At 39.6% G+C, this 280,529-nt stretch overlaps 9 protein-coding genes across 25 annotated transcripts in view; 5 read left to right on the forward strand and 4 right to left on the reverse strand.

Moving 5' to 3' along the window:
- Positions 1–28,955: 28,955 nt before the first annotated feature.
- Positions 28,956–65,874, forward strand: DARS1 (aspartyl-tRNA synthetase 1). Its single transcript, XM_021548739.3, has 16 exons — positions 28,956–29,078; positions 30,067–30,124; positions 35,031–35,123; positions 40,005–40,107; positions 47,897–47,999; positions 49,276–49,356; positions 49,844–49,903; positions 57,663–57,774; positions 59,531–59,665; positions 60,497–60,644; positions 61,556–61,702; positions 62,701–62,743; positions 63,375–63,455; positions 63,886–63,997; positions 64,392–64,463; positions 65,258–65,874. Exons 1-16 carry the CDS (start codon positions 29,007–29,009, stop codon positions 65,347–65,349), a joined length of 1,512 nt encoding a protein of 503 aa, XP_021404414.1. The 5' UTR covers positions 28,956–29,006; the 3' UTR covers positions 65,350–65,874.
- Positions 65,875–69,937: 4,063 nt separating this feature from the next.
- MCM6 (minichromosome maintenance complex component 6) lies at positions 69,938–82,996 on the forward strand. Its single transcript, XM_021548742.2, has 17 exons — positions 69,938–70,086; positions 70,940–71,086; positions 71,648–71,758; positions 72,251–72,500; positions 73,157–73,322; positions 73,401–73,546; positions 74,458–74,608; positions 75,005–75,146; positions 75,437–75,578; positions 75,716–75,823; positions 76,375–76,530; positions 77,542–77,670; positions 78,553–78,714; positions 79,772–79,907; positions 80,174–80,341; positions 81,225–81,364; positions 81,986–82,996. The coding sequence occupies exons 1-17, from the start codon at positions 69,974–69,976 to the stop codon at positions 82,097–82,099; spliced, it is 2,481 nt and encodes an 826-aa protein (XP_021404417.2). The 5' UTR covers positions 69,938–69,973; the 3' UTR covers positions 82,100–82,996.
- A 1,192-nt stretch (positions 82,997–84,188) lies between these two features.
- LCT (lactase) lies at positions 84,189–100,518 on the forward strand. The gene is made up of 17 exons (XM_077784841.1): positions 84,189–84,849; positions 85,743–85,798; positions 87,046–87,129; positions 87,808–87,910; positions 88,252–88,324; positions 89,060–89,747; positions 90,133–90,778; positions 92,063–93,619; positions 93,956–94,224; positions 94,371–94,661; positions 95,485–95,683; positions 96,307–96,509; positions 96,783–96,892; positions 97,422–97,556; positions 98,430–98,653; positions 99,406–99,642; positions 100,307–100,518. The coding sequence occupies exons 1-17, from the start codon at positions 84,189–84,191 to the stop codon at positions 100,516–100,518; spliced, it is 5,748 nt and encodes a 1,915-aa protein (XP_077640967.1).
- A 550-nt stretch (positions 100,519–101,068) lies between these two features.
- UBXN4 (UBX domain protein 4) lies at positions 101,069–115,440 on the reverse strand. Its single transcript, XM_021548743.2, has 13 exons — positions 115,310–115,440; positions 109,872–109,974; positions 109,018–109,046; positions 108,092–108,210; positions 107,353–107,500; positions 106,806–106,908; positions 105,266–105,320; positions 104,948–105,112; positions 104,037–104,164; positions 103,236–103,338; positions 102,781–102,912; positions 102,250–102,458; positions 101,069–101,689 (listed from the first exon to the last, which is right to left on the reverse strand). The coding sequence occupies exons 1-13, from the start codon at positions 115,386–115,388 to the stop codon at positions 101,551–101,553; spliced, it is 1,512 nt and encodes a 503-aa protein (XP_021404418.2). The 5' UTR covers positions 115,389–115,440; the 3' UTR covers positions 101,069–101,550.
- Positions 115,441–122,331: 6,891 nt separating this feature from the next.
- On the reverse strand, positions 122,332–172,449 carry R3HDM1 (R3H domain containing 1). 9 transcript variants are annotated; one of them, XM_021548656.2, is made up of 27 exons: positions 172,336–172,449; positions 171,285–171,495; positions 164,143–164,184; positions 163,602–163,691; positions 158,275–158,389; positions 156,120–156,198; positions 154,547–154,606; positions 154,325–154,465; positions 151,738–151,846; positions 151,544–151,639; positions 150,200–150,237; positions 150,067–150,117; positions 149,701–149,912; positions 146,940–147,197; positions 144,283–144,437; positions 142,826–142,927; positions 139,380–139,628; positions 138,909–139,029; positions 134,113–134,267; positions 133,409–133,557; positions 131,218–131,321; positions 130,459–130,626; positions 127,354–127,517; positions 126,995–127,145; positions 125,654–125,730; positions 124,783–124,867; positions 122,332–123,776 (listed from the first exon to the last, which is right to left on the reverse strand). In XM_021548656.2, the coding sequence occupies exons 2-27, from the start codon at positions 171,453–171,455 to the stop codon at positions 123,436–123,438; spliced, it is 3,483 nt and encodes a 1,160-aa protein (XP_021404331.2). In that variant the 5' UTR covers positions 171,456–171,495; positions 172,336–172,449; the 3' UTR covers positions 122,332–123,435. The 9 variants fall into 9 exon arrangements, with proteins under 9 accessions (XP_021404331.2, XP_021404326.2, XP_021404332.2 ...); XM_021548651.3 differs by having other exon boundaries at positions 125,654–125,733; XM_021548657.3 differs by lacking the exon at positions 150,067–150,117 and having other exon boundaries at positions 125,654–125,733.
- Positions 172,450–199,298: 26,849 nt separating this feature from the next.
- Positions 199,299–240,409, forward strand: ZRANB3 (zinc finger RANBP2-type containing 3). Of its 2 annotated transcripts, XM_021548723.2 has the most exons (22): positions 199,299–199,499; positions 204,608–204,760; positions 217,542–217,560; positions 220,198–220,376; positions 222,807–223,038; positions 224,507–224,592; positions 226,528–226,699; positions 227,149–227,277; positions 228,104–228,223; positions 228,955–229,074; positions 229,596–229,775; positions 230,585–230,737; positions 231,353–231,821; positions 232,732–232,935; positions 233,414–233,496; positions 234,884–234,985; positions 235,851–235,993; positions 237,344–237,475; positions 238,319–238,706; positions 239,123–239,254; positions 239,575–239,691; positions 239,926–240,409. In XM_021548723.2, exons 2-21 carry the CDS (start codon positions 204,609–204,611, stop codon positions 239,671–239,673), a joined length of 3,294 nt encoding a protein of 1,097 aa, XP_021404398.2. In that variant the 5' UTR covers positions 199,299–199,499; position 204,608; the 3' UTR covers positions 239,674–239,691; positions 239,926–240,409. The 2 variants fall into 2 exon arrangements, with proteins under 2 accessions (XP_021404398.2, XP_077641033.1); XM_077784907.1 differs by having other exon boundaries at positions 239,575–240,409.
- An 835-nt stretch (positions 240,410–241,244) lies between these two features.
- Positions 241,245–263,023, reverse strand: RAB3GAP1 (RAB3 GTPase activating protein catalytic subunit 1). 3 transcript variants are annotated; one of them, XM_077784908.1, is made up of 25 exons: positions 262,981–263,023; positions 262,820–262,875; positions 261,033–261,108; positions 259,691–259,823; positions 259,377–259,455; positions 258,578–258,697; positions 257,831–257,996; positions 257,634–257,733; positions 255,647–255,728; positions 255,123–255,191; positions 254,475–254,548; positions 253,634–253,726; positions 252,049–252,218; positions 251,635–251,733; positions 251,143–251,315; positions 250,340–250,394; positions 249,698–250,051; positions 248,490–248,627; positions 247,035–247,262; positions 246,499–246,595; positions 246,310–246,413; positions 246,085–246,200; positions 245,056–245,158; positions 243,576–243,596; positions 241,245–242,300 (listed from the first exon to the last, which is right to left on the reverse strand). In XM_077784908.1, the coding sequence occupies exons 1-25, from the start codon at positions 262,996–262,998 to the stop codon at positions 242,064–242,066; spliced, it is 2,961 nt and encodes a 986-aa protein (XP_077641034.1). In that variant the 5' UTR covers positions 262,999–263,023; the 3' UTR covers positions 241,245–242,063. The 3 variants fall into 3 exon arrangements, with proteins under 3 accessions (XP_077641034.1, XP_077641035.1, XP_077641036.1); XM_077784909.1 differs by lacking the exon at positions 243,576–243,596; XM_077784910.1 differs by lacking the exons at positions 241,245–242,300; positions 243,576–243,596; positions 245,056–245,158; positions 246,085–246,200 and having other exon boundaries at positions 246,311–246,413; positions 246,512–246,595.
- Positions 263,024–263,905: 882 nt separating this feature from the next.
- MAP3K19 (mitogen-activated protein kinase kinase kinase 19) lies at positions 263,906–275,137 on the forward strand. Its single transcript, XM_031505323.2, has 9 exons — positions 263,906–264,094; positions 265,001–265,071; positions 265,570–265,654; positions 266,418–266,659; positions 267,217–267,260; positions 269,378–271,804; positions 272,971–273,120; positions 273,335–274,032; positions 274,968–275,137. The coding sequence occupies exons 2-9, from the start codon at positions 265,011–265,013 to the stop codon at positions 275,032–275,034; spliced, it is 3,774 nt and encodes a 1,257-aa protein (XP_031361183.2). The 5' UTR covers positions 263,906–264,094; positions 265,001–265,010; the 3' UTR covers positions 275,035–275,137.
- A 1,341-nt stretch (positions 275,138–276,478) lies between these two features.
- CCNT2 (cyclin T2) overlaps positions 276,479–280,529 on the reverse strand; it is a 25,819-nt gene continuing 21,768 nt past the window's right edge. For all 6 annotated transcript variants that reach the window (XM_077784911.1, XM_077784912.1, XM_077784916.1 and 3 more), the window contains one exon: positions 276,479–280,529. This exon is cut by the window's right edge and continues 2,808 nt beyond it. The gene's annotated coding sequence lies outside the window, so the exon portion shown is untranslated.

Below are 280,529 nucleotides of genomic sequence, written 5' to 3' on the forward strand. Positions count from 1 at the left end.
GTTTCCCTTTCTTCTTCCAGTCACTCCAGCTGCAGGACCCAGATGTCAAACTCAGGAATGTATTTTTTTCCCAGCAGTGCTATCTGATTCTGTTGTTGGCACCTCTGCTCGTGGCTGCTCTGAAGCTGCCTGTGTGCAACTCCCTAAGTTTAAAATGCAGGCAGTGCTTTTTTATTTATATGCTAAAACCTTTTCAGTTGCCTTAATTATGGGAACTGAATATTATATATTCATCAGATGCACAAACATACAGATTCCATTATTTATGATATTGGTTTCATGACAACTGTTACACTTCTGTAACCAAAAACTGGGAGGCAAGGAGAAAGCTTCAAAAAGTGCTAATGAGACATCAAAAGTAGTTGCTTACTTTCAATAACTGATCCAAACAAAGAAAGGTAAATATAAAGCTATCAAAGGGTGATGGATGAGAATAAAAAGTAAGGTAGAAAGAAAAAGGTGAAAACAGAAATGCATTAAAAAGGAATGAACAGCAAAGTGATGAGGGGAGAATAAAATATGTTAGAACTGTCTAAAAACATTTTGCCACAAGTCTTCAAAAAGTGAAGTCCTTTAGAAGAGAATCAAAACAAAAACTTATTCCAATTAATACCTTTCTGTAATACTATTTTTTTCTTTCTACTACCTTCATGTTTTCTCTTTTTTCTTTCTGCTAGTTTTGTGTTTTCCTCTTGGGGACGTTTTGCTGCAGTATTTGATTCTCTATCACAAAGACAAGGTATTTGTTCCCAGGGGCTTTGCTGTAGCTCACTGCCATCCAGTGACTGGTCAGGAACTGAACGTGTCAGGCAGCTCTCATCCTCCTGCAGGCACCTGCCAGCACCTGTGTCCTCACTCTGCTGCACTCTACCTGACAAAGTAATTTTCCTCTCTACAGAGCCCTCAAAGAACTGCATTTCTATCCCCCTGCATGAATTATCTTGTGTAATGTAATATGCATAAATTTGAGACAACTTCCATCTTACACAAATAGTAACAATTCCCCTACACTGATGCACATATAGTCACAAAACCAGCTTATGAAGACAAAAGAATGGTATTTTAACAAGCTCCTAGTCAAGAAACTAAGTATTGTTAGGTTAGAAGAGCTAACTTGAAGGATAAGAGAAGGGATGTGAAGGACTGAATTATTAGGATAAAGAAGTAGTAAGTGCTGAGTAACTCCAATCAGGTAGATAGACAGACTGAAAAGTTCAGAGATAAAAAAATATTAATAAATTTTATAAATATATATAACTATGTAAATATTAATTCATAAATCTATTATCTTGACAGCACATCTGATTTCTATCTCAATATATCTGTTGAGCATTGAACTCTGAAGTGATAAACTGCATGTAATTCACATTTTACAAATTAAAGAACCATGACTAGAAGTTTAAGGATTCAAATATCAAGATAGAATTAGCTTGAAATCCAGGAATATAAAATGTTTACTGGATATCATCCATTTAAGCAATTAATAAATTAAATTTACTTTGCCATTCCATCTGGCAAGGTGCCAGCACCATGATTCCTTTCCGTTACTTATATCAGATGTTATACATTTGATATCTACCTGTGGTTTATGTGCACCACAGGAATGGAACGAGTTCTGTATGAGGAACAGAAACATACACAGGAGTCTACAGCTATAGCTAGACCAATCAACTATTGAATTATACAGAAGATAAATAGACAAGAGAGTGTAAGACCAGGCTGACATTAAAATGAGGGGGCAGCTGGTTCAAGCAGCTATTGCTTATTAGCATGTAGCTAATCTGTAGAACCAAAAGATGTTAAAAGTTCATAGGGACTAAAAAGTGGTGTCATAAAATTAGTGGAAGAAAATCCAGCCTGGACAATTAAATGCAAAGAGACCATATCTAGCTTTAGAAGTTCCTGCTCTGAAAGCTACTGGAGGCTGGCAGAGCATTTTGGGGAAATAGCACTCTATACTTACTGTCTTCTCATATCCTTTCCTGTACCCTGATGCTGGGCAGTGTCAAGACAAGACAAACCTTTAGTCTGACCAAGAGAAGTTGTTCTTACATTCAATTTTTGGGATTTGAGGAGTCCTACTGAAATCACTTGGATGTCTAAATTCTCAGACAATGCAGGTCTGAATACCCAGCTTTTTGTAGGAATGATCAAGAGAAAATGCAACTAAATAAAAGAGACTTCCTTCCTTTCTTTTTTTTAACAGCTTTTAAAAAGTTAGTAGTGGAAGAACTGGGCTTGCGAGTTCTGTGAGAGAGAATGAAGCAGTTTCATGAGAAAGCACAGAAAGTAGGAAGACAATTCTGCTACATTTGGCACTAGACAGAAAGCTAATGAAGCTGAGGCTGATGGCAGAACCACATTCCTGGAATGAGACTGTGGCATGATTATTGCCCTCCTACATGGGATAACAGGAGTCAGGGTTTTTAGTTGGATTCACTTGGACTGTCCAGATTCAGTAACCACGTCCCACTTTCAGCACCAATAATTTCAGCACTCTTACAGAAATGTCCACCTATGCACCTTCAGTCACCAGCCATTTCTGAAAATGTATTCCAAATTTTTTAGGAACATGCAAAAGCCTCAATTATAGCTGAGTTAACTTGAGTTATCACAGCTGAGAGTAAAACATAGCTGCAGACTGCAGCAGCAGTGTCCATAACTTACAGCATAGGGATCATGACAGGGAGACTTCAACAAAAAGGGGAACCCAGTATAAAAAAAATGGTGTGAGAAGCTAAATTCTGATTTTGATCCTGAAAGTGAAAGCAAAGAATTATAGTATGAGTATTGCCAAGCACAGAATACACTGACGGAATGCATCTTACCTCAAGAGACAAAGGACTTCAGTCACAACAAGTACATTATCCTTACTTCAAAAATATTTGACTTGAGCAGCATGACAATTTGTAATTACTCTTACAGTTCTTCCTACAAATAAACTTACAGAGATGAGGTGCTTCTTGGAGTTTGTGATCAAAGTGTCAGAAACAGCCAGCTATGCTTGTAAGTGTGAAAACTGAAAATGTCATACAGATGCAAAAGGAAAGCATGTTGTCTCTTTTGCATTTAAGATACAAAACTGTGATGCCTATTACAGGTGAGATTAGTGAAAGAAGACAAAGACAATATATTTAGAATTTGTAAGGAAATTGTCACATTCTTGTGCTTACCATAATTTTTTAATACAGCAAGATTCTATACAAGAGGGAGACAAGGTTTCACATGCCTTCTCTAAGAGCTGGAAAAAAATCAGAAAGAGATCAGCTTTGTTCAGCCCTAATTTATTGTAATTACATTGTTTGCATTGTGCTCTAGCTTTCAAATGACCATCAGGCAGAGCTGAAGATTTGAGAAACTTTCAGGACAGATCTTGTGTCTAAACACCAGAGCCAAGAGATGTGTACATAACTGATGACCTAGACAGTGACTGAAGATAACAGAATATTCCCTTGCTAACATTTTGTAGGTTTTTCTAGTATGTAATGAAAAATTTGAATCCTAGAGAATTTGTGTTCATCATGTTCATTGAGGTGCACAGCTCAAAGTCATATTTACATTTTTGGAATGAAAATTTTCAAGGGAAGGAATGATTCCCCAAGTTAAGTAGCTTCTGTGGCACGAAGGAATAAGCCTCAACCTCTTGAAGGATAGATCCTACATTTGGAATTGATTTCAGGCACATAAGATCTGTTAGAAATAAAATCAAGATGAGTTGCTTCATGTACATCATGGCTTGCATTTCAGAGGAGACTGTGACATACTGACCGTGAGTCTTAAAGGGTTAATAAGTGCAAAACAGATTGTTGTGTGTATAAAGCATTTTACTAGCCAGCTACCAAGATATCTGGATAGAAAATAAGTTAATATGAGCAGTGGCCACTGCAAGAGGCCCTCAAGGTAACAGAAAGATTGAACTGCACAATCCTGCACAAACAGTGACACTGGGCTGCAACAAAGTGATGACATTTCCTATGGAGTGGATTACAATGTACAAATAAATTAAGACTAAAACAGAAAAAGTGAGTTAACCCTTTGAGACATGGTATTATTAGGGTCATAATCATACTGAGCTTGAATTAGATAATAAAAACATTCAATGTCTGAGATGGCTCCCTAGCCTCCTTTCTTCTTTTGATAATAGAAAGTACTGTAAAACACCTTTTCTCTGATATATAAGAGAAGACAATCTGTGGCTTCTAGCAACTATTTTATTTGGAAGGTCTATTATGAAGGCAACAGCTGCGGACTACGCAGATTCAAGTAAATATAGTGAAAAAAAGTGGACTATATTTTAAGAATCTTATATGACACAGTAGAAGAAGCCACAAGATTTCAGGATCAGACTATAAATGTATTCTTTCAAAAGTCTATAAAGGTTTTTGTGGTTTTTTTTTTAGATTAGGAACTGTCAAGTGATTGTCCCAGTAAGAGGAGTTTGGTATGGGAAACTCTTAGAGGGTACAGCAAAATGGAGAAGTATTTTAGCACGAAGTTTAAAAAAATGGAAACAACCCAAAGTGCCTAAAAGGGAAACATCACTATCATGCAGACAAAATAGGGACCAAAAAACCCCCACTATTGCTGTTTTTTTCTTTGAATTTTTTATTATGCTCCTGGAAAACATTACCCAAGCACTTTTTCTGCTGACAGTCAACCATGATATAATTAGGCATAGCCAAGTAAATTTGATATGAGAATATACAATGAGATTTTCTTCCCCTTTCAGCAACTTCTTCCCAGCAATTGAATACCCACTCTGAGGAAGGAATACTGCAGACTGCTAATATGCAATTTTCAGGTCTGAGTGTCTTCAGCCACTAATTTGGAACTCTGAAGAAACTTCCAATTCTCTAACTCCAAAACTGGATTTGCAATGCCATATAATTAATAACAGGATATTTGACTTTTTTTGCTGTAGATAGTAAAAGCAACAATTTTAAACTAAAGCAGAACCAAAAAGCAAGCCCTGTTTCATACAGTTTTCAAATTCACTAGTATACCAGCATTCTACAGAACAGGAGTATTCTATTTCTGTTATAAAGTTATTATATGAGTAATCTTCAGCTGGTCAGTATCCAGCAAACAAAGGAATATTCTTTATCAGCAGTATTCAGAATTGATGTTTTCTCAAAACATTTGTGACAATCTCCTTTTGCCAACGTTAGTGAAACAGCTCTTGCTGTTTCACAGCATCTTTAGGATCCATGATGTAGGGATGAGTTGCACATGGCAAAACATACAAGTGATAGAGAATGAAGAAAAATAGGCATTTCTCAGCTGAGTGAACTTTAAGGTACCTGATACAATTTATAGTTACAGCTGAATTAGCTGTTCAAATGTCATGAACCAACAAACTGACTTATGTTCACTGAGACTTCGTCTTTAGTCTGTTCTCTAGCTGAGAACTAACTTGGCTTTTCTAGATTTTTTCGGCAATAAAAACAATGTCTGCAGGGCAGATGTCTGGTGGAAATAGAGACAAAAGCAATGTGATAGAAGTAATCACACCAGATGTCCAGAGCAAGCAATTATCCAAGATAAAATTAATTGATTGGAGATTCAGATCTTAAGGCACCAGTTACCTTTAACCACTTACGCCCTACAAACACTGGCAGAGTTTGAATGTCAACAAGCAATGAAACCAACAAGTATGAATTTTAAAAGCAAAGCCTATAATGTAATCCAGTAGTTTTCCTCTCCTTAAAAGTATTTTACAGCAATCAATTGAAAGGTTGCTGTTATTCACTGGCAGTTGATGAAAAATATATTTCTGCAGAAATTTTTTTCAGATTCTCCTTCAAACTGTCAAACTTTTCTACATAAGTAATTTTATGCTTAATCCCCAATATTATATAAGAGAGTGTAGGTACTTTAAACCATTTGTAAAACTGATCTTGTTAAGGAACTGGTAGTGCATGCATCACCTGATCCAGAAGAATCCAGTTTACTCAAAAGAAACTGTGTTATAAACATGCACACAAATAACTTAGCTTTCTGTCCTTGAATATCTACTGTAAATCAAGTGCACACAATATGCAATGTTATGAGCAATTAAACAATCCTTTTATTTTCACGAGGAGAAATACTTAATGAATTAACACTAAACATTTCTTACTGTCCTGATTTCTGCTGATATTAAAAGTACTTTCAAATTATCTACTTTCATATTTACATGTAAAACCCCTTTTGCAGGTACAGGTATGATTACAACACACAATTTTCTGGGTTTGCATATGCAAGTATGACAAGAGCACACATCAGCATCTACTCCCAAGTGCTACTCTGAAAATTAGTTTAGGTATTTGGATTTTGATTATGATATACACCGGCAAATCAGACCAAGGCTTTTCTATCAATTTCATTATTAAAGTATTTAGTATTAGTAATGTGAGTTATAATTTCTTAGAAGCAGATTTTCAGTGGGATTTTTGCAGTAACTAGTGACCAATGCTAATCATAACTCTTGTTTCTGCTTCACAGTAGAACTGTATTTTATTTTGGCAGGACACTTCACAGGCAAAAAAAATAAAAACTTTGCAGGCATCTACATTTATCATTACTAAAAATGAAGTATATACACTAGCAAAGATATGTAATGATCAACACTTTCTAAGAATAATATTGTTGCAGAAAGTACTTCAGCAGGACTCAAACCATGTCTTCTTTTGATTTTTTTTAAGTTATCTTCCTTTGAAAGTATTTCAGACACATTTGTTCTGGAAGAAGTATTGATAATATCAAGCAACAAACTTTCTAATAAGTTCACATAACTGAGTCTTTAGATCATGTACCTTCCATATGATATGAGTCATTGAATGTTTGGATGATGTAAATGCAATCAAAGCATGTTTAATTTCATTTTGGTTTGTTAGAACTACAAAAGAAGAGGAAGAAACAGCAATTTGCAAGGAGATGGAAAACAAGGCAATATAAATATAGAAAATAGTTACACTTAATGAGATTTGTTTTCATTGGAACTGCTGCTGGGTTTCACTTTCAAACTACAGAGTTATCTACTTTCATTTGATTAGAAACAATGCTATGCAATCTGAGCTGCTTTGATTCTCTCACCAAATAAAAGAACAAGTGCCTTCACACTTAAAGAGAGAAAACATTCAATTTAAGGAAGTGAAAGAACAAAGAAAGAGCCTAGTCACTTTAAATCCAAACATGAAGACAATTGCATCACAGATAATAAATCACAGTCTGGCAAGGATGCTGGTGGAGAAACTCTGTTCTAACACAATCCACAAGAATTTACTGAAATTCATGGGATTACTTTGGAAGAACACAGTTGTGGAGTTTTTTATAACTAAACTCTCAATTTCAATACACTTTTTTTCTTTTTAATAGTTGTTTCTGAACTTTCCCTTTATTGTAGTTTTCCATCATCACCCTTCAGTCTTCCAGTGGCTAACAACTTTTCCGTCTCTCCCTGTGCTGCAGCAGTCCTTGCCACCATTTTTCTTTCAAACTGTTTAATGTAATTAGGTAATTTAAATTATCAAAGCAATTATTCCCAAGTGGAATACAGGTTGACATTTACTGCTTCTACACCATCTCTCTTTCTGTTCTGCATTCGCAAAAGCTTATTCTTTTATCCAGCTGAAAACTCAAATAAGTAAGATACTGCTTTTCCTAGAAGCCTCACCTTGCTTGTCCTTCTGAGTTCTCAGATCACCACAGGTACAGCACTGCTGTTATGGATGTGCTTGCATCACCCATATGTTAAATGTTATTACATCCTTAAATGTGCATTCCTTCACCACCTAATTATTACCTGTGTCTTAGGCAAACCTTCACCTCCCATTCAAAAGCCATACATATTGCACATTCTAGAAGAATAACAGCAGTTATATGAATAAAATATCTTAGTAAGCAATGATACAGCCTAAAGCACCCCTAGAGAGTGAGCCAGAATGCCCAATTGTGCAGACAGCATGGCCCACTGGACCCCATGATTCAACACAACTGCTCATTAAGCCTGAATGAGGGACTCAATCCTCTGTCTGGAATGATTGCCAGACTACACCATTATCTTAGAGATAGAAGGAAATTAAATTTAAGAATTTACTAATGACTACAGAATAAGGTCCAAAATGCTAAGTATTAGTTATAATTGAAGATCTCCATGTGAAGGCTACAAATTGTGAATTAAAACTGCATCAAGTTATGACAGACTCAGCCTTGGAGGATTAAAGCTCAACTATAGGCTATGCAAGCAGATTCTTTGGGAGCAATGTCTAGCAACCACTGTGGCCACAAATTTGGGCCGTATCTAATGGAATCTGATGACAATTCCATACAAGCTGGATCTAAGGATCTGTATCTCAAGCAATCCACTTCTCACTGGGATTGCATGGTATGTGACACTGTTACTGACTCTGCACTTCTAGTGTATCTGACTTCCCTCCCAAAAATCAGGACAATCACTTTGTGGAGGAGAATGGAGGATAACCAGGGGGAAAAAAGAGCTGTTTTCACAAATATGTTTCTAGTAGCAATGATCTGCAACTATGTCAGTATGTGCATATAAATAATTTAAGTTGCCTAGGGATAGTTAATATTTTTAATAGACAAAACAAAATATTCATTTGTTGCTTTAGTTCAAGCTTAAATAAGACCTTATACCCTAGAAAGTCCAGCTGTTTCTTCACTTAAGTCATTTGTCTACTACATGACATTACTTCTTCATACGAGCCTTGACTTATTTTATGTTCTCTCATTTGTTGTTTCCAGTTGTTGTAGATTAAAGAGACCTCATGTTAAGTGTGTGGTTACTTTTTATGCACTAAAAGATAAGTTGTTATTTCATCTTTTACTGGCCTTTGACTATATTATTTTTACTTGAATGTTTCAAACTCTTGGCTAACAAAGTAAGTCTACTGTCTGCGGTAACAAGTTAATTCAAGTATATGTATTAACAGGATTCCCAGGCCCTAATAACCATTACTTCCTGTATTCATAATAAAAACAGTGTGAGAGGGCTATGTTCTCACACATCAAACAAAACTGCAGGACAGCCCAGTTAAATGATTTGCCAACATACTATTTAATACAGCATTAGCATTTTCTGAGTCTTTCTCAATTATGCACAGAGCTGTTTAGGACACACCAGGTTAAATGCTCATCGGAATTGCTAAACTGTTTGATTTAAATGATTTGTTCCATGTTTTAAGATAACTTTGACAATCTTAAAATAAGAGGTTGAACAATGCAAAGTATTTTTTTAAACAGTTTGCCAAACCTTAATGTGTTTCTTTACAACATATGGTATAGTCATTGTTTAAAGGCAGGTTCTCAGCAGTGCACATCTTTCACTACAGGGATCGAAACTGGGGACCCATCTGCTCAGATCTATTAAATTCTCAATACAGTTTCAAACATTTGCTGAACTGATGACACTTTCAAATAGTGTCAGGCAGGATTTTTATAATGTAGGTGAATAACAGGAACATGGTTTCACTTTAAACAAAAACATCTTAAATTGTTGTCAGAGAAAAGAAGTAAGGGAACAAACAGCTGCAGTACTGAATCACGTTAAACACAATGCGGGGCTGTGTGATACAAGCTCTAAGTTATAAAGCTTTCTTTTTTCTTTAAACTAAGGAATGTGCAAATGGTAATTACACTGGCTCAACAGAAAAGCACTTTATAGCACAACCAAAAACGTGGAGGTGATCTCTTTTATTAGGGCAACTAAAAATATAAAGAAGTAGTCTTTGAGAAATTTTATTTTAATTTGTTTTATCAGAGCTTGTGAGCAGTAAAAAGGAAAATCAAAGGGTTGCCCTGTGTGGTTCCTCTCAGTGAAATAATCAGCTTTGAAGTTATTCTTTGTATAGCACAAGACACTGGGTTAAGTCAGGGGCACCTCCTCAGGATTTGCTCCCATTTGACACAGCACTGCCAAACATATGTAAATTTTATACCAAACTAAATGTGAAAACATTTATTATACTCAAAACCTCTATGAGCATTACAATTGTTCCCTAAATAACTACACAGCTGAGAAAAAGACAGAGGCAAACACAGGAGAGTAAAATAAATGAAAATCTAAGGGGGAAAATGTAAAATGAAAGAAAAACTGAACCACCGATCCATCAAAATTCTTACACTGGCCCCTCTCCAGCTGGGGTAATATATCACAGTTCAGTTCACCAAGCCATCAGTTATGACAACTTAGACATCAAAGGATCTGTAGCTATAGACAGTATAAATGAAATCAGATTTGTTGTCAATCCGATAGCCATCATATTTTGACAGTTATTTATGTTCATTTAAATAGGCACATCCCTAATAATGATAATCAAAATGTCTGCTGTAACTGAAAATTTGTTTATTTCTTACCTTACAAATTTTTTCTGTTAACTCACTGATTTTATTTTCTAACACAAGTGGGGGAAAAAAGTACAAATAGAGCAGAAAAGAGACAGAAACAGAAAAATAGAACAAAACAAAACAAGATATACTTTATAATGAGAAAAAAATACAAAACTCCTTACGGCAGCAGTATCTTGAATGGCAAACATACATACAAGTTCAGGCTTTTCTACAGAGTTTTTAAACTGAATATATTCTACCTTGTCTACAGCTTTGCATAGCATCTTGCAACAAAAACCTGCATATAGTGGAATAGCATGTTGATAAAAGCTAAGGCCTTGCCTAAACTCTCTCATCCAAGTAAGATAAAGTACACATTCAAAGTAGAACAATTACTTAAAAAAAAATCTAAAAATCTAAACTTTCTCCATATGGACATTTTTATTCCCAAATAAAAACATCCAAGATGACAGTAACACAAAAAAGCTCAGAATTGTTTTAATACAGTTCATAATTTGTCTTTTGTACACAATCTTGGAATCACAGAACACCTTAGTTTGGAAGGGACCTTAACGCTTGTCTCATTTCAACTACCTTGCCATGGGCTGGGACAACTTCCACCAGACCAGATCACCCAGGGCCCCATTCAGCGTGGCCTTGAACACTTCCAGGGATGGGATAGCCACAGCTTCTCTGGGCAACCTGTGCCAGAGCCTCCCCATCACCACAGGGAAGAATTTCTTAAGAATATCTAATCTAAAATCTACTATCTTCCAATGACTTCTCAAAGCCATTCCCCCTTGACTTGGTCCTGATGCCAACCCCAAGGAGTAGCACTCATCCCTGATCTCCACTTGGACATTCAGCCACTGATTGCAACCCTTTTGAGTGCAACCAGTCAGGCAATTCCCTATCCACTAAGTGGTCCAGCCACCAAATCCATCTCTCTCCAGTTTGGAGAAAAGGATGTTGGGTGGGACAGTGTCCAACTGAGTTTTGCACAAGTTCAGTAGATGACATCAGTTGCTCTGCCTTTATCCAACAAGGCTGGAACCTTGCTTTAGAAGATTAGAAAATTTGACAGGCACAACTTGCCTTTAACAAACAAAAGATCACACCTCCTCCTACACTGCTCTGATGGCTCAATGAACAGCACACGCTTTTCTTCATTGTTCATTTGAGAGCACAAAACATTTGCAAAAGGTGTGAGTTTTTGATGCTGCTACAGTCATTACAGTTTCCTCATGGTTCTTGCATACAATCTCATTAGCAAACTGTAGCTTTTGCTTGATGTATATTTATTATCAGGTGACTATTTTATCGTCAAAATATGCTTACTGGATGATTATATTAAATTAATTGAAAAATCCTGTTTCTTTATAGCAAATACATTAGGAAAAACATATTGAAGTTATTATTTACACTTTTTATAATACTTTGCCACTGGTATATGATGTAGCAGTTTGGATATGCTGTGGCTTTCCAGCAAAGTAATCTCAGACAAAACAGCACAAAGTTCCTTAAAATAATCTAGGTGAATTTTAAATTATAGGTAGGAATAATATAAAGCCAAAATGAAGACAAGCATAAGAGGAAGTCAATAAACAAAAAAATCTAGATGTCAAATCATATTTGTGGAATCTATGCAAACCTCATCAAAATGAATGATATCTGTATCAAAGGCAGTTTTTGTGATGTCCAGGTAAAAAATGAGTAAATGTGCTTGGAAATCTATGTTTCAACAAGACTAAAGAGCTCCATGTGGGGCTGTAAAAGGACAACAACTGACAGCAACTGAGGCTTCAAATCAGGTGCTGCAGCTGCCATTTCAGAGCTGCAGGTGCAGAACAGGATGACCTGAGGATATTTCTGAGAGGCAGAGAAATTCAGAATGGAACACAGGCTCTCAGTTTTGAATGCTATCTCTGGATATCAAAGAAAAAAGCTACTGATGCATAAAAAATACAGCAGAAAGTATTGCAACTAATCTAGTGCAGTAACTTTTCATGCATTTTGATAGTGGATGGGAATATCAAGATGGTCAGATCACTGAAGAATCCTTTTGTATAATAACGATCATATCACAGTAGTAAAAAATGTAGGATACTTTCAGTCCTCAGCCACAGACCCTTCATCTTTTGTAACATTCTGCTTGTTGAGTGAAGATTTTAATGAAAACAGTATTTCAGAACTTCCTTCCTTTGGGAGTATATGTCCTCACCTTAACCTTATTTTAACATTGTTTTTGTGTGGGCGTTTATTGTATTGGAGAGTGTGGCAAATGTGATAAGAGAAAAGCAACGACTGAGCCCAGTCTTATTGTATCAGAATGGCTGAAATAATTACATATCCTGGAAAACCTGGGAACTTCTGATCCTACTTTCAGACACAGAATGGATACACAGTTTTTGATTACTGAAAATACTCTTGCAGTCCCACACAAAGCTAAACTTCAGTTGAATTCTCTGATGAACAATCAACATGGCTCATTTCCTGGGCTTTGGGAGAAAAACTGTTTCTTGAACAACCCAGTGAACTGAGAATAATAGGAATGATATGCTTGATGACAGCAGCAAAATAGAATCTGAAACATATCTCAGAAGACTGCACTTTTGAATTAAAGTATGAATGTCATAGGGAGAGCACACAGGATGTTTGATCTCAAAAGGTTTCTTTCTTTCAGTACCCTGTAAACTACAGCTGTAGCTGTCAACCACCCATTGCTTGGATAGTTAATTCTCCCCACTCTAACTTGCTCCTCAAAAGATCCCAACACTTATTAAAAGACCACAAAACCCAGTAATTTATGTTCTAGTTTCCAAAAGAAACAAAATTTTTTCATCTAAATTTTATTTTATTGTAGCTTCTTCTCATGCTTTGTGATGCAAAAAAAAAAAAAGTGTAATTGACAGAGTTTGTTACTTCACAAAATATAATTTTTTAGATAGAATGGAAATATTATTTCCACTTCTTGGTGTATCTTTTTAAAAAGAGAGTTTCTTCTGCTGTCACCATAAAACCAATTATTTAATTGAGAAATGATCCATGCTGATTCTACCTGAGTCTGTTAGTACACTTGAAGTTCAAAAGTTGTTGGCTGCTGCAGGACAGTGGCCTTCACACAACAGGACAGTATGACAACAAATCCATATTCTTAGAGAGTGCATTCAACACCTCACCAGCCTCAGGTACAATAATATCTGTCCAATTACTTTGAATTTATTAAGCACATTCATATTGCTACCTGGATTCCCATGTATACCTAGAGGAAAATCAAAGAAGATTGGACAACTGAGTGTGACAACAATTCCTGGCAGCATGCACCATAGATATGGTTCACTCTGAAAAAATAATTCAAATTTGTCTGTAGGGAATTAAAGCCCTTCCAGAGTTCTTACTATGACCAACCATATTGACATATATTTTCTTTAACATTTACATTTTTAAAAGTAATCCTATCACAAAGAGATTACAGTTTAAGAGATACCCTTTACAGGCAACCTTCTTCAAAATTATCCCTTATATACTTTCCTGTGCTTCTGGTAACTGTCAGAAATTGGCTTCATATCAAATGGAATATTGGTCTGATTTAATACTGCATTTCCTGTTTGAATATTTGACTAATTCATTTTTTTTCTCCAGGGCTTGAGTTTTCACTGGGAAAGCATAGTGAAAGAGGCTCCAGTGAAGGCTGCTTTGGTGCTCATTTCCTGAGTCTGATCTTGACTTCTAAGAAAATTACCCATTTAGTTTAGAGAGTTGCTAACTCTTTAAGTGGTCAAGATGTCTGCCCTCACAACTATTTGCTTCACAAACCTCAGAGTAGAATTTAGTTGGAATCATTTGAAAGCTTGTTTTATAAAAGCATGGACCCCAAATTTCCCAACTCTTACCAATTGAAATTTCTGAAGTTTCTGCATGTGAAAATAAACACTCTGTATGTATATATGAAAGGAAAAAGAGACTTGGACAACAAACAATACATTTAGTTCTTTAGAAAACAGCAAGGCTCCTTAGGACTCAGCTCATTAATTTTCCCAGAGAGATATGCAATTGAAATTCAGTGAGAGTTAAACACTTGACTCCCTTAGGATCTTTAAAATCCCAGATGAAGTGATATTTAACTAATTCCCACACAAACAGAAATCAGTCATTTGGCAGAATATTGCAATGTGATTGTTGGTGACCAGAATAGATTGGGTCCCCAGCACAGCATTAATGATGTCATTAGAGAGCTCCCATGTCCTGTCCCTGGGCACACAGGAGCCCAGAGCCATCACCTGGTGTGGGGTTTGAGGGAAGGGGTGCACTTAGAGGAGCCTCTCACTACCTGCAGCAAGGTTGTGAATGTGCATTCAACTTCCCACTAGCACTTTTTGTTTCTCAGATATTCTATGTATTAGAAATAATCTATTCTTTGGGTGTGACCATCCTCAGATAGCATATAAAATCAATGGAATTAGATCCCTGACTTATATGAAATCAAATTAGATTTAGATCTTTTGCATGGAAAGATCTACTCTTGAATAGCAAGAGTTTTTCTCCCTTTTCTCTGTCTAATTCTTGGTGTCCTGGCTTTGCTGCCAGAAATTTCTGAAGTGGTGAGCTCACTCTCCCCCTCCTCCTTCCTCTCCTCCTTTCTCCCGTTGGCCTGCCCGTCGCAGGGTTTCAATGGGCTCCTGCAGTCACTCGGGCGGACAGCATTCCGTTGCCGAGCAACTCCCTGAAAAGAAGCACATGCTGCTGCGGCGCAGACAGAGCGTGCCCGTCTGCTCCAGTGATGCTGTGGCCTAATTTCTACCTCTCTTGTGCTGGATACAAAAGGGAACAACATCTCCAGAGCTGAGGGTTAGGGAGTACTGAATTCTCTGCACTTTTTGTTGTTGTTGTTTGTTTTTTCCCCACTCTCCTGATCGGGTGCGTCCCCCTCCATCTGAGGGCCCCCAGAAGTCATGCATGTCTAATCTGCATGCATGCATTTGGGACTGCTCCTTGGGCTTGCAGGATACTGATAACTTTCTGTTAGCTTTTGGCTGACTTAATAGTACTTATGGAGATCTGTTAAGCTTCCCTGTAGCTCTCCCACAAGCCAGTTTTGCATGTAAATTCTCAAAGCCATTCATGTTTTCCTACCTGACTCTTTATTGCCTGGTTGTTTGGGTTTTTTTAAAGGCCTCTTTAGGGAATGCAAGTATAGCCTTTCTTATTTCCCCTCCTTTCACCATGCTTTCCTGGGAACAAAGAACAGCAAACTAAGAAATTCCTTTGGTTTTTCCAAAGCCTGAAGAAAGATCACTGCTTTATCCATAGATTTAGTTTTGGGACTGCCTAATCTTCTCAAAAGGCAGACCCATATATATTCAGATTTTGTGGTTTGAACTCAGCCCTGCAATCACAATCCTCCACTGTCTGTTACAGACAGTATTATTATTAGGTAAAAACCAGCAGTCAGATAAGAGGCAAATTTCTTTACATCTACTGCTAGCTTCCTTAAATTTCCTGTTAGCATGTTTTCCATAGGAAGGTTGCCTATGCTAGTTGCCTGTTGTCAGTTGTGTTACCAACTCAGCAGCTCACTCAACCTGCAAGCAAACCTGAACCTCAGAGAGAAGCTGCACTGAATTCAGCCTGACAGAGTCTAATATTGCTCTGGTGCTCTGGGTATTCCACCAATCCTCCCCTCACTTCTGGATCAAGTCTGAAGTCCCAGTCCTAATTTACAAATCCCTAATTTGGTTAGTGCACACCTACTTTAAGTGCAGCCAAGAGCCCTCATCCACTGATCCCTGGAGTCAGCACTGTACTACAGATTCCTTCCAGCACAGCTACGTCAACACAGCTGTGACAAAGCATAACCTCCAGCTGCCACTGCTGCACCAGTAAATGCCTGGTTCACCTTCCTTTCTGCCACCAGGACAGCACAGTTGTCAGCTTTGTTTGTGCCTTCAGAAGTGTCCTGGAATTAAACAGGCAAAATTCAGCAGCATGGGAAAACATGTAAATCACAGATGCCCTATAACAGATAAAGCCAGGGTCACTACCACTGAGCACATTATAAGAAAGGCCCTGAAAGACACAGAGATCCAAGAGCACTGTAGAAGAAAGGTTCCAGCCCAAATGTTCCATTTTTTTCCAATGGCACAGTACTAAGGTGAGAGCAGACACTTCATTCCAGTGTACTTAACGTGTGTAGTGCTGTGGATAAGATTCTGCTTATCTTTTGCTTATCTCCTACACAAAAAATCAGAACTGTTCAACTGTGTGGCAGCAACAGTAAACTCAAATGCACTTGCAAAGTCTCAACCTTTTGGAGTAGAAGAGTCCTTTCTTAAGTCCCTGAGAGTGTCACACACTACAAAATTAGCAAATTATTTACAAAATATTTTGAGACTGTCTGGAAAGAAAGGTGCTATATACAGGCACAACAGTTAGGACGTGTATGAGTCACACATACACAGCTTTCAGTATTACACAACTCCTTGAACATCCCTCTTCCCCAAACACTCTCTATAAGATGAAACACATGGGACTTTTCTCCCTCAAAAACACAACAGCAGGAAAGAAACAGCAAAGTGTTTTAATATTACATTAAAAATTCATACTCCCATTTGAAGTCAGTCTGAAGGGTAAAATAAGGCCCCAGAACTGCTTTTGGCTATGGTAAAGCTAATAAAAAAAATAAATTAGATGATCCTTTGCCAAACAGGTAATGAACTAAAGTTAAAAACACAAGCCAAATTGCCATACAGACACCAACTTCTTACTTATTATCCAGAGGCAGTCCATGTGTTTTTCTATGTATTTTTGGATCCTGCATCAATTCAAGATGATACTACAGTTTGGCCCATGGCCAGAAACTGGTAAGTGAAATAATGTTCCAGTATATGCACTGTGAACACACAGCTGGCTTCAAAGGGAAATGGACTAATCCTACTTCATTTCCCTTCTTCAGTATGTGTTTAAAGAGCTTTGGTGCACTGAAGGAAATCGACCAGAATTCATTAGTTCTCTTCTGATTCAGCTCATTGCTGCTGGAAAGGGAAACAAGTCGGAATTGCAGGATCCTACTCAATTTCCTTTTGGAGCAGACTTTAAGCCAATTCTGCTCTCAGTTGTACACACACAGATATTCACTAATGATGCATAAATTCAAATGCAATACTTTTTCCAAGCTGCCGAAACATATGAAGACTATGAAGAGAAGAAAAATTAAATAACTGGACTTTATATCATAGAGAACTTTTGGCTGAGAATATTCCTGAGAAAGATACTCAGAAAACTGGGAGAACTTCTACAAAGAGACACAGGAGTAAGGAGAGAGGGGAAAAAACAGGTGAGACTAGGTAAAGATCACAATGAAGGAAAAAAAATTTAATACATCATATTCATTTTCTGCTATCCAATGAAAAATTACAGCAAACATTGATTTTAATAGCTAAAGCGAATGCTAGAGATGATTTTGAACCTATTTGGAGGAGGTTTTGGAAATGGAGACATAAAGATAAATCATTTGCTTAGGACAGAAAGATTTTCTTCCCACTCGTTGTCAGATCTTTCAATTTGTCTCTTCAGAGTTCGTGTCATATTTTATGAGCCTTCTTAAGGTTCTGCAAAGTGATAGGATCTCAATTATTCCCTGTTCAGTTTAAGGTCACTGCTTTGGAGACCATAAGCCAGAACCAACACTCTTCCAAAGCAAGCCTACAATTAACCACCTAAGCAGAAAGTGTCTTGTGCAAACAAAGCAGAAGAGAAGAAAGCTACAGGGTTCATGATGGGACCATGGCTTCACTTGAGTCAAATAAGCACATGTAAAAATCACTTTTTGTAACTGCAGTGAAGACAAAGAAGTATTATTGCTGTAATGAACTGTCTCTTAAGCTTGAACTGTAATACTTTAAATACTGAGCAGCCTTATGAATTTGGCTTCCCCACTAATTACAAATCCATTAGCTTGAAGCAGTATGCTGCAAAGAAAATAGGCCTCGGAGTTGAAATCAGCCAAAAAGCCTTTAAATTATCAACACTGTCTCTCAGAAGGGTGACTCCAAACTCCTCAGGTTTTAGCAGCTTTTATTGTCTGAAATTCTAGGGCTGTTTGGGGAGCTCTATATGACAAATTAAAAATTTGATTCCTTACCAGTTAGCTACAGAAATCCAACACAGACACAATTTATATCCTGCACTAATAGCTTCTCAGCACAGGAAAATGAAGGACAATTAGAGAGCAAGTAATGGCTCAGTGATTCTGTAGAACACTGTACCACCTACAGAGCCAGTTAAAATGAGATTATTTTCCTTTGTAATTCTATGTCAACCTCAGTTTACAGCTTTAACTTTTATCATTACACCACAATTTAAAATGTTATTCAGCCCACTCTAGAAAAACCTGTATGACATTTATAATTTACAAAGACTGACAGCTTCATATAGATCCACTGGGATAGACACAAACAATCCATAACAGACAATCCATTCTCTTAGCAAGTACAATTTATTTGCTCACTCCAAAGACAAAGGTTGAATGTCCCATCCCTCTTTATGAATAGATATGGTATAGGAAGAAACTTGTTACCACTTGTGGATATCATCACTAATGAAAAAAATATTTGAAACAAAGATATTTTACAGCTCAAACATTCAAAGTCAAAGCCAGTTTATTAGGCATTATCCTCATTTTTATTGGTTAATGTGCTTTAAAGTACACCACATTAGATCATACAAAGGCGATTCTAGCTCAGGTCAGCCAGTATATTTTTTAAATTCTTTCTTCTTTGCCACATTTATGTCTCTGTTATTATTATTGTTATTTGCTAAACTGGTTACACAAAAGATTTCCTTTTGTATTGCCTTTTGTATTGCAAAACCAGCATTCTCCTTCTTTCTACCTGCCCAGTTTTGTTGTCTCTCATAAAGAACCATTTCCTTTTGTTCATGCTGTGCATACATGTGACTTAAAGTTCATTTAGTATCACCACAGAATTCAAATTTCCCTTCAAACTGAATTGTTCTGTAAAAAAACTATAACTAAGCCTGAACAGAGATGAGACTTTTGTTTTCACTGTTGGAAATATTTCAGCTTGCAAAACAACAAAACCTTCCCTTGATTCCTAATGCAAAAACCATGGGTTCCTTTTGTGAAAATAAAATTGAAGGGCAGAATGAGAAATGTGGTTCAATAACCTACCCAACCGCAGAGAAGGACTTGCTATTCACAAATTGGAGTTAGTGTATGGTAAGGAGAATTGGGCTCTTGGAGACATAACAGGAAAAGAAAACTTCCCTTGATTTACATCAGAGATGTCTCTTAGACTTTGTAGAGGAAGGAGTGAAATACCGAGAGAGAGAAATTAAATCCAGTGGCAAGAGGTAGAACACAGAGGAACACCTGCCTCAACTGCCATTCCTTAACAGGTACCAAATGACCACATTTGTCTGCAAGCAGGATTTAATACACTGTGGAGACTGACACAGTCTGTCCAGTGGAGGAAAGAAGGGAAAGAAAAGCAACCAGGGAGCCAGGATATATCAAGTCTTCCCACTGTGCACTGCACACTGTGCAAATACTTGTGCAGACCACCCTGGCCACTGCATGTTGTTTGAGCAACTCATCCTGCTATTTTCCACAATTAGGAAGGAAGGAGATTGTGGATATCCAGAGATTGTGGATATGACATGGCCTTACAGTGACCTTGCTAATAGGTTCCCTGGAAATACATGATGGTTACTTCAACTTACAGTCATAGATGTGTCCCCTACATTTATCAACCATACATCCTAGTGCCAATACCTTTTTGTAGACATCACAAACTGAGAAGAGCTAGATTATTATATGATAAGAGATTTGTTATCTACAATCTTATTCTCACTGAGAAGCTTAGCCTATGACTTGTCAGTATTATGCCATCCCTTGATTCTTCAAATATAAAATATCACAATTTACTACCAACATTCCCTCTAAGCAATAGTCTCCTAAGCATGAGGTTCAGAATTTTGACATTTCTAAAAACCCACATATTTCTAAATTAATTGCCAAATATGTGCTTTAGTAATTGTGCCCAAACCAAGAAAAATTAGTATTTTTACAGAAAGTCCAGTAACTAAACTCTAAGTGAAAAAAAGATAATGTATTAAAATTTTCATCATCTCTTCAACCTTGGGTTAAGCAGGTGTCTATTTACCAGGGATTTAGAAAGATTCAAAATAGAATGCATCCTATTGTTATGCATTAAAAAAGTGAACTTTCTGTATGAGAATATCCTCACTTGCTGCACTGTACCATTCAGAATATGTGATGTGTATCTACTGAGAAATGTGGAGAAATCAACCCACCACAGCTATTAGAAAATGTTGTGTTTGACACTAACCGGTCTAGCTGGCTTCTTTGCTTTCTCAATAGCCTTTGTAGCTTCCTTGAGTTGTTTTCTAAGGTCTTCCTTTGGCTTGTCAAGTTCACAGCACTAGGAGAGGGAGAAACAAAGCAATTTTAAAGCTTGTTGAGAAGTACTTCATGTGACCTTCCCACTCTCAATCCTATTTGTTCTTCTTCCTCTACAAAGCGAGTCAAATCTTTCAATTTAAAATCTGAGCACTCTTCAACAATCAGGTCTCTGAGAAAAACATTCAAAACTAAGTCCTGAGCTGTCCTGACCTTCTGGAAAGCTTAGAGCCTCATTCTAAGAAAGCAACAAAGAATCACTTCTTGGCAGGTTAAAATCTACTGATGAATTAGAGTACAAACCCAACTCTGAGCACCTTCACAGCAAGTACAGGAAGTGTTAATCACAGCAGTGCCAGTCTCCAATGCAGAAAACCAAATGGCACATCTCAGGATGATTCACACCACAGACAAACATGCCTTTGCAAACGGGGCTGTGCCCTAGACTACTGCCCACTGGCAGTTTCTCAGCTCTTCATCAGGCTCTCTTCAGGGGAAGCAAACCCTTATCGGAGGAAATCACTAACACTTATCTCTGCTGCACGTTCACCTGAGCGTTTCTCACTGTGTTTCAAGTAAGGTCGACAGGTAAACAAACACCAGAGCTTGATGACCTGGATGACTTTGTCTGGCATGGACAGTGGTGCCTTACAGGGGTAGTTCTGTCTGAGAGTGTGGCTTCACGCTGAACTTGGGCGCAAATATAGGTGACCGCAGAAGCTGACCTGTCAGACAGCTCTGGGAACAGCCAGTCCCTCCCAGCTCAGTGGCAGAAAAGACTTGTCCCTGGCTCACTGTTAGGTATTCACAAGGGCAAATTTGTAGATCCTTAGATTCTTAATTCACGTGATCTTCCAGGTTTTTTTTTTTTATCTTGACTCTTCAAGTGATAAAACCTTTTACCCAGTTATTTAATCTAATGTTCAATTTTGCTAACTTTTCCTCCCCAAGAAAGGTAGTTGAAGTTTTAGCTTTGTGCTAGTGTCTGTCTTAAGCTGACAGCCAAAAAACCAAAACAAAACCAAACCACGCCAGTCATTGTTAACTGAATAACTACAACAAAGGTAAATCCACTGCAAACCTGGATAACTGGCATAGCAAATTCAAAGGTGGGCATTTTAAGTATATTTCACAAGGTGTAACTTAGTATCTTTCATATCTTATTTTCCAGTTAGATGGGTTCAAGTCTACAGATCATGAAACCCAGAATGTAACTAGAAAAATTTGAAAATCTAACAAACAGACTTTGACAGTCACATAGTCAAATCACATACAGCAGCCAAGGAAAATTTAGGAATACCCTCTACAATGCAGTAGGAAGAGTCATCTATCAAGACCTGAGAAATAGAATCTTCAGAATAAAACAACCACTACTGCTGTCAGGTAATGTATTTAGTCATTCTGAATAAAGGACAGTTAAAACAAAAACTTGTTATGTAGATTTGCATTTTCATTCGTTAAAAGGAGATAGGAGATGCCACTATTTTTCTGTTTCTCTGGTACCAGCTGTTAACCATACAATCATAATGTTAGCTCTTTAAAAACCAGCAAAATGGAGAGTGGAAAGGCCCAAAGTAGCACTACAGAACTACACTAACAGTTCTGTATGCCCTCCCCACAATCTGGAACACCATGAAGTTTATAAATATCTGCAAGTTTTGCTCAACAGACAAGAGGAGAGAGGAGGCACAGCAGTGAAGGGTGGCTGCAGTCTGAGCAGAGTGCAGGTCACACTGCTGTCCCCAGCCTGGCACTAGGCTGTAAACCTGCATGTAGGCTCCATACCTTTTAATCACACTAGTTGCTCAGAGTTGAAAATTGGGATCATATTCTTGTTACTGTCTCTAGAAGAAAATAAACCCCCACATAATTCCAGAACTCAGGATTGCATCACATAAAACCCTGACATATCAGGTTTGCAAAGTGAGGTGCTCAGAATGAAGGTCCAGATCTTACAGAGGTGTGCTGAACTTGGCATCCTGTAATCCCACTGCCTGAAAATTAGAGGACCTTGAATTTCTAGGTATTTAGACCATTGTGAAAATCTCATTCCAATTCTGTAGAAACTAATCAATTTCAGTCCCAAAAGCAACATTTATTAATCTGTTCTGGCCAAATTTAAGATTTATCCTATTTCTTACTGACATGTGGGAGCCATCCATAAAGGACCACCAGTACAGACATATGAATGATAAAAGCTCATTTTGATTTTTTTGTCCAAAATGAAAATGACCATACTTCCTTTCTCCAAAATTCATGAGAATTCTATAAGCTGAGAACAAATATAAGCAAATAAAAAAATTTCCCCAAATGAAATGTCTGCAATTGAAAGAAATGTAGAAGAGTATGAGCTTTATAATTATTCAGAATCATTCTGTGTACAAAATATATAATATATAATAGATATAATTTGCTGAATATCTTTGTAAAACTCTTTCTAAAAATAAAATTTGATTTTTCTTATGATGGCGAATGCAAAAGCTGAAGTCATACCTTATTCAAATCACAGCACTCTAATCTATGAAATGATCTCAACTTACAAAAGGAGAGGTCTGTCATGTTTGCCTGGTAGGTCTGAGAGAGAAAACTCTCAGTTCAAAAAGTTGAATTCTAATGACAGAGTGTGCAGAATGACCCACATTACCTTCTGCTAAGTACAACTTTTAGAAAGCTTTAGCAGTTTATCATCACTATATGGTAATGATGACTTTTCTCAGATACAAAAAATTATGGTTTTTATCAATGGTTCATGCCAAAACCAAGTTTTAAAAGAAATCAGCCCAAAGCAGGTGCACTGAGCTGTCAGACCTTGAAATTTGTTTTGAAACCAACCACCTGTTAGTGTAATTGTGTAGCTGTTCTTCCTGGCTTATGGGATTTCAGCTCAGCTGTTGTTCTCATGCTAACGCTTATTTCCTTTAGGAATCAGCCTGTCCATTTCCACCAACCTACAAACTTGTGTGTCACTGCCTTCACAGGCTGAGCCAATGGATAAATGCAGAATGTCTGACGGAGCACCCCTGACCAATAACACACTTTGTTTACAAAATACTTCACAATTGCTGTAAGAAAATCGCTCAAAAATAGCATTTAACATCCTCTGTGACACATTTAATAATTTAGATGACTCGTCTCTGCTTCTTGTTTGTTCCAGACAGCAACAAAGAACACTTTTAATGGGCAATCTCAAAGATCAGACTTAGTGCTGGTGCCTGACTCACATCTACTGATAACAGAGCACTATTCCTGCTGCTGAAACCAAGTCTGAGTCAGGATTCCATCACAACTTTCTGTTTCTAAAGGTTTATAACTTCACCAGAAGTTAACTCTGTGTTAGAGGTCAGCAAGGATACAGAACACTTAGCTGACAAAATCTAGAAGAAAAAAATCTGCCTACATGTGAGATAAAAGTGTGAAAATTATCAGAAGGACAATGGCTTCAGATGGTTTCTGTAACTGAGAAATGTCATGTAAGAAAATGTCCTTGCACTTAAGGACCCAGCCAGAACTGCAGTCCCATTATGCTCCACTTTGCTGTTTTCAGCACCCTTTGGACATCAGCCACCCCAGAAAAAGAACTGGACACTTGGGTGAGAACAATAGCTGAGCTGTTCATGAAAAATCTCCTGTGCTGGCCAGTCCCACTCATCTGGCAGCTCCACACTGCCCTCCAGGGAAGGCCATCCTCAAACTTAGAGTGCTTCCCTCAGTTTCCCACTGGCAGGAGAGAATTCTTTGGGAATAAACACATAAAGCAAGTAAGAGAAATACTGCGGACATAAACATGAAAATGTTATATTTCATGACATAAAAAGAGTAAAAAAAATTATAAAGATTAAATATTCCATGTGTTCTTATTCATGCATAGATAACTGTCATCCAAATGCCTTTTTCAAGCACCATATTAAATGGAACAATGAACAATTTATGGATAATAGTTCATAAATATATGCAGCACTGTATGTCCCATGCATACAAATATTTAATCATGTAAGACATGACTACTGGGTTTATGCATCATATGAAATGTGAGCTTTTTTCAGCTATTTCAAATAATTTTGGGACAGAAAAACTGTTGACAAGACATCTCCTATTAAATGTATTTCCCATCCCTGGCTGCAGAGCACGTCTTGTGTTTATCAGAAGGAACATTTCCAAAATGCTTTGAGAAACTCAATTGTTATCATTGTCTGAACTTAAAAAGACTACACCTTTGTATAGAGTTCTCTCAAAAGAAATCCTGCTGCTTATCATAAGCACGTACTTCCCCAAAGTTCCTGTTTTTTTAGAAGTTTTATTAATTGCAAATGTTGTTTACTAGAGGAAAACCGTGACTGAAGCTCTAAAACAAAGAGAATAGTTGCAACTTTAATCCTTTCAATAAGCCTTTGTTTCCCATTGACTAAAAACTTCCTAAAGGAAGTAGAGCTGCGAAAATCCAGGAAGGAATTAGATTTGCCAAATTCTGTTCCTACTTGGATCTAGATGCAAAGGCTTTGTCATTCATTGCACAAATGTTTTAGCAAAAAGAGAATGATCAATTACAAAAATACGCTTTTGCCAAGGTTGAAATTATTAATAGAAGAGCTTTCCCTATCACTGAAGGCACACTATGAACTTATATAACCTACAAAATAAATAATATATTAATCTTTTATCTGCTCCTGCATTTTTTTTTTCTTCAGTGGCATGTTTTCTTCTTTTTGTTATCTAAGGCAAATTTGGATACTGGCCTGACAATCATACAAGAACCTAGATAAGTAAACAAATATGGAAAGGAAAAAAATCAAAGGCAACCTCTTAATTAAATTAAGCATGCTTTGCAGCATCCAAAATAGGAGAAATCTTCAAAATCCATTTCCATGACAACAAGTAATTGCACACGAAAAAGTGTGCTATTGTGGCAATAAAGCTGAATTCCCTGAAGACCTTCCAGAGACACTACCTATTTGTTTTGTATTTTCCCCCACATGCTCTTTTTATCTCTGTACCACTTCATGCTCTCTAGGTTTTAACTTGCCAAACAAGTAGAGACTAGGTAAATACGTTCTGTTTTATTCCATAGGGCTGTTTTAATTTCTTCTCCTAAAATAATTTAAAGGTGATTCCTGTCTCCTTCCCACCAACACTGGGCATATTGCATCTTTTGATTTCCTGGCCAATAGTATACTGGAAGATTAAAGAATATTTGAGCCACCATTTTTGTAACGTGCTATGCAAGGACAGGTTATGGAAAGTGCTGACTACTTTTAGCTTCTTGTGGTTTCAGGGAAAATATTGTTTAGCATATTTAAGTAAAATCAGCTAAATATTTTAACAAATGTCAAAGGCTCGGCCAAGCTTAGTTGCACACTAAGTTGAGCAGGCATCAGCTGTGGTTTAACTTCACACCCACCTCTGTGTGCTCTGGCTCCAGCATCCTGACATAGGCTGGGCTTGAACTTCAGCCTGAGCAGCAGCAATTGCCTCTGGATTCCTAACAAGACTAATTTATGGCTCTTCTATGGAAACGCCCACATACCATTTGTAAATTGAAACACATATAACCAAATCTTGGAATAGTTTTGGTTTATGATATTACAGATGCTAATGCCTAAGTTTCAAGGATACATCAGAAATAATTATTCACAACATCTTAAGCCTTCCTCTATGAATTTCCTTCATATAATAGAGATATGTGGGATACACCTCCAAAATTACTGAAAAGTGTTTTTATAATATCAAATTGTAACAGGAGAAAGAAGCGAAGAGATTTTCTGCACTCCACTTTTCATCACAACAGTTGACAGCCCCCTCCCTCCCTTGAAGATGGGAAAGCCAATTTTAATTTAAGCTACAAACTGTTGACCAGGCCTCGGCTTGGCTTTGCAATTCACTATATGCCTGAGGGATAAATTATTTAGCATTAGCACATGGTATGTCATGTCTTGTTACTTAAGTGGAGGATGGCCTCCATCCAGCTGCACCCCCGGGGCCCCGCGATTGGCTGCGGGTGATGTCATTTCCATGTGCTAATCCTGGGCCAGGTCCCTGGGGACAGCTCTGGCCCCTCCGCCTCCCAGCCGGGTCCGGCCCCGGCTCTGCTCGCTCCTATCGCGCCCAGGTTCACCGCAGGTACTGCCCCCACCGCAGGGCTGCCAGTGCCAGCGCGGCGAAACAGAAGGTGCGGCAGATGAGCTGCAACCTGATGGTTTGTGTTCTTCGCAGAGGAGCTGTAATCAGTTCAGCGAGATGGAAAACGTGAATTTTGAGGGGTTTATTTAATCGCATACTAAATTATTCTTAATTCCGTATTTCTGATTTTCTATTTTCAGTGTATTGCAGATTTTTGCTCAAAAAACCTATTTCCACACTGCAAGACAAAGGGACCCTGGACAAATTATCTGAGAGCATGAACTCTACAAAATGCTTTTTCTGGAAGTTTTGCAATGGAATAATTAGCCACAGTGCCCTTTAAAAGGCCATAGCTTGTTTTCAGTTAACACCCTTATTATATTTAAAGGGTTTTTCCTTCACAGCCACCTTCAGGTCATTTGCCCCAGAGGAAATACTCATGCTAGTCACCATTGGAAGGCTCCCAGCACAGAAATAAGGGCTACAGGGCTGGTTTCTTTTGATTGAATTTCACAGCAAAGTCGGTGAAATGCCAAGGATTACAGAGCACTGTGTCGTGCAGGTGGTGCTCCTTGGTGAGGCACGAGATTTGCATCTGTCTGTTAATTCAGGTTCAGGTTAAGCAGTGGTTCTACGTGACAGATAACAAGAGACACAACTGACACAGAAATCCACATGCTTTGACTGGTAGACTAGCATTTAAACACAATACTCGGTACCCCACCATCAGAACCTAGTTCTTGTGGTGAGGAATGAAAACTGACAGTGATTTGCCTTTTCTGTCACTGAATCTTAGTTCTTTTCAACAGTTCATGAGAAGAAAGGATTTTGTGAAAGCTGTATGGTCTCATGGTGAAGTGATAATTCTCTGAGACAGAGGCAGAAGGGGAACTTTGCAAGGGGATTCCCACAAGAAGAGATGTTGAACCAGTGCAGTACAAAATGCTGCAAAATAAACAACTGTAGGACAGGAAATGAAGAACTCTAATCGATACCGCAAAAGGGATTAGTTAGTCAAATGTGAAAATTCAAAACTAGAATTTAAATCAGGACCACTAACTCTTTCTCACTCTGCACAAAATAAACAATCTATAGATTTGCCAGCTGCATCCAGCTTTGATTTCTGTCATTTCAAAGCTGGCACCTGCAGCCAGCCCTGGCTCAGAACTGCAGCATTGCTTCAAGCAAGCACCCAGCTGGAGGGAAACACCTGCATTTGCACTATTGCTCATCCTCTCAAAACTACCAGACCTACTTGTAGCTAACTAATAAACAGCTATTTATAAACAGGGTGATTGGGCAAGAGCTCAGAACTGCTACCACGGTAAGCACTGGGAAGCTACATTTGCTGGCCTAATGGAACAAAAGTGCATTTTGATTTGGCTCCACACTCATTAGCTGGCCACCTCAACATGTTTATTTATATGCATCTATCTTCAAGGCGGGTGCCAAGAGAATGGTGCCAGACTCTTTTTGGTGGTGCCCAGCAGCAGGACGAGGAGCGCTGGCCGTGAACTAAAAAAGTTTCACCTCCACATAAGGAAGAACTTTAAGTTGAGGATGGCAGAGCACTGGAACAGCTGCCCAGGGCGGGTGTGGAGTCTTCCTCTCTGGATACATCCCAAACACCCCGGGACACGTTCCAGATAACACTACATCGACGGGGGGTTGGACTGAGCGATATCCAGAGGCCCCTTTCAACCCAAACAATTCTGTGATTCTCTGGTGTTACTTTTGGCCACAATACGATGGACTGTGAAGCAGGACGAGCGAGAACCAAACCCACCCTACCTCAGCCCTGCCCAGGCCAGCAGCATTCGCCTCAGCATCATCAGCGCGAGGCTGCAGGCGCCGAGACCGGCCCGGCTGGCGGCGGCTCCCGGCAGGACAGCTCCTGAGGGGAGCGCAGAGCCGCCGCCCCCACCGCTCCGGCCCGCCCTCAGCCCGCCCTGAGGGCACGGCGGGCAGCGCGCGCCGGGGCAGCTCTCGCGATACGCTCGGCCGGCGCCGGGCGGGGCAGGGGCGGGCGCGGCGCTCTCGCGAGAGCCGGGCGCGCGGAAGCGGCGTGGCGCGTGCGGGGCCGTGAGGGGCCGTGAGGGGCCGTGAGGGCTGCGCCCGCCGCCGCAGGATGCCGAGCGCCGCCGGCCGCGGGCACGGCCAGGACCGCCGCCCGGACAACGAGGACTCGTCGGCGGCTGATGTGGGTCTCCGCAGGGAACGCGGCGGGCGCGCTGTTGAGGCTCCCCGGGGTGGGGGGCCGGGCCCAGGCGGGGTTTGGCCGAGCCCGGGCAGGGTTTGGCCGAGCCCGGGGGCGCAGCTGCCTTTGGCTCTACCCTGCCTGTCCCCCCACTCCCCCTTCGGCTGTGGTTGCCTGAAGAGCTCCACTCCCCCCAGAAACACCCGGGCTGCTCCTCACCAGCAGCAGGTTTCTGCAGAGGCTCCTGCTGGCCTGGCAGGTGCTTTTGCCTTGTACCTGAAGATCGCAGAGCAGTGCTGAAAAAATGTAGGCCGATGCTTCTTCAAGAAGAACAATGTACTAACAATGAGCATCAGTTCATTTTGTTATAATTTGTGCTTATTGTTGCATCAGCGATAAGGAATTCCAAGTGTTGGTGGCTTCCCTAAAGTTACAAATATGCCACAATTCATCAAAAGCAGACAAACAAAGACCATCCCCAAATAAAGTATTTTGTAGGAACTTTTGTTCATGTATTGAATAGAATAAAATGAATAAATCAAGGGGTTTTATTTGGAAATGAATGGGAAATTTGAATTGTGATATTTTGATGAAAATTGCCTTCCTCTGTGCTGTACCTGGCAGATTTTATTAACAGTTAAGCTCCACCAGCCTGTAACAATTCAGTGTGCCTGAATATGGAAAGGAAATATTTAATCTATCTAATGTAGGACTCAAATATATTTTGAGGAGTAGGCTGTTTGTAGAGATAATCACATTAACTTTCTGTTTAACGAGTAGTGATTGTCATGCATGGCTGCTGTTGCTGATTTTTTTTTTTCATCCAGGGCACAATTTTCTTCTCTCCCTTGTGTATCTCTTATGAGTCCAGAATGCATTTTTTAAATATTATTGTTAATTATTTTGTGTTCCCTCAGTTAACTCTGTGATGATGATGTTCAGTTCTTTTTGTGTGTGCTTCTTTGATATATGTTTCTCACCTCCATTCTAGGATTATGCTAAGGAAAGATATGGAGTGTCATCAATGATACAATCCCAAGAGAAACCAGGTTAGTTGAAAAATAAAAAAGTTTTGCAAGAGAGGGGGTGGGAAAGATGGAAAAAGAAGTTACCTACCAAATAAAAACCTTCAGTACTTCCTTGAGAAATCATTTACCAAACTTTTTCATTCAAATCCCAGTGGTATTTTTCTCCTTTATTGGGATACATTTGGCACTTGTGAGGCACTTGCATTTGGAGTGCCTTGTCCAGGTTTGGGCTCTCCAGTGCATGGAAGGCATTAACATTTTGGAGCCAGTCCAGTGGTTAGCCACCATGCTGCCCAGGGGACTGGAGCACAGCCCCTGAGGGAGTTGGGCTTCTTCAGCCTGGAGAAGAGGAAGCTGTGGGATGATCTTATAGTTTAAATCTACTTAATGGGAGGGTGTAGGAAAGATAAGGCCAGTCTTTGACGGTGTGTGGTAATTGGACTGGAGGTCATGGACACAAGTCAGAACAGGAAATTGAGATTGGAGGGAAGAAAAAAAAATCGTGAGTGTGGTTGAATATTGGAGCTCAGTTCTGGATTGAGAGGAATCTCAATCTTTGCTCTTGCCTGCACCGTGCCTTAAGCAGTCTGTTAGTTTTGTGTCTGTCCATCACTGCAGACTGTTTTAAAAAGTACTAAATTATTGTGAATTATAACGTACTGAGTCCTGAGATGTCAGATATTTTTCTGTACTTGGAGTAAGTTCTGCTGTGACTTACTAGAGCAGTGCTCTCTGAGTATGATCTGTTTGCTTATGCACCCTTCCATTTCTCCTGTATATGGGCAGCAAATCCATTAATATTGGATATTAGTGTTTATGGGTTTTAATCAGTCATATCTCTGAATTCAGGGAATCCTGATTTTCTCCTGATGGGGAATTGGGATTCAGGAAAACTTAGCAGCTAGACAACAATCTCCCAGGCCAATATGCCAAGGAATATTAATCTTTGTATTAAATTCAGTGCATGAAACGGTAATGAGGGAAAGTAACAGACTGGCTTCTTGTAACTTCTTCATAGTAAAATGTAAAACAGGAAGATCATCTGTGATTAGGTGATTCTTTTTTTTTTCTCCTTTGAGTGCTTGTTTTGGTTGATGCCCATTTAGGAAGGAAAATGCAGAATGTAGGGAAGAGAAGCAGTCACAAGAGCACTCATAGGTTGAAAACTGAAGGGGAGCTTTATATCAGAAGGTAACGGGACAAGAAAATCAGCAGACTGCATTAGGAGTCATTGTTGAATGCAATCCATCCTAGCTGCCAGAACTAGAGCTAGCAACTGGAGTTGAATCACGCTGGAAGCAGCCCAGCTCTGTGTTTCCTCTCCTGGATTTGCATCCCAGAGGAAACAACTGTGTGGGGGACCTGAGATGGCAGATTGAGACGGCAGATCAAGTCCTGCTTTCATGGGCAAATACCAACTGTCTCATTCAAAAGAAACACTTAAAAGTACTGGGGAAAAAAGTGTGTTGAGAAGGAAAATGATGAAAGCTACAGAAAATTATATTAAAAAGGCTGAGTGTAATATTTAGTTGTGTGGTCTCCTTGACCTTTCATCCTTGTTTAAAGAACTTCTCAGTGTGTGGGCACTGTTGAGTGAGTTTTCCATTTGGCTTAAAATGCAATCTACAGCACTCCTGTTGTTCTGTAATTTTAGAAGGCGGTTATCCAGAACACCAAAAACTAGATAACAATAAAGAACAAAATGTGTCTAACAAACAAGCTGAAGATCAACCTGGTCCTTTCCTTGAGACTAATGCACTTTTCTTTGCAGATTCAACAGTTTCTGCCAGGGAGAGCTCTTGCCAAAGGGTTCACAAGAGGATGAGATACTATTTGTCATCAGTAGCTCCCCAAAGTATTCTACTTGCCTTGGGTGCCTTGGAGGAGCTTCTGCTTGGGACAGGAGTGGTGGAGAAGCACAGATAAGCATGTTCCTATCTGAAGTGTATTCATTTTGTTTCTGAAGTCTCTGTGAAGTCTCTGAAGTCTGCTTGCCATTTCTAAATCAGAGTAGCCCATGGTGGTATGAGGTGTGACAGCATCTGGTGGGCAGAGCCAGCACAGCACAGCCCTGGCTGGCAACTCAGAGTGGGCTGTAGGAGTGCTGCTGTTCTGCTTACTCCAGTTGCTGCACTGTCCTGGAATCACTGGCTGTACAGGGTACTCACACAGCTTACAGTGATCAGAACAAGTTATCTTCTTTTCTAAGGAGTAAGCTTGTTGTCCTTTTGCCATATTGATAGATTCTTGTTCCTCTGCAGGCAAATTAAAACTTTTCTCAAGTTCACAACTTTGTTTCTCCACCTCTCTCTGCTGAGCTCACACACATCTATGCCTTCTTTCTTGGCCCGCTTAAATCTTTGTTCTGCTTATGTTGGCTGCCCTGGCTCTCTGATGTTCTTGCCTCTTGTCATGTAAGGTCTTTAAGTCCTTCCTGTGTGCTTGAGACTATGATTGCTAGTAAAACTCCATTTTTGGCCATTTCTTTTTTCTCCCCTCACACCCGTTATCTCATATCCCCTCCCTGGAATCTACTTTCATCTAATACTCCTTTTGATTTTCAGGTTTTTATGTCAAGCTTGCCTTCTCTTTTTCAAATTTTTCCAGTACTTTGAAGATGCTGGCACTTCACAGAGACAGCACAAATATTGATCATAGTGTTCTAAATTCCATGATGCAGGATAAATTATCATAGTAAACAGATTGATGTGACAGGCAGGGAATGGGGTCTGGAGGTGAAAAAGTGTTGTTTTATGTATTCCACACAGCTTTTTGGACTTTTATCCTCTCCTCCCATGTTTAGAAGAGGTTGGAATTCTGAGAGAAAAAAGAAGGATATTTAGTGTGTTGGAAAGAAGAGATTGGGCTATACATTAAGGGAAAAAAGAATTAGATTTGGGAAGTGTCAGAGGAGGGAAGCAAAGTGGCATAGTTGCTACATCCAGCTCATTGCAGTGGAGCACAGTGACAGGAACAGAGGCAATGGGCACAATAAACATCAGGATTTTTATTTTTTTTTTCCTGTGAGGGTGACCAGGGATTAGTACAGGTTGCCCAGGAAGAGTTTCCTTTCTTGAGAATACTAAAAAAAGTCAGAACATGATCTTGGACAGCTGGCTCTATATCACCCTGCTTGTGCATGGTGGTGGGTGGGATGACTTTCAGAGACTCCTCCCAGCCTCAGGCATTCTGTGATTATGTGATCTACTCTTGGAAGAAAGGGCTTTATGATGTCACTTTGTGGATATTGTTTATTATTCTTTTTATGAAAGGTGAAATAGTTTTTAATAATTAATACCATATAACATTTGACAATGTGTTAAATATGTCTTTTTTACCCTTGGTGAGACATGAACTGTTAGGTATCCAAAATACTTTAAAAAATATTTATCTAATGTAGATGGTTCCTGAAACGCTAAGAATCCAGGAAAGGTGTAACATCTCCTTCTGTCTTTATGCTTCTGGAAAATGTTTTAACTTTGTAACAATACAGTCTCAAGTTGACTGAGGTAGTTTTAACTGTCTGAATATCAAGGTCTTAGAAATAGTGAAGGTTACAGATTTTGATGGTTGAATGTTTCTATAGTACTACACACAGTTTGAATATCAGAAACTGCTGGCAAAGGATAACATCTTTGTTCCCATTTCTACCTTCCCCAGCAGACCCACACACACATACATACACACTTTATGAATATATTTTTGAGTCAATTTTCTGTCACATTTCTCTGTGACAGGAGAAATGTTCCATTATGTTCTGGATTTGATATGTGTCTGTGAAGAAAGAACTGCATTGCTCTGACATAAGCTAATAAAAGTTTTCAATCCCCTAAAATCCCCAGTGCAGAATAACAGGCTTGCAGGGCAAGCTGTGACTGGTATTCAGAGACAGAAGGAGGGAGTCCAGAGCAGCAGATGGTAATCCTGAGCAGTCAAAAGTTGGTTTTTTCCCAAAACTTTAGAAAAGTTCTGTCAGGAATAGACTACAGTGTGAGTGTCTTAGCAAATTTAATGTCACTTTGAAACGAGGGAGAATTTTGTGAGGAAAGAATCATGCAAGGAATAGCAGCATGCACCCAGCATATTGCTAGTTCATAATGGTTGTATAGAATTTTTAAAGTCCTGATTTATTTAAAAATATTTTCCTTGATCATTTTCCCCTTTGATATCCAAAATCTGTCTTTCCAACCCATGCATTCCTGTTATCTAGCTTTGCAGCTACGTTGGATTTGAAGGATTCTTCTGATCCAGTCTTGGCTCTGACAGTGATGGTAGTGCTTGATCAGGTTGTCAAAGATATTTTCTTAAAACAGATGTTATCCATTTATACAATAATACTGTCATTGCTCCAAAATGCTGTTGCTTTAATCAAAATAAATATTTTAAAATTTATAATGTACATTTATTTGTGGTTTCTTTCTGTTCTTTATTTTAAATAATAGTTATTTTACAGTTATATTTATCCTACTTATGTATGGTAGATACAGAAAGCAGTCACATCCCCTCTGAGCCTTTGTTTTGCTGGGTTCAGCATGGCAGCTTTGACGCTGCACAGTGCAGCAGGGCACACATCCCTTAGGCAGCAAAACTACAAGTGCAGGGAGTACAGTGAAGCCCTATCAAAACCAGTTTAGTCATGCTGGGTTCTGTCATCCATGAACTACAGTGATTCTTGCTGTTGGTAAAGTGCAGTTTGACCCTGCTGGTGAAGTCAAAAATGAACAATTTAAAGCTACTGCATCAAGTACAAGTCACTAAGAAAGGAAATGGGATTTTGTGTGTTTTCAGTAAGTCGGTTATGCCATTGATAGAAAAACCAATGTTTTGGATTTTTTATCAATTTTATCAATAGCAATGATAGAAAGTGCATTTGCAGTTTAAAGTGAAAAACTGTTTTAAGATGTGTGGTTTTTTTTCTGTAATTCAGATAGAGTTTTGGTTCGTGTAAAAGACTTGACATTGGAGAAAGCTGATGAAGAGGTTTGGGTTCGTGGCAGAATTCACACTAGCAGAGCTAAAGGTGAGAGGCCTCCAGGGTCTTTTGTTTTATTTCCTTGCTTCATTACTACAACCTTAATGCTTATTTTGATTTAATGGCCTGTTGGTTATGTCTTGCCTTCAAGAAAACTTTGCCACCTGGTTACTCAGGGTTGCCTCAGTGTTACTTTGACTGGTTCTTTTTTCTTTCTCCACCTCTCTTTTTTCCCAAGAGGGAAAAGAAGATTTTGGTTTTAGCTGTGTGGAAATCACTTACTGTAGTTACAGTGATTTTTTTAACTGTATTGCTAAATAATATATGGACAATTTTAAATAATAATGATTTTAAAATGTCATAATTCTCCTTAAGGTGTTAATAGTTGTGAGAGAAAATACTTAAACTTCTGCAGTAAAACATACTTGTATTATGAATGTATCCATTATCAGACAAGTCGTATTTCTTCTGCTGTACATGTATATTTTCACCACACCTTTTCTTCGACAGGAAACAAAAATCTGATAAAATTTCAGGATTCTTACTTTCGATTGCCTTATCTAATTATATCAATTTGGACTTCAAATAAGTAGCATCATCTTTCTTTAGTGAGACAAAAGGGAAACCCTTTTGTAGGTTCTCAGCAGTGTGGGCTGTCACCCTTGGCTGTCTGACAGCCATATTTCTTCCCTGGAATCAGAAGTTCCCTCTGGAGACCAGGTTGCCATATGCAAACTTCAATAGGCTTTGGCCTTTGCAGTTGACATCAGATGCTGACAACTGTTGTGCTGGTTTCAGTTATGTTTGGCAGCTCTGTAGATATAAATAACTTGTCTTTCCAAGAATTGAAAAAAAAAAAGGGGCATGAAGAAATTATCTTTACAAACGAAACTTAACAGTAGTCTTAAAATTTGGAATGATGCAAATTAGGGGTGAGAATCCAGTACAGAATATCATCAAATATACCAGATTCATTTATCTTTTTGAAAATTCATTTTCTTAAAACATGTCTGTCTTAATGAGTGTCTGTGTGCAGTCGGTTAAAATAAAGAACTGCATTAAAATATATACATATGATGCATATTTTAATGTATGTTAGAATCTTTAAACTTAAGGAGTTCTCTGTGATTTCCTCAGTAATTTTGTAATGTAAAACTCTCAGTTAATTAAAGAAATTGTCAGCTCCAAAAGCTGTGAAAGTTGTGGTTATTACATCGTGAAGTTGTTCAGACAGAAGACACTTCATCTGATTTAAATGTTACTGTTGATACTATCATTATATAAATTAGATTATCATTATGGTTTTTTTTTTTTTTTTTGCGATTATAGGAAGAGTTGAGACTATTAACAGAATTCAGGATATTAGAAGCAGCTATCTATGCAGAAAGCATATGAAAAGCAGTGTAAAGTTCTGTGGTTGTTGATTGCTCTCTGTATTACATTGATATGTGGAATCATATATACATTGATGTCAAACTCAGTAACATCTCTGTAAGAAGACAATATGAACTTGAAAGATGCTGTTGTAATCCTTTATTCTATTTCTGATGTTTTGAATGCTTATTTTCAAAACTCTTTAACACAACCTGAAGAATGAAAGCAAAAGGAATTGATCATGGCATGAATGATCTGAATTTATTGATAGTGTCTCTTGCTTCCTCTTGGTCTGACAACACAGAACAATTCTGACATTCAGGGAGTGCTGCTAGGGAATGCCATATGCTTGTTTACTTAAGCTTTGGGGAAAGAATCTTACAAGAAAAGCAAATGTTTAAGAGTAGAAAGTAATATTAGCCTTTCCCACACACAGCAAGGCACTATTCGTACCACTGTGGAAAGGAAGGCCTTGCAGGAAACAGGAAAATCATTCACAAAAACAAGCTCTAGTTTTTCTCAGAAACTTGAATTTGACTCCTAAATAACCAATGTAGCCTTTATTTAACCCTGTCCGGTTCTGACCAATAAACCAAACAAAATTAATGGGAACAACTGCAGATTCCAGCTGTCTCCTATAGCAAGTCACTCATAAAGTATGATGGAAATTAACTGAAGGATGTGTAAAGAATGGGATGTTGGGAATTTCTGTGGGTTGTACTAAAATTGAAGTGCACAGGGCCCTGTGGTTTGTATCACAGATTGAATAAATGTTATTTCTGGCCTTATTTTAAAGCCAGCCTAATCTACTAATCACATTTATCATTGAAAAGCCCTTGGGAAATTGGGCTGGGTTTGGCCAGGCAGCTGGTGCTTGTACAGAATGTTAGACCTGAAAGAGATTTTGGGTTATGAATCCAAAGGTCTATGAAACATCTAAAAATAAGTATTCCACCAAGATCAATTTAAATACTGGATCAAATTTTATAATAAGCCATGTAGAGTCTTCTCTTTGCTGGCAAATTTATGTAACCATCATTTAATTTATATAACCAACTTTTTTTTATTCTTCATATTCGTTACTTCCTTATATCCTTTTCTTTCATAAGGTCTTGATGTGCTTCTTTTTGAGGGAATTCTCTTACTCAGTGCCTGAACATTCTATGCATTTTACTGTGTCAGATGTTTTTAACCAAATTTCTTTTGAAACTTTTTATCTTTTATGCATTCTTGTGGGACATGTTTTTTTAATAGAAGCTTAGAGTAGTTGCGTGTTGAAAGTGAGTAAATTTCTTGCTATACCTCTCACCTAAACACCACATAAGTATTTTGAAACACATGGCGAAGATCCCATTGTCCAAATTTTTTCTTACTCAAATGCTTCCTTTTACGCATCCCTTGATCTAGAAAGACTTATAAGCATGAGCTAGATTTGATTATGGCTGGTCTTTTTGATACTTTATTTTGAATGCCTTCAGCTCTCAGGAAAAGTTCTCTTCCCTCTTTTAATCTTTGTGGCTGGGATATTTTAACCAGTGCTGTGAGTGAGGTCCGTTTGATCACTTATCTTCTGTGTGATTAGAAATGGTTGCGTTCTGCAAAACATCCTCTTCCTTCATGGAAACAGCTACTGTTACTCATGGCAGAGACATTTGAGTCCTTTTATAATGCAGATATTCATCAGACTTCCAGTGTTTGGGATTAAGTACAACTGCCAGACTTTTGGATGAGGATCTGAGCCAGCTGGTCTTGGTGAAGATGTCCCTGCTTGTTGCGGGGGATTGGACTTAGATGGCCCTTAAAGGTCTCTTCTAACCCAAACTACTCTGTGATAGCAGGTCGTTTCATTACTTCCCTGTCTTGTAGTTGAGTTACATCCTGGCTGTCTTCAGCTGTGTGTTTTTTGTTTGAGCACCTCATACATTAATGCTGCAACTTCGATCATATTTTGCTAAATTGTTTGTTACTAAAATCGTGAAGACAAATACTATTTCCTAGGAAATACTGTATCCAACCACACTGTAAGAAACACTGAGATGTCAAAAATGTGAGATATGACTCCCTTATCTGAAGAAACCTCAGCATATCATATTGTACTTTCTTTGTTGACTTGCTGGATCTGAAACAGCCTGTATTTTTGTAATTTAAATCTGTTATTTAATGTTTGCCTGCAAGAAATATGTGCATCTGAGCCATATTGGATATTCCAGCCTCTGGGGTACAGAAATAGTTGTACTCTGTTTTCTGAAAATATGTAATTAATCTTGTTGCATTTTTGTTGTAGGACAAGATAAGTTATTTTCAATAAATATAATTCATATTTAATAATATTTTGTACTAGTTTTGTATGTTTGCTTTTATTTCCATGAGATCGTGTGTCAAGGGTTCTGCATTTATTTTCTGATGCTCTTATCTGTAGCTATGTGTCAGGAATGGTAATCTGCATAATTACAAATGAAAACTGCAACTGGCTTTTTAGCGTCAGCTTTCATGTTAGGTATGTGTTGGCTTGTTGATTTAGAGTTTAAATCAGCAACAACAGGGAAGTAGCTGTCTATAACAAAATTCTGGCTTCTTCCTATTCTCAGCATTTCAATGGAAATGTTAAGACATTTTGAGTCAGAATTTGGGGTTAAAGTGATTGGTGCCTTTATCAGATACTGGTACACCAGTGAAATGTTTGTTGTTAATTTCTCTCTAGGAAGAAGCATTTCAAATCACCATATTTCCTTAAAACGAAGTTAAGGGATAAATGATTATTAGAGATGTGAGAAGTATGAAATGTTTTTTTTTTTGTAACTGTCAGCTAAACAGATTAGAAAGATTTTTGTTGACTTGGAAATACCCATTTTAAAAGTCAACAAAATGCACTATATTCTTTGTACCTTATTATTAATTCCTATTAACTTCTTTTTCCCTAAGCTGTTCATGAATACATTGCTCTTACAGGAATTTTTAATTGGGTCTTTTAGGTTCTTGTCATTCACTAGAATCAATACTCCTTTTGTTCCCCTTCATTCTGAATGTGTGGTGTATTATAGAATGAACATTGTTGGTTTAGTCCTTGTGGTGCAAAGTCAAGCCCAGTTCTCTCAGAGCAGCTTTGTAAACTCTACAGCTTTGATTTGAGAAGACGAGAAAAAACTTCTTTAAAAATAGTTTAGACTTGAAGTACTTATGAGCAAAGAAACAAGGAAAAGGATTATGTATTTCTTGCATTTGAAGGAAAAGTTACTTTAAAAGTTATGATTTGTTGTTTTGTCTAAATATTCTTTATCTTGGAAGGCTTACTGTTACTTTTAGAAAATGACCATTCAAATGTTTAGAGATGTAAGGCACAATTATTTTATTTATCTCAATGTTTGTGTGTGTGTGCACATGCACAGCTGAGGAGTTTGAAGCAGCTTTTTGGAGGGAGGGCAGCTATGAATGAGAGAGAGAGATGCAGTCTTAAAAGCTCCGTTTATATTTAAGTAGTAAAGAATTTTTTCTCATTCACAAAGACCTCGAGTAACTTGTCCTTAATACACCTGTGTTGCTTCTCTTTGTATTCAGGGAAGCAGTGTTTCTTAGTCCTGCGTCAGCAGCAGTTTAATATCCAGGCTCTTGTGGCTGTGGGACAGCATGCAAGCAAGCAGATGGTAAAGTTTGCTGCCAAGTAAGTAAGCAATTATATCCTGTTGTCAGAGTAAACAATGGTGGGAACCAGGACTCCCAGGGGTTGGGACCATTTTCACACATTAACATCAATGCTTCGTTTGTTTTAAAATGTAGTTATTTAAATTGTCAGCTCTCCATTGCGTTGAATACATTATACTGACAAAAGATAAAATAGAGAACAGGCTTGAAATTCATTCTGAACTGCTGAAGCAGCATTCTCTTGCCATAGACAACCTACATTTTCTTCCAAGCTGGCTAACAAAAAGTCTGGCAAGCTGAGCTTAGTGGGACACTTCATTTGGTGTATGGTGGTGCTGTGTGTCTGCACATGTTCAGTGTTTTTCTTCTACCAGACATGCAGTGTAGTACTACATTTTGTACTTGGAACTGATGTGAAGAAGTTCCATATTGCAAGTGGCTTACTGAGTTGAAGAAATAAAAAGTAGCTTCTGTGCACTGGGTTAGTCTTATCTACACTTTCAATTAAAAATAATTTGGCAGGGTAATAGTTAGACTTGCCAATTGAAAAAATGTTTGTTGCAGCAATTTGAATTCAGTTATTTGGTTTGTTTTGTTCCTAAAGATAAAAAATGACCTTTCCCTTCTGTTTGCCTCCAGATTTTGCTTTCAAGTTGTCCTGTAATAAATATGCTTGTGTGACAAACGTGCTTTATAGTAGAGCTTTAATCATGTCTACCCACTTGTTCACAAATAGAAATGCGGATCAATTCTGTGCAGTTTATTTGGTGCAGAATATGTTTAGCATGTGGTACTCGAGTTGCTTCTGTGGAGTTCTTGGCAATCCTCTCATGCCTGGGAAGGGAGCCCCCACTAATTATCTGCAAAAGTGCTACAGCCTTCAACCTTCAATATGTCAGGGAGGGGAAAGATTCATTATAGTAGAGACTTCTAGAAGCCAAGTTAAGAAGGTTGGGATAATGCTTCTGCTGATGGGGTTCAAGGCAAGAGGAAAACAGAACCAGCAGTGTTTGTTGTTTGGTGCTCAGTGCTGGCAGTGCCAGTGTGAAACATGCTGTTCACAGGTGTTTATGAGCCAAAGTGAAGTGTTCTGTTTCTTCATTAAATGATTTGTTCCCTTCAGTGCTTGGAATCTCTGAAAAGAATTAAGTGTATAATGTACTTGTTCCCTAATTCATCTCCCTCAAAACTCCCAACAGTCGGCCTGTACTCCCTCGAGAAACTTGTGCTACAGAACAGTTGAACAACTCTTAGAGTTGTGATGCACACTCTTCTATTCTATTCTGAACAGTGGAACTCTTAAGAGTTGTGATGCACACTGTTCTCTGAAAAAAGGAGATATTCCAATATCTCTCTTTTTCTTCGTGGTACTTCCCTCCACAGCTAAATTTCTTATACTTCATGATTGGCAGATCTTTGTGATTAGGAGCTCATGAAAGGGAAGCTGGTCTTTACTTAATTTTTTCTGTATGCTGACTGCCACTTATAAACCTGTGATAGTTTTTTGTGATTCACTGGTCTTTTTTTACTCCATTAGTTTTCTGCCAGATTAGTGATTTAAATCAGGTGATGGAGGTCCAGAGCTAACAAGGAATGGTAAACAGTGGAAGAGGGTATCTGGAAACAGTAGCGGGTAAAGCTCCTTTCTCTTCTGGCAGCAGTGAGCTGTTCAATCAGGCAGAACCTCATCACCTCATCCATAGGTTCTTCCCAACTCCCTGTCATCTTCCCTCTTGATGAGACAGACTTGAATTCCTCAGAGTAGCCAGACTGATGATGTTTGTACTGTGTTTTGACTTTTCCTTGTGCTCCTTTTTTGGGATAGCATTTGCGAGCCAAATCCTGGTACTTCAGCCTCACTTACTTTGTAGCATTCATGTTTCCCTTATTATTTGTGCTTCTGAATGATTACATGCTCATCATCATGTTCTCTGAGTGGTGTAACTGTTACAGCCTTCTGGATTTTCTTCTGGGGGTTTGCTTTTAGTTTTTTTAACACCATTAGTGCAGTCATCTTCTCAGGATTCCTTCCCACCAACAAACCTATTTTATTAATATCCTGCCATGCTCTCACTTTTTCCAGTGTTTCATCTCCTACAATTCTGTCTGCTGCTGGCACTGCAGCTGCCTTAGAGGCTGCTGCTGTTCCCTGCCTGGTAAGTGCACATGGGGTCACTATGTCAGCAGCACCTGAAGCAGATCTCCAGTACGTGCCTGTCCTCAGTCACTTCCCTGCTGCCTTTCACCTGCTCTGGAGTGATCCCATTATTTCTAGCAGATGAGGCTGGGCTTAGATGTCTAAAAATAACTATCCTGTTTCCCTGCTTTTCTCAGTGTCTTTTTTTATCATCTCATTTCCTACATGTTAAATGAGGAAATACACATTTATTGAAGAAAACATTTAACTCAAATATCTTAAATTTCAATTAAATTTCTAAATGTTTTCACTGTATATATATAGTATATAAACTATATTTTCTATGTGCTACTTTCATACTGTGTCTACAACTTTGTTGAAAATACTTTGTAAAATTCTGGATCTTGAATTTTTAATTTTAGTTGATTAAATAATGAGCATTTTTCATACTTTCATAAATTATAAACAGACTGGTTCCTCTTTTAGATATTGGCACATGGAAACCAAGAACTTTCATAATGTTCTGTGGTCAGCAACATTCATACAGTAATTACCACAATCATCATTAGAATGTGAGTTTTTAGTGAAAGACACTTTATAGTGGTTCAACTCAGGTTTACAAAGAAATGCCTGTGAGTTTAACCATGGAAACTTTCAAGCTGAACTTCCAAAACAAACATAAAACAGAGGCAGTTGAGATTCTGAATTGACAGCTGTGGAATTGTTCTTATATCTTTTATCAGAAAAAACAGTTCAACTTGGTCCTGCAAGGGGTGCTGTATAAGAGAAACACTTAATTGTCCCTTTTAGACAGCAGACGTACCAGTTAGTAATTTATCTTAGTAATTCATCAACCTGCTTTTTTCCATCAAGCTGGGGTGTGGCTGGTTTTGGTTTTCTTTCTCCTTTTCTATCTTAGCATTGAGCCTTTCCCACCACCCCTCTGCCAGAGCCACGTGAGCTGATAGAGCAGTTGAGAGAGGTGCTTAACAGATTCTAATTCAGCTGCTCAAAAATTTTGCCCTTGCACAGGAAGTAACTTGAGGGCTCTTTGTGGGAGTTTGAAGAGTAAAAAGGCAGGAGAGAGATTAAAATGGAGGGGGGGGAAATGGCTAACTTGTATGAAAATAATTCACAGTGTAGAACAATATATGTAAGTTCTTTAGCTAGATAAATTGGTAGTACCAGGAAGACTGAGGGATATTGCAGAATGTTTTCTTTATCCATTTCTGTTTAATTTTTATATCAGAAGATTGGAAGAAAATGTCAAAATGCAGCTAAGTTTGTTGGTGACACAAAAATTGGACTGGTAAATAGGGACTCAGGAGTGTGTAGTAACCAGGGTTCATTTAGAATAATCACTTCGATGCTCTTCAGTGTAAATTTGTACCTTTGTGTTTGTTTGGTCAGATTTTGTGGGTGTTCAGGATTAAAAAATAGAAGAATGCAGAGAGAAATATGAGATTGTGATAGATAACTGACTTGACAGGAACCCATGCAGTTCTCTGACTTCTAGAAAATAGCATTAATGTAGTATGTGCCTGGTTTTAGGCAGTTCTGGAATATTTTGTCTAATTTTGTTGTCTTTGTATCCGAATACACGTCAGATTGGAAAAGGTTGATGAAGTTGCAAGAAGAAATGATACATGGTCAGACGAATCTGCCTTCTGTGAGACTAAAGAAAACTCTGTTCTCTCCTGAGAAATTAGTGGGTGATTTAAATCCCAGTCTGGTGGTTTTCTGTGCAAGGTTTTCTACCAGCAGGGTTTCTATACATTGCAGATACAAAGGTATGACAGGATGCAATGAACAGAGGATGAAATTAGGGGAATTTAGAAAGGAAATAAAGTATAGGGTTTTTTAGTGAAAATTACTAAAAATGCACAGTGAATTTTGTTACTTAAAAGCTTTAAAAGCAGATTGGCCTCTTTTTTTCCCCAAAAGTTATCCAGGTTAATCCAAGTGTTAGAATGTTGGTATAGGAAACCAATCATTACATTTTTAGAATGAAGAGAATAAGATCAGGTGTTTACGTGGCATTTTTGTATGCAGTGTCAGATATTTTCCTTTCAGGGAGCATCATGCATACTAGCTATATTTGTGCAGACAGGATTGCAGTTGTTCTTGTTGAATACAAAATGTTTATACTCTTAACTACTTAAAAAATACACTAATTTTTTGAAAGTAAATAGTTGCCTTCATTTTCACTGGCATTCAGATAAAGGATCATTATGTATTAAGACAATTATTTAATATTTTTCATTTAGTAATGTATTAATATAATTTGTGCTGCCTGCCTACAGAAAGGTGCTGAAGATAAAACAACAAAATGCCAGAATAATTATAGATGTTATAGAAGAAGTAAGCATTTTCTATTTAAAATCTGTAAATAACCAATTTTCTTCCTATTCTTTGGGCTTTTGACCAAGAAAATGTTGATTGTCATTCACTTTGGGAGGCCAGCATAGGGTTCAGCTTGCAACACAAAGCTGTTGATGAAAGTTGTTGTTATAAATACTGCAAGAATGCAATCCTGTGGTTAAAAGAGAAAGTCTTGGCTAATAGACGTGCAGCTAATTAAGAGGGACATAAGGCATCTAGTGGACACTTTAGATATTATAATCTTGATTTTTTTGAACATGAGAAAATACAAAGTAGTTTCCTATGCAGAGAATTTTTTTATTGTTGGACTTCATGAGTCTATATACTTAAATAGTTTCTTTTTGGATTAAACAATGTAAAGATGTCATCTGTCTTTTCTTAATGCCTTATGCATCCTACTTTAGTTTCTAGTTCCCAGTAATATTAATTACATGTGTAAATGTTGTTGTCCTTAATGGAAATAGTGGCATTTTGGCATGTTTTTCTGCTACTTGTTCAGTTTTGTTGGCGTTCGGGGGTTTTTTGTTACCCAGGGGAATTTTATAAAAATTACCTAGATGACTTATTCCTGCTGCTGTGGAGAATGCTTTGCTGTAGTTACTGGCATTTTATAGAGCATCTTGTTCCTTGTTGTAACTTGAACTAAAAATGCCTTTTCAGTAACATCCTTGGAATTATACCTGTTGGGATCAAAGAAGCACCTTCCAGGTTTCTGTAGTTTATGTTTGATGCAGTGTTATGGACTTCAGACACTTGTAGCTCTAGGTCTTGCTTAGTATGGTTCAAACAGAACTCAAAACACAAGCTTTTATTTCCATACTGGATTAAATGTGGAGTTGAAATGAGGAAAAGCACATTTTTTAATTATCAAATGAAATGTAGAGGAGATGATGGAGGTTTATAAATACAAAGATGATCACATGCAGTAGGACCCTTCCTAGTGCTTTTGTGTGCCCAGGCAATTACTTGACTATTTGGTTACAGAGACCTACACAGGAAATCAGTTGAAATGCATCTTAAAATTATGGCAAATGTAATGACTAAGAAATGCTACAGTTTTAAATATGTTCCAGATCAAGAAACATGTTTTAGTTGCAACTCCGGTGTAGAAATGGAGAGAAAGCTCAATTTATACTATGTGCAAAGTTATAGTTATGCAAGTTTGCAAAGCAACATTGCAGTTACAGTGATGCAAAAGTCACTTTCTTCCTGTATTTTTAACCTGAGACAATTTTGCATATCTTAAATTCCTTGCATGTACTGATCAGAGCTATGTACAGACTTGACTAACAGTTCTCATCCATGGGATCACCAATCTAATTATGAATCCTTACAGCACATTTATGTTTAACTACTATTTTTTTTTCACAGCACACAGGATTTCCTTCAATAAGTTTAAAACATTCTTTGCTGTTATTACTGAGAAGGTTTTTATTCAGCAGATTAAAACTGGTATTTTCAGTGAAGACAGTGCTAGTCATGTCATTAGTGGTGTTTTCTGGACATTTGCCAAAATGCTGACATGGAAAAGGAAGCAGGAAAAATAGAAATTTTTAGGGAAAAAAAAGTTCGCATAAGAGTAAAAGTTTATTCTGTTAAACATTCACGCATTCAAAAAGCAAAGGGAATTTATAGTTACACTTAATACTGGTTTAGCATCATATATTCTCATAGATAATCATGCTCTCTTGCATCCTAAGCACTGTATTGGTTCCACAGTCTGTGTGAAAAGTTTCAAACAGAATCATTTGTAATAGAAAGTACTTGGAAGCATTTGGTGTCATTTCAATTATCCTTTCTCATATTTGTTGCCTCTGCTGAACTAATGGTGATGGAGGCTCAAGGCTCACCCATAACTAAATGGATTCTTATTTGAAGCCTGCTCTCAAGCCTCTGCTTTGTACAGATTTAGTCGTGATCTGAGCAGCTGTAGCTCTTCTAAAGTGTAAATGTACCAGAAGAACATGCTGCTCACGAATTTAATGCAATACGTGGAATTACCTGATTGTTAAGCATGTCAAGCATATGAACCACCCTTGTCTTTATTAACTTTAGAGCAGCTAATAAGTTCTATCACCTGAAAGTATTACCATAAAAAAAGTATAATCAGCTAAAATACTCAAATTTGGCTTTTTTTTTTTTTTTTTTTTTTTTAGTCAATTGGAATATACTTATAGTGCCACTGTTAGGTTTTGGGAATTTGATTCTTGAATTTTCCACTGTTACTTTAATATCATAAGATTTTTCAAGATTTTTATTAAAAGTAAAAAAAGTGCCAGCCTTGCAAAGTTAAGGGTTGTTAATGGCTCTTTTCCTTGCTGCTTTTTGCAGTGGCTAGCTTGTCTGATGACATCCTCACTCACCTCTTATTGTTTGCAGTTAAATTGTGGGGCCTGATACTTTCCTGCTGTCTAAGGTCTTAGGTGGTCAAGTGCTGTACATAAAATGCTTTTCAGCTTTCTCAAGAAGGACTCACAAGTGAAAGATTAATTGGAACATTAATTTTCCTTAAAAGGAAAGTTAATATTTTTAGATATTTGTAAGCTAACAGAGAGACAAAGTGAAAATATATTTCCAGTGAGGGTAAGATTATCTGTAGAAAAGTGTTGGGTTTAAACTCCAGTACCTAGAATGCATAAATAAAAACTGCCCATACAAATTCTTTTCTCACCTCTGACTCTTGAGGCTTTTGTTATTGTTTGCTTATAGTACATATACTTTATATCATATCTTTGGAAGACTTTCAGGATGGTGTGTGGTGTTCTAATGTACTATTAGTGACTGTTATTGGGGAGCAGTTAGGATGTCCCCTGTCACAGAGAAATTACTTTGGAGCATCTTGCATCTTTCAGTCACAAGTCATGTAGTTTAAACAAGCTGAACTAGTTTTGATTTTCCCCTTCAGTCCTAGGACTTCCCTTGAGTTTGTTGTTCTGCTGGTGAAGACACATCTTGTAGATAATTGCATCAGCTGACACATATAAGAGTGTCTGTGGCCTAGAAAAGGAGCTCTGCCACTTGTCATTTTATATATAAACAACACATAGAGAATGGACGAGCACTCGGCTCAATCATAATTCTTTCCCTCTCAAGTCTTCCAACCCAGTTTGAATTCATTGTGGCTGGGGTTATTTCAGCAAACTCCTTTATTAATCAGTAATTAGATATAAAAGTAACTCCAGACTCTTGTCTGTTGTTCAGCAGCCCATACAGTACATGAATGGTGCTCAGTGCTGAGGCTGCTGCAGTGTACAGTGGAACTTACTGAGCTTCTGTCCTCTATTGCCAGCATCACTAAAGAGAGCATTGTGGACATCGAAGGCGTTGTGAGGAAAGCATATCAGAAAATCGGAGGGTGTACTCAGCAAGACGTTGAGCTTCACGTTCAGAGGGTAAATTTTTGAGCAAATGGAGCACTGGTTAATTGTTTGATAGATTATCTGTTGAGACTGTCTGCCTGCCTACATACATAAACTTTGGCAGTAAGGAGTCCCATGTCAGAGAATTAAACTGCTTTAAGCTACAAATTTCAGTGTTTTATATGTAAAAGCTAAACACTTCTGTTTTTAAGATACTTGGAGTTTATATTTCCCTGTTCTTTATCTGTCATTTGAATTACAATATCAAGTAAAATAAAGTATCTCTCTAGAAGAGTTCGGCTAGAAAAGCTTGTGATTCAAGTTTTGGATTCTTAACTGCAGTAGGTACTTGAATAAAAAGTCTGCTTCTTTTTAAGTGCAAGTCAGGAGTTTCTTCTTTATCGGAGTTACAATCTTCTCCTTAATACAATGGACTGGAATACATAATTCTCACAGAAATAAACTCTCAGTGGCTTAACAGTATGGAAACTTTTGAAATCTAAAGTTCCTGGAGCTTGTGCTGTAGGGCTGGAGGAAGTGTAACTTTATAATTTGTTTAAATAGAAAGCATATTTAAACCTTTATGTAATATCCTTTTCTTCTAAACGTTTTTAACTAAACTGTATGCCTACAATACAGCTGAAACCCAGTCGCCTCAGAACTGGAGCACAATGGCTATTATAGCAGTGAGGTAAATCTTAGCTAACAGCACTGGGGAAAATCTGCAGATTTTGAAGAAACATGTTTTAATATGTGTGCAGATTATCCTATGCTTGATTCCTCTGAAAGAACATCAAATTCACTGCTCCTCTAGGAGCAATAGTAGACCATAAGGCACAGCAAGTTGGTTTTCATTCTCTGATTGTATTTTAGTTATCTCATAAATTTTTGAATATGAAATAGCTCTTTCAGCTGTATTCAGATGATAAGTAAATGATACATTAACAAGGAGAAGAATGGGATGATCTTGCTGGAATCACAAACTAAAACTCGGTGAAATTTGGTATATTTAGAGCTGGTATTCATGCCAAAAGGCTTGTCCCTCAGGCTATATGAACTTGCTCAATTTGGTGTTTCCCAGAAGAAGAAAAGATACTTCAAATCTTTCAAAGGGAAAGCAAGAACTAAGCACTTCAGTACTGTCATGAGAATGTACAGTGTATCTCAAGTACTGGAATAAAATCACAGTCTTAGAGCCAGTAGCCTATGCAAACACTGTTTCAAGTCTCTGCTACAGAAATACCCTTTTGTAAACGACACCTCCTTTTGAGCAGAGCCTCATGCTATTTCTGTTCTCTCTCAATTTCAGATCTATGTGATCAGTTCAGCTGAACCCCGGCTGCCCTTACAGCTGGATGATGCTGTTCGACCAGAAGTGGAAGGAGAGGAGGTGAAAACTTTGCGTCCTCAAATGCTTTCTTTGTCTTTGTAGCTCAACAAAAGCACAAAAGCCAAGCAACTTCTTTAATGCAGTAATTCTGGGGGTTTGTTAAGTTTGCATTTTACTTCCTTTGTGCTATCCAGAACTGTGTTCAACATCTCTATAGCTTTGATGTCTGCTGAACTGCAGTCGAAGGTCAAAACCAGAGGCTTTCCAATCTTGTGTGTGTGTCTGCTGCAGCCTCATAGTTGGGTTCTGCCTGTAACCTCTGGGAGAAGTTATACTTTGAAGAAGTTACGCCTTGAACTTTTCTATGCTGCCAGTTTGCTCTGTGTTCTTTCTAGAATGATCTAGATGTTCAGCTGAATGTAGAAATAACCCTTTGCTTTTAGCCAGAGGGTGTTTTTCGCCATTGATTTTGTTTTTTTTAAGTTTTAGTTTTGTTTATTTTTTGGATGTGTGTGTATTCACTATGTGCTTTTGTGCAACTGTTTAGGATGGAAGAGCTACTGTAAACCAAGATACAAGACTGGACAACAGAATCATTGATCTAAGGGTAAGGAACATGCAGTGCTGCAGGCTTGCCTGCAAGTGTTTATACTTCATGTTTCTAATCCACAAAGCAATAAAAGTCATGGATTTGATGGAATTGTATTGGTGGCCAGAAGAAAAACAAACAATATATTTTTTTAATTTTGTGTGGTATTGTAAAATCACAGGATTCTTGAATCCTAAATGTTTGCCTTTACTGACATTAATTAAAGGACATATTGGTAGCTCAAAGACAAACATGGATGATTTGACATGTGATTGTACATCTGGGCTTTTTAGCTGCAAAAGTCAAAGGTGACTGAATAGGGACATTTTTTCTCTTTGTTATCCAAAACTTCTAAAGAGCTTAGTTTTGAAGTATAAGGTGGAAGTTCTGAGTTCTAACAGGCTGTTGAGGTGCTGTAATGTACGCCTTACCAAAGAAGTTGTACCAGGCCATGATACCAATCTCATTCTCTTTGTTGTTTCCACAGTATTCATGTATTTTCCTTTTTTTATCCTGAAACAGCTTTCTTTATCCAGGTCCTATACACCCAACCTTCTGTGAATTCATAGACCTCCCAAATATTTACCATTTCTAATCAGCAGCAAAATACTCTACTAAATTACTTACAGAACTTGGATTTGGTTTTTATTAAACATCAGCTAACATGTAAGTGTGTAACTAAGCATTACTGACTTGAGGCATCTTGGCCTTTTGCTAGGCTTTTTAGCCATTTTAGGCTCTCCACAATAAAATTTTAATCAACATTGAATGAAGACTGTGCATAGCACATTTTTTTGATACCTAGTACTGTCTTCAGAGTTCTTGATAATGTCAGTTTCTCAGTAAATGAATCTTTGCACCTGAGAAATGAAACAAAATAGTAATTTACTGGAAAATTTGGAAAAGTTCTGGCAGTGAGAGACTTACAGCTTTTCGACATCTGATCTCCTTATTTCAGCAACTAAAACTACCTGTGTCAATTGTTTTACTTGTACCAAAGTTAATTTCTCTTCATTTGACCTTACGTACAGTACTGAGTAACTTCAGTCTTTGATTACTTTTCAGGGTACTCAGTATCTCATCATATTGGTCTCTTAATCTGTCTTAAATTAAGCCTCTAATGAAAAGAATTCTATACTAATGATTGAAAGTGAAAATCACTTGAGATATCATCAGCTTATGGTAGTGCTTAGACAGTGTACTGAATTGAAGGGGAGAAATCTGGGATGCTTGAACTGCAGGCTTTACTTGAACATCTGGTGATGAATAAAATTAACCAACAGCACTCCAGAGAAACTTAAGAAAATCCATTCTATTGAAGAAACACCTGTATAATAAACTGAAAGGATCCATGAGGCCCAAAGAGAACAGAGAAATTATACAAAGGGAAATAACACTTAAAAATACTGGGTGAAAATGGCTTGGAGGTATCCTTGGCTGTAAAGCAGTTCAGGGCATCTGCCTAGCAAAGTCTAAGAAGGTAAATAGTAATGGAAAAAGAAGGAAGACTCATGCCAGAATAAACACAAGAGATGGAATGGAAAGGGCTGGACTAAAATTCTGCCCCTGTACACATCCAGTACTTCAGCATGACCATCTCAATACTCCTGAAATATCTCTGTCAGTACAGCAGTAGGGCATTAGTTGTCAGTATTCTGTCTGGAGGGTGCAACTGGTGACCTAAGTGGATGTTGCTGTAACCTCTTCTGTGTCCCAACCACTGTTGGGACACCTTTTCTTCAGCAATGTCTGGCACCTTGTTTTGAGCTCTGAACATTAACTTTGTGTTAAGAAGCTGTTTTTCTCCTCAGCTCCAACAGCTGCTGCATTGTGGTGCTAAGCAGCTGTTTCATGGCTGAACAGCAATTCAAGTTAGCTTTTCACAGAATTAGAGGCAGGATGGAATGCCAGATCTCAGTACTGAAGTGTCTATGTCTCATCCTCTGTATACACCTGTAGCTGGGTGTAATCTGGCCACAGCTTGCCTGTGATTAGGCTTGGGTATGTGTCTTGCCTTCCTCCTCTGCTCAGGAAAGGTTTCTGTCTCAGACTGTGACACATTTCTGTGTCTTTTCTGTTGCACTTTTCATTATGTGTTTCAGAACAAAAGCAGATTCCAAATATGTTATTTTAAGCTGTTTTTTTAAACACAGTGCTGAATAAGCTGAAAAGATATTTTATGAAGAAAGGGAAATTTCAGTGAGAACACATACATATATATATGTGCGTCCTAAGCACTGTATGTAGTGGAATCACAAGAGTAGGAATACAAAGAAATCCAGAAAGTAGTAATTGATTTTCAGTGATTTGGTTCCATAGATTGGAGCTACTGGATTACAAATGGGGCTTCAAAGAACCTTTATTGTTTCAAATGCACTGCATAAGTAGGCATGTCCTAAGGAGGGTTGCAAACATGATGTGTTGTCTGAAACCATTGTTCCACAGCTGTTTCTTCTAGGAAAACCATATCATGGGCAACAGGGAAAAAGTTTAACAGAATAGTTCTAATGGAGATGTTGTGATGGTCTGTTCTTACAAGTGTGGGAGGAAGTCCAGCCATACATAAATGTATCATCTAGTTCTGGTTTCCTCAGTGCCTCAGTTTGTTAAGGAAGACAGAAATCACTGAACATCAGAAATAGGGACGCTGTTATTTTCAGAACGATTTACTAAGCTAAATGCATAGATCTTGGTTAGGTTCAGACTAAAAAAAGTTGTTCGTATGCAACTAAAATTATTTTTGACCATTTAAACACAGTATTTAAAGCAGTTAAGTAATTAGCTAATTTAAAATAGTGATTAACAAAGGAGTTAACTGGATAGAGCCAAGTCATGATGAAGTGGAACTGGGAAACTCAGTCATTACATGAATGAAAAAAACTGGATTTCTGAAAATAGCATCACTCCATCCAGCTATAATGTATACCAAGGAAGGTTTGATTATGATGTAATACAAGGAGAGAAATTAATAATAAGGAAATTACATTAGTGGAGATGAAAGATGCAAAGTATGTTGCAAAGATTGCAAGACTTCCACTGTTGTGTACATGTGGAAATAGACTGAGTATTGCAGTGAATTGTTAACAATCCTGCATTTTGTTTGCTGACAAAGATCTCTCAAAATTGTCTCATAGTTTAATTCTTGTAAGGTTGGGGTTGGGAAGTACTTAAATGGCCAAGATGCCAAGCAACTGCTGTAGTTGTTATTGTGAAGTATGGAGAGAAAAATTGTAATTATTTAGGGCTAAGGGGTTTTGAAAATCATTTCCAAAGAATGTTACTGGAGAAGAATGAACCTGTTCCTGGTGGGTTAACTCATCAAATACAGATCTCACCCTTGGAGTAGAAAAGTTGGGGTTTTAGAGAAAAGAGAGCTGGTAAGAAGAAAAGTCCTGGTATGATCTAGATTTTCTTTTACATAACCACAGGTGACTGTCAGGAAACCACTCTTGACCTAAGTATCTATTTTTCACAATAGCTTAATGAAAGTCAAACCACTTATCATAGGGATGTTTGATTTACCATTCATTTACCACAACAGTTAAAAAGGGCAAAGTGGAGAGAGCACTGACTGTGTTTTTAAATCTTTACTTTTCTGCTGTTCTGAAGTTTCACTGAAGTGTTTGGTGGTGTGTAGAATTCCCATGTCTGTTAAAAGACCTGCAGAAGCTGTATTTCATAAAGTTCTGTGGTACGTGAAAAGTAATGAAGACGAGTGAAACAAACACTGTTTCTTGTAGTTTGCTTCTTAAAAATACCAATTCAGGTTCCTCCAGTTTTACATTGTTTTAAAAAAATAATTAAGAAAAGACCAGTGAAATAAACACTAATTCTTGGGTTTTACATCTCAGTTTATCTTTGGAAAAGCCTGAAGAAAGAAACAATTCAGATTCACCCAGGTTTACAATGGACCTCACTGATGTCCTTCTCTGGTTTATTTTTTGTGTTCAGCAGGACTTACTTCTCTACGGTACCTTCCAAATGTACCTTTTTGCAGTCCTGTTCCTACAGTTGTGTCTGTTACAGCCCAAAGCAAAGCCCCTTTTTAGGGTCAGTATTACCCTGTTTATATTAACATTAGACATTAACATTAGACTGTGTCTTTAGTAGTTTATGCATGTCAGACTGTGGTATGTGCTAATCCAGCTGTACACTGATCTTAATGCACTTTTCTTCCAAATGCTCGATTACTTCAGGCTTGATTTCATTTTATTGGATTCAATTTCCTCATTGCAAAAACTGTGTTTTTCCTGACTGAATCCAAGCTGTAATGAACAAGCAAATGTACAGTTTATTTTCTTGTGGGCAGTGATTTGGCAGTGTGTATATACAGAGTCCCAGTCATTTAGACAACAAACTCCATGTTCATATATTCTTGTACTTAAAAGTAATACTGAAATTTGAATAAAAGTTGACTTCAGACACCTTGGGGTTAAAAAAGTTGTTTCAGATAAATTCTGTTTCCTAGCAAAACCTTCATTTGTGGCTATATATAGTGTAGATATTGCAAAATTAGTTACATTATTTTTAATAGTGTATATTACTTAAAAGAATATAGATTACATTATTTAGCCAGCTATGTATTTGTGCTTGTTCCTGATGGATGATAGGTAGCTACAGCAGGCAAACAGGAAAGCAAAAATGAGGGGACAGCAGAATAAATTCTGCAGCTGATGTGAGAGTAACAAGAAAGTTCACAACTTCTCATGTCTGTGCGTGGGTCTCATCTCAGATATGATCATGTTGCTGTGAGCTGACTTCAATGCCACTGAAAAACATTTGGCAGCACACGTGGCTGTTGTTCTGACACTGCAGCTTGTGCCAAATGAAAAGTGATAATTGTTTTTATAAGCTTATAGTGCTCACTTGTATCATTAATGTCTTCCCTTCATGGCATCTGAATAATAAACACACAGGTGAAATTAAAGTGGGGTTATAACATACTCATACTTCAGCATTGTTCCCTAAACTTTTCTTCTGCTGTCGGTATCAAAGGTTATACATTATTGAAAATAATGAGAGTTTTTCTGTAAAATTAATTTTGCAGACCAAGTTAAAACATTAACAGTGTTAACTGCAACAGCATTTAATTATCATGAATTTGTTTGTTTCTGATTAATTCTTGAAGCAGTATTGAGTATCTTTGCCATAGTCTCAGATAAAATAGTTTGTCAATATGTATGTGGAAGGGTTCCTATTGGAGTAAACACTATACAACAAGAATGCCATGGCAAAATCTTACTTTAAGGTAAAGGTAAAAATCAATTAATTTTGACAGCTGTCTCTGTCTTTAGTTTGCTAAGTACCTAGTCAGTTGGTTTCCTAGTTTGTGTGCCTAAGTATGGAAGCTCAAATTGTCACTGTGTTACTTACCATTGTACAGACATTACTATATATACCAGCTTTTCAGTTACTGAATTATTTTCTTCAAATGAATTTGTTCCCTTTGTGTTCTGAACATCACACCAGTGCAAGGAATGTTATTAAATCTGAAAAATTTATTCTCCATTTTTAAAATACTTGGAAATTGTAGTGGCACATAAAACTACTGAGGTCATTGGTTTGACTCCACTGCAGATTGTCAGATGCAGTTCTTTAGGAGCTTATCTCAGATGTCTTGTGAGTCTGTTTAGTTCTTACAAGGAGGCTGCAGTATCACAAATTCCCAACAGTTATCCATGTTGGCAGTCTCTGAATAAATGGACACTGAAACTCAGCCACCTTTGGTGAAAGAAGAGTGGTCCTGTCAGATCTAATTTGAGGTAGGGAGAATTGCTGCTTGTTCTTGGTCTGCAGTTAAATAAAAGCTTCAGTGTCCAGTTCTGTGAATTTGGCTGCTTTCATGAATGCTGTTTCTAAGCCTAACTTAACATTATAGATGGCTTAGGAAGACAGAATCCTTGTCCTTCACCCTTACAAAGGACAGGAGGAGTTACCTTACTGGACAGCTGTGTTGGGTATTGGCTGGTTCTGTTTCTGTGCAGAGTTTTAGATCAGACCATGTAATTGCTTTCAGACTGGGTTTAGCAGCCATTTTTCTTTTTTCTCTTGGGGCTGTTTGACTTACTACTGCATTCTCACCTACTCTGGCATGAAACTGCTGTTGGTTCACACCAAGGGCAGAAGAGTTATTGTTTCTATTCTCCTTTATGTTAATGTTACACATCTTCTCTCAGCAATTTCAGATGTGTCTAGTTCGTCAAAAACTTCATTGGGAAACTCAATTGTGACTTAAAGTTGTCAACTCTTTCACCTTTCAAGTAGGAGATGGTTAAGAAGAAAAAATCCCTTTGAATCATCCTGGTACTTGGATGTAACACTGCCAGATTATGCCCATAACTCAGGCAGAGTTTTACCATATATCTTGCTCTGGGAGACCAGTGTGAAAAAGATGAAAAACTTTTAGGGTACTTTTGTAACTGTTGCTCAAAACCTCATTTCCTTAATTTTGAACATTTGAGTAGCGACTGTGGTCTATCAGACATGTGGTTTGTCAGACAGTGAGAACTGCTATTATTTACTAGTCTCAACCACTTACCCGCCTGAAATATTTCACTGGTCAGCTAAAAACAGCAAATAACTCCAAACAGCTATAGATGTGCAGTATTATTGCAGTTTTCTCTTTGGGTCTGTTGGTAAAGGGATGTCTTTGTATTGCAGAGATGATGGATGTACCTTTATTTCAGCATTTCTACTGACTGTCTGTCTAAATTTGGCTTACATAATTTGTTTCGGTTGGGGGTTTTTTGTTTTGTGGTTTGGTAGAAGAGTCATGTGCAAAAGCCCACAAGGCCTTTCTTACCCTGAGTGAGGAGCTGGGTGCCGTTCAGAAAGAGAAGTAAACAGTGTTGTGACGCAGGTTGTCGTACAGAACCGTTCTCTTGCTCATTTGCAGGAACTCGTTGGTCTTTTTGTACCCTCTTAGGTTGCTCACTGTCACGTTTGAGATTCTGAAAACACAAAATCAGATATGACTTCAGTGCTGAGGCCTTGCAGTCTTTGCAACAGTCACTAAGGTGGTTGTTTTATTCTTCATGCTGAAAGTGTTCCAGGAATGTTTAGTGTAGGTATTTGCTAACCCAGATAAGCAGCTCAATTGTGTCACATGCAAAAACAAAAAGAAAATTCAGTTAATTCAGTTAATTCATCAGTTCAGTTCTTTTTCAGCTAAATTTACTTTTAAAGTAAGGTGAAAAAAAGAAGAATTGCAGTTTGTATCAACAGGTGCTATGTGGGCTGCTTAAGTATTGGAAGTGTAGACCTTGGGTTTTGGATGTTTTTGTGGCAGTATTGTACATGGTTAACATGTTTTTACATGAAAAACATTGTATTTGGTAGCCTTTAACTGACATACATTTCTACCTTATGTAAGTTATTAATGGCCTTGCTTTTGTCATGCACTGTGTTCTGCAGCTATTCTAGTTCAGTGTGCTGAAAATTTTTAATAGATTTAGTACTTTCATTCAATTTTTTACTGTAAAACCTTTATTTGCAGAAGCACATCTCATAAATCAGGGTTTTTTTCAAATGTAGAATTGACCATAGTGCCTCATTTATAACTGAATATGCTATAAATTGAAATTAATAATTTCTCTGGTTTTCTTTCCTGTTTCCTTCTGTGTAACAGATAATTACAGATTCACACTTTTCACTGTTTAGGCAGCTACAATAATCAAGTATTCCTGAGGGAAGGAATTCATCCTTCCAGCTGTCCAGAAGAAGTAACAGAATCGGGAAAAACTAATATAGGATTCATTATTTTATCTTCTTCTTGTAGACCTCCACTAGTCAGGCAATCTTCTGCCTTCAGTCTGGTATTTGTCAGCTTTTTCGAGAAACTCTTATTCGCAAGGGATTTGTGGAAATTCAGACTCCCAAAATCATTTCAGGTATTGTATATGTTATCCAGCAGCTACAGGTGTGCTTCTTTTGTAGCTGCTCAGTGTACCTATCTGACAAAAATTTAATAAGATTTTATTAAAAAATATAGATTTTCTTTCTAATTTAGATGTAACATAGCAAACTTCTAGCAAGTGTCAGAGTTGGTCTTTACTTTTCTCCTGACTTAGGCTATTAAAAGAATGACAAGAGAAATTATATATATACACCTGATTTATGTAGTTTGCAATGCACATGAATGTTTAATTCTGATCATAAGCATTATTCTTCAGATCATTGTTCATAGTGTTGAGCACTGCCTGTTCCATTCTCAGTATTAAAAAAAAAATTAGTCTAATTTAGATTAAAAGCATATTCCATCATAAAGATGTTGCAACAAACGTGGTATAAAATATGATGCCATTACATGGTACAATTTAGCAATAAGAATGTGGCAGAATAGAAGGTGGTAGACCTTTTTCTTTTTGGAAATGTGGAATAACAGCTTCAGCTAAAAATTCTGAAATGTAGATTTTGCTTCTAGTTCTTTTGATTTGCTATATTGTTTACAAAAATCCAGTGGCTTGATTTACTGATGGAGGTTTTTCTTCCATATTATTGGTGCTCTTTGAGGTTTTGTTGCTGCCCCTAAGATACATGGCATGGAAAATCAGAGCAAAACATTTATGTTACTGTGTTATTGTATGTACATTCATAAAGTGCACGTCTTGCTTACAGAATTTTATGTTTCTGTATTTATATTTTGGACGACATTTCTTGATTGTGATAAAAAGTGAACATTTTAACAAAATGCATGTAAGCAGTTGTTCTTTCAATATGAAAGGTATCATTAAACTGGAAGATTTGATTACTTTTTCCTATAGATACAGTTATATAGTATGTAGTACTAAAAGTCTGTCAAGTAGTTTGTTTATGTAGGACCTTTGAGGAATTGTGCAGTGTCCCATTGGAAACAAGCAAGCATCCCATTGTTGGATGGGATGAGAGCATATTTTGTAAAATTAACCAAGTTAAGTCAATGCATCCTTACTAAACTTCCAATTTAAACATCATAACTGTTTTGAGATTTTTAAAAGTTACCTGCGTTAGGCCACTCCACCTCTCATGTCACACACTGGGAATTGGCAAGGTGAAGTGATGCAGTTTTGATAGGTGCTTCACAGTAAGGGAAATGCATGTGATCCTTGTTCCTGTAGCTGTCTGTGAAAATTGGCTCAAACTGAGAAAAAGCTGTGTAGCTTTGGCTCATGCCCTCTGGTAAATCTAGGGTTGGCTGTGAGAGATATTTATCCCTTGAGGTAGAGAGGATGGTCCTGGCAAAACAGGATATACACTTGGGTCTCGGGCTCTGCAGTGAACCCCTGGCAGCCTGAGCCACTGGCAGAGATTGGTTTCCACAGAAATGTAGGGGTTCAGGTAGATGTGTCAGTACACAGAGGTATTCTCTGCTGTTCTCACTCTAAGGTGAAGGTCAGCTGAAACAGGAACATTTTAAACTACCCCAACAAAATTTGCAGAAATGCAAGGCAATGTGTGACAGTGCTGAGCTGCAAAATTTACTTTGGCATGAATGGATAAAAAAAATATTTTTTATCTCTAGTATGCTTGGAAGAAAAATCTCTTTCTGATCTTTAAATGTAAGACCAATAATCTATCATTCTACCTCTGATTAATATTTTACACTTTTATTTTAATAACTGCTTAATTTCATTTCAATAATTCCTTATTAAAGCACTTGCTTTCTAGCTGCCAGTGAAGGAGGAGCCAATGTGTTTACTGTATCCTACTTCAAAACCAGTGCCTACCTGGCTCAGTCCCCACAGCTGTACAAGCAGATGTGTATATGTGCTGACTTTGAAAAGGTTTTCTGCGTTGGGCCAGGTAAGAAAAGCTTTGCTTTATGCAACATGTGAAGTGTGCCCTGGTTTTAGCAGCTGTGGTACAAGTAAGATAACACACACACACTCTAAAGCTTTGAATAGTTTCACTTGGTGTAATTTCACTTGCCAAACCAAATTTCAGTTGAGGCAACTGCTGACAGTAAAGTTGACAGAGAAGTTGCTGTACATGTACTGAACAACATTACTGAGAACAAGCTTACTTTTAACTGTGAGTAAATACTAAAAAAGGAGTAATTTCCAATCCAGTGCTCGCTTTCATAAATATGGCCTCTTTAGGTGGCAATACAATAGTTTTCTTTGAAGACCTTAAATGGTTTAAAGATACCTAACCTCTAAATGCTGAAAACAAGTCAATAACAGTGTATAAAACAAAACAAAAAAAAAATTCCAGGTAATTCAGAAGGCCTTAAATTTCTTGTTAGTCGCTAACAGATGAGTCATGCTTTGTGGGAAGATGTGTTTATGACACGCATGTGTACAAGTCCATTTCCTCTGAAAAAGACAGTTTTCAAATCTGAAAGTTTTTGTGTGCTTGGAAACTTGTCTGTTTTTTCCACTTGTATTTGTTGGTCTAAGCAGAGATCCTGCCTGTCTGTGGGTTGTGTCTGTCTTGTGTCCTTTGAGTGCCACTGCAGTACAGACAGCTGCAGTAATGCTGTCACTGTTACAAATGATGCTCTGAGGCTGCTAGTTATATTTGTGTCTTTCGGTGAGAATTTTCATGTCTATCTAATCCAAATGATGATTGTTATTTTTCCAACTGGAATTATAATTTCAGGTCAGTTATAATTTCTGTTTTTTAATTTTACAGTATTTAGAGCTGAGGACTCCAATACACACAGACACCTGACTGAGTTTGTTGGTCTGGATATTGAAATGGCTTTTAATTATCACTATCATGAAGTGGTAGATGAGATTGCAGATACCTTAGTGCAGATATTCAAAGGGCTTCAGGAAAGGTAATAAAAGCATTTCCTTCTTTTAATGAGCAGCTTTCTTTGTTCAACATTTTTTGCACTGTGGAATAAAGTAGACCAGCCTTTTATCCTCAGTTTGTCAGACAATCATTGGTAATCTGATTTACAACACAACTTCGAAACATATTTTTGCTTTGCTCTTAACTATATTTCTTTGTGCCTGACTTCTAAGGTTTCACTCAAGCCATAGGCCAATAAGCTACTTTTAGCATCTCCTGTAGTATGCTGGCTTGCACTAAGAAACTTGCTGTCTGATGTTGAAAGGACTTCCTAAGATAATTGATCCATCCTTAATTTAAAATGTCCTTCTTTTTTTGCCACTACTGGTAGATTGTTGTATTTCAAAAATGATTTAAATATTTACTATATAAGAAAGTTTTCTTGAATAAAAGTGATTGCATCAGCCTGCATTTGTTCCATGATAACAGCAAGGATTATTTTCCATTATTCACAGTCTAACTCATTAAAAAGCCAGGCTAGAAGTTTAGGAAGTGGTTTTTGTTTGCTTACAAATTAGATTGTTTTGCCAGGAGATATGCAAATCTTTGTCCAGAAGGAAATTTCTTGTTTCTATTTGAATATTACTCCAAAAAGAACGCAGGTAAATACTATTCATCTAGGGGCTGATTTCAGTGTCTTTACTGTGAAAATTTGGCCTAGCGATTATTTCTTACAAAAGGGACTAAACAGAAGTAGTAGTAACTATTAACATCAGTGAAATAGATGCATATACTTTGTTAAAACAATTCATTACAGAATTTCTCCAGAAGTGGTTTTAATACAGTTTTTATGTGGCAAGAGGGACCTCTTGTGGCAAAACCACAAAATCCTTATTAGGTGCAAGTTCTTGACTATTTTGTATTTGGCTTCTGTTCTTGTTTCTTTGTCTGTAGATTCCAAACTGAAATTCAGACAGTGAGCAAACAGTTCCCATGTGAGCCATTTAAGTTTTTGGAGCCAACTCTGAGGCTGGAATACCGTGAAGGTGTGGCTATGCTTCGAGAGGCTGGTGTGGAGATGGGTGATGAAGAGGATCTCAGGTACTTGGCAGGACGTAACTGTGTCAGTCTTGGGAAAGTGGTAGTGAAGTGTGAGTTTTGCACTGAGCACCTGGCAGCCCTCAGTAAGGAACCACAGCTTTTAGAGGAATAAATAGCACTTCTGCCCAGATCTCTTGGCAAGGAAATGAGTGGATATGAAGATAATCCTTTCTTTTAACGTAGACTATAGGTACAAACTCTGAAATTTGACAGAAAATAACTGACAACATAAAATGAGAGCAACTTGAACCTCCTAAGGAAGTGTTTGTTTGTCCAGCAATTGCAGTCCTTCAAATGAATTGTCACATGTCTTTGAATAGGATTAACTAAAAAGATTCTGCTGCCTTAAGGTCTTTCTTTTAAGTAACACCTTTCCATTTATTCTTTCCAAATCTCAGGAAAATTAATAAACATTCTTGATTAATTCCCATTGATTTACTGAGAGATGGTTTAATTAGCAGTTTATGTATAAAATTTACTAAAGACATTTAATAAATTAAAACATTTCTGTTCTTCTCCATAATATATCCAGGACCATTAGGGTACTGTGTGATTTTAAGTTAAGTGATCTGTGTATCAAATAAAGTTTCCATCATAAGAGTTTGATGGAGGAAAATAATTTCCTCAACAAGTGTTCATGTTGTAAAAGTTCTCACTTTTTGTGTCACACACAAGATGTATGGCAGTAGGAAATAGAGTACAGTTCTTTAGTAATCAGAATATGGTCATTAGGAAGAAATTACATGAAGAGCAAGAATATTTTTAGTTACCAGTTAATTTACAGGATTTCTAGGACCAATACGAAGTATTTAGAAACAAATAAATATATTTTACTTTGCAATTTCTGTGAGCACAACTCAAAACAGTCAGAAGCAAGTACTAGATTTTCTAAGGGTCAGGGTGCAGCAGCTCTGTAGCTGTAATCTTTTGGGCTTTGTGAAGTATATCATCAGTGCAAGTTCAAATTATTTCATTTTAATGATGATAATCTTTTTCAGCACACCTAATGAAAAGCTCCTGGGACGCCTGGTAAAGGAAAAGGTAACAATTATTTTAGAGTAAATAAATTTGTCACTGGATCTAAAACCTAATACTATGGATTCATAGGGTTGGTGATAATACCTGTATGTAAACAGTACCTCAGAACATGCAGAAGTTGTGAAGAGTTGGTGATTACCATTTGTAAATTGTCTGCATTCCCATTTTGGTGCTGTGTATTTCATCTACTGTCAGTTTTGTCGTTGTTATTAATAAGCAATTTCAAACCATTTTCAATATTTTATATTTATTTTTATCATATGTTGTGCTGAGGACACCAAATGGGCTAGTATGTTCCAAAGCCACTTCTTAGGAGACTTTCAAAAAAACTCCAACCAGATTCTAAAATCTATAGGAGAAGATGAGATATATTTTTTTTTTTGGGGGGGGGGGGACGGGGGAAGTACCTGTTACAGCAACACATTTTACTGCTCAGCATTTGTAGGTTTACACTAGAAGTAGTACTGAAAACCTGAGAAAGAATGCACTATTTTTATTGATAACTTAGACAATATTATGGGAAGCTGTTGGGATTTTTTTTTCAAAGATTCATTGATTCTTTCTCTTGTAATTTGGTTTTTTTTTTGTTTTTGTAGTTTTCTCTTGTACTAACTATTCAAAATTACTTATTCAGTACGATACAGACTTCTATATTCTTGACAAATATCCTCTTGCTGTGAGGCCTTTTTATACAATGCCAGACCCAGCCAACCCTGTAAGTACAATTCCCTGTTATTGTCAATGGGGTTTTTTCTTTTTTTTTTAGTTTTTTAAATTATTCTATGTAGCAATAACTTGATAATATAGATAAAGTGTATTAATATAACCATAAAATCATTTAATGGTTTGGGTTTGAATGGACCGTAACATTTATTGCAGCCTTGCTGTAATTAAAATTATGATAACAAGGTCAGGTCAGGGTTACATGACTTGTCAAATGTTTTCAGTTACTCTTTTACTGGTGAAAACAGACCAGAAGGAAATGAGCAAGAAGTGGCAGAAACATTTTTCCAGGGCAGCAGACACTTTAGGTGAAAATTGGCTTTTTTTACAGCTTTGGATATCAGAAAATTAAACTATTGAGAGGTAAATATTGCAAACTACGGAACTCTAGGTAGGAAGTAAAGTCCTTTTTGTGTTTCCAGAAAACCTCTAACTCATATGATATGTTCATGAGAGGGGAAGAGATCTTGTCTGGAGCTCAGAGAATTCACGACCCCCAGCTGCTGACAGAAAGAGCCAAGCATCATGGCATTGGTAACAAGGCAATTTAAAAGAACATAAGTTGTGACTTGATTTGTGTCCTTTCGAGGGAGAATTTGGGGCAGAATTTGTTATATGAGTGGTAAAATCAGATTTCTCTTTTATTCTTACTGTTAATCCACCTAATTCTGTTTAACAATCTAGAGTGAGGTATTAAAAAACTAGTGAATCTTCCAGCAACACCTTGTTGAATAGTTATTAATAAAATTATGTAATAAAACTGTTATAGTCATAAATTCTAAATAGCTCTGGACAATTTACATGTTCAATGAGTAAAATCCCACTGTTAGTTTGTAATTTTTTTGTTGTGCTTGTAGTCCTGCAGTCACTTGTTTGTTTGGCTTGGGGTTCATTAAACAGGCAAGAAACCAATATTTTTCTTTTCTAGATTTGGAGAAAATAAAGGCTTATATTGACTCCTTTCGGTTTGGTGCACCTCCACACGCAGGTGGTGGAATAGGTAAGTATCTGTTTTTTGTTTAGCCTGAGCTTAACTTAAACTGCTCAGCTCCAAGCAGAATTCAGTATAAAATTCTGAATAGTGACCTTGTGGGGCTGTTTATCCTGGCAAATTGAAGGAGATAAGTTCAAATTCAAGGATCATCATAAAATAAATAGGCAAAATACTAATGGCACAGTCTGGTGAGTTTAAAAAGAATATGATCACAAGAAAAAGTGCCACCTCACTAGCCAGGTACATCACTTTCAAATTTGACCACTGAGGAAAATATAAGGAAACAAGAAAATAGTGTATTATGTATGGATTAGTCAAAGTCATAATCATACCAGCAGCCACTGGTCTCTGTGTATTGCATGAAGGTGTTTTGCACTAAGGAGAAATAAGTGATTGATTCATCATCTGTTTGGGAGCATGCAACATTTGCAGGTAATCCAGAATAATTTAGGCCAGTTAGAACTGACATCAAGGAAGCTGAAGCTTCATCTTTTCTTCAGAGTAGATGGTCCTCCTGGCAAAGTACAAGGCAAATAGAGATGCCACGAGAATTATCACTGTGTTCAGGCTGTTCCAGGTGGAAACCTTAAAGCAGGAGCTGTGTGGAAAAACAAATGTGCATCTGGGTTCCATCCTCCATGGCTGGGGTGTTTATTGCCCCAGGGATTAGGAAGTGTCTGCACAATGGGCTGTGCTCACACTGCTCTATGAGGCTGGCTCCAGCTGGGGAGGACCTGCAGCTCCTTTGGGGTTTTGAACAAAGACTGATGGTGCTGATGGGCTGTTCTCATCTTCTCTAGGGCTGGAGAGAGTAACCATGCTGTACCTGGGGCTGCACAATGTCCGCCAGACCTCCATGTTCCCCAGGGATCCCAAACGCCTGACGCCCTGACATGAGCTGCTCTGAGAGTTGGGAATGCTCTGCCCTGCAAATAGGCATAGCCTCTGCTGCTGATGAACGTGTATTGATTGATTTGAGCATTATGATATGCAATTAAAAACAAAATTCTCCTTTATTAAGTGCCACAGTAATTTTTTTTATCCTTAGTTGTTTATTTAAAGGAAAATATTTTAACAGATCAAGACTCTTTGTATTGACAAGGGCATGTTTTTAATGAAAATGGGATACTTTGAATTAGTACTTTAGTGCCACATTAAATTGTATCGTTTTTCTAAACATTTTAATAAATTATGCAATAACCATTTTGCATTTTTCACTTATGTCAGCAAGATTGAATATTGGGAAGTACTGGCTCCGAGATAAAGTGACTGGATGCTTGCAACTTAAAAATCTGGAGAGACCAGCCAGTTGATAATTTACATTAGTGTCAGGAAGGGAAGCAGGTGAGAACGTTCTTAACAAGAAATCTTCGTAAGAAGTTGTTAAAATAGGTTGAAATAAAGCTCTCAAAGCAAAGTTGATACAAATTTGTCTGTTTTTTTGCTTTGTATCTTCACAGAATAATCAGTAAGGTTTTTTTGGTTTGGTTTTTTTACTGATGTAATAACCATCTGAAGTTTAAATTTATTTTTTATCTTCTCATTTTTTTGGAAGTTGTATAAAAGCCGTAAGCCTGGTCTTTATTTTATGTAACTATTTGAAAATGCAAATTACATTCTCATGCAAGTTTACACATTTTCATGGAATACACAAAGTATATATGATATTCTCAGAAAATAAATGGGTAGTGAGTTTGAGAACAAGTCATATGTTTTCCTGCCTAAACCAGCCTTTGATATAACAAACAAAACAACGATTTCATGCATCTTTTACCAAGGAAAACAACACCAAGCCAATCTATTTCAGGGTGGGGTTTTTTTGTTTATAAATGCTGTGAACAGCCCAACTTTGTATACTTAGAGAAATTGAGTGTTTCTGTAAGTCAGAGTAGTTCTGAAATTCTTTCTAGACATACTTTTTCTCAGATTATTTACTTACTTGAACTCCTCAATTTGCAGCAGTGCACAAAGCTACTTCTCCTTGTCATCCTCCTCCTCCCAAGCCAGAGAATGTTCCCTGCATTTGGAGAGGCACCAGTGAATCTGAAACTTCCTTTTGTAGACTGCATCTGGGAGTTGGTTTTCAAATTTAAAACATTTTGTAAGTGTTGCTGCCAAAGAACAAATTATTAAATTTCTGATTTGGGTACTACTGCAATAGTTGCTCTAATATTCATACGTATTTGTAATTCCTGACTTAATTTTTGTTTAACATTTTACATGATCAAGCTTTCAGTAGGAGGTACAGTGTGGATGGTCTGTGTTATTGTTGCTACCTTGATTTTTAAATGTCAGAGAAGTCACATATTGGTTATGCTACAGAAAGGTCAGTGAGGCTGTGTATAAATTGGGTAGAGTTTCACAAAAGGGCAAATCATCTTTGCAGCTGCCATTGAACAAGACTTAATTTTAATGTCTTATGACAAGAGTTCGCCATTAGAAAACAATCATAATAAAGGTCAGTCAGGTAAAGTACTGGAAATTTAGAAGTTAAACTTTGTTTAGAAGTGACACAATTCAATGAATAACACTTAGCAGCTTTGCTTATGAGTCTGTTGTAATTAATTTACTATGGAATCTTCCCCAAATTATTAACCTGAAAATCTTACACTGTAACCAGTTGTACTTTGCAAAGCTAAATGGATTATACACACAGCTCATTGTCACAGACTTACTACTGATGAATCCAAGTTTCAAAACAGTTGTTTATTTAGCTAAGCCAACTGGAATTAATTTAATTTAATTTAATTACTTTTGTTCATACAGAACTGATAATATATTCCACTTTGGATGTGCATTCTTCTAACCAGGAGCAAAATTACAGACTTAAATTTCCTGTCTACAAAAAAATATCCCAGGTACTCTTTCTTGCTCTAGATTTGGCAGCAAGTTTTGTGCATACATGCCTGTAACAACTGTGCTTGTACCAATTCTTTTAGAGTTACTCAAACTCATGCTGTAGTTTCATTTATTCACAGTAACTGCACAAGGACAAGAATTCAGATGGGGGCCCTGATTCCTTTGTCTGCTCAATCCATTCATGCAGCCTTTCTTAGCTAACAGGAAATAATTATGATCATAAATCAAAATACAAAATGCGTCTGTCCTGAATGTCATCTTAACAGGATACTTTAGTGGGAGCTGCACAGTGCTAGAACTTAGTTTAAAACCCTGTGAATAATAAAGGTCTAGAAGACCTTTATGGTGTTTTGAGAGGAAGCAAATCTACTGTAATAGTTCTGGGAAAGTAAAACCTGTACTGTCCTTCATTTCCAGTAATTTGCAGGAAGTTTACCAGTTTACAAGGAGTCCACATTGCTGCTGTCTTTCCACCAGGTAAAATCGTTTTGGTTTTGTTTTCTTTCATGATACACAGATGGTAATTACAGTAGTGCAATATTTTAAACTAAGGAACTATAAAACATATTGTTTAGGGTAGCCAGGGAATCTGCTCAAAACAAACATAAAGATTCAGTTTGCTTCTGAAGTTTTACTGCACTGTTTTCCTGTGAAAACCCATCTGTGTTCACTGAGCTGTCTGAATCTGCCCAGTGGGAAAGAGGACTCAGGCTGTTCTTTTGGCAGCCAAGTGGAGGCCTGGCTCCCCATGGCTGCCCACACCTGCTGGGATAACCCTGGTGGGCAGCACCTCACAGCTGCTTGCTCCCTGCCCAGTGGGCCAGGGCAGGAGGAAGGGAAGAAAAAAAAAGCAGGAAAACTTTGTGCTTTCACCTGGTGCCTGTCAATTCCAGGCATATTAGACACCACTCCATGTGAAAGTAAGGGATGGAGGAGAATGCCTTGACTATATCCATTGGGGAACACCATATGGCTGCCCTGGACTCTGGTTCACACTGGGGTTCCAGAAACTTCCCCAAACGTATTTTAATTATTTAGTGTTTCTTCTTTGGGTAATTGTAGATTATTTTTTGAGATATAGGAATCATGTAGGATGGAATAATTCTTTTAGAACAAACCTCACAACCAACTTGTGTGCATTTTTCCTAGTATTATCTCACAGAAAATGGAATTTCCTCACAAGTGTTTTAAAAATTACCAAGTTAGTTCTACAATCTCTTACTTTCTTTACTGTTTTGCAGTTAAGTGTTCACTATATGGCAAGTACACCGTGACATGAACAAACACTGCTGCAGGAGGCTGCTGCTGCTGGCACTTCTGAAAGGGTTTCAAAACTGAAAAAGAGCCCTTAGCTGCTATAATTACAGTAAAATTCCCAGTTTAGGCAGAGATTAATGACTTTGCAGGTGGCAGAGCAATTCTAAGCAATTTTTCATAGATGTTGAAGCGGTTCCTGCTGGCAGGCGCCGTGTGCCAGCAGCTGCCATTCGGGAATGGCTGTCAGCCATGGCACCGCTTGGCAAATGTTGCCTTCAACCATCCTACAATGGTGCCAGTGAGGACTCAAGTGTCCAGACTGTGGCCTGACCTTCATCTGGTGTAGTTTTCACCCTTTCCACCTGGGCCAGTTTTTCAGGAGCTGGAGATGCTCCATGGCATGGGTCTCCTCTGTGAGCAGCTGCCCAAGTGCCTACTGCACACATTGTGGGGATTCCCTGGCGGGGATTCCTCAGCGGTGCCCTGGCCACACCACAGTAATTTTAACTCCAGCTACCCTTGCTGATTTGATTGTGGGGAAAGCAGTGTCATGTGGAAGCGCCACTGCAGCTGCTGTGCTGAAGCTGCCCACAGCTGACACCTCTCTGCCTGTGGTTCTGGCATCCCCAGCATAAGAAGGATATGGAACTGTTGGAGCAAGTCTACAAGAGGGCCATGAAGTTGATAAAACGAGTGGAGCACCTCACTTGCAAAGACAGGCTAGTAAAGTTGGGGATGTCGAGCATGGAGAAGAGAAGGTTGTGTGGAAACCTCATAGCAACCTTCCAGTATCTTAAGAGATGACAGGAAAGACTTTGTCAAGAACTGTAGTGACAGGACAAGGGGAATGGAGACACATTGAAAAGGGGGAACTTAAGTGAGATGTTAGGAAGAAATTCTTCACTGTGAGCATGGTGAGACAGTGGAACAGGTAGCTCAGGGAGATTGTGGATTCCCCATTCCTCACAGGGTTCGAGACCAGGTTGCATACAAGCCCCTGAGCTCCACGTTCGACTGGGAAGTGTTCCTCACATGGCAGGTGGGTTACAACTCCTTAGCATTCTATGGCTCTGTTTCTCCGTAGGAAACACTGTGCTGCTCTGGCACAGCTCTAAGCCGTCCGCAGCACTGAGCAGCTCGCTGACACAGCCACAGCCGTTTAACTTGGGACCCGGTCGCTGCCCCTGACCGGGCAGCTCGGGGCTGGTGCGCGGCGCTGACCGGCCGCCGCCTCAGAGCCCGCCCTCAGCCCCGCCCGCCCCTCGCCTTTGGCGCGAAAACGGCCGCCGGGGGCGGGGCTCTGCGGCACAGGGGCCGCTGATTGGCCGACACGGCGGGCGCGCGACCCACGTGGTACGCGGCGTGGCGCGAACCGCGGTGGGGCCGGGGCAGCGATCGGGATGGATCTGGCAGTGGCGGCCGTGGGGGGCGCGGGCGCGGCGCCGCAGCACCAGCAGATCCGCGATGAAGTGGCCGAGAAGTGCCAGAAGTTGTTCTTGGACTTCCTAGAGGAGTGAGTGCCGGGGGCCGGGCCTGGCGGCGGGCGGGCAGGGTCGGCAGCGGGTGGCGGGCCGACAGCGCCTTACGGAGGGGCCGCCATTTGGCGAGATCCTGCCAGGGCCTGGTGCCCCCTGGCCTTGGCGTTCAGCTGGAAAAGCTCTGCTGTCGTCTCAGGCTCTTCCGGGAGGAGCCTGAAGGAGGGCAGCACGGTGCTCTCTTGCAAAACCCTTGTAGGAGAGTTTCCGCGGAAACGTTTCCCAGAGAATTGGGGATGTCCTGGAAGTGTCCAAGGCCAGGTTGGATGTGGCTTTAGGCAGCCTTGTCTAGTGGAAGGTGTCCCTGCCATGGCAGGGGGTTGAAGCGAGGTGATATTAAAATTCCTTCTAAACTAAACTATTCTATAATTATATGATTTTTTAGGTGCATTTGATGCACCTAAAATTTTGTCACAGCTGTTGAAAACCCTTTCCATGGCTTGGGTGTTAGACATTAATACGTCTGTCTCTCTGCGTTTTGCCTCCTGAGGGGCCCATCCTCATCAAATAAGGAAACCATTAACATCACCCGGAGGAACAAAACCTTGTTTGCTGGTGCAGAGTAATTGTTAAACCTTAAATAAAATTGTTTCTGTCACTGGGACAACTCTACTGCTGTATGAAATGTAAATCCTGTGTGTCTGTGCTAGGGTGTAAACAGAGCAGATGTAGCAGGGGGGTGGAAGAAGAAATATTGCTGGAAAAGGGCTTTGCAAGGGACTGTGGGATGCCTGAATGTGAGTGATCCTTTTCTTTGTCTTTTCTCCTGAACTGAGAAGTATTCAGTTGCTGCCTGTGTTACTGTGAAACATTTTCCTGGATCACTTTCAGGTTCCAGAACAGCGATGGAGAGGTCAAGTACCTGCGAGATGCAGAAGAACTGATCCGGCCAGAGCGGAACACATTGATCGTCAGCTTTGCAGATTTGGAGCAGTTCAATCAGCAGCTCTCTACCACAATTCAGGAGGAATTTTACAGGTAAAATGTAGAGTGTTTTTTTTTGAGGTAAAGCTGAGCTCTGCTGGAGTATCAGGCCCATAATGTCTTGGATTTATGTAAAAAAATAAGAGGCTTATTTTCTTTCTACATCCTAGAAACACATTTTGGTTTTTTTTTTTTTACTGGCTAAAAATGTTTCTCAGTGGATTCCTCTCTGGAAACCATGAGTTAACCAGATAGTTGCATTTATTGTGGTAAAGAAGTAGGTGGTCAGTGTGAGAATACAGAATAAACTCTAAAATTTCATGCCCTGACAGTATTTTATTGAATTGGTCACTTATTGTGAAGATATATTTCTTAACATAAGGATAAGAGTGTTATAAAATGAGGCTTTGAAAAGTCTATTTTCAAACAATAGTGCAAGTAATATTATTATGCAGTGATCTCACACTTAGCATATTTAGAGTGTCTTTTTGGGTTATACAACATATAATTAAAAACCAGAACATGGAAATCTGTTACAAGCCTTTGATGTAATCTAAAGCAGAGAAGGCATTTTGATAGCTTCTCTAAAATTTGAACTTTTTTTCCTCATTTTAGGGTTTATCCATACCTGTGTCGAGCAACAAAGACTTTTGCCAGAGACCATGGAAACGTTCCTGCAAACAAGGATTTTTATGTTGCCTTCCAGGACCTTCCTACCAGACACAAGTAAGATGATTATTAATTCCAGAAAATTGTGCTGTTTTACTACAAGGGAAAAACATGTTAAAGCATGCTGAAAATGATTTGGTTATATAGTGTGAAATGTGCAGTTGGCCAGTACAGTTGTGACAAAGTTTCCTGATCTTGTACAGGGGATTTTTTGACAAAGCTTTTCATTTGTAAATCACACTCAGATACTTAAATTCATCATATTTCACAAACAAAAGTAACCTCTCGTTAAAAAAAAAAAAAAGTGTGTGTTGCTTTTGAAATACCAGTGATATAACTTTTTATTGATTTAACCTTTAGTATTAACCTAAAGGTTTATGTGAAATAAAATGAGAATATATTGTAGTAAGAATATATTGTAGAAAGTTTGTTTCTTTTGTTTGTTACAGCAGTTGTTTAGTCAGAGTAATGCTATATTGTGTCTTAATACCCTGGGCCTAAAATTGTCAATTTAATAATTTAATCCTTGTGAATTTCTGTTTTTAACAGAATTCGAGAACTGACTTCAGCAAAAATTGGCTCCCTGCTGCGTATCAGTGGGCAGGTGGTTCGTACCCACCCCGTCCATCCAGAGCTGGTCAGTGGAACCTTCCTGTGCCTCGACTGCCAGACCGTGATCAAAGATGTGGAGCAGCAATTCAAGTACACCCAGCCAAACATCTGCAGAAACCCAGTCTGTGCCAACAGAAGGAGATTCCTGCTGGACACAAACAAATCAAGATTTGTTGATTTCCAAAAGGTATAAAAGGGACGTTGGGGAGTGATGACAACCAGTAATGTTCCTGTGGTAGTTAGAAGGTGTTATTTGTACTTCTGTACATTGAAGATGGTTAATTTTTGTTCTGTCAAGAAAACATCAAGGCACTGCAATTTCTGCAAAAGGTTTCTTCCTGTCTCTGAAACACTTATTTTTAAGAATGGGAAATTATTTGTTTTGTTGTGTGACATTTAATGTCTAAGTAAGCCACTGAAGCCCCACTTATTCAAGCCAGATTTATTATTCATGTTACCAGTACCTCAGGTGTAGCTGCTTTGTACAAGTATGAAAAGAGGTGCTTATGTGTATCTGCAGTGTCTTGCTCTTCCTGGTTGAATTGCTCTCACAAATCCTCAGCACTTCACATCCCATAGTTGTATTTTATGTCAGCCTCATGAACTGAAATTTTCAGGTTACCTTTCAGAATTGTCACTGTGGCCCTTGTACATCCTCTAAGCTGCTGCAAGACTCCTTAGATGCTGATTAGTGAAGGGATTTTTGGTTGTGTGTCGTTGTGAGAGGGATTGACATGGAAGGCAGCAGTCAGATGCTGTTGAACACATCTGTTAGCAGTGTAGCTTTTGAAGCAGTTTCAGATCTGGTGACATGCTCAGTGTTGAAGCTTCTCTCTGTGCCAGGTGCGCATCCAGGAGACACAGGGCGAGCTGCCGCGGGGCAGCATTCCGCGCAGCGTGGAGGTGATCCTGCGCGCAGAGGCCGTGGAATCTGCCCAGGCTGGTGACAAATGTGACTTCACTGGCTCACTGATTGTTGTGCCTGACGTGTCCCAGCTCTCCACACCAGGTTAGTTGCTGCTCATGACCTCCTGAGGTGTCCTTCCTGTGCTGGGAGCTGCTGTCCTGACTCCCGTTTCCCTGGCAGGGTTACGTGCAGAAACCAGCTCGCGGGTGACAGGGACAGAGGGCTACGAAACCGAAGGCATCCGGGGGCTGCGCGCCCTCGGGGTCCGGGAGCTCTCCTATAAGCTCGTCTTTCTGGCTTGTTACGTTGCACCTACAAATCCACGGGTGAGTCTGCAGAGAACGGAGATTTAAAGGTGTTGGTGATTTCTGTTCTGGATGATTTTCTCTCAAATTAGGGAACAGGAAAGGCTCCCTAATTAGGGAGCAGGAGAAGCATGGGTAAAGCTTTAAGTGTGCATGTGTGCCACCTTTCTGTGTTGTTTTGGCTGTCTTTATATTCTCATTGAATTTACATATCAAGGTTCTTGTCTCTGTTGCTCGTAGCATTTTTCACAGAAGAGATTATTTGCCAGTGTTGCAGTTTGTTCTAAACAGCTAACTGGCACATGTATTTCCACTCGTATTCCACATGTATTTCATCTATTTCTGCAGCATTTCCTTTTCTTCCAAGAAATCCTATTGCTGCATTTTGTCACAGGAGAAACAGGGATCCTTTTTGTTCCCTCTGGTTTATCAAGTGACATCTCGGGATGTTACTGCAGTATGAGTAATACTAGCTACATCTGGGTTTTGACATGGTGTTGTACTGTAATCTATCATTTTGCTAAGAACATCACCATCACATAGGATAAAAAGAGTATCTGGTATGTTCTGGGAGTAGAAGTTGCTGGGCCCCATTTCAGAGCATCAAAAGACCTTGGAAGTTTCCAGCTAATGTAAGAATGCTTACAAAGACAGTTTTAGTCAAAGGAAGTAATATTGGTTTTACTCTTTTTTTAATCTCACTTGGGATTTCTCACTAACTAAAGTTGCATTATTGATCTTGCCTGCTAGGAAATTGGCTATTGGTTTTTAAAGGTATAAGGTGATGAGTTTATTTAGCCTAAGGGCAGCTTTTCAGGATGTGTTCCTCCCCATCTAGATTTCAGAGCAAGTTTTTGTGACCTGTCTGCAGTGCTCACATTCATTAGTGACTCTGTCATTACTTTTATTGCTGTTTTATTTCCTTGGTTTAGTTTGGTGGAAAAGAGCTCCGAGACGAAGAACAGACTGCAGAAAGTATTAAAAACCAAATGTCTGTGAAAGAGTGGGAAAAAGTTTTTGAAATGAGCCAAGATAAGAACCTTTACCATAATCTGTGCACCAGCCTCTTCCCCACTATCCATGGTAAGAATCCATTTGTGGCCTTAGAGAGGGGGATTTAACTTGTGTAAATATTAATTAATTCCTTTTGCTGTCTCTGTAGTTTTTGGGAAAGGTTGAAAGCTCTGTGCCAGCTACCATAAACTCTTCCCCTCAGCACTGGTTGTGCTAGAAGAAGAAAATTTATTTTTTGAATAGTTGTGGTGTTTAATCATTAAGGCCTGCAAGTCCAATCTAAAAGGTTGGGTTTGATGTCAGGTGTTCTGCTAGGTGTTCCAGATTTTAGTGGATGCTTAGCAAATAGGTGAATTCCAAGTGAATGTGTCCAAATTATCTAAAATTCTAGTGGGATGAAGGTTTTTTTAAATAGGAAAACTGGTGGTTTTTTTGATATTTAGTTTAATGTTTTTTCTGGGGCAGGTAATGATGAAGTAAAACGCGGGGTCCTGCTGATGCTCTTTGGAGGAGTTCCCAAGACAACTTCAGAAGGCACTTCATTGCGTGGGGACATTAATGTTTGTGTTGTTGGTGATCCAAGTACAGCCAAGAGTCAGTTTCTAAAGTAAGATTAAGACCCAACCTTTAAATATTGTCCAGTGTGACTAGAGCTATAAATGTGCACTCTGTCTTTTTCTGTGTTAAACGTAAGAAAGGGAAGTAAAATATTTGTTTTAGCCGTGCTTAAATACTTCAATCACATCCATACAATCTCTGAGAAATATTCTCAAACTCAACATACAAATTTCCAAATATTTTCAAAGGATGTTGAATATTAAAAATACAAATTAATTGCATATTTTAAAATATCAGCAGTAGGTGAAATACTGGATGTTTTATTACTCTTTTCCACAGGCATGTGGATGAGTTCAGTCCCCGTGCTGTGTACACCAGTGGCAAAGCCTCCAGCGCTGCAGGTCTGACGGCAGCTGTGGTGAAAGATGAGGAGTCCCACGAGTTTGTCATTGAGGCTGGAGCACTGATGCTGGCAGATAACGTGAGTCTAGGAAGGGGAGAGGTTTCTGCATCCCCAGAATGAGTTTGATTTATGACAGAGAGCCCTAAATTGTATTAGTGATGCTTTTTTCATAAGTGATTGAATATGGGTCACTTATTTTCATTCTTCTGCTGCAGGGTGTTTGTTGCATTGATGAATTTGACAAGATGGAGGTGCGGGATCAAGTAGCCATTCATGAGGCAATGGAGCAGCAAACAATATCCATTACTAAAGCTGGAGTGAAGGTACCTTGCACTATTCCTCTGTGTAATTTGTAGCATCACCTGTTTGTTATGTGTACTGATGTGGCTTCACCTGTCAGATCTTCATGTCACCTCTGCAGCTGCCTCTGTCCTGTGGCAGGACAGAGATCACTTGTTGCAAAGTTTTTGTGGCACATACCCAAAGAAGGTCAGAAATGTTACTGAGAGTTAAATAGTAGTGAACCAGAAAGAGAAAATGGAAAAAGCCTAACATTGAAGTAACCCCAAAAAAGGTTACAGAATGGTGTGTGTTTGTAGAAAAACAGGATCTTATGAAAAGCCTGTTTCAGAATTATTGGCAAGAGTGTGGCAATATTTCAATTTTGATCATCAAACTGTGTCTTGGCTTATATAGGACTTGCTTATATAGGGCTTGTTGGTGGAGTTTGGGTGCTTTTGAGGAGTGATTGTAGTAATACCTTCACTGGACTCCACCAAAATGTGTTATGCTGACCCATTTGGGTTGCAATGAGTTGGTTTAGGAAGTGGTCACAGATACAGGTTTTTTAAATTTGTTTTTTCCCCACTGTCAGGCTACTCTGAATGCCAGGACCTCCATTTTGGCTGCAGCAAACCCAGTTGGTGGCCGCTATGACCGATCCAAGTCACTGAAACAAAATATCAACCTGTCAGCTCCCATCATGTCCCGCTTTGATCTCTTCTTCATCCTTGTGGATGAGTGTAATGAGGTAATTTTAAGGAATTATAGAATAGTTTGTGTAAGAAAACATCCTTGGAGGTGTCTAATCTAACCTTGCACTCAGATCATTGAGAGCAGTTTGCCAAGATTTGACCTGGTGAGTTTTGAGTATCTCCAAGGATGGAGATTCTGCAGTCTCTCCAGGCAATGTGTGACAACTCTCATGTGTTCAGTAAATAATAACTTATACATCTAATCAGAATTTCTCATGGTTCAGTTCATGTGGGTTGCCTCTTATCCAAGGACTACTTGGCTTCATCACATCTATGCTGGCTAGTAAAGCAGTTGCTATCAAGCTGAACAGACCTGGCTCTTCTCCCTTTTCATACATCATGTTCTCCTGCCCTCTGACCGTCTTGGTGGCCCTCTGCAGTTTTGAGTGAAGGAAATCTCATGAGAGTGTCTTGCTCTGGCTTTTCTGCTCTGTCTGTGTAGCTAAAAGCTGGCAGTACAAATCCGAACATACTCTGCTGAATACAAGGATACTGCCTTTTCATCCTGTAGTGGTTTGACCTGCAAACTTAACACCATTAGTCATTTTTACAAATGGCTGGTCACTAAGGCTGAGACTGCTGCCACCTGTCTATGTGGCATTTGCCTTGGGAATGCATGAGATCTAGAGATTAATGTTAGTTCAGCCACTGTTCTGCTCAGAGTGATTATCTAATTGAGAAGGGACTGGTGAGAGAGACAGAGCAGGCTGAAAAGGAAGAAAGTTCCCACGCTGCAAAGTGCTGCTTTCTGCCTGTTCTCTGGCTAACTTGTAACCCAGGATAGTTCCAAGAGGTTATAAATCCTAAAACTGCCTTGTGTTTCCTTGTATTAAAAAACCCCGGGGCATTCTCCTGGACCTCCTGGCAGAGAGTTTGGCTACTGGAAAGGGTAGCTGTGCCATGAGGATTACAAGTAAACAGGAGGGATGGGAAGGAAGAATAGAAGGGTTGTTTTGCTCTTTGGCTGATGCTGTGCAAGTGGTCCTGATGCAGCCCCAATGTCCCAGGTGGTAGATTACGCCATTGCCCGGCGCATCGTGGATCTGCATTCCAGGGTGGAGGAGTCTGTTGACCGTGTCTATTCCTTGGATGATATCCGAAGGTATCTGCTGTTTGCAAGACAGTTTAAACCAAAGGTAATTTTACTTCTTGAGTTAACTGTGGAACAGTTCTGTCTGAGGAGGCCCAAGGGAACGGTTGCTCTGCAGTAGGCTTTTCTCCAGCAAACACCAAGACACTTTTCTCCAGCAAACACCAGACTAGTGTTTTCTTAAGGAGAGAGTCATAAACTCAGGTTATTACTTAGAAACAGAGAGTATTTTGGAACCTGGTGCTCCTAAACTCCAGAAACCCAGTCAGCCCGGCTGAGATTGTTACAGTCCATAGCAATTCTTAACTTTTGTCTAGAACAATTGAGGGATCACTTCATGGCCTTCTCATGGGTTATTCAACATGGCTGCTGCAGAGTTTTTTGTATTTTATTGACTTACTGCTTAGTCAGTTTGTGTTTCTTTATTTTAAAAGGGTATTGTGCCTCTGTTTCTTTGCTTTTTGGTAAAATACAGCACATGGGAAACTGGTCTAACTACAGATTTTTTTGGGGTCTATCCAAGTAGCAGCTTGGAAGGGCTGTGTGTTTGATTTTTCATAAGTGTATAGACAGAATAATTTAGTAGGGACAGACATGAATTATGTCTAGAAACAAGTCAGTGGAAGATACAAATAGAAATTATTAAAAAATATGCTGTAAAATAATTAATGCAGCTCTGTACTTATGTGCTATGTCCTAATGACTGTAATGTCATTATCTTTGATAAGTGTAATCATTATTACAGCATAATTTCAGCATAATGTGATTGCCATTATACTTGCGTAGAGTATGTGTATGGCATAGAGTATTTCAGATAAAAGCAGCAGCCAGTACAGCAAAGGCTGTACACTGCCAATCTAATGCAAGAATAAAAAGCTTTAATACTCCGACTACTGGAACTCCTGGCACTCTGTTTGATGCCACACAGATATCCAAGGAGTCTGAGGACTTCATAGTGGAGCAGTACAAGCGGCTGCGGCAGCGCGATGGCTCTGGAGTGACCAAGTCCTCCTGGAGGATCACAGTGAGGCAGCTGGAGAGCATGATCCGCCTGTCTGAGGCCATGGCCCGCATGCACTGCTGTGATGAGGTATCAGGGGCGTGATGGAGGTCTGGGGAAGTCTTCATGGAAATGTGTGGGAGTTGTGCATTTGCTGTTTGACTGTGATATTGGACCTTATCCTGTGGGTGAGGAGGAGAGCTTGAATCGTGGTCGTACTCAGTCTGAGTCTGTGTGCCAGAAGTAGTGTTTTTAAGGGATGACTTGTAAAACTGATGTCAGCTGGTCCAAACTGAGAGATTGCATGATTTTGTGTCACAGCTGTGTCAGCACTCTCAGCCTCCTTCCTACCTGTCAAATTATGACAGTCACCTACTACTGTCAGTCAGGGCTGTTGGCAGTTTCTTTCCTGTACTGTCTTGGCTCTCTTCTATTTGCAGTCTGAAAAGCCGAAGTTACCTAAGTTATCTGGACCTCCCCAAGAGTAGCTCTGTGTGTGATCTGAGCTCCTGCTCACATCAACCATGGCTGGAAAGCACATGTTCTGGCTGTTAATTGTAGAGTGATTACTACCCCTCTAGTCCTCACTTTCAAACCCAGCAGGCCTTCTGAAATGTTGATTAGAGGTTATGTGACACATGCAGGGATGGAACCTTGCTCACTGCTTGTGTAAGGATACCCTTTGGATTCTTCTAAATTAAATTCAGCTTATAAAGAAACAGATAGCTTTTAGGTTATGGCTCAACTATAGATTATTTTTCCAGTTTTTGCTTTTCAGTTCTGGAGGAGAATATCATTAGTTATATCTCTCTTTCATGTTGTCTCTGTTCAGACCCATTTCTTTCATGTTTCTTCCTCCGCTGATCTTTATCCCAAATGATCTTGGCTTAGTAAAAATTTTATCGACTCCACATGATTGCTAAATCCTGAAGGGATCAGGCTGCTTTTCCCTCCGTAACCTTGCATGATCTTGGAATACGTATAGTGGGATATAATTTAACTTGCAGAGTATTTACTGTTTAGGATTAATCAGCTGAGATGTGTAGAAAATCCCTTTGTCAGAGTAAGAGATGAGTTTCTGAAGCTGCTTGAAAACTAGAAGCACCCCTGTGCTTATTTAATATATGTTTTTTCAAAACTTCCTTAGGTTCACCCAAAACATGTGAAGGAAGCTTTCAGGCTTTTAAATAAGTCCATCATTAGAGTTGAGACTCCTGATGTCAATTTAGACCAAGATGATGAACAGCAAATGGAGGATCAAGAGGACCAAGATGGAGTCAATGGTAAATTACTTACAGAGAAATTTTTCAAAGGGAAAAGTCCTTCCACTCTTTACAGCTTACCTTGATTGAGCATATGCTTCTCTTCAGTTTCTCACCTGTTTCTCATCTAATGAGCTCTAGAAATCTGGGCTCCTGTTCTTAACTCTTGCTTCTTCAGCTTCCTTCAGCAACTCACCCAGTTGGTCAGCACAAGGCTTTTCAGTGGCTCAGAGTATTAAACAGCTAAAAGATATTGCAGCTTTAAACATGGGTATGTGTCCAAACAGGTGAGGCAGAAGCTCCAGCTGGGGTCAATGGTCTTGTGAATGGGATCAATGGCCATTCTGAGGATGTGAGCAAGGATACTGCACCCAAAGCTTCTCTCAGGCTGGGCTTCTCTGAGTACCGGCGGATTTCGAATCTCCTGGTGCTGCACCTCAGGAAAGCAGAGGAAGGTAAGAATTTCTTTACTGCAAAGAAGGCAGACCCTGAGTTCAGTGCATCTCTTGCTATTGTACATGGGATTTTTCACTCCTGTTAGACAACAAACTTGTTAGGTCAGGTGTAGACCTATGCACATATGACAGTACTACATCTGGTGATGGAAATAGGACTTCCTGGAGTTTCTAGCTCTGTTACCTTAGTCATTTGTTATAAAACCTATTAAGTTGAGCAGCATGTCAGCAGAGTAGAGCCAGGAGAGGATTTGTAGCACACAGTGGTGTAACCAAGCTAGAAGAGTCTGTAGCAGTGAAAACTGGAGCAGGAGCTTTAGTGCATGCCAGCAACCACAGCCTGTCTTAAGCAAATGGCTGGATTAGTTTTTCAGAAGCTAAAATATTTCAGTTGCAATGAGGCTATTTCTGCAGTGAAATGCAGTAGTTGTCTCATAGCAGATAGTAAAGCTACAAAGCTTTTGGAATGGTGTGGGGATGACAGGATCTGTTCAAATGCTGAGTACATGTAGAAGGATGACACCTCTGGCTTTATGTGACAGTAGTTTTTCTTTAGCCCTCACTTAAAGAAAAGGTATGTTAGTCCTTGCAACTGGTTCTTCTTGAAGCTAAAGGCTGATGGGATTTGGAAGCCACTTGAAAGCATAGAACTGAAAGCTTCCATTCTCAATCTAATTACCTCCAATTAAACCATGACACAGCACCCTCCAGTGCGAAATACGGTGCTTTAAGAAAAAAACCCTTAAGTCTGACCTTTCCTAAACATCTTAAAAAGCCTATTTCTCTCTTCAGCATTGTGAATGTTAATGTGTAAATCCTTTTCTTCTATGGTTTGAGTGGTAGTTTACTGCTGCTGTGTTGATGGAAATTATTTTTTCTGCAGAAGAGGATGATGCAGCACTAAAGAGGAGTGAACTTATTAATTGGTATCTAAAGGAAATTGAATCTGAAATTGAATCTGAAGAAGAACTAATAAATAAAAAGAAGATAATAGAGAGAGTCATTCACCGACTTACACATTATGTATGTATAGAGATGTGTGGGTAGTGAAAAAGGGGTTTTTGACTTGTATAGGGTTGTAACTTACATATTAAAATGTTTCATTTTTAATAGAATGCATTCCTATTTGGAGAAATCTGTTTTGTTCTTCCATTGATTGATGCAGTATAAATGCCTTCTTTGTTTAACACCTGCTACAGTAATTACAGGAAAAACTATGAAATAAATTAGAGATGCATATAAGTAAAAGTTCAACTGTGTCACTGTAGAAGTGTGATGTTCTTCTGTATTTCTATAGTACTATACATTAGGATACAAAAATACAATTAACACTTGTATTCAATGGATAGCCATAAGTCAGAGGGATACAAGGGCATTTTGGAGAAAAAAGTATGGCCAAATAAAATACTTTTCACTTTTAAAGACACAAAACCATTAGATTGGAAAGCACTAAGGTGGAAAGTTCCCAGGAAGGATACAACATAGAAGTGATTTCCACTGAATGCTGTTTTTAAGAATCTCTTAGAGGGAGTTCACAATTAAAAGGGTTAAGAATTAATAAGAGGTCCTAACAATACAAAATTTCCTCTCAAAAAGTACAAACAAACCTCTCTGTCCTTGTTTTGACACAACTCTTTGTTGCAGGACCACATTCTGATTGAACTGTCCCAGTCAGGACTGAGAGGATCCAGAGAAGAGGAGACTTTTGATGATGATCCATATCTGGTTGTCAACCCAAACTATCTGCTGGAGGACTGAGGGCTGAGAATGGCATTCTAGAGCTGGCTGCTCACAAGCTGGAAAATGCATTCTTTTCATGCAGGGGTTGCTGTAGCTAATTCCTTAAATTCCTATGACTGTGCCAGAGTGTGGTCAGTAATATGTGATTTCTCATTTTCATTGAGCATACCTGGAAAGCTTTTAAAGACATGACACATGTATATTAGTTCCACTGTTAGCTCTGAATTTCAGTGCCATCATCTGGATGCAGAGGATAATCATCCAATAGCTTTTTTGATCATCAAGCTATGTAGGCGTTCCTGTTTTAAATAAGACTAATTTTACATTGTTCTTTTTTAGTAGACATTTTATGCTATAGGTTTTTACTCTTCTTCTTAACATAAATAAAAGCTCACTAAATATTTGGGAATGGGTTTGTTGTTACTCAGTTGTGAGATTACTGTTTTCTATGCCTGTAATATGAGGCTGAAAAATACAGTGATCTAAATGTTTAATGTCTTTAGGAAGACCAAATTTTCTGGATGACAGATGCTCTTTTTAAAGAAGTTTTTTAAACTTCCTGTGATAGACAATGAGAAACTGAATGCTTCTCTTTTTTTTTAGATGGACTAAAGATGTGCAGGCTCCTGTTGCATATGTAAAGTAGAAAATGGCAAATAGCCAAGCCCAAAGCAAGGCTTTAAGTCAGCAGGGCAGAAACATCAACCTTGATGAATGTCTTAACTTGTAAGTGAATTGAAAACTGCCACCATTTGTGAGGGATTTTTAAGACTATATTTGTAAACCTGATTGAAGATCTTTCTATAAGAAAACTTTGCTTGAATTTCTGCTCTCATTTTTTTACTGTAAACTATGGGATTATTGAATACTCTATTAAGAATTAAATATACCTGAATATTTGTCCTGTTGCCTGGATACCAGCATTTTTTTCTTCTTCTTTCCCCAGTTCTATAGGTTGAGAGCTGTTTTCTCTGAGTTAGTGCAGCTCTACTGAAAAGTAAGCACCAGGTGGTGCTGTAAAGTTAATTTTTAAACTTACTATTCACACAGCAGAGTCGGGGGAACTTTTTCAGAGCACTCAGCACAATGTATATAGTGAGCTCTTTAGGACTTACTGAAAAAAAAAAATCATCTGAGAGTCAAATGGAGTCAAAGTACACAAATTACAATCCTTGATGAGGTTTGAGTAACAGCACATGTTGAGGGATGTCTTCATCTGTAACTTAAAGATAATATTGCTTGACAGCAATAACTTGCCCACATGATTGCAGATGAGCTTTAGACAAAATTTTGGTTATTAAAGGAAATGAACTCTGAAATAGAACCAACATTTCATAGATATGTAGAATTTTGTGTTTAGTTGGTTTTAAAATGTTCTCAGCCCTTCAGTTTTGCTGTACTGGAATGCAGAAGAGCTGGGGTAACCTGAATGTGTCCACCCTGCTGGGAGAGCAGTGTTTTCAGGGCTCAAGGAGGGAGAGCTTTGGAAACAAAAAAAAAAAAAAAAAAATTAAAAAAAAAAAAAGAGACTAAAGTTCCTGGATGTTTTTGGGCAGGAGAAAGCACACTCTTGCTGCTGCCTGGATTCATATCAGAGTCACTTTTCCAGCTGAGTGAGGTGCCACACATCAGATTTCCTTTATCCACCCAGGATCAGAGCACTAACATGCCTCATGCTGCCCTGCATGCCCTGAAGCCATGGTGGACTAAGCCCCAGCCATGCAGATAACTGCTGCTTTTGTTGGTTTTTCATCCACAGCTGTGCTGGGATTCTTCTAAAGCTGAAAAGGCCAAAAAGAGGGGGAAGCTTTGTCTACTTATTTCATCTTTCTCTAAATGGGAGGCAATATTAGCAAATGTCAACTGATACTTAAACATAAAGGGAAGCATAAGCATCTCAGAAAATGTTTTCACATTTTCATGACCTTTCTCCAACTGAGTGAAAGCGGTTTTTATGTTTATCTATGTCTTTTTATCTACTGTGAAAGTCCAGTCCAGTGTCAGGTAATGCAGAGAACACTTATCTATGGAACAGATAATTTCTGTTAAATATTACTTCTACTGGTGTATAAGTAGTGTGGAATAGTTGCTGAAGCATGGTTCAGAAATGGACCTGGTCTGTAAGACAGTCATCTTTCTGTTGGTTTCTCTCAGCCTTTGCATAGATGGGAGATTTGCTTGGAATTTTCCCGCCATTGCTGGGCCTCTACCCAGTGAGCTGGCAGAGAGACTGGGGCTGCAGGACCAGATCCTGACCAGGGACCAGCAGGGCCCTGCCGTGGCTGAAGCCCAGGGTTCCCTTTGCCAGCCAGAGCTCTTGGCTTCCGAGCTGCCCCGGTACTTGGGGCAGCTCCGTGAGCTCGGGGTGACACACTACAAGCTCTTCCTGCCATGGGCACGCCTTCTTCCCCAGGGCAGGGCCATGGAGGCAGATGGAGCCCAGGTGTCCTGCTACCGGCAGCTGCTGGAGGCCCTGGCTGCCGCAGAGCTCCGAGCCCTGCTGGTTCTGCACCGCGGCCGCGTCCCCGGCGCCGTGGCTGCTCAGGCGGGCGGGAGGAGAGCCAGGCCTTTTTCTGAGCTCTTCGTGGAGTATGCAGATTTCAGCTTCCGTGCCTTTGGGGACCTGGTGGATGTGTGGCTGTCCTTCAGTGACCTGCCAGAGGTCCTTCAAAGCCTGCCCTACACTGAGCCCCAGGAACGAGTCCAGGCCGTGGCTGCTGCCCATGAGGGATTTTACACCGCGCTCCATGAGGAAATCTCAGCAGCAGGTAAGGAGAGCAGGGATTTTCAATATGACTCGCAAATATTTTGTGATTGCACTAAATGACAACTGCTACATGCAGTCTCTATGTAGATATTTTTGTGTGCCTCTTCCTGACCCACAGAGGAAAGACTAAAATTATCTGAAACGTACCTGAAAGCATGAAGAGTCAAGGCACAGGAAGTCTCCTATGTGATGACTGTGAGGAAGTCTGCAGTACCTTTTGTTTGGCTTTCCTTACTGCAGACACTGGGGCTTACAGTAGTTAAATCCCAAATCTGCCTGTGTTACAGCAATAGAATTTCACTTCTTCCATGATGGGTAGCTGGGATTTGCCAAGCAGATGTCACTTGGGTCTGCCTTCTTTGGCCTTGGAATTTTTCTGTCCCAGACAAATAACCAGTAGAGCTGGTCAAGTTGTTATTTCTTTTCCCTAATTTAATTAGTTAATTTATTTTTAATTCTTGCATTTGTCAGGAATACTTTGTTGTACAGTTCACTATCTGGTGTGCAACTTAGAAGTTGCTCAGATTCCCTCCTGCACCTCCTGTCCCTCCAAGTTCCTGCCACCCCAACATCTCAAAAACATTCGGCATAGAATGGATTAAAAAAAAAATTGTAGAACCATCACAAAGGCATGAAAATTAATAAAGTTATTATTTATGCAGGGAGTGGAAGGGCTTTTTATTTACAGAGGCTCCTTGAATAGTGCCTTTGAATTTCTACCTTCTTCAGTTCTCCATTGAAATCACAAAGGGTATCCTGAAATCAATTACCTGGAGCAGTGCCTGGTGTTTCACAGCTTCAACTATTTAAAACTGGTTTTAAACAACTGCAGTAAATGGAAATTTTTATTTGTCCTTGATATGTTATCAACAGACTGCCTCTTTCTTTCTCAAGGTGGAAAGCTGTCTATTGACAGTGTTTCATCAGAATTGTTTGCAGTTTCTTTTCAGGTAACACCTTAAGGAAATATTTCCAAAATTATATAAAATTGCCTTGATTTAGCTTTGGTTTTATGTATGGGATCAAATTACTTGGAAGTTCAATAAGATTTTAGCAGGTTGACCAGTTTTGTAAGCTTCAATTATTTGATTAATCTGATTATGTGAAACTGCTAATTTAAAAATTGTTTCAGCATCCTTTCTTGGCTGGTAGGCACTGATTAAGCTACATGGAGACAGATTTGCTCTTATAATTGGCAATGTTAGCAATATAGTTGCTAAATGACAAGGTGTCTCCAAGAAGTGTACCTGTTACCGTTTTCTCTGCAGGTGTACTTAATGCACCACCAAAATATTGATACATTATCCTAATTAGCTGATACTTAAAATATCTGTTGATTATGTTAAAATCCAAACTGAGCTTTGCTAGAACTGATGTAGTTGCACAAGGATGGCACAACACAAGGAGAATGTAACCTTTACAAAGGCAATGACATTCTTTCTTAAAGATCCAGTTCCCTGTTCATAGCTGTCCTCACCCAGAGGATGTTTATGTAGGTTGTAGTGCACACATGACAGTGCAGGTTTTTTTCGCTGTATTCATAATCCTTCAAAACTTAGAACCAAGTCAAGCAATGTTGTAGGTTTGACATTGCAAGGATTTAAGCAAGGTGTGGTTTGTAGGGAAAGCAAAGAAGATGTTTGAGATGAGCTGACTGAACTAGAAGAGAACCTTGGACTGATAAACAAACTGAAAGCTCATCAGTTTTCTTCCAACTTAACAAGAGAATAATCTGTTCCCTTGAGGTTGATAACTTCTAGTGGGATAACACTTGTGATAAGAATGATTAAAGATTTCTGAAGTGGGCTTTCAACCAAGAGTTATATAAGTTTATATACCTGAACCACATACTTATAAAGGTTTCTCTGATAAATCATAACCAGAAGGTTTCTCTGATAAATCATAACCAGGTATTAATAAATTACCTGTAAGTTACTAATATTAAATTAATAAAATATAAGTTAATTTAGTTGTTTAAGTTGTACTTTGTTTAGAAAGAGACATACAAAACACATTTTCCCATAGAGTATCCAGTTTGTGCTCTCTGTATTGTCCAGTGCTCCCATATGGCTTCTTAGTCCAGCAATATGTCTGTATCAAACTTTACACAGTTTTATGTATATTTAACGTAATAGTTAAAAAAACCCAAAATATTTTTCTCCAGCATGATTATTTATTTTCCTTTTCTTTTTTCTAGAATTCAGTAGACTTCGTGTCTCTTGACGTTCAGTACCATTGTGGACATGAAACAGATTTCTACAAGAAAATGAATGAGTCCCAAGTAAAGTTATGCACAGGGTTAAAATGGTTGCAGCAAACAACAGACCAAAAATAGTAGCAGAATTTCATGTGCTGGGATGTTTGTCTAAAGAGTTGTGATTTTCTGTGAAAGCTGAGGCAGCAGCTACACTAAGAAGAAGCTGCAAAGTACTCATTTCTCTGTTGTTATTCTGACTTAAAAACTGTTGTTGGAAAATGCTGGAAAGCATCCTTTTGGTCAGTGCTTATTATTGATGCATTAACAACTGGAATGGTGGAATTCTTTTATCTGGGACTGAAAAACCTTCTCTCTCACATGATGTTTGATAAGCTGTTAGGCCAATACCTAAGTACTGAAAGATATTAAACTCTAGCATGAGCTCTACAGCAGTGCTACCAAATGTCACATTCCTTATCAGCAGGGGTGGTGCTGGAAATGTTACTGAGGGTGAGTTTATTTAAAGGATTAGATCTTCTGGCAGCACCAACATCAGTGATGCTGTAGCCTGGTACCTGTTATAACCTATATTAAATCTCTGGTAGTGAACTGCATTCTTAAAATTCATAAGCAAAGAGACATCCAGCATCTGGGTAGCAGGATAAGGAGCTGCCCATGTAAAATGCAAAGAACACAAAAAACATGGTTTTACTAAGTGGCTGATGCTTCTTTTCACTCTACTCCCCGATTTCTCCTTTGCAGAGTGTCTGGAAGGACAAAGACATCTTGGTTTTTAATTTAAAAGCCCTTGACTGTGCCTCCATGGAAGAGCATCCTTTCATACCAGTAGCTGCTGTTGTCACAAGTGAGTGATGTTTGAAGAGGATGAGTTTTTTAGTTAAGATCTGCATGATAGCTTGTAAAGGAAATTCAAAATCATCAAATCTAGGCAATCACCTGCTATTAGATTAAATAATTTGCAGTTTTTTTATAGTATTCTTGGAAAGTTAAGAATGGATGGTGGGTGTTGAGGAAGGGAAAACAGGAATCTTTCCCAGATCTTTTCATCAGCCTCAAATTACAGAAGGGAAAGTTTAAGTTGAATATTAGGAAAAATTTCTTTCAAGATATAATTGTTTGTTACAAGTAGTGTCATGCAGTCCATTGCATCTAAGACTATATCCATCACTTACCATTTGTTTGCAGCTATTAATAAAGAAGCACATATGATTGGATGTGACATTAATGAGTTCTTGGACTACGTACCTCATGTTTTAAGGTACTATAAAAATGTTGTAACACCATGCAATACTATAATAAGATACAATAATAAAACAGCTTCTTCTAGAAACCTATGTGCAGGGAGAGACAAGACAGTTTAGTGGTAAAATCTGCTGTTAGTTGCTGAAAGGGCTGCAAAGGGCTGTTTTTCTGCTGAGCCCAGTCTCTTCCAATTACTTGCAATCCTCCATCCTGCTACTAATCCTGTAATGTAATCCTCTTCCACTCTCTCATCCTTGGTTACCCAAATTGCACCTTCAAGCCAATAGTAACAAGTACATTTTTCAAGCCTTCTGCTTTTTCAAGAGCAAAATGGTTATAAATAAACAAATCCAATAGAGGCTTTCCAAGGGGAGAAGCCATTTGAGCTTATGGAATTGTGGGAGATGTCATGGTGCAGGGAGATGCTAAGGATTACAATGGCAGGAAACTCAGGAAGCAGTTGTAGCATGGGAAATTGCTGCTCACTGCAAGGATGTTGTTCGCACCTCTGACCTAACTAATGGATTATGAGACTCTACATGCAAAGAGCTGTTCTGCAGTTACTCACTGCCCTCCACCTTCATGTCCCAGCTGGGAGAGAGCAGGGTTAGATTGGTCAGATGTCAGAGGAACTATATGTGGCTTATGTGACCTGAACAGGAAGCAAACTTCCTTTATACTCCGTGTTTGCAAGTTTTATGGCACTGGTGTCCACCTTGGAGATTTTAACTTCTATTTATTGTATTTCCAGTGAAACAAATACTCTACAGGAAAACCCAGATGCTGTTCTTGCCCCTCAGTCCTCCTATCAAACAGTCTGGGAAATGTTTGCTGAACAGTCTGAATTGGAGAGGGATTCTTTCCTGCAAGATGTTTTCCCAAGTGGGTTCCTCTGGGGCACATCCACAGGTGCCTTTAACATCGAAGGAGCTTGGGCAGAGGATGGGAAGGGAGAGAGCATCTGGGACCAGTTTGGGCATGAGGGCCATGTCCACCTGAATCAAACAGCAGACGTGGCCTGTGACAGCTACTATAAAACCAGCTATGACATTTACCTGCTCAGGGGTCTTCACCCCCAGCTGTACAAATTTTCTGTATCCTGGTCTAGAATTTTGCCTGCTGGCACCAAGAAGACCATCAATTCCAAGGGTGTTGATTATTACAACCACTTAATTGACAACTTGTTAGACTCTGACATTGAGCCCATGGTGACTCTCTTCCACTGGGACCTGCCCCAAGCTCTGCAGGCTCTTGGTGGCTGGCAGAATGAAAGTATCATAGATGCTTTTGTGAGCTATGCAGACTTCTGCTTTTCCACGTTTGGGGATCGGGTCAAGCTCTGGGTTACGTTCCATGAGCCCTGGGTTATCAGCTATGCTGGCTATGGCACCGGAGAGCATCCTCCAGGAATCACTGAGCCAGGAGCAGCATCGTACAAGGTAGGGCACAGGAATAATTAGGATCCTGCAGCTACTCTTGTTGGGTTGTTTTCCATTATGGTTCTGTGTTTTAACTATGTTCAAACCTAATGTGGCCTCTGAGACAGCTATTTGACTGCTGGATTTATGATACTTGTTAAAAATGGGTTAGTTAAGAGAGGCCAGGTGTTGTTATTTTATTTTTCTATTCTGAAAGCTGATGTGGATAAATAGTCGGATTCTTTTGCTTATTCTAAAACTAGTACACTCCTTGTCTATCATTATTTGTTTTGTCAAGGTATTTTCTTTTGAATGGAGAGGACATTTTCACATGGCAATAAACCAAATGCTTAAGAGTTTTTGTGCAAAGCAGTGTGACACATTTTCCTCTGCTTTCTGCTCCCAGGTTGCTCACACAATTCTCAAGGCTCATGCCAAGGTCTGGCATTTGTATAATGACAAATACCGTTCTCAGCAACTGGGAAAGGTGGGGCTGGTGCTGAACTCGGACTGGGCTGAACCCAAGACTCCAAGCAGCTCCGAGGATGTGAGGGCAGCTGAGAGGTACCTGCAGTTCATGCTTGGCTGGTTTGCTCACCCCGTATTTGTTAATGGGGATTACCCAGATATCCTGAAGGCTCAGATCCAGGAAGTGAACCAGCAGTGCTCCACGAAAGTTGCACAGCTGCCTGTGTTTACAGAGGAGGAGAAGTCCTTGGTGAAAGGGACTGCAGATTTCTTCGGCCTGTCCCATTACACCTCCCGCCTGGTCAGTGCCAGGACTAACGAGATGTGTACACCAGGCTACGAGAGCATTGGGAACTTCTCCTTGCATGTAGATCCTTCCTGGCCACAGGCTGCCTCTTCTTGGATCCATGTGGTCCCATGGGGATTGAGAAGGCTGCTGAAGTTTGTATCCCAGGAATACACAGGGTCAAAGATCCCAATATACATAGCAGGGAATGGTGTGCCAACAGGAGACACCGGGGATCTTCTCAATGACACTCTGCGAGTGGATTATTTCCGCCGGTACATTGATGAGGCCCTGAAAGGTATGGAGAAATCAAATTATTTTATCTTTTTTAATCATGGCAAGGGGTTACTCTAGCCCTTCCATGGTGGTTAAATTTAAAACATCACCACTTGCACGGTGATGTGAAGTCAGCCTCCTGTTGTGTAGGTAATGAGTGTGACTTTATATTCTTAAGCCGGTCTGGTGTCCAGATATGGAGCTTTCCATTCTGTTTAAGTATTAGAAGGCCTTTTTTTATATATGGATTAATGTAGTCTGGACCCTAAGGTCAGTCCCTCTGTGAGAACACTGTTCATACACTCCAGTTCTCCTGGAGATGACTGGCCTGCAGGCTCTTGCCTGTAGACCTCTCATAAATTGGGGCAGAATTGCCTTTACCAATTAATCAGATATAATTGGTAGTAACCACTGGAAAGATCTTCCTAAAATTTCTACCTCAACCATTTTGAGAATATTTAGGTTATGCTTGTAGAATGCTCAAGTTATGCTTGTATCTTTGCAAGCTGTGTATCTTTTGACATAAAAATAGCATTAGTGGCAAGTTCTGGACAAACATAGAGAGATGAGATTTCAAATAGAGATTTGACTGATGCTCTCTAGATAGACTAAACAATACTGTCAGGAGAACATTAAATATGCTGTATTAAATATGTTGGTGATCAGTGTGTACAGCATTTGATCTGCTTGACCTAGATCTCAACATACTGCTGGAAGTGTTGAAAGCTACAGAAGACACAATTTAGCATTTACTTCTGCTGAGGCTGTTATGTCTCAGCAGAAGTAAAGAGGAAGGGAGTGAACGTTTTTTGAATAAGAGAGATTTAATGCTTTTTTGTAAGCAATGTGAGGAGAGATGCTGGACTTGCCTGTGCTGGAATTGGGTAGACAGTTCAGCTAAAAGAAGCTCTCCTATGCTCAGGGGATATAGGCAAGCACTAAATACCCGCAAGGTTTCAGTTTAATTACAGTGTTAAATCTAAAAGTGAGCCATACACCTAAATTGATGAAATCTGCTTGAAAATAAGAACACAGGGGAAGGAATACCAGTGTCCTGTACTCAGGACACCTCTTGACAAATGCTTCTTTTCTCACACATTTCTATCACTAAGCATTTCACTAGTTCCTATTACCGTGCTGACTGCTTTTCCTACCAGATACTCCTAATTGTTTGGGAATTTTTTTTAGCCTTTAAAATAATTTGTAATTATTTGGCTTGTCACACCTATCCTTGGCTGTGGTGCTTCTGTTTTGCTGAGTTGTGTTCAGGTGGGTAATTAACTATGTCTCGTTTTTTCTGTGGCAGCGGTGAAACTGGATGCTGTTGATGTCCGCTCCTACATTGCTCGATCCCTGCTTGATGGCTTTGAAGGCCCAGAGGGATACAGCCTAAAATTTGGGCTGCATCATGTGAACTTTGAAGATAGCAACAGACAAAGGACTCCCAAGGCATCTGCTTACTTCTATTCCAGTCTTATTGAGAAAAATGGTTTTCCATCCCAAGCCTTGAGCAGATCTGCACCAGTGGTGTTTGACCGACCTGTGCCATCAAAGCTGCCAAGTTTACCAGCATCAGAAGTTCCCTCCAAGGCAAAAGTCGTTTGGCAGAAGTTTTCATCCCAGACTGCCTTTGAAAGAGACATGTATTTTTATGGGACATTCCCAGAGGATTTTACATGGGGTGTGTCTTCCTCTGCCTACCAGATAGAGGGAGGTTGGGATGCTGATGGCAAAGGACCCAGCATTTGGGATAACTTCACCCATGTCCCAGGGAATGTAAACGATAACAGTACTGGAGATACAGCTTGTGATAGCTACAACAGGGTGGAGGAAGATATTTACATGCTGAGAGCCTTAGGTGTAAAGAACTATCGTTTTTCCTTGTCCTGGCCTCGAATTTTCCCCACTGGAAGGAACAACTCAATCAACAGCCATGGAGTCACATACTACAACCACCTCATTGATGGACTGATTGCAAACAACATCACTCCAATTGTCACTCTCTACCACTGGGACCTACCACAAGCTCTCCAGGACATTGGTGGCTGGGAGAGCAACGAGCTGATTGACCTATTTAACAGCTTTGCAGACTTCTGTTTCCAGACCTTTGGGGACAGGGTGAAGTTCTGGATTACAATCAATGAACCCAACATCATTGCCTGGATGGGATACGGCAAAGGGTTGTTCCCACCCAATGTCAAGGAGCCTGGCAGTGCTCCCTACAGGGTTGCCCACATCTTACTGAAAGCTCATGCCAGGGTCTACCACACCTACGATGACAAATACAGAGCGAGTCAGGGAGGGGTCATTGCCCTGTGCCCCTTCATTAGCTGGGCCGAGCCAAAGACACTGAGTGACCCCAGGGACATTGAAGCTGCTGACAGTTACCTGCAGTTTTTGGTGGGTTGGTTCACACACCCGATTTTCAAAAACGGGGACTACCCCGAGGTCATGAAGTGGAAAGTTGGGAACAGGAGTGAGCTCCAGAACCTGCCATCGTCGCGCCTGCCGGTTTTCACAGCGGAGGAGCGGGAATACATCCGGGGCACGGCAGATGTCTTCTGCTTCAACACATACTCCACCAAAATTGTAAAGTACTCAACAACACCTCTGACACCCTTCTCTTACGAGTATGATCAGGAAGTTTCACTAACAGTTGACAGCTCCTGGCCTTCCTCAGCTCTCCCTGACCATCGGCCTGTGGCCTGGGGTCTGAGGAGGCTACTGAACTGGATCAAAGAGGAATATGGAAACCCCCCAATATATATCATTGAGAATGGCGTGGGGAAAAAAGCCAAATCAGATGTTGATGACAATGCCAGGATATTTTACTACAAAACATACATTGATGAAGCTTTAAAAGGTACCAGAATTTGCTTTTGCAATCTGGTGGTGTGTGTCTCCTCTCTAGATTTCGGGTTACTTAACTCCTCTGAAGAGTACTTTTTAAAAGTGATTGATATCAGTCTTTAAATAGTCTGAATACAATATAAACATAGTGTTTGCTTTTATGACCTTCTTTGTATGGCTGTACTTTGTTTCCTCCAGCTGTGAAGATTCTCTCAATGATCTTAGTTGACCAGTGCCACCTGTATGAAACTAGGAGCCTGTATGTGTTTGCATGTGAATTCCTTAGGGTTCATTTAGTGTGTGGTTATACCATTAATGCTCCTCTGTTTTTTTTTTTCTGATCTTTCAGCTTACAAGGTAGATGGTGTTAATCTGAAAGGATACAACGCTTGGTCTCTGATGGATAACTTTGAATGGGTGGATGGTTATGATCCAAGATTTGGATTGCACCAGATTGATTTTGACAACCCCAACAGGCCGAGGACGCCAAAGCGCTCTGCTGTGTACTATGCTGAAATCATCCGCAATAATGGTATCCCACTGCCCAAGGAAGATGAATTTTTATATGGAGAGTTTCCAGAGAACTTCCTGTGGAGTGCAGCAAGTGCAGCTTACCAGGTCAGGAAACTGAGACAGATTCCTGAAGTATCTGTGGACAGTTAATTCATTGCGTGGCACCACAAAGAATAACAGGCTGAATTCTTTGCTAGAATGAGACCTAAATTTGGGTTCGCTAATAGTTCTTCCTGCATTTTCAATTACAGATTGAGGGAGGATGGAGAGCAGATGGGAAAGGACTTAGCATTTGGGACAAATATTCCCACACTCCCTTGAAAATCGTCAACGACGCAACTGGAGATGTAGCTTGTGACAGCTACCACAGGCTTGAGGAGGATGTGGAAATGCTGAAAAGCCTCAAGGTGTCTCACTATCGCTTTTCAATCTCCTGGCCTCGTGTTCTCCCAGATGGGACCACCAGGTACATCAATGAAAAGGGACTGAACTACTATGAAAGGCTGATCGATGCCCTTCTGGCAGCCAACATTATGCCTCAGGTAAGTACAGCCAGTAAGTTTCAGGTTACTAAAAAATAGCAAAACCCAAATCTGATGCTCAGAGCAACGTGTGTGTTTCCATCCATACCCTGCTTCACACAGAAGTTGTTTTTCATTTCATTTTGATAAGAAACATAGCGTATTGCATAAGCCAATGAACTTGGAATGTAGGGATGTATTGAATTACTACCCAGAAAGACCACAGTAAACTTATTGTTGGCTGTTTCCAGTTGTTTTCTTGTCCCTTTACCTTGGAAATAGATTCCACAGGGACCTATGCAGGACTCTTTCAGACACTGAGGTGAGACTGATTAATGCAGTTCCCATGATCTTCCTTCTTGCCTTTCTTAGAGATGGATGTAGCTTTATTCTTTTCCTGGGAGTAAGGAAACTCCACTGGTCAGTGTTATTTGTCACATACAATGGACAGTGACCTCACCCCTCCATCAATCAGCTCTTTCAACACTGTTGAGTGACACTGAGCTATCTTCATAGTCCTGTACTAGCCCAGACAGGTGTCCTAGTGGATTGTATTTCACCTGAGAGTCAGTGCAGGTGCAGCAGTTCTTCACTAATGAGTTCTTATTGTCACAAGGTGGTTTTTGGTAAAACAAAAAAAAAAGTTTCACCTTTACCATTGGCAGTCCCTAAAGAAACTGGCAAAAATGTATTTTATTGAGTGCATGAGTGACCACTACAACATCAAACTACATTAGGAACAGGTAGCTGCAGATCAAAGCACGTTCCGTTTGTGGTCATAAATGAATCTGAGTTACTGTGAGAGTGACTGGTTGAGTCTTTGTCCTCTTGTCTTTCCCCACAGGTAACTCTTTATCACTGGGACCTCCCACAGCCGCTGCAGGACCTTGGTGGGTGGGAGAATGATACTGTAATTCAGAGGTTTAAGGAATATGCTGAGGTCCTTTTCCAGAGGCTGGGGGATAAAGTGAAATTTTGGATAACCTTCAATGAACCCTACACCGCTGCCTATCTTGGCTATGGCGTTGGTACAGCTGCTCCAGGTAAGACTGCTGGGCATAACCTCAGAGCCCTCATGCACTGTCAGCACAATTGTTTTATGCTGCAGCAGAGCAGTTCCCTGGGCTTGCAAATGTAGAACGAGGAAGCTGCTGTGCTGTGGATAGATGGGGCTTGGATTGCTGTGGTGTGCTGAGCAGGTCCTTCTTTTACTCTGCCTGTCACCTCAAAGTCTGGATTACACTTGCTGCCTGGAGCAGACCTTGTTTCCAGACCAGCTCGAGGAACTGTGGAGAAGGGATAGGGCTAAAGGAAGACCCAGCTCAGCAGCAGGGTAGAACCAAAAGAGGGGAGCCAACCTGAACACACAGCTTTCTGCTTTCCAAACTGGCAGCAGCAGCCTGTTGCCAGGGCTGGCAGCCCATGTCCCACTCCAGAGGGAGCAGGGGGCAATGCAGAGTTCTCCTGGCATAGCCTTCCCATGGCAGCTGCTCCTTCAGCTGCCTCTGCCTAGCACTGATTCCAGCCCAGGGCTGGGCTTGGGGCACCAGGTATTGCTTTACCAGGGGCAGTGCTGGGTACCCCGGGGCTGTGTTAACCTGGGAAACAGCCATGCTAGGGCTGGGAAGTGCTGCTCCACTGCCCCTGCTTGTCCCTGTCCCTGCAGGCATCTGGGCTCGGCCAGGGCACGCTCCCTACGTGGTGGGACACAACATGATCAGGGCACATGCCGAGGTCTGGCACCTCTACAACGAGACCTTCCGGGCCAAGCAGGGAGGGCTCATCTCCATCACCATCAACTCTGACTGGGCAGAACCACGCAACCCACACAGCCAGGAGGACATTGAAGCTGCCAAACGATTCATGGAGGTACAGAGACCCCTGGTCACAGCTCTCCCTGCTGCTCCAGGTGACACCCCTGCTTTGGGTGCTGGATGTGCCAGACCCAGGTCAGCATCTCACTGAAATAAAATGGTGAGGCAGAGGCATCACTGCAAGGAAATGTATCCCCCTTTTATGTGGACTGATCAAGAATCCAACAGAAATGAGACAAAATATGGTTGCAGTGACAAAAGCCTATTAAACTTACTGCTAATAATTAGTTTTGATACATGATTTATCCTCCCTTATTTCCTGGCTTAGTTTTTTCTAGGTTGGTTTTCTCACCCCATTTTCAAAAATGGTGATTATAATGAAGTGATGAAAAGAAGGATTCAGGAACGAAGTCTGGCTCAGGGCCTGAGCAAGTCCCGGTAAGAGCCCAGGCACACACCTGCTTTTGTTTCACTGGCTGTGCTGAAACATGCTTTCTTCTAGAAATTATGCATTTCAATGATTCTATTCCCATGTTACTGTAAAAAAGCTTATTGTATCCTCACAGAAAAATTCTAGTGTATATTTTTAGAGAATCACAGAATGGTTTGTATTGGAAGGGACCTTAAAGTTCATTTAGTTCCAATCTAGGCAGGGGGCTTTATCTATTCCCTGTCTTTACCTCTCTTGCAGACTAAATTGACAGATGTATCTATGGGGTAATAAAACGTCAACTCAGTGACACAGTAACTACTCTGCATTAGCCACAGTACTTTACCTGATGCCTGTGGTAAATTTGTTTAACTTTTCTTAAAACTACGGACTGAACTCATTGGTCACTCTCAGTTACATTCTTATTTTCCATTCCCAGTTGAGAGTTTCTCTCCTTCTGCTTGTGGTGCTGGTACCAAGGATCCCAGCATTACCCGTGGAGTGTGTGCAAAGTGTATTCTTTGTTTTCTCTTGCAGACTTCCAGAATTCACTGAAAGTGAAAAACGAAGAATTAAAGGCACATATGACTACTTTGGTCTAAATCATTATACCACGGTTTTAGCATACAACTTAAACTTTCCTAAGGATGTTATGTCATTTGACTCTGATAGGTAAGAGATTAATGTAAATTATTGGTCAAGTAAAATCTGAACAGCTGGAGCCTGGGTTAACTGACAAGTATAAATTTATGGCAAATCAAGCTGTGAGATAGGTGTTTTAAGCTGTTACAAACCAACACTAGGGATACTATAAACAAGCAGTGTCTGAGGTGCCGTTATTTTCACAGAAGTCCAGCAACAGCCTTTTTCTTACAGACATGAGGTGATGATAGACAGTGTTTATCATATTTCCTGCCTTCAATCTGCAGTTTAAACTGTGAGGTGTTATCCTGGTTTATGGATACTGATTCATTTGCTGTTAAACAGAGTTAGGTGCCTCACTGCATTGGATATATGCAAGTTCAAAGCCTAAATAGCTACATCACTTCATGGTTAAGTCAAGATTTTTTATTTAGATACTAATTTCATTCCTCAACTTCAAAAAGTAAACAATAGGAGCTTACTAGTTTTTCTAATGAGAATTCAGGTAATGGTGGGGTCACACATGGGGGTGAAATTGTCTCCTTTCCAAAATGTTTCCATAGGGAATAGATGAAATTTGAAATAACTTTGCTGGTACATCCCAGCCCCTTATAGTTTAACCCTCTAGGACAGTGAGTTCATTACATTCCTGCATGTAATGTAAGAGCAATTTTGTGTGCTCAAGCACTGCATTATGCCTTGTAAAGTAGAAACGACATTGCAGTATGCAAAGATTTGGAACGAACAGTCACATCATCAGCCACAGCTGATTTACACAGGGTGTTATTGTAGATCAAAATTGAGAAGTGTTTTTTTAAGCTTGTGAGCACCAGCAGCACCTCAGCCCTGGGCATGGAGCTGCCTGGCACATGGGAGTAGCCCTGAGCAGTGTCCCCTCCACAGGGCCGTAGGCACAGTGACCGACCGCACCTGGCCGAGCTCTGGTTCCGCCTGGCTGAAGATGACACCCTTTGGGTTCAGAAAGCTCCTCAGGTGGATAAAGGAAGAGTACAACAACCCTCCCATTTATGTGACTGAAAATGGGGTCTCAGAAAGGGGAGCCTTTGAATTCAATGACACTTGGAGAATGTATTACTATCGGACCTACATTAATGAGGCACTGAAAGGTAAGAGTGGTTACTGACATCTGGTCATCCAGAGCTCTAGAGAGCAGCAGTGGCTTTGCCACAAGACTGATGTGTATACAGCAAGTTGTAAAGAGCTGAAAGACCACTGCCATCACACTTGAAAGTTACACAGTTACATGGACTTACTGAATCCACTTCCAAGAGCCTTTGGGTTTGGAAAAACTGCTCATGGATAGTCACAAATGTGCCAGGAAAGATGATCTAAAGGAAGAACGAACCCTGGGTTTAGTGGGATAACCTGCAGGTTCCTTGGTTTGCTGCACCTGGTGAGAGAGTACTACTACCTGATAAACTCCTTCTAGTCTGACTACTGCTGTGTCTAAAAGCTGCCTATTTTTTAAAAACAACAGTAAAAACCCAACCCCCAAGCTGGTTTCTGTTACAGCATTGGTCGAACAACTTCAGGAAAGAGCTTTTTCAGTTTACTTTTCTGATGTACTGGGAGCAGCCAGGTGTTCAGGCATTTACTGCCTTGTAAAGGCCCCACAAACACTTGTTTAGGCAATGGTTACATTTTAGGGGTTTTCCTTTCTATTCCTAAACCTTTGTTTCTTGCACAAAGGCTTTGATTTTTGGAGCAGAGAAAAGCAGTGTCCAGTTCTGGGCACTGAGAGAATCTGCTTGTTGGCAGTAACTTCACTGTGTGCCATGTGTAGATGTTCTGCAGCACCCTCCTGCCCTGGCTGGCAGAGGGGTGACCACTGACCTGTTCTCTCTGCTCCTGCCTGCAGCCATTGTGCTCGACGGTGTCGACCTACGGGGCTACACTTCGTGGTCACTGATGGACAACCTCGAGTGGGCAATGGGTTATGAGGAAAAGTTTGGGCTCTACTATGTGAATTTCTCAGACCCTGCCTTGCCACGGCGCCCCAAGGCCTCAGCCAAGTATTACACACAGATCATAAACTGCAATGGCTTTCCAGATCCAGCAACAGGCCCACATCCCTGTCTGGAACAGGAGCCAGAAGGTAAGTGACACAGCAGAAATGGTGCTTGTGTGTTTGCATCTAATCCTAATCCCAAAAGACTTCCATAATCCTAAGGTTTTTAGAGACATCATCATTTTCTGGAATATTTTCTTTAAAGACTCCAGTTAATGTCACTTCCCTAAGCAAAACCAGACTTAACAACCAAACCTTTTGCAAGAGCACCTCAACACATGCTTGTCTTAAGAATGTAGCAAGTTATTCCATTCAACTTTACTCCAACAGAATTGCCCAAGATGTTTTCCAAACCACACACATGCAATACTCCCACAAGATTGTCTAGAAAAAATTTTGAATACTTTATACAAATCCTTGTTTTGGGTAAGGCTTTGGAAATACCAATTTGTTGTCATTTGTGTCTCCTCAACTGGAGTAGTACAATGAAAAGCAACCAGTGTTAAGTGTGGAGGTTTGGGAATGAGAACACTCACCTGGTACTATCAGGAATAGCACTTTCAGCCTCAGCTGTGCCTTCACTCTGAGCTAGAATTGTATCAATCCTTGATCCCCAGAATTACAGCTCCTGCCAGAGTATTGAACAACACAGTTAAAAGCCTGGTGGAGGCAGGGAGCAACAGTGCCCACAGCTGCATGAACAGTTCCCCCAGGCTCTGCACCAACACTTTGTCATTGTTTTCCCATTCAGTGACACCAACAGAGCCGACTCCAGGAGCAGCTGGCAGCGTGCGCTTTTTCGGATTGGATTTGACATCCCAAGGTGCAGAAGTAGCACTCTATGTGCTTCTTGCTATTTCTGCAGTTGGAGCACTGGGCTTGGCTCTTTTCGCATACACATACAGAAAATCATCCAAAAGATCCCATAAACAATCACACATGGAACAGAGTAGTAAACTGTAATATTTCCACCTCATAAACTGTTAGTATGATTGTTTTTTCTTAAAAAAGAAGTCTGTGCCACCACTACTTGCAGTTTTCTGTCTTGCCTCAGAGATGGCTCCCCAGCATTTTGCTGTTTGCTTTCCAATTTAAAAAGGGGGAGGAAAATTATTTTTCTGTGTTAACTGTCTCTTTTGTCCATTGGCATTACTGATTTGATTTCTTAAAGACCAAAGTAAAATTGCTTGTTCCCATCTGTATATAAAGATTTTGAACATCAGCTGGCATTTGTCCTTGCTTCATCAGCATCATCAACAGTCCTGAAAGGACCCCTGGAAGTTCTCCTGCTTCTTAGAATTTCAAGACAAATTAGTGTCTCTCCTGGTCAAAACTGTTACACTGCCACTACTGTACAGATTGGATTTTCACCCCCCTTTTCCTTTATTTCATGTAAAGTAAAGCAATTTAAACTGCAACAAAATGTTTGTCTGCTGTATTTTAAATTTCAGCACGACCCTGCTTGCTTCCTTGTGATACCAGAACATCAGAGGAACTTCACAAGACAGTCATGTTTTCTGGAAAATAGTTTATTGAGTGCTTAGGGAATTAAAAACTACAAGGTTTTGCTTGCAGTTGCAGAAGCAAGAAAAAAGTTAAACATAAATTAGTTATCTGATTTGCTACTTATAGTGCTTCTGAAACCCTCATTTTAATCAGTTATTGTCTACCATGACCTTTATATGAATATATCTGGCCCTTAAATTTATGTAGCAGAACATGTATAGATTAAAAAGTGCCTTTCTATGGCATAGGGCAATATTTATGAAAGCTGATGGAGATTTTCAGTCTTTTTACTAGGTTTCACCTACCCCAACTTGATTTTTCTGACATAGGTGACTTTATTCCATAATCCACCAGGAATAAGAATTAAGTAATTTAGTCAGTGTAAAATAAGCCCCACTTGTCCAGAAGCTTTAGTTGATTTAGATGAAATAAGGAAAAAAAAAAAAAAAGGAAAAAAACCAGCCAAATAGTAACTGCAGTTACTCAAAACTACATTTGTTGTGTAGAATTTCCATTCCAAGTATTGTTCTCATCTTCTCCATCATCTTGAGTCCTCAGTCTATATATTTTGCCTTCTTTTTTGAAGTCTTCCCCCCGCTTTTCCACTACTCGTTTCCTGACTGCTTGCCTAGGGCACAAATAACAGTGAGGTTTGACAGTTTGCTCAGTAATAATTACACAAGAGAAGCAGCAGATGCAATAAACACAAATCATCCATCCTTCTCTTATCCTCAATAATAGTTTTCTTCAGCCTTTTGTTTCCTTGGGAAGCAATACCCAGGTGAAAATTTGTCACTTAGCGGTCAGACAGAGTGGCAGACTCTCATTTTCCCTGTCATTGAAGCAATATGTGGCTTCTTCACCAGAAACAGCTGAGCAGCTCTCCTGGTACATGGGAGATCTCATTCTCTAAGCAATACAAAACCTGTCAAAACCAGACTTCAGCTGCTTCTGTTTCTTGGACAACCATTCCATAACAATCTGATTATCTCATTTTTAACATTTTTATCTTCCAAACAGTATCAGCTGAAGTGAAGCTCACCTTTGTAGTTACAGCTGAATTCCCTATTCATAAATGACTGCAAGACTTTTCCTATTGTGTAATTGGACATTCCTTTCCCCACTACAAGATTAAAGCAATTGCAGCAAGAAGCTTGGGAAACAGCTGCCTTAAACACTTTGCCTTACCTGCTTTGCTCGATGCTGCCCGAGGCTGAGGGAGCTGAGTGGTCTTGCTGATGAGCTGATCTCACAGAGGGCTGAGAGGGGGGCGGGCTCGTAAACAGGAAGTTGCTAATGAATCTCCAAACCGCTAAGAGAGGGTAAAGGATTGTGCCCAAGAACTTCCACAGATCACTGCCTGAAGCCTGAACAACAGAAGTCGCAGGTCTTCCCGCCTGTCATGAACAAACAAGCAAAGCTGTCAGGAATTAAAGTGTGCTCTTGTAGACAGAGTATTTCACACATCCTTTCTAAGCAGCTCGGCAGACAGAAAGGAACAACCTTGGTTACACCTTAGACGAGTATCTATGTCACCATTTATCTGCTTCAGAGAAACTTCTCCAAATCAGTCCTGACTAACTAGAGTAATTTTGCAATCTGTTTAGACAAAGAAAATCGCCAAATTCAAACCAAATACTATAATGGCTGTCTTAAAGCAAATACCCAGCTGCTGTACTGCTGTTTGAAAAACCAAACACACCAAAACCCAACACCTACCGGCAGCAACACTACTGAAGCACTGGGTGCTAACTCGAGTTCAAGTAACTTCTTTCCATAATCTTCTTTGGTAAACTCCCTCCTGGGAAACATTGTCGCCAGTGAAAAATTGCCGTAAGTGTTACCAACCGTCTGTGAAACACATAAAGAAAACATTTTATTAATAACTGCTCAAACACCTGCATATTTGCCGGCTGAGTATACATTAACAAGAGTTTTGTAGCAAACTATCAATTGTCCTCAGAGTAGGATATAAAATATCGTTCATTTTTCTCTATATCTTACTAATGACACACTGCAGCAAGTTGGTGGCACTAGAGAAGGCTGCTACCAAAACTCCTTTCAAATACCCAATAAGGAAAGGAGTTGATGACAACACCACCATCATCAATAACTACTTGATGCTCACCGGATCGTAATCAGCACATAGCTGAGAAATAAAATGCCCACACTACCTGTGCAGCAAACTGCCTGGCTTCTTCTAGCCGTGCTTCAGATGGGAACTGGTTTGTGAAAGAAGATCCATCGGGGAGGCGGAACTGAATCCTGGCTATTGCACTGTGGGAGAGGCATTGGGGTCAGTCAGGACATGAACACTTACAGACAAAAGCTCCTGGGCCTTTAGCTTGGTAGTACTGAAATGTGGCAGAGAGGGACAGTCATCCTGCCCAGGGCGGTGTAGATGGGTGGTAAGATTGAATTCATAGTGGAAAATCACCTGCTGATCTCTCACAATGCATCTCTTCCATAATCCATATAAGGTCCCCATAGGTTCAGATAATTCTTAAACCAGCAGTGCCGGGCAAAGCAGGAGACAGCTCTGGCCTGGGCAGCTGATGGCCCCAACCCAGCCTTGCTGAATCCAAGCCATCCACACACAGCCCCTGGATCTGCTCCCCAGCAGTGCTGACATTATCCAGTCATTCTGTCCAAGCATAATCTTTGGCATTCTCACCTTATCTAGTACCCTACCAAACTCCATTATACTGGTATTTAAATCAAAGCTCAGACACAAAAACGCTCTTATCTAACTCAAATAACACACCAGTAAAGGTGGTTAGTGTTTCATGATCATGAATGTCAAAAGGATGAAAGCTCTCAAAGAGCATCATGTTCATGTAAACAGCTACCTTTAATGTCACTATTTAAACAACTCAACATGAGATGTGGTCAAGAGATGAGATGTATTAACTCTTAAAAAAGTTTCTTTACCTCTCTCCCCCAAAATACACACTTGTGTCTCTCCTGCAACTCACCTTCGCTCTCTTTGAGCTGCCTCTTTTCTGGCCTCTATTTCAGCCTGCTTAGCCTGAAGAGCTGCAGCTTTTGCAGCTTCTGCTTCTTCCTTCGATTTTGCAAAGCGAGCTGCCCTCTCGGCACGATCCTATGGAAGGATCAAAGGGAAAGCTTAATTGTTAACATAACTTCTGCTTAGGGTTCAATAAAACAGACAGCTATGATCTATACTCATGAACCAACTGCACAGATACAAACAAACCATATGGAGAAAAGATAGTGGAACTGAAAAAAATTATTTAGTGCCAAACTGCACAATCTCATGTCATTAGCCAAGATGACACTTCTCACTGAGTCACTTCCCACAACCAGTTGTTAATAGATGATCTTCCCATGCAAGCTCAACACTCCAGGGAAGATAAAAGCAAAAACCTTACAAGTTACACGACTGCAATTCTGAGTGTTCTATACCAAAACCTAATAATGAGGAAGAATTTCAGTTGTTATCAACTGTTTACATCCATATATGCACACACACATATATGCTAACTTGGAAAATAATCCTCACCATTTTGAGAGCAGTGTTCTTGTGTATGTTCTACAGTTAAATACGCCCTGTGCTTGTATTTTAGTACCATACCTAAATTGCAATTAATTTTACATTTATGGGATAATTCTCCACTAGGCTCAAACAATATGACAGAAATGTTTGTTCAGATAGAAAAGAATTGTGAAGATGAAAGCCGAAGTTTCCTTTTATACACAGGAAATGCTACATAAACCCCAAACACAAAAATCATTACTATACAAGGCTACAGGACTCCAAATGGAAAAACGAACAAGCTTTCAAAGCCTCAGCAAATGAGAAAATGTATCATTTTAGTACACTGAGAGACAAGCAGCAAACTCTCTTCCAAAATGCAAAATTTACCATTGCAATCTGTTGCCTTATGCGCTCTCTAGCAGCTCTCTCTTCTGCCTTTTCTCTGCTTCTTTCCTCCAACATACGTTTGGTCAATTCTTCTTCCTGTCGTCTTTTGTATTCCAACATTTCTTTACCAGTTTTCCTTCTTTCAATTTCTTTCTTAATTTCTTTCTGAATAGAGAGATATAAAAATTGGACCACAAAATTGCCTTGGGCAAGAGAAAAGACTGCAGTATGTTTATGTAAGAAGGAATTAAACATTTATTCAAATAAGGGTTAAAAAACAAACCTGCAACTCCAAGGGTTTTTACATTTTTGTGTTACCTGTTCTTCTTCTTTCCTTTTCTCTTCTCGTCTCTCTTCAAGCTTTTTTGTTAACCTAAATTTAAGAACAGAGTGAAAAGTCTTATCATTGCAGTATTTTCAAATGTTAATGAAGCATTTGCAAAGCCAGAACACATGAAAATGAGCTGTAGCAGCAGTGATTCATTCCTATGCTGGTGCACCATCCAGGCAAAGGGCAGTGGTGATTTCACCACCTCCCTTCTCACTTTAGAGTTGTTCTAACATATTCCTTTTGTCCTTTTTCCACTCATTAAATGAAGAATCCTATATATTCTTACTGTTGAACCAACTTATGAAGATATACAATAAGCAAATACTATTTATGATCTGTGGTAACAGAAGCACTAAATCCCAATCTCTTTTTAGCCATTTAAGCCATCTGGTTTCTTCTGCACATCACCTCCTAAAATGGATCACAAGTAATATATAGCCCTGACATAGATGCATATGCATCTGTCTCAGCTATCCAGAAAAATGCCTCAGAATAAAGACTGACTTAAAAGAACAAAGTGAATTTCTCAATACAGATTGATAATAAAATCCCAACATATTTGAAGTCTGGGGAAAGGGCAGGCATGACCCAATATGAAAAGTCACGTAATCAGAAAAATGTAGGGTAACTGTTCAAAAGAAAGTGGTAATTACCACAGAGCTTGGCCTATTTGTCCCTCTTGCAAAAAATGCTGTAGATAAATGATGCATTAATTATAAAGCAACATTGATAAGTATTAAAACACTAACGGCATTGTCTTGTCAGTGGTAAGTAAAAAATATACCTCTTGTCCAATAACTTTGGAAGAAAACTAAAATAAGCATGAAAAAAGATTAATGTATATTTTAGCATTATAAATATTCCTATTATCTAAATATGTGTTATGGTTTTAGACAGGCTATTTCAAGTATCAATCTTACGAAAAACAAGTTTATAAACAATATCCTGTATTTAAAAACAATGAATAATGAATTAATAATGTTTTAAGCCAGGTGTTTCTGATCACCATACTTCAAAAAACTGAACTCAAGACATTACTGTTCCCTGATGAAAACACGAGTCTCAGAATAGGATTCCACTGACTTTTTCAATATCCCTAAACTATGAACAGTCACCAACGAGAAGAAATAAGATGACAATTCTATACAAGACTCAAATTGGCATTTTATTACACCAGTTTCCAGTGCTTTGAGTTCAATGTTTCAATTAATTCAAGAATCTGCAGCAAACATATCACCTCTACTGTCAAAGGTGAACACTTACAGTTTCCAGATTACCTCTTTCTTTCAAAGTACACGAGGAATTATATTAATTAAAAACCTGGTTTGGTATCAGCCCTAGTATTGTCAGAGACATGTAATAGAAAGTAAGACCACATAAATATTTGCCAGATGACAACAGATGAAGGACCAAAATCCTGTAATTAAATGTGTTTGTTAAAAAACCCCAAACGAACCCAAAATCCAACAAAACTGCCTCCTGAGAAACAAATACAACACATTAAGAAGTCTGCAAAAATAGACTTGCCTTTCTACTTTGAGTGTAAGATCGTTCACAGGCTGAGCATCATTTGCTTGCTCATCTGCAGAATTAGTTGCTTCCTGGCTTGCTTGACCTGAATTTGCTTCATCTTCAAGGGATTTACAGGAAAGCAATGCATAAGAAAAAAAGAAAAGGTGTGTTTCTCATCATAACAATTATTAAGCTCATTGCTACCCACAATTTGCAGCAATTGGGATATCTCAAGGAGATACGGTTCTGCTATTTAGACTCCCCCCTCAACAATTTGTTTTCAAGTTACAAAGCCAAAAAAATGCTTTAATTGAATCCTTTTTCAGGAAAGCATACACAATTTTATTGAGTTATAAACCATAGATTCCTCCCTTATTAAAACTAAGCAGCATGACAAGTTATCCTTCCCTCTAGACTAGCACAAGGCATTCTGGGATATCCCAAGTTTTCCCTCAAGTGAGTCTGCTCAGTATATGGCCTTTTATATACCATCATGTAAGAACTTAAGAAAAAACATTTCCAAAGCAAATGAGGTGGAATTTGAGGTGGCAAGAACACTAACCATTACCAGCAGACGAGGCTGTTGTCTCAGAGTCACAAACCCCTGCTCCAGATTCTGCACTTTCTGGAGCACCATCAGACTGAGAGGAGGGGCAGGGAGCACAGGCCTGACTGCCGTTTTCCAAAGGCCGCCCTTTCCCTGTGTGCATCTAAGAAATTGGGAAAAGAGAGAATAGAGCCTATGAAAGTTCAAATATTTTTCACAGGTTAAAAGGTCAAGACTGAATTATTATTGAAGAATCAGCCCTATTGAAAATACAAAACTAGAACTACCACGTATTGTTGAGTATGGAACAATCCTGTATTTCATATTTTTTTCTAATTTTAGTCTTGCACTTGAAGTCACAGTGACAAAGCAATCTACACTTGTGTATAACTTTATAAATACACATTACAGAACAATATTAAACAACCACGTTATAAGCTGAAGAGTAATCCCCTTAAAAGGTGAGTTGTCACATTTTGTCATTCCAGTTCAAAGTTCTTGACACATTACTTCAGTACTGTGGGTTTACACAGGTGATCTAAACCAAACAAAAAATAATGCAGCACACGTGCACAGTGCTTCCAACATGTGTACTGAACTCAAGGTTGCAGATTTTATTGCTGAAGGACAGAACTAGTAACTCACTGGTTCTACTTCCACCAGTAACATCCCAAAGGCACAAGCTAAGGGCCAGAGCCATCACTGTCCTGAGCATGACCAGCTCCATCTGGAAGATCCAGCCTGTCAGCATTACCTGTTTGACTTTATGGATCCTGGTAACAAGCTCTTCCACAGAAACGCTGCCAGCAATAACCTCCAAAGGGATTCCATTGTCTCCTATAAAAAAACTGGATGGGACGCACACCACAGGATCTGCACAGCGACAGTTAAGGGTGGTGGATGACAGGAGGTGACACAGAGTAACTTTCCAGGGCAAAGCAGACCTTCCTACAGGAGCTTCTAGCCCAATGCTCTCATCTCCAACTGCTCACCAGCAGCCAGGGCCAAGGGAGGAAGAAAGATGCTGGCAAACATTTCATGCAACTGGTAAACTTTTCTTCTTTTCTTTTTACTGGTTTAGGCTAAAGTATTTTTCTCCCAACTTTTCAGGGAACTGATTATGCATTGACTTGAGAATATTTTGTTTTAGTGTCAGACAACATCTAAAGTAGACAGTAGTGAAATCTCCAGAGCATGAAGGAAATCCAGGTTAAGGTACAGAATTAATGAACCATAAGCAGTGACCTCCTTGAGGCAGGCAGGGGTTTACCTGACTTCACACCTGTGTATGTGACAGAACCCACAAGCCACTGCTTGTTCCTCCTCCTCTGCACCTCTGAGTCCCAGCTCATAATTTAAAGCATTTTTTGTTTGTTTTCTAATGTTGATTAGTAGGACCAACAGGTTATTTAGACTACATAAAGCTTTAGATGATTTTATATTTACAGAATTACACAGGATTAACATAAAAAACCCAATTTGCTCACTTTCTCTAATAACTGACAGCTAGTTGCATACACAGATGGTAACTATTAACTACAGTTTATTGCAAAGTTTTGCAGCAAAATAAGTATTTTCAATAGCATTGCTTGTAAGTATTTGTCTTAAGAAGGGTATTAACTTGTAAAAAGCAATTATCTGTAATCATAATGTAGCATCTAAACAGATCTCAAAGGATACAAATTTGAGAAAACTGCAGGCATGCTTCACTGTTTAAAAGAAAAGATTCATTTATGAGTAGCAATCATTTTGCAGCAACTTCAGTCTTTCATCATAAAAATAACTGTCCTACAAAACTATTTAAATACTTGAGAGAACACTAAAAGCAAATTTGCATTGCATCTTATCATTAACATTCTGCAAAAGTGTTGACATGGTGACAATCCTTGGTTATCACAGTTGACTACATAAAAATTAGGAAAGCAGTGCTAAGGCAAGTCAGGAAAAAGAAATCTAGTCTATTGAGCACAAATAATGTAGTAAATCTAATAAAATGTCTATAGAGCATTTCAAAATAATACCATTTGGGGAAATGTCAGTGCACTTTGTATACATGGAGTGGAACACAAACTTAACAAAAATAGCTGAGTAATTTACCCAGGAGCTTAAATGTTTCTCATTCTATCTGTTACAATGGAGGCAAACATTTTCTCTGGGGCTTTACAGATTTTTATCTTTCTAAATTCATGAAAGGTTTTTAATTCATTATGTAACTTCGCAAACCAAGAACTGCCTCTAGCACTTGCATCTTTCATTACATCATTTTTAATAGCATTTTTGTGTCTATTCCAGTTGAGAAAAAAGCAACCTCAAGCATTCTATTACTAGTACTGGAATACAGTCTGAAATACCCAATGAGTATGTGCAGAACACAATAAATTTTGACATTTTCTCAGGCTTTAGGGACTCCAGGAGTACTGAATTCGCTTCTGCTCTGGAACCCTCCAAATCAGGGTGAGGACTTCAAAAGCCTCTTACTTTCATCATCGTCAGTGAAAGACTGTATAAGAGACAGAATTAGAATAGGACCAAACCTTTTGGTGTCAATTTTAATAGCAACAAAACCATCTGATGCAGCTTCAGTCACCTTCTCGTCTTCCCACCTTGCAGCCATCTCAGTAGATTGTTCATCTTCACCTGCAGCACACAGCACACACATGAGTTAAATCCACCACAAATTGCTGTTTCTGCCCTGATTCTAGCCTTGCTTCAATCCCTTGGAATCACCTTTGTAAAATACTCTGTGAATTATTTTCAAGTCAGTTTATAATTTTTTTTTTATGATCTGGAGGCAATTCACTCCAGCTGCTCCCCTTTGATATGTCAAAACTATGTTCTGCTTGCTCCTCATTATAAATTTAATTACATATTAGTACATCAGCTGCTAGTAGGTACACCTATGTTCTCCACTCCCTGTAAATACATAATTCAGCAGGTAAGGTTTCACAGTTTGACAGTGTAAAAAAAAAAATCCCCAAACCAAGAAACATTTATTTGCAGATTATTTATAACTTAGTTTTGTATTCCACTTCCTGACATGAACAGCAACAGTAGGAGGGGAGGAAAAGATGTGAGGAACACAGAACAAGAATAACAAATGCAGAGGAGCTACTTGGATAAGAGAAACTGAAAAGGTGTTCAAGGGCCAAAGATTCACAGGTGTTATTTTAATCAGATGAAATGTATCAATCATACATTTACATCCTAAAACACCAGTTTAGTGAGGGTGTGGGTTATAGATTCTGATGAATATTAACTATTTTTCAACAAGTACACTGGCCTGCAACCATTTCTTTATCTTCAATCTGTATTACTTCCTAGCAACTTGGAATGGATTGCAGTCTTGATGAAGAATCTGAGTCACAAGTATAGAAGTATAGTAGTCCATTATTCAGTGACAACAACAAACCACTTGTTTGTTTCATCCCAGCTGCCATTCCAAGCAATATTTTTGACTTGTTAAAGATCAGGAGTTACATGTGGAATCTCCCAGTGAAGTGCTGCTATCTGGTCACAAGGCCTCTCACAGAGGCACATATCAAAAATACAATTTTGGAAAAGTGGTTTCAACCACGTGTCTCAATTTTTCCCTGGAATTACTGGAGCAAGTAAGAAAGTATCTACCTCTATTATTATTCTTCTGCATAAGCAAGCAAATATTTAGGCTATTTTACGTGGGAACCTTTCCTCTTGTTAAGTGCAGTGCTTCCAAGTGTGGTCAATGCAGCTGTTGTGCCCAGAGCAGCTCGGTCTCCTCTCCTGTTTCCAAATGCTCACAGGCAGGCAGCTGCTTCACCACACACTGTTTCAAAAGGACATCTGCTCATCTGATTAGGCTACTAAAAATATCCAAATACTTGCCTAATGCTAACTTTTCCACACAGCCAACTGCTGGAGGAAAAAGAATGCTGAAAGACACAAACAGAGCAGAGGCTGCTCACACTACAATCTGAGAGATGACTGAATGAAAATGCTGATAGCTCACATTTTATAAAGCTCTGTGCCATGATGTACTGATTAATATTGTGACTACCCACTGAACAATCGCTTATTCTCATACATCTTTTTGTTTTGATAACCCTTTCTCATTTAGGGGTTAGGGTTCATTTATTACAGTTTGTAATAGTAATATTCTGAAATCAAAACTGCCAGGTCACAGGAAAAACATCAGAAGTCAAGAGGTCAAGTGCAACAGAACTTGACATAATTCATAATTCTGCTAAATATAGAGCCAGCATAACAGCCTCATAATTCTAGATCCCAAAACTCTCAGATTTCTTGTTTCTCAAGCAAAAACATCACTCTATTGCACTTAGTGGAATAATCTGTTAACCACTCACTCATCTCTTAAATCTGATCAGGAAAATCTACATAGAGAAAACACAGATAATTTCTCAAGTCATTCACATACTGGACAAGACTTTTTCTGCAATAATTTACTTCCTGTATGAGGAACTTACTCAAAACTATCACAGGTTGTCAGAAGACTTTAATTCCCCTCAGCATGCAGTCCTCAAGGAAGTGTTTCCCTTTCAGAAGAAGAGATAAGCCCAACTTACTTTTCCATGTCCAGTATTTCACAGCTACTCACTAAGAGAGGATTGCCATTCTGGAAATGCCAGGAAGGCAGCACATTAAACCATTCACCTCCTCCTCCTCTGTGTCATTTCACTTATTTAACTTGCAAAGTGCCTTGATATATCTTGGCTACAAATGATTAACAAACAGCTCATGTTTGCACATCACCATTTTGTACAAAAATTATTAAAATAATAAAGTTATGAACAAAAGGAGGAGGGTTTCTACTAACATGATTAAAAAGAAACAAACATTTTAATTTAAAGCCTTTTATTGTCACACACATAGCCTTTCATTTTTTCACTCAAAAGCACTTTTTGTGAGTGGCCTGGTATTTTCCTGATCAGAATATGTCTTAACTTTTTGAAAGATATAAAATAATCTGCAACACTGACATCAAAACAGAAGAGGTTTTGTATCAAATGAACTATTAACTTTATATTAGTGACTCAAAGGATCAATTAACTCTGTAGGCTACAAAATCATCTGCAGAACAGCTACCAACAAGATATGTTCAAAGAATCATAACATATCCTGGGTTGGGAGGGACCCACAGAGATGATCAAGTCCAACTCCTGGCCCTGCACAGGACACCCCAAGAATCCTCCCATGTACTTTTTGAGAGAGCGTTTTCCAAATTCTCCCTGACATCTTCCCTGAGGAGGCTGTTTCACTGCCCAACACCCTCTGGGGACAGCAGCCTTTCCTGATACCCAGCCCTCACCTCCCTTGACACAACTCCACACCATTCCCTGGGGCTCCTGTGTTGCAGACCTGTTTCACTGTCAGGACTCCTCTCCCTGTGCAGCAGCACAGGGAAACTGCTGCTGGCAATTATTTGATGCCACAAAGTAACTCGTGTGTTCCCCAAACACAACCCCCTTACCTGGTGTGTCCAGAGGCCTCTAATATCTCATCTTAATATTTCAAACCAGTTTCCTTAGGCAGACCTGCTTCACCTCAAGCTCTCTGGGGAAAATGGAGCAATCCCTTTTATTGCAACCTTCCATGAGTTCAATGGGATCTTTAATACCTTTACACCACTCTGTCACCAGAATGTGCCATGAGGGCTTTAAACACTGAGCTCAAAAATGCTGGGATTATGGCTGCAAGCAAAAACACTTTAGGAGAAAACTGCTCGAACAATGTACACTTACAATCACAAATGCCACCTAATTTTTAAGATAAATAACCACATTATTCCTTGCTTGACTAGAAAATATTCTGGCAGCAGAAAGAATAATCCACTTCTTCATTTTCTAGAGGAAACGTAAGTGAAGTGCAGAGGAAAGGGAGAGAGGGACAGGCAGATGGTGGCAGAAACCACAAACAGATGGACATATCTGTTCAATTAGAATTTCCTAATTTTTGTCAACTGTACCTAATAGCTATCCTCCACAATGGCCGCCCCAATACAATAGCTAACTTACATTCTCAATTTCTCTCATTATTTTTTCCCATAGATATTAATGGATGAAGTGTACAGAACCAAACACTGCTGAAAGGCTGTTCTCCAGGTGCTTTCAAATGCCTGTCTCCAGTGGGAAGTGTGCAGTGTAAAGGCTCAAAGTTACCATCACTGTGCAGTCTGAAACGTGTTTCTACCCAAACAACAAACCCAATCTCTGCTAACACAAAACCAGACTATTCTTCCAGCACTCCACATCCTTCAAAAACAGCTGCTTCCACACACAGTGAGAAAGTTCTTGGGCTCCCCAGCTCCCTTTCCCAGCACAGGTAACAGAACAGTTTCACGATCAGCTCTGTGACAGGTCAGCTGCCCTGATCCCACGGTGCCCAGGGTGGACCAGATGGCAGCAGAACTCTCCAACTCTTCCCTTTCAGAGATCTGCCCGGCTGAAGTCATGCTCCGCCTTTTCCAGGGCTCATAAAACAAAACAAATCCTCACAGCAGACACAATGACAAAACTAGGTTACATCCCTGCAACCATAAATTTATCTCCCCTGTATATCTATATATTCCTACACTCACCTAGTCAACATCAGAATCTAATGGGCTCCATTTTGTGCAGAACTTTTGTTTCATAAAAAGTGCTGGACATAAGTTACAACATGCATTTCTCCCTGATACATGTATCAAGTTGAAACGACTCAGAGGCCCACCAAAGTCTCTCTGTCACTGCCGTCCTCAGCTGGGCAGGGGAGAGAATGTAATTGAAGGCTCATGGGAAGAGATAAGGACATAGGGAGATCACTCACCTGTGATCTTTGCAGGCAAAATAGATTTGACTTGGGGAAAAATTCATTTAACTTATTACTAATCAAAAATCAGAGCAGGATCATGGGAAATAAAAACATATCTCCTTCCCACCCTTCCTGCAGTCAGTTCCTCACACCTTGTCTCTGCTGCTTCTTCCTCCTCAGGGGTTGGACTCCTCATACTCTTCCAGCCTGGGGTCCCTCCCAAATTGTGCAATGTGACTCTTTCCCAAGGGCTGAGGTTCTTCATGAACTCCTCCACCTTGTCCCTTACTCCAACAACAACACAGCCCAGTCTGTGGTCTGACAAGACCCTGATTTTTATCAGTACAGAAAATGTTGTTCTCCAGGTACATGGAGAGTTCTGTCAGCAAAGGAATTTAACTGCACTTTTCTGTTCACACCCCCTTTGGGAGTGAACTTTTTGAAGCCACGTGAGTCCCACAGTTCAACAGTTCTTATGGGAACAACACTAATTCACACATTCAACGCTGTTGTTTCATGAGGCACCTGAAAGACTACAAGCCACAAGCACGCAAGGCAACAGTAAAATCTTAAGAAAAACCACACAGAGATATGCAAAAGCTCAAAAATAAGTTAACGAGCTTGTCTGATCACAGAATATCACAGTTTCAATCGTGTTGGAAAAGCCCTCTGAGACCATCGAGTCCAACCTCTGGCCAAACACCACCTTGTCAAGCAGACCATGGCACCGAGTGCCATGCCAGTCCTTCCCTGAACACTGCCAGGGACTCACCGCCTCCCGGACAGCCCGTTCCAACGCTCTGGGAACAAATCCTCCCAGGATCCGACCTAAACCTCCCCTGCCGCAGCTCAGCACTGTCTCCCTCTTTCTTTCATAGAGAAAGGCAGCGTACACGAGACGATGTGAATTCCTACAGGTTCCAAACACAGCGTTATGAAACACGCACTGTCGGTACGAGGAAAAACAGAACACACCAGGCAGCCCGGAGAGCTGCACCGGCGAGAACGCAGCGCACAGGAGCGGAACGGAGGGAGGGAAGGCGGCACATCGGCCGGGCGGCGGCCGGACACCGACACCGCGGGCTGGAGCTGACACAGCACAAATCCCGCTCGGCGGGCGGGACACCGCCGGCAGGGCGCTGCTGGGCCCTGCCCGGGGCGCAGCGGGCGGCCCCGGGACGTACCGTACCTGCCACGAACACGACGAAGACGGAGCTGCGCTCCTTGGCGGCGGCGATGGCGGCGGGCACGGAGCCGCCGAACCACATCGCGCCACCGCCGGCACCCGCCGCCCTCCGCGACCGCGCACCGCGCCTGCGCCGCCGCCGCGCCAACCGCCCCCCGCGCGCCTGCGCGCGCGGCCCGCCGCCGCCGCCCCCCGATTGGCCACCGCGCGCGGCACGCGCCCCGCCCCGGCGGCGCGCGGGGGGCGGTGCCCGGTCCCGCCCCCCTCAGCCCGGCGCCATCTTGGCGCTGGGGCAAAGGTGCCGCGGCTTTCGGCGGGCGGGGGTCGCCTCTGGTGCTATCCCCTGCGAAACGGGCTCGGGGCGGCAGGACAGGCGAGAGGAGCTGCCCTCTTTAGCCTAGGGAGGGGAAGGCCGAGCGGGGATCTCGTTTATGCACGTCGTGTGAGGAGCGGCTGAGGGCGCATCTCAGCCTGGCGAAAAGGAGGCTCGGGGGACCTTAACGCTTCTACTACAGGAGGGTGGAGCCTGGTGTGAGTCAGGCTCTTCCCTCGGAGCCAGCGACACAACGATAGGGTATAGCCTTAAGGTGCTCCAGGGCAGCTTTAGGTTGGATATCAGGGAAAATCTCTTCTCAGAGAGGATGCCTCGACATTGGAACAGGCTGCCCAGGGAGGTGGTGCAGTCACGGTTCCTCTCGGTCTTTGAAGAAAAACTGGACGTGGCACTGAGTGCCATGGTCTGGTTGACGTGGTGTTTGGTCAGTTTGAACTCTATGATCTCAGAGGTCTTTTCTAAACCAGTGTACTTCTGTAATGCAGAATAAATGCCTCAGATAGAATATAAGCATCTCAAAGTCAGGTACCAAGAGGACGGTGCCAGAATCTTTTCAGTTGTGCCCTGTGACAGGATGAGGAGCAGTGGGCATAGACTAAAGTACAAGGAACTTCACCTCAGCACGAGGAAGAGCTTTGCACTGGGGGTGGGACAGGGAGGGTGTGGGGTCACCCACCCTGAAAATGTTCCAAACCCACCTGGACGCGTTCCTGTGTTGCTGCTCCAGGTGGCCCTGCCGAGGCAGGGGTTTGGACAAAGTGATGTCTAGAACTCCCTTCCAACCCTGACATTCCATGATTCTGTGAGGCAGCTGCCAGAAAAGGGGGAACCTCCTGCAGCCGGGGCTGGAGGACCGACGGCCGCAGCCCACCCTGGGGGAGACAAGGGCATGACTGGGGGGAAAAGCGATGGAGGAACATATGTTTGTTCTTATGTTTTGTTCTTGTGTTAAATAGAACAGAAATAGAGTATGGTGTGCAGAGTTCCTCTACGAGAAGCAGGAGGTTAAGCCAGGACATCCTCCGTGCTCTCAGGCTTTGTGAGGGACTGGCAGCCAGAAATGCAGGACTCCTTAGTAGACATTTCACAGCAACGAGGACAGGACAGTTGATGTCAAGTGCTCTGATGATAACATTTTGGACAGAACACTTCACCTGAGCTTTTCTAAAACACCATTAGGACTGTGACTGTGTGTACTGGTAACTTGCTGAGGTAGGTACTCAAATATTGAAAGGCCAAAAAACACAGTGTCTCAGTCTGGAAATACTTTCCTGTTGTACCTTGTGTAACTGGGTAATTAAAAAAAAAATCCTATACACTTACAGTGAAAAGGAAGCAAATCAGTGTTGACAACAGTGCACAAAATCTGCTTTACCTCTCCCAAGATGCATGTGGAAATTGTGTCACAGTAATCCTCACTGGGTAAGCTTTGCTTGTGTGTCATGCCTCTTCAAGTTTCTTAAAGAAATATCTTTCTTAAAGAAATACCATCAGAACATGTTTCTGAGATGGATTTTTAAGAAATCAGATACTTTTGTATTTTCCTAAAGCTACAAAACAGATTTAAGGGCAATGCCCAAGTTGGATAGTATCAAACTAAATTTGTTTTTGGAGATTAACAAAGAGACATCTCTGTTACACAACTGCATGTAGAGGAGGAGGTTAGGTTGTAAGGTGTATCTTGAATTCTCTAATACATTTGGATATGTTGCACTAATTCTTTTGGCATTTCCAGTAACTGTAGTGTGCATTTTACTGTATCTGATTTGGAACCCTAAGTTGGAAGCCAAATTTCATGAGAAAGGTGAGTGAAATGTTTAACACTGTATGTTTTGAAAATTGTTTTGCAAATACGATTTTCAAACTTTTTGATACCACTTGAAACAAGGAAGAAAAAGAAGGGCTTACGGTTGACTGGACATGTAATTTTTGTGACAGTGTACAATCTCTTACATCCTCAGGAATTATTTATATTACATTCTCAAATAACTGCAATTTTAGAAGTGGCATTCTCCCAGCTGTAGGGTCACTGACTTGTTGGATATGCCTTTGCTGTTCATTGAGAGCCTTTAGCACAGGTGTGTCTGGAAACAACAGTGGTCTGCAGTTTGTAGGCCTAGAAAAAGACAGGATAACTAGCTAGTAAATGGAAAATTTTATTGAGAAAAAGTAGTTTGACAGCTGGAGCATTACCTGGGATTCAGTTCTTTGAAGGGGGATGTCTTGTGTTTTCAGTTATTGGCATAGGAAACAATGCAAGGCAGTAATTTGCATTCTAAAAGAATAATTTTTTCTCCCCAAAACCAGAACACATCCATCTGGATTAAAATGGAAAGTATCTTTATTAGAGAATTCCTGTTTTAAAATGCACTGTTGCTTCACCCAAAATCAGCAGTTAATTAACAAATCAAAGGTATCAATTTAAGCCAAGTAAAAAATCAGCAAATTTGAGCAACTGGAGTTAAGGCCTGGTGTATTTCCCAGATTGTATAAATCAGTGTGGAGACTATCAGAGCACACTTAATAATGATGTTTCTTACTAATTACATTGGAAAACCAAAGAAAGGTGAAGCTAATTAACCCTACAACTAGGGCAAAAATTAGGGTATGAGAAAAAAGCAGAATGCCAATGTCTCCCTCTCAAGTTCAAACTGAGGCCACTGTAATTGAAGTATGATGTGCAATACTGCTTGTAAATATTCTTTGGTTTTGGGAGATCAAGTGTTACAGATCCCCTGGTGTTGAAGTCAGTCCATCCCCAGCTAGTGTCGAGCATGCCTTCCACCTCTGCTCACCTGGGTCTGAAACATTCCACTGCTGTCAGCACCGTGGCTCATCATCAATCCCCAGGTAATTCACATGCCCAGTTAACTGGGACACAGGAGCTGAATTAAGAATAAATCTCACTGTTAAGCATTATCCACAGCAACACAGTTTATTTTTATAACTTATTCCAGTTTTAAAAGCATACAACTGCCAGCGACACACAAGTTGTCCTCTACAGCTCTTTGGTTTACAGCACCAAGCTCATCTGACATTCCAGTTTCTTTTCCCAAGTGCAGGCACAGTCCATTCAGCTGCAAGCATCCCATATAATGACTCTGCATGAGCTTTACCAGTGAGACTGGAGAAGGAAAAAATAGCAGCAAACACTGAAGTGTTTGTGTCCTGGACCAAATTTTAATGCTTAATCACGTCTTCAGCAAATTCTGCTTTCAACCCGACAAACTTTGACAGACACTGTGAAACATCAAGGAGTTGCAAGTGGGATAAAACATAACCTTGCAGTGAGGGCTGCTGAACTGAGTCAGGGCCAAACCCCAGCCCTACAAGTCTAAAGACACAAGGCAGATGCTGAAGTAAGAGGAGGCTCATATACATTGTGGTTAAGAACATAATTGCACACATTTTCAAGTAATCCAAGAGGCAGCTTAATTTACACTGAAGGTTTTGATGTGAATGGTGACTTTGGTCTTCTTAGATTCTAGAATACGGTAACTTACAGGGACTTAATTTTCAGATTGTTCTGAAAATCAGGCCCTTTTAAGGGAGCTGGTCTACACCCAAGAAATGACGTGTCCAAAATGAAGTCACATTAACATTGTGCACTTTAATTTTATACTTACTGACATCAATAGCCAAAATACCCAAAATGTTTTAAATGTGAATAGGAGTAGGACATTGAGAAGAGGCAGTGCATCAACCTTCATGAAAACCAAGCTGTAGAAACATGGAAGGGATTGAAATAATTCTTTCATAGTTAGAAATATATAAAAAAAATCCAGCTAGAGTAATTTTTCATGACCTGTAACTTAAAAGTGTTTTGGTCAGTTTTCTCCAAAGCTTTATCTAAACATTTTTTGCTTCAGGGATGAATACTTGAAGCCTGCATCAATTTTATGTGGAAAAAATATATAATGGAGCTAAACAGTATTTATAGAAAGTTGTAATTTTGACTCCCTTTCAGGCATCCAAGCTAGTACAAGGTTAACTCATAACAAGAAGTCAGGTGTGAAGATTTAAGGCACAAATGAGTGTCATAGGATGAGAATACAACTACTCATTCCACCTGGAGAAGGAACTGGCTTGCAAGAAGATAGGAAATAGGAAAATGTTCTCCCTGTGAAAGGCGTGTTGTGTACCCAGGTACTTTACTGGATTCATTGAGCTGCACAGTTCTGGTGCTTTGATAGAACCCCATCTGCAAACAGCTGCCCTGTACCACCCAATCTTCAAACATCACCTGTCCTGCAAAAGGGTTAGGGGTGGTTACAGCTGGAGACACCCCAGCACTACAGCCTGCGACACCAAAGCACAGTTTCTGTCTTTGTAGACATTCTGCTCCTTTCCATGTCAGTTTTCTAAGTGTATGTGAGTGAACGAAAAGCATTTCCTATTAGAACAGGTGACATGTGCTCAGGGAGGAATGTCAGGGGAGATGCAAGATGCTTGTTTCCAACCAACCCTGTCTTACCAAAATACAGCAGGCACAGCCTGGTAGGCACATGTGGGCTGTGAGGATTTTTTAGGGTATGCTGGAATGATCCACCCAATTCCAGCATCATGCCCATGCAGTTTGGACAGTCCTCAAAGTATGGGGCTTAAAATTTTATTCTTAAGTTTTAATTATTTTTTTGGCTAACAGCAGAAATGATATGAAGTGTTCACAGTTCAGGGAGAAATTTTACAATATAAGTGCAGTAATTAAAATTAAAATCAAGAAATACTAGCTTTTGGTGGAGTAGGCAATGGCCGCATTTGTTCAGCTTTTCTGCTTATTCTTCCAGTGCTTTTCCTTAGTTCTAAAAGTTAATACATGCTCTCAAGTAAAACAAAACATATATTGCTGCATTGGAAGTCCCCACTTAATTCCTTTTGCCACTAATTGCTTAAAAATAGCTTTAATGGTAAATAAGAGGCAGCTCAAATGCACTGGAGTATTAAAAGATTTGATGAGAACATGAGAATGTATTTTACATGCATATATTTACATGCACAAAGTGCTTTTATTTGCTTTCTAGACCGTGATCGAAATCTGTGGAACAAATGCAATTCCAGGGGTTTTGCAGATAGTGCCTGGGTTTATGTGGTTTATGGAACCAAAAGGGGCAGAAAGGTATAACCTGTCTTGGTTATATGAGTTTGCATCCTGTTTGTTTACTAGAGAAAGCATGAAATAGCACAAACCCAGGAATAAACACAACTGTGAAGTGGAAATACTTTAATACTCTGCCCACTGTAGACATCAGAACCTCTGGCAGTGCCAGAGTCCTGTGAATTGTACCTGTGTGGCTCTTATCGACACATCCAGATAAAATAACGTAACCGTCCCTGTTTACTACACGGAGTAAAATATACTCAGAAAAGATGGCAGGCCTAACTGGAAAGGGTCCGTTTCTGCATTAGAATACAACTGGCTTCTTACATGTTTTAATTTTTCTTCTAGGGCAACTTGCATTCAAGTTTACAACTTCTTTGATAAAAATGAAATCTCTTCTGTACCTTGTTCCCAACTGTGTATCCCTCCCTTTCTGTTGTTTGGGCTGCATTCTCCATGCTTACCTCACATTGCCTTTTCTCCTCCTTTTATTATGAGGAGAGTTTATGAAATGCAGCAAGCCATGCAACATCCTTTGGAAAGGGTTTGATTTGATGCAAATTTAGTGCTGGGGTCATTTGGAATAGATGGAAGCTCTCAGCTACTGCCTACCCTTCTACATCTAAAGAATCTTCTCGTGGAATGAGTTAATGATGGGAGGCAGCTGCCTTGCTGGGCTGAGACACCTGTCCCTACAGCCCTTTAATCTCTTAGCTACTTGTACAGGATTAAACCATAATCCTAAACTAGCATGGCAGTCAGCAGGAGGCCGTGACAGAACGCAGGCAGTAGTCATGTTGTCTGAGCTGTTCAGAGGGGGTCATTGATAAACTGGGGCTTTTACCAGCTTTGGGTTTGGGTGCAGTAAACTGCAGCAGTCCAGCTCAAGGAGCAGCAAGAAATGCATCGTCAGTCAAGCCAAGCACCATCCTTTGAGAAAGCAGACTGGAGTGAGTAGATTTGCCTTTTATCTGGGGACTGGAAGGTGAACATTCTCCCTTTTGTTTTAGGGGAGCATCTAAGCTGACCTTTAGTAAATACTGTTGCTGCAGCATTTCACAGAATCCAGTACCATAAAAGACACTAATTAGGCTACATTATTCCCAGACAGGTCAGTTTTCTAAGTTTTCCTCCAAGTACTTCATCACTGTTTGGGTGTTCAGGGATAGAATAATTTGTATAAACAATGAAAATTAATGCTGATTTAGGCACCTTAATTCTTCACCTTTACCCCCTGTAAAATGTTTTTAAACACAAAGTTTACCTTGAGTTTCCTCCTTCAGAAGTCACAAATGCAAAAAATTATAGCCTTATGAAGTGACCAGGTAGTTGCTTGTCTACACACCAAATCAGTTCCTGAGCTAAAAATGAAAAATCAGGAGCAGCCCCTTACAGCATCTGATAAATGTTTCTCTATAAAAGTGAAGGGCTGGATAACATGAATGCCAGAGGAAACAGCAGGTGGTTTTTTAAGAGGTTCCAATATTTGTGGGTTCAAGTTCTTTTCTCACATTTGAAAGGATTCCAGCCGTTAATATCAGCTTATCCAGGTTTCAGAAGTCTTCTAGAAGCTTAAACAAGTGCACTGAAAAGTTTGTGTTTGTAAACATTTATTCTTTTGAACTGAAAAAGGCTTGCATCAGCACACATTGTACAGACTTGCAAATTACACAAGTTGAAAAAGGTTTTGTTTCATTTATGTGCAATGAATCTTTAATGTCCAGTGAGCATCTGCAAATGATGAAAACTTAAACTATTAAAAAGGTTTCCAGCACTTACCAAACACAATTATCTTAGCGTGAAAAGGAAGAGAAAGAGACCCATACTGGTGGAAACACAATTAAAGTGCAAACATTTTGTCACTTGTATGAAGATACATAAAGTGTCTTCATGTTTTTGTTAAAAAGAAATATTAAAATGTGATTCAGTGAACATTCTCTTTGTAACCTATTCATAATCCCCTTCTAGTAATTATTTAACTTGCTGGATCAGAAGTAAATTCTTCAAGGATACAAACTTGTAATTTCTTTTGACATTGTTTGACTATATTGAAAAAGACAAGGACCTAAGGAGTTAGTTACTAAAAATTATATTCTTTTTTTCTTAAAGAAAAGCAGAAAAAGAAAAAGGGAAAAAAGGAAAAAAAAGAGGGGAAAAAAGAAAGAAAAAAAGAAAAAACACACAAGGGGCAAAGAACAGGTTAACTTGAAGATCTTGGGTAGTTTGCTAGAAAATGAATGTAATTCCTTGAGAATGGTTCTCTTTTCCCCTCCACCAATCCTCAGGTTCCTGCCTTGGAATGGACTGCTGTGTGCTGGCTGTGAAAAGGGATTATAAAATACAAATCTGCATATGGATTTTTATGAACATCTGCTGTACAATAGAACTTTGGATCTGATACAAGATTTCAAAAATATAAAACAAAACTACTATAAAAGTAGGGGGCATTTCAGCAGCATTCCTTACAGAAAGCTGCCTGTCTCAAAGATTATTCCTTGCTATTGTCTGGGAGTAACTCTGTAAATTGTTTTCTTCATCTTGCTGGATTCACTGGGTTATTTATTCTTCAATGGCAAACGTCATGTGACAAAACATCCCAGGAGTCTCTATGAAGAGAACAGAAACCCCGTGACATCAAACCAATCGAGGAGGGAGGGCATGGAAGTTGTACGGGCCGAGTGTCCAGCGGTGTGAGTGCTACTGAGAGCTGGCCCTCTCCAGGACGTGGAGGTCGTAGTGCTTCCTGCTGGTTCTCAGGCGGAACTTGCCGCTCTGCCTCTTGAGCGCGCTCTGCGCGGCCGCCATGCTGGGGAAGGTGGCCAGAACCGTGTAGGTGGACGCCAAGTCCCCGGCCCGCGAGGGCTCCGGGCCCCCACCGCCGTCCCCGCAGAGCCGCCGCTGCTGCGCCTGCAGGCACTGGGAATCCCTCAGCCACCGGATCTTGGCACCCACTTTCAACAGTTCTCCAAAGAGTTTCTCTGCTTCCACGCGAGTTATGCCTTCCGGCAGCTCAGTAATTTCTAGAACTTTCCCCACAACTGAAAGAAGAAAAACAATGAATCTAAGTCGGTTATTGCATTAATGATACAACATCCTAAATAGAAAATGACTTATTTCATACTTGTATCTCCAGTTGGCTGATACCAAATCCACAGGATTTGCCTCCTTGATACTCGAGAGCCTTTGATCTAACATTTAGTGCTGCTTACAAATACAATTTGCTTACTTGTACAAGTGTGCAAATAAAAGCTGGGAATACAAAGAGGGTCCTCAGAACAAAGAGGGGAAATAATAAAATCATCAATAACTCATTTTGCAGCAGGATTCAGAACTCACTATAGCATCTCACTGGCCTTGTCTGGTAATGCTTCACACTTCACCATGGCAAAAAACTAGTCTGTCTTACCTCAAAAAAATCCTTTCCATTAAATTGTTAGAAAAGCTGATTTTTCTGGAACTTTCTGTGAATAGTTGACAGCAGGTAGCAAAAATTCTCAGTAAAGGTATTAAGATAGATGCCATCAGATTTTATTTTATTTTCATCATAAAAGATGACATCTTTACCAATTCCAACAAGCTAATCTGTAGATCTCCTAGTATGTCTTCCACATCCATGTGCTTAAATATACTAGAATGGGAAAAACTAAAAAAAAACCCCAACAAACCAAAGAGCACAAACCAATTTGTGGTTTATGTCTGATTTCACTTGTTAGGCCAGTAAAAGGAAGCAGGGTATATTTAATATTTAATGTAACAATATCATAGAACTTCGGCCCAGTAAACTGACACACTTGCTCTTTCTTTTAGTACTCTCCAATCCTAAACTTCTCTGGTCTTTTCTCCAGCCTTCCAAACTCCACTTTTCCCATTTAACTTCCCTCTTCCCCTCTCTCCATGTCTTCCTCTCCTTCCTTATGTTTGCCATGTCCATTTCTGTCCAATTTCTTTGCTCTGGCCCTTCTCACCTGTGCTTTTCTTGCACATTCCCAGCCCATCACCATAATTCATTTTTCTGGAGGACTGTGTCAGTCAGCAATTCTATACCTGGTTCTCCTGCACCAAGATCTGCTGAAGCAGCCTTCTTTGCTGGTTTCTTTCCCCTGTTTCCATGTCTGTTTCCAGGCTGACACTGGAAAGATTGACATAAAGGGAGGACTTCAATGACAATCCACCAGTACCTTAAAATTTCTAGTCAGCTCAGTGAAAAGCAGTGCAGAGCAATGGCTGGAAAATAACCTGCACTACCATGGGACAGAGAAGATTTTCACATCCAATTTTAATTACTGAGTTTGACAATCCTACAGTCAGCCACATTCAATCTTTCACTACAGAAGAAAGGGAGGCAATGATGGGGGAAAAAAATCACTTTAAATCATCTTGGAAAAACATCCCCCTGCCCCAGCCATCACATCCTCTAGCTGGCATTGGGTGGAACTGAGCAAGGTAGAGGCAGGGGGTTTGTGTGTCCCAAAAATTAAATAGAGGGAAAGACTTTTCAACTTTGCTAACACAAATATTTTGGGTTTGTTTTTCTTAAAAGGAACAAACCCACTCTTTGTTTGAAAACTCCCACATGTATTTTTTTAGAACTGGTTACTTGAATAAAAGAAAATAGTTTTAGCAAAGGGTCTAAACCCTTTTGATTTTTTAATTAGCTAGTGAATTGCTTAAAATTAAATCCATTGTCTACACTGTGCCTAAAAATCAAAGTTCAGATAAACATTCTCACTGTTTAATACAACAAACAAGAACAATGGGGAGTATTGACATGGAATAAAACTTATTGCAAAGCAAGCACCTTCCACTCAATTACTCTCCAAGTGCAATAACACAATCTCCTGTTCTAGGTGGTTGTAATGGTAGTCCTGAATTGGTTTTTTTTTCATTGTTTCATGAGATTGCTCTCTTTTAATACCTGTTGGCTTGTTACTTGTCCACGTAACAAAGATGGATTGTATTGCAGGGGCTGGCCAAGCAATGGGTATCTGGCATCTCCTTAAAGAGAAAGGTAATTAGAAGGTTTTTCTGTTACAGGAAATCTTCCTCCAAGTCCCTCTGACACTGAATATGTTACACAGAAGAGACAGCAGAACTGCTGTGCACAAAGCTGAGTGTCTGGCTGAGCTGGCAAACTCAGAGCTGCCCTGACTCCATCAGTGTCAGCCACATCCTGATCCCAAGGTGAAAAGGTACAAACTTTCTGCTATTTAGGGATTACACTCCAAAGTTTTTATTCACTGCAGTCTTAGATAAGTCTTTTCTTTTCAAAATGAGCTTAATAAGGCTAAAGCTCCTCTCAGCATGCTAATTTAGTCATTTCATGGTTATAGCCCTGATTAGAGCCAGGTCCATCTTTAGATTCCTATTTGTTGCAAGGATGCACAAAGACAATGCACTAGAAGATTTCAGTAGTCACAGCAGATTAAGAGAGCTAAGATACGTGCTTCAAACAGCCCACCTGGAATTTTTACACCATCAGAATACAAAGCAATGACAAAGATTATGCAACAAATAAGACAAAGACAAGAAAATAAGGTTCTCTTTATAAATGAGACATACAGATTTTCCTGTAGGTTTTGCTTTAAAATAAATCTTTCTGTAAAACGGACTTGTTAATTTTGAATTTGAGAATTTTACCAGGATACTTTTGCTCACTGACAAAAGGGGTTTATATCATTGTATTATCAACTATCCCAACTCAGTGAAAACTCCCTATTTTCTGTTTTTCTGTTGATATGGCAGCAGAAGATTGAAATTCTTCTACAAGGAGTTTTTTGTGTCCTTGGGTGGGTCCTATCTGAAATACTAACTGAGGTACAGTCCTGGCTAGAGGCTCCATCCCATCATGCTTGTTGTTCTACAGAGGAATGAAGAATAATACATGCTTAGGCAGTGATGCAGTTCAGTGCATTATCAACTAATGATTTATGGTTAAGACTTGAAGCTAAATTCTAGCAAACATTTTATTAATATTTTCAATGCTGAAATGGGAAATGTCACAATATGAGAAGGCCAGTGTGCTAGAGAAGCACATTATGAGGAGATGAAAAGCCTTTGAAGATATGGGGGCCAGTACCAGTGCAGAGTGATACCATGAAATTTTAAATTATTTTTGAATGAATAATTTTGATGATTCTGCTTCAACAGCAATACTACTAAAGTGAGGCACAACTCATCAGACAATCCTCATATAACTTGGTATTTTAAAATATTCAAACAGAAACCACACACACATTTTAGTTAACTAAAAATATACCTTGTCCAGGGACAAAAGGTCTAGAAAACTGGGACACAATAGAAAGAGGTGTCAGTGTGGGACGGATGTTCTTCATGTTTGACAGCTGGGCTGGTGCTGGTGATTGGGCCGGTGAGGTGGCAGGGCTGCCCAGTTGAGGACTATGCTGCAGCTGGAATAAACAACATCATAGTGTTTCAGAAAGTACTACTTGAACAAGCTGAACAGCACCCACAGCCTTTAAAGATTTCAATGAAGTTAAAATAGCTCTATTAAGTCTAATCAGAGAAAGATTTTTATTCCCCCAAAAGAGCTTTTTAAAAAAGACAGAATTGAAGCACATTTTAAGTCATCCTGGAGAAGCAAGCCAGCACTCCTACCTGTGCAGCACCGTCTAAAGTGCTGAGTTCCGAGGCCTTGTGCCCGTGGGGGTGCTCACAGTAGTACTTGCCGGCTTTCCTCTGCGGCGGTGCCGGGTTGCGCGGCGCGGCGGCGCCGGGCACGTTGAGCTGCATCATCAGCACCCCGCCGGCGGGCGCCGCGGCTGCAACACAGGAGCACAGGCGCGGTCAGCGCAGCCCGCGCCGGCAGGGCGAGGAGCGCACGGGACGCCTTCTGCTAAACAGGCTGCTGATTCTGGAAAACCGGGGCAGTTTCTTCTGTACTATTACACTTCCACTACCAGCTACACCTGCAACAGCTCACTTAGAGAGGGCTTCCCAGAAAGCGAGATCGTGGAGCCACTGAAACTCACTGCTGAGAATATTTTTGGAAGGAATCACTCTATTTATTAGTAGTTGACAGTATTCAACATTCACTGCAGTTTCTGTCAGAGCACTGTGTTGGAGAATATGAAATTAAGTGAAAATATGCTTCATTGAAAAATAGAAGTTTCCTAGTTTTACATGAAGTACAGCAATGCAGACTCAAAATGTTTTGTCTGATAGGATGGCATATAGCAGGAAGACGTGGGACGAACCTTTAGCCTAGGCAAGCTTACCCTCACAAGTTCTCTTTGGAATACTTTTCGAGCAGATACTGCAAACTGATCCCCACACCCTGTCCCACTTGGGTCCTGTGGTAGCCGCAGAAAGTCCAGAGTCAGGGGAGAACACCTCAACATCCAGCACTGCTGCACAAGGTTTCACACCAGGAGCTGTAAGGAGAGGCTGCCCAAGAGACAAACCATCTCCCCCCTCTGCCCCAAGTAATTTATATAATGCCCTTTTTCTTTGTAAATGGTTGTTTGCAATTTCCTTCTCTGCTCTACCCACTTTCTACAACATTTTTCAGAAACCACGATTAAAACACACAGTTTAAACATCATTTAATCATCCAGAAATCAGGATTCTGCAGTCTTCTCAAACTACTGCCATGTCATAGCATCAAGATACAGATTATAAAATGCATTCATCTGGTGTATTTTATAATGGGCTGTTGTTTTCACTACCCCTGGGCTCCATAAAAAGAGACTTCTTCAAAAATCAAACCAAACAATGTAGAATAAGGAATGCATAACATTAAAACTACAATAGCTTTTGTAAATTGTATTTGGAATTATTTATTACATGGGTAACTAAATTAACAATGTCTTCACAGCTATACTTTCTTTCTAATGGCAAAAAGTTTTACCCAGGACTTACAGATTGCAATCTAAGCATCAGGTATCTGGCCAACTCTAGCAGAGGATATAAATTAAGGAGTCCCCTGCAGGAGCTACACTGTGAATATTTCTGTTTTATTGCATAACAGAATAAAACATAACTCTGTTTATGACCACTGCATAATCAGAATAATATACAACAGTTTTCCACTGGTAAAGCCATAAACTTATCTAGTCCCTATGTAGTGCCTATATGTAAACCTGAGATATACCAAATACCTAAATACAAACTATGTCTAGCACACAAAAATGGGTTTCATTTTAATACTATATGAATACATATAAATATTTTATAAATTATAGTAACTTACAGCTTACTGGTTTATATTCAGTATTTCACTCTGCAACACTCTAACATACTCCTGACTTAGCTATTCTTTGAGAATGGAACACCCAACAAAACCATGTTTATCTTTCAGAAACACCTACAGCATCATCTCTAAAGAGTGTCAATCTAAAATGCAATTTAAACTGCAAAAGAAAACTTTATACGTTCAGAAAATGGTGGGTTTTCTTTTGCTTCTAATTCCCCAGCATTTCAAGAAATGAAAATAAAGGGAATGCTTTTCCTAACCAAGTATCCTGACACAATGAAATGTCATACAGTGCATAAGTCAGTTTGCAGACACTTTATGACCTGTCAAATCCCATGAGAAAGGAAACCCAGAAATCCTTCAAAGCCTCCCCAGCTTTACAGTGTGGTCCCCTGTAACACAGCTCTGCTGCTTGTCTGTGGACCTGCTCATTGGCCCTGCCTCAGAGGCCTTCACTCAGCATCTCAATGCTTTCACTTGCTGAAAAGAACAAGTTTTGATTTATTCCCCAGAATCTGCTCCCCATAGATGGCTTTCTCCTTCCTGAAACTTCCTTAACCCCCAGTTTACAGGTCTGAACCAGGCCATCAAAACTGCACAAAACCAGCACTTCCAGCATAGATAGGAGGGCAGAAAAACAAACTAGTGCAAGGCTCCTTTTAGCCATTCTGAAATTACAGTCTTCCAGAATTAAAGCCAAACAAACTTGAAACAAAATGGAAACCAAACCAAACCTGCCCATGAACTGCTAATCCAGCTATCTTACCACTTAACTGCATGTTATCTATTTACTAATAAACAGGTTCAAAAAACACTTTAAAGATAAATGTTTGTAAGAAACACCACATCTGTAGCAGAATCTAGGTCATTGATCTAGGGTTGTTTAATCTAGTGCTTGCTTGCAAAATACTGAGAGAGCAGAATTTGAGATTATCCCTTTTTTACCAAGCAAGCCTATAATGGATCAAATACCCTACAGTAAATAAAGACCATGCCACTGTGGTCACAGGACTGTCCTGTAATCTCTTGTCTGGTGGCTAACCCTAGTGCTCTTATTTTCCTGACCAGTCCATCATCAATTTTATGGTTGGACCTTCAGAGTTTTAAGTGTTTGGACATTAACTTTTATAAAGGTTTCATGGATTGGCAAGATCTACATCAGCACTGCTTTCAAACACATGGAGGTTTCTGTTTACACGCTTTCTAAAAATTACCCAAGTATTCTGTACATCAAAATCTTCTGAACCTGACTTAAATGTTTCTGCTGAGTAACATTTACCTGCTGAGGGTCGCCTCCAGGCTGTCCCCATGAGCCACTGCTTCACTTAAATCCAATTTATCATTTTAAAAGATACAATAATAGCAACACAGATGAAGAATTAAAAAAAAATAAAACAGAGATGGCACTCAAGCTGCAGTTGTTCTAGCAGTTAACCATGAAACCAGTCTGAAAATTTACAGCATGTTCTAGACAGAATGGCTTAGATGAAAATCCCAATAAAATATACCTTTTTTTGGCTGCATGATGGAAAGACCAGTGGGTGAACTTTTACACGATGAGGGTGGAGACACTATGCTGTAGTGCACAATGGAAGCAGCCTGCTGTGGCTTTGACTTGGATGAAGGTGGCAATAATGTAGGAGGTGATGGCTTCTGACTTGAATGGTTGCTATAAACTATGAAAGTAAAAGAAATAAATAAGGCCGCCATAAAAATAAAACACCTCACACAGCTTTGAAGTACTTTCAGCTTTCCAGCAGGTCAAAAAGCTACCCCACAATGCTCAGATTTCAAGACCTTGTAAGAAAATCACTGCTCCTACTCTGTTAACTGAAATCTAAAATGGTTCTTGAGCAGAAGAGCCAAATATTCTGCTTCCAAAATGTACCTCACTCCTTCTGTCAGAGAGAAACCCAAATCTCAAAGTTTTCAGACCCATCTGGCTGTTCAGAAAAGGATGGAAGTGATTCTGCTGCCAGTGTATGGCTCCCATGTCTGCCTTAACTCACCCATAGACGTGCAAGGTATTAAGATGTATGGTATTGGGTTTTAAGAAAGTAACTTGAGATATTTCAAAGATAAAAAATTTGAGATTTCAAATTAATCTGCCTCAGGGTTAAAACTGGAAAATAAATTCAAAAATGAACAAAAGAAGAAACAGAATACAACAGTTAATTCTAAATCAAAGCCTTAATAGCATATCCAATCACCCTGCATAATAGCTAGACATTTTTTAAGCTTATCAATAAAAACTTTGTTCTCCCAACCTGCACACTGCTGTCCTTGAAGCTGCTGTGAGTTGCATGGCGATGATGTTCTAGGGAACTGTATCTGCTCTGATCCAGGAGGCTGCAAATATCCCACAGATGAACTGCAATAATAAAAAAGGAACATGACTAACAGGCATTTATGCCACTTATTTAATCACGACTTCTGCATTTGCTGTGTACATGTACTGCAAATCACTGAGCTTTTGTTAATTTTAAATCACCAATAGTCCCACCTGCCCCGAATTCATTCATTCTTCAGAAGACTGAAGCTTCCCACCTCTTCCTTAGCAAAAACACGTGCCCTACCTACACTGAGAAACTGTATTAATTCACCTATTTTAATATTCTATTTTTGTGTCCACAGCTCTATATCAGCATAAAGACAGGCTGAATAATAACAATAAAAAGACAACTTCTTGTCTTGCTCACTGAAGCAGAACTAGGTCTGGGTTACAAGATCCCACAGCCCCTGCCACGAGAATATGGGATGCAGTCCCTCAGCTGGGGCTGGCCCTGGGCAGCTGGGGCAGCACAGCAAAGCAGCTCTGCCCCAGCGCCCACCGACACAGCCCAGAGAGGAGACACTTTCCCAGAGGGGGAGGGAGGTGGAACAGGACTCCAGGGGATAAACAGCCATTCAGAATCCTGTTTGCAAAACACAGGAAAAGGATAACTTCCAAAGTTTATTTATGCCAGGTAGTTTTTCAGGGGAATCAGGGGAAAACCAGGTAACAGACACAATTAGATACTAATTTACCATTAATACTCAGGCAGAACATCAGGTTGGTGGACCATAATCAGAACAGTGCCTATAGAATCCTAATAGGTAACCATTCTTAGAATAAAACAATTCCTTCAAATTGAGGGAAAAAAAAAAACTAGGTTTAATCCTCTTGGACCTACTATTTTTACCTATGTTGTCAAAAGTTTGTTCCATCCTTTGTCCCATAGGTCACTTATATAATTTTAAGATTCCCCTCCATTAAAGCAGACAAAACCAAGTGAAAACTAACACAGGTGCTTTCACACATCTTCTGATCTGCCTACTGATTCTAGTTTTCAGCAGTGACCTGAAGGCTTGACACTCAGCTCCTGCAGAACAGCACTCAGCTTTCCTTGTTCAAGTGCTGCAGCATTGACTATTCTGATGAAAGCAAATGCTGTCATTGGCTGCTAGTTTGCTCTGAATTCCTAATAAATGAGAGGGACATTCTAATTTACACAAAAGATCAAGCAACCAAACTTAATTCAATAAAAGTCTGGAATTATGCCTACCTGCGACTTCACTGAATCTCAGATACAAAACAGAAAAAGATTAAAAAACCTTCAGATACAAAGAACAAGAATCCAGATTTAAGTAGGTGAGACCATGCAGCGATAACACAAACACTACTGAGATCTGCACTCTCAAAAGGATGAACAAGCTTCAAACTGTTGCTGCTTGTTTAAAAGCTCCCAGGTATAAAAATGCTGCACATTTGTAAGTTCAAAAAACTCGAGAAAGAAGAATTTGTAAGAATCCCAATGAATTCTCCCAGGTACTTGCCTATCTGTTCTCAAATAGACTGCTTTGGGGACACAGATGTATAATCAGGGAGGCCTGTACATGCAGACCAATTTGCTGCTACCAAGGTAGGTTAAAAAAAAGTTATTTATCAAACAAAAGCCAAGTTTCTATACTTGTTTCACATCCAGCTTGGTGCCAGCAGGCCTCATCTACAATACAAAGCAAGCTAAACCTTTTCTATGCATATTTCCAAAAAAGAAGTCAGTCTTTTTCTGGGATTCAAGTTCTTTTTCCTCCACACATTATTAATGTAGTATCTTTGTCAAAATCAGTGAATATGGATAGTCATCTTAAATATTACTGCAGAAGAACTGAACTGCTGAACACACTGGTGTCTCATGGGTAAGAAATGGAATGCAGAAAATTTAAGAGGTGGAATTACAGTGAAGTATTGCTGAAAGTGCTCTGAAGACAATGTTTTCCAGTCCAACAAGTATGTCACAGTTAAAGCAGTACTGCTTGTTTCACTTAATTGTGTAAGAGCAAAAAATAAATAGAATGCCTGTAAGTCTGCTTTTAAAATAATAGTTTTATTATCTGCAGTACTAAAAGCAGATCTGGTCAGTTCTTACAAAGCCACTAAGCCCAGCTGCTGAGAAATCAAGTATCAGTTCAACTTACCTTAGATTGTTCTGCTGACCTGATGGAATGACACTGTAGTAGACTGGCATTCCTGTGGTGGGCAGTCCTTGGCTGGACTGACTGGGAATTATAACAGGCTGCTGATATGTCTGCTGGGGCACTGCTTGGGAACCTTGAGGCACCGAAACCTGCAATGGGCCACGCAGTAAGATTTTCTCCTGCAGACAATGTTTCTGCCTCTTGACCATCATCCAGTTGATATAAGAATTTTAAAATAACCCCAGAAACCGAAAGATCACCTGGAGTTCTCTAAATCCAGAACAATGGTGGTAACAGTAACTAAAATAACAACACCATATTAAAAAAAAAAATCTTTAAATCTTCTTCCTCCCAAATAGAAATGTTGGCTCCAATGAATTCCATGAATTAACAAGATATTTTCTCTACAACAGAAAATGGGATGGTGGGAAGGAAACCTTCCAAGCTTTTCTTCCCCACCCTCTGAACTGCAACTGACGCAGCACTTGTCTTTCAACAGCACTACAACTTGTGCACTTGTGACAAGCTCTTATTTCTTCTTACTTCAGTTGTGGGTTTGTATCTTTAGCTTCTGTCCCCAAAGTCACCTCTGGCATCTGCTTGCAGCTTTCTACCATTTCTAACATAAAGCAAAGGATTTAAAGAAAACCCCAACACTCAAACCCACAGAAGAGTCATTGGAAAGTTATGAATACATTACCCACCTGGTAAGATGGCACTGAGGGATATGGAACAATCACACCTTGAATTTGATTCCCAATGTTGTTGTGTTGGCCACTGACTAGGTTTTGATTTTGAGACTGCTGAACTCCAACTAAACCCTGGTAGTTTTGCTGCTGGTTGGGCAAAATCTGGTAACCTGAAATTATACATTTAAATCTTACTTCGAAATAATGAACACATTTAAACATAGTTACCTATTCAAAAATACACATGTAGCATTTTCCAACGGCTTGTTTAATCTGGCAGCTTCACAACAGGTGAATTTATCATGCATATAAAAAGAAGCCAACATTAAAATTAATAGATTTACTAATTTGGATTCAGCATGAAATATTATCCATACTGTTTGCAATGCTGCTTCCCACATGCGTGCACTATTCATTTACACTGGCTCACATGCATTAACACCTTGATTTGACAGGTGAAAGCTGGAAGCACTTGAACAGAGCATGCTAGACAGGGTCAAACCCAATTCATTGTCTGGTACTGTGAACAAGGCCATTCCAGGAACTTCGGTTTGAAAATTCTACATATGCAAAATTCAGCTTGGACCTCAGGTGCCCCAGGGGTCAGAGCATCTTGACTGCAATTCGAAAGTAAATCAGACTTCAGGAAAATTTGCATAAGGCCTGTGTGCAAATCCTTTCCATAGGGGCAATTTCTTCTGAAATCTGTAATGCTAAAACCAACTGGGTACTGAGAAAACTCTTCCAAGTTCAAGCCGTATTAGTACACAGCGTAAGATATTTTATATTCAAAGTTATCTTAGGGACACTAAGATTTTTCATATTCACCCTTCTATAGTGTCTCTAAAACAATTTATTATTGCTTAAACTAGTATCCCCTCCTATCTTTCAAAAATTACCTAAAAAACCCCTCCCCACCCTGCCCCAAAAGCCCAAACCAAATCACCCCAAGCATTAAGTGCCAAACAGGAAGTTTATGCATTTATAAAAGTCCAACCTAAACTCCTCCTTTCCTCTTTTTTTAAAAAGCATTTTGCAGGTAGCGGCTACCATGACCCAAAGGCATGCAGAACACAAGTTCTTTTTCTCTCATGTTCCATCATACAGGTATGCACTACTTACCACATCAGCAAAACCCCAACACAGTCAGTGTTTCTGAGACAAAGCCAGTTATCCCTCCAGAATAACAAAACTGGGCTTGTCAAGATGCACTGACGGCAAGAAGAGTCTGTGCTTGAGTTGGACACATTCACAGCCCACTGACCTTGACATGCTCCCTACCTTGGCAAGGAACTATAATAGAGCAAATTTAGCTGCAAAAACTCCCTTGGGTTTTCTTTAAACTGTGCTAAAAAAGGCTCAGTCTATTCTGAAAGTAATCCAGTTATCATAAAACACCTTTCTGTGAGCAGCACCCTCCGATGTTCATTGATTTTGTCCACACAGTACAATGAACATTGTGCACTAACAGCCTCAGCAGGCTCTCTATAGAAATTACAACAATGAACACTAAAAGAAGACTGTTAATATTATCAAATATTGCTTCAGAAAATTAAAGGGAAGAAGATTCTGTTTGTTAAAACCAAGACAGCTATTCATTAGAAACACACAACACTATAAATATTTTCAGAGGACTAGACAAAACTTCAGAACAATACATGCTTGAAAAGTAGGATTAGTACTTAGAATTTTTAAAAACTTAAGTTTGAACTGTGTACAAAATGCCCTTCATATCTGTAATATACAAAATGCTTTAACATACTTTGCTATAAAATGATCTATGGCCTCTAAAAAGCAGCAGAATGGGAAGTTGTGCTGTGACAGTGCACCCGCAGTCTGAACCCCTCGTGTCCCAGAAATTGCAATGGACCCGTGAGCAGTTCTGCAGCCTTTCCTGGCACTTGCAGAGACAGATACAATCAATTCTGCAAGCAGAGCAGACTGGAACAATACAAATTGGCTGCCACGGAGGTTCCCCAGAGCGTTCCAAAGAATGCTCTATTTTTAGCTGCAGCTTCACCTCTGCACAGAGTGGGCTGACAGAAATGCAGCACTCAGCACAAACCCCACACCTGCCACAGCAGATTGTCCCATTACACAGAAATACTCTGAAACTGGAGGTAAAAATAGGAGCAGGTCTCTTAATATTTACATAATTCAAGAGAAGTCACAGTTAATATAAGAAGAGTTAACTCACAGAATATAGAAATACATTTTTTGAATAATGCATTAGGGGTAAGAAACAGTGTTTATTGAAGAACAGAAAAGCAAGTACAAGCACTCGGTTAACGAGCTGGGAGTTGATGAGCTTGGTTATGACTATTACAGCTACAGTTACTGTAACTGGAGTAGTTTTATCCCTGGCTTGTGAAGCAGAAGCCAGTTGAACTGCTGATGTTCCTACAGGAACTGGAGTTTAGACTAGATTTATAAACAACCTGTAGTTAGGCCTCATGGTAACTGGGCTCACATTAACATGGCAATTGGAAATGCTTCTTTTCTTAAGAAGAGTTTTCTTCTCCCAACATCATTTGGACAACAAAAGCATTTTTATTAAAAGGGAACATCCCAAAATATTTCACCTGAAACCCCTTTAAAAAGGAAGCCAGGAAGCAGCTGAAAAAGAGACCGGTTCACTGTGAGAAATGTAAACCTCTCAGACAGTGTTACGGCCCCGAATCCAACAGCTCAGCAAGGAAGTCAGGCCACTCCTCAGCATTAGACCAGAAGTGGCTGCAGTTGCCATGATCTCAGAAGCTGCCATCTTTTATCTGAATTTGTGTTTGCAAAGTTATTTTATAGTTAGTAACCACTTCCTGAGATGAACAACCTCCATGGCTTTTATGTAATGCCAGATTTGTAACTCTCATTTTTGCCCAGCCACTTTGCTGTATGAGCCAAGTAACGTGGTGCCTTTGGCTCAAAACCACACACTGCTAATAAGCATCAACCACTTCAGGTGTAGCTTTATGTCAAATTAATACAAATATCAATGATTTAAAATAAATTACAAGGGAGAGCATTTTCAAATATACCATCTTGGTGAAGTATTTCCAGAACACATAACAAGACATGGAACCATCAGTTTCTAAAATGCTGATTCAAATTCGCCTATAAAGCATTAAATGAGAACCAGCAATAGCTGGAGAGTAGTTTAGAGATTTTCATTTAAACACTAATTATGCAGTTTCTGGTAAGAGCCTTCTTTCTCCCATTAGTGCTGGTAAACATCCCATAACCCAACACTGAATAGAATTATTGGCTGGACCATCCCCATACTACCCAAACATGATCCCTTGATGTCAGAGTGCAGGTACAGGGCACACAATCAAAGCAGTAGAGCAGCTGTCTGCACAGCTTGCTTATTTTATTTCTTCCAGGACAGAGAGGGACTTTATCTGCTGACACTTTTCACCCACAGGCAGAGAAATTCAGTTAAGATATAAAGAGCTAAAAACATACAAGAAAGGAACTTACCTAACAGAAATCAGTTCATCCCTTTGCATCTTATCACCCCATGCTTTCCAATTCAGACTGGTTTGTTTGGTACAAATGTACACTGAGCTCTCTGATTTGGGGAGTTTGTGTGCTACTCACACAGGGTGTCCCCACAGTGGGAAGTAATCCCCCTTGAGCCTCAGACTTTTTGCTGTTAAGAAGTCTAGGTATTAAAAATGCTGAGGAAGGAAAGCAGGTTGTGAAATACAGTTGGGTAACACATCTCTAACACCAGTGGATAACAGAAGTTGCAAAACCAAGTAATTTGGTCTCCTTTGAAAAAAATCTTTGTGAACTGAACCCTGAATAACTCCATCAATTGTTGCTACTATTGGAGCACTTCCTGGAAGAAGCGCAGAAGAGGAGCCATGCCTCTTTACATGCTGCTTCATAGGACATAAATAAATCCAATTAATATTTGTGAAAGTTGATCTTCCATCCTGTTTCTGTAGAGCAACATGTAGAGGGGGCAGGGGAAGGAATTAAAAAGACCCTCCTGAAGGTAACTCAGAAGGATATTACATATTCAACTAAGAGCTGGTATTAAAGCCTGGTCTTTTAGGATCTCTGCCTCCAAACATCACAAGTCATTTCTGAAAGTTTTGACCATATTACTGAGAAGTAAATTTGTTTCAGGAATACAAATCTTACAGAAGAAGTCATAACAGTATTTAGAAGTAGATTGTGAGAATAATGGTAGCCTACAGTTAAAATCTGTAAGGAAAAAAAAGACAAGAAGGAAGGAGATGGAAATGAAGCTTGCTAACATTCACAGAAGGATAACTCAGCTGAAAAGTCTTTGCTCAAATAGGTAACCACATTATGTATTCCATCCAATACCCTGACACCTTTGATCATAGGACAGAAAGACAGAGTAAAGCAGTATCACCAATATCTTCTGCACAGCACTCTCTTTTCATGCCACAGCATCCAAGATTAGGATCTTTAGCTTAGAACTTTCAGTTAAGGTACATCTCTTTAATGTTACATCATTTAAAGGTACTAATTTATCTTACTTTCCAAGTTAATCAGGTAATTAGCTACTAAGTTACAAATTTTTAAAACTATTAACTTCTACTTTTAAAACCTCTGTAATTAAAGTTACAGCATAAGCCATTCAAAGGAATGGCTTGAACCCCAAGTTTCATGCCCAAGTGCCTCAAATATTTCCACCTTAGGTTAGTTACACTTTGTATTTTTCATTTGATCCTCTACTTTATTTGAAATTTTACAGCAAAGTAAGTTTAAAATGAAAAAGCAGGAGCAAAACCACCCAAAGTGCTCTAAAGAAATGCTGGAAGAGTTGAACAAACCTGTCTGCTGGCCAGGCTGGGGCAGGGCCTGGCTCTGCTGCGTGCTGTAATGGACAGAAACAGGGCGGTACTGCTGGCTGGAGTGCGGGTACTGGCTGGGGGTACAGTAACACGGTGGCATCTGCAAAGGAACACTCACAGGGTCACTGCCTGCATGCAGCTTTTGAGAAGGCAAAAAAAATCCATAAAACAAAGAAGGATAATTTATTAAAAGGTGCAGCAAACGTTAAATAATTCAGTGATTCAAAAATCCCTTATATTACATAAATTCCCTCTTTAACAGCCAATTTCTCTACTTTCCTTGTTGAAAGCTGACTTTCCTCAAGTAAACTGAAGTCATTAATTACAAAACACATCCCCAGAACAGACCCCAACCCCAGAACAGCGGCAGTTCCCCAGGGAGCCCCAGACTGCAGGAGCAGCAGGAGAGCAGGGTCGGTTTCCCCCCAGCTTTCGCAGGAGCCGCGGTACCTGTGGCACGGGCTGCTGCACGTATCCCTGCTGCGGCAGCACGGGCTGGCCCACGGCGTGCCCGGGGCCCGAGTAGGGCTGCGCCGGGGGCTGCGCTGCGGCGGGCGCGGCGCTCAGGATGTAGCCCGGCGGCTGCGGCGGCTGCAGCACCACGCCGGGCTGGAACAGCGCCGGGCCCGGCTCGGCGCCTTCGGCCGGCGGCTGCCGCGCCAGGCTCAGGTGGCTGAACTGCGATCCCAGGTTGTCTTGCTGCAGGCGTGGGGAAAACAGGAAAAACTACATTTGCAAATGCACGTTCAAGGAAAAAGAAATGAAACGGCCAAATACCTCGGGAAGTGTCAGACAGCACGTCTCACATTACCGGGCAGTAGCAACAGCAGCCAAAGAACGACAGCAAAGAAGATGGAACATTAGCAAATTATTTTCAGGGCTGACAGCAGGAGAGAACATCCAGGTTCAGACTTCACTCTTTTCACTGAAATATTTTGCCTTCTGGATTACATCTGCCTTTATCTACTTATTGTGAGAATTAATTTGTCAAAAAGAAAGTTCAGAATTTGTGTCACTAACATCTCCTGATTGGACTCCAAAACTTGAATGAAAACATCTAACCAACCCCAGTTAAAATAGCAGGATACATTAGGATTCTGAAGTAAATTTTTGTTTTTGAGAGTTTGACATAATGAAGTTCTGAGTTAAAAAGTACATTCCTCTAATTTAGTTATTATCCTACATGCAAAGATAAATTATCTTTTAATCTGAAATCAAGTAACAATAGGGAGAAATGTGTTCCAGTGGCTACTCTTTATCTGTATTTTATTAACATCTGAAAGGATGCCACTGATTGCACTCTGCACTGCAGCAGTCCTGTGGAATCTGAAACTTCCACTGTAACCCCAAGCTCCTTTTCTTAGCAAGCAATTCAGCATCAAATTAGCAACATCCTGAAAATTAGAAGTGATCACTAACTAGTATTGCTTGTTTTTTGCTAAACAGGAAGATTTGGTTCATACTTTGAAAGCAGACTCTCCAAACATGCAGGAGCATTAAAACTATTTCAAGACCACTTGGTCTTAAATAATTCTGAAGACAGGAATTAATCAAGAAAAAGTAAGTATAAGCCCCATCTTTTACTGATTAGCTACATTCACATTTTATGATACTATGGTTTTTTTTCATTTCCAAGCTAAATATATTATTAATCGCTGTCGGAAATATGAATTTGCACCTAAAATCTAATTTAACACACCTTACATATGTATTTAGTACATCTTAAAAAGCCTTATTTTCATTAGATAGTAATCTGACTGGCATTTCATTCCTTAATGATGCCTATTAAATGCAACTATAATGCTTTTCTACATTGGATTTTACATTTTGCTTTTCCAAATCCTTAGTTTGAAGAGGAGATACTGTGTATGAGTTTATCTTGGCTCTAAATATGTCTGAAGGATAAACCCAAACCATACCACACTGATTTGTTACACTACCAGTGTAAGTAAAGTTTGACCTGGTCACTTTGTCCTGCAGTGACAGGTATGGTACAAGCAGGATTCAGCCCTGGAACATGGCATTCCCAATAAATGGAAGAAAGCACTCTCCTGGTGCCAACTACAGAGGTGTTACACTTGGAATACAATCCAAGACCATCAATCCTTTTCATTATGTTACATAAATTACCATCAGCAGGAATAAATTTCTGAAACTGCCAGGGCACTTAGTCTTGGAACCCACTTCCTGAATGTGAAATGCTCTGAAATTACTATAAACAAGGAGTTTCCTTCTCTGCTTTCGCATCTGTTCAAACTCTCAATTAACTTCAGAAGCAACATCCCTATTGAATTCAGCTAAAACCCTATTTATTTTAAGGCATTTCTGATTAATGTTGAAAATTAGCTGCTGTACAACACTGTGATGAGTTAACCTTGGCTGGCTCCTAAGTGCCCCCAAGTCACTCCATCCTTCCTCTCATCCTTAGCAATACAGGGGGAGAAAATATGATGAAAGGCTTATGGGTCAAGAAAAGGACAGGAAAATCATTTATCAATGACCACCACAGGAAGATTAAGTTATTGATGTCAATTAATAGCAAAGTAGGAGAGTAGAAATAAAACCAAAACTAAAACCAGCTTCCCTCAACCCCACTGCTTCTTCCCAGACTCAACTTCACTCCCAAATCTTCTACCTCCTCCTCCAAGCATCACAAGGGATGGAGAATGGGGCTTGTGATTGGTTCCCACTCATGTATCTACTGCTGCTTCCTCCTCACTCTTCTGCTCCAGCACTGGGTCCCACCCCCCCAGATACAATCCTTCACAAACCTCTTCAATGTGGGTTCTTCCCAAAGGCTGAAGTCCTTAGGAATGGAGTGCCCTAGTTTGGGTCCTACCAGAAAACCTGCCTCTGAAGGCTTCAGCTTCCTTCAGAGCACCCATGGGAAGCTCCAAGGGCTGTAGGGTAGCTATCTGCTCCACCATGGTCCATGGGCTTCAAGGGGAGAATCTGCTTCACCAGAGTCTCCTCCCCAGGCTGCAGGCTTTGCTCCAGCACCTGGAGCACCTCCTTGCTTTCCTCCCTCTGGCCTCAATTATTTGTGGAGTTGTTTCTCCCTCCTCTCCTTCACACCCTTTCCAAGCACACTCAGAGGTGCCACCAGTGTGAATGACTGACTCAGCTTGGGCTGTGCAGGGTCAGCCCTGGAGCTGTCTGAAATGGGCTCTGTCCAATGAGGCAACTCATTCTGTTCTCCCAGAAGCCATCCCTGCAGCTCCCTGCTCCAAAACCTTGCCACATATACTCAACACAAACATGCACTCAGGAAAGTATCAGAGCAGATTTTGACCTGTTCTTATCTCCCTAGTTCACTTTAATCTAGTTCAGATTCTCCCTTGGATAACAACTCTCCTTTACGGAGTTTCAGTTTCACTTTGTGTGACTTTTCTTCTTTATTCCTGGTTTTTGATAGACTAAGATACTTATTTCCAGTTTTTACTTATTAAAAAATGGATACTAGAGAAGTGGGAGCATTGAAAGTTCTACCAAAGAAGCCACAAAAAGTCGACAAGAAAAAATCAGAGCAGCTGATCCCTCAGAATGTATTAAAGTTCAGCTGAAGAGTGAACAGACAAGGAAACAATAAGAAGCAATGGAAAGAGGTTAATCCAGAGACACAAAAAGGTACTGACTGGCTAGTGAAACAGCACTGAAAAAGTTTCTTTACAAAGGGAAAGGGAAATAATGCATCTCACAATATAGAGATATATAGATACAACCTTAATTGCAGGTATTTCTGCTGAACATGAAATGCTCCCATCTCGGGCACTCGGGTGCTGTGTCACTGAGAGCCAGTCACTACCCTGCTGTCACACAGCACCCAAACAGCCAGCAAAGACCAGCAGCCCCAGAGAGGAGCCTGTGCAAGGAGCAGAGAAGAGAAGGTGTAATACCACAGAGTATTGCTGTGCAGAGGAGGCTGGCAGGAGCGGGGGTGGGTACGACACTGCAGAGTACTGGACAGGCTGGGAGGAAGGCTGCAGAGCCCGCAGAGGCTGCAGAAATAACAGGGTTATGAACAAGGTTAACACCAGAGTAAGAGAAGTGAAAACAAGTCTTTTGTAACAGAGAAAAGCAACTGTGCTCCAGAAGAGCAACTTGCTCCAATCTCAGAAACAGAATTCTTTTTTCTTAAGCCTCAGACTACATAGAGTGAAAACAGAAGTAACTCTGAATATCTCAGTCTCCCAAAAGACATCCATTGCTTTATTTGTTATACACTATATTAGCTATGTTGGTAAATTGCTTCTATTTAACATTTACTGTTTCCTTCAGAGAGACTAAAAGCTCCACACGCATTTTAAACACAAGCTCTTTTAAAGCATCTAAAGGCTTTAAAGAATGAATTTACTACTAACCATGGATTCAAACAAACTACTTTCATTTATTCAACAGTACTAAAATAATTTCTCTAGATAGTTATCATTGCTCATAATATTTCAGGCAGGTTTAATTCCAGCATGCATTGAGAAGGTAATCAGAGAACTAGTACAGAATTTGTGAGGAAAATAGCAAATATTACATACACACTTCTGTGAACTAGAAAGAGTACAAATGAGACCTTTTTCAAAACAGGCCAGCTCTAATGTGACATACCCAGCTATCTGAACAGGTTTAAACAGGGAAAACAAACAAACAAAGGTAAAAGGTTTAGATGAAGTTCTATAAATAAGTTTTTGGTAAAATTTAACCATCTGAAAATACCACAGGAGACTACAGCCAGTACCTTGGTGCCTGAAACAGCTGCTGTAGGAAGGGAGAACCCTCCCTTCTCCTGCCCATGCATTTTGCTTTTCTTCTCCTTCTAGGGCTGGGGCAGTTTTCAATCTGGCCTATTTTACTACACTCTTGTACAAAACAAGGATAAAATACATTCTGTACTTATGTGTGTTGTTTTGTGAGCAGATTATGCTCATCTCTCGTGAGATGTTCATGCTGACCAGTTCTGAGCTACTCCTACTGTGCCATGACTCCTGCTTGTGCTGTACAGCCCAGGAATTCATGTGGCTGAGAAACAACCCTCAAGCAGTCCAAGGTTTCAGTTGGATTAATGCTCTTCTCAGCTGCCAGCTATATTGCTTTTAATGCCTGGGTAACTCCACAATGCAATCAGGGATGAAGGCAGAATCTCTTGTTCTTGGCTACAAAACATTTTAATACTAAAATTCCTCAGTAATGTTAAGAAAAGGCTGCCTACCATGCTCAGGTATGAGCAGAGCTGATAGTTTTGAGGACTGGGAGGGAAAAAGCCCAGTTATGCTTATTTGTGTGCCTGTTCTCACATCCACTGCAGAAGAATAAATAACCCCCGCCCCGTTCCCAGAGCTGAGCACGTGTTTGACAAGTGCACCTGTGAGAGGACGGGGCTTGCTCCAGGCTGGTGCTGGCTGGGGCTGGGCAGGGCTGGCTGAGGTGCAGCTCCAGGCACTTGGCTCCTAACAGGCTGCTGAGGCAGGGGAGGGTTGTACACAACCGGAGTGCCATCGGGATTGAGGAACGGCTGACCTGCCCAGGGAACACAACAAACACAGCCAGCTGCACCACCTTGGCTGGAGAAAGCACACAAACATGCTTACAGCAGGCAAAATGGATACAGTAATAACATTGAAAAATAAGGGAAGTCATACTGGTTTATATGACAGATTCATGCCAAATGCCCACAGCTATAACAACAATGACTACATGCAGCTAAAACCCAAAGCATTGAAGCTAAACAAAGATACCCCAGTCTTCACGCAGTGAACACCCATAAAAATTTCTTATATGCCACTCATCTTGAAACTCAGTTTTTAACCAAACAGATTGAATATGACAGGAGTAATAAAGGAAAACTACTAAAATACTGTTTTAAGGATCTTTTAAAAATTTACCTCCTTTAATCAGTTTGAAAACCACTCAGAACACAGGAGAACTTAAAGACAAATATTTTTTGAAAACTATATAAAGCAATAGCTGCCCTGGTATTCCATGCCTGATAATGAGGTTACTGATAAAGGACTCTCTTCCCCTATTCTTAGATTAATTGGCTTTTAGCTTTCAAAATAATTATTCTAATTATTCTCCTATTTAATAAATTACATATTATAACAATGGGCCAATGAAAGATAATTGAAAAATAAACTGCATTAAATAAAACCCCCGTCATTCCTTTTTGTGCCTGGATTGGAAAAAACCAAAACAAATCAAAGGAACAACAGCCTGGCTGGCAAGGACCTGTGCCTACCTGGTTACTGACACGTGTCCTGCATTGGCTTATTGTGATGCTTGAAGGGCCCAACATTGATGTAAATTTTTCTCTCCTCTGGTTTAAAGATGTTCTTATCATTTCCAGAAAGATTTAAACTGAGCCTAAAGTCTTTGCACCCAGTCAAAACAGACTAATGCTCCTCCAGACTTCTTGGTGCCATCATACTTAAATGCAACATGCCCAACATACAGAGTGGAACAGTTACTGAAGAAAGGACTGAGGAATTCATGGCAGAGGGAGCATGAACATAAGCTACAGCAGCTGGACTGCAGCTCATCAGGTGATACTTAACTGAGCATAGTAGATTTCTCTTCAACACTCAAAAATTGGGAATGTTCACATCAACAGGGACTCAGATTTTCTTATTTCCTTGTACTACTTCCTGCTAATCACCAGAGCCTCATTTATTTCTTGTCGTGGCTGGCTAAGAGCAGTCTTTTCCTAATTACCAAGGCACAGACTCCTCTGTCAGAAACTCTGAGGAACCAATCTCTGTTCTGGCTGGCACTGGAACAGTAAAGCCAGAGGAGCAATTACAGAATACGATGATTCGAGTACTTTGGAAATCGAAGTTTATCTGCACCTAAATGTTCCTTATTCTCAAAGGGTTCTTCATCTTCTACTAGAAGCTCATTAGACATTAACATAATTATGGAAGACTACTAATGAACTTAGCTCTATGACAAATACATTCTCCTCCAAATCCAATGGCTATCTATAAAAATTAAGTCCTACAGCAACTAATTTGTAACCAAATTTTTAGCAATTGATTCATATTAAGGAGAAAGGAAATTATCTATTTCAATGTTATATCTTCTAGTTAAAGAAATTATTTACTATATTTAACAACCCCAATGAGAAACATTTTGCTTCAAACATCATGTGCAGTTATATTCAAACATAAGTCTGTCTACAGAATGATGGTAAATATAACCTGAAGTATTTTCTTTTCTACAATGAAAACAAATCATTATACTAAAATTAAAAAATATGATTTCCTAAAATTATGATCTTTTACATTAAAGGTAAATTAGTATTTTCAGGATTTCCTAATTTTTACTTAAAAGTTTGCCCAGAGAATGCTAACTCGTTATTTAATCCAGACCAGTTATTACAGCTCTCCTTGCATCTATACATCATGAAGTAAGAATTTCCTACTACTTCCTAAAAAATACCAGTATTGGCCAATTACACCAACACTGATTTAATCCTCTTTTAAAGTAAGAAGGAGAAGTGCTATTTAGAAATAGCATTTCATTCTGCGCTTCTTTCACTTGTATTAACTCAGTCTTGAGCATAAAGATGTGAATATGTTGCATCAAAAAAAAAAAAGGATGATAAATTCTTTCAAGTCAGTAAAAATCCTTTCTCAGGCTCTCTCCCCTCACTGAAACTGTGTTATAGGAGCACTGGAAAGGATGTTTTCCTCTCCTGAAAAAAGATGAAACAATTAAGTTATTCTGTGTTCTGGATAGTAAATCATATGATTTTTGTATTTTTTTTGCAAGACACTCATTAAAATTTTACATGTAAGTTAAAACTATTCTAGAGAAAATCATGTGAGTTTACTCATTCCTTTGATCCTCCAGTCATGCTTCCTTGTTAAATTAAGTGCATTGAATGAACACAACCACATAAAAAAAAATAAAGAGAAAAATAAAGGACAGAGGACAATAATGACATGAAGTCTTATGCAAATACTCGTGCATTTTTTTCCAAGTTCCCCAGTGTAACAGACACACCCCCAAGCATGTACCAACCTGTTTGAGGGTTGACCAGCACACTGCCAGGCGGGATGCCCGCTGCTTCCAAGGGAAGCAGAAAGAAGCTACTGCTAGCAGCAGGTGCCACTTGCCCGCTCATGCCACCGTCAAAGGAAAGAGAGTTACTAGAGCTGACAGTTGGATACACGGCAGGCGTGCCAGGGGAGGGCTGGCTTAGAGCTGGCACTGGAAGAGGCTGCTGGCTGTGAGAGAGAGAACCCGTGGAGGACCCTACACTACTAGAAGACTCTGAACCTAGGAAAGGAGTAATGAGAAATTGGTTTTACCTGGAGACAGTAACATCAAGCTCACTTTAAAATATACACTTCTAAGTGCTCACCCTGAAAGCTCAGCATTAAGCACATTATTCACAGCAGCCTTGTCAATGGACTCCCCCTCCGTCTCCCCTGGAATACCATTACAAGGTCCCTTGTGTGAACCAAGGGTCAATTCAGCACTGCTTTGCACTGCAAAGTAAGGCTTTCATATCTAGCTTGGTTTTCTGGTCAGAAAATGCATATCTGTACCTCCAGAATTCATGGAAGTGATTGGTCATTACTGCAAAATGGTGGAGTGGATGCACTGAGGCAGTGAACTCCCAGCTCCAGCTCCTGCAGCTGTGCAGGGAATGCAGCTGCAGGGCCCCGCTGTCCCGGTTCATGCCCCGCACACGCTGCCTGCATGCAAACAAGGACCACTTTCTTTCCACTGCTGGGGGTCAGATCTTCTCTGCCTCACCTGCTGGACAATTTGCACTACACTGAAACCCTCAACACTGTTTGTTTCCTCCTCTGACAATTTGCAAGCTGAAATCAAGAATACAGCTAGAAAAAATGAAATTAGGGTAAGATGGTAGCTTTAGCCTGGCTTTATGCAACAATTCAAATTTCAAAGGAGGATGAAATACCCAATTGAAATCAGTACACATTTTACAGATATTAATTACTATAAACATTGCAAGGCAGTGGAGAACCAGACCCTGAGCTTCCTGAAAGCCAAGGCATGCAGCTAAAAGAAATATTCCAAAAGTTCAGCATGGAGACGTCTGTGGAACTGCTGTTCCCAGATCACCTGACACCTGGAGCTTTAGGTATACCATTTAGCAAAGACTTTTTAAGAAGTGTATGATATATACAGAATATAGTTGTTTAAATTTACAAACTCCCCATTAGCAGCCTCTATAGAATCTAGAAGAAAAAGACTCAAAAAGCACTCTGATGGCATTTATGTACTGCTTGAAGTTACTTTGCAATCCCTTATAAAATTTGCTAATTGTAACCTTTCAATTTGTGTTTATGAAGAGAGCATAGCTTGAAGCATTGGCTTTTTTTATTGCTGAATGAAGAGAAATCAAAGCTATTAACTGTAAACTGCGCGAGACAGCATATCCCAGCTCAGTAAAACCATAATTGCCTGGGCAGAGTTACTTGGATTAATTTCCAAGTGTGTTCACTTCTAGATTATGCAGGGAAGTGAGGCTGAATCCCTGAACATGAACAAACCCAAGCTCAGCATGTGCCAGTCACCACAACCTGGAACTGCATGAAGCAACAACCATCAAGGCGGGCATTCCCAGCCTGGAATGTCCAAATTCTCAGAATGCCAAAATAAAGACTCCAGCAGAAGAGTCCATTTATGTTCTTGATATTTAGCCAACAAAGATTTCTAAGAATGTGTTTATTGTCAGGCTGCAATTTCTTTTTAAGCTGTGCCAAATAGCATCACTACTGCTAAATGGAGTAACTCCATATGATGGCACAATTTTACAGCAGAAGTACCTTGAACTGTTTTTCGTCTTTTTTAATACAAGTATACAATGGACAAACAGAATTTGTTACTATTTCACTGCATTAATATATAGCAGTGTGGCCATATACCTAAAAGGTAGTAGTGCTTTAAGGAAAAGGAAAAAATTTAAATAGATCCTCTTTAGAAACCAGTTTTATAAATAAGATCAAAGCCAGTACTAATAAGGTAGGCAATTATATTCTGCTTTTTGATAGTTCTGTTTCAAATTCTGAAGCAGCCACATATAACGCACCCAAGTATTACAAGCCTGAAAATTCTCCAGAGATTAGCAACTGGAACAAATTATGTTGGCATTTGAAATGCAAATATTTACTAAATTTCATTTTGACCCACAGAAGATTCATACCCATATTTTCTGAGATTTTGTTTTCACATTAATTACAAGTTAACCCCCTTTGAAATCCTGACTCTTCTTTTTCCCCAGCATTTTTGAATTTGAAAACTAAACAGTGAACTTCATTCCACTGACCTCATTTCTCAGCAGTCTCAAAATTAAATAAGCATTTGAGCCATATTCATTTTGATTTAACAAAAGAAAGAGAACACAAAAATAACTACCAATTCATAGGCTTTAATGCTGTTTTATCTGAGCTAGTAGGATAGCAGTGCAGAGTTTCCTAAGATGGTGCAATGCAGTTTTACCCCACTGGAAATGGAGACCCGAACCCCAAATATTTTATACTAAAATATTTCTGGTAAAAAATGTTTTCAAACCCTTTGCATGAAAGAGAAGGTTTTGAACTTCAAACCATCTACTTGAAAATTCTCCTTCCAACGCTGGAAGTGTTCACCGCATTTGTCACATTGGGCTCTAGGGCTGGGTCTGTCGATGTCCAGGGTCATTGCAGCCCCTGTATCCCGAGGGAATGGGATGCACGGAGCCTCCCCACCGGCAACACCAGCCACGCCCACCCGGCTCAGCCCCAGAGCCTGCCCCAGGCTGCTGTACCTGTCTTGGACAGCCTGCCCGTGCTCTTGCTGCTGCCAGAGCTGTCCCCGCGGCTCAGCACCGAGATGCCGCTGAAGCTGCTGGCCTTGGTGACCGCGGGCTTCAGGTTGCGCAGGGAGCTGTCGGAGTCGGTGCTGCTCCAGGGCCGCGGCTCCGTCTCCGTGCTGCTCTGGTGGCTGTTGGCCGATCTCCCCGATGCCTCCTTATTGATTCTGCGAGGTACAAACTGAACTGTTAGCACAAGCAGTGCTTGGAAATGAAGGGAAAAGAAAAACAAAAAAAAAAACCCACAAAAAACCAAGAAAGAAGAGGTAAATGCATGCAGAATACTTTGGGTTTTGTTTTTTAGAAGAAAGCATCAAATACCTAAGTATCTGTCGTCTTTGTTGTGTACTATTAGTTTCTTCCTCCTGGATTCTGTTGACATTTTAATAAGATAGCTTAATATTTATTAAGAAAATAGGAAGACAAAGCAGAATTAAACAGCAAATTTTCTTACCTTTTATCAATGAAATAATTCTCTTGGGAACACAGGGACTGAGGGGCAAAGAAGTGCAGAAATTAATATGAATGGCATCTAGAACCCCTACTACACAAACATACAGCAATCTGGAGTCTTATGCATTATACACAGACTTCTACAGCACCCTCTTTAAATTAAGCTGCCTGAAAAACTTTACCTGTTGGTGGATAATTTCCATGAGGAAACAAGACAATATAAAAAGGCTCATGTGCAGGAAATCAAAGTCAGCATGAGGATAGTTACAGTGCTGCTCAGTTGGATTCTATCAGACTTTTTTTGAAGTTACAGTTCTTTCATTGGACCTTTGGTGCCTTCTGTCACTTGCAGCTGGTGTGTGATTCCCAGGGCTGTCACAGCACCTCAGCTGCCTTATCTTCTGGGAAGGGTGGAGGGGGAAAGGCCACTGCTGCTGCAGTAACTGCTCAATGCCCTGGGTACGAGTCTGGGTAAGCTACAGAGCACACGGAACAGAACCAGAAAGGCTGCTCCTGATTGAAATTATGTCCTTGACTGTGACTCCCAACATCTGGCACAAAGCTTCTAAGGGTGTAATACATAGTAAATTAAGATGCAAAAGAAAAACGTAATTTTATATCCAAAAGTCCATTCTTCTTGTGTGTAACTAAAATGAACAAAGAAAGAATTAGCCTCTCAAGAGCTCATTACTCTCTTTGGAATCTGGTTTTGGATGTGCAAGAGTTATAGATAAATGTCAGAAGTGGATTATTAAAAGAAACACGCATTTTTTAGAAACATATTTGTTCTGTTTAACTCAATATAATCGCTATTTGCAATTGAATTGTAGCCTGTAATGTCATCCTGCCGAGTATCTCCAGTCAGATCAGACTGCTAGATTCCTGACAGGAATTTCACATATGGGACCTCAAATCATTTTACTGTGACCACTCATAATGTGGTTGCTATAGATACAAGCGAGAAAAGAGTTTTTTCGGTTTTTAATTTGCTTGGAGTTTTTTTCTTCTTTTAATTATTGCTCTGAGCAAATGATTGCAGTACCAAAACTCTGTAACTTAAATTGCAGTGAAGGGTAAAACAATGCAAAGTGGGGGAACGCTTTGCAGTGGGTAATGCTAGAGAACACTCCTCAATAATTCTTGGGTTGTTTGAGTTTCATACAGCAGTGATTAGAGAAAACAGAAGATTTCTCACGAACTGCAATATCATTTAAAACTCACTCAGGCCACATTCTCTTATCTGCTCAGTGTGATTCAGAAACAGAAGCTTCCTGGAAAGCCACCTGTGCATGTATGTGTATGAAGGGCTCACAGAAAAAAGTGCCAGACTGGTTTTGATACATACATCTTGTGCAAATATCCTTTCTCTAGCTCTCTGATATTCTTCTTCACGTTCTTCTATGGATTTACTTCTTCTGTCATCTTTTAATCGTATTCTCATCTAAATTAAGTGGTACAGTGTTATTTTACAGACGAAAGCAGTCAAAGAATGCACAGTCAAACGCAGCAAGTGGAAGGAATAAGCCATGTGTGCTTTACCTGGTTGTCATCTTTGTCTAAACTAGAGTTATCTCTCTTAAGGATGTACCGCTTCTGGAAGTCATCGCTCTTCTCATCCTTTATATGCTCACAAAACTTTTGGTCAGGTCTGAGAAAAGTTGTTACAAAGAAAACATTTATGGTTTTGTAAGCATACTGTACACACAGTGGAACAAACTGAAATATATTCAAGAGCAATTTAAAACATACTTAATATTCTAATTGAAATAATAGATTTTGGCTGTCTGGGCAACAGAAAAGATGAGGTGCACTCCTGACAAGTCCTGTCCTGAGGCATAACAAACCTGCTTTTAAAAACCTCTTCCTCCTTCAAAGCTTTCGCTGCAACTTCCAGTTAAGGTGGGAAGCAAACCACACGCCCTTGGGGAATCAGAAGTGCTTTTGAATCCCAACTGGTGCCATGCAATGGAAATTGGGCATGCATGGAAGTGAAGACAGGTGTTTGCCGCTAGAGCCGCAATACCTCAGAGTTCATTTCAAGGGAAAACAGAAGAAAGAAGGTAGAAGAGAAATCACTGAAACTTAGAAACTTCTAAAACAAAATTAAGTAGAAATGAGTAAGAGAAGAACAGTATAATGCAGGCAAGCAAGAGCTTCACACAGTCATAGGGAGAGAGTGAAGCAACAGATTATAAATATTGCTTTGGTATTTTATCTACTTTGTGAAAGAATAAGTGGTATTTTGCAAATCCTTTTTATGGAAGAGAGATACCAAGTACCTGAATAATAAAACTACTGCTATCGTAAGAGAAGAGCTCAGACAATCAGGAAATATTTGTCTAATAGAGGACAAAATAAATGTATGCTCTTCTCTATTTCTGTTATTTATCATTACCTAGGACTTCTGGATGGAGTGAGGGGAGCTTTTTCTACGAAACAGCCAGCCCTGCCTATTGGGTACTGGCTGCCCAAACATAATTAGCAGGCATTTCAGAGAACCTTTAGACTGTCTTACCTCTTTCTTTTAAAGGTCTCTGAATTTACTGCCCTGCAATCACCAACTCCCACTCCACTGAGACGTGCCAGTGTGCACTGGGTGGTTGATGTCAGTAACATCCCTGCTCGGCGAGGGAGCCGCGAACCTGCCTATGAGGAAAAGGTAAGTTTGGCTTTATTCCACATGGAGCAGATCTCCAAGGTTTTCTTTCTAAATTCTTATTTTGTATCCAAAGTGATTTAAAATAAGAATATTGAAAACATCAAGAATCTTTATGTCTGCAGGTTAGATGAAATGCCTGCTAATTAGTAACTACACCTACAGGGGCTTCCAGAGGCCACAAGCTATTTAAATATGGTCTAAATTTTTTTTAAAAAGCATGAAAATGAAATAACCCTTTATTAGTTTTATTAGTTCTTATTCCACAGTTGAAGTGGTAGACTGAAACTTCAGTCTAGAGATACTGGTAGATGCAAAGGCAACAGATTTGAAATGTCTGGCTTTCTAGGTCAATTTAGATATAGATTGTACAGCCAAAGCAAAACCACATACATAAATAATACAAGTATTCAACATATATTTAGGCTCTCTATATATTTCTAAAACTTCTGAGGACAAATGATTTACTTAAGTGAAATTTCAGTGTGGCATATCATTTCAGTCCTACTGACTCTAAAACAGGGTGGATAGTTACTTTTTTTCTCCCAAAGCTACAAAGAGTGTACCTAGAGACTGAGATTAGGATATGCAGGCACTGTAAATTCCTGTTTTCATGTTCAAGACCAACAAAAAACAGTGTCAGGCAAATGTTCTAAGTTAAAACTAGAAACTAGGTGGCATAAATATGTCAACACATTAGACCTTTGTCTTTTTGAGAAAGAATGAGGAGACAGAACAAGTGCAGAGAATGGAGAGAACAGCTGGGTCCCTTGAATGAAAACCTCAATTCTGCACAGGTTTCAGAGTTGCTGTGGCCCCAGTGCTATCTTCTCTGCAATATGGATTTTCCTGGGGATTTCTCCAAGAACTCCCCAGCCCTCACAATAAAGCAGCACACCACAGCTTGTTAACCTGGTTGACATTTCCACTGATGTCTGTCTTCCCTGTTATGTTTATTTGTAAGGCCATAAGAGGTCTGTAAGCAACACTATTCCAACAGAACCTTAACAGCTGAATTTTCCCAGTAGAACTTTACAATACAAAAGCCACAGCTGAGCAAGTCTCCTCCCTTCACCAAATCAGAAATGGCCCTGTTCTAAGATAAGAGCTGGCTCTGCTATCCAAAAGAAACAAAGAATGCACTTTGTACACTTTACTGGTGTAAATCTTTAAACAAACAAACAGTTGCTATAAATTCGTATTTCACAGAAACAAAATTAGCAATGCATCTCTGCCAGAAAAGCAACAAAAATTCTTAACTCAGAGATAACCCCTTTTTTCCCCAAAAGAATTCAAACATGAAACAGATAACATTATTACACAGCAAGAACATAAAGAGCTCTCAACTACCTCTCCTTGATGCCTGCTCCCAGTGAGGAGACAGAGCTCACTGCTATGGCATCACTGCCTCACACATCCCAGGCGTTAGAGCTACACATCAAAAGGGTTTTTCAAGGCTTTGACACTTACATTCTTGTACTGCTAGTTTTATTTACTATGACTGACTTCCCACTCTGGTCCACGTTGTGCTCTAATCCAAAGTAAGCAGCTACCCTGTGCAACAGCATTCTATGGTAAGATGTCATTGGGGGAAACTTTTTTCTTGGTACTCTGGAAGAAAGGAATAGTAGCTTTATTAAATAAACAGGAACGCTCTTGAATTCTTTTTTCCTATGAGAGTACAGTACTTACTCATTATTACCAATGAAATCTAAAATTTCCTGTTCTAATTTCAGCAGCATCATTCTGTCCCTGAAAATAAAAACACAGCAACTCACATATGAGACACTCCAATAACTGCAGCTGTATTCATCTTAAGAATACACAGATCAGAGCTGTGATCAAGGGATGATGGCAGACTGGAAATAGGACCAGCAATTGTCAAATGCAGAATTTTTAGGACAAAGTATTCTTTTTTTGCTATTTTGTATTGAACCATGCTGTTTTGCTATCAGATATCGGAGTACACAGATCCTCCAAGAAGTCCCTGCCCAGGAGGCTCTGCAGGAAGTGCAGTCATGGAGAGAAGACAGGCTCCAGGAGGAAAAGCAGGGCTGAGGTTGTCCCTTGTTGGTTGGTGTGGGCAGGGAACGTGCAGAGGCCTCAGCTGGCCCTTGGATTGTGAAGCACATCAGGAGATCACTGAGAAAGTGATGGAGCACATCACCAACAACCAAGGGTTTAAAGCTGGCACATGTGGCAATGTGCTGACATATTAGAAACCCAGGAAAGCTAAAACTCAAGATGGTAGGAAGGAATACTGTTCCTGAAATTGCTTGCACGAGTTGTAATAAACTATTAAGATGCAATGATATCCAATGATGCACAGTTCATAATCTGTGCACATCTAATAACCCAGCTTCCCAGTCACTGTGCATGGAAACACATGGAGATCTTCATTTACAATTCCTTATTTCCACTGGGATGCTTCATGGCTTCAAATAGGAACCACCTACTAAGTCTCACAGAGGTCTGTGCTTTCTAATTTTACTCTACAGGACCATGGCTTTGGCCATATGATGGCTCATGTCACATTTATTCTGAACAAAATGGAAACCAAGTAAGTTCTCACACTGGAAGTCCTACCTATAATATGAATGAATAACAAATGCAGTGAAATTGCTTTTGTGGCAGAGCACAATTGCACCAAGTTAATTTCTTGCCTTGCACTACAGCCACAAAGCCAGCACAAAACCCCAGTGAGGGAAAGAACAAACAAGACAGGGACAGACTGCAAACCTCAGAGCAAACAAAACCAGGTCAGTTCTGTTGCTAACAAATTATGGACTTGGATTAGGTCAGATATGGTTTCTGATATGCAGAATGAAAATCTCTAACTACAGTTATATGCTACAGCTTAAAAAAATGCCTTTATCTATAAATTCAGTGCAAGACAGATTAGGGTCAGAGAAGGCAGTTTGGTCTCTAACAAGCAGGTGCCAAGACAGTACAAGGTCTAGAGACAATGTACTGAAGCCCATTCAGGGAGAGAACTGCACATGACTGAATACATCATTTGCATATTAAGCATTAAAAGCATTTAAACCACTTCAGTGTCCTGAACCTCTGCTCAAAAAGCAAACTAATTACAGTGGTGTTTTAGACAGTCTGTACAACAGAATCTCACCCTGAATAACTGACACGGGGGGTTGGACATTTAAGAGGGAGAAAAAATAAAATCACAAACAAAAAACCAGGCAGTTTAATGCCTCAGGCAACAAGAAGAAAGAAAAGCATAAAGAAAGGTGACGTTATTGATTCTTACCTGGGATTGTTTTTTAATGTATTTACTAAAAATTCATGAAGATCTATACCAGTGGAATCTGTATACTCCTGGCTGGAATCTAAGGGTGAGGGGGAAGAGAGCAAAATTATACTCTGAAGAATCTGTTTTCCAATTATTGCTGAACATATCATATATGGATCAATACTATATAACCATTAAGTACGTTACTGCCAAAATTAAATGCTTCCAGTTTCCAGGAAAAAGGTCCACAAGTCAAAAAAAAAAAACAGAAAACCCACCACCACCCACTATTCCCTAATTCAAGGGTAATGCAGAAGCTGAAGTTTCAATAACACCACTATCAACAACAACTGGCTGTATGTTGTGAAGCAGGTAATCACCTTGAGAGACCTGATTTCCACCAGCCTGCCACATTTTCTCACTATACTACACTGCAGTGTGTGTACACATCTGTGGAGCAGCAGCAGCCCATCTACTCAACTACTGGATGTTGCCCAAAGAAATTTTGTAATTCAGAATGTAACAGCTTAGCCTTCACAAGGTGGTGCTTTGTATTAATAAAAATCCTTGTTCTGTTGGGCTTTGTTTGCACAACATCATGTTTAGATGTTACCAAAAGAAGTCTCAACCTTCCCCCTCCTTTCTGGTTTCAGGGAAGGAAAGTATTCAGTTACACACTATCCCCTAAAATCTGTCCCTGAAAGGAATGATTTAACCCCAAATCTTCCCTTACATGAGCACCTTTGGGTTCTAGGTACTAGGAATCAAACCAACAGGTGTTGGAATAGTATTTTTGGAACTAGATGTCTTCCAAGAACTACTTATGTGTTAACATAGTGTCAACTTAGTTAGGCATAACTCAGACTTATGACCAGGTCCCAGCTCTTCCAGCTGTCCAGAGAGTTTAAGTGAAACCAACCAAGTCTGAGCATTTATGGTTTGGAATTACTTTTGATTCTGAAGAGAAGGCAAAAAAAGGCTATCCCTGGTAAAAAAAAAATCAAGATTCAATATTTATTACTTCAATTTTTCTAATTTGCAAGTGAGCAATGATTTAGTTAGAATTACTAGAACTGATGCTAAGATTCCATAGTTTTCTGTTTTGGCATATCCTACACTGGGAAGTAATTAACCTTCAGAGGAGAGAGGTTGGATTCAGAACAGCCACCTCTACCACAGGCATTTTGTCACTTTGCCCTCAAGCCCCATCATTACCTGTTGGGTATTTAGGGATGGTGTTTAGAGCATCATTTCAAAGACTGAGATTTATAAATGCAGGTTAAGTTCTCCATCCCAATGTTTTTTATTTCACAAATACCTGGCTGCCAGCTGGAACAAGCTGCACTGAAATTCCAAACAAGGAATGCCTCATGGAATTGTGGGACATGAGATGGGCAAGTGCCACTTGTCTCAAAAAGAATTCCAGCTCTAAAGCTATTTGCTATAATCTGTCTGATCTAAGATACTTAGGTAAACATTGTGGATATTTAAAGCAAGAGCTGTAAAATTATTTGCCAACTTAAATACATAAAGTCTTCTACCTGTAGGAGGCATTAGGCGGCATGGACATAAACTGATAGTTTATGGCATTGATTTCACAGCTCTCTTTCAGATTAAAACCCAAAGATTTTCAGCACATAAACTGTAACTCTAGAATGCAGAAATATTTAAGTGAAAACATAATGCTTGTCCTTTTTATTTATGTAGTTCTACCCTTACTCCAAAACTTTACTGCAAAAATTCTAGATACTATCAAAAGTAAAATAAACAAAGGAGAACACTGATGCCTGTTGAATGAGGATCAGAAAAAGTACAAAGGGAGCTGTGCCACTCCAGCTTCACAAGACAGGAGCTTCCACTGACTCGTAAAATTATCTTAAAGAACCCTTGGATACAAGTGAGACAACACAGCTGCTTTTTATGCTGCTCTGTACAGTCAGACAGGACAGAAAGGAAAAGCATTTGCTGAAGTGTTTGACAACGTCTCTAAAGCTCTCTTTCCTCAGGGACCAATTCTCCTCTAGCTCAAAGGTGTCTGATCTCTATGCTTAATTTGCAAATAAAATTTTAAAAAAAACTGCAATGTTTATGCAATGAAGACCTAGAAGCAGAATTGTATTTTCACATGTTTATCTATACAGTATATTGAATAACACAAGGAGAGAGAGCAAACCTCTTGATAACATTTTTCTGGACAGTTTATCACTGGATTTTTCCTTTTCTGATTCATCTTTTGCAGGTTTTTCTTCTTTTTCAAAAGACTGTGACAACTGGATCTGAATTTTCTCCTGTCAAAAAGTAAAAATCAGTCACCACACAAATTATTTCAAACAATACCTGCAGGAGAACTTTTCTGTACTATATTACCTGCAAAATAATGAAGAAACAACAAAAAAATTGTTTACATATTCCTTCTGATTCCACATGTGCTCCATGTGGCCACACAACAAAATTATTTATCAGTAAATCAGAGTGTACAGAGAAGGCACAGAAAGGATCACAGACATTTTAGAATTTTACACACACTTCCAGGCCCTGAATGCTATTGTAAAATTAATTCAAAGTATCTTGCTCCATACATGTAAGAAAATATTCCCGTTTTTCAGATGTATAAATTTTATACAGCCTCTATATTTTTAAGTCATATCTCATCCACAATGCTTTTTCCTCCCCATTTTTCACAGTTCTTTACTGTAAAAGCTTGTTTCAAGTTTTCATTTGGTTCATACAAAGAAAAAACAAAACAAAAATGTCTAAGACCAGCATTTCCAGATCCACAAAAAAGGGAAATATTTACAGTACAATATATCAAAGCAAAGTTTGCAGACTTGTCATCAAGGCTTAGTTTCATAACTTCCTGTGTATTTTGATAGAGTAGCTTTATGTGCAATCACCTCAAAATCCATGGTTTTATACCAGTAGGTGAGCTATTATAAAACCTGTTTCTCAAATACAGCAAAAAGTTTCCCTCTGAAATTACTGGCATAATGGTCCCCTACATACCCTGAACAGTGCAAGACTGCAGTTTGTTTTCCATGCCCCTTTACTGTTTCAGGAGGCTGTCAGTGGAGGAAGAACACATTTCAGACAGCCAGAACCAAGAAGCTCGGGAGCAATGGACTCACCGTGCCTGAGGGATTCCCACAGGGGCAGTGGCCAGGTCCTGCCAGAGCCAGACTCCCCTGTCACCTTTTAATCCCTCAAATGATAGTTCTGGTCCCCTAGATGCCATGGGAGTCCCTGCTGTCACCTCCACATTCCTGACAACATCTAAGCCTTCCCAATCCAGAAAGCTGCCCCTCACACACGCTTGCCTATCCCTCTTCTGCTCTCCACCTTAATGCTTTCCCACACAAGTCCTCACTCCTCCCTCAAACCCCTTCTTACCCACATCCAGGCTCTTGCTCTAAGCTCTGCTCTTGTGTCATTGCACAGCCTTGATCTCACCCGTGGAATGCAGCCAGAGTTAAATTTAGCCAGGATCCACCAGGCTGGAGCCTGTTCACATGCCCAGCCCTGCACCACCCAGGCTTTGCCCAGCAGGCGTTCCTATCTGAGCTTTGGGGCAACAACTTTTCCAAATGAGGGGAAAACTGTCACTGATAGTTTTACCAGCTTTCCCTTTCATTATGACTTTTCCCCACAATAAATGTTCCAATTAAACTTCCTAATTCATGAACACCCACTAAGGCTTCACCCATCGGTGTCAATGAAGCCTTCTCAGCTTTGGATAGGATCTATAACCACATCTGATAAATACCATCCCCAGTCACCAGCAAGGAACTCTCTCATCTGATTCTTTCCTAGTCTTGAGAATTCACCTTAAGGAGTCCAGAACAAGTCTTTGTATTCCTTGCCTCATAAATCTGTGTGCAATTCAAATGAGCAATTAATTTGTCACCAAGTAGCTGTGCAAACTTTATTTGAGAAAGAAATGTTTCTGTCCTATTAAGAAATTGTTCCTGACTTGGATTCACCAATGTGTTATCCTCCACGTTACAGTAACACTCTACAAACTATCATTAAATTAAGGAAATTTTCATAGTCTGATGTTTCTTCACTAGAAAAGTGACTGCAACTTCTAAACTCATTCCAAGTAATGCACACAGCAATAGTTTAGTCAAAGGATCTCAGCAAGCAATCATTTTCATACTTCCTTCCCCAACAAGAGCTAAAAAAAGGAATCACCATCTGAACAGCCAGTTCTGCTACTACCACCAGCTCTACTTCAAAGTGTGATATACCAGAACTGGGTACCAAAGGGCACTTTCTTGTGATTTCATGCTATAAAAACTGTAGCATCTAATTAAATATGACCCACTTGACTGGAAAGCTGCTGAAAAATCTTTTAACTTCTCTTCCCCTGTAAAACTCTCTTAATCCCACCCTGTTTGCAGCAGGTCTCTGCTGGCATTTGGACTGAACAGACTCCTAGCCCTAACTCTGATCACCCATCCCAAGCCATCATTGTAGAAGAGGAAATTGTCACCAAATTTTGATTAAACAAGAAAAAGCTGAACAAACAGGAAATGCCCCAAACCATCAAAATCTGATTAATACATTTGGGAAAAAGGTAAGAATATTTCTCAAAGACCTACACACTGAGGCTGGGCTTCCTATCAGAAAAACCAACATAATCAATAGAAACTAACGTTACAGCCCCTTGCCTTCTCCTCCCACTCCCTCTCCATTGGGTTATTTTACTTTGCTTAGAAAGTTCAACTTTTTGAAGATTTATTTAGTTGTTACTCATAATAACAACTGTCATTCATATGAAAACAGCTCTTCCTTAAAAAGGGCTGAACTGCATCACCCTTTGCAAGTGCCTGTACTTTGTATTAGAACATAGAGTCAGAACAACCTGATGTTTACACAAATGATGGCAAGAGAATATAGAGTTAGTGTTACAAAGATAAAAGATCAAACATATCACAGTTATGTTCTTCCTCTCACAATAAATTTTAAGCTCATACTTTCACAGTACCTTTTAGTAAAGAGCTGCCAGTGCTTTTTAAAAAGTAACAAAAATATGCAAAGCTCTTATCTGGGTTTCTCAGGGAGAAGCAGTATCTTGCTTCATGTTGCAACTGAAAATAGAAACCTATATCAGAATATAAATTCATCTGCTTGAGACAATTTCTTTGGTCTGCCACCCTCTTCCATTGCAGCCTTCTGAGAAGCAGCCAGTGGTGCCTTGCTAAGTGCCTCCTGCACCCCCGTGTGTCAGGAATTTCACCCTGCTGGAGCTGCTGGTGTGAAGGGGCGACTGATGAACAGTCACAGACAAGACCATGGAGTCATCCCCAAACTCGCACCACTCCCTAGTTAAGTACATGTATTTTTCATCCTATCAAGCCTAACGCTGTCTAATAATTGAAAATTGTGATTCTTCAAATATCACCAGCAAGATTATCCTGAATTTAATTTGTCCTGTTTCTTAAAACTAAACTGGAAGCCACTTTTTAGTTGCAATCATGGATACAATGGAGCAGCGACTCTTCCAAGAAGGTGAAGTATCAGAGGTGATTCTTCTGCTGCCAGAGACATCTGTGCAAGGTAGACTCATCCTTTCCTGAGCCACTGGACCTCCCACACATCCCAAGAACAATTAATGCTTCAGAGTATGGGGCTGGAGGCATTATTAGTCCCAATTACAGCAGCTGATTGGCACATATGAAGAGCTCTTCCATCCTTTCCCAAAGATAGTTTGGGAAAGGAGGCAAAATGGGCAAAGAAATTGCCTGTGTGAGTTGTTACAGAGGGCCATGGGAGTGCCCCACAGGATTGCACTCCAGCATCAGAACTTGTAACAGATTCCCACTTCTAACTCTCCAACACATTTCTCCACCCTCCAGGGAAGAACTAAATTTGTTCTTGCAATCATTCTCTGCACAGCTATTGGGATTCATAAACCATTTCTTCTACATTACTGCTTCCAAAGAAAACTCACAGCTAGCTCTAATTTTGTTCTTAAAGCAATCTGCTTTCTGGTATTTCTTTTGTACAAACTTAAATTATCACACAATCCAATTCATTCTGCAGAACCAGCCTTGACATCCCTCCTGCTGCTGCAAGGACTCTTTTCAAGGGCCACCTGGCAGCACAGAGCTAGGGACAGATTCCCAGAGGACTTGGCCACAAGCACCACCTTATAAATGTCTGACTTTAAACCATTCGACACATGGTCTTGTGTAGTGCAGGAGGTTGGAAATTCCTAATGCCTCTTATGTTGGAAATACACTATGGATGATTAGTCCACCAAATCAGGTTTCTGTCTTCTAATTTGCTACAGTGACTGACAAAGTTAAACCCCACTGCTTCAGATTGAACAACTCAGCCTGACCAGACCTTTCAATCTATTTTGTTATCTTATGGGAAACATTGCAAAAGAACTGTAAATCATTATAAACATCAATAACTCTTCTGTTGGCTTTTAATCCTTTACTCTGCATCTATTCCAAACTATGACTTAGATTTTCATCATGATAGCAGGCTGAGTTTCTGAATTCCTCTAGTCAGCACTTCAAATTCTGATATATTAGCCAAAGCCCACAAAAATACTATTTCCTTATTTTTCCAAAGGAACAAAACCCCCGCAAACCTGGAGGGTTTCAGTCCATACCTACTGTTTCAGTCTCAAAAAATTTTAATTAGCTTGACAAAAACCTACATGAGCTCTCAATGTCCATCTTTCCTCAGAACTGAATTACCACCTCTTCAGCAAAACCCCTTCACATCCTGCTTTCTACTGCTTCCTTCTTAACCAAAGGGAGTCTTTTCACAAAAGCACAGTTTAGAAGCTTTTCAATAACAGCAAAGGCCCATTTCTGTTTTGATAGGCATGAACAAACCCAGCATTTTGATGGTCCTCACTCATGCACAGAAACAAAGCCAGCAGTAGGGTTTTGCTCTGAAAATACAGACTGGTATGAAGGTAAAGTCAGGAAACATGGATTTTGTTTAAATTCTCTGAAGTAATTTTACATTTTTTGTTCAGCATGTAGGAACTTCTGTACGTGTATTCTATAATTTTAATAGATTAATTCAAATATACTTCAGGCAGGTATTACAGAGCTACTAGCACCTGGGAACTAACATGCAGAAATTCAGTTACACCAAAAATTACAACTGTTTCCATTTTCAAAATGTAAAAAGACAATAAATTAGGTTCCATACTAATCAAAATGTTTCTGTCTTACTAATTACAGACAGCACTTAAGCAGTTTAAGAGTCCCTCAAGTGTACTGTTGGACTAATAAGTTAAAAGAACTGACAAACCCCCTCTTTCTGCCCACAGATATCAACTAGTATAGCTCAGAAAAACAAAGCAGCAAATTCTTCAACTGATATTATCACCTCTATTAGATCAGTAGTAAAAAAAAAAAAGAAAAAAAATTAAAACCAGATAGAATCCACATATTTAAAGAATACCCAACAGACTTTTTTTGAACAAGAAGTTACTTGAAATTGTTCCAGAAACTTCAGTAAGGTGATTTTTACCTGGAGGTCCTGGGATATTTCAGCTGTGGGAGGTGGTGGATATTCTTCACATACAGCAAGGCTCCGAACTAACTTTAACTTTGTGTTTGACTAAAGGAAAGTATGTAAAATTAAAATCTATGGCTTATAAAAGATAATATAAATATACCACAAGCCGTTATTTTTTTCATTCATTATATGAAAAACAAAATGGCTGAAAACGGCATTTTTCATGTTTTCAATAGAATAAATAATTCCCTTTAGGATGAAAATACCCAAGCAATTGCAGCTTTTGAAGGCACTACCAGAACAACAGAGCACATCTAAAGAAAAGTAAATAAAATATTGGGAAAGTGTTTCTCTCCATAACAATAAAAAGCCACCAAAAATAGAAAAGCCACCAAAATCACAAAAGCAAACAACTAGGCAAGACAAAAATCCAACAGAATAAAACACAGCTACAATGCCAAAAAATAAAACTAAAGGCACTTTCCACAAAGTAACGAAGCTGCACCAAGCATGAAGGGCTCCCTTCGCATGCCAGCACACCGGGCTACCGTACCTTGGACCTTTTGGCCGTCTGCCCAAAGGACTGCGCTGGCCGCTGGCGACGGGCACAACAGAGAAGGGTTACATTAGCTCAGGGGCACAAGTGTTAATGCAAGAGTCTGTACAAGAGAAAGCTTTGACAGTTAGCACTGACACGGGCAGATCTGTGGAAGGAACAGCAGGTGCTTTGGGCTGATGGATTCAGCACTCTCCCACTTTCATCAGGCTTGTCCTTGATTTCCCTTCTTCATTTATCAACAATAGGTATCAGAGCACTTTTACAGGAACCAAGTATTATCCTTGTTCACTGGCATCCAAGCAGTTTACGCTCTCAGCCAGCTCCTACACTTTCAGTTCTTGTTTCCTAATTTCCTTGGCAACGTGACATGGTTTTTATAAATTTTCTTCCAGTTCCTGAAACCTACCTCGAAGAATGGTATTAAAAAAAGAAAAGCATTACCTCTACCAAGAGAACAGATAACAGATGATAACCTGTCAAAAGCAGCTTGAAACACATGGAGTTTTTTTCATTTAATCTTGGGACCTATGCAAGTATATTTTAAAATGGGGTACTGATCTTTTTTTTTTCTTCTTTCATTTAGCAAATTACTATGAATTAATATGCTTTTTCTCCTCCCAGAGCCATTTTAGTAACTTATTATGCAATAATTTGCTTTTTCCTCCCAAAGCCCTTCTTCTACTACAATTCTTCCTTAAAAAAATTACCAGGCTTTTACAGTATGCACAGCTGAAAGGTATATTTAAATCAACAAAAGCATTTAATGATTTGTTAACTGCACAGTTAAAACTAACTCAACCCTCAGTGCCAGTAGCACAAGAATAGAAACATTTAGAGTGGCATCACATAATTTAAATACTGGTTTCCCTGGAGAACTAAACCTGATGATTAGACGAGCTTTTAACAGAACAGGTTTTAGTGAGCACAGGCCTAATATTTGTAAGGAGAAATTAACATCAGTAATGCAATTTCAAATGTTTAATGGATAATATTTCCTCCTTTAAAAAGGAAACTGAACAGAAACTTCCCTGGAAAACTCCATGAATGCAGCTCTCTTTGCCTTAGCTCACAGGAGATGTCTATCAAGTGACTGAACTTCTTAGCAGGGCATACAACATCACTAAAAAGAAACCTCACCTACAGCAAAGAGCTCTGCCATGTAAAGGCAGAACTGCTTTTTCTCTCATTTTCCTCAAGTGACACATGTCTATTTTGGATGTTGCACCAGCTTAGCTGAGGAGCAAGCAGAAGGGGAGCTCATTTCACTATGTAACAGAATTTTAAATAGCTGCACTGAAAACTAACTGAACTCACCAACAGATTTTTAAAGGAAGCTTGCTGAGATTTTGAGCAGCAAAGACAGTTCAAATGCTTTCATACCTGGAACCATTCAGACTCTGAGTTTTGCTGTTTCCATACCTGGAACCACATAGAGACTTTGAGTTTTTCTGTTACATGCAAATTATGTTTTCCCTTCCCTTGTCTCCTCTGAAAGCATTCCTTGCATTCTGAAAGCTGGCCCTGCATATCCCTTGCAAAGTTTTTGTTACACCAAGCTACTAAATTTCAAAAACTGGATGATTTCCCAAGCTCCTATCAATTACTGCAGCCTCCATCAGCTTAGGTGTGTTCAAATCAAGCACTGCAAATCTAAAGTCACATCAGGACTGTCAGTGGAGTCCTCAACTCACTGTCAAGAGGCAAAAGAATCTATACTCAGGCAATTGTTTATGTTTTGCAAAATTTTGCAAACTTTGAAGCCAGTACATAAGCCAAAAGAATATATGGAAGCAAACACCCCAGATCCAGATTTCATAGGGCACAAGAGGGAATTCAGTTATACAGGACATTGAGTTACTGCTCACTAATTAGGTAAGTCACACATATTTCAGTTATTTTTAAGAGGGATTAAAAAAAAAAGAGGAAGAAATGGTTGCTGGGACTAAACACTAGTAATAATGGGGAGAGCTGGGGAGCCACTGTAAGAGGGAGGTTTTCCTTCATAGATGAGACAAGTAAAACTCCACCTATCGTATTCAAACTTCTCATCTAGAAACAACTACCCTGTCCAACCCTGTCCATGGATAGGCATGGACTCCTGGCTTCCCTGTGTGACTTTAAGGATGCCAAAGCACAAAATCCCAGTCCCCAAGACCCAGCTGTGACTGTGAGCAGTAAGCACCACACACATGTCAGGTGAGAAGCACTGGAACACAGCTGGTGGGGCCAGACCACAGGAACAACCCAGTGGTGCAAAGTCTGGCCTGCAAGTACAAACCCCAAAGTCCTCTGACACCACCAGCAACTGCACTCCCAGAGCTTGGAGATGGGTGGGTACAATCCAGTGATTCCTTTCTTGGACACAACCACACTGACAGAGGATGGATGATACCACTTCCACTGAATTCCAGAACAGCAGGTAGCCAATGCACATTGTAGCTATTAAAGCACATTTTCTCTCTTTTCAGGCCTGTGAATTTTATCTCTATCCTAATTTCTCTGCATTCATGAAGTTTTGCTCCTACAGAACATCTTTATGTTCCCCATTTGTGAAAAATAATTTCTAGCTCATTTAGAATATGCAATCCTTGGTGAGTGCAAATTAGGCAATTTCTTTATATTTGCAGCTCTCAAAGATTTCACTGCCTTAAGAAAACACTGTGTTAATGAAAGCCCTATTTATAGTCATTATGGGCAGGATTTCAAGACAGTGTTTAAAAGCAAGCATTCCAAATAATTGCATAATGAAAATAATGATTAGGTTCTTGCCTTTGATAAAACCCCACCAACACAACTTTTAAGACCAGCTACTATGTTACATTTCCAACTGCAAAATAAAAAGGGAAGTAAGACAGCCTTTATCAAAAACATAAATAACCAGGTTTTCAGTAGGAGTATTTGCCTACTTTATTTTCTCCTAAGTACCTCACCAGATCACATATACTAAATGCAAAGTAAAGATCTGGAGCTGTTACATGCCTTCCTCTATCATCACTGTGCTGTCTAAACAAGCTGGATAAAAACAGGTCAGGCACAAGATGGCAAACTCAGACGTGTGAAAGGTTTTGTGAGAAGAGGTTTTATTTCTGAAGTACCATTTGGGCATTTCTGAGGATAGGCACAACATGACAAACCTGGACAAACAGTGTTCTAAGGACATTCAGTTTTTTACCTTTCTGTAAAATTAGGTCTCAATTTTAAATCCAGTCAAATGCTCCAGTCCCAAGAACCATGGATAGCTTTGTAATGCTGAGGGAAAGAACAGTGTGGTCCATGGTTACTTGCTGTCCTGCATTAGTGAGCAGTGACAGCAATTTTCCATTATACAGTAAAGGATGATTGATGGAAAAATAGTCTCACCCTTGGACATGGAGGCAGCTGAAGAATAAGAGAATCTGCCCAATCATTTATCTATTCAAAATTATGACATCCCATATCTTGGAGACAAAGACAGGTAAATCCTGACAAGACCAAAACAGCTTGGGAAGAGGCAAGGAAAGACTTTGGAGAATTTCAGCTGTGAAACAGAGAGAGATGCTCAAGGGTTGTGCTAGTATGGAAGGAAGATACTTGCAGGAAGAGAGATATCAGTTTGCTAAGTAAAAAAAAAAAAATCTAGTTCCCCAAAGGACATGAATATCTTCTTAATTAGCATAAAACAAAATCAGAATTATACTCAACACAACATTTGCCTTGCCTTTATCATACAGCAGATGGGTACAACCCTGCACTCATGCCATAAGGCTTTTTGGGTTTTAAAACAGAGATCTTCCTAATAATAAACATAAGGGACTATCTTGCAGGATAAATCCAGGATCTTTAATTTGATGTCAGTATTTCCTGCAGCTTTGTCCTTACAGTGGATGACACTGCCTGTCTCACCACCCAGAGACAGAGGCAACACACACCCTGTATTCCAGCTAATTCTGAATTCTTTGGTTGTCACCTGGCCTGGGTAAGATGAACAGGTGGGAGACAACAGTGACTGGTGAACCAAAACCCTTTTGATCACAAAACCCACCATAGCGCTGATGTGCCCATGACCTTTGTGAAAGAATTTTTCAAATGGCACTTGAACCTCACTGCAAATATGACAGTTCAAAAAATGTTCTCTGTATCAGTATCTCTACTTTTGCTCTGCTTCAAGAAATTGGGAGTGCTGCCATGTACAATAATTAGGTATTTTTCTCATTCACATTGTATCTCCAACAATAGATATAGCAGCCAATCAGTTATTAATGCACAACCTCCAAATAATCTGGAATTTACAACCACAGTTACATTTCAAAATATAACCACCAATTTCTGAACTGTGCTGTTCCAGAAACATGCCTGAATTGAATGTGTTGCATGAACCTGATAGTTCAGAATCCATTCATAAGAGCATACAGCCATGGGAGGAAGGTGTAGCTAAGATCAAAGTTGATGATGGGACATGCTTAGATGATCTACTTCATAAATTGAGCATTAAATTCATCACTGAGCATTCCATTGATGGAATGTCAAGTTTAGACAGAAGATAAATCACTTAAGTTTCTTCTTTGGCTTAAAGTAGTCAAAGTGATGAAGTCACTAAGGAGTGTGACTGTAGTTTGTCAGTAGGTACCAAACCGATTCTGCCACCGGGGAGGAGAGCCAAATCCAGCCCCCATGCAACCCCCATGACCAACCCATCCTCTGAAGCACTCAGATAGTAAACAGAAGTACACAACAAATTCCAGTAAGTTTGTGATAATCTTTTCTAACATTTCTCAGCAAATTCTTTTCCCCACCACCACAGTAACATTTAACCTGCACTTAATGACAAGTACTACGTCCACTGAAATTTCAAACTGCTTACCCATCCAGTAGACAAAAACTTGCTAACTGCTACTGTTCCACAAGGATTTTTTTACTATGGACAACCCCAAATTTTTGTTTTGTATTTTAGCATAAAACATGCTTTAAATGGGAAATCCTCAAATATGAGACATGTATTTGCACTGGCAGCCTCCACAGAACAAATGACATTAACTTCTGCTGATTTCAGCTGTTGCAAGGGGCTTGCTCACAGTAGCCAGGTTCCATTTGTTAACTTTCTGTCTTCCTGCCACTCTGGAAATCTGCATCCTCGGCCTCAGTTTTTAATTAAACTGCTCATGTAACAGCAATGTTCTGATTGTGATGGAGACTCCAGGACACCACACTAAATGCACTGACAGCAGAGCTGTTTCTATCCAACAGCCTTCACCACACAGTGTCCAGTCCATTTTGTGGATGTGAGATAATAATTTCAACCACCAGCTCTCACCCCTGAACAAGCACCCAGCCAAGCAACGAACCCAATGCCAGCCACAGCCTCTGCCAGCACTGGCAGGTTCATTCCTCTGCACTCTGATGAGACAGCAGCAGTTGTTTGCAGGAAGGCTTATTTCTTATTTGCCACTTGAGTCTCACAGAGATTTCCACACTAAAAATTGTTAAATGAGGAAATGTGAATGAGATTTTTCCATTATTGAACTGTATAAAAATAACTAAATCGTAGATGAATTTTTAAGGCTCAGTACTAGAATATTCTGTAAATTAAAGAAAATACCAGCTCAGCTATAATATCTCCCAGCTTTTCAGGAGCAGTTATTTCTCATGTACAGGATTACAGTTATTTCTCAGTTACAGGAGAAATATTTCATTTCAAGGATTTATTTTTTCCATAAAATTATCTATTTACACTGATGCCAACCTTAATAAAGCCAGCAGATATTAAAGTGTAAAACTATTGTTATTGCAGTGGTCTACAAGATTTATCTGGAAGCAATTTAACACAGCAGATAAAGCTTACTTCACTCAGTGGAATATTGAATTGTTAGTCTTGAACAAAACTACTCCCCAAAGAACCTTTTACTCAAATCTCAATAACGAGAATCTAATAAGCTACTGTCCTGTTTTTGCAATCCACAAGAGATCCCTCAGATCCCAATCAGGATTTATATAAAAAATTGTTTAGTATTAACCCACAGAAACAAAATTCCTGTAGACATCTATAGCTTTTGATAAACATAAGATTCTATTTTTCCTTTTACAAATCTGGCCTGTTCTGTAGATTGTGTCAGAAATTTTCAGTTGCTTTCCTAAACTCCTCCCCTCATGTGAGCTGCTTAGTCCTCAGTGACCACGTGGGCAGCCTCAGCCAGGAGTGAGCTCTCTTGTCCCATACCTAAATCTTAGATTAGATAATATGTGTGGCCACAAATTCCTAACCCTTCCTTATAAGTGTGTTATCCATAGATACAAGGTATTTTCACACTATTTGCCTTGCCTCCTCTCTTGAAATGTGATGCCATGGCTTCCTTACAGGTACTTCACTTCTCCCACCTCCAAAAGCCATCCATTTATATGCCTCAGCTTTTCAGTGTGTGCACAAGGAACTGCCTCAGCTTTCCTACCTAGAAGTCACCTACCAAAGCTGTCAAGCAGTGAAGATCAGAGAAGAAAAATTGCAGGGAGTATCTGCTGCTCACCAAGGCAGGATGATGCTCCCCAGCTCATTCTGCAGGTGCAGGGGCAGCACCCAGACCTGCTGGCCTTAGGAGCTCTGGATCCCTCTGCCTCCTGGGGATTTGGATTACTTCAGCCTTATGCTGAACAGATCTGCTGGAAAATCTACACCTCAGCCACCTGTAAAGTGCAACAGCTCAAAAGCCCTGAGCTGGCCACCCCTGCCCAAGGCAGACAGGCTTGGCTGAGCTGCAGCACCATGTTCAAAGCAGCAACACAGCACACACACAGCCCAGCTCCAAACTCTGTCAGGATTCAGCAGCAGCAAAAGCCAACCTGAGTTTGTTCCTTGCTCTGCTACAGTGGAAGACTTCACATATGCACTCAGGGAAACAAACACAGGTAAATTGTCCACTTCCCAGCAAAACCCCTCATCTACTTCACAGAATTAAAAATGACTGAGTCATATTTACATGAGTACAGATAAGTGGGGCAAAGGAGGAGAGAGGAAGCAATAATCATCATATTTGCTTCCCTAAAACCAACCAAGTTTTTCTCACTGTACTAAAGAAACATAAGAGGATCAAGAGAATGGAAAACAACAAGACACAGACTTATTTAACATGATATACTAGTGAAAAATAAAGTGAAAAGCTGCTTACCGGCATATTGTTTTTGTTATCAGGACAATTTTCATCCTTTTCCACTTGAATCTCCTCCTGACTTCCTGATTTTTTTAGGTTTTCAACTGGGTCTGTGTCTTTAAATTCAGCTTCTGAACCCTTCATTGCATCAGTTTCATCTTTTACAGTAAGAATATCAGACATCCTCATTAGAAAAGGTTATTTTAAAATTCTACACGAAATATGGAACCTTAAGGACAAAGAAGAAGTAAATTATTGAGTAATTTAAAATTAATTAAAAAGCTACCCATACCTAAACAGCTACCCAAAATAAATATGATTTTTCTCCAAAAGGATCCCCCTCTGCTATAACACTTTTTCTGTTTTGTAATAGAAGGAGTAATTTCTTTTTAATCACTTTTATCAGTGGTGTGAAACAGCAGACATCCACACAAACAAGAATTGAGAGCTAAACTCTTAGATAATGCTCACAGATTCTCTCTTCCACATTTTAAAAATAAACACCTGAACATTCAGATACTCTAAATCAAACCAGGCTCCAAGAGAAACAAGGCATGATTTTCTCAAAGGAAAAGAAAATTACATATAGATTTATCTTAAAAGGGTTGGAAGTAAATAGATGAATCATAACCCCCAAGTGTGCTAACATTCATAAATTTCATGAACTTTTAAAGTTTCCTTGTTGACAGGTAATAACTGGACAAGTTCTGAATGCAGGAATTTAGTCTTAATAAAATTAAGCATTCTCAAAAACAGCAATGATGAAAGAAAGAAACAATTTGGTAATTAGGTTAATAACCACAGCAATTACAGTAATAATCAACAATTACAATTTATAATGATAATTTAAAATACTATGTAAAGACAACTAATAACTAAACTCCAAATTTTCCATAGGAAATAAGAAATACAACTTCTTGTCATTACTCAGCTACTGCAAGATGTAAAACCAAAGATTTTCCATTTCCTCTAAGAAATAAAAAGTAAGATCTGAATGCCTAAACTCCTTCATAAGAAACAAGTAACAATCCAATAATGTTATGGAAAAGCTTAGTGTTTGATTTAGTACCTGATATGTCCTAGAGTTTGGGGATTGTGGTCTCCCACAAAAATAAAATAGAAAAATCCGAAGATCCTTTTCACAGTTGTCAGCCAAGATGTCAGTTGTGATGAACCAGCTGGAATCTGGCAGGAGTCCCATGTCCTTATCCCCAGTGTAGAGTCCTGGACAGAACTGTTTGATCTTGAATCAGCAAGAACATGCCTTTTGAATGCCTGAAAAATCAACAGAGGAAATGCATTATACTTATTATACTTATTATACTTTATTTGCTGCGGAAGGGGAGATGGACCATGATGACACCTAAAAACTTAAATAGTCATTTTAAGGAGAGGAAAAAAAAAAACAAAAAAAACCAAAAAAACAAAGAAATCGGCATTTGTCATATCCATCCTGCTCGCTCTATCTAGCAGCAGGAACAGTTTCATTGGACATCCAAGACATTTCTGCATTACAGAGTTAACAAGTAGTCATAATAAACATTTTGTTGGCATTCCTGTTTCTATAAACAAGCAGGTATCTTTCCCAAAGAGTCTGAAATATGCAGCCCAGCAGGTGTGGAGGAGTAATAGGCCATGAAAGCTCACAAATGGCTGTCAGCAGAACTGTTTTTCTCTTTGTTGGAGTTAATCATGTATGAGTACAACCCATAAGCCCTATTTTGGGCTACTGGAATCACAGAAGATAGCTTTACTTTATTCAAGAAAATAATTGCCCTGGAATGAGGATTTACACATTTTTGCAAAACTGATGATTTTCCATCTTCCCTCTTTTTCAGAGTTGAGAGTAAGTAACAGCACCAGGCCCAAGGAAGCATTTGGAAGCCAGGCAGAGCTCTGAGAGCAGAGCCAGTGAAGCCCTGAAACACCTGGTGGTGCCCAGCTCCCTCCCGCTCCCTCGCATGGGAGGTTAAAGCCTGCCTACAACCACTGCTCGCTCCAGAGCTGAAGAACACTGTTTGGTGAGAGATGAGGTACTACACACATCTGGAGTACTGAAATTTGCTGCAAAGCTTGGAAAAGAAAGATAAAAGATTGGCTATGGTCCAGATCTGTAAGAGATCCTATTTACTGAATCTAATGGAGTGGAAAGGATTACAGATGAAAGAACAAATTGGAAATAAAAAGATGCAAAAATGCAACAAAGGATATCCAGGATTACTGGTTATTGAGATGTTTTTTCCAGACAATCCAGATGCTGATATAAAATGTATTAAGAAGCTCAGAACCTTTGCAGTAAACAAAATTTGAATAGAGATACTCTTTCATTTTGTTGACTGACATGTGATTTGTACAGTATTTAGATAAATGTTAAAAAACATTACAGGCTGAAGACAGCAAAACAAAACCCAAAACATTTATGTCCAGTTGCAAATATAATACTGCAAAGTAGATGTAATTTGATTACTACTTCCTACACAAATCACAAAATAGTAATGATAATCAACATCTTCAAGTTTTTCTTTAATTCTATCAAATACACTACAAGCGCCTGTCCATTTGTAACACTATTTTAAAAACACATAACAGCATACTCAGTTACCAAAACACAGTCTGCAAATATCTTTGCTTGCCTAGGTCAATCCAGGAAACTAATGCACAAGAAAAGTCTTTATATTTCCTATGACAAACTAAGTGCAAATTAGTTTGTAACTTGTTCTGAACAGATTTTTCCCTGCAGATAGATTTAAAGCCTGCAGATTTGGTGGTATGTATCCTACAGTCAAAGAGACAGAACTGAGGAAAAGCTGTGGAGCTCCAATTCACACCAAAAAATATCTCAGCTTTGGGTTCATAGAATGGAGCTATTTTGAGTCAACTGGAATCACCATATGTACATCTACGAGTAAATGCCAAACCCTGTGCTTCATACTAGCAGCAAAGCATACAGAATAGAAAGATGAATCTTTGCTTACCTGATTATTTTTTAATAATACCAGTCATAAATTCCTTGAGATTGGTAATGCAGCCTTGTGCTTGTAATCCACACCTGTGAGTTTAAATACTTGAGTAAGAGTCCACTCCTGAAGTTTCCTCTAATTCAGCAAATTTTCATAGCTGAGATAATCTGGTTCTAGTTTCTAAACTTCCACAGACTGGATTTAAAAAAGATTTAAGGGATTTCATGTGCTGCAGACTGAGTGGGGGAGCAAACCACAGCCCATCCTTATGAATCCCACCTCTTTCACGTCTCCACACAGTTGGATGTTAATTTCTTCTGTCTCATGTAGGACAGGTAAAAGGAGAAAAAAAAGCAGGAAGTAGTCCTTAGGAGCTGCTCTGTTCTTTGGGGAGAAAATTGGGTCTGGTAAGCAAACTGATTAATTGAAACAAAATCCCAGCACTGGCTTTACACTGGATTGCAATACAGACCAACATAGTATTTGCAGATTTTAACAGGAGGGACACAAATTAGGTTCTGCCCTAAAATTATATAAACAGTTGAAAAAACTGAATATTAGGGGAAATTTTGCAATTAAAAGCTCAAACAGCTTCCAACACATCTCATGAAAGAAAACCTACCCATTCTAGTATCTTTTATAGGTGACAAAAATAGACACCTACTTTAGTAGACAGGAAGGAAAAGGACTTGTATGTAAGAGTGGAGGATAAATGTCATACCTATGTAGTTCACCCAGGACTGCTGTCCCCATCTAAATACTCAGTACTGGAATGTACATTCTTCTTTGTCATATTAGCAACATTATACCCCAATATTCATCCTAAAATCTGGTAATCCTCTTTCCAACAAGTGGTCACCACTTTGTCTATGCAGCTCCTCTTTCCTTTCAGAGGAAAGTGTTATTATCAGCTGTGAGATGATGTCCAGTACTGCACAGACACGAGCTTTGCAGCCAGCAGATCAGAAAATCAGTCAGTGCTGCACTCTTAACTGCTTTCTTTTGCACAGCCTAGAGTATAAGTCATTAAAAACCCCAATAGATCAAGCAAAGTCATTCCTGAATTTTATGATGGCAGCCTCTTGAATCTTGATACATGAGAAACCACTGGGTCCCTCATTTCAGGCTCTGACTTGAAAATTACCAAATGTAAACCCACTTAAATGACTTGTAATGAGCAGAGATATTTCTGGGAATAGGATCTACTCCACTTAATCCAATTTCTCTAAGAAGCATCAAGAGTTCCAACTCCTCCTTGTTGGCAGTGCAGATGGAGATAGGAAGCTTTGCACTGCTTATGACAGAAGAAATCCATTCTTTTTCTTCTGGTAAAAGAAGGTAACTTTTTTTCTTTAATTATTGATATTATTGTTGTCAAAAGACCCCAGGAATTACTATCAAAATAACTTGTATCAATCAAACTCAGGGCAGAAAATTGGATTAGAAAGGTGGGGGTGAAAAAAATCTATGTTCAACATGCAAAGTGGACATACTTTGGAAAGGTAATGTGAAAAAGGAACATGGAAAGGTAAAGTGAAAATTTATTTCTTAAACAAGCTTTTGCTGACTGATAAATCAACAAAATTCCTGCAACCAACAAACACTGGCCTCTTCCCACAGCTTCCCCAGCAGCTTTGTACAGCAACTCCAAGTGGAAGAAGCGATGGAGGAATCCTCCAAACTCTGTGGGAAAAGTTTTGCTTTACCCCTGACATAACAGTAGTATAAACCTTCCTTGGATATGGAAGTGCTTAATTTTTGTTTTGAGAAAAGTCATGACCTTTCCTAGAAAATGGATCTTTAAAGATTCATATAAGAGACTGCATAACAAGAGATTTTTCCAGCTGTTTTTCACCTCAATTATATAAACAAATCTACATCATTACTTCAGGTTCCACCTCCACCTTTCCAGCAGCTCTGGTGTTTGCTTTTCCATGGTGTGATTCCTTGAGAAGTGATCCATGAAGCTCTTTGGCTAGGGCAGGTTCTGGTGGGCTAACGAGCTATGGGGTTGCTCAGGACATTTGTGGGAGCCCTGGGCAGCAGGAACAAAGCCCCAGGAAGAACAGCAGCAGCTGCACAGCTCTTCTGCAGGGGTGACTTTCAGCAATGCCCCAGTAGTTCCAGCACCAGCCCAACTCAAATAAAGCAACAGGAAGGTGCAGATTAATGTCATTATCTAGTAACTGAGAGCCTGGAGATGAATCCTGAGATAGAAGGTGGGCAACCTGACAAACATCTATATTTGGAACAAATTAGTTCCCCCTGGGAAACTTCTGTTAATGCAGAGGTGGGAAAAGGACTGGAGAAAAGTGCCCACGGTGATGAAGGAGAGGAAAGGAGAAAAAAAAAACCAAAACAACCCCACACAACCTTGAAAATCCTGACTTGGAGAGCAAGGGAGGATTCCAGAGGGAGCAACAGTTCTCCTGCCCACAAACAGACCAGGCTGTGCTCATGGATGCTCCAAGAACCATATGCTAGGTTCTGCAATTTTGCTCTCCCTAGTAACTAGTACCTCAGTGGCCCAGACTGTATAAATATACTACACAGCACCTGTAAAAATGTAGTAGCTGATACTAGGACTGCCATTAATTTAACAAAAAAATCAAAGCAGCTTTGTACAATTATCAGAAATATAAACTGGAATTATGCAGAGGCAGCTGTTCCCTGTTTCCAGAAAAGTCAACAAACTCTTGCTTTCTGCAAGTCATGGCTAAAGTTTGAGACCCATTAAATGACCAACTAGGGAGCAAAGAGTCCTGGCTTGGCTACTGAACACTGATATTGTGCAGGTCTGACCTTAATTAAAACAATTATTAGAAACAAACAAATGGGAAATTGGTCCACTTTTGAAGCATGAATGTGAAAAATTCCCTAGTCCTTTTTACTGAAAAATGCTATACAAGTGAATCCATGCTGCAATGATTTAAATACACTTAAATCAAAGATTTATGCTTTTCTTGGTGATGCTATTTACACAGATTTTTGAAGTTCTACATTAATCAGTTAACAACTAAATATTATTTACTCCATTAGTATTAGAAGATACTTCTTATTTGATTCAATTTACCAAGGTTCTTAGTAATCAGATTTTCAAAGAAAGAGTATAATAAATCGGAATACAAAAGTATAATGTGCAGCTATTCTACCTCCTCCAAAATTAATTAGGGACTGAATGCATCTCACTGTCTGTGCACGTTATGTACTACTACCAAGTGTAGACATCATTAAAATATTAACTGGACAGAAATAGAACCAAATGCACCAGAAGCCATTTGCAGACTTTCTCGACAAAGTTTCCTCCACTTTGGAAGGAAAACCCCCCAAAAGTGAGTCCAATAAAAGGCTGTCCCAGGTCTTGCTCCCATTCATATTGCTGGAATTTTACAAAAGTGATCTGCTCTCCTGTTTACTGTCCTGCCCCTCTGTCAGAGGTGCTGCTCCAGCAGCAGCAGAGCACAGGGTTACACTCCCTCCCTCCCTGAGCTCCCAGGGCCTGGCACTGCCTGCCCGGGGCAGGGCTGGACACCCCTGGGACCAAGGCACCACCACCCCACCTTCCCTCACTGGCACAGCCTGCAGAGAGGAAGGAAAGACAGACACAACCTTAAAGCACCGGAACACACCTGTCAAACATCCACTCAGACATACACACACCTCAGTACACAGGGTGTCATTTGGACAACAGTAATGCTGGACATTAGAAACAAAACCTGAAACTTGCCCCCAGTCTTCTTTAATACCTTCTTTTGTTTTCTGGGACATTTTGAATGCTACACATCTCTTACAGAGCAATATAGTGCCCTTCTTTTTCACACTCAGGGCCTCAGATAGGACACTACCACTGCTCATAAGACAGTTGACAGGCTTTTAAAGAGGACACCTTTCACAGGAATAGGCATGTGAGAAGCCAAGGTGTATTATTAGCAACTATCCCTCCCCCCCCTTTTATATTTTACATTCTGAGCAATACTCTAAGGCTCTTTAATCCTGCCTCACCTTCTCCTGTGAATTCACTCCTGAATGCAATAGAAACTTGAGCTGACAGTGACAAAGAATAACAAAATAATTCCTTCAGGAATGTAGATGCATAAATGAGAATAAGATATTTAATGACAAGCAAGACTAGGGCCATCTTTTATTCTACATATTGAGAGGAAACTGCAGTACCCAAATACCTGTGGAAATCAGGAATTTGTTGATATGTTATCCATGAACTCAAAAAATAAAACTTGAAATGTACCCCGAAAAAACTCTGCCACTACCCAGTGCTTCTTCAGAGTGCTCTGGTCCCCAGGAGGCTCAGCTGCTCCATTCTGCACAAAGGAATGTCATTCTCTCCTCTTAGTTCCCCTTCTTGTACTTCACCTTTGATACAGGTACATCAAAGGAAGTAAACACCTTTGGCTCCCTCCTGGAAAATGAAACAGTTCTCTGGATGTAGCTCCTGCACCAGTGGAACATAACAAAGGGGTTCTTATAAGGTGCTTCCAGCCCACTATTAAATTTGGCAGACTACAGGCACTGTTTTTTTACCATTTAGAGAAGGAAGAGGTTGGGCATACTAGGCTACTACCTAAGGGAAAAAAAAAAATCCCACCACAGTCCTTGTTTTGAGTAGAGGAGTTACCCAAGATGAAGAACAATGGAAGTCTAAGTTGCAGGGTTTCTGATGAAATGACAGTTCTAACACTGAACAATCTGTGGTGAATGGAAACCAGCCTAGCTAACATTCACATACTGCTATTATAAAACTTAGCTCTGTGGCTAGGCCACTCTCATTAAGGTAACAAAAATAATCTGAAATGGTTTATATACTATTTAAAGTTGTAGCTCTATTAGGATCTAGTCTCACTTTTTTTTTTTTTTTTTTTAGCTTTAGAAAGACAAGAAAAAAAATTTCCCAGACAGACATCAAAACAGTTCACTGAACACTATTTTTTATATAATTGTCTCCTGGCAAGCATCTGCACACAGTAACATACCTTGGCAGACAAAAGCCATTTCAGCTTGAACACTATTAGAGCATTAACCTTTCCAAAATGCCATACCTCAGAGAGAGCAGAGCATTAGGTTAGTGGAAAATCCATCTGTTGAATGGCTAAACCTCTCATCCCCCAAAGAACACGTCTGTCCAAAGGCATGAGGAAAGAACTATTTAGAAATTCTTATGAAATACAGCATGACATATCTTTAGTTTTTGCTAGCATAGTTCTGTTGGCTTGGGAGGGGAAAAATGAATGCCCTTCTCACATGACATTGCTGTACCAGCAAAAGATCTGTAGAAACAACTATGCTGACGAAGATTTTGTTGGCTTAGTTTTCATCATTCAGAGAAACCCAACTGACAGCACAAAAACTCCTCCCAGCTCTTGAGCTGTCTCTAGGGCTGATATTCAGAAAATTCTGAGTCCATGTGCTCACACCAGCACCCTCCCACAGCTTCCAGCTATTTTTTCCTTTGAACAATCCCTAACCTGCCCTTGCTACCCTCACCTTGTTCATATTGCATGGTCACCCATCATCATTTATCAGCTTTTTTTGACATCTTTCACATTTTTTTGCACAAATATTTCACTCACTTTTAACTATACCTTTATAAAGTTTCCAACAATTCCAGGAAATGCACACATAGCACAAAAGTCTTCATCACCATATAATCTGTTTAATATTTATCTGTATGTATCTATTTAAAATACCTTTAAGTCATAAAGTCAGTGAGATCACAGGCCAAAACCCAAACTATCTATCTGTTTTCAACTATCAAATAGCAACAGCTGTCTTATTAAAAACAATCCTTAAAAATTGAAGAAGAGTCATCTGTTATTACATCATTCTCTGAAGCCTCATTTCTAGTGTCAAGGCCTTCAAATGGAATAAGAAGAGTAACAATATGCTTTTTTTTGGTGTCAATTGGAAATCAATCACTTGGGAAAAAATACTTGATTTTCTCTTTATGAGGCTGTTGATGCTTGCTGAAGGTCAGAGGTTTTATAGCACAATTAAATACAAGTATAGCCTGAGCTGTTTACAGTTGCTTTAAAAGACTTTTAAATACAAAAAAAAAACCCCTGGAAACCTGTTTTATATTACCCAACTGTAAACTAACCAAAGGTATCTTCAAGAACCTTTTAAGCTCAGCATTGCTTAATTTTGGTATGTTACAAACTGTCCAGAAGTAAGAGAACATTTTAAGTTCAGATGATGTAAAGAAATCATCTTGCTACTCAAAACACTCCACAGAAAACACATAAGATCAAAAAAAGTCATGCCATCTACAAGTCCCCAGATGATGCAGTAGCAAACTAAAACCTCAAAATAGTCAAAGATTGATTTTTTTCCCCAGTTATTTTAAGTAAATGAACTGAAGCATTGCCTGTGATTATTTCTAGTGGAGATCCTCCATATAGCTTTCTTAAGACACAAATCTCCATTTCATTTAGAAAACCACCATCCATAACTGCATACATCAGCTAACAATTTTCTGTAAATAAATCAGGTTTTATTCTTAGAATATCTAAGCCAACCATCATATTTCCACCAGTAACATGAAAAAGTGTCTCTAAAACTGACACAAATTTCAATAGTGGATGATAGGAACAGACTCCTGGAGTTACCAGGCCAGGTTAAAGATTCTGCTTAGGACACTAGGATATTTGAGATTATGCACAGGACTTACTTTTCAAAAAGTTAAGAAGCAAAAGCTCCAACCCTAATAGGCCCTTTCCATCTTATAACAAAATTCACTAACTGTGCCATCTCCGCATAAAATGAAGACAAAAATCATCAAAACAAACCAGAGGAACATGACAGAACTTCCACTGGGGCACTATCCATGCTCTTACCTATGTCCTTTTACCACAGCTTCACAAATACCACACCACATCACCATACACACAAACATCGTCTGGCTGCTTCAAAATCTGATGATTACAGACATCAGGTAAAAACAAATCAGAATTTCAAAACTGTCTACCCTACAAACTTTAATCCTCTAGCAGTGCATTTTTGCTTCATTTGTAACAAAACCACAACAGGTCTGATGTCAGCAGTTCTGATAGTGCAGAAATTTGATAAAAACTAAATGACTGATCTTCACGGAATCAAATGTCATCAATTTAACAGCCATCCAAAATTACTTCTTATCTCAACAAAAAGACATTTGGTCCACAACATAAGACAGTCATCAACTGCATAAGAAAAAAAAAAACCAAACATTTTCACATAGCCTACTATAAATACTGTTGCTGTTTAGGTTTGAAACCTATTTTTCAGTTCAAAAATTATCTTTACAAAAAAAAAATAAAATAAAAGCTTACTTGTACTTCCTCATTGGAATTGAGATAACATTAACACTTAAAAAAAAAATTAGGCATCTCCCCCATTTCTGCCACCTTGGGAAATTCTTTTAGCAGAGATATTTTTTATGGTTTTCCAACCATACCACAAATAAAGCACTCAGTAAATAAAAATTAGCAAGAATGCCATTACTAAGTAAGATGAAAGAAAAGTCTTTTTCAAGTCAATGTTTAAAGACAGAAGAGATTTAGGGATGCTAATGATCTCTGCTAACTGATTAGGCCTAGAATGCCTTTTGTGGGAAAAGGGAAACCAAAGGCAAACTGCAATTTGTCTCGAGCCATTTTATTCTCCTCTCGGGCAGCGTTTGGATGCCCTGTTCCAGGGCTCACATACCTGCATGCTCTCGGCATTTTGCTCCATCACTCAGCCCCGGGGTGTGCTCTCCATCCCCCGCCGGGGCTCAGCGGCCGCTCCGCGCTGCGGCGGCGCTGCCCGAGGCCGCGGAGACAATGGGGAGGCACAGCTGGGAGCCGCGCTGGCACTGGCACTGTCACTGTCACCCTGCACCGCCACCCAGGGAGCTCCTCCTCGGCAATTCACAACCGCCCCATGCTCTCCGGCTGCTAGAAAATGGCTGGACACATTTTAATCACTTTCTCCATTAACAGTCAGGCTACTCTAAAATTAGTTTACACCACACTGGGACAATTTTGATGTGACAAAGAAGCAGGGCAAAAACGTTCATACTGTAAAGATATAAATTTCCTCTCTAGACAGTTTTATTTCTTCACTTTGGCATTGTGAACACAACACGAAAAGTCATCAGTAAGATAGTCCTCAGTGCCAGCAGATAAACACACTTGTCACTGGCAGAATGAATGCTATGATAATTTTCTGGACTGGCACATACCCACTACCAGAACCCAAATATGGAAGAAAAACGTTGTCTACAACAGAGGGGTAAAAAAAAAGCCAGTTATATGATAATTATCATACTTCCAAAAGCAGTGCCCAGACCAGCAGTCTGCAGTTTTGTTGCTTGTGAGAAACCTCTAAACCTAGCTGCAGCATCACACCCCCTGCTCAGCAGCACTGCTGCACACTGATAATCACAATCCCCCCCTGGACTCTCCAGAGACCTCTCCGAGGGGTCCTGCACACCAAGTTAGGCTGGAAGGAGAATGGGGCAGTATTTTTAAGCTGCAGGCTCCAGAGAGGGGAACTACAATCTTGGTAGGCTGCAATTCCTGACAAACAGGAGATCAGTATCCTATATATTTAAGTGACAAGATTAAAAAACATACACATATATATAGACAGACTCACTTCTACAATGTAACAAACATAGGAAATAAAAAAACCTAAATCAACCGTGGAAAGATTTAGATTTGTCACAGACTGCAGCAGTCTCAGTACTAAAATAGATTTTTATAAATAAATAAATCAAATAAATATATATAAAAACATCATTTGCTATTGAGTCTGCTGCAGTTTGCAACAGATCTTAATCTTTCTATGCTTGCTATTCCCCTCTTCTGCCACCTCTGTGATCCATCTTTAAAGCCTCCACTCTTTCTGCCCACACATGGCAGTGTCACACACTCCACACATCTTGGCTGTCGTCCTTGAGCAGCAACATCATGCTGGGGGGGGAGTCAATCTTTTTTATTTAGCTGAAGACAGCAGTTGTTGGATTCCCTGCTTTTCTCTTGTGCACTGAGGTCAGTGTAACTGCTGGCTATGCCCCTCCTCTACACACCAGCTTCCTGCCCACCACAGCACACACCCCCACCATCCCTGAGATCCCACCCCAAACTGGAGGAAAATACACACAAAAGGCCTAATTCTGGGAGGCCCTTGCTATTTTTGCAGAGGTTCCAGCTGGTCTGCAATGGAAGCATTATTTCCCATAAAAAAAGCTTCCTCAGCAGGATGCTATAGAAGAAAATTACTTTTATTTTCCTAATTGTATAATGAATTCCAAATAGGTGATCACCTATGTGCACAAGCCATTTACTGTAGGGTCCATAGAATGCTGCCAAAGAGAATAGTTTTCAGTTTCTGAACACATTATACAGATTACATTAATGTTAATCTTTTAAGCAGTCTCCTCACACGACTCTAGGAAAATGTGTCTGCTGTGCATGTCTGCTAGTGTTATAATCAGATTTGGTATTCACACACACCACGGCAGAGCACCTAGGAGTTTTTATAATCAGGAAGATCAGTAACAAGATGCAACTAGCGTCAAATAGGAAATAAAGTAGTACCCAATGGAGAAAGAACTGAGCAATGTCCAATTGTTATACTCTGCACTGTCCCTAGGAACATTCTTCTTAATTTTTCTAAAACTCAAACACACATTATGAAGAGTTAGGGCTTCTCTAACTCCTATCCTAGAGACTCACCCTAAAGGAGAGGATAGACTGGTCTGGGTTTACTTTCTCATAAGCAAAACCTTTTTATCCCCTACACACATGTATTGGTCTGCTCTAGGTGATGGATTAGAAATTGGAATAGCATTCATTACCTGAAATGTTCCTGTATCAGAAATGTACTGTATAAATGTCCATCTGATGTTGTGTGTTCAGCTCTTTGGCTGCCTTTATACAAAGACTGTGCCATGTGCAAATGAACATAGGCATAACATGCTAATGTATGTGAAACAGGAAAATAATTTGAATGAAATATCACAAAAATAATGCTGTAATTTCCTCCTTGAATTAGTCAAGATACATAATTAACATGCTTAAGAGCAGTAAAAACTTACAGCCTCCTTTATAGGAAAGAGGAGTTGGAGCACCCAGGGCTAATTTACAATTGCAACCCTGACTTGGCTAAGTTAACTGAAAACTTCCATTATCAAATACACACAACTACATTTGCTGAAATACCATCTAACAGAACAGGCATCGTAAGCTCAAAAACAGATGAGGAAATAGAAATTCAATTTAAATTTCAAAGCCATACCACAGATCAAATATACAAGCCAGGTATTCAAGAGATAAAAGAAAAACAGTATAGAAAGCAATCAGATGCTTGCCAAAGGAGAATGAATTCTAGACCTAAGAAAAAAAGTGAATATATGCAACATCACCTCTTCAAAACCATTTTCCTGACAAAACAATACCCTCTGTCATAGTTGTACTTAAAACTGCAGTATATAAATGATGAAAAGGAATCTTTTATTTTTTAGTCTCATAACAAACTTACACAACCCAGTAAGAGGCAAAAGTGCACCATCAAGTGTCTGCAAACTAGTGGCTGACTCAGAGTAGAAAAGACTGGACCTGTCCTGAATGAAGATGTTTTATCACTGCAAGTTCTGCCCTTCCACCTCCAGTTGTTCCTAGTACTAAGTATTTTCATTCACTCTTACATCTAAAAACTGGATACGTAACACTTTCAAGAACCTTCCCATTTTCACCACATTCGTACTTTGCTGTGAACAAAAATAAAAGAAAATTAAGTGATTGTAAGTTTAGTCTCAAGATGAAAAATTCATGCGCACCTAACGAACACACCATGCCTAGTTTTGCATTAAATAATGATATTAACTTTTTCCTGAGAGGCAGTTTAAATTCAGACTGTTCTAGACCTTCTGTTTTATACAGTCTCATCTAAATGCCAGGCATTAGATAAGCAGAAAATTAAGCTACTCAGAGGCTGGAGTTTAAGGTCATCCTCACTGTCTGAAAGCAAAAGCTGCAATATCCTCTCACCCACGAGATTCATTATGCTTTGGTTTTTTAACGTAAAAGCAACTGCTTGAACACAAAATAATATCCCTGAAAAACTTCCTCCAAGCTTCTCCATAAGTGACCCCATAAGTGGACTGACACCATGAGCCAGGCATATGTAGGTCCCACATGCTGAACAGAAATTCTTTAAAACCACAGATCTGCCTTAGAACCAACAGTCAGAACAAACTTGTGTTGTTTCACTGGATCTATTTTTTCTGGTTTTCTCCCACTATTTTTTCCTCCCCACAAGAAAATCTGTCACACTTAGCAGGGGATGGGAATGTCGAGGGGATGTGAAATCAATTCCTTTTTCGCTACAGACATTATCAAGCAACCAAAAAAAGCAAAGGGTTTGTCTATTCCAGCAAAGAATGACCAGTAGTTTTGTGAACAAGAAAATGAGACTAGAGAACTGTAAGGACCTGTTTATACTAAACCAGAGTTATTTTCTGCAAAGGGACAAGTTCCCAAATAATAAAGTCTACTCCCGGAATAACAAAAAACCCAAACAATAAGACTTCACTCATGTTTACAAAATTCCATGTTTGGGTATCACAAGTTGTTTTATCATCCCAAAAGTTCTAAACAATTAGAGCATGGGAACAGGGCTTCAGTGCCAGGTGCCTAAAAGCAAGACAAGAGGAGAGGAGAATTCAGCTGAAATCACAATGAGCAATTCAGTTGTAATCCCACAATTCAATTCCAATCCTTACGTAACCCAGAGGCAAAAGACTAAAGAACTCTGGTTTAAACCAAGGGAGATGTGAGAGTCTCAACAAATCTGTATTTTTCAAAGGAAGTTGGACTACAGCTCATCAATTTACCAGAAGTCTTCATTCCCCTCTGGAATTCTGAATCTGAAAACCAACAGGTTAAGTAAGACAAGAGATAAGGCAGATTTTCTCAGAGCAGGTTTGTCTTACCTTCCACCCACAGGAGGGAATGACAGTAACTGCAGGCTTGACTGCCAAGCAGGATGTGAACACACAGAACAGAGGGGAGCTTTACCCTTGCTTCATGACAAGAGAAGGGATTTGGAAGGAACAGTATTTTTAATGTTGTTTTTTTAACTAATTTTTGTCTCTGGGAAAAGTAAGATTTAGCTTACCAGTCTTCTTACTCAATTTTGTTCTAAAAGTAAATCTTCTGAGATAAACATGTTCAACCTAAAGCAGTGAGTGCTGCAGTTGAGACTTGTGTTAGCTATGGCATTGGCACTTTCAAGGACTTTGTTAACACCACCCTTACTCCTGCCCCAAACTTGCCTAATGTCAACTTCATAAGCAAAATCTTTTTAAATCCCAAAGTGCTTAATGTTAAACAAGATCTGACTTTTAATATAGAATTCAACAGAGGGTAGGAGAAAGGAGAGAGAAGAGACAGATGGGAGGAGAGAGAGGAGCTCCTAAGAACATGAGGAGTCAACATGTGATTTTTTACTTTCTTGCATATCTCTACAGTCAAGCATCTCCACTCGGATGATATAATGGCACCATCAGACCCTAAAGGGACTTCAAACAAAATCGGCATCATGTTTAATTATCTATGACTATGTAGGGGAAAAAAAATAAAAGGAAGATAATAATTTTCAATAAATGTTACATAAAAGGAAATCATTATTTTTTTAAACATTTAGGGCTGGGGCCTGGAGTCATCACTTGAGATGCAGCATGCAATAATACAGATTGGATAGTGAGCTTTGCTAGATAAACAAAAGCTTTTTCATAGATGCAACACTAATTTTCAGAATGTTGCTAGGGCAACAGCAGACTGTAACAAGAATTTCTGAATAATGAGCAGGTGGCAATATACAAAGATATTTGATTCCTGACTGAATTATTTATATGTCATCCAGAATAGTGAGATTTTGAAGAGCAATAGCCTTATTCCAGAACCACAAATGGGAACACTACATACCTTGTCTAGAATATTTATTAAAGTTCTAGACATGCATTTTTTGTTTTAACATGCTATGTAAGGCAAGATCACTAGTCTCACACCTCTAGCATAAAGAAGCAAAATCAGTTATTTTACATAAACTACACAATGTAAAAAAACAGTTTTTCTAATCCAAAACTAATTCTAACTTTCTCTTCAAGATGCTCCTTGTACAGATTCTCTAATTCCAGAGGGACAGGAACAAATCTTGGCAATTAAGAAGTAAGGACCAGACTAACAGAAGAGAACTGGACATGCTTTCAGGAGTTTTTCCAGATATAAAATGTTACAAGAAGTCGTCTAATGGGTAGTCTAGAGTCTAGGCACTGGAAAAGCAATGGCAGCAAGATATGGCAAAATTTTTCTTAGTTTAATACCTTCAACTCAGCTAAGTCATTATATTACTAACCACTACTAACAAATTCCATCACCTAGCTTTCTAAGTTTCTGATTAACTGGACAGTAAAGGTTTGGGTATCTGGACAAGGCCAGCTGTAACATTATTCTTTTGCTGAATATGATAGAAAAGAAGTATTTTAACTTGTTCTAAGACTGAACTGTTTCTCCCTGTGAGTTCCCTGAGACACTGTAATATATGTAAAAATCACAAACTTGGTCTATACAGTAAGATTTGTAGTTATTTTCAGTAAAGTTCCCAGTTTTTAGAGATTAACAAAGCCTATATATTGAGATACAAATTCACATGCCACAAGATAACTGTATATGTTCATAATAAACTACAGAGCTCTTTTACAAATAGCTGACATTATCAGAAAAACTTTAAAAACACAGTAAAAAATGGATAATCTAGTTATTTGATATCATTTGATAAATACTTTTAATTCTCCATGAAGCCCCTAATGAGAAAGACATCAAGGTATTGGTGTGCATCCAGAGAAGGAACAGAGCTGGGAAGGGTCTGGAGCACAAGTCCTGAGAGCAATGGCTGAGGGAGCAGGGGGTGTTTAGACTGGAGGAGGCTCAGGAGAGGCTTTATCACCCTCTAACTCCCCAACAGAAAGCTGTGGTACAGGGAGGGCCAGCCTCTTCTCACAAGTAACAAGAAAAGAGGAAGCAGCCCCAAGCTGCTGGGATGGACATTAGGAACAATTTCTTCATGGAAAGTGTCAAGCACTGGAACAGGCTGACTGGGAAAGTGGTAGAGTCACCATCTCTGGAGGGATTTAAAAGACATGCAGATGTGGCCCTTGAGGCCATGGTTTAGTGGTGTGCTTGGCAGTGCTGAGGGAAAGGTTGGACTCTATGGTCTTAGGGCTCTTTTCCAACTTAAATTATTCCATGATTCTGTTATTTACTGTATGAGATAGTTTCAGTTTATCTGATTTTCAAATAATGTACATGAAACTGAGGACAAGGCCTGGAACAAATTAACATGTTAAATTGTGTGGTCATCATGTGTGACAGCTGTACAGACCCCACAGACACCTAGAATAAGGTTTTATACTAAGTTCATCCAGTGAAATCTCACCATCTGACACCTGGCCAAGTTTTACCAAAGGCTTCCATGCCAGCAAAGCTTCTTGAATGAGGCTACAGCTAAAGCAATTCCAGCAGAATGTCCAGTGGAGACAGCTGAACTCACAGAAGATTAAAGTATTGGATTCTTACAGCTGGGCTTCCTGCATTGTTTATAAATGAGCTTCTGTCCTCTTCAGCAGCTTCATTCTAAACAGGTTTAACAACCAGTGCTGAGCAGTTCCCTGCATTGCAGTTGAATCCTGTAAATTCCTTTGTTTCACTTTCTGGTCAGAGGAGGGTAAGAGCACAATTGCCTCACTAATATGATGCCTCATGGAACAGCTGCTTAAGCATCATCTTAGATCTCAAAACTGAGGACCCTGGCAACAAGGCAAAGTAGAATAAAACGAGCATCTTGTTATTGCCTTATGAACACTTCTGAAATTACATCATCATCACCATCAGATCAGAAGCTTAAGTGCCTGGACCCAGGCAAAAGGGAGACAGAGAACTGATTCCTCCTTTTCCCAGCTGAAAAAAACAGGCAGCATCACCATGCAACTCATGCCTTGCAAAGATATTCCATCTTCTTAAGCAGCCAGCAGTGTGGTCAGTCAAGCAAGCAATGCTAGCATTTACACTGAGCACCAGTTTTTGTGAGGACACAGGCTCCTTTCTCATGGCATGATCACTGAAACAAGAAACTTACCTGAACCAAACTGGATCGCTCCTTAGAGGGGATGGGGGAAGGAAAACCTAACTTAATGAAGATTTGTTTTACAGTATGATGAGTTTTAATTTAAAAAGTGTAAACATAGGGCTAATACTGCCACCACTAAGTTTATATTCTGAAGGATTTTTGTAACTCAGAATTTAGATGAGAAACTAATACAGCATTAGAACTTAGTGAATTTCTTTGAGAAATTTTCTTGAAAGCTGGTTTTTTGACAAGTATAAAGGCATGAGGAAATTAAAAAATAAGCACCATTGTTTTCCTGAAAAATACTTCAAAGGTTACATGCCCAAGCAGGAGACAGGAGAAAAAATACTCACCCTCAAAATGCAAATTCCAAATACACTGTTCCCAAGCTTAACACAGGCACTAACACCCAATTCTGGGAGCAGAGAGGTTTTGAAAGCTTAAAAAAACAGGAAAGAAAATCTTTCTGGAGATCAGATTTTTTACATTTGGAGAGTGTTCATCTACAGCCTGTATTATGCTTTGCCCAACAAATTCTGAAGTGTGAGCAGACCAGAAGGTCAGGGCTACAGCCATTCTCTGGGGATCCAAAGATGGGGTAAGGAAAGGGGAAGGTTTAAAGAGATAGCAATTTTAACACTGCTCTACTACTGAACAAGTCAATCCCAAAGAATCTTATTCATATAGTCAGAATATTTAAATTAAGCAAAGGATTATTAATAATTAATAGAATATCTATTAATAATTATTAGAATCCTGCATTTCTCTGACCAAAAGGCTTTGCTTTGCAGGCAATTCAGGACAGGGACTTTGACATAGTCTTAGGCTACAACAATCAATCCAGGGATTGAGGATAATCAGGTTGTCCTTGACTTATCATTTCCTTGTAAAGATATACAACACACAGTTATGTTAGAATTTATTGACATGTTTTAATGTATATTTTGTATCATTTAACAATGTTATGTGTGTAAAGAGTCATCTGTAAAATACCTATGGAACTTGCTCTCCCTAAGGCACATGGAAACGAGGCTGGGAAGGGAAGAAAGCCCTTTAATATTAATAACCACAAATTTAGCTGGAAGATTAAATGCAGAGGAAGGAAAAAAACCCCAAAACAATCAAACAAAACTCAGAAACATACAAAGCAAAAAATAAAATCCACTCCAAAATATGCTGACCAACCAAAAGGTAAGCCTTGGAAGTCAGAAACAAGTTCCACCCTGAGTCAGAACTTTCTAACGAAAGATTTATTATCCATATAAACAGAAAAAGAACAAGTACACAAAAAACCCACTACAGCACATCTGAAACTGAATTTGAAAGAATATATTCAAAGGAAAAATAAGATTCAGAAAGTAAGTGCTAAAGACACTAACTACAAAAAATTAGAAGCCTCTCATCAAATCACAAGTCCCAAAGAAGAGATTTTTTTCAACAGTATAAAATACATGATGGTATCATTTGGTGTTGGAACAAAAAGCACAGAACTAAATATAAGGAAAAAATAACTGTATGCCTGACTTCTAAACAAATTCTAAAGGAAACAATGAATTACAGGCACCAAAGTCAACAGAAAATCAGTCGATAGAAAAACATTGTAGCAGAGATTGTGCCAAACAACTCTATTTCATAAAGTAATAGCTCCTAGGAAAAATAAATGAAGGAGGCCTAATCTATTTAAATTACATGTAGTATTATAGAGGAAACTGATAAAGCAGACACAATGAAGATTAAGAAAATTCAAGTTTTAAAGATGTAATTACCATTCAATTTATTCTCAGAAAAGCTAAAGAAAAGTTTCTAATAAAGCCCTGGTACGGCCTTATATGGAAAATGGTATTTGCACTAATAAAAGTTTGTACGGAAAATTTAATTTCATGTGGTTGCAGTAGATAACAGATAGGTAGAAGAGCTACTTAATCTAGAGGAAAACTTTACCACAAACTCATGTGTCTAAGTTTTCCACAGTCAGCAAGGCTGGAGGCCAGTAGATATCAGAGCCAGATTTTACAACTGCTGTTCAGCATGCAACAAGATAACTAGTAATTTAATTAACATTAAATAAAGTTTGACACAGTTATGAAAGCATTATTTTCTGTAAGAAGAAGGGAATGGACTAAATGACCCAGAGTCTCTCCTTCAGGCATATTGAAGCAGTGCATAATGCAATGAGTTGCATCCTTTCCAGAAACATTCCATTATTTTACTGATAATTACTGCCATTAAATACCAAGGTACCTTGGTGGCCTAGATTCAGTGGGAAACAACTGGAATTTTTTTTTCATCAGACTTTACTTTCAAAAGCCTGTTAAGAAGCTTTCTCAGGATCAAGAATTTTTCCTTAAGAATGGAAGGAACTGGAAGAAGTCCATTTATTTGTATTTTATTTCTGAAGATTTCAAAGAATAATTTAAAATCAATTTTATGTCCTCCCATGTTTTATATGGGAGTCTGTCTTACAACATCAAACACATGTGAGAATCCATCTTCCTTATAGAAGCTGTGCCTGCATCTAACCTGTATATGTCAAACATATTTCAGAAGTTTTAGTCACTGCCACTATAAGAAGGTAACTGCAGACATGAATAAAGTAAGGACACAGAAACCAACTCCTGATACTGCAAACAGCAGAGTTCCAAGGTTAATAAGTTATGAGCAGGATTAGAGCTGAGCCTGTTCACGTCGTGCACCAGGACTTTCTTACTGTTCGTATCAAGAGCAGTGGGTTCATCATACACACACCCCCAGGCTGGGCAGGGTTTGATACAGACCTGCAGGACACTCTGCTGCCCTCCTGCAGCATGCAGACACAAAATATTTAGATGGACAGCAAAGAGCCCCAGCAGATCCCTGTGATCTCAGTCAAGCCACAAGCTTTAGAATCATCACCACTGATCTAAACCATGCCTGAATTCACACATTGTCTGACCAGAGCTGAAAAATCTTCTCAAGGTCTTCCATTCCCAATTATTCCACATGTTAAAAATAAGCTAAACTGTCTCTTGCTTAAAAGTAGTCTACATTGCATTGCATACTGGGAAACAGGACAACAAAAAGAATTACTGAAAGAATATTTACACATCTGTAATTCTTGATCTTTATGGAATATTATAGTTTAAAGCCTTCACACTGCTATGGACCAAGGAAGACAGACACAAACCCAGTTGTTCTGAGTTGGGACAGCTTCCACTACTATTCTGATATGTAGGTCTTTGTGCTTTGTGCTCTTTGTGCTTTTCAAATCAAACTTTGCAGTGTCAGGAAATACAAGATTATGTAGCAACTAATGGCATGTTATCACGGTCAATGATGAACAGCCAACTGTTGGAATATTGCATTAACTGAACTAGCCCAGTAACACCATTTATTCTTTTCATATTGCTGCTTTAAGAATTTAGTCTAATGGTACCATTTGAAGCTCAGAAGTCTTCCTCAAAACCTGGTATTATTTATTGTTCTGTATTTAATTCATTAGTAGATAAGCTCAGTCTGGACTCGGTTCCTTCTCCCAGTAAAAGGAATGTTCACATAAAAACAAGTGTTCCTCTCCAGAAGCCAATATTTGAAACTAGACGGAAACAAAGCATCCCCACATGAAGTATTAGGATGAACATCATAACATTTTTATAAGTTAACAAAACAGTTTGTGTGAAAGATTCATATCCTTTTGTTAGACCACAAGTCTAACCAGACTGCAGTAGTATTCCTACAGCAGCTTCCATAAAGTCACTTAACAGCTTGGCAAGTACTGGGAGTCCTTTTCCTCCTCCAATCCACACCAGAAGGATGACATCTCAGTGCAATACTGGCACTGCTTTGTGGTACAACTTTAAACCCTTGAAAAAGCAGTTTTTTTTTCCATGACAATAATGCAACGTGCAACCAAACTAGCAGCTAGAAGCCTTTTTAGAGATTAAGTGCAATGAAAATGCATAAAAGATCACTTTGATGTGCTTGAAACAAAGAAGAAACCACAACACCTAAACTAAGAGACTAATAACATGTCATCTCCATTAGAAGTAAAAATTAAGGACTAATTACTGTCAATTCTAACAGTAAAAATACTATCAGCAGATACTTTGAGTATCTAATTGTCATTTTACCAGTTTCTGCCACTAAAGCATATGCAACAATGACTAACACAAGAAAATTATTCAGTTTCCCTTGGTTTTACCTTAGAAAGCCATTAGGCAAAAGTTCTTGATCAGAAGAAGGATAAGCACCCATCAACTGAAAAAGGCAAACCAGGTTTTATTTTGAGTCTAAGTAGAGCCAATGTGTGTAGCTTTGCTAACCAATCCAGCCACATCTGAAGGGAGACAAACTGGTGAGGGCTCGGTTCCTGCTTTAAGTTATGGAACAGATTTAGTGGATTACAAAAGAAAGGGAGAAAAGGATTCTAATCCTAGCAGCAAGTTGTACTCTGTTTAAACACCTACAGAGCACACTGAACCTGAAACGGAGCTCTTCATCCAAAAGATCAAGGGATTAACAATGCTTTAAAGGAAAAAGGCTTTTTTCTATACCTTCTGTTGAAATACTTCAAATCATGCTGTGATAACATGAACAAGAATTCTCCACGAACTGATTTATTCATTTTGCTACTGCCTCGTTAGGGTACAAAACCTCAACATTTGATCTAAGCCAGCAATTTTCCAATGCCTCTCAAAACTCCTGCTGCATCTCCACAAGTATATACCAAATTCTTCCAAGTTCACTTAGAACATGAAAACAGATGGAAATCTGCCTGTGGATCCACATTGGTCAATGATGCAACCGCTCCCAGCTTCTCAGCACCAGCAGGAGGTTTTGATGCCCAAAGCTCTGACAGGAGAAAGGACTGTGAGAACACTCCTCAATCTGCTGTTGGCAGAAGACTCGAATTAGCTTGAACCTCACTCACCAGCTGCACACCAACAGCCTTTTCCAGATTCAGCTGCACTGAAGAAGTCACTGATCTCACTTCCAGTCACCATTTCCTCCATCTGCCAGTTAAACTGCTCCTCCAAGTCTCCCAATAGATGCTTCAATTTGATAGAATAAGAGACCTTCATCTTACACAGATAAAAGTTCAGGAAATACTCCTGGTAACAGCTCATTCAACAGTGCAGAGGAGGTGGCAGAGGGCAGGAACAAAAAGCCAAGGATATGGCACCACGATGGCCTCTTTCACAGCAGCAGGTATTGCAAGGACTGCATCTATTTATGTCTTGCTTCACTTAACATAAATTAAAATGCTTTACCTACAGCAAAGGATCACACCTCACTTGTCTGGGAACAATTCTTTCAACGACTGTGGTAGGTTATGTCTTTTAGAGGTTATTTTTTGACTCAGAGATGCAAGCTACCCAAAACTATACTTTCAAAAAGAAGGAGCAACTCTGCTGTGCTATGTAGTCACAGCTTTAAATACATTTATGGCACTTGTTCTGACAAGCTTCAGCCTTCAGACCATTCCATACACAACTGGACAAAGATCTTTCATACACGGCAGGGCACACTTGCTAAAAAACCTGAAGAGGGGGCAGAAAATTTAAGAGTGCTAAATAAGGGACAGAATTCCATTTTACACACAAATTCAAGTTACAAATTAAAGAATAATAAGAACTGACGTTGGGAAGGAAAGTAAAGAACAAAAATTCAGCAGCAGAGAAAAAACACAAGTGAACAATGCAGAAACCAATGGCTGCTCAGAGGTAATGTCCCATTTCCTTACAGAGATCCAAGATAAGGAGTTGAAAAGAAACCCTGGAATAAGCATCCCACAGCCATCCCAAATCTACATTTTGCTTCAGCAGACTGGATCTGAACAAGCAATAATCTAATATTTTTGGAAGCATAATTCTATAGATTGGAGAAAAGTGCATATCAAAAAATGACACGTTGACAGGATTTTCATAATACATACATTAAACTGCAGGAGACGAACTTATGCACAGGAGTAGCAGTGCAGACTATTCTGTATTTAAGGCTGCTGCCCTTCATAAATCTGCTTCTAGACATTATTTCTTCTAAAACACTCCTTCAACAGGTTATGAAATCAAAATAAGATTACAGGCAGGCCCAAAGTGCTATTTTCCCAACAATATTTAATCATAATCTGTTGCTGACTTACCATCTCCCAGAAAGAGCTTTCCAACACTGCTTTCCAAAATCTTCTGCCATTATTATACAGCACATTCGTCCACCACCTCAAAGAAAAGTGAAGGAGGATACACCAAGAACAACATAACCACCCCAACTTTAATGGCACATGTACTACCTATCAGCCAGAGTAAGCACCACAGCGAGGCACTCACATTGATTCTTCTCCCCTAAAGAATACGGTGTGAACGACCTCATTATTCAGGTCTTGCACTGCCAAACGACTCCTCTTTCCATCACTAAAAGGTTCCATGTGGAATGCAGCTGAACAAACCCCCCTGAATCACTCTTTAGGTGGGATGGACAGGGGAAAACTGCCACCAAAATCCTGACTGGGCTCAACACCTCTGCAGCCCTTGAGCCCAGTGATGCCAGGATTACAGATACTCCCCCACTCCTATCGAAATCTCCTTAGATGTCACACCCATGAATTACAGCACTTCGTATTTACAGGCTGCTGCTTAACTCTCTTTGTATCTTTGAAATGAGAAGTTGAGCACGCTGAAAAATTTCAGATGCAAATCATTTCAGCTAATCCAAGGTGGTTCGTATTTTCATCCAGGTAGTAAAAGTTAAAGCATAGTCATCTAGCTCACCGAATCTGAATCATGCTGTCAATATATTGAAAAGATTTTTATAAAATGAACTGTATGCCACGTGTTAGCCAATACAAAGTTTACGTTGCTCCATTACCTAACGACTCGGTCACAGAGAACAATGTGTCAAAAAGCCGATTTTCCCCAAAGTGTCAAAGAAAAAAAAAAAAAAAGCAACTGTATCAGTTACTTTTAAAAGCCTGGAATACAGTACCTTGAAACTTTAAACACATAAAGGTATTTAAAAAGATGCGGTTGCTACATCTCTTAGTCAAATTAACTCTGGGAAGAAGTAGATTTGTGAAAATGGCAATACAAAGACCTGAAGTTGAATTACTAGAGGCCACTGCAGCAAACTGACTTTTAAGTAAACCCCAAACCCATGGCATTTGCGTTGTACCCAGAGCTGAGCCCAGAGCATTTGTCCTAAACCATTCAGCTGGTTTGAAGCAGCTTCACGGACAGACTTTAACCAAGCAATACAAAATACAGCCTATGGTGTAAGGTAAATATACTGAAATAGGAGAAGAAACTAAAGCAAAAAGCTAAACCTAAGTTAAAAGAAGAAAAAAGGCAGAGGCAGAATTGTGTTTAAGAGGAGACAGAGCAAAGCAGTAGTACCAGTCTCCTCAACTTTTCCTTTATTCCTCTTAACAGACACAAAAAATTAAAATACAGACAACTACTGCAGCAAATTTAGTGACTGACCATTCCCAAATCTTTAAGAAATAGTTTCTGGAGCACTACTGACAAACTTAATCCGGTACACTGCACACTCCTCAAAATTACTGATATTCACAAGAAAAGTACTAGTTGATCTCGATAGCAAGTTACAGTTTTCCAAAATAAAGAGTGGCCAAGAAGTGCAGTTACAAGTACTACATTTTTGATCTTCCAAGATTTAAATGGTCATGAGCCTTAACATTATTTTTGCCATTGGGATTTCAGTAAATTGAGGAGTACAAGCAATAAATGACTTAATTTCTACAAAATACTCAAACCCTTCACATCACAGTACTTACTGCAAAACAAAGGCTTAATATCAGCTGCATGCCAAGCCAATGGAAGACCATCAAAGAAAATGTGTTTCCATTGCCATTTCTTTCTCCTGAATAGCAAATTATTTGAAAAAAACATTTTGAAAAATAATCAGAACATCAATTTACCTTTCACTTCAACAGTAAACATATATTCTTAATCTAACATTCACAAGTCATACTGCCCTGTAAAACTGCTGCTTAATATTCAGCCAAAGAGCATGTCTCAAATACATTACTCCTTGTGGAAGACAAGACATGAGAAAGCAACCCCATTAAAAATTGCAGGTTAATAACTCAGTAGAAAAAGGCCAGTGGCATACACTGCAAGAGAAAAAACCCAACACATTCCCTATTCTGCTTTGGGCACACAAGATCTCTTCAGTTTCAGGTAAATGAGAAGGGAGCATCAAAATTTAAAATCAAAGACTATTAGCAAAACCACTGCAAGATAACAAACATTAAATGTTTGTTATTAAGGCAGACTGTACTATGTGGCAATGCACCCTAAGCAAAGCGTGCACCACTCTTTTTGTTTTCCTTCTAATCCAGCTTTCTATGGACATCACACAAATCCATCAACATGTAGGTTGTCTACAAATCTCTTCACGTGAATAATTTGAATAATTAGACCCCAGGTAAAAAACAAGTATTCCTCACTTCTTTTTCTATCTCGTTCCATCTTCCTCATAAAGTGAACCCTTCTTCGGTGCTGAAAACTCATTTAAAAACGTATTATAAAGAGATGGTAAAAAAACAGGCCGTGACGTAGCTTGCTCTCAAGTCCACTTACACTTTACACTACAATATGGTAGATATACCCACATGCAAAATTATCCAACGTGCGGCAGAAATTTTAAGAAAATGAAAACATAATAGACGAAGAGCCCTGTGTCCCACTCCAGCCAGCCCTGGCTATATTAGGGAAGGGGAAGGGCCGGGCTGGCCCCGCCGGACCGTGACCCCCGGCCGGGCTGCACCCACGGCCCCGCGGCCGCACCCCCCTCCCTCAGCGCTGCCCCCGCGCTGCGCACTGCGGGCGCGGCCCCCCTCCTCCCTCAGCGCACTGCGACCCCCGCCCGCCGGAGCGCCTTCCCCGGCGGCACCCCGGGCTCCTCACCGGGGCGGAGCGCTCCTTCCCGGGCTCGTAGCCGGGCTCCTTCCCGGGACACCGCGCCCGGCGGGTGGCGGCTCCTCACACACGAGGGGCGCCGAGCCCAGCGCCGAGCGCCGCTCGGGTTCCTCCTGCTGCTGCTGCCGCGGCGGGGAGAGAGGCCCCGCCCCCGGGCTGTCTCCACCAATGGCTGCGCGGGACGCTACTGATTGACAGCCACTCCGACAAATAAACGTCGCGGCGCACTCCCCCCGGCGCTGCCGCGGAGTGGTGCCGCTCGGCGCTTACGCGAAGCCGAGCCCGCCCGGAAGGCGGCGGCCAATCGGAGGGCACGGCCGCCTTGACAGACAAACGCGAGCACCAATAGGAGCGGCGCACCGGCACCGCAGGGCCCGCCCCCTGCTTGCAGCCCATGGCCGCGGGCGCACGGAGCGATCCCGCGGCTGTGGCAGTGCGGGGTGCGAGCGGCCTTCGCTCCGTGCTCTGGCTGATTTCACTTCACCCGCGCTGTTCCCCTGGTCCCGGGCCTGAGGTGTATCCCGAGCAGCACCTCCCCGGTTCCGCTGGGTCCCCGCGCCAGCGCTCCCGCAGCCGCACGGCGCCCGTACGCTGGCGGGGCAGGCTGGGATCTGTAGTCGGGGGCGCAACCTCTCGCTCCCCCGGCTCCTCGCCCCGTTCTGGCCTTCATCGTTCTTCCCAACCCCGAGAGCCGGCGGCACTGCCCCGTCCAGCCCGGCCCTTAGAGCGCCATCCTCGCCTTCCCTCCGTTCCCAGCCCCGCTTCCTCCTTCCCGCCCCTCCGGCTCCCTCAGCCCGCCCGCCCCAGCGGACCAGCGTCCAGCACAAGGCACGGCCCGGCAGGAAGATGATTTTTAACTCGCTCCTGCGGAAGCGAGGCCCAGGGCCAAGAAGAGTGGAAAAAGCAGAAAAAAAAAATAAAGAAAAAGCGGTCCCCGGGCCCAAAAGCGCTTCCCGTCCGTGACCTCTGGCCATGCGTCACTTCCCGGCGGCCGTTCGAGCGCGGAGCCCGCGGCCGTGAGGGCTGCCCGGGGAGGGGCGCGCTCGGCGTCGGGGCCCGGCGGGGACCAGCTGCCGGGTGCCTGCTGCTTGTCCCCAGCCCGTGTTTGTCGCAGGTTTCACTTCTTGCGGTTGCTCCCGCTGCCTCGTCGCATTGTGCGCTCAGGTGTTTCTGCGATTGCAGCTGCAGGGACTTGCGTAAGTAAAATAAAAAACGTGCCCCCAGGCAGGTGTTGAGGTGTGCGCTTCCCTCCAGCACGGTACAGCGGCCTGTGGAAAAACTGTTCTCTGCTCAAGAACTGTGTGGTGTCTTTTGCTCCGTTTGATTGCTTTCTCGTGTAGTGTTCTTTAAGATGCTGTGTTCTGATGAATAGACTTTCAATTCTATGTTATCCCACTGGAGGCTTCTCAGAGCAAGAAAGACAAGAGCTGCTAGAGAGAGTCCAGCGGGGGCCACAAGGTGATGAGGGGTCTGGAGCATCTTGCGGGGAGATGTTTAGTCTGGGAGATGTTTAGTCTTCTCCTGCTTAGTCTGGAGAAGATAAGACTGAGAGGGGATCTCATTAATGCACATTAATATCTCAAAGACAGATGCCAATAGGATGGTGACAGACTGTAGTGGTGCCCATCAGCAGATTGAGGAGCAGCAGCCATAAAATGAGACAGAAGTTCCACCTCAGCATGAGGGAAGACTTCTTTAGTGAGATGGCAGAGCACTGGAGCAGCTGCCCAGGGAGCTCGTGGATTTTCCCTCTCTGGAGACATTCCAAAGCCACCTAGATGCATTCCTGTGTCGCCTGCTCCAGGTGACCCTGCCTTGGCAGGGGGTCTGGATGATCTCCAGAGGTCCATTCTAACCCAAACAATTCTCTGATTCTGTGAAACAGTTGATTAATCAATCAGCCAAGATGTTCTTAGAGCCTTGAATTCCCTATTAAGTTTTATTGAACATGCAGTCATGGAGCAGTTAAGTCCATCAAGAGGAAATTTATGAAGCAAAATCCTTAGTGAAAAGACTGATTTGTCTTAGACATGTGCTGCTGAGCTGCATTAAAGGGCTATACTTAGTGGCCTGTAAAAATAAGCAGTGGGTTTAAATTATGTAATCAGCTTGTGTTGACAAACAGCTATTGAAAAACTTAAAAGTTGTCCTTGAACTTGTCATCAGTTTTGCATCAATCTTTCCAATAAACAGCCCCAGGGGTAATATCCTCAAAAAGCTGGGTCTCAGTTGCTGCCTCTGGAAGGATAAGGGCCTATAGTGAAATGCAGTATAGCAGTAGCACTGATTAGAAAGAAATTCAACATTGGTTTTTTTCAAATTTTATTTTATTGTTTGCATTGTGCTTATCCCTCAGTAGCTACTTACTTTTCCAGATGATTTATGATTGATTGAACATGACAGAAGTTGGAGCAGATTACCTGGAAATACTGCTGATGTTGTTTCTCTCATGTATGAACTGTTTACTTGCTTGAATTTAAAAAAAGTTTCAGTGCAATATTTTTTATATGGCAGCTTGGCTTTCTTGGAAGTTTGAGAGACTTCTTCAAAAGTTTTCATGGAAATGATAGTTACTGTACAAATATGTTTATAAAATTTACTGTTTTAATTCAGTTTTGAAAAGCAGTGGGAATTGGACTGCATCGAATAGTTTATAAGTACATTGTTGTAGAGCCCTTTCAGAAAAACTTCATCAGAGTGGAAAAATGGGAATCACTTTTACAAAACACATGGTGACTCCCATCAAATAAAATCATTTATCCTGGGGTTTATGGGTTCTGCATTTCATAATTTTTTACTGTTTTTTTTATATCCAATGAAAGAATTGTGTTGTAGATCCATGAATCTTCCTCATCCCTTTTAAAAGCTGGGGTCATTTACCACTATCTAGTCCTGAGATACTTAAGCAATAAATTAATAGTTACTCAGTTTAGTAATTTAACTATTTCATCCCTGATTTCCATTAAATCACTTTATTAAATACTCTAGAGTTTGAGTTTTTTTAACTAGTGAAGTTTGTGCAGCTGTATGAAGTCTCTGAATGAAAAGATAGGTCCCCACACAAAACCTTTTAGGTCTATTTCGTCTGAAAAAATATGAAGCTCCAGAACTGGTGATCTGGGGATGTGGGAAGGTTGATGTGATCTGAATTACAGCACATTAAGGACACAGAAAAGATTGTGAAAAGTTGTAGTTAGAGAATATATGCACTGGTTTTCCCTCTCCCCTTATATCTTCTAAATCTGCAGTGACTAGAACAACAGATACAAATTGCTCTTCTGCTATACCGACTAAATTATTTCTTAAATAGACTATTTTTATTTCTTGACATTATTACAGTGTGTACATAAGTACTCTGTTTCAGAACATACATGATCACCATTGCCACGATCATTGTATATGTTTTAATAGCCATTGTTCACCACATGTGGAGTTCTTTAATTATTCACCTAGTCTGTAAGTATTCACCATTCATTTATCCAATCACTCACCTGGAGAAAAAAAAAAAACTAAACAAAAACTGGTACATATCTGGAAGTTAGTGCTTTCTGTTTTGCTGCTTTCTAAGATCTGCAAAGTCAGTTTTAACCTTGTTAATGACTGATGCAGAAACATTTTGCAGGGTAGTATTGCTATATACTGACTCATGGGCCTCCTGTAATTCAGATCTATGCTTCTGAAACTGTATGGTTCCTATTCAGTGTTTCAGTGAAAGGATCTTGTCATGATCTTGTTCAACAGAAAGTTAATTATGTTAACATTTAATTCTCATATTGTCACTCACAATAAGCTATATAGGGGGCTGATCACAAGTACATTATTATCTCTGCATTTATAGAATGGAAAATTATCAGAGAAAATGAGTCACAAATTTCTTCAGAGGCGAATCTCAGAACTGAGTGTTGAACAGCTTTGTTGGGCCCACAAATCCTGCAGCATTGTTGACGTGTGGCTCTACAAAAAGAATTAATTTTTGTTTGTTTGCCAGCAGTCTTAAGTATCATACCTTAATTAACTTTTAAAGGAAAAAAATATGCAGTGGAAAATGTTGTGATAATACTGAAGTGATTATTGTTATTTTCCCAACATTTAGAATGGAAACATTCCTGTTTGCTCAAGTGAGAGTGGAAGCAGGTATTTATTTATTGAAGCTTTATGAATTTTTTTCTGGGAAATGCTTGTCTTGGGCACAGAGGGGCTTTCCATCTTCTGTTAAGTTAAGCTCTGTGGTGGACATGCATGAAAGAGCCTGGTACTCATCACAGTACTTGTATCTGCTGCTGAGTGTTCCAGAGGCGCAAGGAATAGGAATATTTTTTCTGTAAAGCTGTACCAAAGATTCCACTTAGAAAAACAGGGGAAAAAATTGCCACGGTCAATGCAATGCTCATGTCCCAACATTTGTGTGTTGATCAGTTTTATACATTTAAATTCACTATTCTTTCCTCATTGCCCAGCAGAATGCTATGTCAGCATGGTTGTGGTTGAACATCCCTTCCTTGTAGAAGTGGTAGTGGAGGCCCAAGAAGGAATGCCTGGAAGTTCCAGTGTTTCCCTGTTCAGTTCTTCCACAATGAGAATGTCATGGAACTGGCCTGGAGGCTCATCCACGGCATTTTCTTTTCGTTTCCCTGAATGCCTGATGTGTATCCTGGTAGATGTGCCTGTAATTCAACCTGTAACCGAAAAAGCACTTAATCATTTTCTCTCTGCCTAAATGTCATTAGCCTGACTAGCAATGGCACTGACAGATCCCCCAAAATCCTAATTTTTCTGGAATTGCACAAGAGTTTTGTGGATTTTCAGAACATTTGGTTCCTGTTCTCTGTCCTTTCCCTGACAGCGGTACTGACAGCTACTTTTTGCAGCATACATTTTGTCACATTCCTCCAGATGTGACAAGTTCCTGATAATTTATATTTGCTGTGCTTTCTAGTCCTCTGTTCTTTTCCTTTATATATCCCTGATTTTAAGACAGTATTGCCTGTGAGGCATTCAGAGCAGGGGGCTCAGTGATCCCACAGCATGTCAGAATAGTGTGCACCAGGTTTTGTAGCCAAAGCTTCATAAGCAGAATTCCTTAGGAACAGAGGTGCAGTTCTTTCACTGTGACTGTGGTTTCACCTGAATCCATCTGCCTGTTCTGCCTCCTCACTTGGACTCCAGGGAAGGAGTGTGTTGCAAACTGCTGATCCTATTTTCTAATACTTCTTACTTCAACCATTTACACTGTTTCCAGGTCTATCTCACCTTGTAAGCAGGGATTGTCAAAAAGCAGGTTACTGTGGGTCCTAGGTGTGAGTGACCACAGAGCTCAGCACATCCCTCTCGTCAATATGATAGCTCATGCCTTGCATCACATCTGACTTCCTCCAGATTGCTTCAGAAATAGGTCACTATCAAAAAACCTGAGTGCTCCAAGTTCAGAATTTTGCTGTCAAACCTGGTGGTGCTGCTAAGAGTCCAGGCAGCCTATTTTGGGTGACATTCTTTGTTCCTGTGGTAATCCTGCTCCTGACACAGGCCATGAATCCAAAATAATTAGGTACTATTTTGTTGCAAAGGTTTGTTTCTTTCTTCGTGTTCAGTTAGTGCACTGCTACTGAGCTATATAAGCTTTTGTTTGCTTGAAGTCTGTTGAAGCTAAAAGAGAGCAAAAGTGAATATTTCTGCTCTGACACTGTCCCTTGAAAAAAATGAATGAAGAATCAAAATTTTTCATCTTTAAGCACACTATGAGAATTTTTATTGATAGTTTTGTGGTTTAAGATTGTTTCTTTCTTAGGGAAATAAAGTTCTTAACTATTTTTTCTTTTATTTTTCTTCTTTTTTTCCACTTCTCCCTAAGTGGGCATATTTTCTCATTTTTTTCTGATTTAACTTTTTAGGGTTAAAAATTTAAAGGACTGTTAGTTCCATCATCAGAAGTTAAGTAGTACTTTTTTTTCCTGGAACTCCTCTGCAAAATGTTACTAGAAGAGTTATATTTCAGTGTCCATGAGTAAGCTCGATTTGAATGGCAAATAACTTCCTTTCGTGAATAAGGTGTTTGCTACAATAATTATTTCATAGTGTAAAGGAAGAGGCACATGCTACCCTCTTCCTCCTGGAATAGTTAGAATATTTTATGGATACTGAGGTGAGGGAATCTTCCTCCAACATCTGCACAACTTTATGCTTTCCAGAGACAAGTCTCAAAACTCAAGGAATGTTGTGTAGATATTGATTATTCCATCAAGCTTTATCCTCTCTTCTGCCATGTAGGTAAGATATCTTCTTTCTCTTTTGTTTCCCTCTGGTTCAGCATGGCCAGTGCTCTCCAGGAAACACCTTCACTCGAAGCCTCTCAGTTAGAGGATGTTGATGCTAAGCTGTCCTTCCTACCTGAAAGACTGAGAAGGAAGCTGCTTCCTTTTCAGGAAAAGGGCATCGTATTTGCACTTCAGAGAAGTGGCAGGTAAGATTATTGTATTCAACTTAGTGTATCACATGCTAAAAATTTATGTGAAAATAAAGTATGCAGACATTAAGTAGAAAAATAATAAACTTATGTTTCTATAGTTGTAAGTAAGAATATTATGCTAAAAATAATTACTTTAGGTAAACATTTTTTACAAAGGTTATTCAATACCAGCAGTCCTAGGTGAGTTACATTGCAGAAATCTTTCATAAACTGTAAGGTAACATGGTTTAAAATGAGTTGTGGGGTTTTTTTCCACAGAGAATTAAGAGGTTTAATAATGCATTATGCAAAAGAATTGTAGTATCAAAGTTCTCATGTGGAAGGAGGTTGGTATCAGTAGGACCATCATTTTTGTTATGTTAATAGAGAATTCCTAAAATAAGTTAATTCACATTTGATTCTTTAGTTTTTAATGGCATGGTAGAGCTGTAAAGGGAATGACTAACAGATCCTGATGCATCTGTGTGGTTTTCTATTTTAAATTTGGTACAATTTTGGAGTGTAATCAGGGTGTTCTGGAGCTCACTGAGCTGCAGCAGCAGAGCAGGAGAAGCCTTGCAGAATGCTGGGTTAGCCAGTGCAGCAGCGGATGGAGTAGGCATTCAACAATTAAGTACCTGGCAAATAAAAAAACACAGTTTATGCTGCAGAGGCTTGAAATATTTTGCTGAGTAAGAGCCTGTTAGTGAGTTACAGGTTCAAAAAGGAAAGGGGGAAATGCTATTTCCACATTAATAAATTCTAGGAAATGTAAGCAATTGAAGCCTCAAGCTGTGAAACCACTGTATGCTGTTGTTTTGGAAAGGAATGGTGTTGGGCAGGTCTGGCACAAATAGAATTACTGTAGCCTGTGTGGGAAAGATGGATGAAATTAGTTCCTGATTATTTCAGCATCTTGCTGAGAAGGAGAGACTTAAGGCCTAAAGGGGTTGTTTGCTAATGTTTGTGACTGTTCTCAGGGGAAAAGAAATGTGCATCTTTCCCTCTAAAAGTGAAAAATTAGAAAGGAAAATTTTATCAGCAGTTCTTAGAATTACATGGAACTTTTAATCAATTAAAATCTCTTCATTTTTTTCTCTTTGATTATTTTCCTTTGGCCAAAACCCTTTAGCAGTGCTGCCTCAGGGAATGACCAAACCATCTGTTTTATGCTGCTGGTTTCAGGGACAGAACAGAAAGATGAGTCCAGCCCTTCACAAGAGAGCCTGAGATTTGATATGCTTTGTGCTGAATTGGCATGAACTGCTTGTGATCACCAGCCATATCAGGCACTTGCTTGCTGCACAGCCTGAGAATGGGTGGATATAATTTTAATAGATAGCTAAGACTTTGGTAGAATAGCAAAGCCTGTGTTAGAGTTTTTAATAAATGTGTTAGAGAATTTAATAAATGCAAAGCCCTTGGCTGCCATAGAATGCAATTGAGGTATATATTTGTGTATACAAATAGTGAAATAACAGCAGCTATTAAAATTTTAAAAACGACACATTTAATTAGTGTAGGCTAATGGATGTATTTGAAAGTGGCATAATCTTCTGCAAGCTATTCTGTAATATAGAGGTTCCTTGGGAAGCAGCTTAACTGTAGGACTGGATAAATTTTTATCAGATGCTTCTTCTTTTTGTTGAAGTAGTAACAATTGCCTGCAGTAAGTATTCAGAAAGGTTTGAAATACCTAGTCTAATGACTCTCTGTCATGGAAGGAATTCTATTTTTTTCATTAGGGTTATGGGTTTGTGTTGGGTTTTTTCCTTTAAGGATTTCACTAACAAGAGTTTTGCATAACCCAGCAGTGGTGGTTTTCATGTGACATGCATATGAAAAAATGTTCATCATGACTGCAAGAAATCTTGCTGCTTGGCACAGTAAATTCTATATGTAAGCTGGGTCACATTGAGGAATTGTATGCACACTCTCAGCCAGCTTCTATATAAAGTGTTTTAAGTCAAACTTTCCCAAGGAGTATTTTGTAAATGTGTCCCTTGCTTATGCAAGAGATCTATATCTCTTCCTGTCCCAAAACAGAGAACAAGAGCCTCTGGTGGTTGTAGCTGAATTTTCATATTAGTTTGTCAGCCCTTGCTTCACAGAAGTCTTTCCCTTTTGTGTACTTCATAATGATTTAAACCTTCTTTCAGTATTCCCAGTGGTATATTTTCTGTAAAAGTGTCTTTTCTAATTTTAAAAAATATGTAAGCATAGGGCTTGAAGTGAGCAATATGTGCATCTCTGCCCATCATTCTTCTTCCCCCAGGCTATGCATTCCCTTCACAGGCATCACTTAATCCATGCTTTCCTGGAGTGGTAGGAAACTAGTGTAGAGCAAGTGTTGGCTGAAGAGATTCAATTAATATCATCTTAGATTAGACAAGAACCCAGCATGAAAAGGGACTTATTATTAGAACAAACTCTTATTTTTTGCATGGAAGGGGCTGGGAGCAAGCTATTAATTCCCAAAGCATAAAATAAATATGCTGTTGTGATTTGTATTTTTGATTCATTGGTAAATGAATCAAGGGCTTTTCCAGTAGATGCTCCAAAGGCATTATCTCATCTAACAGAGACTGCCTAGCACTTTCCTAGGAAATTACAATTCTAGACCCAAAAAGACAGTGTGTGCTTCAGTGTAAGTTAACACACCTTTTATCTCAAAAACATGCCTTAAAGGTGAATAACTGACTGGCTGCTTATTCCTTAGTAGAGATTATTCCTCAGACATGCACTTTGGAATGGCTGCCTAGGGATGGATACAATTTATAGTCATTGTCTGTAGCCCCAAACATTAATGTGCAGAAAACCTGGGTGCACACAACTTACATCCATGAAAAGTGTTTCATTTTTGTGATTTTCTTTCAGTGAAGGTGTAAGTTACTTTTAAAAACAGCAATGATATGTATTTATTTATTTGTGTGTGCTTTGAACTGTCTCTTACATAAAAACCAACCAACTTGTCCCTTCCAGGAATGTGACCCGTTAGCAATAGGCTTAGGAAGAACTGAGGGTTGTTGGGGTCAGATGTGTGTGTGCTGTTGGGAGGTGGAAGTGAGCAATTCTCTGCTCTCTGCTGCTTCTTAGTCATGTTTGGGCAGATGTGGACAAATCCCCACTTCCTAAGAAGTCAGGGTAGCACTGTGGGGTCACCAGGTGTTACTGTAGAGGTGGCAGTGTTGAAGCACAATGTTCTGGAAAATGTGGTGGAAGTTTGGGTAAAATATGCAGGATACAGAGATACTTGGGCAATTGACTTGATGGTGTTGATAAGAATGGTATTCAATCTCATTTGATCTCTCATCTCTCTTTGAATATTACTGATTTTTGCAGCTGCTGTTTGTCCATACTTGGAAAGTCACAATTATTTTTACAATCTATTCTTGTTTTACATCCTCTCTTTACAGAAGTGTGTGATGTCTGTCTAGTAAAACAAACAGTTTGTTCACCTGAATACGCTGTAAAAGAGGCATACTGTTATTTGAAATTTAGGTCTCATGCTACTGAATATCACTAAATGCTTTATCAAGTTTTGTAATAAAAACTGTCAGCATGTGATTTGCAAGCATCATTATTTAGCATTGCTTGTCTTGTAGATGGTATCTGTAAAAGATGCCTTCAGACACACAGATATATTTCTTTCTAGGCATGTTGGCAGAACAATTTGTTTAAACTGGATGCAAAAGAGGACTTGGAGATATTTACCACCCATGTAACAAGCAGTTCCATTATAATTGTATGCTCAAACTATTTTACCAGAATGGTCTTGTTTCCTCTGTAAGTTTGAGAGGTAATACATTCACTTATATATATTCAGGAGCATATGATTTTTAATCTCCCATACATGCTGGTCTAATGCTGTTAGACACAGTAAAAAAAGAAAATTACCATGGATGGCAATATCAGGATGTGCAGAGTTCACATCTGCCATTAAGAACAGATGTTTTCATGCATCAGTTTTAATGCAAGGGAAATTGTTTTATTAGGTAGTCCCTATCTAGAGCAAGAAAACGTTTTATAGTGTTTAACTTTTTTGGATAATGGGCTACAGAGAACCATTATGGCAGTGAAAACATTAGAGAAAATGGAAATGTCCTCTGTTATAATATTGAGTCAGTTGCCTACACTTCAAAATAGTATTTTTTCCCATTCACAGTGTCTCTGATCTCTATCAAGTTACACAGGGAGAATACATAATTATCTCTTTATTAATTAAAACAGACTTTTACTTCAAAAATTACAAGTCCTTGTAGAAATTAGTTCCCTCTCTCCCATCTTCAAAGTTGACCAAAACACCAAAGGTTCAAATAATAATTTCCTGAAAGATGCTTCACTAGAAAGGCACAGCATACACAATCTGCTGAGGGTTTAGCAGCTGGGCCATAGAAATGGCAGCTCTTGGGCAGGAAGCAAATAGAAATGCTTGGAATTCCCAGGCACAGCCCTTTGTAGGGTGAGGAATTTCTGATAAAAGTCCCATTTAAATTCTTATGCAAATTTCTACACATATTTCTTTAACTTTCTAGGATGTATTATCCATTGAGTAGTATGAAAGGTATAATTTTATTTGAGTTGGGTGTCTAAGGAAGCTATAGTTTTGGATTTTGGAAGCTAATGATTCCATCAGAATCATCCACCAGAAAGAGAAAATATGTTCAGTCCATGCACTCCAATGCAGTTTGTGCTAGAGCAGTAGACCCTTTTGTTTTACAGTTTCCTATAGCTATTTTTCACTTTCACTGTTATTTTTGTCATCATTACTGAGTTTGCTTTTGGGTTTTATGTTGTCTATTAATCTTCCTTTCACCTTCTGTCCAATGCAATTGTTGCTTTCTGTCTTGTATTGCCTTTTTAAGTTAGCAGAGCTTTTGTTTTACTTTGCTTTTATCTTTGCTATTTTTGATCCAGGATTGCTGATTGATTTGCTCTTTCAGTGTATTTCTGTTCTTCAGTTTCTTGTCTTTGACAGTAGCTATGAATTAAAGAATAGATTTGCCTTTCAATTCCATTTGGAAGCACTAAGCCTGGTTGCATATCTATATATCTCTTACTGTCTATATCTAATTTTTCTGTCCTTTGTTTGAAAGGTCATAGGTTTCTGCAAGTTGATGTTGTGATTAAATGCAAGGCCAACTGCTTTTTACCATTGTCTGATATTTTTTTCAGAATCAGCTCTATGGTTTAAAGGAACACTTACAAAAATATTTTACAGACTACTGTTGAACTTTTCCCAGTTACAGTTACTTCAATAAAAGCCAAATTACTTAAATTTGCATGTTAGAAAAAGAAATTACCTTCACTTTTTTTTTAATATGAGTATTTCTTCAAATGCTACCTTTTAATTTGTTTTTGGTGGCTTGCAGCATCAAGTGCCATCAACGAGTCTCCATTATTTCTATAACTTGACAGCAGAGATCAGACTGGAAGAAAAATAATTGTAACTTTTTTTTTCCCCTGTCTCTAGTCTCAGTGGTTTGTAGTTAGATAGCCTGAAAAAGCTGTTTGAAACAAGGCATAAGTCTCTTGCTAGAGTAAGAAAGAAATCATTTTTATTCCAATATATTCAGTAACTCAGATGTATAAAATTATTACAATTTTGTGATAAATTGTGGGTCTTTAAACCTGCATGATAACAGGTGAGTTATCTCCAGTCTTAGAGAACAAAGCACAGAAGTAATCTCTGGTGAACAAGAATGGGATTGCTATTTAGTGAATATGGAAAGGATCAAACAGTTAATACATTTCAGCTCTGAGGGTTGAAGAAAGATTTCATTTTTTTAAAGATGCTGGTTTGTAATGATTCAGAGTACATCTCACATTTCAGAAGTGCCAAGGAAGAGAGGGATGAATAAATGAAGATGCTAGCTCACAGAATGAGGTTCAGATGCAGGAAGTATGAATGAGAGACTGAGCCAAATTCTGCAGAGCTTTCGTAGCCAGGGAAGCTTGTTTGGAAGTGATGCTGGAGGAACTGGGAAGCAATTCAAATAGAACAAAAAATGCATTGTCAGTAAGTGAATCTAGGATATAATTCAGGAGAGGAACTATGTGGGGTGAAAAAGAAAAAAAGAAGATTTAAGAACAGAAAAAGCCCAGTGGTAGAAATGTGAGAATTTACCTGGGTTTAAACCCTGGACTTGTAGCAGCATGAATAGAGAAGAAAATGCAGATTTTAGAAATGTGGGGCACAATTTGTTAGAATGGAAGAGGAGAACCAAGATAGATAAAGATTACAAGTGTGGGTAGTATGTTGTCAACAGTGATAAAAGGAGGGGGAAGGGGAAATGAATTGGTGTTAGCTGTGTGCAGGGAAGGTTTGCAGGACAAAGGGGAGGGAGCAGTTCTGAATGTGAGGCAAGTTACTTTAAGGGGAGTGAATAGAAATAAGGTTTTAAACGAGTGTGAGTCACATTCTGACTGACTTAATGCAAGTTGGAAGGAGAGGAAGAATATAGGCACAAGGGAAAAGTACCCCAGATCACCAGAGTTTATTGGGAAAGTAGTGATAAGTATCTCCATTTCATTGAAAGCCAGTAGGCTGCACACTAAGGAAGGCTTCTACTGCTGCTCACAGGTATTTCAGCCATGCCAGTTAACAGCAAGGTTAACAAACATGTGCAGCCTCGATTATCAGTAGCTGAAAATAGTAGAAGCTATTCTGTTTTCTTGCATTGAGTCAGCTGCTGAACCATTTGTCTCTGAAGCCAGTGACTGAATAGATGAGGAGCTTTCACTGTCATTGTTGGGTGTCTTCTTGGCTGAAAGTTTTTCTAACCTAACTGTTCCATTAATATATTCTCAAAACCTATTGACATGTCTGAGCTTATAACCTTCAACTTGACCACTTTGTTGTGTGTTGTTTCACACATCTTTACCAAAGCTTAAATACCAGAACACATGTCTGAGAGCTTTGAAATACTAATAAAACATTTCAGGTGGGTTTTTCAGTCACATGTAGAGGAGTGTTGGAGAAAAGCATAAGACAGCATGATTCTCCTCTACATTCCTTTTCAGAACCATTAACAATGCAGATGTAGCAATTTAGTGCACCTTATGTTAAATCAAAATTTGGGGTTTTATTACTTAGGGGTTTCTAAATGCCTTGTGTAGTTCAGGAGCAAGGGTAAGATTGATTTTACATTTCTGGAGCATTATTTTTGATGCAACACCCTTGATTATTGTTGCAAGGGAGTCAGCTCTCTTTGTTCTAGTTTTAGGACTGCGTGCTGTGATTACTGACACACAAATGTAATATATATGTATATAAAACTTGCTTGCGCAGTTTTATATAAAAATGTTCTAAGTTCAGATTCCTTAAATAACCCTTGGTTGAGATGCTAGTGCTGAAGTGTTGGCTTGTGAGTAGGAGGTAAATTATATGTTGTAGTGTTATATAAAACTGACTCACATGAGTAGGTGAGAATCCCAAGAATATCAGGACACCCACACCAGTGAAAGAAAGACTGAAGCTTCCTCTGTACAACATGTTCCAAAGCCTGCATTAACAAAAAACAGCTTTAATTTGCCTGAGTAGTAACAAAATTTTTCACTGTTTTAAAAAATGAAGTGCTGCAGCTTTGACTGTTTGCCTTGGAAAATGCATTTAAAAGGGAAGGAGTTTGTTCTGAAAAAGCTACCTGCAGTTCTTTGTGTTTTTTCCCGCATAAATAGCTGCTGAAAATCAATCAGGAAGTTAAATTATCCTTACAAGCAAGCAACAGATGTATTGGATTGCTGTATCCCTTTAGTTTTTAGTCTACCATGTAAGGAAACACAACTCTCTAAAGAGAATATTATTGCAAATATTTCTGTAGTTACACGAAACCTCTAACACCAGCTGTTTGAATTGGTAGGATCCTTGGTTGTAGAGACCTTAATTCCAGTGTGTTGTTAATCAATATTCCTCCAAGAGTAAAGTTCAAAATGAGATTTTCTCTTTACAAAAATACCTTACTGCAGTAGCCATAATTAATAGAATAAACTTCAGCTGTATTGTTTGCAGGGTAATAGTGCTGCTGACATTTCAAAAGGGGTGACCCAAATGTAACCCAGAAGCGCAGAAATAGAAATTATTTTCATTTAAATGTTTGTTCTTCCCTGAAATTCATTTTATGAAACTGTGTTAGCATTAACCTTCTGATGCAGACTATTTTTGTATGGCTCTATGGCATATGCCACATGAGCTTAGCCTCAGTTTCCTTATGCTTCTCCAGTGAACTCATCTGCATAAAATTTTTAAGATCTGCTTGGCCTTCTGCTTTGCCAAGCTGATTCCAATCTTCTTGACATCAACACAACCAGGAACTCTTTCTGTGTTTTTTGAGGTTTGAAAAATTATTCTTTCTATCTTTTTAGAGGCAGAGCTTTCCTGATAGAGCTTTCAGAGGGCTCTGTCAGGAGTTCTGGGTTTCTTCCTTAGCTCCTTCCCCTGTTTTTTTGCTTGCTTCAGGTTTCACTTGAAGGTTTGCTGTTTTAAGAATGTATAAATGCACCTTTGCCTGGTGCTTGTTACCTTTACAAGGTATTAAGTACCAAGCCTATTCTGATAGTGCTGAAAGTCTGGTTCTGGGCTTCTGACTCATCCAGCTTCGGGTGGTCTCTTCAGCTGTGGGATTCTCTACATCCAGGAGAAAGCTGGGTTTGTGTACAGCCTCAGGTGCTTGCATTGTTCTCTTCAGTGGAGAGCAGGATGTGTGTGCACCTGAGGTGCACCAGCACAGCAGACCTTGCTCTCTGCAGGCATGTTCACTCACCAGGGTGCATCCTCAATCCATGCTCTTTGTGTTTGCTTGATAAAAGAAAAATATTTTATTTTCAGGCTAATACGCCTCAAAGTGCTGGAGCTGTTACGGTCTAGTGGAGGGCCAAACTATGGTTCCCTCTTATTTGTGAAAGATCCTACTGTGCCCAAGGGCCATTGCAAACCCTACACTGCAGAGGCGTTATGAATAGTAGCAAGGTTGTAGCAGCATGTGCACTGCATCCCAATGAGATTCTGCTGCTTTCTGCTAGGAAAAAAATAGCAGATTTCCTTGATGAATGGACAGAGATTCACACACAAGCCACAGGATTCACTCTGAAGAAGGGGAACATTTAAAGATTAAATGCAAAAGGATCTGAAAGAATTTGCCATTGACTGGTGCTTTTTGCATGGTTGGACTTTGCTGCTGAAAGTAAGTGCAACTGAGACATCTCAAATGATTTTTTTCCACCCTTTTCTGAAACTTTTGACCATGTGGGCTGAGCTTCTAACAGGATATGAATCTGCGTATCATAGCTCTGATTTATATTCTTGGATAGAGCTATTATTAAGGTGTCATATGAACAGATGGGACATGAATGATGAAGCTCAGATTGGGTAACTACCAGTTGAGAGGAAATGACTAATTGAACTTCAGAGAACAAGAAGTCTGTCTTCTTGCAGTCAAAATATGTAAAACAAAAATACGTATTTGTCCCTTCAGTGTAGCTGAAGGTCTGTTTCTTCTGCTTTTGACAGCATGGAACCTTTATGTCCATATTGGCAGCTTGTCTGACTGCAATAATGTAGAACATACTGAAGTTTGTTTTAAATAGATGCTGCATATTTTGAAGATTATGTAAAGTATTGCTTTTTAGCAGCTTAGTGCAACTAACTATCTTATAAGTTCTGTGTGATGTGGACTATAAAGATGGGGAAGTTCTTTACACTTCAAATCTAATTGTTGTGATTATAAACTGGAGACATTTCATGATTTTTTTCTCCTCTATAAGCTGCTTTTCATTGCCCTAGAATCCAATGAAAATAATTTGGACTTCTTATGTTTTGTAACTACATTAGGCAGACATCTTTAGAATTCTTATATTAAAACTGTGAAAGCTACACAGATGAATGCTTTCAAAATAAATTGAATATCCTCCATTTCCACTTCCATTAACTCCTACCTGTATCATAAACTCAATCTTGTGTGCCATGTTTAAATTTTGTCAAGTGTTAGTGTCAAATAATGTTAATTAATTGGCATAATTAGCAATTAAAAAACTGTAGCACTTGAGGAATTTGAGTCTGAGCAATGTGAATCCAAGCAGTGATTCATGTTGCTAACGGTATAATCACAGAGGACTTGACACGTTCAGATAACTAACTGGAACTTTAAAACCAATGTAGTGCACTTGATTGACCTCAATCTATGATTGACACATCTGTGATGTGTCTGGTCAAATTTTAAATGCTGAAAAGTGGATGGGTTGCAAGTACAGGAAGAAAATCCCAACTACTTATGACAAAGCAATTTCATCATTGGGTAGGAGAAGAGAGTGAATACTTAGTAGCAAAATATCACCAGAGATATCCAGCTTTAAGCATAGGGGTGTTTCTGTGGCTCTGTTTCTATTGGTACTGCAGAAATGAGGAAGATAAAACTATGTTGATCATTTATATAACCTCTGTTTGCAGAGTTATTATGGGTAAATTATTTATTGTTATTATTATGATGGCAGCTACTTTGTACTTTCCTTCATTTACCACCAACAAAATGATGAGTTTATGTCTATAAATATTTTGAAGTCATCAACTTTGTTGCTGCTACCTAAGAAGTTTAACTTAAGGAGATAATCAGTGGAAGTTATGACATGAAAACAGGAGATAGTCTATAGCAGCAAAGATTTTATGAGTACAGTCTGAAAATGAATGCAAAAAGCAAAGCAGAACAATTTCTTATTTGTCAGCAGATAAAGTCATCAATGTTTAAGTGGCTTCATTTCACTCTAATGAAGAAATCTAGCTTTATGGAAAACATGCTCCTGTGGTTGACATACTTTTAAAGTTGGTAGTTTTTTCTTTGCTATTCAGTTTCTTATTGTCAGAGCCATTTGTAAATCAGTCTGAATTTGTTCATTTTTGGTTGTTATCCTGAAGGGAAGGAGGAGCATCCAAATAGTTCACCTATGCCAAAGAAAAGTTAAATAGGATTGTACCTATTCTCACTTTTTCTGTTTGTCTGAACTGGCATAATTAATATTTCACTATTTATGCAATTTTACTAAAATTTAAGTTGATTTGCTGAGAAATACTGTATTTGCAGCAGAAGTTGGCAAGGAATACGTTTATTCCTGTCCTCTTTACCACATTTTCTTGCTACCAGATGCAACTTGGTTATTGCTATGTTTGTAGTTCATCTCTGATAGTCTTACAATAAGTCATCTTTACTGTTGAAGAAGGTCTGTGGTTTATTCTTGAGCTGTCTCTGCTCTGTAGCTGTTAGTTGTAGTCTTACTCATTTGCTGCATTTGTGTAAGTACTACTGCAACAGTAGGTTATTGTGCATTCCAATTGATTTCAGGCCTCAAACTGTTTTAAAAACATGACTAATGTACTGAAAGCAGTTGGCCTCAAAGAATCTGCAAAAAAGAAAGACTTGTTTTGTAAACTTCACTTCAAGCAATTAACAATGAGTATTGAATGGAAAAAAAAGAACAGTCTTTGAGCAAAAACTGACATTATATTTAAATTAGAATTGTGTGTTTGTTGTCTGCAAAGAAATGTCTTTGCCCAGCTGCAAATCACAGACATTAAGGCCCCACAATCATGAGTTGCCACTAAAAATAATTATCTTCCTGCCTTTTTATTCTTTTGTAAATCTGTGCAGACTTGGAGACTTTGTTTTGTTATATTTTCTTCCTCTGTTGTCTTTGCTCCATCCCTAACAGCTGGGAGGGGAAATTGCAAAGCAATTACAAATAGATAGTTTGTTGCTTACAAAAATGAAGGTGTAGAAGAATTAATTTTGAATTATTTTTTTACCTCAGTTGAAAGAAACTGCAGAAATTAGTAGACACTGGAACTTATACTGGCAGGTAGAGTGAGCAAACACCACTTTATTGTAGTTCTGAAAGTATCAAACATTTTATTTTTTTTGGCCAGCTACACTAACTTCAGAGTAACTACCACTAAAAAAGCAGTTCTGTATTACTTGGAAAGATTTTTCTGGATCAAAATACAGAATGTTTATATCTTGTTGTGTTAGATTTTGTTAAAGACACTAAGACCTGGAAGATCTTTCCCATTTTTTCACAGAAGGAGCACTATATTTAAGTTACACAGTGCAATGGGTACATACGGAATCCCGGAGTGATTAAAATACCTTTAAGAAATTCATCTCAAAGATGGCATTTAATGTTTACAGAACATAAATATGCTGAACAGAATCTGCTATTTATGACAGGGGACTTGGAGTTGTCATTGTCTTTACACAGAGTGGCATTGCCAAGTGACTCCAAAATGGGCAAAAAATCAAATTCATTTGCTAATACTTTAGCTGGTAGAATTGGTGGGGGAGAGGGAGTGTCTGCTTCTGTTTCAAAACAAATGTGACAGTTCTGGAAAGCACATTTTTAAAATCAATCTGAAATATAAATAATCCTCAATCATGAAGCATCAAAAGCATTGCTGTTTCTGAAAGACAAGAGAAAATTGAAGATACACTTCTTGCCTTGGAAGTGTCTCTTATGATTACAATTATTCTGTCCCTGGACCTAAGCAGAAATTCTGTTTTGCAATTGCAAGTTCTGCATTAATGCCAGCAAACCGAATAAACCTTTTTTGAATAATTGTTGTATTTATTTTCAGTTCATACCAAAGTCACTTTTTGTAGATGATATCTGGGGGAATTAAACACCTTTTTTTTCCTTTAATTGGTTCTGTTCATCCAGAATTTAAATTTATAGTAAACAATTTGTAAGTATTCATTTATGTATTATATTTTGTATTAATTTTTGCTTTTCTTTCCTGTTTTTGTTTCTTACTTAGGTGTATGATTGCTGATGAGGTAAGTGATGTTCCTGTTCCTCTAACACTGTCTTAATGCACTTTGTGCAGATGTGACTTTTTTTGTCTGAGAGGTTTGGGCAGAAAGGCTGGTAATAAAAGAATCCTAATTTGTGTGATAGATATCAGCAGATATCCTGAAAATACCTAAGTGAGGCAAAAATTGAAACTTGACATAAGTTTAGAAGAATCATTGAGAAAACTTTAAAAGGTTACTTTTAATTATAGGTTAAATCTCCTGTACAGTTAAATTTTAAAAACACTGACTCAGTTGATTTTTTTGAAGTGCTTTATAATTGCATAGCAAGTTATTTTTAGTGCATTATTAGACATTCCTGGCCCAAAGAGATTTTTAACAGATATGGTTTCTAAAGATGATTTTTTTAACTGATCTAATCAAGTAGTAATAGTAAAATTCATTGTCCATACATTTAAAAATATATGTGGTATTCCATATCAGGGAAATAGGAGTCCAGCATTTCGTCCCCCAGATAAGACATTTTTGTAATAATGTTCTTGAATTGTTCAGTATAAAACCTTTCTCAAAAAGAGAATTGCTGTAGTCTCACAATTCCAATTTGGGTTTTCTTGACACACTAGGAGGGAGAGGGAGATGAGTTACTGGGATTTAAGCATCTCCTCGTACCATAAAAATCTCATTACATCTGGAGATAAACTATCCTGGCATAGAATGCAAAATATCTAGGAGCTGTGGAGAATACAAAAGTATTCAGGGGAAAAGGGAAGCTTGGGAAAAATCAAAATATCAGCAGTAGCTATTTTCTTATTAAAACAGTTTATTTCCCTCCTTGAACTAGAAAATGAGCTGTGCATAATTATGTTAGCAATAAAAAGTCCTGGAAGGTACATTTATTCCAAAATAAAGATTGTCTATTTTGTAATGACAATAGGTGTGGCACTGGAGGAAGTATTGTGCACTGGTGTGTATGCTTTTTGACATGTATGTGCTTTTTGACATATCTCTAAATAAGAAAATGTTGGTAAAATTAAGTATCAGTATTGTGAGCTTGTATGTAAAAAGAAATTATGGGAGAAAACTCAAGGTCAGAGAATTACTCTACACATCCCTGGGCTGTGTAAGGATTAAAGTAAGATAAAACCAGTATTTTTTGAAAGGTGATCTACAAATATGTTTCTATTTCTTCTTAGAGTGGGGGGAGACAACATTTTTCCCCCAAAATTTCAGTGTCATTCATTTCGATGCGGGTTAAAGATGGGTTTATATCAAAACTCAAGACCATAATATTTTCTCCAGTTTTTCTAATCTCTCACATTGTTACCTACCTGCTGCTCAGCTCTGTGGGATCTGCATCCAGCCCTGGGTGTGCTGATGATAAAAGCCTTGCTTTTATTCCATATTCATTTCAACCCAGTGCCTGGATTATCACCAGGGCCTGCACAGCCTGAGTTAGAGACACAGCCGTGGCAGGAAACTAAAAGTTAACGTTATTTTATTGGGTTTTTTTTTCACTTGGAATTATTTTCAGATGACCTAAGTACTCCTGGTAACACAAGGGGGACTTGCAGGAAGATTTTAATGAAAACTTGGAATTTTGACTGGAAACTGAGTATCACAATAGCTTTCCTATTGTTTTCTTTCTAGTAATAGTAGAAAAATGCATTGTTTTCTTTTGTACTTGGGAAATCTCTTTATTACATCATTAAGTCGGTCCATTTAGACTCAGTACTGGAGATGTAAGTTGTTGTTTTACGTCTCACTGCTGTAAGTAGCTAGATAGCAGCAAATCCACTCAAATCTCCACTGGACTCCATGGAAAACCTGCCCAGAGCATTTTAAGGCCCATCTCTGCTTTGGTGTTTCACAGGAGTTTGGAACTGTCTCTTGCCATGTGAACAAGCAGAGAAAATAGCTGTATTCTTTGATAAAATCTGGGGAGGAGGAGGGAAAGTGTGTGATATCTTTTAAACAAAGCCATAAATTCTGAATCTCATAATCATCTGTTGCCATGATTATTCACAGATGGGAGCATTCCCACCTTGGCAATATGTACTTTCCTGTTAAATGTAAATCTTTTGACTCTTCCCCTTGTCTGTACATCTGAATTCTCACTTTCTCATCTGTGGTGCAGGCCAAGGAGAAACCATCAGCCCTGGTGAATCAGAGCAGTAGTTGCTTTTTGTTGCCTCACTGGGTCAAACCCAAAGCTCTTTGTTCTTCACTTGCCTATGCAATTGAGGACAAAGTTGTTATTGTAAGAAGGCATCCTAAATTTTTCTTTCCTTTGCATAGTATTTTAAAAATGTTTTTGGTAGCTTAACAAATTAAAAAGTTTGATTTTTTTTTTTTTTTTAGTCTCTCCTATTAGGACTCTGAACTGAAAATGTTCTGAGATTAATGGAAATAGTTCTTCTGACTTTGATGAGCTAACCAGATATAATACATGTATTAATACATTCAGCTAGGAAAATCTTGTTTCATAAGGATGATCTGTGGTAACAAAGTAATAATTAAATACATCTACATAAGCAGCTCTTTGACTGGGTTTCCTTGATTTGGTTCTGTCTTTGCAAAATCTTTTGGGCTCTTCTGAATGGAATATGCTTTCTGAGCAGAGACTTCTGGTTTTAATATTGTTTTTTTCTTTTATTTTCCCAGATGGGACTAGGAAAAACAATTCAAGCAATTGCCATTTCATATTACTATAAAAATGAATGGCCTCTCTTAATTGTAGTGCCTTCCTCTCTGAGATACCCTTGGGTGGATGAGATAGAGAAGTGGATTCCAGAACTTTCTCCAGATGACATTAGCATCATTCAGAACAAAACTGATATTGGGTGAGTACACTTTGTTCTTCTCTAGAGCGGCTTGCTCACCACCCCCTGCTCAGGGCTACCCTCTAGGCTATCAGAAACACCCTCTGGGCTATCAGCCACTCCTCCCAGTTTTCTGTTCTTGTATTATAGTAGTTACTCATTTGCATTGAAGTTGAGGCATCTGCTTTTTGCAAAGTAGCAAATGCTTGTCTTCTGAAAATTAGATTACTTCAGTGTGTCTCAAATTGAACATACACAGTTATTTCTCAACTCTGATGAACTCATTAGCTTCTGTAAAACATTTTGGGAGAACTTCTGGTGTACATTACAAAATAAGGAAGTAATTACTGTTAGAATTCCATTTAGCACACTGAGAAAATTTGAAAGTTTGAATAAGTAATCCCTAAATAACTGAAAAGGTCATCATGACCTACGCTTTCTATCTTTAGATTTAATAGCATGAATTCATCAGAGAGGCTATGTCTTGGGTGTTATTAGAATAACTCTCCTATTACCCTGAATTGCAAGGGTGGTTTTTGTCTGCTTTACTGTAAATGACTTGGTTGATTTTATGCTAATATTTAGATGATGTTCTAAAACTTTGGTGTGAGGGAGACTGATCTTCATGTTTTCTGGGAATATCAGAGAGTGACTTGACTGCCAAGATGTGCTGTTTGGAATCTTCCTGGTAACCACAGAAATCCAACTAAAAATATATTTTGAAAGCTTCATCAAAGGGTAATTCCTACTGCTAGTCAAAATTAAAGTTCATTACAGGAAATGGAAAGTAAAATTAGCTTTTTTTTCTAAAGGTATTTATCTGAAAGGTACTTGGTGCTTATAGTGCTGGATGCATAAAGGGGAAATGTGGACTAGACAAAATGATGGGAAAGTTAAATGGCAGATGAAATTCTGTTCATTTTAAGATTCTTTTTTTTAAAGAGTAGCTTAACTACTTACCTTAACTATTATTACGTATTTTTATTCAAAAACAAGGAAAGATGAAAGCTTGGGTTTCTGCTCATTTAACTCCCAGGAGGCTTCCTAGCTATAAGTGATGTTACTGTTGAACTAATTAATATTTTAACATTAAAAAGTCTTTCATGCATGTGTAAGAAAATGTAAAAATACAGCTGCCAAATTTGGTTTAGCATTTCATTAAATTCTGCTTCCATATGTTAAGCTTTGATTTCTCTCAGTTTAATACTTGGCTTTTTTTAAAAACTTCAAGAACTAAGTTTACTGCTTGAGTGTTTACTTCTTGATTAAAAAAGGTTAAAATAAACTTAGGGATCAGTTTAGGTTTGTAATTTCTGGCCAAATATGAAAATGGAATTTTCTTGAATAAACTGGTTCCACTAAAATAAATAAGTTTATTTGTAATTTTTTTTCTGTACCCTTCAGAAAGGGTAAGGGAAAATTCTGCTTTCCTGGTTGCCACATTTATCTGTTTAGTGACAGCCAGAGTTTGCAGTGCCCACAGTGCCAGTGCTCAAACCACTGCACCTTCCATATCCAGGAGCATGAATGTGTAGCTGCATTTACTTTCTTCCTCTTAAATCCTCAAGCAAACTTTAGCTTGCTTGGTGTCTTGATCTCTTGCTACTGAAGAACAAACAGAAATGATGCCAGCAGGGCAGTGCTGTGTGACAGATGGGTAGACCAGCTATGACCCCATCCTGATGACTTGTGTGTCTAACAGCTTTGAGTTCCTGTGCTGCTCCTGAAGGACCACAGTGCTCTCTAGTGATGTGAAAATCAGTTCATGCCATGGACCTGTATACGTCTTGAAATTCGTTATTAAAACTTCATTTTCAATTAAATATCATTTTTTCATCTTGTGCCATGTTGACTCTGTGCTTCCAGGTTTTTTCTGTTTTCTTCTTGTTCTATTTAAGCAAAAAAGCTGGAAAACAGCTCTGACAGGAATGGTTTTTCCAGGTGGTGAGGTTCAGCCCAGTCTGTACTGTCACAGTGCCCAAATACTCAGGGGCAGTCTGCTTAATCCTCTCAGACTGCTGGTGAGGGGAATCTCTGTACCCAGAGCAGTAGAAAGCTTGCACAGAGACATAACTGAAGTAATAATTACTTCAGGTGTTTGGGTGCTAAGTAAGATCTTGGCTTGTGTGTAACTTTTTGTCCACAAAGTGGATTTTTCCAATGGGGTGCCCCCAGAAAGGAGCACAGGGTGAAGCAATGGATCCAGTTAAATGAAATTCCTTTGAAATGCAATGTGTGCCTTCTGAAAATAGTTATGAAATGTGTGTGGTTGAGAAGTGTGAGATGTTTTAAACACCAAAAGCTGTTGTTGTTAGCCTGACAGCCCACGTGTCAATCAATCCGAAAGGAGACACACATACCTTCTGAGATTAATTTTTTACAATCTCTCTGCTATATTAATTGTCCTACAGTAAAAATTTACTAAGAAAACTTGTGGATTTTCTCTTTCAGGGGAATATCAACAAGCAAAGTAACAATTCTGGGGTATGGGCTGTTGACATCTGATGCACAGACTTTGGTAGACACTTTGTACAGGCAGAAGTTTAAGGTGGTTGTGATTGATGAATCGCACTATATGAAATCCAGAAATGCCACCCGTAGCAAGATTTTACTGCCAATTGTTCAGAACGCTCTCAGAGCTGTTCTCCTTACTGGAACTCCTGCTCTAGGAAGACCTGAAGAGGTATTTGACATGTTGTCTTATATTTGTTCTTATATTTGGTTTTGTTTGGTTGGGTTTTTGGTTTTTTTTTTTTTTTTGCAGATAGTATCAGTAATAAATTTTCAGTTTTGTAATTTCGCTGAATATATTCAATTACATGCATTATGACATCAAAAATTGTACTGGCTGCATCAGGAAGGACAGTTATAATGATCTAAACCAATTTTGTTTGAGTTGATTTTCAAACTTGTTTCAAGCTTGTGCACAGGTGACTCGAGATAGTGGTTTTTGTAAGAAATTAATCTTCCATGTAACAACTTATTATTGGGTGAAATAAAAAATAAAGAGCCTAAGCAGAAAACTGCTTGTTTCTCCTGGGTGGAGGGGTCTACAGAGTTATATAAATAGTATTTTATGCTTCAGAATTCCTCACTATGTAAATAGAACTTAGGCCAAGACCTTTTATGAATTTAATTTGTTCAAAGAATTCATAACTTGAAGATGATGTCTGTGATATGGAAAAGAGCTTGGTATATCATGAGTACTTAGCTAAAAATTTAATATGAATATTTCTGTTTATGGGTGTGGATAATTACTAAAACTTCCTGTACAAAGACATTGCAACCAACCCTGGATGCAGAATTAAAGTTAGAAAGTGTTCTAACTTTATATAGTACATGGATACTGAGACCAGTATCATTGTTAAAGGTCTATAAAGGAAATTCCATACAATCTGTCCTTGACCACAGCAATAGGATCAAAATTCATGACCAAATAGAAAATAATTTGAGATACTTTTTTAGTGATACTGATGTTCTTCAGTGGCTCAGAAGGCAGAGTATAAAAAGCATTAAATGTCTTTAATCAGTTTTGTGTCATAAGCAGAATCTTTGTACAAAGTCTTTAAATGTATAGAGAATTATCTCAGAAGCCAGGAAGCTTTGACAGTATAGCAGCTTGTAAAGCAGGATTCTTCCTGGTTAAAGTCATCTAAACTGATATTTACCTCCTGCTACTCAGCAGGTAAAAAAAGCTGTGAAAATTTTGGTCTGCATTGATACTGTCCATTTTTTGAAGAAAAACTTAAGAATTGAGAAGGTTTTTCATGTATTTTAGGAAGCGGTCCACTCATGCAATACCTGCCCTGAAGCTTTGCAGAAGCCCATGTACCTGGCAAATGATAAAAACTGTATTTTTAGGAATAACTTAATCTCATCCATGTTTTCTTGTTGAATGTGAACCTTTTCCAAGCTCTCAGTGCTGTTACAGGTCTGAGTGCTCTGTTCTTTGAGGGCTTCCCACAACTGTCCTCTCTGAAGACTCCTGCATCCTGTGGAATTTCTTTTGCATGCAGGCCAAGCAGTGTGGTTTTTGTGCACATATTAAATATAAACTTAGCACAAGAACCATATATAGATTATTTTTTATTAGTCTTCCATTCACAGGCAATTTTAAATTTTTCACTGTTGCTGTTTTATTTTTTATACAGCTCTTCATGCAGATTGAGGCACTGTTTCCAAGAAGGTTTGGAACTTGGAATGAATATGCTAAAAAATACTGTGATGCTCGTGTCAGGTATTACAGCCTTTGCTTATTTACATTCTTAGGAGCATCTCTGACTTTTCTTGTCATGCCAAGTGAGAGAATCAGTTCTCTCTATTGCTCTATTACACCGTCTTGCCTTGAAACCCAGGGTCCACAACCACCTCCTCCATCAAGGAGCATTGAGAAAAGGATGATACTGATTAAATTAATTCATAAATGCTGTTCAAGTTTGAAATAAAGTTTGAAGCATTCTGTTAAGTAAATTTATTTATACATTTACTGTTGTTAGTATGAGCTGTGGAGGTTTTACCTTCAGAACTGGAGTTTTTGACTCAGTCTTAAGCTCATAGTCATATAATGAATTATATCTCTCTTTATTATGGGATCCAGGTTTCTGGTGACCTCACCACATTTGGGTTGGAAAAAAAGTCCAGTATTTGTCTCTGTATTTCACAGGCTGACTGTCTTAGCTAAGAATTTAATATCTACAATTTTGCATGTATTCAGAATAACAGATTTTTGTCAGCTAAATTGGCAAGCGTTTAGATATAATTTTTACAATAATAATTACATGGTTTCATTTTCATAAAACTTGTTTTTCTCCCTCCATCATATGCACTTTATCAGTATTTAACTTCAAATAACATGGAAGATGACTGTCTAATTTTCAGACAGAGAAATGCTATTTTTTCCATGGTGTTTTGACTGAATGCATCTGTAATTTTCACACCACAAGTGCGCGTGGGTACAGCATGGTTAGCTACTCAATCATAGATGATTATCTTATTTTTGGAATACCATAAATGTAATAAAAATCAAGTTCAGGATTTGGCAAGCTTTCAGTGAATAACTTTTTCTTCATGACTTGGCTGGAACAAAACAGCCTGTGGTAATAAACTTGATAGGATTATTTTATGCAGCACTTCCTATGAAAATTTGGGTGGTTTTTCCTTAGGTGTCCATAGGCACCTGTTTTAAAGATGAACTCCAAATTATTTCTGTGAGGTTTAGCCTGCCATTTCTGTCTTATCCCCAATGCTGAGGGTGGAGGAAGGAAGCCTTTATAAGGACAGATATAAATAGACCAAGGAAGGGATATGAGCAAAAGATGTTGCTGTCTTCCATCTGTGCCATTCCCACTTCACCAGTGCAGAAGTGACTCCCTCAGCCCCTTTCCCAAATGATTATATTCAGCTAATTCAGCTAATTGGAACACTGTTGATAAAGTCAATAAGGCTTTAAAATCTCTAAATGGTTGTGGGGGTTTTGTGGCTGTTTGTTTGCTCTTTTAATAAAAATTACATGCTTTTAACACATTCTTCTGGCCCTGGAAAATGCTACCTGGGCTTTTCTCCAAATCTGTCATGTTCATTATTTTATTGTCTCCTGGTGATGCTGACAGAGAAAAGCTGCTGTTCCTGCTGCAACCCTTCCTCAAAAACAACAAAGCAAGGAAAGAATAAGGAAGATGGAGTTAAATAAATTTGTTCTCTTTTCAGCCTTTAGCTTCTTAATGTTAGACCTTCTTCCTCTAACCTTTAAAGATGATAGCATGAGCTTTAAATCCTGTCTCTGGCAGTAACTAAGAAGGAATTCTTAGGGAGGGGGAAAAAAGGAATATCGATGGTGATATTTGCAGTTTTCATGATGGCTTTCCTGTCTGTAATATAATAAAGATTATTCTCATGGTGGTATATTCTTCTCATTAGTCCATTGAATCAGGAGTTCCAAAATTAAACCTGAAACTTCTGTTTCCTGTGGACAGTGAAGTATGAGAAGCTGGGAATAGACAGAGGATTGTGTGGAGGTGATGGGCAGTGACTCCTGCAGGCAGTGGTGGCTCTTGAGGAGTTGAAGCACACTTTCATATCCAGTAGTGTGCTTTAAAATTTATTATGTACTGAAGATTTCTATTGAATTTGGAAAATCTCATGTTTACACTCTGTATTAATTAATCATTTTCAGGTTTTTTGGTAAAAGAAGGCAATGGGATTGTAGAGGAGCTTCAAACTTAGAGGAACTACATCAACTTTTAAGTGAAATAATGATCAGAAGACTGAAGAATGATGTTCTAACTCAATTGCCTCCCAAAGTCAGGCAGCGTATTCCATTTGACCTCCCAAAAGCTGCAGCAAAGGTAGATTTTCCACTTCTGCTAAAAATACATTTGTATAAACATTAATAAATACAATGAATAGGTATATATATTTGTAATACATTAGGGAAATTACATTATTTGTAATACATTAATGGAAATATCTATGTATTGATATGTATTTTTATGTATGCATGTGTATTATATGTAGTTACAAAGATTGTGTGAATATAAAGCAGAGTATCTCTTACTGTTTTTAAAATATAACACAAAGAACACTAATACAGCAATTCTTTTTTTCATCAATGATAAAATTTGTTCTAATTCTAGTACAATCTTATTTTCTGTCTTCTTTTCCCATAGATTTTGAATCCTTCATTTACTTTTAGCCAGTTTTGATAGAGTTCTCCAAAGTTCCTAAACATTTCACACTTAAAACATACCTGTACTGTGTACTCTGTGTCTAACCACTGGTCTCTCCTGCCAATTAGAATCTGAATGCCACTTTTGCAGAGTGGGAGAAATTAATGAGAAGTCTGAGTTCAGATGCCTCTGAAAGCCACTTTTCTCAAGTCATGAATCTGATCACACGCATGTACAAGGAAACAGCCATTGCCAAGGTGAGCCTGCAAGTCTTAATATCCCTAAAATATCCAGTATGTGTTTTTAACCTCATAAAATTGGTTTTATTGGCCAGAATACGAGATGAGGTTATTTGGTTTATTTTATAATCATGACATGGAGAAACACTGTTTCCCTGTATGTTTATGGAATAAGCAAAACCCCATTACAATGAAAAAAGAAATCTGAAGACCCTGCAACGTGTATTGCATTAACTGTTGATCACTGATAAATTTTGTTATTAACTGTCATCATTGCCTTAATGGCTTTTGCAAAAGATACTGAAAATTACATTTGACACAAAAGAATTGTATGAATGGTTAAATAGAGCAGTATTTTATTATTATGGTATCATGAACATATCATATTTATTCTTTCAGTTTTGATATATGGCTTTGTGTGTGTGGATACAGAAGTTCTGATTAAATATTATCTTGTCTGTTTGAAATATGTTTGTTTTTCTCAAATATGGATTAAAACATCAGATAATCATGTCTGAATTAAAAGGAGGTTTATCTACATCTTAAATCTGGAAGAAGTGCCATTTAATTTTATAATCTTTTGAGGATAAATTTGTGTGGGTTTGCTCCCTCTGAATGAGTAAGTTAGTTTTCTCAAAGCCATCAAGTTGTGATATTTTTTAAACAAAATAATCTGAATTATTTGATTCTTAGCAATGTCAGTGTTTGATAAAGTGTTACATAGATAACAAAAGATATGGAAATTTACCTTTTCATGTTATAAAGAATTGAAAGACATGAAAATAAAAACTGTCTTTTTGAATATTTTGTGTGTCTCACTAATGAAAACACTTGCTCACTGCAGGCAGGAGCAGTCAAGGACTACATCAAAATGATGCTTGACAATGACAAACTGAAGTTCCTTGTCTTTGCCCATCACCTGAGCATGCTGCAAGCCTGCACAGAGGCAGTGATAGAGAGCAAGGTAAAGCCTTAACAAATGTGCACACAAATTTACCTTCACTTACACAAATGGCTGTGAGCTGTGTTTGAATTCAGCAGAACTGCACACAAGCACAGCAGTGGAAGGATTTATGTGTATATGGATCAGTGCCACAGGATTAAAAGGGATCATGGGGTTCTGAAGAACTGCTTTGTGTTTAAGGATGATGTAAACACACTTGTATCTGCTTTGACTTTATTATTATTAAATCAGTGCTGTAGGCAATTGTTTCCCAAATTTTTCTACTAGTATGCTTCTGTCTATTTTTGAGGGGTTTTAACTACACACTATCATCTTACCTGAATGCTTAATTCAAAGCAGTAAAAATGTTTGCAAACAGCTTTCACCTTATTTTGATCATGGACTCTTAAATATTGCTTGGAAATGGTGGCTAACTTTGTTATTTTGTATTTTTATTCTTTTTAGCTGTTTGGAATTTTAAAAAATGGTGTCAGGTTAATTCCAGATTCTTCTGTGAAATATTCCATTTTAAGATCCCACATTCATTCTATCTTCTGCTTTTGCAAACAGAGCCTACACTTCTCTAGAGAGAGCCTTAATTTTAAATCAAAGGGCAAAAGAGTGCTGGTGTATCCTGATCCCCATGACAGGAATAGAACAGTTCTTTTCCTATTTTTGCTGGGGGACAGGGAGGGATTGTGTCTGAAAACAGGCAGTGATGATGTAATTTAGTCTCTGTTCTGATGTTACAGGCTCGCTACATCCGAATAGATGGGAGTGTTCCCTCTGCAGAGAGGATTCACCTCGTCAATCAGTTCCAGAAGGACCCCGAAACCCGCGTTGCTATTTTGAGTATTCAGGCAGCTGGTCAGGTAGGGCAGAACAGAAAATATGAGAACTAATACACTTGAAGAATATAGCTACTGAAATCGTTGATGACTGAAGTGGTCTACTGAAGGCAATTTGTCTTCGTGCAATTTGTCCTTTTGTAGAACCTGTGTTAATTTCTTTGCACTAATCATGTTAACTGTTCTAAGCCTCTATTGCATTTATTTGAGCTAAATTATGATAAGCAGCAGTATCTCATTCTTGAATAATTAGAAAAACTCCATCTCTCTAAAAGCACTAGATTAAGGGGAAATAGATGTTATTCCATAATGAAAAGTAGTGTGCAGTCCTTGCATAATATTAAAGTATTTTTTGAACCTGAGGCCCAGGGAAGAATCAGGAAAATAAATCCATCTGCTGTTGAGGACCACCTTGACCACCCTCTTATTTCCATATTAAAATGTCCTGTACAACATGTAGTTTGTTAAAACTAAAGATAATCAGATAATCAGTTTTTGTGTGTGGTACCTTTTTTTTAAAGAATGCATCTACTTACTCTGCTTAGGGTTTAACATTCACTGCTGCCACTCACGTTGTGTTTGCTGAATTATACTGGGATCCAGGCCACATTAAACAAGCAGAAGACAGAGCACACCGCATTGGGCAGTGCAGCTCGGTGAACATTCACTTCCTGATTGCCAAAGGAACCATGGACACCCTCATGTGGGCAATGCTCAACCGCAAGGTGGGTGTGCAGCGGGGCCGAGGCATCGGAGCTGGCTGTGCCTGGGGCTGCACTCCAGTGCCACAGCAGTCCTGTGTATCTGGAACACTGAGACAAACTGATACACCTACCATTGCATATCAGCAAAATGTCCATGTTTGTTCTGATTTAGTCTTTTCTAGCTTTCTGCTCTTCATTCAAGGTGCAAAGATAATGAGTCTTTGCCAAGGGGAACGCGATGGTTCATATCCACACGAGATGGTTGTTTTATCTTCTAGCTCTTTATTACTGTTGTTTCTCAATTTACAATTTTAAGGCATTCAGACATTCTACTCACTCATAACAGCTAGAATTTGTTATGGGTTGTTTTTTTTTTAATTGAATGAATGCTGTTCCTTAACTAAGCTTCCTTTCTGAGAGGAAGAGGCATTTTCAGATAATACTTTTTCAGTAGATCCAAGATTACACTAATCTTTTCTTCTGTTGCCATTTTCCACAAGTATCATGCAATTGTTGTTAGCAGTTGGAGAATCATGGAATGGTTTAGGTTGGAAAGGTCCTTAAAGCTCATCCTGCCTGGTGCATTATGAGTCTCCTTAAACATGGCAGAGATGGGGCTCAGTAATTCAACAACAATTTATTTTACAAGTTCTGTAACAGAATAATTCTGTATTTGTCTCCACATGCCAAGCAAAAAATGTTAAGGCTGTTAGAGGATGTACACAGTGTATATATTCTCTTTTATCTTCAATAAATAATGACATTTTGTGTACAGCTTCACTGTTTGCAGTGTGCTAAATAGAGCACTTACTATTACTGTGTTCCTGCAGGCCAAAGTCACAGGCAGCACCTTGAATGGCAAGAAAGAGAAAATGCAGGCTGAAGAAGGTGATAAGGACAAATGGGATTTTTTGAGTTTTGCTGAAACCTGGACCCCAAATGAAAGTCTAGAAGTTCCCCAAAATGAACTTTTATTTACACATGTAAGACTTCAAACTTTGTTTTTTCTGTTTCCTTTCATTTAAAAAAGTTGTAGCAGCCATTTACTTCACCTTTCTGTGCACTTCAGACATTACTAATGGAGAAAGACCAAAAAAGTAGGAAAAAGTAATGTAAATTCCATTTTAAAACTTAGTTGGGAAAAGTGCTTTGTGGGGAATAAATGTCATCTACATCTTCTGATGGGTCCTTATGTTTTGTTTAGGTGACTGAGCCATCGTCAGAGTCGGATAAGACAAAGTAATTCCTGTTCAAATGACATCTTTGCTAATTGTGCTGAATTAATTGGACTAATATTTTAAACAGTGTTTGAAAGCCTTTCCTTGTAATGAAGGTCTTCAAAAAAGGCACACAGCTTATCAGTTCTGTGTATCTCTTTTCTGGTAGTGCCATTTCAGAATTTCCAGGAGAATACTGAAAATGCTTTTCTGAAATCAGGAATGTTGAATTGCTTTTTCTGCTCAGTGTTTGTTCTTGAAGTTATCTTTTGTTAAAGATATCTTTTGTTTAGCAGTTTCTGATGCAGTCATAAGTGAGGTTTAGAGGTCTTTTCCAACCTAAATGATTCTGTGATTCTGTATTCCTTTCCTCTTCCCTAGTTTGAAAAGGACAGACAGCATGACATACGTTCCTTTTTTTCCCCCAAATCCTCCACGGAGAAGAAACGCAAAAGATTTTCTGGTGATGAATTGTTACAAAATGATTCAGATTCTTCTGCAGTCACAATAGAAGAGGATGCAGAGAAGAGTGATGAAAACTTGGATTCCTCAAGGATAAGTGAGGTGGAGGCAATTTGTGATGAAGATATTTGTGAACATGAAGCCAAAAGAGCAAAGAGCATAAGTGGATCGACCCCAGTCAGCTCCAGTAATAAAAAGAAAACATCTCTGACTGGAAAAAAGCCTTCTTTGTTTTCAGAAAAAAACAGTCAACTCCGTCCTTGTGGCTTAAATACTTCAAGTGAAAGTACAGATTTAAATAAAGTTTGGCATTGCAGTGCTTGCACTTACATTAACAATGCTCTGCTGCCTTACTGTGAGATGTGCCATTGCCCCCAGGGCAGGGATGGTGAGTAAGGGGCACTGCAGAGGGAAAGATGCATTTTTCATTTCAGTTGTGGTCAGGCTCAGAAAAAACAATTTTTTTAAACCTATGACTACACAGAAGTCAGGAAAATATGATACTCCTTAGTCTTGCTTTCCCCAAGGATCTTTTACATGAGTCTAACTTGAAACAAGTGAAAAATGCCCATAGATATAAATTCCATAAGGAAGAATATATCCTTTGTTTTGTTTGCAGCAAATATCCCTCTCATCTTCCTTGAGGTTTATGGTTATTCTGAATATAATCAAACAGCAAAACTTTTACCTTTCAAAGCAGTGGGGTGTTGGAGTTTTATTAACTTGAGCATTGTGTATTTGTCATGAGAGACATTATCTGGAAAATATGTCTTTTCTTTCTCCACCAGCTCACAGCAGATTTCTTTTACTAAATTTAAGTTATCTGGAAAATTAATGAAACATTTTTATAAATATATGCCACTATTTGTCATTTCAGTTGCAAAGCCATGGGTAGGGTTCTTTTTGCTTCTTTTTTCATTTATTTAAATCTCTGGGCTTGTTCAAATAAGGACAACTTCTGAGTTTCACAGCTACAAATCAATGCCTTGGAAAACTACTTTGTGTGCTTATGGTATATAGTAACTGTAATATAGAATTTCTAGCTGCATTGTTTATTACATATATATTTTGACATTAATCATGCTGCAGGGGATTACATAAATTAAAAGCTTTGTTCCATGTGTTTGTTCTCTTACCGTTAAAGTTAGGTCTAACTTGCTAAGTGGTTGCACCATTATAATACTAGAGAATGCAGTGCCATGGCTTTGTATTTCAGTGATGTGTTCCTGTCTCAGGTGTGTTATTAGGTACCCGTCAGGTAACACAAATCATTGCTTTGCTTCTTTCTTTGTCTTTAGGTGAGAGAAATGGTGACGCTCCCAGGAGCCAGATGGAGGAAGGAGTGTCAGAGGAGCTCAGGAGAGATGGAGAGAGAGCAGAATGCAGTGCTGAAGGCAGAAGAGGAAATTTGGGGGAATTGGGGGCCCAGAAATCTCTTGAAATCAGAGAACAGCAAGCTGTTGGCGCTGAAAAGGAAGAAAGCGAAAAAGAACGTGGAGAAGGTAAAGTGGGACTTGGAAAGAACAATTCTATCTGATTGTGAAACTGAATTAAATGCCTCTGGCATGAAAAAATGGCTTTTAAATAAAACCGTACATCTCCAAAACACAGAAGTACAAGCTGCTGGTGCATGAGACTTTCTCATTTTGGCCTGGGCCATGTGTTGAATTTGGATGCTGGATAAGCCCAGCCTTTCCAAACAGCTCCTGGAGCAAACCAGAGCTGACTGACTTCAGGACTGTGACAAACCAGCAGCTGGGAATGTGGGTGGTTGTACTGGAACTCAGGAGAGACAGGCAAACAGATGATGGGTCATCCAAGAGAAACAGAAAAATAAAATACACAAATACCTTTAGAGTTTGCCGCTTGAACTCTGCACCTTATGTTGTTCTGGAATTAAATACGTGTTAAATATTATTTTAATGTCAGAGTAGAATGAATGAATAAAAATCTTTAATGCCAGTATTTTTTCTGTTATAGATAATTCAGGCACATTCCAAATATATGATGGGCTTATGTTTTGTGCAAGCAAGAATACTGACAGAATCCACCTCTATACAAAGGTAAACTTGAAATAGGCATTGTCATTGTCATTTTAAAATTGCAAAGGAGAACGCTGCCCTATGAAATGTTTCTGTATGCTCTCCTTTGTTCTGTTTGATGTAAAAGCATTAATATTTTTGTATTAACTGAAAAGTACAAAAATTAGGTAGTTTATCATTCTAGTTCTTTTTCTCAGTGGAATTAAGTAATAATTCCTTATATACATAACTTCCAACACTTCTCCTGGCTTACAGAATTGGGCTAAATCATCTGGAATAGAATGATTTCCAGTGACAGTTGTTTAAAATTCCTTTTGTATTATTAGTGTCTTATCACAAAACAACTTGAATAGAGTAACATTCAAATAAAAAATGACAGTACATCCTAACACACCAAGTAAATAAAATATTGCCACCACATTTTCAGAAAACTCAACATTGGTGCTATGTGTAAGTCAGTAACTTCCTGAATAAAGCCCATTATCATTAATCTGCAGTGGTGATTGGATGCAGCAACCAGCAGCTGGGAATTTTCCAGGTCATTATTCAAGGGGAGGTCAGGACATACCAATTTTTTCTTTCAAGTGATATCAAAGTTCAGTGGGAAGATTTCTTCAAATTCACTGAGTGAAGCAGCACAGATAACTGAGGGCAAGCCTTTGGGATAGGACATTTCTATGAGGCTTATGTAGCTGGGAAAGTCAGAATGAGTCCCAAAGTCCTCCTGTATCTGAAGATTTGTTCTGTGTACTTGCAGTGTATGCTGCTGCCTAGCTTCACACATCTTATTCAGACAAAGATGCATTTTGGGTGGGTTTTGGGCAATTGTCTGGTTTTGGTTTTGCTGGGATTAGAGATTCATTATGCCAGATACTGCACAAAATTCAGTGGTGAGACCCCAGAGAATTCTGCTTTGACACCTTCTCTCAAATGATTATGAATCGTCAATAAATTTCTTAGCCAGATGTACCCACTGGGACAACTTATTCCTTTAAAAATTAACTGGAGAACTTTTTCAGACATTAAAGTATGATAAACAATATTCAAGAATTCTTTTTTTAAATTGTAATGAAGTGACAATCTCCTATCTCAAATCATTCATTTCCCTTAGAATTCAGTCAAGAGGATTGTAATTTCAGTTTAATAAAAGGCAGTTTGTGTGTCTGAACTATTTGCAAAAAAAATCAGATCTATTAAAAGTTAAAATGTTCAGCCTTGTTAATTTTAGGTAGATTAATATGAATAATCTTTCTTGTATTTTTGCTGTTATCTCTGTGCCTTATTGTTAATTCTGCAAAAACTTGACCTTGAGGAACTAAATTTAGTAGGAAGGGAGGAAAATTCACTGGAAACAGATTACTTTTTCTACATTGTGCTACACTGTAAACAAAACTGTTTGCTTGTCTAGGATGGTGAACCACTGAATCATAATTTCATTCCACTGGACATACAGCTGGATAACTGGGAAGATTTACCAGAGACTTTCCAGAACAAAAAAAATCGTGCATTGGTAAGAACAAGTTCTACTGGCACAGCAATATAATATTTAATGCAGAAGAAGATTACTTACTTTTACAGAAATAAATGCAGAATACTGCCAGGCCTTGGGATATAGGCAGAGTTTCATCAAAGCAATCTTACAGATGTTGATGTGAATAATTAATTATGGATTCTATTACTCTGGCAAATTATTGTGCCTTCTGTTCACATTGCAGTAGCAGAAATTAACCAGACATCATTTCATTTCTCATTTACAGGATTAGTTACTAACTTTCATAAGTCAACAAAATAACTTCTTTAAGGATCTGAATTAAATAGAGCCACACTCTAAATAATAATGTTCTAGATTGTATGAGAGCTGCAGGCCTGAGCAGGCCTTCATTCTCACTCTCCCTTTGGTCTACTAAGTTTTCAAAGCACTGTCAGGCACAGCTCCACAGAGACATTCAGTTAATTTAGGAATAAAGATCCCATTCATAGTGGGGTTTGAGGAGAACACTGCAAACACAAGTACTCAAGTAAGGAAATCCAGATTAAAACTAGATGGGAAATATTATCTGCTTAACTTAAAATCTGATTTTCCAAACAGAAAACTATCATGCAGGAATAAAACTGATTCTTTCTGTTGGTTCTCCTGCAAGGTAGGAATTTAAATTTGTAATGGGGATACCTGACTGATTGACCCAGCTGTTGTGTGAAGCAGCTCCTGACTGGGTCCCACAGATGGGGGCTGTGAAGAGTTACTTGAAAGCACCATTTCTGGTTGTAGGAGCTGTTTCCAGCCAGTGTAGAATGCACTAATCCATGGCACTGTTTTGCTGTAATTAGCTCTGTGCAAAGCCTGTCTTGCTGCTGACTGTTGTGTTCTCTGACAGATCCTGAGGTTTGTGAAAGAATGGACTCATCTAACAGCAATGAAACAGAAGATTGTCAGAAAAAGTGGTCAGATATTCTGTAGTCCCATTCATGCTGCAGAAGAGCTGTCTAAAAAGCAGTCGGTGGGCAGCAGTACAAAGAGGTATGTGGAGTCTGGTTTTAATTCCTCTTACCAATTACTGCAGAAAGTTTGATTTATTTAATGTGGCCTCCAGTGGAATGATGCTAAGTCTGGACTTTACAGTGACTGCTTGTTACAGTGACAGAGGCAGCCAGGCATGTTGATGAATCTGCTGGAAGTGTCTCTTTCCCTGCCCAGCTCTGTGCCCCATTCAGCAGCTGCACTGGCTCTGCTGCACTGCACGTTTCAACATCTGGAACTTGCCAGATGTTTTTAAAGGAAAAACCCTGACCTCAGGGCCACAACAGAAAAGTAAGGTCAGAGCATCTTGTTCTCCCCACCTGGATGCAGAAAGAGATTATTACTTGCCATCAGTGAGATAATGTTTTACTCATAATTCACAGCCAACTCTAACCCTTTCCAGTTCTTGTTTTTTCTTTAAGCAGTTCCCTGTGGATGACGTTTCTCAAAACTGTGGCTCTCTTTGCTGAGTGTCACTGAAAAGGACTGGTGTTTGATCCCTGGTGTTAAAACCTAAATGTACCTTTGATTCCCTTTCTTTCCTTTTTTTGATGTGGTCTTCTTTGACAGATATTTGTAGCCTCAGTGTTGTCATTGCTCTGCACAGAACATATCATGCAAACCATCTAAAATCTTATTTCCCTCAATCCCCACTATTAAATTCCTCAGGGTGACTATTTTGGCTGTAGATAAGAATGTAGTAAATAAATAGTTTGTAATTCCAGTAGTATCAGAAGCAGAGGGTAATATGTGTTTGTTAACCTCTTGCCTGATTGTGTTCTTCCATGAAGTATAGGAAAAATCTGTGAATGGTGCTAGAAAACCTACCAGGACCCTCAGCAGCCTTGTAGGGTGAGTTGTAGGGTTTGGCAGATGTTCAGTACAGAGATATCCTCAGAAGTTGTCTGAATAGTGGTTTCTGTGAAACAATTTTAAGTTTTTAACTAAGAGCAGTTGTGTTTTACAGGGTTTCACATGAAAATAAAGCAGGGAGATCAAACGTAACTAATGGAGCAAGGAGTCCTCCAGAGCTTGTAAAGCTTCCTGGATTATCCAGTGTCACTGAGACATCACCTAACTGAACAAAATGCCTTTCAGGTTTCACTGGTAGGCAGTATCAAACTGCAGTCATTTTTTAATTGTTATACACAAACCAAGTTACCTGTTCACTGATTAGAATTCAGTTTTAGAAAAAGGTTTTTAATATGGAAGTATATAAAGCATGTTTTCCCAAGCTTTCTTCATTTCTCATCCAGAAAATGAGGAATGTTTGAAGAGAATGTGCTGTACCAATCCTGCTGCAGCCCAGAGTGCTGCTCCCTTTGCTGACAGGATTTGTCACTCTCTCAGGTATGTGACCAGGGAGGATGTGGCAGCAGCCTCGCTCTCCAAGGCCAGCAGCAGCGGGGGCAGCGTTCGCCTCATCTCCAAAGAAATGGGGGCTTCTCTGGACAAAGGTGCTTCTCCTAAACCATCCACAAAGTAGGTTCATTAATGCAAGAGGATGATTAAGTTCTTTTGCTGCATTTTTTTTAATGGTAGTAAAATTATTTGCTATGAGTGTCTGCTTTGCTGAAGTACAGTAGTTAGATAAGAAACTTGCTGTAGTGCTAATGAGCTCTGCTTTATTCTTCTAACAATTTAGAAGAAACAATTTCATGTGTTGTCTGCTGACAGAGCTGCTAATTAACTGAGTGTGACTAACATAAAACAAGAGAATAGTTATGTGATTCAGTAAGAGAAAACAATGTTAGCTCAGCCCTCCTGTGAGGTCAACATCAAATTGAGGACACCAAATTTGCTCCTATTTTGCCTCAGAATTTTAAAAAAATGGGGACAAAGAAGTGAAAATTCCAATCAGGAGTTACGCTTTTAATATTTTCTCATGAACAAGCACAGTGTATCCTACTTTGTTTTGAGTAGGAAATTCATAGGCAGCTATAGAGATTGTAAAGAGAAACCAAGATCTTTCCTTTGACTTTTACTTCTGTTAAAGAGGGGGCTGAAACATTTTACTTTTGTATGTGTGCATCCCTGATAGAAATCACCATGTCTTTATAAATACAGCATTATTTCAGCTAATAATTGAGTGTAGTAAGATGTGCAGAAGAAAAATCTGCCTTGTAATATTGCCAAATTTTGTTTAAATGGAAGGGTAAACCAAGTAAAGGATTTCCACTGTGCAGATATCAATCTGAGCAAGGTATTATTTCAGCTAAAATGATTTTTCAGAACATAAAATGTTACACAGTACATAAACCCCCCATGAACTGGGCTGCTGAATACATAATTTATCCAGAGCTGTACTTTGTTCTCTGCCATCAGACTGCTTTCAGAAACCGGAAATGATCCCTCAGCCCTTCCTCCAGGGCAGACTGATGCTGCAGACTCCTCCCTGTCCAAAGGGTATCTGCAGGCCCTGGACAAGCAGGGGACCCCGCTGTGTCTGAGCTGCCAGCAGCCAACAGCTCAGCCCCCGCCCGGCTGCCCGGCCTGGGACACGCGCTTCTGCTGCCACGCCTGCCAGGAGGACTTCTCCATCCGCTCCAGCCAGAGCTACCTCCGCTCCAAGGTGTTCCAGATCGAGCACGGCGTGTGCCAGTGCTGCCAGCACAACGCCCAGGAGCTTTATCTCAGCGTCAGGGATGCACCCAGGAGTCAGAGGAAGCAGCTTCTGGAGAGCTCTTGGATGTCTCACCTTCCCCTTGGGCAGGTGATGTTCTGGGGTTTCAGCAGTAACAGCTGGTCTGCGTATAGAGTTCAGAGACAGCCAAAAATGCTCTTACAGATTTAAGATAGAAAGGTAACCTAGCACCAACAACAGAACAAGAAAATAAAATCCTCTTAAAATTAACTAAATCCTATTGTCTTCTAACACCTCTAAAAGGCACAGGCATCAGAGCTCTGATTCTGTAGGGATGTGCACATACCAGGGCTGGCTGAAAACATGCCAGCTACTTAAGAGTTGTTGCTTGTCCAGTGGGAGTAACTCAAAAATGCCAAGGCTGGCTTTCTTTATCTTGATGAAAACTATAGCTAGCTACTTCCCAGAATTTCTTTGTTCCTACAGTAGAATGTCCACATAGTTGAGGAGTGTCTCACCCCTGCCCTGTCCTTTTTGTGCTGCAGCTGAATGAGATGATCAGGAGCCCGGCAGAGGGGCAGTTCTGGCAGGTGGACCACATCCAGCCTGTGTACAGTGGAGGAGGACAATGCTCCCTGGAGAACCTTCAGACCCTGTGCACAGCCTGCCACAGAGAGGTCAGTGCATGGAGCCAGGAATCCTGGCCCTCTCAGGGGGAAACTGCACTTGGGCACCTCCTGAGCTCTGCTCCCTCCTGCTCAGAACCCCAGTGCTCACAGCCTCTCCCTCTCAGACAGCCGAGGTGGAAAGGCAGCATTAAACTATTACAATATGACAGTTTCCTCCGGATTTGGGAAAATGTTGTCTTAATAAACATTTGCATTTCAACATGCTGTCTACTGCAAAAACAGAGTGGACTTCAACTGGGGGCTAATGCTTTCTGCTGGACATGTTTCCAAGTATCAATACTCACTGAACCAACCTCTCTCTTTTGCAGAGAACTGCAAAACAGGCCAAGGAAAGAAGCCAGCTGAAGAGAAGATCTTTAGCTACAAAGTATGCCTGTGATATCACCAAATTTCTTGTGAAGAAGTAAAACGCACAATACATTCAGGTACATCCTAACTGTGAAACCAATATAGTTAAGAGTTTTCCTCTTGCACTGATTCAACAAAATTGCTGTTATCATGCTGTTGGTAGAGAGAAGAAAATAAGGAAGTAAACCAAAGAAATTATCTGTAACATCCAAAGTACTTGATCATAATGTTTTTTAATGGCTCTGGTTTAAAGCTCAATTTCTGTGTGCAACTTTAATGCCATTTTGAAGCATTATGGTTTCCTCTTGCAGGGTAGTTAGCACTGCAAGAATTTAAGGAAGTTCTGTTGAACCTGCTGGTGGTACTACAGAGTTCAATTGTATTGGGAACTTCATGGACCTAGAAGATGTCTTAGTTTTAATTCTTTTTGTTGCTCACATACCAAAACTACAGAATAAAATACAGCAATTACGACAAAAACTAGCACAAGTGATTTGTTTCCTCTAGTGCTGCTCACCCACAGAAGGCTGACTCCTGGCATGGGCCTGACTTGCAGGATTTTGGCATTTAGAATTGATGTCAGTTGAATTCTGGTTTTAGTTAAACCAGCTTGTATTGAAATGTTACTCAGGATAGGAAACATTAAATATTAGCAATTATTTCATCAAAGGTCATTTCTGGGAAATGCTACAGTCAAACACTCCTTAATGAGATTGCAGAGATACTGGTCATTTTGGACTGCTTACCTGGCTTGCTTTACAGTTACTTTAAATAAATACAGCTCTTTCTCCTGTATTTCTTTTATTGCTCTGTCCACCTCCTGCTCGAATGCTGAGCTGTAAGCTCATAAAGCAGAGTTGAGCACAACACATCATATTACATGCAGGCCTGAAATTTCAATTACAACTACTTAAAATAAGCAGAGTTACCCTTGTGAGAAGAATCCTTGAAGTTATAACTTTTGAACAGAGAAAAAGACTGTTTAAGACAAGATAGTTACATGAGTGCACTATTTTCTACAGTCAAACTAACTTTACCTGCGTTAATGATGTTTGTGATGTCTCAGTATGATAAAGGAATCACCTCTCCAGCACTTAAATGACCAAGTTACTTAAAGGTTGTGACCAGGTTATCAGGACCTGGTTATGACCAGGTTATCAGGAATTACCTGATAACCAAGTATGAGAGATTTTCAAGTTTCTGCAGCCTTTACAAGAGGCCACTGCAGTGTAGTATTACTGAAGGGTTTCCTTCTGGGGAAGAAGCTTAACCTAAATTTTAGTTACCAGTAAATCAGGAATTGGCCGGTGTAATTAATTTTAAAGAAGCCACACAGTTAAAGAGCAGATACAGGTCTTTATCATACTTACCCCACTGTCTGAGGGAACACACAACCTGGAAAGCAAAGTCTGTGACAAGATTTTACCTATTAACTTTCCTTCATCCTGAAAGACATATTTCTACTTCATAGAACTTTATGTGAGGAGAAAGACTCTGATTCCTGTCCCCCTCAAAAAAGTTTTAGGTTAACACGTGGGATCCTGTTACTAATAGCAGAACTCAACTCAATGTAGCCACAATGTCCTTCTTGGCTCAGAGTGTGAAAGGAGGACATGGAAAAGCATGGGCATACTGAGAGCCAACAGCACGTTCATATTTATTGAGTAACGTCCACAATACTGTAGCTGTTTGTACATTTGTAAAGTAACGCTGATCTGCTGATTCCCATTCAAACAGATGAAGGTCACTGTAAAGCAACATTGGCACAGGTGAGGAGCCAGAGGTGACAGAGCTGTCCCCTCCTCTCCCATGGATGACAGGGAGTGCAGACAAATAGCCTCGGTAAACAGCAGTGAGCTGCTCACAGTGAAACACCTCCAGGGTGTCATTTCCATCCAGCTTTGGCCCTTGCACAAACGGAAGGATATAAAGTATCCCAACCCCTCAGGGATCCACTGCAGGTTCTCAGTCAGACTCCCTGTCCACTTAGGTCTGTCTGGGAGAAGTGATGAGATCTGGACAACCAGGAGAGTTTAGCACAAACTAGAGTATGAACTGTACACTTTAAATAAAAATAAGGCTATTTCAGAAGCACTTGAAACAGTGATTAACCAAAAAATACTGGGCTCTGTGATTATGATTAGTAATAAATATAAATCACTTAATGTTTATATATATCAATTTAAGTAGGCTAATGTCACTTGATAAAGTCTGACCCTGAAGTGTAAAGCAGCACATTCTGCATGAATTTCAACATGAATATTTGCACACAGCCCATTCAGGTCCGTAATTAAGCTAACGCAAGGAAAGGAAAATACGCTCCCTTGGGACAGAGAGGTTGAAACCACTCCTGAAGCCATTCCAAACCTCGGAGATGAGTTGCTCCAGCCCCTCTCGCGGCGGCCAGTCCCAGTCCTTGGGAAGCAGCGCTCCCCGGCCGCACGGGCTGTCAGAAGAAGGTGGTGTCCGCCGAGAAGGCGCCGGCCAGGCGGAAATCCTCGCGGGTCAGCACGCTGTACATGCGCTGCGGCAGCGCCTTGGAGTAGGGGGCGGGCCGGGGCAGCGAGGCGCGCAGGATCACCTCCCGGCCCGCCGGCGGGGGGAACTCCGACTGCACCCCCTGCCTGCGCTCCTCCTGCGAGCCCGAGCGCCGCAGCTCCTCCTCCGGCGGCGGCACCCCGGGGACCTGCGACAGAGCACAGCGACAGGGCAGGCTGCTGCCTAACACTGGCATTCGGAAAACTGCTCTCGGAGGGAGGTTAGAAATGGGGAACACAACTAGAGGCTTTATGTGGACACAGAGCAAAGCACTAATGGCATGCTAGGAAATAAAGCAAAGTAACCAGATGGAAGAACTCTCGTGTGGATGGTGAAACTGCCCAGCTGAAGTTCTGATGTGGCAGTGTGAAGCAAGGATTGTGACTGGAGGAAATGGCCCCTTCTCAGACAGGGTGCTCTCCTCAGCTCCCTGCAGCTACAGAAGGTCAAGGCAGCCTCCACTTCAAAGTCATCAGTGCTACTACTGCAGTCCTGACAGTGACCTGCCTTTCAGCCTCCAACACTATTGCAGGATGGGCTTTTCATGGCCAGAGAGCCTTGCTGAAATTCCTCTGCAGAGTGAGCGAGCCCCTGCACAACCCCAAGGGCTGCTCACTGCCTCAGAGCCAGGCAGCAGGAAGGGCTGACATGCCCAATAACCATTCCCTAATAACATATACCTATGGATACACACGCCCCCACCAATACCCTAGTGGGGTCCTTCCTAATTCAAACATGTACAACTCCACACTGGCACCATCACTGAGTGTGGTAGAAGCCACTGGCTGCCCCCTGTGGTCCTTATCTGCTGCCCCTCTGCTCCCAGCCCTCCCCCAGGAGTGAGGGCAGCCAGCCCTGCTTGGCTCTGCAGGCTGTGCCACAGAACCCACCAGGGACAAGTGCCACATGTTCCCACAAGAACAGCTTGAGGAAACCAACAGAGAAGATCTTCCCTGTGCTACACTCTACACAGTTATTCTGCTTCTTTCCCAAATATTTATGTCTAGAAAGTTCCATAGCTTCAGGAAGCACTAGTGTTGGGAATGCAGCATCCAGCTAATTGTTCATCACCCCCTTCCCCCAGAACATCAACAAACAGTGGTGGCAACAAAGAATATAAAGGCATGGCCACATACTTCAGCATCAGAAAACATTAATACTCACTTGAATAAATATTTTTGTTTGTTTTTTTTGAGAGGGTTTTTTTCAGTTTTGTTTAAAAAACATTTCTCTATACTATGCATTATTAGGCTCTGAAAATAAAGTGTGAATGCAGGGAAACCATTCTGGAAACACAAAATTACTTTTATGCTCAACATGTGAACACCAGTACAAACTAAATCTGGCTGCTGCACTATATCCACCAGAAGGTTCAGCTCTGTGTAGAGAAGATGAGAGGGAAAGGAGGGACAAAGTCGGTTACCTCATCAGAAGATTCAGTCAGCTTGGAAAGGGATGAGAAAAGAACCAGTAATGAAAGACAGAAACAAAGGCAAGTCAGAGGTGACTTACAAGAGGTTAGGAGGAGACTGTAGGTTTAAGAGACATCATGCACTCCAAGAACATGCACTGGCTATCAGAATTTTCCTGAGAAAACTCAAGAACAGAACACATTATACACAGCTCAGAGAGGAGTCCAGATTCAAAAGGTAATGAACAAGGAACTAATTTAACTTCTATTTACCAAACAGCTCTCTACTGAAATAACTCATGGCAGGTTAAACACAAAGTGGGGTTTGTAGCAAGTTGGTTCCTGTCCCACTAAGAAAATTTAATTTAACACTGACCAGCTACTAGTGGGAAATACCTGTAACCTTGCTTTAGTTAGTGGTGTTTCAAAACAAAACCCTAGAAATTTGTACATATCCTAAGGGTAGAAACTTAGATTTGAAAACTCACTGCCTCTCTTAAAAGAGGCAAGTGCATATGTATGCATCACTTACAGGGCACAGTCTTGGGCTTTAAAGGTGGCTGGTTAGCAGGTTCAAGTTTGCAAACACAATTTCCCTAGCAACTAGAAGAATAAAAGAAGTCCTGATTTTCACTCCTCAGAATAACCATGGTCTGTTTTCAGAATGGTCCTTTTTATGCTAAGTTGCAAAATACAGATTATTACAAAAGCATTGATCCCTTTAAAGTGTTTAACACCCAATCACAACATTTTTCCAGCAATTATTTCCAAATGGGATTTCAGGCTGCTACCTTGTTATTACCACTGTAGTTAAATTGAGTTAGAAAATCTGATGCTATGAACAGGTAATTCTGATAGAAACTGAAGGCTGACTGCAGCCCATGATGTTTGGAAACCAATACTTTCAGACTAATTATTCCAAAGACTGCTTAAGAGAAAACGGCAACATTTATATCAATATCAGTAAGAGAAGGATCTCCAGAAAATAGATGCAACACTGGCAATAGGTAAACTGAAAAAGAACTGAAACTTCCTAAGCATACTGGTTTCCACAGAAAAAAATCTCATGTATTCCAAGCGTAAGCCTCAGTTTAAGAAGTTACCCCTTCTAAAATATCTAGTATTATGGCCTGTTTCTCTGCATTCCTCTGTGAAACAGTCAACACTTGACTTTGCTGTGTTAAGGCAGAAATTTGTCTTGCCTTAATAGCATCACTGATGTTACCATTTGCAGTACATAAAGCATTACTGACACCTCTGTCTACCCAGCTGGCTTCAACTGTTTAACATCCCAGCTCACTCAGTCTTCCTTGGTCTTGCAAGGTTCTGTTACTGCCAAAATCGTGTTGAACATCACAGAAAACACCTCAAGCACATATATGACAACACATGCAGATATGCAGACAAAATACACTGGCACCGTATGGTAACTCATTGGCTCATTCTGGTTCAATCAGAAGTGTCTGCAGCACAACCCAGAGCACTCCCTTACCCTCTGAGCATTCACAAACAGCTTGTGAATGATGCTGCCAGCAGGTCCTCTTCCTGCACCAACAACTGACACCTCTGGCTGCTCCAGGAGACTGTTTACAAATCTGATGGAAAAAAATTATTCAAAAGGAAAAAGGAATGGTTAATCCTTGGCCAGATCCAGTGCGCTGACCTAAACAAGCTGTTTCCTGTGCCAAGGCCTTCACCAAGCATAATTTGCTCAGACTGAGACCTGGCAGACTCTCTTGGTTCTCTATTCTAAAAGTTTAAGGACAAAATTCTCCTCTCAGTTATCTAAGAATGAAACCCAGGCTCCTAAAGCACATGCATAAAATCTACAGGAAAGCTTCCATGGTGTTGGCCATGCAGAACTATTCACAATGTGGCAATTTTCTTTAGCACACAGACATTATTTTGGTCAGACACATCTCTGAACTCCCAACATGTTCTGCACAAATGTCATTTCTCCCTCCCAGCACAGCAGCAAGAAGTTAACTTGGGTTTTATAACATATTAGTCATCTTGAGCAGCAAGTAAATAACCTGACAGCAGGTAGTGATGGAAGGAAACAGTCCTTGTCACTTTCCATCCAGAGCCACTCAGTGATGTTTCACATCAGCAAGGAGACAAGAATAAGAAAACAACTGTGGAAGGGGCTATTTCATTCCGTAATAGTTATAAAAAATAATAAATTTCTAGTCTAAATTTTACTGCTGTGGTAACAGAGTTCATCAAATATACCTTTTATATACAAATAGAAAATATTAGTCCCCAGGACTGTCAAGCTACTATCAAATTCTATTAAAAAAATCTGGATCAAATTTCTCCAAAGAGATACTTAATTGGAGGAGCACTGAGGGTACCCACACACATCATCTCTGGACAGTCTAGTGTCAGGGATACCCAAATATCATTCCCAAGTACTTCTTTATTGTCACCGTTGTCCCAAGTTTTGAAAGTACAGACAAGGGCATCAGAGGAAAAACAAAACAACACAGTGAAAAATAAGAATTCAAAAAAAAACAGTCACCTTTGTAGGTCTTCTTTCTCCTCTTCATTTTCACATTTCTCTACCCCAAATTTTGCTTTTAGAGACCTTGCCCTGGCAATGATGGCTTCCACACTCATAATCTGAGCAATGATTTCCTGCAAGAGTTTAATAATCGGGAAAATAAAAAAGATGTTCTTTTAACATTGCCATGAACAGTGCAAAAGTCAGTCAGGTTTTCAGCCCCAGCCACTATAAAAGCCTTACTTCCAATTTCTTGTCCTCTGGACTAGGAAACCGTAGCACTTTGCTGGAATGGGATATTATCTGCTTAATAATCTTCTTAACTGAAGATATATCTTCTACTGCTTCTATTATAAGGAAAGAAACAAAGTTGTAATTACTTACTGCATCACTGTTTCTCCTTAAATATCTTAATAATTTAACATTATTTACCTTCTTCCTTTACCTTGAGTACAGCTGCATGGATGATACAAGGCAGGAGATGCCTTGCAAGGTCAGCTGGTTTCTGAACTGCAAGGTAATGAAGTACCTGCAACATTAGAAAATTTAATATTTTAGTGATCAAATCTACTTCCCAAAGATAAGGCTACCTTGGAAAGATGTGAATTCACAAGAATGGAACACCACTCTAAGACTTGAGAGGCAGTTTTACATGAATCTGCCCAACAGGTTAGAATGAAACTAAAAATAACTGCATTAGGAAACTAAAATGTTCCTAATGCATGTGCAGGTAAAAATCTGGTTTATTTACTAATAATTTAAAGAAATACCTCAGTAACATTGCATACTTTTAGGTAAATCAAACACACTCCTGTACAGCAGCAGGAATTTCCAATCAACCCTAAGCCATGCACTAAATAGTTCAGTAACTCTGAGGACACAGTGCAGGGGCCTGTCAGTGTTTAAATGCTGCAGGAGACGGAAGGGCTGTAGGGAGTCCAGACTGGCACCAGCCCCAAAGCTTTCACCTTCTCAGCCTCCCTGGTGTCATCAAAAAGCCTCTTCTGCCTCCGAGCTGGGACTGGCTTTGCTGTCTCCCAGGCCTCCACCCACATGTTGCTGGGAATCTTCATCCGGGCACTCAGCTCGCCCCGAATGACTTTATTCCCCTTCTCATCAATCACTTCCTCCTCGATGTAGTCCCGAGGTGAGTACCACCTCACAAAATCCTCCAGACAACAGCCAGGATTAGCTGCCTGCAGGGAGGAGAGGACAGAAAATTTGTTCCTGAAAAATATTATAAAAACATGACAGCCTGGGTAGGAGGGCAACATGGCTTAGTGGGTAGAGCACAGAGTACAGACAAAACTCAGGAAATTCTTTTGTCCACAGCCAACAAACTGTACACTAGGACAGAGGGAATAAAGCATAAACTAACACAATGGCATGGGGTGAAACCCACATCAGACACAAGAAGAAAAAATCACCTTCTCAATTACCCACTACATGTACATTCATTACATTCATCAATTATTTCAGGCAAGCACAAAATTAGGCTGCTAAGATTCTACCTGGCACCAGCCACATGCAATAAATAGGAATTTTCACTAAGCTTATCCCATTAAAGACTAAAAGAATCAACTGGCTGCCTAAGTATGTTTTCAGCACTGATTTTCCATCTTTTAACACTCCAGTGACAAAATTCACCATTTCTTCCTCTTTTCAAAAGGAACTTAAAAAAAATCTTCCCAAACAAAAATAACTTCATTTTTCATAAACGGAGTATCACCATAATTAACTACACCTATAGATCCAGAACATAAAAGGAATCCCAGTTTTCAATTTGATGTGCCTATGAAGAGTGTACTTGTGCTTCCAATTATAGTTCTCTGTTTTTACTTTGAGATTTTAGACTACTTGCACCATATAAATTTATATATATATCCAATATGTCATGAGTCACTGTTAATATACTGTTGTATTATAAATACTCCAATTGTACAGCACATTATATCCTTTTACCATAAAGACTGCAAAAATTTAAAAAATATATATATTGCTACTTCTTTACAGAATCTCCAGCCTTTTTAGTGTTGAGCTCCTATGATGACAGCAGTGGATGTGCTCTTAGCTCCCTCTGCAGAGCTCAGACAAGAAATGAAACTCAAACCCACAGTTAGTCCAGTCTCAACCTGATGAATGTCTGTTTTAATTCACAATTGATGAACTGTATGTTTGATGTATTTTTTCCCTACCCACAGACATCGTGTAAATTTACTGGGACGTTAGAGCATAACAGATCACATCCTCATAGACTTTGAAACGTGCCAAGAGTTTTCCCAATAGGTTTTAATTTTCAGCTTGAAACTAACTGGAAACGGTTTTGTGGAGAAAAAAACTTAGAAACCTTCAGAAGTGTCCAACATGAGCAAGAGGGAGAGTTTGCTGAGGAAGAAAGCAATCTAGTTTCACAGCAGTGCTACCTTGAAGGACTCCATGTCTGAGAGCAGGCAGGCGCTCTGCATGCGCGCCCGCAGGTGCGCACCCTCTGCGGACGTCCCCAGCTTGGCCAGCACCTCCGACTGCTCCTCCAGCAGGTCTTCAGTCATGGGGGCTGGCTCCTGCCACAGCAAACACAGCGTTACAGTCAGCCCGGGGCAAGGCAGGAGGAGCAAGAAGCTCCTTCTCGCCCCAAGTTCACTCTGATTTGTTTGTACTCAGAGGAAATTATCACAACTTTCTACAATTTAAACAGTTCAGCCTCAAGCTGTGCATCTCAAGAGGACACTAGCAAAAACTAAACAGAAAATACCCTGGAAATGAAGTACCAATACAAGGATATATTGCTAAAATGCCAAAATCCTAATGAAATCCTGGAAATGTTTGACTGGTACAATTTGCTGAGATGGATGAAAATCTACCCAAAGCAATGCAGAATTTTTGCTGTTGATACTGTCAGTACATAATTAATTGAGAACATTTTGCCTGACTACTCTCTGCTCATACATTTTATCCAAGCAAAGAACACTAATTAGAAATAATTTCTCTCAAGAGAATGAAAACCACTGTATTCTTCATGCATGGCTGATTTCAAACTACTTTCTGTGGCAGCACCACTTTGTATTTCATCCCTGGTCACTCTGCAGGAAAGCCTGTTGATGTCAGGTAATATTTCTAGTTGATTGATGATAAACCAGCTGTAGAGAATGGCATCAAACCTAATGACTATGGCCTTTTAGATGTGAGCTGAGAAATTATGAAAAAACCAAATACAGCAGCAAAACTGATCCAGTACTGTGCAAAGTCAGGCAGAGATCTATGTAGTGCAAGGACCACAGCAGTTCCTATTTTATAGGAAAGAAAGTAAGGAGGGGATGGAAGATGCCTCAAGAACTGGAAATAAAAAGAACCCCAAATTAAAGGTAGGCAAGGAAGTTTAATTATTGTTTGAATATACTGTTTGAAGTGAAATTTGATATGGACACTCACTCTCAAATAAAACAAAGAATATGTGAGATTAGCAGCCTCATTAAGTTTTAAAAATTAAAAACAAGGTATTAGGTCAAAAACACTCAGCAATTTAACAACAGACGAGGCTGCAACCTGCAAACTATTTGCAGTTTCACAATCCCAGGTATGAAGCACGTTCTGTGTATTCTACTGCACATCTGGTCAGCTGCTGCTCCCTCACCTGTGTTATGGGAACGTAGAGAGGTTCTCCTGGATGCAGCAGCATCAGTTTTCCATGTGGGTGCAAACGACCTTCTGGTTTTAAGTTTACAGACTCTTTTGCTCCTTTCTTGCCATTTTCCTGTCCATTTCCTTTAAGATCTTCTGTGTCACTGAGACATTCAAAAAATTCCTCTTCACTGTCACTCCACGATTCCCAAGACTTGCCAAATTCTTTTTCCTTGTCAGGGTTATCTCCAGAGTGGTCTCCTCCTTTGGCACCATCACCAGAAGCACCACCAGGTGAACGATCAGACATGCTCCCCCTTTTCCCCTCATCTCTTGCTTTCTTCCTTTCAATGCAACAATTTAGCATCTAATTTAACAAGTTAAAGGAACAAAAAATAATTGTTCAGGTATTATTTCCCACATGGAGACAATCATACAGAAAAACCTGTAGAGCCACTGAAAAGGTCTTACAATTCTAAAGATAAAAATTTCACTGAACTTGTTGCTATAACAAAATTTTTTTCAAGAAATTAATTCCACAACGAAAAACACAAGCACAACTAAATCTACAAGACCAATATATTTAGCTAGTCATTGCTATCATTTTGACAGTTTCCTTAGGAGAAAAATCATTCTTAAATTTGGGATATTTTACCTGAAGTTTCTGGTGCAGTAAACAACATCGCAGATCTGGAGAGCCATTAGCTAATCTAACAAAAGGTAGAAGGGTAACCATTATTAAGTTGAACCTTTCACACCCATGTGGTCTTAAATCACATGAAATCTAAAACAGGGACAAATACCCACATTGAACCCACCCCCACTATTTTAACTACACAGCTCTTCTATTGTCTCAGTAGACAAGTCCAGAAATTTAAAGTCCATACATTTCCCAGAGGTCATTTCAGGAGCTCAGGAAACACCCTGCATTCCTGGTCAGTTTTCCAAATGGAAGTTTAAAAGATAAGTGCTTTCCAACAGGAATTAAGCATCTTTGACTGTACTTTTAAAACTGCAATGATACAGTGGAGTCCTTGCTATACATTTCATCTTCTATTTCATCTGCTAGTGTAACCATTTCAAAGTACAAACTAGTGACTAAATAGCCAGTCTGTTACATCAACAAAAAACCCCAAACCAGCAGGACCTTGGAACAGCTCCCTTAGAAGACAGGTGAAACTACACCACAGTAAGATTTTTTTTCCCCACCCTCAAATCACACAGTGGAGTGAATGTCTAAGTTAAGCTTCCCTAGGCACCCCAAAGTTTTCAAAGGAGGGCACAGATGCTTTTCCCTACTCCCTGCCCTTTCTTGCATTAAGGAAATAGGGTAATTAAACAGAGATAGTATTTGCAATTTAAAAAACAAAAACTATCTATCTCAAAGTCACAGTGACCCCACTCAGCTCCTGGAACAAAGACCATTTTCTATGACCAAGGAGCAACAACAAGTCTCACCCTGGAATAAGGTAGTTGTTCTCCCATCTGTAACGCATTTCCAGCACAAACTCTTGCCAAAGATGTGCCACTCCTTTGACTCCTCCATGGTAGAAGTTTATCATACAAAGACATAAAGCTAATTTGTATGTCAGACTGTCAGATGGAGCAGACTTAAACTGACTGAAGAGATTCTAGGGAAGAAATAAAAGAAGGCAAGAAATACAGAAACAATGGCATTGTTTTCCAAAACCATGTGATCTCTTTCCTGTTTGTCAATATAAGTGGCTAAGCAACATTTTAAGCTTAGAGATACCAAAAACTACAGTCTTTGGAATAAAAAAGAAATTAGAAGGAAACAGAAATCATCACTATTTTTACTCAGAGATTCCACAAAGGTAAATTCATCTTTCCAAAAGCTGAATATTACAAAATATAGGGCAAGCACAGCAAAGTCTGTATAAACATACTCTCAAAATTGCTTTCTCTCTTGTGTCACCCAACAAAACTTACATAATCTTCAGTCTCTGGAGGAGGATTGTTTCCTGCTGAAGTGCTGGCTCTGTTTTCAAATACATCTGCAAGTTTGTCAGCAGCATCAGGAAATAAGAACTTGAAGAAAAAAAAATTAAACCTTCCATCAGTATGGTCTTCCTGCTTTTCCCACTTTCTCCATAAAGCTACTGCTGGCTTCATACCAGCAATCCCTACAATTAAAACTGTCAGCAGAGTTCAGAGATTAGGTTTAGCCCACTTATAGTACACAGACTTGTAACAACTTGGGCTGTTCCAAGAAGCTGATAAATGCAATTCAAATACTAGAATTGACATCGGGTATCTTTAAATCTGCTGTAGGCTCTAAACCAGATGCATCAGTGCCTGAAGTCCACGTGAATCTGAATCCACATGCAGGGACAGCTCACTCACCAGGAGAATGGTGTTGAGCACATCATTGTTCAGAGGAGACTCATCCACACCTCTGTGCTTGCGGATCTTCTTCTTGGCACTGTGAACCATATTTGTGACTGATAATTTGGGGATCGGGACTGGTGCTGGCTCCGTGAGCTTCGACAGCGCATGGGTGATATCAGCAACCTCTAGCAAATAAAATAAAACCAATTAGAACAAAATAAAATAAAACCCCGAACACTAGAACATGTCTCTTCAAAAGTTCACCTGTTCATCAGCCTATTTATCTTATACTGATATTTAGCCCCTTGTGAACCAGAGCTACACCTCTGCTGCCAGGTTCCGTGCCTGACATTCATTGTTCTTAGCAAATACAGGCAGCAGAAGGAGGCTCAAATGAGTCACAGACTGTCCTTGATTTAATTCACCAAATAAAGTCCAGACTGAGCTGGCTGCAGGCAGTGCCTGCTGTAGCAGCACTGCTGCAGAGTTACCAACAAAATATGCCAAAAGCCTGCTGAAAACTCAGTATTTAAACCTTGTTTAAACATCATAGCAATAAATACACTGCAGGTAGCAAAGACTGTTCCAGCATATACTAAAGTTTTAGATCAAAATTAAATAAATCCCATATTAATCACTGGCCTCACATAGTATAAGCACAATTCTGGTTTAGAGTCCTTAGGTAAACTTCTCAAATCAAAAGACTGGGTCTTTTTCAGAGCTGCTGCTGATAAACTCTGGAATGTCTCTTACAATAAACTGAATTAACATTGTTATAAGGACAGCTGACAAATTTAAGTGAATAATTAGAAGCAGCCTGAAAAAGCCCATCTTGGCAAGCCTAGAGCTAAGAAGGGATAAAGGAACTGTATGTCAAGAACTATGAGTAATACCCACCCCTCCTCCTCAGTCTAACACATTTTTAAGCTCACTAGCAAGCTCCTTCAAAACTAAGATCAAGTCAACCAAGGAAAATACATTGACACAGGCCATATTTGGAGGGAAGAACAGGTAACAAGCAGCAGGAAGGAAGGGAATTTTCACTGTATATAGCAAGGAAAGCCAAAGAGAGGGACAGAGACATCAAAAAGATGGCAGTACTTATATAGTTGGGATAAAGCCTGACTTGCTGGTAGAGATCATTTGGGAAGTTTTAATTTTCTTAAAGTCCTTAAAATGGAGAGGATGAGACCAAAGCCTTTCAAACAGATTAAAGACTCTTTAAACTGGCTGTTAACATGTACTACAGAGTACAATAAAAAGAAGAAAGAAGTGGAAAAAGAATAAGTACATAAAACTATACAGACAAATCTGACATGTCCTATAACCAACTTATGTACACTCTAGTCAAATTTTAAGCTTTTATATTCGTGTAAAAAGAAACAGCCACAACATTAATAGAGGCAATTGTCCCTCTGGGACTCTGGGAGCTAAACTTGTCTAGAATTCATGAGAAATTTCACCATGAAGCCCTGGCCAGAAAATTCTCAGGAGTATGTGTAAGAGTTATAAATACCAGTCAAGATAAGGGTACAGGGAAGGTAACTAACACAAAACAATTAAATACAAATACCACAAATCAACTGGATTTTAGTTTTACCTTTTCCTTCCTCATCAAATGCAGACCTTCCAAGTATCTCATCTGTCGACTCCTTCCGACGGCAAAGCTTGAAGAATTCAGTAAGGAAGTCACCTGGAAGAGGAACAAAGCTCCTGAACTCAGCCAAAAATCTCACTGAACAATGAGCAACACTCAAAATTCTGCCCCAAGGACAGTAATTTTTTATCTTTACTTCTGAAAGAACTTCTGATAATTTGTTTTGAAGCACAAATATCTTATGCACAACATTCACATAATTAAATTATCTGAAGCACAAAAACCACATAATTAAAACTTAGGTAAATGCACACCCAGGCAGCTGTTGGCCACCTCTCCAGAGCACAGCTCTGCCTGCACTTTAATTCACCCAAAGCAAGATGAAACTTGGAGAGTTCTGAAGCCCTTTTCCCCACAAGCTTAAAGGCAAGGACAGATAGAGGAGTACAGCTCTCCACAAGTATTAATCCTCCCTGCCGTAAGGTTGGTTGAACTAAGGAGATGGATACATGCAAAACACACTTAATAAAATGGGAAGATTCTAGGAAATCTACATTTTCACAGAACACAGAGAAAATTCTTATTCTCTGGAATCTGGTGAAATAAGAATAGCAATGAATTTCACCATACACAGACACAGAATAAACTACAACAGGAACTTATGTATTTGCAAAGCTTGTGTTCTTGAAAAAGAAACCCAAAATACTGTTCACTCAAAAAAAAAAAAAAATGAGGGAAGTGAGCAAACAGGCCATCAGGTAATCAACAACTCAACCCTAACTTCATAACTTGGTAGTTTTAGTGTAAAAGCTGCAAGAGAAGACAGGAAATTCAGATGTCTTACCCAATAGACACTGAGGGTTATCTGCTTTTCTAACTCTCACAGACCACTGGGGTGCTTGAAGTGGATCCAGGTCACTTGGGGGAAAAAAAAGTTTTAAAAAAGGAAAAGAAAAAAGAAGAAAAAGAAAAAAAAAGAAAACCAAATGCCACTGTAAGTATTGGAAAGATTAGTATTAAATTCTCAATAAATGTCATAACCAGTGAGGTCACAACATTACACAGGAGAACATGACAAACGAGCAAGAGTCCCTATTCTCGTGCATGCATGACATGAACAAGAAACACTTCTTCCTCTTTAGCAGAAAATCTGGATGATAGTTTTTGGGAGAGGGATATCAAGCACTGAATTCATTTTACCTTCCATGCTCCACTATCATCTTTCCCAAGATACACAAAATTCTCAAGTCTAACATGAGAATATGTTCAAAACCAGGAGTCTGTGTTCTGTTCAGATTACAACACAATAATATTTTCTCACAGAAATGCACTTCAAAAGGTGTTTTCCCAAATTAGATGTTCTAGCAGCTGACATTAGCATTCCTCAAAATGGGTTCTTTTTCACATGTAAAGCCACACAGTGTTTGAAATGACACTAAGATGCAGCAGTGAGCAAAAAAAAACCACACTTATTTGCACCTCAGATACTTACGAATAAACATCGTTGTCAACAATTATCCCTTCTGCCAGGTGAGGCCATGTTGTAGCTAAATGCAGCTCACTGAAACAAAACAAGAGTTCAGTCTTCCAGTGATAGCAGGAAGTGTTCCCTCCATCACAGTTAATGTTTTGAAAGGTATTTTTGATAGTTCATATTTGATTGCCTCTTTGTTCTCCAGTAAGTTTTCTCACTGCACACATGAGAACAAGTCCAACCCTTGCATAAAAGCACATAATTTTTAAGGTTTCTCTTGAGGTATATTTCAAGATAATAATTTCAGAGATAAATGGGGTACTGCAGAAGTTTACAGTAAAAGCCACATGAGCCTGAACTCTGAATATCATCAGACAATTTTACAAATGGTCTTATTTGCCATTAAACCATTTCCCTTCACAGATGCTTCTGATGCACTTGAATAATTAAGTATCTGTTGGACATGCTAAGTGGTAGGAAATAACACCCTTAAGTCCTCCATTAAGGAAGTTATAAAACAGTTTTCTGAAGTCTTCTCTTACCTAATAGGATCTTCACAGGCACCAAATGGTAACTTCCCAAATTCCAGGCCTCCAACTTCTCCCCCAACTAGAGCATCTATATCTGGAGAAAAATCAACACATTCTTCATAAAGAGTTTGTGGAACACTTGCAGGATGACCACAGAAGAGCTGAGCAGCTAAGGCAACTGAGCTAGGAGAACACAAGCCTAACTTACAAAGTAACTGCCTCCAACAGAAACTGGGAAGTAACCATGAAACAGGACATTCAAAGGGACAAATAAAATTCTTGTCATTCATATTGAGGGAAGGTTATTCCCTTCATACAGGCAGTGATGATAGCTATAAAGACAGTCCTAAAGATTCAATGTTGGCACACAAACAGACACAAAAGCGCCATAAAAATATTTGGGCAGGAAATCAGTTCCAAGCAGATAAGGAAGACTCTGGAAGAGCAACTCTGCAGAGTGAAAAAACAACTACTTTTAAAAGTTGACAATTTTATCGAAAGAGAACTTAATAAAATAATCTTGGAGATTCCCATAGTCCCAGGTACTCAAAGATGCCTTCCAGCACCCTCAGGCACTTCCCATGTTACAGCCTTCAAATACATAAATCACAACCAGACAGCCTCCACTGAACAAAAATTAAATTGGGCAATAATAATGTATTGTAATGCCATTATAATAATGCTGTTACAGCATCTGATCTGCAATTTTAACTGCATCTGGCAAACTGTTTACAAACAAAACAAGTGAGGTATTAGCACAGATGAAGTAGCTGAATAACTTAATTACATAGTTTCTTCTGCAGAGAAGATAAAAGACATTTAAATTCTTTGGTTTTATTTGAGAAGAGCTAACTGAGTGCTAGTATATAAGTTACAGGTCTAGTTCTTCCCAGTGAATATAAGCCACAACTGCATGTAGCAATAGCAGTAAAACTGATGCTCTCTATCTCCAGTTTCTGCAACACACTTTGACACCCTTAACCACAACACTTAGATAACCAAGGGCACATGAGTTCTGTCTCTCCAAATGTACCCTAGATACCTCAAGCTTGTTATGTAAAACTGCTACCAAGTCAAGGAAAGAACTTGGGCATTTTAACTGTTCCAGCACCTTGTACCTAAAACATCACATCACTAATAAAACGGCTGTTAAGGAAGAACTAATATCTACCTTTTTCTTATGGGTTTGTTTACCTTTGAGAAGTTTATAATTTATTTTCTGCTGCTACCTATATAAAAATAGGTCCATTAAAACCAAATCCTCAATACTCAAGAAAGACAGCACCACCATCAGGAATAAAAGATAATTTTGAGACTACAACTACCTCTGTTTTTCCTAAACAGCATCACTATGGCATAAACTTATCAAGTCTGCTCTATACACTCTAAATTTAGGACTATACATTATTTCTTCCCTTCATGCAAGGTTACTATAACAAAAGACTTTTTCAGCAATTCCTCCTGCACTAAATTTAGTACTGTGTCAACAATAATAAAAATCCAAACCTTTACCTCAAGTGAGGTCCATATAATATTTTCTGCTTTTCCCACTGTTCATACATTTAGATAGTGAAGTACCAAAATAAAGTAATTTATGGAAACAATTGACAAAAACTCCCACAAAGAATTAGCATCTTCTAGATGCTAGATGAATCTAAACACTTCCCTAAGAAATCCAGGGCAGAATTCTTCACAGATTCAGTCACCCTTTTCATTCCACATAAGATACCACTATTTATGAAACATCATTGTATTTCTAAATGCTGACTAGCCCACGTTTCCAGGCACAGCCCTGGAGCCAAAACACCTGTCCAGTCACAAGCTACAACCTGAGAGCATCTTTAAGCTGGCTCATCTATCATACAGAGTGGGATTAGACTAAAGCCTTTCCTGGCACAGCAGAAAATGTTAGAATTCTTCTGGTAAGATAGACAAATATTTTCTTTAGCATTGACTGGCTGTCTGAAAACAAATTATTCTGAGGACACAAGTCTCCTACCTGGTGGCTGCTGTGGCCAGAAGTACTGCTGCCAGTCCTGGAGCACAAAGGTAAGGCGAATAGCCATGCTAACTGGAGGCAGAGGTGTTAAAGGGCAGCCCTTCAAAACAGAGAACAAATTCCATGTGAAGAGCAAATCCTCTCACACACTCTAGGGGTTGAACAGAAATTATCTATAACATCAGTTTGACACTTACAATCTTGGTTTTGAAGATGTCCAGCAGCCCTGCTAAATGGGTGTACTGGCTGGGCACCTTGCGCAGATGAACCATCTCGAAGTCCGTGCGAACGCCCGGGCCCTGGCACTCGCCGACGTACATGCGGCGCCACTTGTGATGGATCTGCACAAACAGTGGCACCTGACTACAAAACAGGAATACTTCAGATTAAGTGTCCTGCTGTCTTGTGGTCTCTAAAACCAGCTGAAAATTCTAGCATAATTTCAACATAATTTCATCCTTTAAAATATATTTCCTCTTAGACACTTTGAAACACTTCACAGGAATCACAGAAAATCAGTGTTAATGTCATCATTAAACAGAATGCCCAACAAATTGCCATGCCATAATCACAGCCCACTCCATGACTTCACTTATCTCATTTTCAGTATATATAATTTTTGAGGAAGATTAGGAAGTTACTGTTACTACACATAGGGAAGAAATCCTCTTGCAAAAGTGATGTTTTATCAATTACATATTATTCCTACAACTTCTAGTAGCTTTTAACAGCCCTAAAGGTTTTTAAACAATAATAAAAATAAACAAAACATTGATTCAGTCTTTACATATGGGGATTTCTTCAATCCTTCTCTAACAATATTACAGTGCAAATAAACAAAAACCTCTGAATGTACTTTGCTAACAATTTAATACTTTTTCCTCACAAATGCAGTATGCTGGAGTTTTACCTGGACATGTAAAAAGGTTTATGCTTTCACATACCAGCCAGTGTTGCCCAGTGCAATGGAAATGGAACTCAGCAAGAGGTTACACTTGGATTCACTAATAACAGCATCATTATTCGCAGCTGGAGCAATCACTACAAACTCACGTAAGCCATACCTTGAGAGACAAAGAGAAAAAAGTACATTTCTAGTCCCTGACAAGCCAGCTGAAACACGATTCTTAAAAAATATTGTGCCCTGGAGAACCTAACTGTCACCAACAGATCGTGAAATCTGTTCATTTGATGCAAGTACCTCTTTATCTTTAGAGAGGTCAAGAACTGAGTGGGCATGGAGTGCTGCAGATCCTGAACTCACAAACTACCTGAGTGTAACAGCATTACAACACTATAATGTGTTTGACTGGGAGGACATCCAGGTCTAGCAGTCCGGAGGTTTTCCAGTTTATGTTAATAATGACTGAAACTGTTTAAACATAAAATCAATCTCTCTAGAACCAATCCTATTATGTGCCCAAGATTTGCATTACTAAGAATATAACTGCTGTTTATTAAGGTGGTGCAGCTTTCCTTTATAAGAATGTACCAAGATATTACATATATAAAAGACTGGTTAATGTATGAAATTGAGACAAATATTAAGGGGGGGGAAAAAAACCAAATTCAAGATAGGCCCACTATAGTGGGCTTTTTTTGCATTCCTTTCTTGTGTCTAGTACAAAGAATCATTTTACTTAGGCTTTACTTTTAATTGAAAAAACAAATATACAACTGATTGTGCCAGATTTTCCAGCTGCTATGTTCATTTGCTGTAGAGATGAGAGGCAGCACACATACCATCTCACCAGACAGTGGGCTCGAGGAGGAAAGTCATTGTTCATGCACAGCAAGTCCTGCATTGGCAGAGGAAGGGCATCTGTGACAAAAATTGATCCATAATCAATGTATCATCACATCCAGCCAGCTCACTTACAATTGCCTTGTTTTAGCACTCTGTGAATGCAAAGCAAACTAAAAACAGAAATGTCAGATCACACTCATGAGACCCCAGAAAATCCCACACAGATGCAAAACAGCACACTGTGGACTCCACATTCTGACACTGTCTTTTGTCATTATCCTTACAGCTATGGAAGGGAACTATCGGGTACCTTCTCCCAGCTCTTCTTTCCCATCTTTGTCACTGAGTTCTTGCAGAAGATAATGATGGGTAACTGAGAATTTGAAGTCTGCAAATGAAATTTCATCTGATTTCTCTTCCCATGTTCCTGTGGTAAATATACCCTGCATATAAAAAAAAGAATATAATATCTCATAAATTTAGGTTAATGTTCATTAGTCTTTAAAAATATATTGCCTATGTGATCAATAATGTTGATTCACATTTTTCTACTGCCTAATGGCTCAGCATGATTTAATTTCAATAAGCAATTCTCAAAGCTCTTCATTATAAAGGTAGCTGGCTGCTAAAATCCATGTTGCCAATAATCATTTTCATTCCAAAAATTCAATATCATCTTGCATCTTCAGAACTATACGGCAATAAAGATTTGCATCCTCCCATATGCAACTATACATCTGAAGATATGCACCCTCAACTTTGCACAGAGACAGAAATTTCCCACCTGGGATTTTATCTATATATAAACCATTCTGTGTAAACATTACCTTGATATTTACTTTTACCAACAAATGGTTATTTTTATCGACAACTTACAAAATTTGTGTAAGAATAATTTTTAAATAAAAGTACAGCCTGGAAATGTCTAAAAAATCAGCACCACTTCTCCTACTAAAAGCAAATTGGACAGTATTTTGATCTTTCAAGGTGTTAGGAAGAGAGCTCTGGTCTAGAAAAGAAGACATGCAGGAATACAGGGATAGCTAAGGTGCAGTTAATTAGATAACATAAGTTTTATTCCAAATACTCTCTACTTGACTAGAATGAAAGGCAATGAGATTCCCCTGGAAACACAGCAGCCATTCCACACAAACCAGCTGAGTTTATCTGCATTACTATGCAGAAGAGCTCATCAATTTCCTCTGCATTTCACAGGACTGAGAAAGCATCACAAAGGCTCTAATTAGACTCTGCAAAAATCTCTCCCATCTACGAAACACACTGAGTCACAAGTAGCACTGTGCAAACCTCAGCCATAAGTACATGAGGTGTGACAAAGGCACAAGGTAGGACAGAAAGAGTCCTTAAGTATTTAGAGCAGCTTCAAACATGTTTCCAGATTCAAACTGAGAATTAAAAAACGAATCTACACAAAGATCCCTCTTTGTCAGGGAAACAGCCTGTTTGGCAGATGACCTACCAATGAATTTACAGTAATTGTTTGTCAAATTGACACATCTACAAATGAAATTCCCCAATAAAGTCATTATCTGCCACACCTAAGAAAAGAGCAATAGATGAAATACATGTGTGGATTATTATATTACTAATTAGCAATTCAAATTCTACAGGAAAATTTAGCAGTAACTGACCTTCTCTAGAGGTTTGCCTGAAGAAATCCCAATAAGCTTCCAGTCATTCAGTACTTCTTCTATTTTTGAAATAAATCTATTAGGGAGGGAAAAAGGCATTAATATTTGCTGAACACTAAACCTGTATTATAACTCAGCCACCTCAAAGCAGGCAGTATGTTGTTCTACAATGTTATTCCTTATAAAAGCCCCAAGAACAAACAAACAAGCACCACACCAAGTATCACAGAAAAGCCAGAAAAAAGCCAGAACAGTCTTTCTATGCTTACATTTTACATGATACTTACTTTTAGCTATGAGCATATTTTGACTGTTTTAAGAATCTCAACTTTTTCTTTACCTGGTACAGCAGTGCCTAACATTTAACTCCCGTTTCGTTGTTCACAGATAGATAAGCATTTAAGACAAAATTATCACTAAATTCGGATTTAAAGCACAGCACTTGAAACCTCTTGTCTCCTGCCATAAACGTTATCACTATTAGAAAAAAGTATTTTAAAAAATAATAGATTCACAGGGCAAGAGCGTTCTTCACCTTAAATTTCTTCGTACACTGTTCTACTAACTTTTAAAGGCTTCGGCTATGAGGTGACTGTGTTAACAATCAGACAGCTGCTTCGAAAACACATAAGCCTTCTGCATGTATAGTGTAATCCCTTGCAAACAGGTATTAAACCGGACCTTTCACTAAGTTCAGAAGCAGCTCAACTAGAGCCTCTTAACACGCTCCTCGGCCGCGGCCTGAGCCTACGGCGGAACAGCGGGCACGGCTCCGGGCACGGCTCCGGGCACGGCTCCGGACAGGGCTCCGGGCAGTGCTCCGGGCACGGCTCCGGGCACGGCTCCGGACACGGCTCCGGGCAGGGCTCCGGGCACGGCTCCGGACACGGCTCCGGGCAGGGCTCCGGACAGGGCTCCGGGCACGGCTCCGGGCACGGCTCCGGGCACGGCTCCGGGCAGGGCTCCGGGCACGGCTCCGGGCAGGGCTCCGGACAGGGCTCCGGACAGGGCTCCGGGCACGGCTCCGGGCAGGGCTCCGGGCACGGCTCCGGGCAGGGCTCCGGGCACGGCTCCGGGCAGGGCTCCGGACAGGGCTCCGGGCACGGCTCCGGACAGGGCTCCGGACAGGGCTCCGGACACGGCTCCGGGCAGGGCTCCGGGCAGGGCTCCGGGCACGGCTCCGGGCAGGGCTCCGGGCACGGCTCCGGGCAGGGCTCCGGACAGGGCTCCGGGCAGGGCCCCGGCACGGCTCCGGGCAGGGCTCCGGGCACGGCTCCGGGCACGGCTCCGGACAGGGCTCCGGGCAGGGCTCCGGACAGGGCTCCGGGCACGGCTCCGGACAGGGCTCCGGACAGGGCTCCGGACACGGCTCCGGGCACGGCTCCGGGCACGGCTCCGGGCACGGCTCCGGGCAGGGCTCCGGGCAGGGCTCCGGGCAGGGCTCCGGACAGGGCTCCGGGCAGGGCTCCGGGCACGGCTCCGGGCAGGGCTCCGGGCACGGCTCCGGGCACGGCTCCGGGCAGGGCTCCGGACAGGGCTCCGGGCACGGCTCCGGGCACGGCTCCGGGCACGGCTCCGGGCAGGGCTCCGGGCACGGCTCCGGGCACGGCTCCGGGCACGGCTCCGGACAGGGCTCCGGGCACGGCTCCGGGCACGGCTCCGGGCACGGCTCCGGGCACGGCCCCGGGCGCTCCCGGCCGGAGGCAGCGGTCCCGCCGCAGGGTCCGGCTGCCCCGGCAGGAGCGGCCGCGTCACCGCCGCCGAGCGAGGGGCGCGGCAGCACCTACCTCTCCCACTCGGAGGCGGTGGTGAAGTCCGTGATCTCGAACACCTCCGACTCGGGCTGCGGGGAGAGAGCGGGAGAGGCGGTGAGCGGAGAGAGCAGAGGGAGCAGGGAAGGAGAGTCGGGGAGCGGGCGGGGAGCGGGAGGCGCGGCACAGACACTCACTTCGCTGTCCGCCGCCATCTTGCGCCGCTGCCGGCCCCGCGGCGGAGGCTGCCGGGAACGCGGTGGAGGGCGGTGCCTCCTCACAGCCCGGCCCTCCCTCGCAGCCCGGCGCTCCTGCGCTCCCTCGCAGCCCGGTTTCTTCTCAGAGCGCTTTCTTCCCGGGTTGTGTCGCCTGTCCCGGCGGGGCTCCCGGCACAGCCCGGCTCCTGCCTCCCCGCCGCGCGTCTCTCCTTCCCGGCCGGCCGCAGCCCCTCACGGGGACGCCCGCGGGCGCCGTCGCTTCACGCCGGGCGAAGCTGAAGCGGGGCTGCTCCACAGATTGTCCGGCTGCGTCAGCGAGAGTCCAGAAGGGCTCCCTCAGCTGTACGAGTAACACAGCCCTTGTATGCAGCCGGGCGCTGAGGTGTCCCCCGGGACTGGTGTCCCTGTCCCCGCCTCATCCAAAGCTTTCCCCGTCGCTTGTGTCACCCGGGGAACGGCGAAATCTTTCTGGCATCGACCAAAGCAGTTCCCTTAAACGCCTCTTTGATCGTGTCTTGCCCCTTAGCACAGTCTGTTACTTAAAAAAAAAAAAAATATATATATATATATATATGTGTGTGTGTGTGTGTGTGTGTGTGTATATATATACCCTTAAAAACTGCTGCTAGAAAGGAGATTACAAATACTGATGAGGGGACTGAGTGCGAAGCAAAAATTACGTGGAAACATACCAGGTACTAAAAACATAAGCGGAGGTAAATATAGAATAGAAATACGGTTTGGTTTGTGTGCTGGGAGAATGTGTGGTTAGAGCCTGAAGTGCTGCCGTTTAGCGCGGCTGTGTTTGTTTTCGTAGGTCATTAAACAAGCCGAGGTCCCCGGTTACCTGGGCGACGTGGTGTCAACTCAGCAGCCCCGCGGAGCGGCAGAGCCTTGGGAGCCTCGGGAGCCTCGGGAATGGCTCCTGTGCGCTCCGCACTCAGGGAAACAGCCGAAAATAAAATCAAAGCGTGTCTAATTGCTGTCGAATTCCTCGCTGGCCAGCAAAGGAAGGCAGCTGCGAGCTGAAAATGCTCTCTAATTTCCCTTTGGATTGATGTGCCTCTTTCACTTTTCGCTGCTGAAGAGCCAGGTAAGATTTGTAAGAGTCTGGCTTTTTACAGAATATTCTCAGTTATTATTTTAAAGGCGTTTTTTGTGTATCAAAAAAAAATTTAAAAAAGGGAAGTTTGTAGGAAGTTCATCATCTGACTCTTAACAAGCGAACATAATGGGATGAATGTTGTAATGGATTTTCTGGCCTTTAGCATGAGACATGAAGAGTGCTGGCTTCTATAGCTACCTCTATAGCTAATTTCACTGTCTTTGATTTGTATTCTTGCCACTTGAAAAACTGAAGTTCACTATGTTTTTCAGGAAGACTCCCAAATCCATCAAAACTATGAACTGGGATTCATTTTCTTTTAAGAATTAGTTTTCTAGAATTTCAAAACTCCCAATCCTTTGACTTAACCCTCTCATGTTTCTTCTTTACCAGTCTGCACTTTGGGTTTGTTCTATGTTGTTTATACCACTGTCATCCTGTGGTATTGTTAGAGTTTAATCTTGGAAAAGAGGGTTGGTGTTTTTAGAATTAAGAAGCACCTCCCAGCACACTCACCACACCAAGTGACTGTGTCAGGGTCAGTATTACCCACACACAGCTGTACTGACCAGGAGGGTGACAGCCAGCTCCTTTCCCACAGTTACTGCTGATTAGTCATAGCAAAAGTAGATTACAATCTTCTAATTAAGAGCAAAGCCCTTTCAAGTCAAATTCAACATAGCATATGTTGGGGTTTTTTTACCTCTAAAAACTTTCTGAGCTCTTTGGTTCTGTGCATTCACAGGAAAGGGATTAGATACTAAATTACAGTGCTTTGAATAATTTCAAGTACTTTTAAAATGTTTTTGTCTTACTTTTGTCTCTTAAATAATGAAATATAATGGAACACTTTGATTATGTCAATTGGAAATCAATTAACAGTTTTCTTTTCAGGTTTCTGGGCATGAATACATTTAAGGACAGTATGTCTGACAACAAACAAAATAAGAGGAGAAACAAAAAAGGTAGTCTCCAAAGCTTGTGTGTTTAAATTGTAAAATGTAGATCTGAAGCTGGAAAAGGGCAGTAACAACTTGAAATCTGGGTATTTGTCAAAACTTAGCAGCCATAAAAAATACAAAATCAAAGAGTTATTTGAACCTCTGTAAAGACCTAAGTTTTGCTTTGGTTTTAGTATTTTTAAATGCTCTACTTCTGTGTAGTTTCTGTCAATATTTGTCTTCTATTTCTGTTCTTCTGAGATTGGAGCTGTAACTGATTTTTTAAGATGTTCTTTGCTTTTGCAGCTCATTGAATTAATAAACTTACCAAAGAAATAAAAATAATTCAAAATTATACATTAACATATCAATGAATTACAAAAATTAGTGAAATGCAACTTACTCTTGTTTATTTTCCTGATACTTCTTTATAATGCTATTTTAATGCCCCAAAATAACTGCATTTGCCATGTGTTACTGGAATTAATCTGCTTTTATGCAAATATTGATGTATTACTGCAGGTTGTGGAAGTGTTGTTGCTTTTCAGAATGCAGACAATATAGTGGAAAAAATGCATCAGTCAGACAAAGCTCTAGGAGAAACGAGGTAAGAAGCATCAGTATTTAATTGGCACTTGGGTGTGCAAAAATGGCAACAAAGAAAGTTTGTAGCCTGAATAAGAAAAATATTTCCTAGACATTATTTACAGCTCTATGTTGTAATATTAATTATTGGCCTCTTCTGGAGGGAGGATATTGCATTAGGTAAACAAATTATTTGGTAAAATTAAAAAATATGGTATGTGGTTATTTGACTTATTAAACCCAGACAATTATCTTGCATACAGCTTTAAGGATAATTTATACTCTACTTTTGTACCTCTTCTCAGTCAAAGTATTTATCTTTTTCCACATTTTTCATTCTTCAGAAAACAGGTGGCAGAAAACTAAGGTTTGTATACACAGCCTCTGTTTTTTCAGGCAGGCTGTAGCATATTTTGTAAGTAAAAAAGGCACATCTGGTCTTCAGAATTCTTCTGAGACACTCTCCTGACGATTCATAAAAACTACACACTGGAAGCAATGAATTTTTGTCAAGAAGGAGAAGGTGAACAATATGTTTTTACATCTCTCCTGTTGCTTGGTTAACATTGTTTGTCATTCAATCTCACTTGTAGTCAACCTCTGCATTGCAGTCTGCTATTTCCAGGGAGAGTCACAACCCCACAGATAAATAAAGACAAGACACTTTGGCATTCTGGGATCTTACAAACCTCTTGGTCACGTTATTCCAGCCATATGATTGTTTGAACTGGCTCCTTCCACTTATTTTTGTTCTGTACTTTGGTTATTTTTGTTTTACCTTTTAGGCAAACTGCGCCAACATCCAGAGCATGGCCAGACCAACAAGTGGCATGTCTTCCAAGTAAAAATCAGATAGCATTACCCAAGAGGCATCACACTTCTTTACCTTTCTCCTCAAAGAAAGAGGACATGGGATATGGCTTTGACTTCAGCTTTCTGCTACAGACCTCATGCCCAGAATCTAACATTTCAACATCATTTATGGATTTAGATACTTTCCAGATAATAAAAGCACAAATACAACAAAGTAAGTTCAATTTTAAAAGTCACAAATTTTATATAAAGTTATAGATTGGTTATCATATTCCCTTTATGTCTTTTGCTGTCTTTAGGGAGACTTCACCCATGTCAATACACTTCTTTAATTAAAAGTTTGTGTGTGTTTGCAGGATGAAGGAGATAAAGAGAGGCAATGACAAATTTCACCATTCCTGGTAGTCTGTGTAGTGAAACTGAGCCAAAAATGTGGAGTGTAATTCTCTGTGCCTGGAGTGATGACATCTTTCTCCTTCACACTGGCAACACTGATTAGCTACATACTGTAGTTAGCAAACATCTACAATTGAGAAGTATTTCTTTAAATTATTAGTGTTAAAATATTTAAAAATTATAGTATTTTATTGTTTTCTATGGAAAATGGAATTGTGAAGTTTAGTACCACAATTAAATTTCAACCTACTTTTTTTCTGCACTGCAGATTTAAAGCACAATCCTGCAAACTACAATTTTAAATTAATTTATGAATCTGAATTGTAGTCCATTTAAGAACATCAAATTAATATTTCATTTGTTTTGATTCTTAAGGGTTAACTATAACAGTGCTAAAAACCAGGAACAAGACATCTGAGGTAAGAGGACATTATGTATAAAAAGATCACTGGAAAAAGTATTCTATCCTTTCAAAATCCTACTGAATTACACTACTGAAGTAGTGTAGGTAGTTTGCTTAGTCTCAGGTGTTGTTGGGTTTTTTTTTAACAATGTGAAATATTTCTACATCTATTTTATATATAGGTGTATCAGCAAATCTTGAGGTGTATATCAACAAATTATCAGTAAGATGTTACATCAGGGACTTCTGGAGATAAAAGATTGAAAGTTCAAAAATATATAAAACCTTTAGAAATATATAAATTAATTAAAATGTGCATCCTGTTTGTTAAATTAGATGTCTAGTTTTGCCAAAACCCCCAACACTTCTTTTAAATGGTAATTTAAAATTGATGTTGAATTCTAAAATAGTCTTGATATTAGATGATTGATGAAATTTACTGTGTTAGCAAATAAAAAATAGTCTTCTAGAATTAAACATACTTGACATGAGATTTTATGAAAAGTGTAAATAGGAATTGCACAAAAGTTTTGTGCCTAGAAACACGCTCACAATTTTACATCTCAATACTTCACACCACTTTAAATATACTTTAAATATGTATTTAGAAAAAAAGAGAATTTGGCCTTCATTTATATTAATTAATAGCCTTTTTTAAAAAAGACTCAACTCATTGAAACAGATGTAAACTGCAGTGAACCCATCACAGAATATAACTGATCACAGGAAAAAATTGAAGTGTTGAGAAGTAGGAGCAAGAGTTCTGACAAAGGATTATAAAAAAGGTTATGAAAAAAAAAAAACAAAAACATTTAAAAGGGAGGGAAATATTTAAGAAGAATGATTGAGCTGGCCTTGGTGTGATTTAATGCAGCTTTATTTCATGTCTTGGGCTCTGGTGATTTCTAGAGTGTGTCCTTTGGGATAAACTGAGCATTCATATTAATGCCATGCAGGCTGGGCAAAACCTTCAGAACTGTCCATTTCAAACCAACACATTGCTTTTCCTGGCATGTTAAAACCTCAGTTTGCCCTTGGAATGCAAACAAAAATTTCCTGCAGATTGCAAACTGATGTTGAATATAGACATGCAAATGAGCACTTGGAGCAGATGACTGTGTGATTATTTCTATTGCATTCATTTGCATAAAAATATTCATTTCCTATGAAATAAAGAACAGAAATGCTATTTTCAGAAAGTCATTCTCACTGTTCATCTGAATAGTCCAAACAAAGTACTCAGTTTCTCTGATCTGTACTCCCTCAAATATACATGGTACCTTTCAACAAATGTGATGGGGCGAAGGGAGGAATAGTAAAACACATCCCTGACCCAACAGGCTTCTGTGTCAGCTGCCTTTGGTTTTATCCATTTCACTTCACTGCAAATTGAGTACAGACTGTGCTGTCTTCCAGTGTACCTAAAACTGTGAGCTAAATCTGTGGCCATTTAGCATGGTTTATGGATCTATATGTTCAGATTTAATGCAACGTACCTTAAAGTCTATAAATAACTTGTTCAAATTGTTTTCTCCAGGGATGCAATCACATTAGTTATAATGGTCTAGTTTTCCTTTTGAAAAATTGCTTACATGAGCTCTAGTTCCATTGGGAATATAATTAATGGTGTCAGCACATGTTGGAGGGTTACATAAAAAGACTTTAAACATCAGCATTAGAGTGGTGCTCTCATTCAGAGAGAGTGCACAGCAGGAGAGGAGCTCTGGCACATTAAACCATTGCCCAGCCTTTGAATTCCTGGAGCAAACATGTGAAGTGCCATTAGACAGAGTTAATAACTGACAAGAGGATTTGTACATGTGGACAAAACTTTCTGGTTCTAAATCATGGCGAATTACTTGTGCCTTAAAGCAAAAGATCCCAATTTTTGAACTAAGAAATACTTAGACATAGTTCTGGGTCTGAGAAAATTAATGCAAGTAATGTGAGAAAAACAATGTATTTTCTTAGGAGTCTGATATTATACTTCATAATAGGTTTAATATAGGAATATATAAAAGAATAATATTTTCCCAGTTTTTTTTTTCCTAAGACTACTTGGCTCTTAGAGATTAGTTTTTACCTGTATCTGTGGTGTAGCAGATTATTAATGGTTTTTTATGGAAATTACAGTTTCATTTGCCACCAGTGACATATCAGCCTGTAAGAAAAATTCATCTTGCTCCTCTAAAGGATGTCAATGAAAGCAGAAACATCAAAAATATTTTCAATATTATGAACTCTATTCCTCAGCCTATAAAACCAGTTACTAAATTTTATCAGTATCAGTTAGACAACTTATTAAACGGGCTCGGGGAAAAGTCATCAGAATTGATCATGGCCACAGTTTCTGATAAGTTCACTCCAGTGAAGAACCTGTACTACTTCAGCATTAACAACTGTGATAAGTACCCCAACAACAAGAAGGAAGAAATCCAAAGCCATTTAAAATGGAGGGAAGCTGATGTACCAATCCACACTGGGAAGAACCAGGTGAAATTCCAGTGTTCAGTGGTTTGTGAGAATATCGATCTTCTGACCCAAGCCAGGTTCTGGGATCAGAGTCATTCTCTCTTGGGTTCAGGCAATGCTCTGGTGAGCTGTGGCATGTTTACAGCCCAGACAGCATTTACAGTGTCCAGCTACAGCAATGCCTCAAGAGCTGGCAACAAGCAAAACAGAGCAGAGAATTGCTGTAGCACTGGTCTGGAAGAAGAAAATGCTACAGAGTTGATGCTAGATTATAAACCACAGGAAGATGCTGAGAGTGCCAACCTTGTGCTTTGCAATCAGGATTTAGATTCTTCCTATAAAAATGAAGTAATAGAGGCCTACGAAGCCTTGGAAGATAATTCTGTAGTTGCAGTAATTCCCAGAGTAGAAGTTCAAGATCCCTCTGGAAAACAGTCAGACAATCAAGTCTGTGTCTCTGAACCTGAAATAGAAAAAGAAGCAATGTCAGAAGCAACTTCAGAGGACCAAAGTGAGCTTGTAGCTGTTGCTCATGTTACACTCTCTGAACAAGGGCCAGCCAGGGAAACACACATTGCTGAACAACCTGCCACAAAAAAGGGTGGGGTCTGTACCCTACCTCCTCATGTTCCTCAGAACCTCAATGGTGTTGCTGACAAAGAAAATGACAACAATAAAATAAAGATGAATAGAAATAAATATTCATCAAAATCTAAAATTAATAAGATAAAAGTATCTGAAGACTTAATTGCTTCTGGTGAGGTTACCACAAAATCAAATGCCAAGAGTCAGTTTTTTCCATCTTTGGAACCGACAAAAGTGAAAGCTGAGGCTTCCATGAAATGTCAGAAAAAAACTACTCAAGGACACAAAGGCCATGTTCCTCAGAGTACTCAGAAAATTAAAAAGCAAAGTTGCTCCTGCAGTTGCAAAAGTTCTGCTGTCTTAAAGAAACATGGTACTTCGCTTTGTCTGCCACATGCACCCTCTGCTTCAGATTTTGTAGATCTGAACTACACTGACATGTTCCAAATAATAAATTCAGATGACCAAGGCCCAGGTATTTATGAAATGTTTGGAACTCCTGTCTATTCCCACATGAGAGACCTTGACCAGCATGAGGGCAGGTTTTATAAAGGTGTTTATTCTGTTCCACCAGGAAGATGCACCTGCAGATCTACCAGCAGTAAAGGAAGAGAAAGCAGCAGAGTCAGAAACACTCAAAAGAAAACACATTCTAAGCCAAAGAAGACCATAGCTGGTCCTAAACAAAAGCAGAAAGATTTAATCACCAAGGACAGAAGGACCAAGTTGAGTGACAGCAACACAGAGCAAGATAACACAACAGCTTCTGACTTGGATTTTCAAACACACACCTTGAGTAGCACAACATTATTTCACAGAAACACCGATCAGCTCACATTTTTAGACAAGCTTTCACAGGCAACTAAGCAAAATGAAATATTTACAAATTCAAACCTTTCAACTATTAAAGAAGTTTCTTTGGAGCAGTTGTTAGACAGCCAGGATAAATCCAGCCATCAGAGAGCTGCTGCCTGCAGCCAGGATCTCCTTCAGTTCAGTGATCAAGACTGCAAAGAATGTGTTGCTCCAAGTGGCAGTCTGGTAACAGCAGAGCAGAACATCTGTGTGCCCCAGTGCAGGGGGGATGGTGGCAAAGGCTGGGAATCACACCAGCACTCCAAGTCTGTCAATAAAAGTGAGTTACTCTTTTCAGATGGACTGGAATGTCAGTCCTCTACAAAAATATTAGATCACAGTTGTGCAAACACACCTCAAAACAGTAGTTTGGCAAATGAATTGACTCAGGCTTCAGTGATTTGGAGAAAAAATGCCAAAAGCTCCAGTTCCAAGACAAGTCAAAACATTTCTTCCTGGTCAGATACTAAGGATGTGACTGATGAGTTGCTTTGTTGCCTGGCCAAAGAATTGCTAATGCTTGAAGAAAAAGACATAAACTCTTCAAGAACAAAAAATACATGTTCTAAAATACAAAACACACAGAGTGAAGAAGAGGAGAATATGATGAATGGAGCTGGAGCAATAATAAATAGTGCTCTAGAGAAGGTAAAAGTAATTTCTTCTTATAACTTGCTAAATAATTTGAGTGATGCTTCACACAAGTTTGGATGAAAAATGGGAAATATATGCTTATTAAAGAGATTTATCAAGTCTCCTTTCCTTGGGCCAGCTGCCCACTGATTTTTCCAGTGCTCTGTTGAATACATCTGTGTTAAAGGCTGCATGTCAGGACACAAGCCAGAAGGTACTAGGACATGATGGGAATAGCTGCCAAAGCTTATATAGATTGAAAAATTGTAGTGAATAAAGAGAATAAGCTGTTTTAACTGAAGACCTTGTATAAAAAGGTTTTGAGCAAGGCAAGAGCTGGAGAATTGGACAGGAATATGAAAAGACTCTACAAATAGTCTTGCATATCCAGAAGGGCAATTACCTTAAGTCTCTGAGTGCAACTAGATACTTTTATAGATATGAACCATAAGTATTTGTTTATCAGACAGACTTATTCACTTTAATTGATGCTTAATCAAAACTTCAAGCTCAGAAGGCTCAGATTTTGGCCCCAAATTCAGCTGCATGCCTTCACCTACTCAGGTGTTTCTCTACCAGTACTGCTTCTTCTTGGTCCTGTTAGCTCTCTGTCCATATAAATTACAAATTTGTAAGGAAATGTCTTTCACTACATATTGATACACTCCCTTGTTCTTCTGCAGACACAGATGCCAATTAGAGCTCTGTTCTCACTTCTTCCCAAGGAAACCCATAACTAGATAGGATGACTATTGCCATCTTTCTGAAGCAGTCTCTTCTTCCTGGGAAGTGATGGCATGTTATTTTCATCAGAATTGTGTAACATGTGTTACTTAGAGCATGATGATAGCCATATTCACCCTTCAGCTTAGCAAACTGTACCTATGAGACCAAAAAAGAGAGTGTATCCTGCTCTTTTAAGTGCTCTTCTGTCTTGGTGCCAATGGAAGAAGATGTTGTGGTTATGCACGGTTGTGATTTATACTTGAAAATATTTATACACTTTTACCTAGTATAGCAATTCTATCAATGGCCTGGGCTATTTATATATATATATATATAAATCTATCAAGTAAAGTCATGGCAGGAAAAATGGCTCCTTATGAAAAAATGGGGGACCAAATGAAGCCTGTCTTTTCCTCTCTGCTTTCTCCCCACACTGACCATCATCTTTCAAGCAGAATTGCAGTAAGGCTTTTTTGGCTTCAAATGAAGAAAATGGCCTTCTGAACTTCGATGAATCTACTAAATTCCCAAGAAGCAGTTTAGCTACCAAAGATCCTATCATTTGGACAAGAGGAGAAGTCCTTGGAAAGGGAGCCTATGGCACGGTAAGTTAATGTGTGAATATGTTGAGATGTGTTGATTGTCATTGAGCTACACTTTATCTCAAAAATAGCTGTTGTCCTATTCAACAAATGGGTAAATATTTTAGATTATACAGGGAGATATGAAACATGACAAGCACAAAGATTCTATTTAAAATAAGTAAATACACAAGTTTAGTCTCGTGTCTTGTTTTGATAAGTGCTGGTTTCACTGTAGGTGTACTGTGGTCTGACAAGCCAGGGACAGTTAATAGCTGTAAAACAGATGGTTTTGGAGACATCAGATCAACTCACTACAGAAAAGGAGTATCAGAAGTTCCATGAGGAAGTTGATCTTTTGAAGACGTTGAAGCATGCAAATATTGTAACTTACTTAGGAACTTGCCTGGAAGACAACATTTTAAGCATATTCATGGAGTTTGTTCCTGGTGGCTCCATTTCCAGTATTCTGAATCGCTTCGGCCCGTTGCCAGAAGTTGTCCTGCGTAAATACACCAAGCAAATTCTACAAGGGGTTGCATACTTACACGACAACTGTGTGGTCCACAGAGACATCAAAGGCAATAACGTGATGCTCATGCCCACCGGGGTAATCAAGCTGATTGACTTTGGCTGTGCCCGGCGCCTGGCCCGGGCCAGCCTCAGCGGCACGGGCAGCGAGCTGCTCCGCTCCGTGCACGGCACTCCCTACTGGATGGCTCCGGAGGTCATCACCGACTCCGGCTACGGCAGGAAATCGGACATCTGGAGCGTCGGCTGCACCGTGTTCGAGATGGCCACAGGCAAACCCCCTCTGGCCTCCATGGGCAGGGTGGCGGCCATGTTCTACATCGGGGCGCACCGGGGGCTGATGCCGGCCCTGCCCGAGCGCTTCTCCAGCGCTGCCGTGGAGTTTGTGCGCGCCTGCTTAACCAGGTACGGAGCCGCTGAGCGGGAAAGGGAGGATGCAGCTGGTTTGTGTTCTGGAGGTGGCTCATGGGACCTTAGGTTATGGGACATATGACTTTATTGTAAATACATAGGCTTTTCAGCATTTCAGGAGAGCCTTTAGATAAAAGTATATATAAAAGAGCTTTACTCTTCATAATGGTATAAAAAAGCCCTCAAAGATTCTCTTTTTGTAGGCCTTATACTCGTAATTTACTTTCCCTGTAATTTTCATGCAGAAACATGGCACCGTTGAGTTTTGAACAAAACATTTGATAAATTTCTTTGATGTGCTTTGCTGTTGCAGCATTGTTTGAGTTTGGTCTATGTCAGACAAATTGTCTTAAGGACAGTATTCTACATGGAAGAAATTTCACTTAATTATTGTCTTCTGCAGTGGAAAAATTTATTATCACTGCCAGTCCAGGAAACACATACTTGTTTGAAACATAATAGTTACTAGAAACATGAAGTTCTCTCTGTAAAACCCCAAACCACTGGCATTCACACATTATAAGAATTATTTTTGTGGTAGTTGTTTGGTTTTAAACAAAGCCATGGGCTTCTAAAAATTCATGACATTGATTGGAGAGGAGAGGACAACGTGATTGACAGAGGCTCAAGCAGATAATTATCACCTTTCTTAAATACATTTTTGGTGCAACTAAAATAGCCAAATCAGGAAGGAATTCAGGGGAATAAGTAATGATTTCTTTAATAATAAAATATTTCAATTTTGTAATTCATAAATTCCAACAGTCTTTTCCCTCCAAGCCTCCCTTCCTTTCTATCAACTTTATTAAAAAAAAACCCTAAAAGTGAGTAGTGAATGGATAAATAATAATAAAGGCTAATTTTGCAATTAAGATTTTACAGGCATACATATTAATTTTATATACTGATTTGTGGAACCTTCAATGCAGAGATCAGCACCAACGGCCTTCTGCTCTGCAGTTGCTGGACCATCCCTTTGTGAAAGGAGGACATTGAATTTTTCACAGCTCTTGCCAAATGAGTGTTTATTTTCCATGGAAAAGATTTTCAGTTGTGGAGAAAAGACCAGAAGGAACTGGACTTTGTGTGACAGCAGAAATTCTGAGGAGCAGTCGTGTTCAAGGAGTCTGTTATGAGGCAGCAGTGATTAAAGAGTACCTGCTCTGCACTGCCTGTCCTTCACTGTGAACACAAGGCCACGTTGTGTTGTATTTGGAGAGACTTAAAGGGAAAATAAAGTCACCATCACTGGCAAGAAACAGGCCAGGTAAGCTGGAATGTCTGTAAAACCCTATGGAAAGAGCTATGGGCAGAGAGCTCTGCAACTTTGGAGATGAGTAATGGGTGTGAGGATCCCACAGGAACCTCAGACAATCTACTGGCATGAGAGGTACTGAGGCTTTTATTCAGTCATCTGGGCCCTTTTGTTTAACTGGATGGGCACTTCAGTCTCTAGCTGGTGAGTTTTTTACATACATTGATCAGCCCTGTGTTCCTGAGGCCCTGTACCCCCACAAGATACTTAGATAATGATCTCATCATTATCTAGAGAATTATTTAGATAATTATCCCTAAACCCTGGGACTGCCTGTTTTAAATGAAATAGTGCATTTTATGGGCACTTTCAGGTCCCAGAAGTTTGAGGTAGGAAGGAGCTCTGGAGATGTTCTGGTCCAGCCCCACTGCTCAGAGCAGGGCTGACTGAAGCAGGTTGCTCAGGCCCTTGTCCCACTGACTTTGAGTCTGACTATGGATGGACACTCCACAGCCACTCCAGGCAACATGCTCCAGTCTTTAACCCCCTCATGGGAAAGTGATTTTATGTTTGAAGTCTATCCGACAGGTCAAGTGGTCCTGTTGTCCCTTGTCCTGTCACTGCTACACTGCAGAGTCTGGCTCTGTCTTCCTTACCGTCCCCATGGGGTGCTGGTATCACTGAAAACATGAAGTGTTTCTCTGACCACTGGAGTGAGCACTATCTGTGACTGGATGACAGAACAGAGCCCCTCTGCATTCCAATGGTCTTTACACTTAGCAGAACTAGCTACTACTAACAAAATTAAACAAAATCTAAAAAGCATTATTAAGTATTAATAAAGCAAAAAAAGCAGATATTAGTAGTTAGAACGTCCTTTTGTTGATTTGGCTTCTTCCTATCGAAATGGGGTAAATTTTTAGACTTTGTGAGCACCCAGGCTCCAGGAAGAGAGGCACTAAAACTCAGCCCTACAACTGTTCAGAGCTGGGCTCTCAAGAATCCAAGACACTGACGTCAGTGTCAGCTCTGATGTAATGTGAACATTATCAATCCAACTTTCCTCAGAGTGCTGAACATCTTAGTTACTTAAATAGCTTTCAAACTTTATTTTATTCTAGTAGTCATCAGCCTCCTGACTTCAGAGAGTTGTCTAAACTTTATAAAAGCAAAGAGAAATCAGTATTTCTAGCAAAATTCTTTATTAATGGTTTCTGTAGGTATAATGTCACATAACAATGACAGAACAATATGCCAGTATAAGAGTAATCCTAACATCACAGTAATCTTCAAAGTTCAAGCAGTTAACAGTCCTTTTTTGAGGAATATCACTTGGTGCTCATGCCAGACATCCATGGCAACATCACGTTAAAGTATCTTCACGTTAAAGTACCTTGCAGAATAAAGGCAGGAGCCTGGGCATGTGAGCTCTAGTGGGATGTACGTAATTCCATGATGTGTACTAATTCTTCTCAGATTAAGGTAGATTCTTCAACAAAGCTGCAAAGTAAATATGAGGGTTTATTTAGCATGAAATGAAACTGAGATGAGAGTCATAAGCAAGGAAAGAATGGGAATGCTCTAGAGTATATAATTAATTAAAGAAAGGTCAGCATTACAAACCCCCCTTCTTATGCACAGTTTACAAGCAAAACATCTCTTGTTAGGGTTCTCCAATATTAAGGTTACCAGTTATTTGCAATTTGTCATGTTTAATCCAGTTAATTACACTCAAAACAGTCATTAGAGGTTTGTAAAACTTGAACCTGAGTTTTTAATCCAAATGTGAAAGCACATTTTTGCTTTTGTTTAACCAGACTTCAAGAATGAGGTGTCAGTTTAAGGCCAGCACTTGCAACAAAGGTATATCAGTTGAATCAGAGCTGTGCTTGCAGCAGAGCTCAGGGCCCAGCACAGCCAAACCAAGCCCTGTGTTAATCTGGGGAGCCTTGGGTTGCTTGGCTGAGCCAGTGTGGTGGAGCAGCCTAGAAACAAGTCTAATTTTGCATATATCTTAACGTGATGACATCAGAGATTTTCACACCAAAATCCAGGTGCCTAATTACAGGTATCCAATGTAACAAGGGGAAAGAATGTGAAATCCTGAAAACTGGTTGTTTTTTTTTTTTTTTCCATAAGACTGAGTTACTCAGTGAGCAGGGTCACACTTTGCTTCATTATTTAGTGTAAGAGCTTTGCTGGTTTAAAGGCTACAGCCTTCCTTTCTGAGATCAGTAAGGACCCATTGCAGTGCAAGCAGCCTGCCAGGCACTTGCTGTTACTGCAGGTCTCCTCAGGATTTGGGGCTTAAATCTCAGCAGCTGAAGACACAGCCCTGTCCATGACTCCAGGGGTAGCCAGTGTTTCTCCATGGCTCACGTCTCAAAGGGTGGGGCCACAGGCAGGCCAACCCAGCTGTCACACTGCACTTGTAGCATGTAAAAATTTGCATCCAAAAATGCACCCATCTGCCTCTCTTCCCAAGGAAGCAGAGCCTGGTCCCCGAAAACACAAGAGTCTCTGGAGATTATTAAGGTTCAAATTTAGTGCTGTTCCACAAAGCTCAGTGGGAACCCATGCAATTTCTACACCACTGCCATCAAAGCTCTGGCTCTTGCATACAGGCAAAGAACCAGGGTTCTCCCAAGGAAGGGCCCCCAGGACACACTCCAGTGCCTTCTCTCCCATTTGTCCCTTCCCACAGGGACCTGCACCACGGGACAGCTAAGAAATTTTAGAGGTGTTGTCAAAGAACACAATGCCTGAACTATGGCAACACCAATGTTGCTGTTCCAAGTGCAGGAACACAGGGGAGTCAAACCCAAGCACTGAGTATCAAGGTTATCAATTTACTTTGGATTTGTTATAGCCACTTCAGAAGCCAGAGAAACAGTCACTCCCAGTAGCAATGGGAGAGAACACTCCTGGCACTAATTCTCTCTTTAAGATTTAAGGAGTTGAGCCTTTCAGAGAAAGGAGGAATTAACTAGCTAGTTCAGTCTGGCATAATTTCCAAGGCTCAAGACATAAATTTTTAGAACTAATTATGCTTGTGTGCATTTACATCAGATTAAAGAAAGCAAAGTCTTTGTCCAGCCACTTTCCCTGCAAAACAAGGATTGGGAACCCTTCCCTGTAAGGTGTAAGGAAGAATGCATGGTGGAGCAATGTCACCCACCCCCTCACTGCTAAAAAGAGAATAATACTGAAAATCCCCTCCACCATCACACACTGTTACTACCATGCACAGGCTCTGCCCCCAAGGTACAGAGAAAGAGCAGCTTAAGGTAGCACAAAATGTCTAGAATTTGCTTTTCAGGTACCAAATACTTGATCAATGTAACGGAAATAAAGGAAAGAAGAGTTCAGATTTTCCTGCACTCCATTATTTGAGTGATTTGATGACAACCAGCAATACTTTGCCAATAATTGACAGGAGATCTCAGTGTTTACTAATGAAGTTGGAAAAATTAAACATAGGAAAATGGGATCATTTCTGCACAATAGAGGTGAGGTAGGGAATTTTATTGAAAATACTTTATTTTTTTACAAGTTCTTAGAAATAAACTTTTTTTCTAATCTCACACAAACAGCTGTACCTCAAAAATTCAACTAAGCTATTATGAAACATTTATATTTACAGTTAGCCAAAAGAATATACAGAACTGCCATGTTATGCAAAGAGCCAAGTACCAGCTCACAGTGAGATACACCACCCCAGCATTCCCACCATCAGGAAGATTCAACATCCAAAAGAATCTCACTATTCTACAAACCTCATTGCACAAAGAGAGAAGATTTTTAATAGTGTTGTAGCAAGGTCTCCACTACAGCATCATTTTACAAATTACATAATTCATGTACTCAAGTTTTTAACAAAAAATGTGTAATAAGTGATGAACAAAGTAATAGTGTTGACTATGAGCCTTTTATTGCATTTATTCAGTCATTCCCATGAGGCCAATGCTGATCCCAATAGTTTTCATTCACTTCCAACACCTCAGCCAGGCTGCAATTCACACCATTCACTAATTTACAGTGAGTTTCAGTCAGCAAAAACTAGTGGCACCTGACTGCATCCCCTCTCCCTCCCTCTCAGCCCTAGGACCACCACATGGAATTCAGACACAAACACACAGACAGTTTCACCTATTTACAATTACATTGAAAGCCAAACCCCAAGAGTTTTAAGGACATCCTTTACAGAGAAACCAAAACCCACTGTTTGGATCTCAATGTGACGTAGCAACATTTTGTCCACCATATTTCACAACTTCCCAGAATCAAAACAGGTAATAATTTTTTTGTAACAGCACCATAGGAGGAAGGCCTATGCTCTTTTCCAAAGTATATTAGACAGGCACTAGTTACCATCCAGACATTTTAACTCCAGGTTGTGAAAGCAACTGCTATATTTACAGTACAATATATTGCTTATCCAGAGTGGCTGTATAAGATGCATTTCCTGGCACAATTATTTAAACAGACACAAAAATAAAATACTGTAGTGCTTCAAAGACAAAGACAGTTTCCTGCTATTTCATGAGTCTGTCCAGGCTCTAGTTTAGGACAGTATATAATGCAGATTACATTGGTTACAAATCAGACCCAAGAGTAGCACTGAGATGGAAAGGAAACAGACTATAAAAGGATAGAAAATATTCAACAATGCAGAAGTTTGCAACAAGAAGTTACATCCCGAATGTAGAAAAATAACCAATTCAGGAGGGATAAGACAGCTTTGGATTTTGTACACGGGCCTTGACTTACACTAAGATATAGCAGAAAATGCAATCAGGTTTCCATTTAAATATTCCTTAAGTGTAAAAAAAGTATTCATAGTTTAAATAAAACTTATTCAAGTAATTACAAGCGTTTGCATTACTGGAAACAGAGTATTACATAGTAATTGAAATACTTGTAGTTACATCATACAGCAACTACCAACCAGGCTGATACTGAACAGTTTTCTCATTTAAAGCACAGGTGAGTAAATAACTGGAGGGCAAAGCTGCAGATGTTCATGGGAGACTTACAGAGTTAAATGAGCACTAAGGGAATGAGGAGGCTTAGCAAAAGTTTACTTCACATCATGTTCACTTCTAAGATAAAAGAAGTCACTGAAAACTGGCTGTTGCTACTATAGATCTACTGAGTTCATGTTGAGGTACTTCAGAGCTTGTGTCAGTTGTGAGTAAGAACCCAGAGGGTTGTTCCCTGTCCTGCAGGCGGCTGA

The sequence above is a fragment of the Lonchura striata genome, chromosome 8 (assembly GCF_046129695.1).
Source record: "Lonchura striata isolate bLonStr1 chromosome 8, bLonStr1.mat, whole genome shotgun sequence".
Classification (NCBI taxonomy): domain Eukaryota; kingdom Metazoa; phylum Chordata; class Aves; order Passeriformes; family Estrildidae; genus Lonchura; species Lonchura striata.

Bases quoted from the DNA above. Each gene is read 5' to 3' on its own strand.
- DARS1 (XM_021548739.3), top strand. From the start codon at position 29,007: ATGCCGAGCGCCGCCGGCCGCGGGCACGGCCAGGACCGCCGCCCGGAC. The intron at 48,000-49,275 runs GTAAATTTTTGA...TCTCAATTTCAG, and splicing joins TTGAGCTTCACGTTCAGAGG to ATCTATGTGATCAGTTCAGC. The intron at 57,775-59,530 runs GTATTGTATATG...CTTGCTTTCTAG, and splicing joins GACTCCCAAAATCATTTCAG to CTGCCAGTGAAGGAGGAGCC.
- MCM6 (XM_021548742.2), top strand. From the start codon at position 69,974: ATGGATCTGGCAGTGGCGGCCGTGGGGGGCGCGGGCGCGGCGCCGCAG. The intron at 74,609-75,004 runs GTAAGAATCCAT...TTTCTGGGGCAG, and splicing joins CCTCTTCCCCACTATCCATG to GTAATGATGAAGTAAAACGC. The intron at 81,365-81,985 runs GTATGTATAGAG...TCTTTGTTGCAG, and splicing joins TTCACCGACTTACACATTAT to GACCACATTCTGATTGAACT.
- LCT (XM_077784841.1), top strand. From the start codon at position 84,189: ATGGACCTGGTCTGTAAGACAGTCATCTTTCTGTTGGTTTCTCTCAGC. The intron at 96,893-97,421 runs GTAAGAGCCCAG...TTTCTCTTGCAG, and splicing joins CAGGGCCTGAGCAAGTCCCG to ACTTCCAGAATTCACTGAAA. The intron at 99,643-100,306 runs GTAAGTGACACA...TTTCCCATTCAG, and splicing joins TCTGGAACAGGAGCCAGAAG to TGACACCAACAGAGCCGACT.
- UBXN4 (XM_021548743.2), bottom strand. From the start codon at position 115,388: ATGTGGTTCGGCGGCTCCGTGCCCGCCGCCATCGCCGCCGCCAAGGAG. The intron at 102,913-103,235 runs GTAGTGTGGGCA...TGTGTTTCACAG, and splicing joins CCAGGCAGTTTGCTGCACAG to ACGGTTGGTAACACTTACGG. The intron at 102,459-102,780 runs GTAGGTGTTGGG...TGTTCATGACAG, and splicing joins CTTCAGTAGTGTTGCTGCCG to GCGGGAAGACCTGCGACTTC.
- R3HDM1 (XM_021548651.3), bottom strand. From the start codon at position 171,455: ATGAGGATGTCTGATATTCTTACTGTAAAAGATGAAACTGATGCAATG. The intron at 147,198-149,700 runs GTACAGCAGCCT...CTCCTTTCCTAG, and splicing joins GGGCAGGCTGTCCAAGACAG to GTTCAGAGTCTTCTAGTAGT. The intron at 142,928-144,282 runs GTGCACTTGTCA...TTATTTCTGCAG, and splicing joins CAAGCCCCGTCCTCTCACAG to CCTCTGCGGGCTCTGCAGCC.
- ZRANB3 (XM_077784907.1), top strand. From the start codon at position 204,609: ATGGCCAGTGCTCTCCAGGAAACACCTTCACTCGAAGCCTCTCAGTTA. The intron at 223,039-224,506 runs GTATTTGACATG...TTTTTTATACAG, and splicing joins CTCTAGGAAGACCTGAAGAG to CTCTTCATGCAGATTGAGGC. The intron at 231,822-232,731 runs GTGAGTAAGGGG...CTTTGTCTTTAG, and splicing joins TTGCCCCCAGGGCAGGGATG to GTGAGAGAAATGGTGACGCT.
- RAB3GAP1 (XM_077784908.1), bottom strand. The intron at 255,729-257,633 runs GTAGGAGACTTG...ATTTTTCTCCAG, and splicing joins CTGGCCACAGCAGCCACCAG to ATATAGATGCTCTAGTTGGG. The intron at 245,159-246,084 runs GTGACTGTTTTT...TTTTTCCATCAG, and splicing joins GAGAAAGAAGACCTACAAAG to ATTTGTAAACAGTCTCCTGG.
- MAP3K19 (XM_031505323.2), top strand. From the start codon at position 265,011: ATGAATACATTTAAGGACAGTATGTCTGACAACAAACAAAATAAGAGG. The intron at 265,655-266,417 runs GTAAGAAGCATC...TTTACCTTTTAG, and splicing joins AAAGCTCTAGGAGAAACGAG to GCAAACTGCGCCAACATCCA. The intron at 266,660-267,216 runs GTAAGTTCAATT...TTGATTCTTAAG, and splicing joins AAAAGCACAAATACAACAAA to GGTTAACTATAACAGTGCTA.